The sequence below is a fragment of the Passer domesticus genome, chromosome Z (assembly GCF_036417665.1).
Source record: "Passer domesticus isolate bPasDom1 chromosome Z, bPasDom1.hap1, whole genome shotgun sequence".
Taxonomy (NCBI): domain Eukaryota; kingdom Metazoa; phylum Chordata; class Aves; order Passeriformes; family Passeridae; genus Passer; species Passer domesticus.
Genome location: NC_087512.1, coordinates 10974316 through 11258707, shown reverse-complemented (window position 1 = coordinate 11258707; position 284392 = coordinate 10974316). Strand labels below are relative to the sequence as shown.

General features: G+C 41.5%; 5 protein-coding genes and 2 long non-coding RNA genes across 15 annotated transcripts; 5 read left to right on the top strand and 2 right to left on the bottom strand.

Moving 5' to 3' along the window:
* Positions 1-41180: 41180 nt before the first annotated feature.
* C1QTNF3 (C1q and TNF related 3) lies at positions 41181-55747 on the top strand. Of its 3 annotated transcripts, none has more exons than XM_064403249.1 (6): positions 41181-41902; positions 46931-47042; positions 49221-49375; positions 51956-52085; positions 52784-52883; positions 53972-55747. In XM_064403249.1, exons 1-6 carry the CDS (start codon positions 41615-41617, stop codon positions 54129-54131), a joined length of 945 nt encoding a protein of 314 aa, XP_064259319.1. In that variant the 5' UTR covers positions 41181-41614; the 3' UTR covers positions 54132-55747. The 3 variants fall into 3 exon arrangements, with proteins under 3 accessions (XP_064259319.1, XP_064259321.1, XP_064259320.1); XM_064403251.1 differs by having other exon boundaries at positions 41250-41698; XM_064403250.1 differs by lacking the exon at positions 41181-41902 and adding an exon at positions 46075-46335.
* Positions 55748-62566: 6819 nt separating this feature from the next.
* On the top strand, positions 62567-81556 carry AMACR (alpha-methylacyl-CoA racemase). The gene is made up of 5 exons (XM_064403248.1): positions 62567-63075; positions 65745-65888; positions 68364-68524; positions 73100-73286; positions 80755-81556. Exons 1-5 carry the CDS (start codon positions 62778-62780, stop codon positions 81162-81164), a joined length of 1200 nt encoding a protein of 399 aa, XP_064259318.1. The 5' UTR covers positions 62567-62777; the 3' UTR covers positions 81165-81556.
* Positions 81557-83239: 1683 nt separating this feature from the next.
* On the top strand, positions 83240-101953 carry SLC45A2 (solute carrier family 45 member 2). Its single transcript, XM_064403610.1, has 7 exons — positions 83240-83678; positions 84760-84936; positions 88234-88559; positions 92413-92556; positions 93777-93900; positions 94730-94935; positions 98672-101953. The coding sequence occupies exons 1-7, from the start codon at positions 83240-83242 to the stop codon at positions 98894-98896; spliced, it is 1641 nt and encodes a 546-aa protein (XP_064259680.1). The 3' UTR covers positions 98897-101953.
* LOC135289773 (uncharacterized) lies at positions 88529-104289 on the bottom strand. 4 transcript variants are annotated; one of them, XR_010352501.1, is made up of 5 exons: positions 104068-104289; positions 96018-96058; positions 95433-95617; positions 91048-95283; positions 88529-90004 (listed from the first exon to the last, which is right to left on the bottom strand). It is a non-coding gene; the product is annotated as an uncharacterized LOC135289773 (long non-coding RNA). The 4 variants fall into 4 exon arrangements; XR_010352498.1 differs by lacking the exon at positions 88529-90004 and having other exon boundaries at positions 90011-95283; XR_010352499.1 differs by lacking the exons at positions 88529-90004; positions 104068-104289 and adding an exon at positions 96686-97513 and having other exon boundaries at positions 90011-95283.
* Positions 102787-109735, top strand: LOC135289774 (uncharacterized). Its single transcript, XR_010352503.1, has 3 exons — positions 102787-104131; positions 108130-108268; positions 109598-109735. It is a non-coding gene; the product is annotated as an uncharacterized LOC135289774 (long non-coding RNA).
* RXFP3 (relaxin family peptide receptor 3) lies at positions 108152-113694 on the bottom strand. Of its 2 annotated transcripts, none has more exons than XM_064403611.1 (2): positions 111845-113694; positions 108152-110362 (listed from the first exon to the last, which is right to left on the bottom strand). In XM_064403611.1, exon 1 carries the CDS (start codon positions 113513-113515, stop codon positions 112178-112180), a length of 1338 nt encoding a protein of 445 aa, XP_064259681.1. In that variant the 5' UTR covers positions 113516-113694; the 3' UTR covers positions 108152-110362; positions 111845-112177. The 2 variants fall into 2 exon arrangements, with proteins under 2 accessions (XP_064259681.1, XP_064259682.1); XM_064403612.1 differs by having other exon boundaries at positions 111970-113694.
* Positions 113695-122157: 8463 nt separating this feature from the next.
* ADAMTS12 (ADAM metallopeptidase with thrombospondin type 1 motif 12) lies at positions 122158-268328 on the top strand. Of its 3 annotated transcripts, XR_010352737.1 has the most exons (25): positions 122158-122386; positions 126946-127307; positions 174684-174858; positions 196681-196877; positions 198579-198662; positions 200343-200467; positions 201654-201803; positions 204341-204484; positions 205152-205296; positions 210081-210173; positions 210418-210563; positions 211406-211575; positions 221128-221261; positions 228165-228285; positions 230897-231141; positions 232486-232627; positions 240386-240512; positions 247460-247670; positions 249794-250942; positions 255488-255640; positions 258135-258308; positions 259880-260026; positions 261758-261911; positions 263489-263602; positions 264570-264697. XR_010352737.1 is itself a non-coding variant. In XM_064403882.1 (24 exons), exons 1-24 carry the CDS (start codon positions 122257-122259, stop codon positions 264773-264775), a joined length of 4884 nt encoding a protein of 1627 aa, XP_064259952.1. In that variant the 5' UTR covers positions 122160-122256; the 3' UTR covers positions 264776-268328. The 3 variants fall into 3 exon arrangements, 2 of the variants coding, with proteins under 2 accessions (XP_064259952.1, XP_064259953.1); XM_064403882.1 differs by lacking the exon at positions 263489-263602 and having other exon boundaries at positions 122160-122386; positions 264570-268328; XM_064403883.1 differs by lacking the exons at positions 122158-122386; positions 126946-127307; positions 263489-263602 and adding an exon at positions 166946-167140 and having other exon boundaries at positions 264570-268328.
* Positions 268329-284392: the final 16064 nt, after the last annotated feature.

The window sequence follows — 284392 nt, the reverse complement described above, 5'->3', positions numbered from 1 at the left end:
TAATGCCATCCATTACATTTCAAGTTAACATCTTGTCCTTACAAGTCTGCTAAAGTGTCTCAGCACAGCAGTCTATACTTGCATCCAGCTGTCCTTAAAATAGCACTACACAAAGGCTTTTGCTGAAACACACTTGCTGTTTACTGGCCTCTCTCTGCTAATGGCTGTGCTTTTTATATGAACCCAAAACACACGTTTTTCATTTCCTTAGAATAGTAAGAAATCTTTTTACAGAAACTGCTGCCTAAGCAAATTACAACTCTATAATATTTCCATTAAGAGATCTTATTTTCCCAATGTTGAGTGCTTTTGGTGGTGTGTTACGAAGTCCAGAAACATGGAGTGAAAATTGTTCTTGCAACCACAGAACCATTTTAGATTTTCCTGGTGAGGCCCATGTCCAGGTCATTTAAACTTAGGTTTGATTTATGCTTCCTTTTTCCTTTTGTAAATTATAGGGATTTAGAAGAGAGACAGATTTCTTTATGAAGACTGCTGTCTAAATGAGAACAGAGTAACTTTCACAGGACTTATATTACACTTTGCCTTACTGGGGAGAAATGTGCATATCTGTATGGTAGCTGCATCAGCAGGACACAAATATCTCAGCCTAGGGATCCTTGGTGGCCAGTATGGGTTAAAACCATCCTGAGGACCCGGCGGGGTAGGAGACAGGGTAAGCAGAGAGAGACACAAACCCTTACTTGCTGAAGTGATTAATCTCCCTTTTGCTCCACACAAAGCTGCTTCTCTTGGGAACAAAATAACTCTGTCAGGTCCAACCTATTGGAGCAGAGTGTCCAAAGCTGAAAGCCATCTACAGTAAAACCTGTATTACAGACTCAAATACATGGCCTGAGAGCCTGATTTACACATGTGTGTGGGAGGTTGTTGGCTTTTTTACACAGGCATTGTAGATCTAGGCCAAACTGAACCTCACATTTACTAGCCAGGTTTTCAGCCACTTCAGGTGTAGTTTCACATTACATCACGTTGCATTACGTAATCCTGTAATCACAAAACAGCTTTTGCAGGTGTTGCAGTTGTCTGCCTGTGTCCTAGCAACTTTGCAGACTGCCTGGTCGTGTGCCCACAGGCTGATAAGAAGCAGCTCCCAATGTATACGGCCTCTGACAGAGTATGTCTGTGTATACAATGTCTTGCTTTTCTTTAACTTCTTTTCCATGTTGTCTGCTTCCTATTTCATTCAGCTTGAAGGAGGCAAGGGTGGGTCCTCGTATTTTATGAAGCTAAACAGATGTCACAGTGCAAACACACAAGATGGGGAGGGTACACAGCACTTTATTTACATTAGTTATCGGAAACAAAAACAACAAAAAAAAGAAAAGCCACCAAGTCCCACTTGGACAGCTTCCAGCTGCAGAGGAATGTAAGGATAAAGACAGAAGAAGAGTTTACTCAGGAAGAAACAGGATCTGGCTTTGCATTACAAGGCTGCAAACAAGGTTACAATAAGTAAACAAAATAGAAAATCTCCTTTATTTCTTCACTGGCCAGTCCCTTACCTGTAACTCCTCTGGCCTGCTCTGTACTGCAGATGCTGGGACACATTTGCCTGGCATCCCCTCCCTCAGCAACCAGGTGACCCAGACTCCTTCTGTCCCCTCAGTTACAGCCCTCTAGCTACACTGGCACTTTCATACCCATGAAAAAACAGCACAATTTAATCGGACTGTGATAAGTCCTGTAATGGTCCTGATTGCCATCTTGCCTGTCCCTACATTAGAAAGGCCACAGTCTTAAATTTTTCTCAAACTCTTCCTTCTTCGGGCAGCGTAACACACATGGGAAAATCCTTCTCAGCTCCGCTGCGTTCATACCATGCTCTGTATTTTCTGCAAAATGCTTGTATTTTGTTTAGTGGTTTTGGTTTGCTGCTGGAAATCTCACACCCATAAGGCAGGTCAGGCCACTGGACACCTCTGCCCCAGCTTGCTGTGAGCTGCAGGACCTTCCTACGTCACAGGTGAAGAGGTCACTGCTAAGAACTTGGGTTCAAGCTGGTTGACTTCATAACCCAGTTAGCACTGGGTCTGGAAGGAAAAACAGGAAAAGACTACGTCAGAAGATGTGTGAATAAGCTGAGGGGGAAGGCATCCAGACTAAGGTCTGAATGGGATAATAAATAAAGGTGTAATGACAGACTGGGAAATTCAGGTTCTCAGACCTTGATTCAATTTGAGACTAGCTGTGACAGGAAAGGGGAGGTCTGATTGAGCTGATTAGACTGGGATGGGACAATTCCAAAGGACTGCAAAGGCTTAGGGCTGATGCTACTGGGGACTGGCTAGGTGGCTCTGTGCTAACACTGCAGCAAGGCAGGGATTCATCTCAGGGGCATTCAGAGACAGTGTTTCGGTTGTCGAGAGCTGATGAACTGGGATGTGGTTCAGAGGTGGTGCTGAGCCAGAGGAAGCAAGTAATTCAGCTGTTTCTGTCTGACTCTGCACGCACGGTCTGTGAATCCATTCCTGTAACCTTCTCGCTTGCCAGGAGTCAGAAGACAGCTGGTCAGGCAGGCTTCCTGTATCACTTGGTCTCCTGACTGGCTGTGATTGCCTCTCTATTCTCCACCACCTCTCGCAAGTCAGAGGAAAAGATTGCATTTGGAGGAGAAAGGGGAAAGTGAAAATGCTGTGTGTGCAGGGAGGAGGAACTTTAACTTGAGCATCTGTAAAGATTTTAAAACAGTGTCTTCCTTACCAGTGCATTCACTCCAGTGAGCTAGACACAACTGCTTGATGTATTCATCTGTGTCCTCTAGCAATGGTTCTTGAAAATGCCTGAATCATGCTGTGACAGCAAACAACCTTTTATTTGGTAGGCTGTAACAGTGATACACAAATCAATCACTTCTGCCTCAGAAACAACAGAAACTTCTGCCTCATTTTAGATTTGCCTCTTCCAGAACTGTCTGATACGTCATCTATCCTTTCCTCCACTCTACTCAGTAGCCTAACTCTCTCCTCAAAATGCTGTTCTCTCTCAGTTTCACTGCTCCATCCTCTTCTGGTGCTTCTCAGATCACCCTGATTTTCCACTCCTGATTCTGTCTTTGAACACCACCATGTTCAGCTGATCTTCACGTTATTACACTTTCCCCCAGCTTACTCACAGAAGAACCCCTCCATTTCAGAGCCAGACTCTGTAGATGTTTCACCCGACAGCCACACCTGCCTAACCAGTTTGTACCCACGCTCCTGGCTACGTCACCCTCACGCCTCCCTGTTACTCATGTTTATGGTGCCACATCTGATATTACGTGTTGGAGCGGGTCACTTCGCTAACAGTCTGAGGAAAAGGCAGTGCCCATTTGCAATTCTCTTCAGAGCTCCCATGGCTGCTCCATGGGAATAACATGGGGGTGGCAGTGGGAGAGGAGCGAGTGCTGGGAACACTTCAAAACCACAGGCTTAACTTGGCTTCCTTCAGACAAGCCTGTTCCTCCAGGCATCTGCCTGTGTGGTGCAGGGTGAGCAGGGCAGCCTCGCCCTGCCTGTGCCTGAGGCTGCCTGGGAGCCCTGTGACCGGGTTTGTGTGGCCCAGAGTCCAAATGAAGGAGCTCCATTAAAGACAGGTTATACTGAACCAGCCTCAAACCACCCTCCCCTGTGCTTCATCTGTTCTCACCACTGACAGACAGAACCAAATTCCTCTCTCTCTGGCTTTCTTCCTTGCACAGCACACAGCACCACAGGGGCTCCAAATCAACTGTGTCCAGCACATTTTTTCCTTGATTTTGTGCACATTCCTCAGATGTCAGCCTCATGGTCTTAATGCAGTTTGTGCATGCTGATGCCCACACTGGTACTACCTAGCAGATCCTGTCAGCTGCATCGCTTCTTGTTCTATGGAAAATCTTTAGCATGTCATAAGGATGAAAATAATGCTATTATATAGGAATGGAGTTGGAAATGTCTGAGATGTACCCAACAAATGAAAATTCAGTACTGAAGGAGATCCTTCCAGGTGAACTTTTAGCCTTACTTAAGGAATTTTATAGAAAATTCTATCCATATTATAAAATGTTATAGACTGGTTTAAATATTTTGTCTGAAGGCATTAACCTTCTGTGAAATTGAAATTTCTTTGTCCCTTTCCATAATATTTTTCAGCTGCATACATTTAATATTCTCATTCTAATGGACATCATTCTCTAGACTACACTTTTTGTCCAATGGTCTAATGGCAAAATTAAATAGAAGTCTTAAAAATATCAACTGATTTGCATATTGGTGAGAAAAGATTTAGAGCTGAAGACTAAAAGGTTGCTGTGCTCCAAGGTCTGAAATTATTTGGCATGCCAACAAAGTTGCCAGCTGGCTGTAAAAGAACAAAAATGAGCAGAGCATCTGCAAGATATTTACAGTAAGGGTACAGGGAGGAGGGGGGCAGCCCTCAGAGTTTATCAGTGGTATGCAGAGGTCAAAACGTTTATCAAACCAATTTGATGTGAAAAACTCTGATGAGAAAGGGGTTTCGAATGCTCTGAGCAAGTCCCAGGATGATGAGTTGCATCTTCCTAAGCACACTTTAGTTCCCTCGGGAACCGGATGGAGGGGAAGAGAAGGGATCAGGGGGAGGAAGGGGGAGCAGGCTGCAGGAAGCTGAGTGCTGTGTGTGATGGTGTATGGCGGTGATGTGGAACTGCTGGGCTGCTGCCCGTGCACAGCCCAGGCCTTGACTTGGGCTGTCTGGGACGCCTAACCCGTCACCCCCATTCTGCCTGCCCTGAATGGATTTCATTATCCCTGTCTGGAATGCAGAGGACATTTCTTCCAGACAGTAATACACATATATAAACAAAATAAAAATGCAGAGGAAGCAGATGCTGGTCCCACTCAGTCTCAGATGGCCTCCGGTAACTTCTGTCCCACAGAGGAGGCTGGGGGAGGATAGGAAAATCGCCTCAGCCATCTTCATTCTCCTGTATATTTCCTGATGGAAAAGCCCAGGCTCCTTTCCTCCACTCTGTCCCACTGTCCTTCACCACCCTGCAGCTACCAGTGCTGCTGTTTTGCAGGATGCCCCTGTGACTGTGGTGCTCTGTGCAGTCCCTATCCAGCCCTCCAGACTGGTTGGGCTTTCCTGGGGTGCAACACTGACCATTTCTAGCTTCTCTCCTCAGCCTGGAGCTGCTGGAGTTGCAGGGGATTTCCAGGAATGGGTTGGTTTCCCAGATTTTGGTGTCACTGCTGGAGAACAAGGGGCTTTCCGACACAGAGACTCTTATTTCTGACACTGACTCAGAAGGAGGGCCAAAGGGAGTGGATGTTTTAGTCTGGCTCTACCCCAAGAGGTGAAATGTGAGCTTTAAATCCCCTGGTTTAGATTAATTCAGGTCTTAAGATTTTAAGGGTATGAAAGTAAGTATGAAGTAAGTTTTGTCTTCCCATTTTTCTCTTTCTCTCTCCATCAGTGAAAGCTCTCAGGCTCTCCCCATCAGTGCAAGTGTGCAGCTCCTGATGGCCAGTTCTTCCCCAGCACAGGGATAGCTAGGGTTCTCCTGGAGAAGAAACTTTGAATTTCATCACCAGGAGAATTCAGTGCACCCCTTTCCTTGTTGCCTGTCTGATCACTCTTCGTCCAGCCTCTCTGTGATAACTAGTTCACCAGAGGATCAGCGCTTGGGCTGCAGGGTGGGTGAGAAGGATCAGCGTGAGGAACAGCGATGATGTTTCCGCAGTTACTGGGCAACACGAGGAAGTGTGCTCACTGTGGAGCTCCTCGGAGCCGTGTTCAGCCCACCATCGGGGGCGAGCTGAGCTGTGCATTGTGCAGCAGCCATCTCCCACCCGCAGCCATTCCTCGGGGATTAGTCACTGCCTTCCCAGAAAACGTCCTGGGGGTCTAAAACTTTGTTCTCTGGTTTGTGCGCCGTGGTTGGGGTGACTGCTCTGAAGGAAACGCAAGCACGGGGCTGGTTTAAGCAAGAGCCTTTGGCTTTTTTCCTCCACACCCGCCTGAGGACATTTCTTAGCTGCTGGTGGGGGTTGTTCAGAGGGAGATGAGTGAAAGCACAGTTTAGACATTAGCCGTGAGCAATGGCAACTGGCTTCAGACATGTGACTACCTGGGCGTAGTGGCACCGCCTTGCTCCACAGGCTGTGCCTAGGCTGTTGCAGCTGCAGTGTACATTTGGAGCTGTTTTCTTTCAGCTCTCAGTGAAGTTTTTTAATCCTAAGAGACTAAAACCACAGCAGTGCTAGAGTGTATACAATCTGTTTTTCTCCTCACCCTGGCCCTCTTTTCCCTGACAAGCTGCCCTACTCTGAGCTCTGACCTGGTCCCCTGCCTTCAGCTGTTGGAAAATATCTATATAAAAACCTGTAGTAAAAATTACTTGAGCTTATTTACAGCATTCTGGTGGTAGTTTCAGTGTGGTAAAACTGGAACCAAATAGAAGTTGTGAGATGGATGTTTTAATTAAAAACCTACCAGCTGCTCTCTGAGTGGCAAACCTGATTAAGTGATGGGTAGAACAAGATCCTTTGCTGCTCCTCAAATACCCCACTAAGCTTTCTTGGCATGTACAGCTCACTCTACTGCCCACCTCATGCCCCGAGATAATCTGTTTTGAGACACAAGTGACTATGGAAAGTTTTGGAGAAGACAACACGGCTTGTCTGTGCGAGGCATTCTGAAGCCTTGAGGACTGGTGTGCAGGATGTTTGCACCCCCTTTGCTCCACCTCTGGTGGAGAGCTTGATGGGGAGTTTAGTCTGAGAAGACAGTGACAAATGACCACTCTGCGGAGAAGGGATTAGGAAGAAGGGGAAAGGAGAGAAAAGAGAAGATAATACCAAAGGAATGTTGTTTTTGGAAGCACATTGCAAAGAGGAAGCAGATCATGTAACAGCCAGGGGCAGTACCACTTGCATCTTTCATAAAAACAGGGGAAACCAGCACTATGATTCACCTCATAGCATGATACCATCAGTCTTTGGACAAAGAGGCAGTGAGGGTCAGGGCTGGCTGTGCATCTGTGTCTCTTGGACAGTCACAAGCCTTCTGCTCCCCCCGTCATATGATTTACCTAGGAAATTATGAAATATCCCTGTGATTATCACTCCAAAGCACAGCTCACCACATAAGATGGCTTTTTTCCTATATCTGTCTTGAAAACAGGGCACAAACCCACTGTGAGGCTCCGTGACACGCAGGCAGCCCTGCTCTGCTCCAGCCCTTCTTGGGGAAGAGGAGCGAGTGCTGCCAGCCCGTGGAGCAGAGGCCAGGCGTGACTCCAGCTCTGAGGGAGCGGCCGCGCAATGAGGCGACGCAGAAAACAGCTGTGTCAGGCCATAATGCCACAGCAGGGTGCATAAAGCTGGTATCAGCACCACTCTGATATTACTGGATTTCATTGCATTTGGAGTCACAATTACTGCCCCATTATGTGTTCTTCCTGCAGCTGAGACTCCTTCCCGTGCCCATAACCTATTTAAGTGCCCCTGTTTCAATTTGAGAGAAACCAAACCACCCCCAAAAGCACTGAGCCCTTCAGCGCCTTCATTCCATGTCTATTTTCAAACCTATCATTGTATTGCCTTGAACTTTGCATGCTCATTAAAAGGAGTGTCAGTTCTGGTCTGCAGCAGGCACAGAGGAGTCATGCAAACCTTTCCGCTTCCTCCAAGGTCAGTGCCTCCTGCTCTATAACATGGTTCCTTGGGGCACAAAGTGTTGATTCAAAACACAAATTCCATCTGGAAGGGATCTGATAGCTCATTGTCTGGCAGAAGTAATTTCCTTTAGGTAAAATGCCTTTTTTTTTTTTTTTTAAACTTGGCATGTTTGACTGTTTCCAAAACAACTCTGCATGGAAGTGTTAGCCCAGAGTGTTTTTCTGCTGCTGTGCCTCTGGACTCTCAGTAGGAAACATTCAAGGAGACTGCTCAGATGGGAACACCTCAGCAGAAAGCACAGTCTTCTCTGAGCAGCTCAATGGGGCCTGAATCTGCCAGGCCCCTCTTTGCCTTCATGCAGAAATGCAAAGTCTGTGCCACTTGTCCTCACGGTGTGAGAAAAACACTGTCAAAGGTAAATAGGAAGGCACACCCAGCACTGCTGGAAAGGGAGTTCCAAGAGCTATTTACTCACTCATTTCATAATTCTGCTGTTCTCTGATGGGTCCTGTATTCCTGTTCTGTGAGGTTTTTCAGGGAGTTATTTACTTGGCAAGCCACCTACTCCAGGGACAGGAAGGTACATACAGAACAACCTGGTGGACAAGCCCATCTCCTCCAGATGTGGGCTGCTGGGGGACATTGCAGCTGCAAGAGAAGCAGGAGCTGAGAGGCCATTGCCAAACCATCAAGAAGCCTGGGGCAGGAGGTGGCTCACAGCAGCCTCACCACACTGGTCTCCCCCCACACCACAAAGGGTGGCCTGAATCTCTCCCAGATGTCCACATACCACAGCCTGCTTTTCCTTCCAGGCAACCACAGAAAGATTTATTTGTCTAAAGAAAGGAGAAGCAAGGATTTTAACTCCTCACTACTGCAAGTGGCCAGTGGATTGCTCCCTTATGTAGCTATCTACCAGGTGGTCTGAGTCCACAAGTCAGGTAGCCTTGGGATCCTGGGATGCTGTTATTTAATTCTTTATCTTGGGAATGATGCAGACCACCCTCACCACAATAGGTAACACTGTAAATTGCTTCAAGCATTCAGGAAGTGGTTGGTCCCAAGTAACTATTAGAGATTTCAGCTGAACTGTCTCCCCAGTTTCAATACAGCTGTGCTGAAATATATTTGCTTTGGTTTGTGTTCCAGACACTCCCAAGCAGCAGCTCACCCTTGTTTCTTGAAGTCTTAGTCTATACCCACACAGTGTCCCTTGCAGCATTAGTCACAGGCCTTTTGTTTATGCTGGGGTGTTTCAATCTCCATCACAAGTTCCAAAGAAACTGCCACCATCCATTGGCTTTATTCTTCTGCAGCTCTGCCACCTTGGCAGATGTCATGTGGAAAATGCAATCAAAGCAAATACTGACACTGCAGGAAATGTTCTCGGCAGTGCAAGGGCATTGCTCTGCTCTCTGCCAGAAGCTCTGCTCTCCATCTCCATCTCCATCCCACTGCCCCAATCTTTTCTGGGCTCAGATATTTCATGCTCATAATCATCCTGCTCAACACATTATCCAGCAAAACTGACTTTGCTCGTTTTTAGCAGCTTTTCCCTAAGCTATGCCACAGGCCATTATTTATTATTCTGTAAAACATGCTGAAACTTTGAGAAGCTACATGGCTATATTTCTAGTCTGTTGTGGCAGATCTTGCACCTCCTCTCTGTCAGAAGAAAAGCGATTTCTTAGCAAGTACACACAGAAGTAGAAACTGCAGATTTTACACAAAATGCCTGCAGTAAAAGGCTAGGGTTTAGGCATCTTGTAATTTTCTAGCAACACTTAGCTGGTTCCTTGTTCAGTGTCTGTAGAAAGTGTCCCATGGTGTGTTTGTTTAACTGCAAGAGCAAATGGTGCTGTGGGACCACAAATGCATTTTACTAATAACACACACTTCCCATTCTGTTAAGTCACTATGGAGCACACAAAACTTAGACTGGATTTTCTTCGTGTCCCGCTGCCTGGAGCCCTATTTATCCTCTTCTGGAATTTGTGCTATTGTGCTGAGCTCTGAGACCTCTCTTTGGGCTACATTTCTCTAAATTCACAAGAACACTCGATATCATTTTATCAGCAGTGAAAGATGGAAAATCTTCTCTCTCAAAAAATTCATTGGGCCAGGAAACCTACAGACCTCTGTGATTACAGAGTGGGATACCACACATTTAATTTTAGCCATCTAAAAGTCATGGCATCTCACCTAAGCTATTTGGCTGGTCTCTCTCTATAATCAGTGAAAGGAGATAAGCCTGTCTGGTCATGACTCATTCCATCTATTTTAGGGTGGGGTGAATCACCCCTTTGCAGCTGCCTTGCTCTATGTGTTGACTACAGAAGGAATAAAAACAAATCCCTTAGACCAGAGATACTTAATCTGAAGTAGCCAGTTGCAGCTGAAATCACCCACTCTTGGTCATACTGAAAAGCACAGTCAAGGAACCCTTTCTGCTGCCTAGATGTTCTCCTGTGTGGGGAAAGGATTGAATGATGCCAAAAATAAAATTGTGCATCTTCATCCCATGTTGCTGTGAAGGACTCCACTGTTCCTTTTAGCCTGTTACATTTTCACCTCTGTACCTTCCTTGGATGCTGGGGAAGTTTTTCAACAGTTAAATAATTTGTTTGAATGCAGCAGTGCCAGCTGTCCCAGCCTGCGTCCTGTGTTTTTCCAGAGCAATGGAGAAGTCTCCACAAGCCACACCGGGGACAGGTGGAAGAGTTAAAGGCCATTTCCTCAGGAACTTCCAGTTCTGGATCGCTGGCTGACTGCAGAGGCAGGAAGAACACAATGTATGATACAATACATAGAGTAACTATAAATGCAGCTTAGCATCACAGCGCCTTTCCTATGACTTTGACCTAGAGCTGCCTCTGCTCTGAATTCCCTTTTGAGCATGACAGCTCACTTTGATCTCTCTCTCCACAGCTGCACAACAATATAATCACACGGTGAGTACCAGCCCAAGTGAGATGTGAGTCTGGCCCAGCTCCTCACTGTGTTTCTGCTGGCATCTTGCTCAGTAAGAACAGCCTCAGGGTGAGACACTTTCCCTAGCCCAGGTGGCCCAGACTTGGCTCTGGCTGCCTGGCTGCAGCTCCAGACAAGAAGGCCTGTAAAGGGGCATTGGATGTATGTTGGGGCATCAGCAGATCCCCCATGGGCATGTGGCTTGGACTGGCCCTGTGGGAATGTTATATGAAGCTGGAGCGGGGTGCGACAAAGGGAAAAAAAATTCAAGAAAAACAGTTTGGAGGTAGGGAAAGGCAAGTGGTTGTTTTTTTAACACCATGTCACATCAGTTCATAATTGCTGTCTTTATGTCTTGGTAGGTGTTTGGGTGGTCTTATTACTCTTGTGCTTCTGTCACTGTCTAAAATTGTTCAAGCAGTGTGTAAATTACAATTAAAAAGTATCCATGCTAACTTGTCCCAGGGGTTGATTTTGTTACTCAGAAAGCCCTGGTTCCAGGCCAAGGTCTTTCCTCAGGATGCCAATGTGCTACGTGGCAAGAGCTTCTGTTTCAGAATTTTCCATCCGGGCTTTTGAATCCTAGGCAATTGCCAAGCCGCCTGCCAAGCTGGTTAAGAGGTTGCTCAGGGTAGCAGACCAGAGACTGTTTAGCTAACATTTTCCTACAGTTACATAAGGAGGGTGTAGAATACCACTTAGGGAGGAAAATTTAAGCTTGTCTCTAAATGGCAAAGTGAGTTTTCCCTGTCTCACCTGTTGTATCTGAACAGCTCACCATCACTCGATAGCTGTTTCCATCTTCTGTCCTAGGGCTGTTGCAGAAACCTCTGCAACACAAAAAAGCACATTCCCTGGCCAAGAATATTTGCTTATTGAGTATTTCTTTATTGGTCCTGGCTGATTTGTGGTCTCTTGGTTTTCAGCTTCTTTGGCTTCCTTTTCAGTATGTCCAAACTGGCAGCATCTTCTGCCCTGGTTGTGCAGTGTGCTCAGCTCCGCCTCAGAGCCTTTCCCAGGCTGCAGCTGTCCAGTCCCATCTTGGCAAGACATTGCAAATCCAGATTTTCACCAGCCACTTGTTCTAACATTGCTTTTTAAAGAGCAATGATGTGAACTCTGGGATACCTGGGCAAATTCCAATTGGATAATCTTATTTAGAAGAACTTCCTTTAGTAGTGACTGCAGGAAATGTTGTTCTTCCCTCTCCATCCTACCAAAACTGGGTGCAATCTCTCTGTTGTCATTCCATCCTTGGCTGAATTTCAGTAGGAGGGTGTGAATAGTATAAAAGTGGCATGGCAACAGATTTATTTTAAAAAGTCTCCCTGAATAATTAATACAAGGATTAGTCTAGGGGAAAATTGTTGATAGCAATTCACATGTAGGTGTTAAGTGTCAGCTCCCAAAATCCGCTTTCATGAGTCACCTTAGAGTATCCCAGTCCCTTGATACAAAGAAAAATCTATCTGCAAAAGAGTTGTCATGGAAACATAAAAATAGCTCTGGAAGCGATGTTGAAGGCCCAGCTAGTCTCTTCCCCTCCTACAAGATAAGATCAAATATAATTTAACCATTTCCGACAGATGTTCTCTAACCTATTCTTAGAAACTCCCTCAGCTTCCCAAGGCAACCTGCTCCATTAGTTCAATTTTTCTGAAAAGGTTTCTAGACAACTAATCATTCTTCTTGGCACCCTTATCCATCTTGGATTTACATTTCCAAAGAACATTTGCCCCAGACAGACTCAGGTTCTGCAGGTGAAGCTCCAGTAGTGGCAATTTGAGGTGAATTATTACTTTCTGCATCTTATTTATTACACATCAATGTAATTTACATGTACAATGTAATAAATACATTTTTGCATCAGTATGACACTGTTGGCACATGGCAGGACTGTGACTGCCAGAGCTCCCAGAGCACATGTTCCTTCTTCAAAAGAGAGTGAATGGAGTGTGAATACATTGCTCAGTTCCAATAGCATATTACCAAGAGGGCCTTCCCTTCCCACAGCTCTGGAAACCTTTCACAGCAGACTAATTTGGACAGCAAGAATGATGGTGAAATCTAGGTTTGGACTGCAATGTTTGCAGCCAGGACAAACACCACATCTCTGTGTGTGGGTTCAGAGTTCACTGCCTGAAGCCCCAGATGTGTGTGGGGCAACGGTGTTCCCATGCACTCAGAGGTGACACCTTCCCTCTGGGAAATCAGTGTTTGTGTCCCGTGTTTGCCTGTCAGCAGGGCTATTGGCAAGGTTTGCATGTGAGATTATTGATTAGGTTGTGCTGGGAAAGTGGAACCACCCAGAGCCCACAGGCTGTTTTGTTTCCTGCTGGAATGTACCTGCTGGGGGTGGCGCGTCTTCTCACATTGTCCTGTTTTTTTCCTTTTGGTATTATTTGAAACAAAATTATTTTATAAAATTGGTTGGATTGGTTTATTTAAACTGTCTTACCACTGAAAAATGTGTGCTTTCACTTCATGTGCTTTGTGGGGGGAAAAAAAAAGGTGTTTCTTAAAACTTTTCTTTAATTCATACACCGAAATAATCTAGTTTGGACATTGCATTTGACCTTTCAGGATCAAATGGTGCAATCTCGTTTCTTTATACCTCTGAACTTTTCTCCAGGCTTCTCAGCTGATCTACATCTCCTGTGATATGATTCCTGCAGTATAACTGTCTCTCTTTATCATGATGGATGATGGTAATAACTAGAGTTTGATAAGCTTCTATTTAGGACATAACTGAATTCAAACTTCTGCCTTTCAAGGAAGGTATTTCAAGGTTCAGCCTCTGTGACAGTGAAAAGCTATCTTTTTTCTCCAGAGAAAATGAAATTATAATATTCTGATGAAAATGAAGTTTGTGCCCTGAGCAACTCTGGGTCTGATTGTGAACTCGAGAAGGATCCATTTGCAGCAGGGCTGGTGGGGTGCCCTGCTCTGATGATACCTGTCCTTTACCAAGGAAACCTTCTTAAAAGTGTTGCTTGAAGATATCTCCTGGCACCCTCATCTCCTCACCCAGGAGGTACAGCCCCTTTACAGCAGCACCACCATGCTCCCCTTCCCCTCTGCAGCTGCATTCTCCCTGCAGGTGCCTGCTGGGCTCACAGTTGGGCTGTGATTAATTGGCAGTACTGCCCATCAGGTTCAAAGGGCTGCAGCAGTTTCAAGTGGCAGAGGGGCAGGAGGCAAGCTTGCTGCCAGCTTTTGTTAGCCACAAATGAAATAAAGCTCCTTGGCCATTGCATAGCAGTGCTGGCTGTGTAACCTGTAATTTCAACCTGCTTGCTAACAGGTAAATGAAACTCTGCAAGGTCATGTTGTTTTAGTGCTTGGACAGGCTTTTGATGTCTGGTGAGGTGTGGATGAGTGCTGATTAGGTGGAAACCTTGATAGTGTTTGTGCCTTGCCAGGAAGAGGAAACCTACAGCAAGGGCAGCTTGCAGTGACCCCAGAGCACTCATTCTCACCACGCCAAAGGGTACAACAAGTCCACCCAAGCAGTCCCCAGGGAATTTGTTACTCACCTTAAGGCAGGAGAGGACTTCATGCAGGAGAGACTGTGCATCCAGGACACATCTGCCTGTGCCAGCTGCAAGGGCCAGAGCAGAGGCTCACCTCCCCCTGCTGTTGGATCATGAGTGTGTCTCACACTCTCATGGACACCAGCAAGGCCAGCGGGTAACGTGAACTGGGGACAGGTTTTGCTAGGCCAAGAACATGGGCGGTAACTGAACACAAGCTTTTCTGTGCGTTTTGCTCCCAGGACACCAACATTCCCTCCCTGAAGGAAATGAGGATCAATTGGGACTCAAAAGAGGCAGCAGCCAGCATCTGAGCTACAATGGGCCATACAGCCACTTCAGGTGTCTGAAGGATACGTGCCATGTCCTCTCCTGCAGCAGCTCACCAGATGTGCTCCGGAAAAGAACTGGCTCAGCTATGACCAGAGACTGTGGTGTGTCCCCTTGGACAGATGGATGTGTGTCCATCATACCCAGGCTGAGCCACAGGGCTGAATGTCAAGTCAGCAACATGACAGGCAATCATGGGAAAAGGGGCTTGTGTCTGTGACCACAGGGTTGCACATCTAAGAGACTGAGGTGTACAGCTCAAATGAATCCTGTGGAAAGATGGTGAAAGACCTGGAAAGGTGATCTCTGAGTGGCCAGAGTTTACTCTTGCTGCTTTTGTCAGCATCTGCTTCCCTGTGTCTGCCCTGAAGCTGCTGGGTCCTGGCCTGCCTTAGCACCAGTTCTCCATGCAGGCACTTTTCCATTAGTTTCTGCTGTAGAAAAATACAGCAGCAGAACGGTTCCCCATTTCAAAACAGATAACAATAATGAGGATAAATGTGATTTTTCCTCCATTCATAGTAAATACTAACTTTTGCATAATTAAGCTGTGCATGCCCAGAGAAAGAGGGACAGTATAGTGTGCTCTAGATTAGAGGCAAGATTTCTTAACTAAGCAATATGACTCAATTCCTTGAATACCTACATTTCTACACAGTATAAAAGAAAAATGGCATATCACCTTCCTTCCTACAGCTGGTACAGCCAAGACTTTTGAGACTGTCTGCCTGAAGTTGTGTCCCCAAGCACGCTGTTCAGCCATCTGGATAAGCTGTCTGATTTTCAGACATTCTGAGCCTTTTACAATTCCCATGTGATTCTGCAAACAGAAAATCTTGGCCTCTGAGCTATGCTGTTAAATTAAGCAGCACCAGGTCTGGCTGTGATTACTAGAGCTAGAAAAACCTCCATTTGTGTTCCACTGCATGCCAGGCAGAGCTGGCTGGTGTCCCGAGCAGACCTGTGCTAGGTTGCCTTTTCAAGCAAATTTGCACAGCTGTACTCAAAACAACCCCCAAAAATGTGGCCCCACATGTAAAAATACTGTGATAGGACTCTTGCAACTCCAGTATCAATGCAAAGAAGCTCTGAAACTGGTGTAGGTACAAACATTGGAAGTGGCGAAAAAAACAGTGGTGGAAAATTTTGCTAGGATATGGAAATCTCAGGAATTTGACATGCTCTGAGAATAGGAATTGAATTTGCTGATGTTTCAGCTCATCAGATGGAAGAAAAAGTCCTGCTTCAACACATGTTTCTAGTTTGTATACTAAACTGCTTTCACTTTGATGTTCTTTAGTATTCAAACATTTTTCAATTCTGCATTACAACCCAAAATACAAACACTCCCATTTTGTCAAAATGAAATCACAGGCTTGAGACAAGGTTTCTCTTCATAAAATAAATTCAGAAGGTTTGTTCCAGCTTCAAATGAATCAACGAGGAAAATCTTTAAGTTTTTAATGGAACAGAACTTTCTTCCTCCAGACATATGTCAGCAGCTGCTGCAGCTGGTGTGTCTGCCTGGATCAAAGGGATCAGGAAGGGGTGGTGAGACAGCATAGCATTCATCCAGCATGTGATAGTGAGAGCAAGGGTTAGTGCCTGGAATCATGATGTCATCATATAAATTATAGAAAATCATCAGAGTCAAGGGAGACCTTTGTGTCTGTTTCCTAATTTGGAGAATATTTATTTTGCAAACTGGTTATGGAACTATTTAAGCACAGGTTACAGATAATAAAACCTTTGCATTTCAATGGTTGCTTTGAATTAATCAGGAATAAAGAGTTTAAAAGTTAGACTGATATTTCTGAAGGTCTGCTCTACTTGCATATAGAGATTTGAATATTTGAATCACTGAATGGGATATTTGGCACGATGGCTTTTAGAATGATACTGTTCCTCTTGTTCTCTATTTTTTTCAAGGAACATTATGCTGCCGAGGTTAATTCAAAGTCGTGAAGAATTTGCCACCTCCCAGGTTGCTTAGCTCAGACATGGCCATGAGTTCATGTGACTTTGAACTCATGCTGCTCTCCTCCCTCAGCTTTAGCTCTTTAATGGTGTCTTTTTGTTGATTCATTGCCTGTGAGTGCAGAGATAAGCTATCCTTTTCCTTGTGGCTCAAATGTTTGGTGAGCACAATATAGCCTGTAGGATTCAGCTGTCGAATACCAGAGCTCCCTGAATTTGGAGATTAGGCATCCCGTGCCCATCAAGTTCCAGATAACCAATGGGAGAAGCAGCTAAGAAATAAAAAGTTGCAGTCCTGTGGCTTGAAAGAGAACCGAGATGTGTGCTGGTTTACCTTCGCATGCCAGGTTACAGTTTAGGGCACCGCGGGAGTGTTTGAGACACTTCGCCCTGCCTGCAGCTTGAAAGGGAACCTCCAAAAGGAGGGTGGGATAGAGACAAGGGAAGGCGGTCAGGTCGGCTCTCCCACACTTAAGTAAGCCCATTATTGAGTCACAGTCCTCACCCCCGAGGTCATTAAAGCCTGGTGTGTCTCTGCTGCTCCGACTGTCGCTGCCAGTGCGGGTGTCAGCCGCCAGCCCCGCAACCTGGATGGGCTGTGCTCAGCCCCGGGGGAGCCACGGGCACTGGCCTTCGGGAAGCAAGAGAAAAAGCTTTGCTTCCGGACACTCCTCTCGGCTGGGTTTGTGTATGTACCTGCCCAGTGCTTTGCAAAATGTCTTTCCTTAGAAAAATGCCATTTTGAAACAAAATGCAGTGATTTTTGGTAGCAAAACTCTAGGTGTAATACCGGGAGTGGGTTCTTTGCAAAGTGAAGGGTATGTTATCACTGTCTAGAATTATTTCAAGGGAGGGTGGGGCTGATCAGACAACTGCAAGTCACCTGAAGTGGTATGATCATAGAACAAAAAGTACATACACAACCTGGAGCATTAGAATGAGCCAAAAACTTTTTCATCATGTGGGTAAACAAATCTTGAAGAAGCCCTCAGAGATGCAGGGAATCTCTGCACTCTGAGATTTTCAATACTCATCCAGGAAAGTGCCTGAGCAACCTGGTCTCACCTACTTGGAACAGGGTGTTGGACTGCACAAACTCCACTTCAGTGTCCATCCCAAAATTATTATTTTTAATCACAGTACAAATGCGACTAGATGAAGGCCACATGTTCCTCAAAAACAAACAAAACAAAATCCCTAACAAGAAAAGTAGCAGCAGTCCTGCCCTCCTTGCTTGCCTGTCTGCCCCTGGACGTGCGTTGCCTTCTCCACCGTGTTTATTGAGCCTTCCATGGGGCTGCCCTGGCCCCCAGCCCCAGGCTGCTCTCAGGAGGTGGTGCAGGCTCCGTCAGACTGAGGAAGGTGACGGTGTTTGGAGTGGCCGGGATGTGGCAGAGAAGGACTCTTCTTCCTTTCAGCGATGATGACCTGTTCGATTTTTGCTCGGGACAACGCATCCCACCCGGTGCGGGCCATTCACACACCAAAAAGCACAGCGCTTGCAGGCACGGCAGCATCCGTCACGCAGTGGTGCAGCTCCCAGTCTGCGGGGCGATTACGCCTGAGGAGCTCACAGCAGACATCAGGAGCGCTACAAAACTGTGCGCCCACGGCACAGGCACCGGAAGAGGTTTCACTCTTTTCCAAGGAGCCAGTCCAGGGTAGCTGTGCAGGGACCTGCTCCATCCCAGACCTGTCGCTGCCATCCAGCGGGCTCTGCTGGAAGTGCCGTGTCCTGTGTCCTTCCCTGCCTTTGGCGGGGGGCAGGTAGGTCCTGTCCTGCCTGTGTGTGTCCCACCGTGCCCTGTGCCGCCGGCCTTTGCAGGCGTCCAGCGCTGCCCAGCAGAGCCCAGGGGCCTGGGGGCCGATGTGTCTTTTCATCGCCAGTGAACAAAGACACTGCGCTTATCCCTGTTACATGAGGCTGCTAAGAGAAAGCAGATTTAGGGCGTTTTTTCCTCCTCAAACAGAGTAATCCAGGGCATTTTCTGAGCAGGATGTGTCATTTAACCCCAGCCATAACTTGGCCACCCAGCCTCGCCCCCACCCCCACCAGTGGGATGGGGGAGAGAGTTGTAAAAGTGAGAAAGCTCTTGCAAGAGCAATTCAACAGGCAAAGCAAAAGCTGTGCACAGAAGCAAAGCAAACACGGAATTCTTCCACCAGTCCCCATAGGCAGGCAGGTGTTTGGCCATCCCATTTGGACAGGCGGGTCCAAGCACACCCAGCGGTGACTTGGGAAGACAAACACAGCCACTCTCAGTGTCCCCTCTGCTTCCTTCTTCTCCCTCTGCTTTATATATTGAGCATGGTGCCATATGGGATGGAGTGTCCCTTTAATCATCTGGGGTCAGCTCTCCTACCTGTGTCCCTTCCCAGCTCCCTGGTACCCACAGCCCCCTTGCTGGTGGGTTGGGACGAGGAGCAGAAAAAACCTTGGCTCTGTGCAAGTGCTGCTTAGCAAACACAAAGTCATCCCTGTGTTATCAGCACTGCTTCCAGCACGAGTCCAACCCATAACCCATACTCACTGCTCTGAAGGAAATTAACTCTTCCCCAGCCTGTAGCACACAGGATGGCTACATCGAAGAGACTGAATACACCGCCATAGGGCAAAAGGCCACCTTGTGAGCTCCTGCTTTCCCAGTTTGCAAGCTGCTGGTGTGGCTGGTTTTCTCCAGACACAGAGGACCATGTGGCAGCAGCAGGCTGGTGTGAGCTCTAAGGCGGCTTCTGCTAGACTGGGTTGCCGCAGACAGCAGCTTTTCAAAGCAGTGAGTAATTCAGACTCAGAGCTCTGTCCTACAGGCAGGGATGGGACCACCGGTCAGGCTTTGGGCTTCCCGTGCGCTGGAGGGGCGAGCGCGGAGTGGGATTGCCTCCCTGCTCCCAGGCATCACTAGAGGGAGACGGAGCGCCGTCTCTTGGCACTGCCCGGAGGAAGCTCCTCCAGCACCATTTTCCCTACCTTGTCTTTCTGTTTGCGGCGATTAGTGGGAAATGCGACATGGCGGAGGGCTCTGGAGCGCCCCGGGCTGTGCCCGCCGGGCTGGGCCGGGCCTGGCTCCCGGGCCCCGAGCCCGCCCCGCCGAGCACAGCCCGCCGTGAGGGAGCGGCCCCGCCCGGTCTGAGGAGGAAGAGGAGTCGGCTGTGAAGGGCTCGGGAGGCTGAAGGGGGAAGCGGAAAGAGGTGCCACCAAGCAGGAGTGACAGCGAAGAACGGGCATGGCTGAATTGCAGGAAGAAAGCAGCCTGTGAAGACAAAAATCTGTTCTTGCTGAACAGTGCTCATGTAGGTGCAGCCAGGAGCGACCACCTTTCCCATACACAAGAGATATCCTGGTTAAAGCGGTGGGTGGGAGCTGGGGGAGCCAGAGGGAGGACAGCAGGAGGTGGCAGCCACTCCTGCCTGGTCACATCAGACCAGAAGGGACCATCAGCCAGAACCGGGGCTCACCTCACAGAACTTCGTCTGAAGGTGAAGTTGCAAGAAGCTGTCTCCTCTCCCAGTCCAAACAGCAGAGAAAGACACCCACAAAAGGCATCTGACACAGATGGTGTGATTCATTCTCTCAGTTTACTGTCTGTATTGGCTGCAGAAGGAGCCTGCACACCCCAATGAGAAGAGTGAGCAGAGCTTCTAATTGTACCTGCTGTGTATCTTTGCCCACTCCACATCAACCTCCATCAAGCGTAAACAAACACATTTTCCAGCAGGCACACCAAAGACTGGGCAATGCACTATTTGCACAGATTTTTTAGTTTCTGATTTCAGTTCACCTGGGTGTAGGTTCTGGTAAGAAGTACTCACAAGCATGTTTCTCTGTTGGCGTTTCCTCCACATGAGTTTGTTTAATCACTGTATTCAAACGTACTCTCAATTTACATTTTGAAAGCATTGTGAATATTTTCAGCCCTCTTACAATGCCCAAGTATTTTGAAATCTTTGAAGACAACATTGCCAGTGGAACAGTCTGCCTGGTTCCAGAGCTGGACTCATCAGCTCTACTCCCAGATTACCTCGCTGATCACACGTGTTTTTCCCTTGGGTGCAGATTCAGTTTTACCACATCACGCTGGGAGCTTTTGCTGACCCATTGAACAACTGTGACTGTTGTGTTGTTTCACTGCTGTGGTTCCCCGCATATGAAACTTTACAGCATGTGTCTCATATTTTTGTTTACAGCTTTGTAAGTTTACTTTGGTTATGTTAGAAATACATTTTTATGTGACACTCCGAAGAGAAATACTGTAGTATTGGAAGTTTTGCCTCAGATTTTTTTCTATTTCATGAAGTAATGACTTTTGAGAAAGTTTAATTTTGTATCTTATTTAACTTCCTGTGTCTCCTTTATTTCTGCATTTTATTTTCTTCTCTTCTGCATTTTATTTGCCTCTCCTTTTGCTTTTTTTAGGACAGATGTGCAGATACAATTGAATCTGCATATCTCAACCATTTGTTTCCTAGTCATGCGGATTCTATTCCCAATTCAAAACTTAAGCAAGTTGGAGTGCCTGCATTTTGAAGTGTGTAAGGCACATTATACAAGAAGATTATTAGCAAACAGCATGTGATCCAGCTAGCATGCTGTTCTCAGCAGTTATTTTTCTCTGGCATATTTTTAAATTTATGCAGCTGCTGGTGTAATTCTATCATGTATAAAAATTGCTACAAATTCTATTTGAGATATTCTGGTGTTTGCTTCAAACACTGTACTGGAGATAGTAAGAACATGTCAGTCCCAGGACTGGAAGTAGGAAATGCCTGGGAACTGGGGGAATTTATGTGTCTGTATTTTAGCAGTGAGCAAATCAATTTTCCTGCTTCTATTTGTTTTATCCACTTGTCAAATACTGGCAACTGCAGTGCCATACTGCCTTAACTTGTAAAATTATTTGAGATCTGCGGACAGGATGTGCATTTATCAGCAGGGACTTATGATTAAATTGCAGTGTATCAGCTGTGAATGTGCATAAAAAGGCAAGGCAATGTTCTCATGATGCCATCACAGTGCTGGGCAAAAATAAAAACAAACAAACCCTGCAAAAAGTAACTTTCTGCAAAGAAGCAGCAGTGGATGAAGAGGAGAAGGAGGAAGTGCTAGTGCCTGGCAAACAGCTGCCTCTGCTCCAGGGGCACCAGCTCAGGATGCTCCAGCCTGGCTGGCAGTGTAATGGAGTGACCTCCCTTTAGCTGCAAGGATGTCTGGCCTGCCCAGAGAAGCCCCTGTGCTCTCCTGCAAGTCTGTCACTTCTGCCCCTGTGGGCCCACCCAGTTTCTCACAACCTGCCCCTTCAGCGTGGCTTGTCTGTCTGTCCTGCCTGTCCTGCCAGCTCTCAGTGCGACCGGTGTTCCTTTCTGCTCTCAAACCAAACTTCTCATCGCTGGAAATCATTGCTCAGGGACCTGGGAAACCACTCTGCAGCTTTCTCACAGCCCATCCAAAAGGCTGATGTACTACAGGTCTCTCTTATTCCAGCTCCTGGCTTTATCTTTATCTTTATTCCAGATAAACCTGGCTAAACCTGTCCTTCCCTGCTGAGTGAGAGTGCTGCCTCAGTGCCACAGCTCCCAGAGCTCTCTCTCAAGCAGCTGGTGCTAATTTGTGTGCTGTCTCCAGCCTCCAGCAAATGATCAGCTGTGGAATTGACAGCATGGGTCACTAGGCAGTGACGGGAAGGGAAAGGATAAAGGAAGACAAGAAAAGGGAAATGAAAAATAAAGGAATAAGAGAAAAAAATAATAATAAGAAAAAGAAAATAAAAATAGAAAAAAAAAGCACAGAAAAAAAAAAGGGAAATGTCCCAATCCTCATGATCAATACCTTACAGACCTTACAGATAGCAGCAACCAGTTTATGTCTGTCACAGTGTCTGGAGATGTTTGCAGTGCTTGGAGGTGACCTCTGCTCAGCCTGAAAATGAAAATGGAGGGACCTTGACTGCAGGTCGTTGCACTTCTTTCCAAACCTCTTTGGCAATATCTGGCTGAGCAAATTCCAGTACTTGCCAGAGGATGTGGAGCATTGGTGGATATGTTGCCATTACATGAGAGAGCTGCAGCTGGTTTTCCTGAGGCCATCCCAAGCCTCAGCTGAGGCTCCTCTCCAGAAGTCTCTGAAGCAGGACCCATCTCTCTCTGGGCAATGTCCAGGCTCCTTAGCTGAGCTCCATGAGCTTCCCTGCACCCATTGCACCTTGAGCAATGGGTCATCCATGTGGCTCCTTCTGATTCCCAGTGCTCTCCAAAAGCCCTGGGATGACTCTTCCACCCCTGCTGACACCCACAGTTCTCCCAGCCAGGAGGAACACCAGCCCTGTGGTCTGCTTGACCCTTTTTCTGCTGTGTGGTGTTTCCTTCAGTCCTTTGCCCCACCATACAGTGCTTCAGATGCTTTCATGGACCACAGCAGCTTCTGCTCATTTTTCCCAGAAGAAATCCAAGCCATGCCCCAGTGTAGCAGCCCTCATGGCCTGCCCACCCAGATTAACCCATGGGTTAGCAATGAACAAAACAAGATACTGCCATGCACTGAGAATAAATTGTGCCTATGAAAGTGAAATCTGGTGGCAGTTAACTTACATGGAGCACACCACGTGTCCCATATGTGGATTTGCTTTGTTATTTCCAATACACATGCAAATGTCCACTCTCGTCTCCACATCTTCTAATTAGGGGGGCTTTAGGATTCACAGTCATTACATTTCGTAATGACTGTGACTAAAGTTTTAAAATATCAAGATTCCAGGGCACAAAAGCTCTTTCATGACCTTAATTCAGAATTGGGCATCTGCTGCATTCTTGCCATTTTAAAAAGAACCTGATCTTGAGTACTGCATCTTGTGATGCACAAATTTGCTACAGGAAAAGGTTTCTAAACCAACATAACTCATTATTGATAATACAATAGTTGTATTTTATCTGCAGATCTCTGATCTAGGAAGTCATTATTTTTCAGAGCCTTTGCCATAGCAAGGGAGAAACACTGCACAGCATTGTTCAACATTATTGTGTAAGAACAGCATATTATTTTACATAACCTAGTTCTGTTCCAAGTACCAACTGGAACATGCAGGAGTGCTTTTAAACACTAGCTACAAATTCCTTATTGGTACCCGCTTCAAAGTAGTGAAACCTCCCCATTCCTCACATGCAATTCTCATCTCATCTGAAATGCACATATTTATACAGAGCCTCCCAAGATTACAAGGAATCTGTTGAGATTTATCAAGTGTGTGTCCCAAATTCATAATTTATCTGTGTAGTCATCTAGACTATGGACTCCTCTGCTACATGAACCCTTTTGACACAGTTCCTTCCCCACTCCTCCTCTCCAACCTCACCTCCTGTTTCCCTGTTTATTCTCCTGCACATTGGCATTTCTGGCTGTGTGTCTCCATATTCCCACATGACCTTTTGGGAACGGGAGGTCACAATGTCTGCTGAGCCATTCACCCCTTGTTGTGTGAGCGTGTGGTGCTGGAGGAGCAAGTCTTCAATTCACTAAGAAAAGCCTGTTTATTTTTCTAGGTCTTTATGGCACAGGGTCAGTGATGCTGACAGTTAAATTCCTGATGTATTTGCAAAGCAGCTCCTTGAATTTAAGCAAAGAAAAAACATGTCTTACATCACAGTTGTTTTCATAACAGATCTAGAATCCTTGTATAAATTATACTTAATTTTATACTACACTAGTTACTTAACTAACACAGCACCATGTACTTAGTTGATACAGTACAGTTTACATACCCATGTAAAGTGCTGACTAAACTAGTCCCATAACTTATTCCCCTGAAGTTAATTCTTCACATGCAAACCTACTCCCAGCATTTATCTCCTTCCCCAGAAACCTTTCAAAGCACACAGGTGAGCCACATGAAGTAGTTTTTCTGGTTTTATTTATGCTGCAGAAGTGAATCCCAATGTGGCAGACTGAAGGTGAGCGCTGGTGTCACTTTTAGCCAAAGTCGTAGCATTAGCAATGGAGCATCCCTGTGGTTTTCCCAGACTGGGAGCTGAGGGAAGTGAGAAAGATCCCTCTTCTTCAACACAATCAGATACAGCAGCCGGGCCCCCTCCACGCATTGCAGAGATGAAAATGCATACAGGAGAAACACTTAAAATTAGTAATGATAAATTACAGTGCTCACAGTTGTGCAAGATCACTGCCCCACTGTGCTCTTGCCTCCAGGTGGGTGCACCTCTGACAATGTCAGTCTGTGTCAGATGTACCCCAGAGCAACCAGGGCAGCCCTATAAAAAAGGCACATCTATTCTTGCTTACATTGGAGTCCTGTTTTCCAGCTTCTCTTCACAGCTGTGAGGGGCTATTTTCTCAAAACAGAAGGTCAGAGATGAGCCTGGAAGTAATAACTTCATCCAAAGTGTTTGTCCATACAGACATGTAGAGAAGAGACATGCATGCTGTTCTCAGCCAGCTTAATTAACAGGAATCCCACTCCCTGTCTGTATTTTCGATACAGATAGGATAGCACTGAAGTCTTCTGTGCAGTACTTTGACTTTTGACTCTTCTCTGACTGAGAAGTTTAACACTCTCACATGGCTGTCCCATGGGCTTGTAGCTCCTCCCAAGCTTGTCTCTGCTGTGGAGAGAGCTCTGAATTCAGAGCTGCTGTTTGCCAGGGGGTGGAAGTGGGTGTTTCAGGGTTCTGAAGGTCAGCTTGAACTAGCAGGAGAGGTGCAACCACAGTGGTTCCTGGCAGTACCCAGACTGCTGCAGGGAGAGAGATGTATTTTCCACCAGTCAGTCTCCAGACTAATCAAACCTCTCAAGCCTATTTCATAAAATCCCTTTGACACTGATTTTCTGCTGTGATTGCACCTGAAAGCTGCAGGAGAGTGCCTGTGTATCATCATAGGCACACACAAGAGGAAGGACAGTTCTAAGAACTAACCTTCCCTTCAGGAGTGTGGGTGAAAGACTGTTGTAGCCTAAAATGGATGCAAACCCAAAGCACCAAAAATACTGCTGATATGAACTTACTGTCAGCTCCTCTCTCAGACACATTTTGTTCTCAGTTCCTTCCTACACTGCTTCAGGCATGGCAATTCCATCAGGTTGAGTATTATTCCTTCCTGTTTGTTTGAATGAAGGCCTTAGACTTTGGTATCAGACTGTGGGTCTCATCACACCAGGATATTGAACACACATGCAAGAAACCAATATCAGTGTCTGGACAATACAAAAAAATCACTTGGGCATGAAAGTAAAGATTTTTTTTCCTTTTTTTCTTTTTTTTTTCTCCTAAGTATGTGTTTTTGTGGCTTTGTGGAATCGTTTCATTTTCAGGACACAGAGAATATGTTTGCTCTGGGCAAAGTGCGTGCATCCAAATTTAAAGGAAAAGGACTTGGATGCACACGGACTGGCATGACAGGCGTCTCTCCAACAGCAGCCATCCTAGCTATTTTCAGAGGTAGAGGTGCTCCAGAGAATGTGCTGGAGCTTGAGATTTCGGTGTCTGGGCAGGACAGTTGAAGCTGTTCCTCTAGCTGGCCGGAGGAACAATGCTGGCTCAGGATAACCTGCAGCTGTGGTTGGTCTCTGTGGACTCCTTGAGGCTGGATTATGGTTTTCCATGCTGGCAATTCTACTGGTGTAGAGGTGAATAGCATGAGGTGACTGGAGAGTAAGGGGTGTTGGCTCATATGACAGAGAATAAGACTTGGAAACATGCAGACAGTGCTGGTAAGTGTCCTGGCAGCTACAAGCAATCAACTCTCTCAGTACCTTTCTTTGCCCCGAGGGTTATTTTGAGGGACAGATTTCTTCTGTGGGATCTAACCAACATTTTCCACAGGGCTGGGGAAAGTGGAAGGTAAATGGTGGAGTGAGGCTGGCATGAGCACCACCATCCCAGCTGCAAAGAGTGCCCAAGAAAGAAACCAAAGAGGCCAGATTGGAAACCTCTCTTGGACTACTCTTCCTCTCACTCCTCCCCTTGGGCCCAGAAGATCATGAGTGCCTGGGGGCTGGTCCCTGAGGTGTGCTGTGCTTGCCAGAAAACCCTGGCTGTGTTGAAGCAGAGTGGAGTTCCTGAAGCCAACATTCAGGTTTCTGTGTTAAGACTGAAACAAGGACAAGTCCACACTTAATTAAAATAATATGTTTATTTGAGTTTGTGCAAGTGTTATGTGGTGTTCAAGGCCCAAAGCTGAAGGATGCCTGGTTGACAGGGGTGTTGCACTCAGATTTTAGTGAACTTCTACCTCCTCTGCACACAATACTCCCTGGGCATCTTCACCAGTGTCTGCTCTCAGAATTGCTCTCCCCAACAGTGATGTGCTCTCTGATTTATTCTGTGGGTAAAATCCAAACTTGCTGAGCTTTCTGGTGAGAAATTTTTCTGGTTTTAACACTACTTAAACACACTGTCTTGTGTCCAGGACTCCAACACGAAGCTTCCTGCACTCTTTCCCTGCCTGGTGCCTTTTTCTGTGGGTCAGTCTCCCTTGAATTTGCTCTCTGGGAAATGTTTCCTGCCATGACAGAACATTTTCAGCTGTAGCCTGCCATGCTGTGGAGCTGAGACCCTACCACTGGAGGTGGGAATATTTGTTTTAAACTTCTTTTGTCTTCCACTGAGACATTCCATTTATTTTCTCATACCATAAAAACCAGAGCAGACAAAAGTCAAGCACTGATGTATGCATTTACTTTCTGCAGTTTCCCAGATCTCACAGAAGACACACCAGTGCTCCCACATAAAGCACTTTTGACTGGAGGGCAGTGATATCTTAACTTTGCATTTACTATTTCTTTCTCCAGCAGCAATTGCTGCCCTGATCTAGATGGGGGTGCATAAGGAGAGTGTTAATCAGCTGTGGCAGTGCCCCGTGTGGCTACGAAACGTACCCACCTCCAACTTCTTGTGCTAGTCTGTGCTCGTCAAGTGGCAAGGATATCTTGAATGGGTATTGCCAGTTCCAGGCAGCCCTCACATGTTCAGTCTGCCCAGAAAGGAATCATCAAACAATTTTGATGACTATTTTTCCATCAAACTCTGTAATGTTATTGAAGTTGAGAACTTCTGTGAAACAGCCTTGATTTTGGACCAAAATTTCAACATGAAAAGTGCAAATAAGTAACCTAAAGTAGTTCTGAAAAGCAGATAACAAAGAAAGAATGTTTAATTTGTGCACTTTAGTTTACTCTGTATCTGCCTTTTTAAATCTTCACTTATCCCCTTTTTTTAATATTGTCACACTTTTACAGTGGGATGACAAAAGGAAAGAAACGTTCAAAAAAAGTTGGAAGGAAGCCACCTTTTTTTTTTTTATTATTTCTCTTCACATTTTAAAACTTCAGGTGAAAACTGAGACTTGATGTGAAACAAATGTCAGTTTTATTCTGATATTTTATGTAAGGAAACCAAACACTTGAGTGTGGGGAATGAGGAGGGAATTGGAGGAAGTCACATTTTCCATCAGGCACCCTTAAGGTATCTTGACCATAACATTGATATCCAATTTTCCAAACACAACTTTGAAGTAAAGGAGAACGCAGCTGCCAGTCTCCTCTGACTCTTTCAGCACCCTTCTTCAATTGCTCAGAACAGTGTAATTTGTTTTCCTCACCTCATATTCAAAATTCAGACAAAGGAAACATTTGGCCCTCGTCCTGGACAAAACAATAGTCAAGGACTGCAGTGGGGTGGAGGTGTGCACCTCCTGGTACCTCTGCACTGCTCTGGGATGGATGCTGGAGGTCCTGTGGCCACACATGCCCTGAAGAACACAGCACTGATGAAAGACTTCTGCCCTGAGTGCTACTGCTGCAGACATGTGTACTGCAATAACTTAGGTTACTCCAGCGCCGGCAAAAAGCACATTCCGTGCTGTGCAAGAACAATCAGCCCTGAAGATCATAACTGCCAAGTGTTTTTTGTAATAACTTAGACTGTAAGACACTCTTTACAGCAGACTTGCTGAAATAAAACATCCCCTCTCCCGTGTCTGGGTCTGTGAGCACACGGAGTTTGCCCAGCTTGCCCTGGCTCCAGCCACCTGCACTGTCTGGGCTCCCCAGAGGAAGCTCTCACTAAGGGAGCAGCAAAACCTCGATAAACAGCAGCATTCCTCTGCTCAGCCGTGGACAAGGATCTCCGCCTATAAGAGTGAGCTGCAGGGTGATGAACAGCACAAGCCCAATAGCCCAGGAGATCCCTGTTCACATTCCATGGTTTGCCCACGTCTGCTCCATAGCCCAGACACTCTTTCATTTATTGGCTCACGCTGCTCTGAGGAAAACAGAGAGGAATTTTCCACCATTGCTATCAGGGGTTAGCCACAGCAATGCAAGAGCCTGGCTGCCAGACAGCTTCCAGCTGGAAGCAGGGCTTTCAGCACAGTGTCCTCTAACCCTTCTGGGAGCAAGTGACAGGAAAGCAGTCCAGAGAAATGCAGCTCCTCAACCAACCAGACAATGATGGGTGGTGCTGCTTGGATAAGGGGCATCCTGAGGAATATACTCAACCTGATGTTTAGGGATCAGAATAAGCCTTGAATGTATTTTCCATTCTCAGTGGTTATAACTTCTTGAGGGTTATTCCTACATTGTAAGACTTCTGGAGAAATGTGAAATCAGCACTGCTTTTACCAGGTTTTAAAAAAGTCTCATAGATAGAGCATTGTTCCTGTAAAATGAAAAAGCAGTTGTGATTCAGCCCTGTGTGTTCAATGGATCAGGTTAAATTATTCCAGTCTAAGCCCACCTTGAAAGTAAACATTTTCCTCCTCATTTAATTTCTCTGGCATATAATTCATTTCTCCTAAATTGTCTTCTGGGCAGGAAAAAAGCTCCTGTGACTGACAGCACAGACAGCAACAGATGGTGCTGCCTTTGTTCAAGCACGACCGAGAGAAATAACCCTATTCAATAGCATTGCTTTATCTCCTCAGTCACTTTTTTTTTTTGTGATGAGTTTTGTCATTACCTTTTAAGTCAACTCTTTAGATACACACCAACTTTAGATGAAAAAAAAAACCAAAAACCAAATCAGAATAACCCATACTTCTAGTTTTGTAATCTTTTCCAACACCTCTCACAAGTTTAAAAGCAGATGGTTTCTCACACAAACATCTGTAAGTGTGGTGTAGTACCCAGCAAGATGGTGCAAAATTCCCTAGTGATTGCTCAAGGATGATGGCACTACTCATTATACTGTACCATGTAATTCATATGGGAGGTAAAAAAAACCCTCAAGTTTCACAAGTGCAAAAGTCAGTTGTGTAAGTATGCATCCAGAGTAATTATAGACACTGCTTTGAAATGTATTGGTTTAAGAGGATAATTTAGATTAAAAGTGTTCAGCAAGTTTCTGCCTTGATTTCTCGAAGAATGGATTTTCTACACACAATTTTTTCTGTGCAGTCAAAATATAGCAGGCCTGGCAAGCGAAGCCCCAGTAATCCTGATGCACAGGAAATATCCTTTGTAAAGGAGAATTTCATGTTCTTAATCTATGTTTTTGGTCATCTAAACTAGTGATCTCTCTGTATTTTCTGATCTTGCTCTTTCAGAAGCTTATCAAACCCACAGGGCTGATGAGACACATCCTCCTCTTGTGGGCCAGAGGAGGTTTCTGAATGACCTTCAAAAGCCTCCACAAGCAGCTCTGAGATACAACCTAGTATTGAATTCCCAAATTCTCTCTGGTCCTTGGGGCCAGCACCAGCTGCTTGAGCCCCTCCAGCATCCTAGCTGCTGAGCACAGAGTGCAGCTTCTGCAGTAGCCCCAGACCAGAAAACAAACAAACTCTAGGCTGAGCAAAGGAAGATGAAAACACAGGTTTAAGGACTTTCCTCAAGTAGAACTGGAACTGGAAGTTTGGTGCTGTGCTGGAGAAAACAGGGTATAGAACTCACCCATGTCACAGGGAGAGCAGCTGCTGGCAGTTCTTGCCAGCAGCAGCTCCAGCTGGCCCAGGCTCCCTGGCAACATCCTCCCACAGACCTCACTGCCGTGTCTCACACCAGGTTCAGCTCCAGCTTTTCCGCAATTAAAAGGGATGTGTGGCACCGGGCAGGATCTGTCTCCTTCATCACCAAGCTGCAGGCACGCAATGCGCTCCGGGCACGGAGACAAATGGGGCTGCCTCCTCCCCCTGCTGATGAAGCTCGTATCAAATAATCATATTTCAGATAGCTGGGCCTGGCTCAGCTGAAATGTTCCTCTCGCCTTTTTCACCCTCTTTGCCTTGCCTCTGCTCCAGTGTCTCAGTCCAGTGCAGGGATCCATGCTGGGCAGTGCTGGGAGCTCCTGTGGCAGCTCCTGCTCCTCTGCTCACTGCACACTTGCTTTAACAGTAATGTCAAACCATTAGAAATTCTGGCCATTTTGGGGTTTCCCCTCCCCAGAAGCAAATATTTCCTCTCTGCAGTGCCCATCATAGACAGATCCCATGTCACATAGCAAATTCCTTCAAGGCATGAACCTGTTTGGATGCAGAAATTAATTTACAGCAGAACCTGCAATTAAGCCAAGCAGAAGAGTGTATTTTAAAAGAAATTTGCATATGTGGTGGGCAGTCTCTGGTCCATACTGCCTTCACTGAGGACTCTGTTCAGGCTTGCTGCTAGGGAGGAGGCAGATGAGGTCCCTCTCCCCTATGGCTGCTGTGCAGAAGCAGGCTGGCACAGATGTGTTTGACAGAAGCTGTGAGCCTACCAAAGTGTTTGTGGCCAGATATAATTTCAACTTTAGCAGATCACTTCAGGTTTTCCCAGGTCCAGTTACATTCACTGCTGTGGGATGGTAAATCTGTGTTTCTGACTTGCACAGGCAGTTCTCTCCTGCTAGGCTGGGTTTAGCCTCAGTCTTACATGCTCCTCTTTGCTCTGCCTGTGCAACCTCCTGGCTTCCTTCTGCTGATGGGAATTGATTTTTCCTAGTTTTCAGGGAAATGTATGCTTTCCGCTTTCCTAGGACACAGGTAATCTGTGCCACGTTGTATGTTTCAGGAGGCAGGGGGAAATGGGAATGAGAATCCCATCAGCTGCAGCACATGGTAACGATATCACTTCTAGGAATTACTTGAAAGGATTGAGTTTCATCTTTCAGAGGCACCCTGAGAGGTGCAGATTTTCTCTGAAAAAAAAAATTACTTAAAGGGGGGATCTGTGGCTGGTCTCCTGTATGAATTTTGACAGTAGACAAGTGACACTGAGTCTTCAGAGGAGCTAAAAACTGCTGCCCTGGACAGAGAGGGTTTTGCCCCAGCCGCAGTTTGCCCAGCGCCATCTCAGCTGGTGGGGACGATCTTGGTCAATGCCATCCAAGTTCCCTAGTGGGGTTGTGGTCCACCAGCTTCCAGCAGGCAGGCAGGCAGGCTCTGCTGCCTTTGCTGCTGCAACAGCAGATTTATGTCCAAAGGCTGCTGTGGGGTGCAGAGTTTGTCTCCCTTGCTCACCCTCGAGGTGCTGCTGCTCTGGCAGCTGCCTGCTTCACCCATGCCTACAGCTGGCCACAGGGAGCAGAAGAACAGATGAGCTGATGGCAATTGCTTTTCCTGCCCCCCACCCTCCTAACCCAGCCTGAGGTGGAGGTGGAGGTGGAGGCAGAGGCTGGGCTTGCTGCCTCGTGCTTTGGGAGTATCTCTTCTCAGAGATTTGCTAACAATCCTGTGGCTGAGCCTTTCATAAAAGTACTCAGGTTTCTTTCCCACCAGAAACTAAATCTGACATTACTGAAGAAGTTAATAGAAATTACTGATGTGGAGTGATACTTGCTGAGCCAAAAGTGTCCCATTGCAGATGAACTCTTGGCCATAATTCAATGTCCCATCTGTTTTTCTTACGGACTAATGAGCTACATTAAAATCAGATCATTCATTTAATGTCTGCTTTAGCAGCTTCTGTGTCCTGAGGTTTCTGAGGCTTTTCTAGAAATGTCCTGCGGAAATCAGCTCTCTTTATTTCTCTCCAAAGCCTGAATGAATCTGAAAAAATGATACCTCCTATGAACACATCCAGACTTCCACTCTTAGAATCATAGAATAGATGGGACTGGCAGTGACCCTTAAGGGTGACCTACTCCAATCCCCTACAATTCAACCTTGAATGTTTCCAGGGATGGAGTATCTACCACCCCTCTGGGCAACCTGTCCTAGTGTTTCACCATCCTCACTGTAAAAAATATGTCTTTATATCTAATTTAAATAAAACCTTCTTTATTTTAAGGACCCTTGTCCTGTCACAGCAGACCCTGCTAAAAAGTGTGCCTCCATCATTTTTATAAGCCTCCTTTATGTATTGAAAGGCCACAGGAAGGTTTCAGCAGCTTTCTCTTCTCTAGACTGAACAATCTCATCTCTCAGCCTGTCTTTACAAGAGAAGTGCTCCAACCCTCTGACCATTTTCAGCCTCACCAGACAAGAGACTCCACCTTTTTATCTTTAAATTGCCAAATATGCCAAGATGATTTTGACCTTTAAAAAAAATCAACAAAAAAAACCCCAAACAAACAAAAAAACCCATTTTTTCCCCTAAATAGAAACTGTAATAAGTTAACAAAAAATTAAAATAATTAATACACTTTAACAGCAATTGATTTGGAACAAAAGCCCTGCAAGCTTTTACCTGGTAAGGCTTGTAGAAAGAAATGTTTTATTTCCATAAAGTGTTATTAAAAATTAAAAGCAACATTTCTTTCCATAGCATGTTCCTAACAAAGTAAAGTGACAGTCGTGCTGTGGGTGGCCATAACATGGCCATTACATTGCATTGCATTATACTGGGGAGGTGATTTTGAAACTGAACTTTCTGGCAGGGGATGACAGCAAAAGCACCAGCTCAGAGTCCACCTATTTCTTAAATGAATTTAATACTTTTTAGTTATTATTTGGAATAAAACCTCAGGATGTGTGCTCAAACCTGCACCTTTTCAGGGATCATTTTCACCTGGAACTGGTGATGAGGTAGCTGTGACAGCACCTCACTGTCCAGTCTCTCTGTTTGGGGGTGTGTGTCTTACACTGTACTGGAGAGGATTAATTGCTTATACAAGGTCTTCAGCTTCCCACATGACTTTTTATGTCACCAAAAGGGAAGCCTTTTGGCTGTCCTGTTGGTTGACAAAACCACAGCATGGGCAGAGCAAAGCAGAGGCTCCTGCTGACCTCAGCAAGAGCGTGCAGAGCAATCGTGCCAGGTGGGGTGGCATGATCCACCACATGGATCATGGCACTACAAGCTTGGGAAGCATCTAACCCTTCATAAAAGCATGAGACAGGTAAAGAGGAATGGAAGCAAAGCATAAGAAATCACTCAATTCAAGAAAGTTCACAGCTTTCCCCGCCTATGGAAACGAAGGGACAGCAAGAACCAGAACTGCTCTGTAAAGGATTTATCCACAATCCTACAACCCCTTGGCTATCTCTGATGAAAACACCACTGTTTAAGGCTGGGCCACCACCAAAAAGGCTATTCTAACCCACTTTGGATTATCCAGTGCATTTGTCTTACCATGCAAGTGAAAAGACATGACTCCCAGTGTTGCTAGCAGAAAGAATTTGGGAAAATCCTTCAGCATTTGAAGGCCTAAAGGGCAAATACCTTAGGCAGCGTTGTTTTCACCATTAATTTTTGCACTGTCTGCTGTACTGTAGTCTTTTTTATTTACGCCCTGACAGAACATTTTATTCATCTTCTGAGGTTGTGCTCACGGAAATCAATTCACATGATGCATCTTCCCCAAGGGCAGTGCACCATGGGCTGGAGACACTGCCTCACTGTGATGCCTTAGGATTGTAGCTTTCATATCTTTCAAATCCTGTACTGCTTTAGGGTATAGCTCTAAAGGTTCATAACCTGTCAGCTACTGTTCTGCTCTTTTACTCAGGAAAAACATTTCCTCTCTAGGCCTGTAGCTCAAGGACACCCTACTGCCCCAGGCCCCAAAAAGTATAAACAAAAGTGATTTGCGGGGAGAGGAAAACTGAGGGTATATGACTTCATTACCTGATGCTGTAATTGGAGGATTAACCCCTAATATGCAAATAGACCAAACTTATAATTGTCTGAAAAACTCTTGACCCTCTTGGGTGTAGCCCCTCTTGGAGGCTTTTGACTGCCCAAGGTGTATCCATTGCAGGCCTTTAATAAACATCTGCTTTTGTTCTCTTAATCATCTTAATCATCTTGTCTATCCTCTGTTCTAGGTAGCCACTCCAAGGCATCAGCTGTGCCTGTGAGCAGGAGAAGGATCTTCTCCAGGAGTGAAGGGCACTCTCCTCATCACCTGAGCAGTGCTGAGGTGGTATCACTGCTCTCAGAGACCCCCTTGGCTCTGTGCAGCACCTCTTCCTGCCACCTCGCTTCCTGAAGAGGCCGTCCTGATGGATCTGGCGGGTTAAAACATCACTCCCTTGATACACACCCATAAACTGGTTGCTCAGGTCCTTAACTGGCAGCAAGGATGTGGCAGACTGCTCTTGTGTCATCGATAAAGGGAAAACTCCAGATAACACAGACACCTGAAGCAGCTGCAGAAGTAGCTGTGACTATGGCACTGCTAGAGAACAGTCCAGCCAAACCATTTAGGTCTAGCTTGCTTTTATTTCCGCTTCACTTTCTCCAAATCAGCCCAGGGGTTGTCAGAAGGGCATGAACACTTGGTAACAAATTTGGCAGAAAAAAATCTGGAAAGTCTTGCAAGAGCTGTCCGCTCAACCAGAGTCACTGCTGAGAGTCTCAAGACCAAAGGCTGGAAGTGGTTGGTAACTGGTCTGGAAATGGTCTGTAAGTGTCTGGACCATTGCATCTATCCTTTCCTATGGATGAATAAGGAATTCCTCAAGTGTGTAAAGCCATTGTATAAAAGTGCAATATAAACCCCCCACCATGGTCATATAATATCCTTTTCAAAATACCTTTTTTTCTTCACCATATGAATATTTAGAACCCAAATTAGGGAGACAAGCTTAGCTTTTTCTTGTAGGAAACTCATTCTTGTCTGTTATAAATGGTGCTAGTTGGCTGGGCTTTAACCCAGCGAGGGCTGCCAGCCCTCTAAGACAGTTTTACTTGTCTTCAGTCCATGTGGCTCTTTCCCAGTTCTTATTACAGCATAAATTTTAAAAAATACTTTTAGTTCAAACAGGCAAGCAATGAATGAAAGTGAATGTGCCAGATGTCCTCTCAATTCTGTCCAGTCTACCCATTTTCTCCTTCTTCTAGGGTAAACAGATGGTTGTGGACGAGGTATTTATCACAAACTTTTACAAGAAGAATAAACAAAAAGTTAGGCCTTAGCAGCACATTGCAGCTGCTGGCTTTATACACCAGGTTTCCCAAACTTTTTTCCAATCTTTGCCAAGCTGGCCCATTTGGGGCAGGTATTATTAGTGGGTGGTGATGGACATGCCTCCTTCTACCACAGTCTGATTTATTTTATCCCTTTCATGACCCAGGCATGGTGACACAGGTTTTTATTATTTTGACTGCAGCCTGGACATAGTGTGTTCAAAAGCAAGGGCTTGGACCTTTTGCCTAATGATCTCAGCAGAGCTCACCAGAAAGCTGAAATCCAAACCCAGAGTGCTGCCACTTTCCTGACAGTTCCACCCTTGAATGATGGTGTCCCACATCCCAATATATTAATAAAACAAAGACGTGAATAATTAGATATATAATCACAACAGTCAAGAACTATCCCAGTAACAAGATCTTACCATGTTAATGGATTATGGATCTGCCATAGTTAATTTTCATCTTGGACCCAAGCAGGGGAAGGAAAGCTGGGAGAGTTTGACCATTAATAAAACTCTGTTTTTCACTTGATAGTCTGCTTTCTTGAAGACATATTATCTTTTCTAGATCTTTGGAATCTGAGAAACTCTCTTAGAAATTATTTGTGTGACACTGGGTCATGCAAACTCTGGAATTCTGCTTACAGTCCCCAGACAAATATTTTACAGTTTATTCTGACTATGACAGCACACTGAGAACCTTTTGTCTTTGTGCCTTTCATTGTGCAGGGCAGAAGAAATCTGCAGGCCTGAAACTGCTTCTCAGCTTCCCACCCAAAACCAGCTCACCACCACTGCTGCATGTGCAGAGTTTGAGCTGAGGGTGCAGTCAGAACAGGGGCTCTCACAAGACGTTCATTACTGCTTGTTGGATGGTTAAAACAATGAGTAATTGTTTCTGTGGTATTTTAGCTGTGCACAGTTTTGGTCCTGGCCAGGGCAAAGGAATTGCAAAGAGTATATTTCAAGTAATAAATTTAAACATTTCGAAACTTGAGGGGAAAAAAAGGTGAATTAAGAGGAAGCCAAAGATTAGGGTTAGATCTTGTTTAATCCAAACTAGGATATCTATCCCTGACAAAAATGTTGACCATGGCTATTCTCTTGGCACCGTGTCTGTTCTCTCCCCACCCTGCTTTCTTGGAAGTCACTGTGCTCTGGCTCTTCAATTAGAGACGGATAACTGATGCATTGCACACTGGAAAAAGCTTATCACGCTGCATTATTTGTTCCATCACTGGAGCCCCACCACCCCTGTGAAATCTATTTCTTCAAGTTTGAAAGGGACTTGGATAAACCACCTGGCCATCCCATCTGGGGCCGTCAACTGTCTGATCCAGGCAGTTTGTCACAGACCAGTGAAAATGGCATTGATGGAGTGAATGTGTCTCCGGTACATATTTTGGAGCAAAAATGGTTTGTGCAGATGAGCTGGCAGAGGAGCAGATGAGCTGTGTTTTGGAGGACCAACCAGACTGCAGCTCTCCTGTAGCTGGGAGCTCAGGCCTGAGTTTCTGCCCTTTTAGAGGGCAGTTTAGGTGTATGGATGGGGTAAGAAAAATGTTTTCAGGCTGTAAAAATGGAGGGATGGGGTAGCAGAGGTAATCCCAGGCTGCTGGAGCACATCACCTCAGGGTACTACCCTGGGGAATATCCAAGAGGTGGTGGACAGTGGGTGGAGAGGCAGGACCTCAGCCCCAGCTCTCACATCATATTGGAAAGAAAATTCCAATGTCAAGCAAGGCAAGAGGACTTCCTGACTGATGGAAAAGTCAGAGTTAGGAAGAATCCTTCCTGAAAAGTCATCTTAACTGGGTGAGGGCAGAAGCCATGTAATGGAGCTGGATCTACCCTCATTTTTCATGGCTGGAGGGATAGCTTCCTATAGCCTAAGTTTGGGAAACACCTATAAAACACACTTCTCTGCTGTGTAGCTCGGGGAGCTGGTGTGACTGCAAACCCCACACAGCTTGAGCACCACAAGCCAAACTGCACAAAGCACTCACTGCACCACCACTGCCTGCAGAGCTCAGTGGCTGTGGGCTACAGGAGAACAAAATGTTTAACCGTGGAGAAGGTGATGTATGGGTGGTGGCTGTGAGCGCTTTTTGGGTGACAAACACCTGGAAAGCCCCATGGATCTGTCTTCCCCTTGGTGCCACTCTGGAGGCTCTCCTGGGGAGGAGGGTGGTGGGTTTTGCCTGAATCCCTGTTACTGACCAAAACTGCCACAGAAAAAGGAGCAGATCACAGAAGCTTTCAGTGAAAACACTTCATTGGATCCTGTGGGCTTGGAGTGGCCAGCAGAGTCATGGGAAAAGATTTCAAAGGTGCCGGGTTGAGGTCTGAGGGCTCTGCTGAGGCTGCTATAGCACTGAGCCCAAGGGCAGTGCAGTGCTGGGTGTCCTTGCTTGGCACCAGAGAGAGGAGACTTCATCCCTGTGCTGCTGCAGGAGTGGTGGAAGTTCCAGCCAGACCAAGGGGGTGGGCAGCCCTACAAGGGCAGGACGAGGAATGTCCCCAGGGAGCAATGAGCCCAGAGAGCTCTTGTGGCCTGGGAGTTTGGAGCTGGTCAGTGTGTTGTGGGGCACAGGACAGGCTGACCAGCATTCCTTCTCATCCCTTCAGCTGTCGCCTGTCTCTTTTACTGTCTCTGTATAGACTTGCTTGTGAAACTGCAGGTGTGGATTATCTCTGAGTCTGGTATGGAGGAATTATCTCTGCAAACAGGATTAGCTGCAAGTGAAAGAGGCACTAATGTTTAATTACAGATACAACCCTCTCTGGGCCACAGAATACTTCAAAATATATTTTTTTTTTGTAGTAATACTTCTGTTTTGTTGCCTCTTGAAACAGTAGCCTTCAGTTTTACATATTAACCTCACCAATAACCCATTTACCCATTATGAATAACATGGTTATAAGCGTCACTCCCCTTTCTCATGGAGCAGTTTTTGTCTGCAGACAAGGCGGGAAGCAGCTTTCCCTCAACAGTTTTTGCATTTTAGGTGATACTACCCACCACTAAGAGACCCAAGTGCTTCACTTCATCTTGGGCTGCTGATTAGCAGAGAGAGGCACATCCTGCTGCCAGAGACCAACAGGACAAACGTAGTGGCAGCTGTGTGTGAGTTCAGCTGGCAAAGGCTGGAGGGGTGATGCTAGGTGTGCCAATGCATAGCAAAGAGGTAGGGAAGGGGTCAGGCTTTGTTTTCTTAGTCAGTACACCTGCAACACACATTAGCCTAAAAGCAGAACCAAACCTTTTAGGTCAGTCCTTTTCATGAAGGCTCCACAGAGAATGATAATCAATTCCTCCATTGTTATTTTTACTTCTAGGTCCAGAATTTCTGCCTTTTGACAATGATTTTCAGCTGTTTCTAGCTGAAGGCACAGAGCAGAATGATGGGCAGCAAATATTTCTGCAGATGGAATTATTTCAAAAAGATTGGAAATAAAAGAGCAAAGTCTAAACTCTGCTATTAATTGGGGCTGAAAAATGTATGTAGCATCAAACCACAAGAGCAGTGATGGGCAGGGACCAGGTGGAGTCTATTAGTGAGCAAGGAAGAGAAGGAATCTTTCTTCTTCCTAATAGCTGCCAAGAAACATGCTTGTTTCAGCTTTTGCATGAAATGACAGATGGTGGCTTTGAAGCCCAAATCTCTTTGGTTTTATTCCTTCTCCTTTTGGGACATGGGTGCTGTGGATGTTCATTACTCATATTGGAAACATTTGCCACAGGAAGCTCCTGGAACAGACTTTGGAAAGCTATGAAAGCCCTAATGTCAGCCCAAAACATCAGGGCTGTCCCAGCACTTGCTGAATCAAATTATCAAGTGCCAATATAAATTAATGTTTGTCATCCCAAATTTTACAAAATCCAGGGTTTTCAAACCCCCTTCCTACCAAGAATGTCTTATCTATTGAAAAGTGAACCCCATTTTGGTGGCAGCAGCTTCTGCAGGATCTGCAACTGTGTTTTCTGAAGTCTTGCTTGACTCTTCTGTAAATTCTCTTCCACCTCTGTTTCCCTGGTGAAATAACCAGAATATTTGCATTTTTTAAAAAATCAGGGTTTTTCAGTAATCATAAAGCATAGGCTAATCAGCTTCTTCTGCAAGACAATTTAGTTAATTAATATTTATATACTGCAGCAAGGCTCAAGAGCTAATCTATGAAGTGTTATTTAATAATTCTGAATATCTGCCTTGGGAATCCGAGATTGAAATTCACTGCAATTGAATTAAGTTTCAATTAAAGGTTCCTGCCATTAAATCTTTAACATAGGAGCAATAAACACAACAAAAGCATGAAGCAAGAAGATGCAATTCTGCCTGGCAGGCCTGTGGGCCGAGATAATCAGGATAACCACCTCTGTTCCTGGCAGTGAGTGTCACTGAGACAACTCAGTCATGTTTATCCTTGGGGGCAAGCACAGGAGCTGAGGTTTCTGCTCCTATGCCATACTTGGCTGGTGCAGAATGAGAAGGGAAGACCAGCCCTTGGCTGCCTCCAGTTGGCTGGAGCTCTGTCCCAGACCCCTGGTGTCTCTGGGAGGAGTGCTGCAGGCCCATATGCCTCTCTGTCTGCTGTTGAGTAGAAAATTACCATGGCAAGTGTCAGGGTACCAGCCAACACTGACACTCTTTGTGCTTGTGGCACCAGCAAACAGCCCCCAGCTGCAAAGGGCTCACCCCTCTCACTCCTCTCCAGCCAGGGTCTCTCCTGTGGCATGCCCTGTCCTGCTGTCTCCCAGAGAAGGAAGCAGAATGTGGAACAGAGGATCCTTTCTCGCCATCATTCAAGCGCTTTCATCACTCAGCAGCCATCACATTGCAGGACTGGGGATCTGCTTGGATCTACAAGGAGCTACTTGCTTTTGGGGAGGTTGGGTGTGCTTGTGGATGTGTGTACAGAACTGCATCCTGCAGTTATGGCTTTCCAGAGAATACTAGTGGGTGGTTCAAAAAGTAAAATAAGGATATTATTATTATACACATATAATTTGATTCTTTTAGTCTGAAATAAGGCCCCGGTAAATTTATATTTACTTGGCAGTGAAAACATAAAACTTGGTTTGGCAATTACATTTAGGAAAACATGAGGAACTCAAGGGAGAAAATATTACTTGGCCAAGCATGTTGAACTAATGCTGAGAAATGGGGCTCTGTGAATCTGAATTCAGCCCAGTTTTTTAAAGCTACTTACCCGGTCTCCTTCCACTGTTGGCCAACTGACAGAAATTCAATATTTTTCTTCTAGTGAATGAAAAGCATAGTCAGAAACAGCCATTGGGTCAGGTTCATATGCAAAAGCTCCTCTTGTGCTTTTGTTTCCTAATTGCTTTTGGAAGGGTTTTTCGGACTGGGCTGACGCAGTTTTGTGTGTGAATTTCCTGGCAAATAAGAAAGGTGACTGTGTCCAAAAGACATTTAAGAGTGTGAATTCACAGCCTTTCCATGTCTAATCAAGGAGCGTAAACCATTAGCCACATGTTCCCCATTTCCATCACATTTTTTCACACTTAAACAAAAACATGCCAAAGGAAAGGTGCTACATTTTTTAATGCCCCCAAATAGGAACCACAGGAGTCCATTAAATGCTGTGGTCATTTCCAGCATACAAATCAATTTTCCTTGTGGTGGTGAAGTGGTGAATAATGCCTGGTTTGTTTAAAGGAGCATGACTGATTTTGGATGAAGGATCCTGTCACTTTGGCATTTTTAGTTTTATTTATTGCATGCAAGCGTATAAAACCTGGTACTGGTCTCAGTGCCAGGCTTACTAGTGGAAAAGCTGAAAGGACCACATAACGTCTGGTGCAGCAAAGAAGTTCTCCTTCTGCAAGGCATTTGCTGGACTCCTGAAAAATTGTTTTGATTAACATGGCAGAGAAGGATTTCATCAGTTGGCATCTACTGGCTTTATTTTTTCTTCCATTTTGCCTGTGTCAAGATGAATACATGGAGGTGAGCAGAAGATCTTATAAACCAGTGGCCAAAATATTGCAGAGTCACCACCAGACTGGCCACAAAGGTTCCAGAAGCAGGGAAATATTGAAACAGCGGAATCAACTTATAGAATGGACTGTTGATAATAGCACATCTACAGACCATAATGTCCTGAGACCAGAGGTAGATGATGTAGAACTGACTACCTCAGATAGAGTCCAGGTACTCTGAATTAATCTTCTAAAGATATCTTTAAAGCTAATGAGATTTTTTTTTTTTTGCTAACATTACTAGTGATATATTTATGAAATAATTTTTATTAAGCTGTGTGTTGGTCTGTATCCTGCTGGGCTGCTTTATAGGATCTTTTAATGAGCTGGTAGAACCAGCAGTGGTTGGGGACACTGGTTTCAACACAGGCAGCAGCACTTTGTTCTATTGAAACTGTGAACTTGTGAAATCATATATGCTGAAATACAGTCTCTTAATTATCCCAAGGTATGAATTATTTAATATATCAAAGTTTTTAGATATTTATAACTCATTTAGATGTGAAGGAAAATGCAGCATTTCTAGAGGTATTTGCAGAGATTCAATTAGCAGAGAATAATTTTACTTTAAAATTATGTATATAAAGTATATTTCTTGAGCTTGAAACAAAAATAATGAAATTCTCAATGTTCAAAAATTTTATTCTAAGGAGTAGCTTGAAAAAAAACAGATACTATTGTAATAAGTAGATTTAATAATATAAATCAACTGACAGTTTAAGAAGAAAAAAGGCTTGCAATGAAATTCTAATTTGTCTGCAGCATCTGCATTTTAAACTGAGAATATTTTTCTGCCTTTCATGGCACTTTACATACCACAGTCATTAGTTTATAACACAGGGAAAATAGCATAACTTGATAATACACAAAATATTGCAGTCCAAATTTGAAAGAAAAAAATCTGAAGGGCAGAAGATGAAGCTTTTTCTAGCACTAGGCAAAACAAAATTCCACTCAAATGAAGGGCTTTTTTGATCAATGTGTTTTATTAACAGCAAGAACATGAGTGGTTTTTCCTATAGCTGATACAAATATTTGAGTCCTGTATAGTTCATCTTTTACCCTCTGAGGTTTTAAAACTTCTTCTGATCAAAATATGATATTTTGAATTGCCAAAATCAAGAACATGCAGATAAGTGTTGAATAATAATATATATTATGATAATAATATTATAAGCAGAGAAGAGGTCTGATTTTAATCCTGTCCTGGGCTTGAAGAACTGAAACACATCCAAGTATGGGAATAGGTTTAATACACCACTGTATTCCCTGTATTAAAACTTCACAGAGCTTTGCATTTTGTATTTCTTGGGCAGCAGTGAAATGTTTCTCCAGTGCACTCCGCAGAACAGATATTTAAATGTAGGCATGTTAAACTGTGCTTGCAGAATATAGGCAGTTGTAAAACATAATGTGTACAGTCCAAAGAGCCAAGACAGCATCTGCAGACCTCTCTACTGCAGGGAGAATTCTGGAATTCTGCAGCTGTGTGCTGCAGACCGTGTACACAAGATTCCCCTTTAACACTACACAGTTTCAGATAATGCAGGATTTCATGCAAAACCACAGCTTTTTAGGGCACAAACTCTCCCCCACAGAAAGTGTGTTCAGGCTGCATGTGTCTCTTGTCAGAGCATTTAAGGCAACTTGTCTGGAGCTGCCTGCTGGGGAACTGGTTGTGACAATAAAAACAAGCCCGGTGATCTGAGTACAGCTGATGGCAGTCATTTACCTGCCAGCCCATCTCCAAGAAGCAATCTTTTCTGGGGAAATGATGCAATTTTTGGCTTACTGAAATGAAATGGAGCACTAGCAGATGCACGACAGGGATAATCAGTCACACAGTGGCTTACGCAATATGTGTTTTCCCCTTCCAGACTCCAGGAATTTCTAGGCAGAGGAAGAACAAAGGTGGCACTGACATGTTTTAATTCATGTCAAATCTCTCTCTTTCCCTTGAGTTGTATGGAAACTATTAAACTCCTGCTTTCCTGATTGTTTTAGCTGGAATAGCTCTACCCAGCTAAAGAAAATTTAGGCTGGGGAATTTCCCCCTCTTGCTGAAGTGTTTCGAAGGCCTCATTCCCTGCTATGGAAAAGAGATGACAGTATTTGTTGTTACTATTGTCCTTGCTGCACTGGGTGCAAGGCCAGCTTCCACACTACTGTTAACTCATGTAAAATATAACACGCATTTCTCAAGAGCAAGAACTCTTAGTGACTAAGAGTCATGACAGACCATTTTTCCATTTCAGGTTGCTCTTTGAACATCTTTAATGTCACCAGCCAAGCAGTGTTTTACCCTGAATTTTGGCAACTTTTGTTTGTTTCTTTGCTTGGAGAAGGGGCATGGAGGGCCTAAGTGCCCACAGAGACAGATATTTTGCACGCAGAACAGAAGCCAAGAATGTTGGAGGCACTTCACTTGTCTTCTGCATTGTCTTAGACAATAAAACAGAAATTCATAAAATTAATCAGGAAGTCAAAAAGGGTCAAAGGCTGGGTCTCCAATTATAACTTGTTCACAGCTTTAAGTTAAGGGAATTTCATAGACCATCTGTTGCCTAGATCATTCTCCTATATACTAAATCATGGGAAATTCAGTAGATAGCCTCAGAAATAGTTCCAGTTTTCTATCAGTGTTAGGATATCAATGTGGCAGATGCATTTCACAAGCTCCTAAATCATATTCATGTTCTGGCAGAAAAGCCAAAGATTCACTGACAAAATTTATGCACAAATGGCTGCAAAGGATGCCTTTGGCAAGTAGATTGCAACTAATCTCTATGTCACATTTGAGTGTAATTTTACTTTAGGAACATGTTTTTTCCTTTAAATGTACTCTTCATGAAGTTCTCTTCTTTTAAAGATTAGAAGAAAATCCTAAATATTCCTCATCCTTGGCAAATGAATATGAATAATTTTTTTCTCCTAGTGAAAGAGTAAAGGTAATAAATTGTTTACTTTATGACCTGCATAAACAGCTATTTTTAAATCAATGGAACTGTTGCATACAACCAGACTGGCAGGACTTGCCTTATTTCACACCTAACAACCTGATGAGATTTTTTTTTGAGGTAATGCCTACTAGCACTTGGTCATCACCATCACTTGTATCTATTTTATTTTAAAATAGCCATTTCTCTAACACAATTGTTCAAGATTTCAGTACATTTTCTGAAAAAGACAAATTGCATCTGCACAGAGAGAGTCTCACATGCAGTCCACTTTGCTGGATTAATGTCTTCCCTCAATTACAATCTGTTCTAAGTATTTGGATTTTTTTAGGTTGATATGACTTATTTGCTCTTGGCAGGTATGTATTTAGTTCACCTTCCCATTTAACATGAATATGAAGCACTATCTAAACAAAAAACCTGAAGATTTTAATCTCAATGCTAAAATCAATGTTATTCTTTTAGGGGGCAAAACATGCTCACACAATTCCAGTCCTCTTGTACTTGGCCCCCTTTCAAGGACTGAAAATGGGCTGGAAGCAGAGCTACTTCTTCTCTCATACCAGGAATGTTATAAAAAGTGCATTTGGTGATTGTCAGTTATGTCCTGCCTAACAACTGGAAGAGACAAAACAGCCAGAAAAATACAAACAGGTTCTCCAGGAAGAGAGAGGTCAAGAGGCAGAACCTATTTTTCTCATTAAGTATAGGCCTTGTCCAAAATTAATCTAAAAAAGCATAGCCTTGACCAAACCCCATAAATATGAAGCCCTTCTGCCCATTGGCAAGTCTTGACTTTTCCACAACTCTTTGAATATGAAGGGTATTTGTTTAGCTGTCAAGTTGGCCTTTATTCCCATGGTAACTCCACCATCACTGGTTCCAGCTGGACAGGACATTTGTCTGTCTCATTGGAGGAGCTGCAGTATTTTTGTGGTGTCATGAGATGAATTTTCTATATCCCTAAGTTCCTAAGCCTCCTGAAATCAATGAATTCCAGGGATGTGCTTGGTATTGTACAAAAAACAGGCAGAATATTTCAGATGACATCAATGACGACACTGAGGGCAGGAATACAGCACATCTGTGTGTTCAGTTGACAGCTCCCATCCTGACAGAGGCTCATTTTCTGCCACACTAAACCAATAAGTCTGCATTGGGAAAGTAATTTGACGACGATAAAGATTAGGGAAAAGAAAGGGAAGGAAGGCAAATAATAGAATGATTAAAGAAAAGTAGTAGTTGGATTGGTGTAACTATCCATCTCAATTTTACAAACTGCAGGTTTGCATCTCAGAATATTAGGAAAGAATTGTAGGGACAAGAAACAAATAGGGAACAAATGAGGAGCTAGAGAAATAAAATCAAACATTGAACCTTGGCCTTATCTGACATACTGGAAGATCTGTGATAACTAAGTTATATAATTCAGTCAGAATTGAATGAGTCTCCATTAGTATAAACACAATAATATGGAAAAGAAAACCACTTATACAAAACCATTATTAAACTGATTACTATAGTAACTGAGCTGTACATAATGAACTCATTACTTTATTTATGTTGCTGTATTAGTCAGCATACAGGTTTTCATAGTTACACATTCACCACTACTAATGATCAAAAGCCCCTAACATCTTGTGTTGTGGTAAGTTCAAATTTTTGTCTTGTGTCTCGGCACTTTTTTAGGGTCTCCCTACTTTAGTAGCCTGTAAATACACAGGTCTGGGATCATGAAGAGGAATATGCTACACAGATATTTTTTTAGTATCTTCTTTGGGTGGTCCAATACAGTTTTATTTATGTTTAATGGAGATTAGTTCACTGCTGAAGGTCAAATCAAGTCCCTTGTGTCCTACCACTCGTTGTACATAGGCATGTTTGTCATCAAAGGTCAGTTGAAATGTGGGATCAGGATGTGAATCTAACTGAAATATTCATCTAAATTTTATTAGTTGGTGTTAATTTATTTTAAAAACCTTCATTATTCAGCAGGACAAGTTGGTTTTTAAAATATTTGTTATAGATTTTTGAATGCTTCAAGAGCTATTCCTTTAAATCTTCCAAAAATAATATCTTCAGGGATAACCTAACTGTGTGAGAATTTCATGCCAGATAAGAACTGTTTTGAAAACTTACCAAGTATATAAACAGAAATATATAATGAAGACCCTGTAACCAACATGCATAAGATTGATGTCCTCCATGAATGAGCTACTTACAGCTTATTTTTGTGCACTTAGCCCCCCCAGCCTGGACCGCAGAATCCAGACTGCAGCTCCTGCTGCCGAGGTGACTTTGGAGTTCGACTCTACCAAGGGCCCCCAGGACCTCCTGGGCCCCCTGGGATGCCAGGTAAAGATGAAGTTTAATTCACTTTTTTTATCAGTCTAATTGCAGGCCATAAATTACAGGTTATTCTATGAAATATCAGAGCGTGGTCCAAACGTCAGTATTTGGGGACAGATTCAGGAACAAGTTTTTCTATAATTTCAGAGGAGACAGATATTTTCAGTTATATTCTAAGGTATTTTCCATTGAAAACCTACTTGTTATTAAAATTCAGCTTTCACAAATTCATACTGAAAGTAATCTTATTACATATCAAGGGAAAATTGGTCTCTCTTAAAACAGCATGAAGTTCCCAATAAACTTGGAAGAATTTGTTCCCTGGAGCTGATTATTGTGATCACCTTTGTATATCCAGCTGTGTTACTGTGTACTGTATTCAAGGGCTATTCTTCATCTAGCATACTGCTAGCCCATATTTTACAGAAACACAATGCTTCTGTTCTCTCACAGAAATTTCTTCACTTTCTTCTTTCATCTTGTCTTTCACAACAAAAAAATCCCCTTTTTTTACATAAAAAATTTCCACAGAAGAACAGCATACACAAGAAAAGTATATACTTTGATCAGATAATTGATATGGAAATAGAAGAGCCTAGAGAAGGGAAAATGTTGGTTGCATGCTGGTGTGAGTTTTTTATATCATCTACCTTCAGGGATTTGGAAATCACCATTCCTAAAGCAAAAGTACAACAAAAACGAACAGGTCACTGAAAGACAGACTTCTGTCTTCTTGAAAAACTTACATCTTCTGTTCACACAATAAAAATGCAATTCAGTAATCCATTATTTATCAATAAATTGTTGGATTCTTAGAAGCAGAATACGATTTTTTACTAGAGCCACATTTTCGAGGCTGCAGTGGACACACTGGGGCATGGCCCAGTCCCAGCATTGCCCTTCCCTCCTGTCTCAGTCCCACTGTCTGTCACTGCAGGATACCACAAACCTGCATCCTGGGATTTCTGTCTCCTTCATTTTCTGAATTTCATGTTGTTGTGCCTGTAAGGGGAACAGCAGCAGTTGCTTTTCCCCTTGATTGAATCAAATGTTGCTTGCAGACTTCTGTTATGAACTGGTTGAGCAGTTCTGGCTTCACATAAAGGGTCATTCTTGTTATTTTTAAGAGCTGCAGATTCCTCTATCCAAACAAAAATGTGCATAATTTCGTTCAGCACTTGGCTTCCTTGTTTGAAGGTTTTGGGTTTTTTCTTAATAGGAAAACTCTGAAGGATTACTTCATCATCAGATTTGATCTCAAACAACACTATTCTTCTTGTAATTTTGTAACCAGAGAGAATAATCAAAGAACAAGCAGAGTGGCAAGGAGCCTAATTTCAATTCAGGTTGAATTAGAACAATGATGACATTAATTAATCCCCTGAGCTGAAATATCAGGCTTTTGCTGCAGAATAATAATTGCTTGGTGATTCTAGCCAACTTTAAAATCCTGTCAGCTGCATAGACATTTGCTTAGTAATTTAGTCAGTCAACACCAGGAAGTAAGTAATACTGCAGATGCATGAGTATGTTTTGCACTTAGTCTTTTTACTCATTTACTCATAGGAAGCCATCTCAAAAAAGCTTAATTATAAAAATTTTGTCTCTCTTTAAATCTAGGGCTATGCAATCACATGACCCCTAGCCAGGACCCTGCAAATACACATTGTTCTGTTTTTAGCACAGATTTTAACAACTTCAATGCTACAGCCATTTATCATTTATGTGTATGTGTTTTAAAGACAGCAAAATCTTATTCAAAATTATCTTATCCTATCATGATTGACTTAATTTACCAGGAAATCGGTGTTTATACTAAAGCAAAAGCAAAACTACTTCTGCAGGCTACCTAGTATGCATCAATAGAAAGTGGCTTTTGCTTTCCTTGAGCCTTCTGTCTGCTGAGGTCTTCCTGCACATCTCCCCAACAAAGCAATGACTTGAGACACCACCAGCAACATGAGGGTTAACTCCCAAAATCTATGTCCTTCTGGAAATCTGCTCACCAAAACTTTTACCATCAACCTGACCACAGAGCAGTTTCTTATCTCTTTCCTCTCAGCCTGGATTTATGGCACTGAAGAGTACCTGCGTTGCAAGCTGATAGAAGAGGACCCTGTCACACCTATTTGTTAAAATATGATAAATTATTTAAATAAAACAGAAAGCTTTGTTTCCCTTCAGGAAATCATGGAAACAATGGAAATAATGGAGCAACTGGCCAGGAAGGAGCCAAAGGTGAGAAAGGAGACAAGGGAGATATTGGACCAAGAGGAGAGCGTGGCCATCATGGACCCAAAGGCGAGAAGGGCTATCCTGGCATTCCCCCAGAGCTACAGGTACAACACCTCTGGCTTGTATTGGCTGCAGGAAACCTCAGATTATGGTTTTCTTGAAAAAACAGCACCTTATTACTGTAAGATACTTAAGAAGCAAATCCCCTTGTAAATTAATACTCTAACAGGCATATACAGCCCTTGCCCTTACTGAAAAAAGTGCTCTGCCAGGTCTTTCTGGAAAAGAAAAGCTTTAGTCAGAATCCAGCTGAGAAATAGGCAGGAAGAAACATATATGCTTCCCCTTGAAGGCAAAAAGCCAGGATCTGGGTTATTAAAAGAGAATAGCAGGGACTATCATTTTCCTACCAAGCTGTATCACATAAATAATTGTACTTCCCACAGCATATGGAAAGAGTAAAGGAGTCATGTTTCTCAGTGCAGCCAGGCTTTATGAGATTCTCAGAAGCACATGTATCCAGCTCCTCAAAGTACAGGCTCAAAATTTTTGAGTGCAGTAAGAGTCCTCTAGTTTGAAAAGATACCCCTCAGTAGTTATCTGTACATTTATACGTCTAGATATTTTAAATATGTTTGGGGCGATGTAGGTTCTGCCTATGAATGAATAACTCGAAAGCCAGATAAGCATTTAAATATGGGTTCAAGCCTGAGCTGTTGAGCGCAACTCTTATATTGGCACAATCTCACAGCTTTTTGTTTAAAGCTTCTTCAAATCCCAGGAATCTGGCAGATGGCAGAGAGTTTGCGTATGGATATATAAATATATATGTGTGTGTGTGTGTATATATATATAATATATATATAATATATATATATACACAGAATCATATATACATATTCATATGTGTGCATGTACACATGACATATGCATGCATAAATATATATAATATATGCTCACAGTATAGCTGAATATCTTATAAACATGCCTTTAATTACATTCAACATATGTCCTCCTACAATTTTAAAATGAACTACCACAGGTTTTTATCTTACATAAAGACAATGGTAGTATTGTGATTAAAACTGAGTGATGAAAGAGGATGAACAAGGAAAGCTCATATTGCAATACTTATTTCAAATACTTAAAATTCCTTCTTTTATCAGATATGTTTTAAAATGTTTACAGTATTTCCTACCACCACACTTAAGAATTTTAAAGTCACTGGTGGTATAGGAGAAAACACTTTTGAATACAATACTGTTTTAAGTACAGGATTATTTTGAAAAACTTTGTGTATCCATGTTGACCTGCTACTTCATAATGTGACCTAGGGAGAAAAGATATATTTTTCTGCTGTTCTGTTCAGGCCACAAAAAGTAGCTCAGGGTCAAAGAGACTGTGAAATGGAATCTAGACAAAAAGCAATAAATTCCATCAATCTGCCACTGCAGCTGCTTTCCTTTAACACACGATGAACTTTGATGTGATCCTGGCTGAGAAGCAAGATATTAACAATTTGCCGTAATAGAAAATGCATCCATGCAGGGGTAAGGAAAATCAGCCCAAGCTTTCAGCTCACATCTGGAGCTCCTTAAATTTCTGAACAGATGGCTAACGATTTCCGTTGTTGGATCCAGACTTGCATTTGATTGTCTGTTTTAGTTTTTTTCTGGTTTGGATCTGAAATCAAAAGGAGTTTGGGCTGGGGTTTTTTATTTTTTAAATACCAGCATAACTGGAATCTCACAAAAAATGCCATTTTTATGATGGGCAGTAACAGATGCAATTGAATACTTGTCATTTAAGAAGTTGAGAGATAAATAAAAAGCCAAGCCTGTATGTAACCTTTTGGCAACAAAGTGCAGCAATTTTGATTCTACCCCATTTACTCACATAATGGTGGGGGGATGACAGACTTACAGAAAAGGTCACTCCCTTCCCTAACCAGGCCAGCTGGCAGGGTCATTCCCTGGTATCTTGCTGAGGGTAATTTAAATTGTCGGGTGTGGGATGTTTTGCACTGCTTCCTATGAAACATTTCTATGGCAAGAAGTGAAACATAAAGTTGAAGCATAGTTTTAATTTTCTTATTTTCCCCTCCTGGTCTCCACCACCCTCTGTTTTCAAAACTGAGGGCAAAGACAGAAAAAGCATTGAATATTGAGTGCCAGCTGCTGTAGTTCTAGAAGACCTCTAGTAAAAGTGCTTCATGTATCTCTAAGCAAGAAACACTAATCTGCATGAATTTTACTGAGCATTGTTTGTTTTCACACATGCAGTTAAAAGCAATATCCAGTTTAAATGCATTGGGGAATACATAAAACTATATAAAACTTTTTTGTCAGAAACACCATCCATTTCAATATTATATTGCTGTTGCATCATTCTAGTGAGACTTAAAAGTAAATAAAATCTGAAATTAAGGTTCTGCACACACTTGACCATACACTTACTTTACAGTCATGAATAGTCCAATTGAATATGAGAACCCTAGTCTTCTTCCAGTTTCATTCAATGGGAGTTTTGTTAACTGGAGTTTATTGGCCTTGGAGCAAGCCCTAGAAGAACATCTCTGTCAGGAAAATAAACAGACTGCAAATACAGGAAAAAATCTGTACCTGGTTGCCCTACACATGTGTTGTTCGTGAACAACTGCCTCAATAAGAACTGGATTTTTGCAGGTCGCGTTTATGGCTTCGATGGCTACTCACTTCAGCAACCAGAACAGTGGGATCATCTTCAGTAGCGTTGAAACCAATGTTGGGAATTTTTTTGATGTCATGACTGGGAGATTTGGTGCTCCAGTGAATGGTGAGCATTTGCAAAACAAAATAATGTAATTGTTGGAGCTGTAGGGAAACGTGGTCAAAAAGGATGAGGCACTATTTAACTACCTTTGCACTCAGTCTGCATAGCTCCTGCTACCTACTTTCCAGAAAAATGAATTGAAAACTGAGCAAGCCAAAAGAGGACTTGCCTGCCAGTGAGACCAGTGCTGACACAAAGGCAGGAGGAAGAGGCATGGCCAGGGCTGGGCAGGGAGCAGGACTGTCTGCTTTGCTGTGGCTCTTTAGCCCTTCAGCTACTGTGATGACAGAACCACAGTCTTAATGTTGTAGCAAGCAGCAGCAGCTTCACAGTTGCCTCTTCCACCTCCTGCCTCCTGTCAGTCTCCTCATCCTCATCCTCCCCCATGCCAATTCAGCTGCGAGCTGACCTGCAACAGATGTGTGACTGGAAATGAGGCATTACAGTTCTTCATGGGTTATTTCTCAGCTGCATCAATCCCCCCTCTTACGCAGCTGTGATGGAGGAAGAACAACACCTGCCATATGCAGAATTAAAATTAATCAGATTTTGGAATGCTATAAGCAGAAACAAAATATCTGCTGACAACTGGAAGGCAGTTTTGTCCACAGCTGTTACGATTTCTAAGCAAGAAGCACAAATGTGCAGCATGATTACTTCTTTCTATGAAGAAAACAAGTTGTTTTTTATAATCTTTTCAGGGGTATATTTCTTTACTTTCAATATGATGAAACATGAAGATGTGGAGGAAGTGTACGTGTACTTGATGCATAATGGTAATACAGTGTTCAGCTTATATAGGTAAGTAAAGGGCCAGGCCATCTCAATGCAAAAAACATTTGTATGGTTGTGATAGCTTGCTCACCTTTCAAGAAATGTAAAATTGTTAATTTTTTGGAAAAAATTCTCTACGGTAAAATAACTAACAAGAAAACCTATTTTATTTTGCCATTCTCAGCTTGCATATTTGGAGCATACACACCAAAGATGCTGGACCTAAAATTCAGCTTTGATCACCATTTCCTCAAAGTCAGGAGAAAAGAGTTAGCAGTGCAAGTCAGGGCTGGAGTTCAGCGGTATCATGCTGTCATTCTGCTAAAATGTATCTTTATCCTCATTTTGCTTGTCAGAGAAAAGAAATAATGAAGTGTTCAGTGACCAGTTACAGTCTTGTTAACATGAGGGCAGAAAAAATTATTTTAAGTTGGAAAGTGTTTAAGCTGCAGTAGTAAGGATGAGTAAGAAGCAAAGGACTTCCATTTACTATCCTTTTTATCATTAGCACACCATCACAGGCTGCTTCATCCCCAATAGATCTTCTCTGCAAAAGAAAAAGTGCTTCATTTCTATTCCCCCTGAAGCACTGATGTCAGAAAAGGCAAGAGGTAGAAGAAAGGGGACCAACACTCAGGCAAAGCCAGGAGGTTAGCCCACATCAATGTTCCAATGAAAGGCTCAATATGGAGCAAGATGCCTGTGTCTGCTCACTGCCTGTGCTGGGAGCACAGGGACTCAGCTCTTAAAATTAGTTGGAATGAATTCAAGGGGAAAAAAACATCACAGGAAATCTGTAGTGTTGTGATCAATGAGCAGCATTTCATTTTAAACAAAAAAAAAATCGTTCTGTGTCCTGGAAAAAAAATAAGTTACAATTCCAGAACTTCAGAAAGGAATGAAATAATGCATTTAGGTAAGTGCAAAATTTGACTAGGAGATCAAATGCAGAAAGTTGCCAAAATTTTCTTATAAAGCTGAAAAAATGTTGGCAAGCCTTTCAAGAAATTTTTGCTCAGGATAGCAACATACTTCTTGGATTTTTTTGGTAAAATTGTTTGTTTGGTCATGGTTGAGAAACAAAAAAACTGACTTGTTAAAATATTCATCCTTAGCTATGAATCCAAAGGGAAAGCAGATACTTCAGGAAACAGTGCAGTCCTAAAACTCGCCAAAGGAGATGAAGTTTGGCTGCGAATGGGAAATGGAGCCCTCCATGGGGACCATCAACGCTTCTCCACCTTTGCTGGGTTTCTCCTTTTTGAAACCAAGTAAAAAAAGGAAACAACCCAACAGATGTTTATGTGAAAAAACATATTTTTTGGAACTTGTATATTTCACTGGACTGTGAAATAACTTTACAACATTGGAGGATCAAGAAGCCTTGTTTTGATGCAATGTGTTGCTACCTGTGTATCAGAGATGAGCTGAATACATTGGACAGCTGACACAGATTCACAGAGTATCTATTGTCATCTGGGTTGCACCTATTTAATCATTAAATGTTGCTATTGCTCTTGCCCCCAAAAGTGAATGAAAAACAAAGGAAAATGAGTCCAAAGAATTTAAAGAGCAGTTTACATAAAGTCAATCTCTTCTCTAAATATAGTTTAGTTAAATATATGTCAAGAATTGAATAACTGATTTAAAATTTTTGGATCATTTATTCAGTTCTTCTTACATGTTCATTTAAATTTGCATCATGGAAACAGGCCTGAATGTATTATAAGCAGGCTCAGGTGAGACCAGATCTAAAGGGAGAAGTTTGTACTGGATTGGAATGAGCTCAAATCAAAGAAAATAATGTGAAAATATAGATGTCAAGGATTCAGGTTTATTGCATTCCCATCTCAAACTTCTGAACATGTATCTGGTGTCATTTTTCACAGATTTTTAGCACATATTTATGCTTAGTCTCTCTCTCTTAGAAGAAGAATGTCAGTAGTTCTTGCCTTAGTAGCAGCTTGAAGCTAAGGTAATTTAGTTTGCAGTGTGAAGGGGATCAGGCAGGGGAACTGTAATATTTCTCCTAGCCTTAGAATTTTTAAAACCTGATGTACGCCAATACAGGGTGTCAAAGAAAAGGCATATACGCTAGAGAAATCAGGATGGGCCAACAGCACAGAGACAAACAAACATTGTGGTGTTTCGAGCTCCTCCTGAAGGATGTACCTTAAAATATTGCATATTTACTTAACAGTGAAGTTGTTGGAACAGTTTTCCTAGCAGCCTTCCAAGAATCAGTATTTCAGGAAAAGCCATTGCAAAGCAGCAGCTAAGCCAGTTCAGTATTTAAACTGGTGAAAGCAAATGTTAACTGGCTTAGTAGTTCTGGTCCCAATACACTGGCCACTCTTCAGCATTCTTGTCACTGGCTTTTCAAAATTTGGGTACCTGAAATTCTGTCTTGCTATTTTCATTTCAGTAAGCACCAAAATCAATACTGAAGTTTGAATGTATCTTGTTCTGGCTCTCCACACAAAAGTTAATGAAATATAAACTCCTTTTTATAGACATTACATTTTAATCAGGTATGATCTGCCATTGATGTATAACAAGAAGGTGGGGTTAGGAAAATATTTATTTGAAATTCTTTTATACTGGATACAGGAATCAGTAGCACAACAATAGAGCAAATGAATTGAAATCTGCCCCATGAATTTGTACACATTCCTAGCGTGTGTAACCACATCTTATGAAGAAAAATGCATGTTGATACTTGATTATTATAACATGTGATTTTTTAGTTTAATGCATCAACCACTGAAAATATTAGCTTTAATGAACTGTTGTCTGATGTGTTTTAATCACTTCTTTAGCATCTTGGGTCAGGTCTGTGCCACATAGGTTTTCAAAATCTGAGACCATGTTCTTTTATTAAGCTTACTTTGTAAAACATACATTTATCCAATAAAGATTAATGGTTACAAAGCTGTACTAGTTTGCTGATAAAATCTGTATTTACCAAGGACATTACCATTTGTAGACAACGGCAAGATGTTCTTTTAAATATGTTTTTCCTAAGCATTTATTTTGCTACTGAATGGGAGAAAGCCACCATTAAGGATTAAAATATATTTACTTTACACATGTGTATATACACACACATATATGTATATATAATTTAAATCTGTATGGTTTCCTTTGGAGACTTACTCTTCCTTTGTGACATGGTCATTTTAAGCCATTTTGGTCAGAAGGAAGCACTTAGAAACTGTATGACATACACTCATTTTAAACTCCTTTTTATCTTATTATCTACTCTAATGGCCATAATATAAAAGAAAGTAATGTTTTGCCTTACCATTTTCTATTTTCATGAGTTTTGTGCAACTTGGCCTGCTAAGAGGGCAAGGTGACTAAGGATTACCACAAAAGCTTCTCTGACAAAGAGCAGTTCCAATGTTACAGCTCAACAGTTTTTTACATCAAGGTTAAAATTCCTAGGTTGTGACTGAAATCCCAGCAGTCTTTTCTCTGCAATTTACTGCATGCAATCTCTGCTGATTAAGTGTCATAATAATTTACAAATAGTTAACTTATTAATTTCCTTCAAATGAAGAAGATCCTTAAAAATACAGCAACTGATGTGAATATGAGTGTGTGTGCGTGTGTGTGTGTCTCTCTGTGCATGTGTTCTTCTTCTTCTTCTTTAAAATTAACACACTTTATATTCAGTAAGTCATATGGAATATATGATCTTTTTTCTCAGAAATGTTAATGCAGATTAGTCATCTTTCCATTCCTGCTGATAATCGAAAGATTCTTGCTTAGCAGATGCTCAAGGCAAAATGCCTTCTACCAGAGACTTTTATCCCCTGTTATAAAATACATGATGTCTTGTAATTTGTGTTACAACTTAAAAACCTTCTGGAAACTGCAAAGCTGTAATTTGGAGTATACTTAATGGCTTCATGTCTTTGCTAAAATGAATTTGTATCTCTCCCCTGCCCTTGAGCTCCTAGATTTAACCAAAACTTGGCAAGACCCACAAGTCCCTGTCTGCCATGAGAGCTGTGGTTTGGTAGGTGATATTTGACCTCTGTGGTAGGTGCTGGCATCCTGGCAGCAGAAAATGCTTCTCAACACAGAGCCAAGTGGAGTTCTGCTCTGTGTGAAACACCACCCCAAATCCTTCTCCTCTCTTCCCCCAGACTTCCAGGGACTGGAACAAGGATGTCACAGGCTGTCCTTGCCTGTGAATCCTTGCAAGCCAGCAACTCTCATCTCCAGTTCAGTCATGAGCATTAATTGCTGCACTTTGCAAAACAGGGCTGTGTTCAACTCAAGAGGTGCTGGGTGAAACCCCCTGGCAGGGGTAAAACAACTTCTGCAAGACGAACATGAACTAGAACGAAACCAAACAGGAGAAAAATGTTACAGGTCTGAGTCCAAGTTTCACTAATGGTGTTTAAAAAAGAAGTTTAATTGGAACTCTGTGACAAAAGAAAGTATGGTTTTTACTTTCAGAAGTTAGTCTGTGGACTGATTGACTGAAAAAGCACTTTAGACTGACAATAGTTTGCAGTCTCAGCCTCACTGAGAAGCCTGTAAGCCGAAGGGAAATCTTTAAATAAAGTAGTATTTTTCTAAAGAGAGAATAAGGAACAAACTTTACACTCAGGTCTTTCATCTTCTCCACTCTTTCACTGAGCTTGTTATGTTACAACCTGCTGTTTTCGGAAGCAGCTTTTAATAAAAGTAGCTTTGAATTGAAACTTTTTTACCTCCTTCTTAGTTCAGATTATTAAAATGATTCTTTTGTGCTCAGAACAAAAAAAAAAACCACATAAGGACAAAACATGCAGGGAGTCGTTGAGTGGTGTATGAAAAGACCTACAGTTCTTAATTTTGGTGAATGAGTAGCAAAGTTCCTCTATTTTGCAGTTCTGCTTCAACAACCAAAGACAATACAGCCTTGGTGATCAATGCAGATTTGAAAATCTGAGGCAACAAAAGGCTGTCATGCTCAGATACCCATGAAGAAAACTCTAGAAACTATCCTCATAAACTAGAAGAACTTGATAGAAGGTGCACTTCCTAGTATGACCAGCTTCACTCTTACACCAAAGGGCGAGCGCTCCTTTAGCTCTTTGGCCAAACCACACAGCTTTAGAAGGAATTAGAGCATCTGCTGCCCCCCAGTAATTTCCAGTCTTCTGCCACTGGACTGATAAACTCAGGGCACAGATGTTGACATGAAGACTTAAGGATGAGAGAGGGAGAGGCTTAATTTTGTGCATCTGCATTTGGAATGGAGCAAGCTATCCTCCATGAACACATTCACAGAATAATAAAACTCACGTGGGGAAAGGTTTTATTAAACAAAGAGACTCCTTGTATCAACTGGTGAAAAATTGCACAAATGGAGGGCTATTTTCCTGCTTTTCTGGAAACAGTCCATCAGCCATTAAAAAAAAATCCACAAAAATAATTTTTTTAAAAGAATCACACTGCTATAACACCAAGAGTGAAAATACCCATGTTCAAATTATCTTTGACATCTTAGCTTCTGTTTCCTGTGAATGTGTCTCATGGTGTGAACCTCCCATCATCTAGTCACATGCTATTTTGAGCTTGTCCAGCAGCAAGTACAAGATGCTTGCTGAATAAGGACTAGCCCATGTACTGGAACGTGATAGGAAAAAACTAATATACAGAACATCTTCATTCAGTAACTCCATTCAAATGTCCAGTTAACAAAGTGACTTTACTGTAGAAAATAGTGCACACTAATATGTAAGAAGGATTGGCAAAATTAAATTAACTGCAGATACCTTCATTTTAGAATATGTTCTAAGAGTTTGGTGGGTGTTTTCTTTTTTTTTTTTTTTTTGTTTTGTTTTGTTTTGTTTTGTTTTGTTTTGTTTTGTTTTGTTTTTTCTCAATCCAGGAAGGTTTTTTGAAAAACACTCCAGGCTCTTACAGCATAGTAAAGATTATGAAAGTCAAGGAAGTCTGCAAAGATTAGAATTTCAGGCCAGGAAATCAGAATTCATAGATTGTGCCATTGTGTCATGTGCAAGTCCTGGTCTGCAGCTGGAAGTGATGGATGGAATTTGTCTCATGTCCATTTTTTAAACTAGAAAATAGTAGGAGCATCGTTGTTTTAAGGAAAAATTTTCAAATACTGCATCACTTCAGATCAACATTTTCTCTCCTCCAAGACTACCTGTTCCTCAGAATGCTTGTTCTATCAAATCATTAAAGACTCACAAAAAAATAACATGTATAAGGTATGCCGTAAGACACACAGTAAATGGCTCATGGGTGAGATGACGGAAACAGTTAAAGAACATACAGGTTTCTCAATCCACCACCCTAGCAATGCAGGAAAAAATGTCTCTGGTGAATGTGGCAGACAGCATTATCTGGCAGGAATGCCTCACTAGAGCTAAGTTTCGGGCAGAGTCGCTAAACAGTAGTTCATGTGACATCCAGCATAGACCTGAAGCTCAGTATTCAGGCAAATAAAATGCAGAAATAATTCCAGTTTAGAGCTTCCAGCCTCTACAATACTGGTTAATAATATACTCACAGGAAAGTATTTATTTCCTCCTGATTATCAAAAATAAGGATTAGCTATATAAAGTTTCATGCCATTCCCTTCATCTAAATCATGAAAGCACAGTAATACCATATGCTGTGTCTCAAAGGAAAGAAAAATATTTTGCTTCAGGTACAGGGGTTGAGGTCCAAAGTACAGAAACCACCGTCACAGGCATCAGTAATTTGTAATCCCGGTAACCTGAAATTCCTACTTGCCAGAGTATCAGGGGCCAAATTTCTGACAATGTGAAAGTTAAAGGCAATGCCTGCTCAGTACAGCTGGGACAGATCACCACCTCCATGACTGACTGGACTAAAAAAACTTGCAAACTGTAGTTTTTCAAGAATATGTCTATTTTAGTGAACAGTGCAGTTTATACAATTACCTTCTGTGAGTGAGACAGAGCTTTTATTTCTAAATCTATAATTCATGATCTCAGACAGACAGCCAGATTTCCAAGTAGCATGAATTCACAGCTGCTTTAGAAGGATATAGTGATCTCAGGATAGATTTTTTTTGCTGCTGAGTGGTGGATGTACACTTGGGAGAGCATCAGTGCACAAATCCACACTCACACAGAAGCACGGAAACACAGAAAAGCAAAGTCATGCTCCAAACTGATGAATCTATTGAAACGGCAGAGATTAAGGTGCTGCATTTGGCAAGAACATTGTACAAGGGACAGTGTGTCTGTCACAACAGCATAAGATACAAGGTTAGAAATGCAGAGTATCACCCACACTATCTCTGTGGATATCAAGAAGTGTTATGAATGGAGCACAGCTTCTGTTCAGGCAAGGCATGAATGCAAGCTCTGGGATAAAGCAAGAAAGCTTTGACAAGCTTGGGACACAGAACTACCATCAAATTCCATGAGAACCTTTAAAGTTCTCAATTTCATTTTAATGCAGGTATCTTTGAAATTACTAGAGAAATTTCACCTGCTACTTATATTTTCAGGAAATTGTAGTTACCAAGTTTTGAAATATTATAACAAATGTAATTTTTGCTTTTTCCTTTAACAAAATCAATACAAACTGTACAGATATCAGTATCTCTTTTGCCCTGCATTAAGATGGACTAAATTGTAAACAATATACATGTGAAAGAGGAGAATCCAGACTTTGAGTACTGCTGTAATTTCACATTGTTGCCTTAGTACTTTCCTAAGGACTGAAATGTACGGGTAATTGTAACCAACAAATCTGAGACCAAATGTAAAAGTCTGGCATGCAGTGTGTATTACAAAAGTGCCTACACCTCTGCAAGACATACTGATATAACTCACAATAAAAATAATTTCAGTCTTTTAACACTGACTGTGACAAAAGATGAATTTCACAGGATGACAGATATAGCAACTCACTGATGTAATACAATAAAGCACACACAAGCACTATGACACAGTGTGGATTCAATCCCAAAACAACTCCTTTCCTATCCCCATTACCTCTGCAATGACAAAGTCATAGGCCCTTCTGTTTGCTGCTGCTTATTAATGAGAAATATTCAGTGGCGTCACATAGATGAACATCACACTGTTTTTTGCACACTGCAAGCCCATGGTAGAGAAGGTCTCCTTGTTTAAAACACATATTTTCTGCTGGCCAACTTGCTGCTTCAGGAGAGTTTGCTGGACTCAAATCATTAGCCTTTATTTCATGGTTAATTAGAACATCTGTTTCTTTGTCATGCCTGTTTTGGTTTTTTTTGGGGTTTTTGGGGCTTTTTTTTGGTGGGTTTTTTTTTTTTGGTTTGGTAAAATCCAATTTTTCAAATTGGAGTTAATGCTCATAAAATGCCGCCCTCACCTCCCTGAAACTGAAATAACTTAATAGGGTTCTGACTTAAATGTTTCTGCCACAGATTACTCACTGTAATTCTGGATGTCAACTAAACAGCAGGTGCAAAGGACTGCTCAGTTAAACCATAGCAAAATCCAGACATTATCCAGTGTGTGATTATGGTGTTATTTAGATGGGGTAAGCTAAAGAGCATCAGGTGAAATCAAAGGTGACACAACAGAAATTGCCTGTTTGTATTCAACACAAACTCCAAGACCTGAAGGTGTGAGGGGACAAATGAAACTGAAAATTAGTCAGAGAAACACAGTGTCACAGTAACATCATAATGTCTGTGAAAACAAACCCTTACATGGAATAGTGTCTTTAACCACTAGATGGATAACAAAAAAAACGACCCAGCTTCATTTGAATGAAAATGTGAGTACTTTTCTCCTGGCCATTTCTTGTGGGTGGTACCCTAGTAGTGGACATAATCAGTGCCTGCATTACAGGACCTGGTGTCTGCACAGAAAATGAAGGGTATTCTGGCAACAGACCTGTTATTGTAGAATGAGAAAAATTTCTGCATTCAAATAAGCAGCCTTTACAGATTTTTGTAGTCTAACCAATGTAAAGAAATGTATAATGTCAGCATGGGTTGCTCTGTTTGCTTTCTGGTAACCTGAAATACTGCGAGCAGCGGCTAAGCTTGAAAAGCTGTGTCAATACAATGCCAAAGATTTCATTACCCTTTCTGGATTTATGTCTGTTCCTGTAAGCAGCTGATGCCGCAAGAACAACATGGCCAGGCAGCCCTCTTATAAAGAAACATCTGGTGAGAAGAAACCCTGAGTTTTAATCACGTGTCCCGCAATATCCCGTCGTGTGATCGGGGGTCTAGGGTGGGTCTAGGGTTTTGGCCCATGCAGGTGCCCCGGGCACGGCTGGAGCCCCAGGCCAAGAACTGCTGACCCTTTTCCTAACAAGGGGCACAGGGCCCTGTGGCGGGGCCAGGAGACCGGCTGGACTCGATGACACACAGCCTCAGACTTCAAAGGCTGGACTTGCCGATGTTGCAGGTCTCTTCCAACCTGAATGGTTCTGTGATTCCGTGACTTTCCTGCCCTCAGGCTGTAGGGGTGTAAAAGCCCATGGTTTCCTTCGTTCGGGGTCCCTACACGGAGGCAGCAGATCACTCTTTGTTGGTTATTGCATCACGATTAAATTATTTTAAGGATTTGGTCCTCTGAGCCTCTGCTATTGGACAGCTAGCAGTGTGAGTCTGGGGGCTGCGGAGCTGCCAGGGAGCCCCGGTCCCAGCTCAGGCGGTGCGGGTGTGACGGCCGGGGTGCCTGGCTCCTTGCATGGCTGCGTGCCGATCCCGGCCGCAAGAGAACGCCCACTCCTCCTCACCGGGGGCCGGCGCGGAGGGTAGTGCAGCCGCCCGCGGGCGATGAGGGCTCGGGGTGAAGAAATCCCCGCACCAGCAGGGCCGGTGCCCCCGGGCGAGGGGCGGCAGGAGCCCGCCCCGGCCCCCGGGCCCGCGCGAGAGCGGGCGGGGCAGCCCCCGGGCCGCCTCCGCGATCGATGTATGGGCGCTCGACAGCGGCGGAGCAGGCCGTGGCGATGGCGCTGAGCGGCGTGCGGGTGCTGGAGCTCGCCGGGCTGGCGCCCGCGCCGCTCTGCGGGATGATCCTCGCCGACTTCGGGGCGCAGGTGGTGCGAGTCGACCGCCTGTCCCAGTCCGCCGCGGCCTTAGCGCACGGAGACGTGCAGGCCCGCGGGAAGCGCTCCTTGGCGCTAGACCTGAAGCAGCCGCAGGGCGCCGCGGTGCTGAGGCGGCTGTGCGGCGGGGCGGACGTGCTCATCGAGCCCTTCCGGCACGGTGAGGGGCCGCGGCAGCCCGGGCCGGGCCGGGGGGGCGAGGGCGGGGTTGGAGCTGCAGGGCCGCGGGGTGCCGCGCTGAGGGGCTCCCGTCTGTCTGTGGCCTCTGCGGTGCTGAGTGGGAAGCGGGCAGGGAACAGCCCTGGGGGCGCACGCTGTGTGCAGGATTTCTGCAGTGCAGCCGCAGGGAAGGACCGCCGAGAGCGCTCAGACACGGCCGTGACCCCGACCGGGCTCCGGAGGAGCAGGAGGGTGTCCGAGCCGAGGGGTCACCCCGAGCGTGGAGCCCTGGGCAAACAGGAGGGTGTCCGAGTCCAGGGGTCACCCCGAGCGTGGAGCCCTGGACAAACAGGAGGTGTCCGAGCCGAGGGGTCACCCCGAGCGTGGAGCCCTGGACAAACAGGAGGTGTCAGAGTCCAGGGGTCACCCCGAGCTGGGGGCACCATCCTGTGTGATGTCCAGGCCTGTTGCTAAAGTCCAGCTCACTTCACGGTTGCTGTGCCGGTGAGAGTTTGAGCTTACAACGCCTCTGAAAGACAGGAGGTCTGACATTGTGGTTACACAGTTACAAAGCATGTATCCCAGGGAGAGGAATATCAGAGTTATGTGTGTTAAATAGAGTAGTATGATTCTGTTATACAGGGTTACTCTGATTCAGATAAAATCCAAGTTATGAACTACAGGCTTCATCTTCAAACATCATGTTTAATTTTAGGAAGTTGCATTCTACAATCTGATCACTTCCTGCCAGTCTTAAATCTACTTTATGAAAAGCTTCCTTGGGGTTTGCAGGTACTTTCCAATTTTAACATTAGGTTAAAAGTAAGACAAATTCTTCAAATACTCAATTACAGAATTTTTTCAATTTTTCAAAACTGTCTTTTAAAGAGAACTTTCAGTTCATTTTTTAATTACAGTATGCATATTTACTAATTTCCGACAAATAGGGATGCTTAACATCTGATTTTCGGTAGCAAAATTGGTGCTGTTTTAAGACCAATAGACATTTCAGGTTTAGCATGTTCCCTCCATTTATAAGCCGTACACAGGGTACACAGGGGCTGATGGTTATGTCAGTATCCCTGGGTGCTGTCAGTATCCTTGAGGATGCTGTTGTGTTAGAAAAAATGCAGTTAAGGTCAGGTTGGACAGGGCTCTGTGCATGCAAATCTAGTTGAAGATGTCTCTGCTCTGGAATAAGTGACCTTTACAGGTTCCTTCCAACCCAAGCCGTTCTGTAATCAAGCTTCATTGAGGGGCTGGCTGAAATGCTTTGGCAATTTTACAGACAGTTTAGAAATAGGAGACTTCATCAGTTAAACATCGTACATCATGGACAGATTGTGTGTCACAAGTAAGTATTTTCCTTTGAAAAATTGTTTGTTTTACTCCCCAGAAGCTGAGCAAAAAAGAAATGAAGATGTAAATCCCACTTTTTCCTAGTAGCTGATCTCCTGGTTTTTCCTCATTTTGTTTTCTTTGGTTTTATGGGCACTTGCTGGGTTTTTTTCACAGTTGGAAGTACAGACGATTTTGTAACTAGATACCAGGTTGTAAGGGCCTGTAAATGAACTAGGCAAATCTGTGACCCATCATGAGACTGCTGGAAAACAGTGAGCAGGTGAGGGTCCAAGCTGCAGAAGTTTCTTGCAAGGCATGTCTGACCTTACAACAATGACTTGGTACCACCAGAGGGGTTATTTGTCAGCCTGTTTCCACTTGTGCATTTGAAAATCATGTATTTTGCCAAATTTAACTGCTTTCTTCTTGGGAGTAATCACTTGCTGCTGCCCAGTAATTAGTACAATAGAAATGGATCTGAATGAAATTGGTGATGTAGTAAAAGTATGGATTACTTTTGTGAAACAAGCTGGAATAGATTCTGGGGTGGAACAGGTGTTGAAATTATGTTATCCCTTCAATTCCACATTATGTGGTCCTGCAGTGCCATTATAGATCATTGGTAAAAGTCTGACCAAACTGCACCGAACCAGTAAGAAAGTACAATTTATTTGCAACTCAAATTTCTTCTCTTACAACCACTGTTTTAAGACTGTGAGATTAAAATTTTAGCCTTGATTTTTGTAAATCCATGCTGATTCAACTTATATACCACTGATTCTAAAAGTTCCTTATTCCCTTATTCCTTATTATTAAAAAAGAACACATTTACTTGTGTGTGGTTCCAACAGATCATCTGTGGAATAGTGGCATGGTCCAGTCACATCAGTGAGTTAAAACACACAGGAACATGAGGTACTGAGAAACTGTGAGGAGGGTATATTGCATTAAAATATTATGACATTTCAAGTGATTTTAATACAGAAAATGTAAGAGTTTTCTCTTTCTCTTTTTTCCTTGTTTTACAAACCTTTGGTAGCTTTCTCTCTCTCGAGTCCAGTGGTACGTGATTTTCTGTCAGACTTTTGGAGGAGTAAAACAGGAATAAAAGCTGAAAAAAAGATCCCTAAAGCCTAATTTCCACTTGGTTTGTATTAAAAATTTATGCAGTATGTTGATAATGTTCATGTTGTAATATGGACACTGAAGTAGAATGTACTACTTCATAAAGTGCAGTTGAGTTCTGCTGTTGTATAATCTAACTTTGAGCCATTATTTTTTGAGTATTATTAAATGTGAATTTGAATTCCTTGCTTATGTCTTTTCAAGGTGTCATGGAAAGACTTGGGCTTGGCCCAGAGGTGCTTCTGCAGGAGAATCCCAGACTCATCTATGCTAGACTTACTGGTTTTGGCCAGACAGGAAAATATGCCAAGTCTGCGGGTCATGACATCAATTACTTGGCTTTATCAGGTAGGCTGTAAAATTTCCTGTTAAATAAAGTGTCTTTCCTCCCTTTGATCAGAACTTGTTGAAAGCAGATAGCTCAAAATTTGTATGAGGTGCTGTCTGATAAAACAGCTGATCTGAAGTGTCGCTGTCAGGGAAATGGAGCTTTCCTTTCACTGTGCTTTTTCCTGATGTTTCAGTCAGCTGTAGCACTTGCTTAGCTCCTCTGTAAACTTCCTCACAAGTCAAAAACTGGTCAGAAAAAATGAGGATGTTTTCTCCCAGGTTATTAAGGTGAAGCAGTTCTGTTGAATGAGGGATCCAACCAGCAGTCAGCACATGAAGGGAGGAAACATGTACAGGCTGTTTGTTTTTCCAGCAGCAGCGAGCTGTTGCAGGCTGGATCAGCATGTCTTCCCAGGCTGTACATGGTTTTCCTTCCTTTGTGCTATTCTATCTTAATAAAATATTCAAATGTTTATCTGAAGAGAGGACTGAATATTTTCTTCATCGGACCTCTCCTATAAACTCTGTATACTTATAATTCTGAAAGGGCTGCAGATTATTTTATGTGCTTGTGAGCAGGTGTTTTTTTGAGCAAAGAAAAACTAGGCAACCCAAGACAATTGAGATCTTGTGCTTTTTTGCTTGTAACTATGTCTCCACTGATACCAACTGAAAGGAAGTAGGCTTCAAATAAAGTGGAAATGCTACGTTTCATTAAGGTGTTGTGGATATGATTTTCCAAATATGCAGTAGCAAACAGGAACAAAATATGTACCTCAGGTGCTGCCCATCCATGCATGGCCCTATCTCCTGCTTTTCACACTGCTTCTGTCACTGATGCATCTCTGAGCCTGTAGAAGGAGGAGGGAAAGTGGCCCAAAAGTTCTTGGCTTCCCACTGGATAAAGTAGTTACTGTAGCTCCAAGAAAGGGTCGGAGCAGAGGCAGTGCAAACCTGGTGATCTGGTATCTGCTACTATGAGGGGTCATAATGTTGTGGAATTAAATTTCTTTGGAGATGGATTCAGTCTTCCCTCATGGAAAATTGTTAGAGAGTAGAAATGGTTAAGGAAAAGATGTCTCATTTGAAGCACTTTGACTTTGTGTTAAGATGATTTCAAAGTATTAGGGTATTTTTATCTATTATTGGAGGGAAAAAAACAGCATGGTCCATCCCTGCCTTAGTTTGTAACTTTCTGGTTTACAAATAGAGTAATTTTTATCTCTGGAGCTGATTTAATTACTAGTGTGTTGGTTAGTGATAACTTTCTAAAATAATTTGCTTGAAATTTCACAGATCAAGTTTTTCTGCCTATTAAAAGGAAATAGAGCAAGGTGTTTGACAGGTGTCAATCCTCAAAAATGAGATCTCATATTCTGAGTATTTTCCTAGTGATCTTTGGATTCCTTTAAGTAAAAAAATAGTTTGTATTAGGAACTCTAAAGAAGTTGGTATATTAATTTTCTGGTGCCTGTGATAACTTTTCAGACTACTAAAAGGAAGGTTTTAGGCAGCAGCAGGGATTTTATTCCTGCACTACAGGATTTGGAAACCTTTTATACTGTGCACTCTGTTGCTTACCCATAGGAAATGCATTATACTATTAGTTAATTAAAGAGTGCATCAGAACCATGCAATTCTCAGGAAATTCTGACCATGCATTCTGCAAGCCTCAGGCCACAGACACAGGAGAGGGATGGTCACACTGCAGTTTCTTGCTTGCTTGCCCAAAGGGAATCGTTATGAGGCAACTATAAAGAGTAAGGTCACAGTAAAGAGATTGTTCAGGATGGCACAGAAATGCTAACAAATTCAAAGGTCTGACTGAAATAAAGCCTTTGCTCCAAATCCTTCTGTTTCTGCATAATTGCTGGCATAAACACAGGTTCCCTGTGTTTACATTGCATGGAGTCAGAGATAACCTTCCAGTGTCAGTCACCTGTTCTTATATGCGATCTTTTTTTTTTTCCCAAAGGTAGTTGATGAGGGAGGATAGGATTGAAGCACAGTTGTCAGTGTGACATCCTTTGTTATGATTATTAGTTCATTTTTTATGAGCACATAAGACTATACATCTGCATTTTTACTTTAAAATATTCAAAGAAGAACACTTTATCAAAGTGGCTTTCAGAAATATTCATAGTTCCTCTTCATGGGCAAGATTCAGTGCATGTACAAAGTACTAATACAGAATTACTGCACACAGGGGGATTTTTTAAAATAAAATTTTGTCCCTCTGTAGTCAAAATTTCAATGTTTATCTGTGAAAGTTTTGTTAATCTCTTTAATTAATTACATCTTCACTAATGTGATTTCATATATTTTTGGTCTTTTGTGAATTAAAGAGTCAGCGAAGCAGAAATAGAAAACATTAGAAGATTGCTTTATGCCTTATTTATTTGCATGGTTTGAAAATAATGGAACTTTCAATTGTAGAAATGAATGTTTATAATAATTTTATGCTTATCCTTGCTTTGTTTTTTCTTTTGTCAGGTGTGCTGTCAAAGCTGGGTAGAAAGAATGAAAATCCTTATGCACCTGTAAACCTTCTGGCTGATTTTGCTGGTGGAGGTGTCATGTGTGCGCTGGGCATTGTTGTAGCCCTCTTTGAACGTGCCACATCTGGCAGAGGGCAGGTCATTGATGCAAGTATGGTAAGCTTGTTTTCAAGGAACTTGGGGTTTCTTAGGCTTGTTTGGGTGTTCTCCTACTCTAAATCTGGGAAAGGGAGGAGATTGTAAGGTTTAAAACTGAGAAGTTGGGAAAGGAAAAGTGAGTGATCTCATAAAATGGCTATTCCTTCACACGCAAGCAATTTTCATTAATCACTGCTGCCACAGCATCCTTATGCCATGAAACACATACTGCAGCCTCTCCCCCCTGCCTGCTTTTGCCTGTCTGCCTTCTTCACAAAGTATTAGGTCTATATATTTGAAGAATAATTGTGGTGTATGGAGATAGGGTGTATAATAAACAATTGGCTTGCTGCATAACAGCAAAAATGACAATACTGTTGGAGTAAAAATTGCATTAGCTTTATTCAAGATACATCTTCTTATGAATTTGTGACAGGTCATATCTTATTTAGAAACACTGTTTCATAGGATAGTTACACTGACTATGGATCATTGCCAAGAAGCCAACTTCAAACACTTTGTGAATGTGCTGTAAAATAAACGGAAGGCTAAATTAGCTTAATGATGAATATTTTTCCAGTGGAAGGCCACCCACTTATACATAGAGGGAAAATAGCTATTTACATGGATCTTTGAAACTTATGTTATCTGCAGGTGTTCCTCTTTTATTCTTGTGTTTTTCTTTTTAAAGAAGCATGCGCTTAAAATTTGACCTCCCTATGAGGCATTGTACAGTGAAGACTATGGTTTGGCCTTAAATATAAATTGGAAAAGAATTACATTAGTTAAAAAAATTTAATTTAAATTAATTAAAATCCTTTTGTTGAAGGGGTCTTGAAGAGCATAGAGCAGCAAGAGATGTTGGATTTCTTGACTTCAGTAAGTTTTTGACAAATTCACATGATGGTCTCAGAAGCAGTCCGTGGCATTATGGTCTAGATGAAAATTTTATGGGAACAGTGCAAAACGTGACTGATGTTTTTACTTCAACAAAAGTTTTTAGTAGTTGATTGTCAAAATTAAAAACTTAACAAGTGGAGTTCTATAGATGTTTGTTGGGGTTTTTTTCTTCGTTTTCTCAAATAAGCTGAATGATGGATGAGAGATTGTGTTTAGTAAATTTACAGATGATACACATATGTGAAGGACTACAAGTATGCTGGACCTGGAATTGCAAATGACCTTTTCAGATTGGAGCAATGACCTGAAAGAACTAGCTGCCATTCATGGACATTGCTGCTCTATAGTTCTTTGTAGGCAGAAACAATTTGCTGCACAAATGCAGTAAAGTAAGAGAACAATTGGCTAAAGTACAATCCTGGGGGTTTGTAGTAGTCACAAGCTGAACATGAGTCAACAATATCATGCTGTTACAAAACACATACATACTGTGTTAGGATGTATAAACAGGAAATAGAGCCAGCAAAGTTTCTGAAGCAATTATTCTAACCTATTCAATGTTTATGAAGTCTCAGGAAAATAATATTTCAGATGCTGACCATCGTCTTTAAAAGTTGCTAATTTGGGGAAGTCCAAGTAGCACAACAAAAATCATTCCTCTAAAAACATGACCTAAAAGAAGAATTGAAGGAGATTGTGTATTTGTGAAAGAAAAACTGTGGGGAATTGTGACAAGTCTTAAAATACTGAAAAAGATACTTGTATGTTTTAATATTATAAAATTTTCTTTACCATAGTTCAGAGAATTAAAGGAATTTGTTAGAAGAGGAATCAGTTAAGTCTGCTAATGTTCTAATGAAATTTGTAGCTCATTTGGAGTGGAATGTGTTGTGGGGCTTTTTGAAGCTCTTAAAATTGTCTCTTCCAATTTTTTCTTGTCTCATCAGAATTGTGGAATTTACAGTTCCCTGCTGATGTGCGTGGTGACCTATGAAATGGAAGGAATATTGTCCAGTATCACAGGATGTACTTTACCTGGCCTTTGGTCATATTCCTTATTTCTTGAATAGACTTTCAGTGACACAGCTGATGAAAATCATCCGTGCATCATCAGCAGTAAAGACTGCAGTAAATTGACTGGTGGATGAGCCTGTTTTCACACCTAAGGGTTTTTTTTGTGGAAGAAATTGTTTTAAAAATCACAACACTGCAGCATTTCAGCTGTTTTGCTTTAAGACTGTTTTTTGTTTAAGAGACTGTTTATTTAAGCTGTTGTACAATTTAGGTGGTGTGAATATGTTAAAGACTCAGACACATGGTGGAATTTTCTACAGCAGAAACTGCACTGTGCAAAAGGCAGACACTGGGTCCTGCATTTCATCTGTCTGTTTCAGAAGAATTAAGGGCCTGGCCTGAATTGATTCCTGCTGGTTGGTGTCCCTTCTCATTGCCCCTGTAGGGATCATGTCTGTCTTACAGGAAGCCAGATAGCTGCCACGTGGAGAGACACTGCGATGTGACACAGTAGGCAGGATTGTACCTCTGCATTCTTGCACCACACTGGAGCATGTGAGTCAGGGCCACAGCTGGGGTTCACTAGAGTTTCAGCCACAGAGTTTCTGCTGATGGTGGGCATCTGACTGAGCATAACTCACTCTTTGTGAAAAGACAGCCTCAGGAAGGCAAGCTGGTAGTGATAGCTTGCATAATAGTCTCATGGCAGGAGCATTTAGCAATGCAACAGAAGACTGAGGTTCCAGGTTTTTCTCAGCCTGGAGGTACTCAAAACCAAAACTCCCACATCCTAGAAGCCTTCATCAGTCACAAGGATAGTTTAGGTTGGTGTGGATTGATTCCCACTTTTGTTTGAGCTGTTTTCAGTCTGTGGAAAGAACAGAAGGCTTGCGGAGCAGACAGGTCACCCATTAGGGTGATGCCTCTGGATTCTTGTGCCTGCTTCAGAGACTGCAGATGTTCTTAACATGAGAGAGACACGAAACATGTAATTCTTACTATAATCATTCTACAATTACACTTAAGTGGAGTCTCTCCATGTTATCCTTTTCATGTTGTAAAAGAAGGTGACCACATTAGTGAGTGTGTGGTGTTATTTTTACATGCCTTTGGAAGTCTGGTGCAGATGTTAAGACACTTTCTTTACTTGTCTCTGAATTGTGGTGGGCCTCAGGCAGAACCTAGCTGTCCAGTTGCCCAGACAGGGATATTTCTGAAGTCCCTATACCAGTCAAAAACATATGGGCTGTTTTATTTTAAGTGTTTCCTGGGTAAGTAGCACATAGGTATTGTACAGCTGCTGACTAAGCACCAAAATCTAATTTTCAGTTAGGGCTTTTTCTGATATTTTCCCTGTCTTTTATTATCCTTACTTTCAGTGCTTTTTGTGTAGTATTACTTTTTGTTAATACAAGCAGTGCAAGATCAGTTCATTAGTAAAACAAACTTTATTTTAACATCCTTGCAATAATTTTTCAGATATGTAAATGAAGGTATGCAGTATTTTCTCATATAAAAGTACTTTAATTGACTTTAACATGTGACAGTGAGGATAGAAGTATTCCATTCCTTGAAGCAATACTAGAGCAGAGCCCAAGTAACACACATTAAATGAAGAAGCTCTCTTAACTGCATGCTTCAGCAATTTGCATGTTTTAAATTTTTGCATAGAAATGTATAAACTAATAGATCTTTCTACATGAAAATTTACTAGCCTTTTTTTTGATACAGTATCTATGCTTTTCTCTATAGACAGTATTAGGTTAGTTTCATGCAGCTGAAAATGCATGAATCAAGTGATACTCAGAATAATACAGCTAGGATTTAATTTGTTCTACTGGTATGTTTCTGGCCATACACTCTTAACTGGCTTATCTTTGCTTACAGTACTTTCAATACAGTTGAAAGAAAATTAATTGATGAGCAAAACTGTAGGATGTGATTTTTCTTGAAAGACTGGCACAACCTTGTTAATTACTGGAAAGCTGAACAAACTGAATTTTCATCTCGGTGTACTGCACAAAGACAAAATTTTGAGGAGCAGTTTAGAATGGGATTCATCATGGTTTCTAGCACTGTATCCATCAAACTCTTGTCTATGCAGAGATTCTTTTGCTATGTGTGTGTAGCTGCCAGTGATGACAGTGGGAGAATAGTTTTTATTTTAACTTAAGTGTTGGAGATCTTATTTCCTTAAAAATTTCTGCTAAAAATAGCAGTCTTCCTATAATCAGTATATTTAAAGGGGATAAACATTAGGTATTTATGGGGCTGGTGCAGATACCTTGTTTCAAGAGGTTTAGAAGGTGTTGATAGTTGTCTGATGCCTGATTTGTATAGAGCCAAGAAGCTTGTACCATCACTTGAAATTACTCACTCATTCTCTAAACTGCTTAACGAGGAAGCTTTGTGCATTGAAGGTGTGTTGTCCATCTGAAGCTGCCTGACTAACTATGTTCTTTCTTATTCTCTAGTTCTAGATGATTTCACATATGCAGTGTAAACAGTAATTGGAAATTTTAAGAAATGGAACTGCTTACCAGAGATTCTGTCATAAAAAATCTTAGCAAAGGGCAGAACTGCTAATAGCTTTTTTTTGCTTTGTTTTATACAGAATTTAGGTAACATGCCAACTAATTTACTGAAGCTTTTATTTTTTTTCCTCTCTAAATCTTCAAGGTAGAAGGAGTAGCATACCTAAGTTCTTTCCTGTGGAAGTCAGAAAATTTGGGACTTTGGAGCCAACCTCGAGGTGAAAACTTGCTAGATGGTGGTGCACCTTTTTATGAAATCTACAAGACCTCTGATGGAAAATTCATGGCTGTTGGTGCCATTGAACCTAAATTTTATGAGCAGTTAATAAAAGGTGAGTAGGTTGGAGCATTTGTTTTATAACAGCAAAGCATGATTGAGTGAATTCTTTCACAGTTGGTTTTGATTCATGATGCATGGCTCACAGAATCACTAGATTGGAAGAGACCTTCAAGAGCATCGAGTCCAACCTGTGCCCTAACACCTCAACTAAACCATGGCACCAAGTGCCACATCCAGTCTTTTTTTAAAGATATCCAGGGATGGTGACTCCACCACCTCCCCAGGCAGACCATTCCAGAACTTTATCACTCTTTCAGTAAAAAACTTCCTCCTGAGTAATGGGAAATGTGATTTCTTTGTAAAAGCCAAACACTTCCTGAAGCTAGTTGGGTAGTTGTGTAACAGTTTAATTGACTTTCTTGTTCTAGCCATTAATTTATTTCCTTTTCACCCCCAGCAACTACACTTAAATTGCAAGTTTTCTTTTGGAGTTGTTGTAAGGATAGTTCATGATATCACTGAAGCACTAAAAAACTTTTTCTGCAAATCACTTTCTTAAAATTATTATTATACTTTAAAAAGACCTAATTCTTCGAATTGCAAATAGAATTTCAAGCAATTTCTATTATTTGTACTATAATTAAAAATAAAACCTATTTAAATTGTTTCAGAAAGGAATATTCACTGGAAGTAGTTCATTGTATTTCTTGATATAAAAAATTATTGTGAAAACAAATTCTGCTGAAATAATTAATTTCCACCACACAATTTCAGACTGCTTTTAGTGTCTAGCTGTGGATATAATATTTATATAAGGCTCTTTAAATATAACCATAAATAATGATTTATCTTTTCAAGAAATTAAAATGGGTTATGCAAAATATTTAACTGTATGAAATTAAAACAAATGTTCAGGTGGATCTTTACTTCTGAACTTGTTGTGTGCTGAACCCTTTTATCACATGAACTATTAACTTCTTATTGGTTATTTAATTATTTTTTTTTCCGTTGTGCTTCTCTGATAGATTGCCATGCTTTCAATACAGAATTTATGAAAATAGAAACAATTCATGAAAGAATTTAGTATTGTATTAAGTACAATGCAAATGAGAAGAAAATAAGGCTGCACACTCAAATACCCAAACTCAAATGTTTGGCTTAAGTGATCAAACATTGGCCTGCAGTATTTGTGGTCTGGAGTATTTTGGTCTTTGGAGACTAAGTTGAATCACTCTTAAGCTACAGGACTGGGATAGAATCTATACTTGTTCAAAAACCACCAAAATTCTGTGGTGGGATGTGGTTCTGCTTGTGACTCTTTCTCTGTGGACTTATTCTGGACAGTCCTGCCTTCTTTTATTGATCATTGTTACAGGGCAAGAGTTGGGCTTTTCTCTTTCAGCCAGGTTATATAGAGATAAGCCTGTGATGGATGAAACCAGTGGCCAGGTGATATAACATAGTCACTGATGGTCTCTGTCTTCTTTAAATGACTCTTTACTGAGGAAAATGCTAAAATTCTGCTTTTTTTTTTTTTTTACTTGTTTCTCAGAAATTTAGAGCTTAAAATTAGAGCAACTGTGAATTCTTCTGCTCATGGTGGGCGCCCACAGTGGACGACTTTATTTTCATGTTTGAAAGTACTCCTTATGTTTACAGTGCAGAGAAATTGCTTGATTTTAACAGCTGAGGTTTCAAAAATAGTTATTCCAGCAATAAAGAACTAATGAGTATCCACTTCTAAGTAGACAAGAACTGAAATCATTGTTTCACATGTTTCAGTCTGTTTCTGCCATGTTTAAAAAATCCAACATATATGCTGCAGTATTTGAGGAATTTTTTTTGCCATTAATTGTATCACTATCTTCACTTGAATACACTCGGTGAGTTTCCTTTGTTTGTTTTGTAAAAGTGTGTTGTTTAAACTAAATGACCAAACTCAAGACTTTCTCACAATATTGAATTTAAAGTAACTGCTCTTTTGTTATTTTGCTTGAGGTGCATATCGTGATCTCTTGGGATTTTCACGTAGGAAATATTTATTCCTTCCAGTACTTAGGATTTAAATCTTCCTGAAGTAATAGTGCACTAAATTAGGAGAGCAGAACCTTCTTGTGACTTAGGGATTATTTTCTTTCTGGGATTCCTATTGCAGAAATTAAATTCAGAATTTAAACCTTTGAATATTATTGGGAAGAGAAAAGTGCCTGTGAGAATTGTGTCACTCTTTCACAAATCTGAGGATCTTTGACTTAGACTGAGTCGTCTATTCCAGGTATTAACTCCAGCTTTGAAGTGGATTTAAAATGTTATGGTTCAGTTACAATTTCCATGATTTCATTTCATAGCTTTTCTCCATATTTCTGGTCACTTCTGCTGGTGAGCAATTTGGTGCTGTTCCAGATAAAATATATTCAAAAACCACTTGATGTCTCTCTGTCCATATTCAGAGGGTAGATTAGTTTTGCCACTCCCATAGAATGAGAATACAAGGATATGGGTGTTGCAGATGTCATTTGGAGATTTGAAGACTGCAGAATTGAGAAAGGAGTGTTCTGTCTGAATGATTTGTCTCTGCTCACAGAATTCTGCCTAGCCAAAGCAGAACTGATTTCCTTTTGGTTTTGGTTCAGTTCAGTGTTTCTCTGCAGAGTTCCAGTAGGAACCCAGTGCTGGACTCAAGTGCAGCTAATGATGTGGTGAGGAAAGTTTTAAAGGAGGTTGCAGGGGGAAACTAAATTTAAGAAAACAGAGCACATTAGTTTGAGAATATTGTTGGCTTTGTAGATTGTGCTCAGCAGGGACAATTGCCAGAAATTGCCAGAAATTTATTAATTAAACACATTTCAAAAAGGCTTAATGAGAAACTGAAGCTATGTAAAATAGATGGAATAGAAAAGTATTTTGGGCTCACTATTGACTATTTGCTATTAACAGACAAGCTGTAGTCCTTTTGCCAGTATTAATTTTGTTACTACAAAAAATCAGACAATAAATAGCTAAAAATGCCTTGGCATCTTATGAAAAATCTGATGGAAGAAACATTTGCTACTAATGTTAAACCTTAGTCTTTCAACAGAAAGAGACAGAATTTTCAACTGACCTGTGAATTGCTTCTGCACGTTTCTTCTGTTTTTAGCAATAGGTGCTTAGTCTTGCTTCAGCCAGGCTACAAGGGGTGTGAAGAACACAGTAAATGCTGTGGAGCAGGTGAGAGTAAAGGTTTGATTCTGAGTTACATGGTGTAAAGTCGGTTACACAAGGTGAACTTAGTGTCCACTTACATTGATGTGGAAAGCACTGACAGTCACTGAAGTGTTGGACTTTAGTTCCTACTCTATGGTACCCCTTTCATACTACTTCAGTACTCCTATTTGTATTACTTCTGTTTAAAAAAAGAAGGAAAAAATTAAGAAGCCATTAAAAAACATAGTTTACATCATTATGAAGGATTTCCACAGGACTCTCCATTTTGTAATTGTTAAGTACTGTGTACTGTATTAAAAACCTGCTGATATACTGAATGCAATACTGCATTGTTATATTGACACATGCAACATGGGCAAACAGTTTCCTCATTATGTTTTAGACTCAGTTATGCATAATGTTATGTTTTATTTTAATTTATTTATTATGATAAGCCTTAAACATTGTACAAATACTATAGAGGGCCAGGCTCCTGCTGCTTCACAACATTTGCAGTTGTGGTAATTGAGTATGTCAGCTTGGAGTACAGCTGTGGATGCATTTGCAGTGAGGCCTGGTAGTACTGGGGGCCTAATCAACTTCCTAAAATATTCTTAAATTTCAGAAACTTTGATCAGAGAAAAAATTTTACATAGTAAGTTTAATGAAAATTCACTATTCTCTTCTGAAATATGGGATATTCTGAAATTCAGTTCCCTCTCACAGTGAGAACAAATTTTATTTGGTCAGAAAAAGAACAATGACCTTCACCTTGCAGCTGTTATTTTGGACAAAATTAAGATTTCCCATGCTAGATGATTTTATTCAGTCATGTTATGGCAACATAATTTCAAAATGACTCTGCTATGACCATAAATTTTTGAAAAGAAAATTAGCAAGTTAAACCAATAAAATCCTGAACAAAACTCTGCTTTTAAAATGGTATGACTGAAAAAATATTAAAAACTCTTTCAATTTCTGACATACCAAAGCAGCTTCACTGATTTATCTAATGAATTTTGATGGTTTCTTTCTCTTTAAATCAGTGCCTGGTTTTAGTAGAGTTTGTCTAAGAAGTTCTGTAGAAGTAGAGATTTCAGTTTGCTCCATCAATAAACGATGTGGGGATATTTGTCAGTAAAGCTATAGCATTTGGAGGAGATTTAAAGCTACATCATTATAGGAAGACAATTTTTCATTTTTCAAAAATAATTTCAAAGGTGTACTGAAGTAGGTTGACTGGGCTTTTCCTTACAAAAACTCCTAGATGAAAATTTAAACAAAAAGACTTGGAACTAAGTTGTGATTGCTATATACGATATTCTGTGTAAATGATACTTTGCTTTTGATTACACTGAGTGAAGTCTCTGCTCCTGTGGTATCCCAGACAATTATATGCCATTTAATAGTTTCCTTGTTCAGTCAGTCACTCCTGCTCTGTTACTGCTCATCTGCACCACAAATGGTGAGCATAGGCTGGAAAATAAGAAGCTATAGTGCTTAAATGCTCTCAGTTCATCCTGTTTAAAGCTGAAGTCTTCAGTGGTAAGCAGAAAATGAGCATGTAATATTAAATTCCAGGTTCTGCATATTGTTCCAGTTTGCCAGAGAATGTGCAGTGAGGCTCAGCCAACTTCCCATCTGCCACAATCATCAAAAATAATTGTGTAATGGGATAATGGTAGAGCTCTGCTCATGTTGGACTGGCTGCTAGAAAGCAAGCCTTGCTTAATAAGAAAATGAGTACTGTGAAACAAAGTTTCCACTTGACAAGACTTCGTGCTTGGAGACAAAAGCTCAGGTAGTGAGTATTTACTTTCCTTTTGTGGAAGGTAAATTTGCCTTACCTCATAGTTCATAAATAAACTATACTGCACTGTAAGTCTCTAGTGGAACACTTTGAAAATCAATAATAAAATTAATTTTAAAAATACTGCTAGCTTTTATTTAATCATGATATTCAACCAGTTTGTTACTCTCAGCTGATCTCATTTTTAGGATTACATGAATGGTTATGGACACAAGAGAGGAAGGTCAGTGATTTAAGGTGCACATGGCTTGATAAAACCATAAAGACTGATCATTTGTAGTGTCATTTATCCTGGTATCCACAGGCATTTCTAATAAGATGTGAAAGTGCTTATTTTGTCTTTGACTGTGATGCATTTCTTCTGGGAGTGAACAACTGCAAGGCTGTGCTTCTGAGGCTGGAGACTGGCAATTTCTGTGTGTTTTCCTTTGAAGTACCAAAATGCAATTTCAAAGCATGTATTCATTTTCAAAACTATGTTTAATAATCTTGTGATCAACAGTGAAATTCTTAAATACTGTATTAAACTTGGGGAGGGGGGGGGCACTGTGAGCCCCAAGAAGTGCATGTTGTACAGATTATGAATGGAGAGAAAGAACTTAAGGAGCAGAAGAAAAGGAATTATCTCCATTTCTTCTCCCCTGTATGTTTAAGCAGTAGTATATCTACCTTACTCAGTGGTAAGGAAGCCATAGAAAGACAAGATATTTTTCTGCCTATCTACAGCTAAAGACAAGAGGAGGTCTGTGTAAATTCTGCCTGCAAACAGCTCTCTATTACCCAAGCCTGTAACAGTTGTTAGTCTAATTATCAATCTGATACCAGGTAACCAAAGATATAAAAAAGAGTGCTCAAAAATCAGTTTTGTGGAACTCTACATTTCCTTTGCCTTTTACAGGGAACTGCTGTATTTTAAGAAGTTCATTCTTTTTTGTTACTTGTGAAGCATTATGGTGATAGTAGTCTTCTGATTTCTCAAATTAGCTTCTTTTGCATCCCTGTTTTTTCTGAATTTTTCATGCTGTGTTCATGCTCCTGAATTTCAAAGTGTGACTGTTAGAACAGTCTTCAGTATATTACTTCTGATTTCTTTCTATATTCTGCTTATATTTCTGTACTATCTCCATTTTGAAACTGTAGTTCAATTGCCTTTTCTCCTTCTTGTTTTCTACCTCCTTTTTGAGATAATCTCTATAATAAGTGATAAAAATTCTTGCATCTCCTTGAAGTAGCAGAATGAAAGAGCAGACTGCAGAGAGCAGAATCCATGAGAATAGAAACAGATACTGGAAGCTGGCAGCACAGAAGAAATGTAAGCTCCCCAGTGAGAAGGGATGTGATGCTTAGTTCAGGGATAGGCCTAGGACTTGCCTGGTTCAGGAAATTGTCATTACAAGGCCTGTGTGCCCATGGTTTGCTCTGGTGTCTCATAAGGAATGTGCTTAGTGCATGCCTGGGTGGTCCTTGCAACTGAGATGGAAAGCAGGGTTATTGAGCAGATAGTGAGTGAAAAGGCTGGGGGAAGTGGAACCTGGGAAGTGAGCTGGAGCAGAGGGAGCAGGAGATACTGCTGGAGCCCCTGGACAGTGGAGTGAAGAAGCAGGTCACTCAGCCTGCAGGCACCTGCAGCTGAGCTGCCACATGTGGATTGAGCTGGGCACATCCATCACACCATCTTCTCATCTGTGGCCTAGAAATGGCCCCATCATGTTGAACTTCAGACACTGTAGCCTGCTGAATGTGCAGCTCTGGCAGATGTGCTGGCCCCTGAGAAATAAGTGTATTGCTGTAGTGCAGTATCAGCAATGATGAGAGACATGGGGAGACTCTGAGAGATGGTCAGAAGAATCCAAATTTATTGTGGACAACATATGCTTATGTACTATTCTAGGAGGGCTAGTAGTGTTTTGCTACAGTGATTGGGTTAATCATCACATAAACAAACTTGCACATTTTAGAACATCTCTTGCTTGCTGAACTTGATGTAATTTTCTTTTCTGGTGAGTCAGTCTGATTTAATCTTCAGCTAGTCTTGATTTAATCCTCAGAGTTCTCTTTGCCAAAGTTTGCTCTTGCCAAGGCATCCTGATTATCAAGTCTCTTATGCTAACCAGGTCCAAAGTCTATCATCTGTCTTGTGTGTCCCAATAGTCCAGGATCCATTCAGCAGATTTCTGTGTTGCTAGTGCCAGGTAGGGAATATGATACCTGTTATGCAAGCTTTTCTCAGAATATTATTACCTCGAGACAGCTGCTACTTCTGTGTAGTGTTCATACAAATGAGTGCTAATTACAGGTATGTACTTAAAAGGTTGTAGCTGATGTAGTTTAGTTTTAATTGCAAGTATCATAGAACATTTTATTCCTCTGCTCCTTGCCATGCACAGATACCCAAATAAAGTTCAAAGTGACTTTAGTATTGCCTGCAAAATATTATCTTCTTGAGGAATATACTTAGTTGTGGGAAGCACTTAGTAAATTATCTAAGCTGTACTATAGTTAAACTTTGCTTTTCTCCTTTCAGGTCTTGGGCTAAATTTAGATGAACTCCCTGCTCAGATGAGTTTCTCCAGCTGGCCTGAAATGAAGAAGAAATTTGCCTCCATATTTGCACAGAAGACACAGGCTGAGTGGTGCAGCATATTTGATAGCACTGATGCCTGTGTGACCCCTGTTCTATCCTTTGAGGATGCTGCCTCACATCAGCATAACAAAGAAAGAAGTTCTTTTATCAAAAGTGTTGAGGGAGAGATAAGTCCTAGACCTGCTCCTGTTCTATCAAGGACTCCTGCTGTTCCATCATGTAAAAGAGATCCTTTTATAGGAGAGCACACAGAAGAGATACTTCTAGAGTATGGGTTTACTAAGCAAGAGATTGCTAAACTTCATTCTGATAAAACAATAGAAATAAAGGACCTAAAAGCTAGTTTATAACCTCTGACTATGCATATCAGATAAATTTCAGGCTGATACTGTAGCTTTTATGCTTTAAAATTGAACTATATGACAAGTAAAGATTGGCATAATATTAATTTTAAATAATTTGTATTTTTTAAATTATTGACATTTTAAATTTAATTTGAAAACAGTGAGACTTGTGTACTTGTGTACCTGGATGATCTGTTGTCTAGAATGATACTGTAGCTGTGTCCTGAAGATCTACACAGTTTACTTGGTGAGCACCTGTAAACTCTCAGAATGTTGTTTAAACGTTGTATCCTTTGGTTTGATTTTTTTAATTCTTGGTTACACCATTGATTTGTAATACATGTTAAAATTACTTGAAAGCAATTATTTTAATAAAATATAATTATATTCTTCTTAAATGAATGATTGTGTTGTTTATTCATGAATTAGAAAGGATTTTTTAATCTGTTTTTCATATTGATTAATTTGCTTTATCATGCTGAAACTATGGTCTAACTAATGCTATTCTTTTATGTGCTGCTGCAGAGCTGTTACCTCAAAGCTGATCTGTTTAACAGCCTGACTATATTTTCTCAATGCAGTCTCCCTATTATATATTACATTGGGAATATCACCTTGCCTAGAAACTAAATTCTGAATCAAATTTTTTCATTTTAAAAATATTTGCCAACTAATAATCCTTTCCTCTCCTTATGGAAAAATGGAAGGCAACTTTGCTGTGCAGGTTTTAAACAATGGTTATTCCATGTTGGTTTCAATTTCCTTCAAACTTAAACTTTCATTTGAAACCATCTCTTTCAAGACAGAAGAAAATATGCTTTCAAAAATAATTAGTTATATGGCATTAATACAGTATTATCCAATGTTTGAGGAGTTATGACATGAAGGGTTGGGTGTTTTGATAATTTTGTCTGTCTTTTGCTGAAGATTGGTTTGTTGGTTACAAAGGCTTCCAAAGCTGAGCTATACTTTAGCTCATTTTAATGTGTTGTGGCAAAAATGTCAACATTATTACCATAAAAAAACCTTTTACATTCTACTACAGAAACCACAGCCTGGAAGCAAGAATTATCTAGTAGGTCCTGGCAAGTTGTCTAAATCATCAGCAAAACCACCTGGGGCTTCCAGCTGCTAATCAGCCTAGTGTAAGCTACTGAACATTATACACGGTTGGGCTTGACAAGTTTCTTAGTCCCAGATATATCTGATCGTGTTGGAAAAAGATCAGCATTGTCAAATGTGATGTCCATCATGGATAAGTTTGAAACCAAAAGTATTGATGTCAATTTAAAACCTTGTGTTTCTTCAAGATGGGTTGGATCGGCTGCCTCTCTCAGGTGGCCAACCTGAAAGGTACAGTTTGAGTAAGGTTTCTCTTAAGACCTTCTTAAGACCTTCTCCTGGCAAGTAAGACTGTTTGAAAAACCCACCTCTAAGTAATTCTGATACTCTTGTTTTCAGAAACCAAGAAATAATCAGTCCTTTTGAGGGCAGTACACAGCACATGCAAAAAAGTACTCATCAGTTGCTGCTTGACAGATTCCTGCCAAGCATTATATCTGCCTCTAAGGCTCTAGGGCAATGGATAGGTTCACTTACTCATGCTTACGAAGTGCGTTGAAATCCTTTTCCAGATAGATTCAGTTTTTTTTCCCCCAGGTTAGTCAGCAGGGAATGGTCTGATGCTCATGTTTGCTGAATGGAAAGATGAGGACTGGGTTCCTGGTGTCACTGCCGTCTTACAGCAAGATCTTACAGCAAGAGGAACAGCTTTGTGTCAGGCTAATCCTGCGCCTGGACCATGTGATGTATGTTCCCGTTGTATGTGTGCTTCATGCGTAAACAGTAATTCCTTAGTTGTGGATAGTCGGGAGCAGTGCAGACGCCCAAAAGCTCAGATCAGCTAATGTGAACACACGCTGCCCCGCCCCCTTCCTGGCATAACTTGTGATCACAGAGCCATGAAAGTATGTGAGTCCCTCCCCCAGCACAGACCGATCCCACCCGGCATATGATCTGGGCCCCATGTCAGCCGGAGCAGGCAGCACCAGCCTGCCACGGCACCGCTCGCAGCCGGAGCTATGACCTTAACCAAAGAGAGCTTCCACGGGGCTCTCCTGCCCACCTCTGGAGTGGCCAAGGCCGACATGGATGGCTCCACAGAGAAGGAGGAAGCTCCGAGGCAGTCCGTGATGAGGACTGGAGCAGCGGTGCCAAGGAGGCGGGCGGTGGGAAGGCTGGTCATGCACAGCATGGCCATGTTCGGCCGGGAGTTCTGCTATGCCGTGGAGGCCGCCTTTGTCACGCCGGTGCTGCTCAGTGTAGGGCTGCCCAAGAACCTCTACAGCCTCGTGTGGCTCATCAGCCCTATCCTGGGCTTCGTGCTGCAGCCCGTGGTAGGTTCAGCCAGTGATCACTGCACCTGTAGCTGGGGCAGGAGGCGACCTTACATTCTGGGTCTGGGCATCATAATGCTGTTAGGCATGGCTTTGTACCTCAATGGGGACGTGATGATCTCAGGTGAGTGAGGGGCATGCGCTGTGCTGACAGACAAAACTCGTCCTAGCCTTTCGAATCAGAAAAAGGAGAGGGATTCCCCTTTTGCTTCTTAAAATGCTCTGTTAAAATTTGGTATCATGTGACTGGGGTGCGCTGAAGGAGCTGGGGAGCACTGTAATCTTTGTGTACATTCAATCCTAACACTGCATGTTATGTACCCTCTGCATAGTGTTCTGTAGTCTGTGCATGTGATTGCAGTCTGTTTTATGTTGTTTTGGCTCCCTGATTAGCTCTCTGATAAGGTATAGATTTGCTTAGGCCATAGAAGTTTTTGTGAGCTAAAATCCACCTTATTAGCTTAAATGATAGTATTGTTTTTGTGATGTAATACATGTCCAAACCGAATCCCAGCTCATCCCTATTTTAGATGGATTACTATTCAAAATACTCACCTTCTATTATTGCAGCACTGTCTTCACTCTTGTGTTGTGCTGGTTGAAAAACAAAAATCCTCAACTGCTTTGAAATCCTGTTGCCTCTGAAACATGCAAAATCAAATAGGAGTGACATCCATATTGTTACATTTTAGTTTGGGATGTAGTTTCTTAAAGTCTTGATACAGAGTTGTTGCTGACTAGGCAGATGGGGGAGGGGTGTGTTTTATGGATTGATTTATTCTCTCTTCCTCTATATTATTGATGTTGAATGTACTTGATTTTACTGACCCAGAGACGGATATTGCAGTCAACTCTTGAATATCTAAAACAATATAAGGGTTGGACAAAGAGAAAAAATGAAAGTATTACAAAATGCTTGTGTTATGCTACCAGGGCATGCCTTGAAGGTGTAAAGGGATAGATTAAGGATAGTGATGCTCTCGCTTGTGGAGCTTGAAGCATTCTGAGCATGTGCTGACTCAAGGCAGTAAATCAGCCTAGCCCAGCTCAGCACAGAATCAGCTCTCCTGCTTCTCTGATGAGATTCTGGTGCCACTGGCCTCTCTTGTGCAACCTTAGATTTTGAGGTATCAGGAAAGACTAAATGTGGTTTTGCAGAACATGGCACTGTTGCTGTCAGAATGAGGGTGTTTTTCTTTTTTTAGCTTTCATCGATGAGAGAGACAAGCAGCGGACGTGGGCAATAGTCATTACCATGCTGGGAGTAGTACTTTTTGATTTTGCAGCTGATTTTATCGATGGTCCCATCAAAGCATATTTATTTGATGTCTGCTCTCATCAGGATAAAGAGAAGGGTCTGCATTACCACGCCCTCTTTACAGGTACACTGATCCCTTCTTTTCCTCCCTCCCTCTCAAAGGAGGGGAGGGTAATTGCATGGGTTTTATCCTCACTGTGTTTCTAATCTTGAATGAACTGATCATCTGATCCTGCACTTCAGTCACGAGACTTTTGTTGTTGGGTTTTCACTACTCCAGAGAACAGCAACTTGTGATTGCTGCTACCAGAATTCTGAAGAAGGCTGCAGGCACAAATCATGACAGCAGCACAGGCATGATTTAAGAGCAGTCAGTTTTTTTAAAATGTGAAGTAGGGTTTGTTTAGTTTGTTTTGGGTTTTTTTCAAGTTTTTGCTGAGGCAAAAATTAATGGATGTAGCTTGTTTCATTGCAATTGTACATAAAAATAACATTTTTGACTTGTTGTGTGACATACAACAAGAGCTGCACAAACCAATTGATTTCCATTCTTCAGCAGTGCTCCAGTATGTGCTGTATAGAAACAAGAGTTCTGTGTAAAATTCAGAAATTCACAACTCCACAAAATAAGTCCAAGTAGTTCCATTCAAGTTCCTGCAAATGAGGTTAACAGCTTTATTTGCCTTTGTACATTTTTGGAATGTTGCCAAGTTACAGAAGGACCCAAAACTGTTGGAACAAGTTCAAAAGAGGGCCCCAGAATTGATAAGGGGACTGGAGCACCTCTCCTTTGAAGATGGGCTGAGAAAGTTGGGGCTGTTCAGCCTGGTGAAGAGAAGGTTGTGTGGAGACCTCATAGGAACCTTCCAGTATCTGAAGGGAGGACACAGGGAAGCTGGAGAGGGACTCTTCTTTAGGAAGATGAGGGGAAATTTAGGCTGGATGTTAGGAAGGAATTACTCCCTGTGAGGGTGGTGAGACACTGGAATAAGTTGTCCAGGGAGATTTTGAATGACCAACCCTGTCAATGTTCCAGGCCAGGTTGGATAAGGCCTTGAGCAGCCTGGTCTAGTTGGAGGTGTCTTTGCCAGTGGCAGGGTGGGTGGGTCTGGATCATCTCTAAGGTCCATCCCAACCCCTGAACATTGATTCCACGGAATCATGTGTACAATGGGAGACCTGTGTTGAGGAAATGCACAGGGAAGACACGTAAGGCTGCGTACCTGTGAAGTGACCTGGGAGGAACCTCCTGCCATGCCTGAGAGTAATCCCTGTAAAATAAAGCCCTAGACAAAATGAGAAGTCATGCAACCTTTGTTACAGCAGATTTTTGTGGCCACTGAGCCCCCAGCAGGAGCAGAGACATGTAAACTCAGTAGCAATTACTCTATTCAAGGAGGGAGGTGTAGTAGCTACTGACAAAGGCTGATTTTGGGCACATGAAATACCTATGTCCAGGAACACAGTTTACAAGGGAAGCTTAAAGCCACATGTGAATGAAATCTGTATTATCCATTAGAAACAGATAAAATGTTAAGAAATCACTTATTTGGAAAGAGAGAAGAGTGAGTCTCTGTGTATATTCAGCACAACTTGGTTTGCAAATTTTTTTGGGTGACACTTAAAAGTCTCTGAATTTGAAGCTACGCATTTAGCTGATTCAGTGTACTGATCTGTGAAAAGGGATGTGGAACAAATAACATGAAATATGACGGGGGCAGAGTGCATGACTTGGTCCAGCATCCTGTGCTCTCCACAGCCAGTTCATCTTAACCCTTCCTAACTGAAAGTTCCCTGGTCTGGTGTTGAAATTCTCCCTTGATTGGAGTTCTACAGCCTCCCAAGGCATTCTCCAGCAATTCCCTGGCCTTGGTGTTTGTTTCCCTAAACTGTAGTATCAATATAAATTCCCTACAGTTTACATTTATCTTTCCCCTTTTTATCCCTATTAGACACAGAGAGCAATCTTTCCATTTCTTCTCCAGGTTCTGTTTTAGATATTGTTTCTTTTTTCCACTTTAGTTACTTCTTTCCTTTTATACTTAATACTTCTAAGATTTTACTCTCCAGTTTCCCTTCAGTTTAGGGCTTGAACATGAAACTTGATAGCTTTGCAATTATGAAACCCATGGCCACTTATTCAAGTGGAAGAAAGAGCGCACAGGTTCAACAATCAACATTCAGGCTGCATTCCAATATCATTATGCTTCTTTTTCAAAACAGCATGCAAAGACATCCTCTATTGTCAAACATTCTGTCTGCAAACATACATTGAAAATAACATTGTGTAGATTTTCTTTAAAAAGTTTTAATAGGGTAATTGTTTTTTATGAGAACAAGCAAGGATACAGTCCCCTGTGAAATGCCATAGTCCACAATGAAGGCCACAAACAGACCCAGGAGGGCAAAGAAGATACAGAAAGCCCAGAATGAAATCAAAATCCCATGTTTTTTGTGGAAGCAAGTGCAGCTGCTGTTAGTTTTTGTTAGATGCAGGGCTTTTCTGTGGACTGTTCTCCTATGCAAAAGGGTAGAAATGTTCCAAGTTCTTGGAAAGTGCCTATCCCATGGAACTCCCAACCATCCATCCCCAGAGCCAATGGATTAAGAAGGTGTCAGAACTCTACAAAGGCGCCACCCCCACCAGAGTTCTGTGCTGAATGTAAAACAGTTCCTGTGCATCTCTGTGTGCTTTTGTAACAAAGAGAAGAATTGTAAAAAACCAAATGGACTGAAAACTGGGTTTAGTAATGTCAAGGAACAAAGTAGCATTCTCATTTTACCCTTCAGTCTACCTCTTCTGAGAAAATTAGTAAATGGGATTACATGCTTATGCTTGTTCCTTTCTGTTTTCTTATCCAAGTGGTGTTGTATTTGTATATGTACAAAACAATGCCTTTGGGTTTATTTCCTTTTTAAAAAATTTCATATGGAGTCAGTATTTCTGTTTGGACTAAGCCAAATATATTTTACAAATTCTAAACTGTAGAAACTCTCAAAATAAATTTTAAAATGTTTGTTCTGTGAAAATTTAAAACAAACAAACAAACAACAGAAAAAAACCCCACCAAAAAAACCAAATTTTTATTTAATTTTACTTTTACTTTTATTTTTTACCATTTCAAAGAAAATAGAACTTGAAAGAGTAAAAAAAAGAGATGGACCCTATTTTGTTGTGTGTTCAGGAAATTTCTAGAGTGCTCTGCCTGACAGATCTGAGGAGACTTTTCAAGAGATGTTTTAGTAACTGCTCATGTATGTGGTTAACTCAGTATTCCTATTTCTTGTGATAAATATCTGAAGAGTGATTATTCCATCATTTCTAGAGGGCATCACCTATTGAGGGTATTATGTACTCTTTATTTATTTTGTCAATGCTAGTAGACATTTTCTTTTCCTTTTTTTCCCCCTGCCATTGTAGGTTTGGGAGGAGCCCTGGGCTACCTTACAGGTGCTATGGATTGGGGTCAAACTATACTAGGATATACCTTGGCATCAGAATTCCAAGTGATTTTCTTCTTCTCAGCCTTGGTTTTCATAATCTGCCTTACCATACATCTGTGCAGTATTCCTGAAGTCCCCCTCAGACATGAAAACGAAGAGGCAAAGTTCTTGTTGGAAGTGACTGAACCCCATAAATACAAATCCATAGAGGAGGAAATAAGGAATGGTCACTTAAAATCATCATGTACCGAAACAAAGGCTGCAGCCCAGCCAGGGAAATGCGCGGCTGCGTCACGCACAGAGGTGAGTGCAGAGGTGATTTTTTAGGTTGTATCTTTGCATCCTTGGGGACCCCTTAACTAGCCAATGATTGTTGTTTGTAATGGAGTCCTTTCACCGGCACAGAAGAGAACCCTCCACCTGGATACAGAGACAGGAAAAGTCTGCTTGCCTGTTTTTTCCTTTTTTTTCATTTACAAAATATTGCCAGCAAGAGGCATGAGACCAGCTAGTTCTGATGCTTTGATCCATTGGCAGGGATGAGGGGGAACCTGGCTTGGTTTTCTGCTCACTGTCAGTCTCTTGATGTCCTCCTCCTGTGAATTTTGTAAATGAGATCTACTTTGTCCTTTAGTCTTGATATAATTAGCATAAAATTGTGGACAAAGACTACAGACCATTAATCTTTGATGTAGGTCTCTAATTCTCACCAAAGTCCTCACAATTTTGTACATAATACATGTAAAATGTGTGACATTTGGGTTTTCTGCTGCTCAACATTTTATTGAACACTAATGTTGCTACTTCTACAGCAGTGCTACCAGAGTTTGAATTTTATTTTGAGTAATATTGTAGCTATGCCTTTGACAAAATTTGTGGTGAGAGAAAACAGTCAGTACTTTTAAATCCTCACTGTTGTTTTGTTTCTGATGGTTTTTTGTGAGAAATTTCTTCAAAATAAGGCACCTAGGAAGAGGTGAATCTACCAGAAAAATATCTGGAGACCACTTCTAGTATTGTGTTGAGAACAGATGGTTGTTTTTACAGTTGGTTGATGACTTTTAGTGCTAGAAATCCTCATGGTTATCTCATGGTACCCTAGGTAAGCATAGTGTAACACAATAGTGGTGACACAATTGTTCTCATTTTAATTCCATTTGTGATTTCTTGGCATTATGCATATCAATCCTTGATGCACTGATACAAATGTTTGATAAATCAGGTAAAATATACTAAGCATGTACAAACAGTTATAAGTAGGAAAGCAATACTCTTGTTTAATCTGTAAGTAAAAAGGATTTATAATCTCTTACTATTCATAATTTGTTTTATAATAGCACTTGGTATTTCTAACTGGAAGAAAAATATTATGAAATTATTAAAATATTATTAAATTATTTCAATATTATTAGATGCAAGACATATTAAATGAGTGCTGCCTGATGATAATGCCAGGCAAGAAAAATATTATGAAATTATTAAAATATTATTAAATTATTTTAATATTATTAGATGCAAGACACATGAAATGAGCACTCCCTGATGATAATGCCAGGCAAACGCGGAGTGGGGCAGACAGCAAGGCAACAGCTGTGTGGAGAATCTGACAAGAGCACTGTGATGCTGTGTGGGGTCCCCCACGTCAGGCCAGCCTGGGCAGCAGTGTCGTTCACCAGCGCTGCTCACTCTGAGCATCCTCCCAGGCGCTGGAGATGCTGAGCCTCATCCATTGCTTGGATCATGTACCTCTAAAACAGGAGGAGGCAAATGAAGTTGAGAGAGCGATGCAGTGGAAAGGGGGGGAGCAGATTGTGGTTTGGGGCAGCCTCTGCCTTGGGAAGAACTAATTCCATGGGGCCAGCAACATGAGGAGCGTGGAGTTTCATGTCTAACTCCGGAGGTGAAGCTGTGGTGGCGAGCCTGTGCCACTGCCCTCCTCTCTGCCTGGGCTGGGCAGCCTGTGAGAGTCCCCCAGTGCTTTGATCAGTCTCATGTTTCTTTGATGTGCATTTCTTTGTGTGCATGAATTCTAGACACTCACTGCTTTAATGATCTGTCTCCTGCGGCACATGTTTGCTGAGTTCATTCATTACCATAATCACTTCCTTGAAGAAATAGTTTGGCTTCCTGTTTTTCTGTCTCTTTTTTTTAAATTGCAGGCATCATGGCTATATTTCCTCTAAATTAAGGCCTCTGTTCTCACATGCTAATAGCTAACATGATTATTAATGAGATTTGGCCCATTACAGTATGAACAGACACCCAAAGCAATTAGCCTTGTATTCTTTTGAATGGTGCCAAATTATTCAGGGTCCACTGCCATAAAACCCGAGTCATATTGCTTTCTCTGTATTCTTATCATCTTATGCCCTGAGTAGTAGTGATTTTGTAGAGATTATTTGGTATTCTGAGCTTTTGAAGGATAAGGTACTTAAACAGAGCAAAACTTCAGCACATTATTTAAATTAGCATGTAGTTTGTGTGCTGGTATGCTTTGAATGTGTGCATGAAACATTTTTTGTTTCCTTTTCCACTTTCTGGAATATTTAAATAGAAAGAAAACATTTCCATCTAGCTGTCAAATTATTGTTTATTATCACTGCAGTGTTCTTTGTAATTCCATGATCTTACCTTAAAACTTTGATTGGAAAGGCTATTTTAAAAAGCAGTGTGGAAGAATTAAAAACTAAATAAAGCCAAGTCAAACAATAGTAATTATCCTTGAAATAACACTAATTAGTCAATCTGGAATTCTTTTGTTTTCTTTTTATAATAAGAATATAAAGCTTACCCTGTTTAAAAAAAGACAGTGATGCCAAGAGAAATTCCAAGGGATTTGGACAATATACAGTCCAAGATGGAAGTCAGCAACTTGAATTTTGGCATTCCTATGAGGATTAAAAACCTCACACTGAAGCAAAGTATTTTCCAACTTTATATGTGGTGATTATTCATAGAGTAGCCTGCAGCATAGCCTAGTTCAAAGGAAAGTAGATTAGTGAAAAGTATATACCAGACTGAAGAAAGAAAGGAAAAAATTACATCTTACAGCAAATTGAAGACAAGACCCAGTCCAGGAATTTTGAGTAATTAGCGTAACTTTTGCAGTTCTTCCACATTTCATAACATACATCTTCCCTTACCCTCTCTCCTGACACTGTTGTCTCCAAACATCATCAGAGAAAATTGGAAGTTTTCCATCATACACAGTTAAAATAGTATGGGTTTTTTTTTCTCTCTCTTTAAAAGCAATGAACCATGCAGGAGCTTTAATACAGGAAGAATTATGTGTCAAAATACCTGATATCAAGCACACCTACGGTAGTTTAAAAAAAAAAGTAATACAAATGATCTGATGAATGTGACTGGAGAAGAAACAGAGAGTTTTGGGGTACGGGGCTGAGACAAGAAGGGAGTTATCATGGGGCATTAAAGGCAGTGAGAAAATTTTATTTTCTTCATCAGTGAGATTTGTTAACCAGTACCAATTAAGTTTTGATTATGAAATTGGTTATTTTTCCCCTGGTATGAGGTGTTCAGATGCTGGGGCTCACATTCTCTGTGTGCTACCATGGGGAGCCTCAGCTTCCCTCTGCTTCAAGGACAGCACGTAGTGGAAAGCTCATTATCTGCTCAAAGAGGTAGAAGTTTCCTAGGGAATGTAGCTCATAAAATGGAAAGGAATAAGGTCTCAGAAATCCACAACTGACACATTTTAATTTTCAGGAAGTATTTTGAGCATAACTTTCTTCAGCAGCAGTTTTAAATTTTCAGTGAAAAGCTGATGGTCTCTATAAAGAAATAACTTTTGTTTCCTGTTGTTTCTGTTGTTGGTTCATTGGAGGATTTTTTAACTCTCTGAGTCTGCTTTGGCAGAAAATTTCCCTGTTATTCTACATGTAAATAATTGTTCTACTGATAATAGCAGCAAAATATGTTACATTCCTGCTGGTATACTCTGTCTCTTCAATAGTTCCTGTGAATTTCAGAAATTGAAGAAAATTCAGTATCCAAGCAAACCTTCCTAGCAAAAAATAAAAGACTTTGGAAGTTTAGCAATGAAAAGATACTACTAAGGCCTTCTTCATTTGCTGTCAGCTATTTCATTAGCCTTCATGAAAATAATACTGTATTATTCTTGAATATTTGCTTTTAGGAAAAGAGGCAGATGACCCTTAAATCCCTCTTGAAGACACTTTTAAGCATGCCATCCCACTATCGCTGTCTGTGTGTGAGCCACCTCTTTGGATGGATGGCTTTCCTGTCCAACATGCTTTTCTTCACGGATTTCATGGGACAGGTAAAGCATAAAATACTCTCACTACTCCTTCCTTGTAGCATCTCCTCCTCCATCAGAAAGAAATGAAGTGGTGTTACTATCCTGAGCAAACGACACTGGTGTCAGAGCCATTTGTACGTGGATGTCTCAACAACAGTTTTGTAAACCAGCTAATTAAGGTCAGGCCCTTGTTCCAAGCCTGTCTGGGGAAGTCATTGGGGAAAACCTTTAGCATTTGTAAGGCTATCTGTGTCTAAATGTTCCAAGTGAAGCTCTCAGAGCTGGTCCAAACATATCCATTTTCTGCTTTGGCTTCGGAGCTGCTCCCAGATGGGCAGGTTTTCTAGCTGGGGCAGTGCTTGGATGCAGCTGGTGTGTGTGCAGCATCCCCACAAAGACCTTCCCCATGCTCTGCAGCCTCCCTGGCCTCAGGCCATGCAGCTCTTCGCACACAGGGAGCTACTTGGTAGCAGAAAGTTTTATCTTCCTGCATTTGTCTGTCCTGAGTCCCTTTTCTCAGCAACTGTTTGCCTTCACAACACCCAGTGGTGCCTTTTCCGTGCCATTCCCAGGGACTGCATGTCCTTGACAGTGGTTCTTGCCTGTATGGATGTGTCTGCCTCCTTCCTTCCAGAGCACTAATATGGTCCTGGCACAAATCTCTCACTGCCTCTCCCTGCTCCTCTGTGGTTTCCATACAGTATTCCCATTTCCTCGTCTTTTTTGTCTTTTCAGGCAAGGCAGGAGGGAGAGTTTTTTCCCCTGCAGTGCAGATGAACAACTGAAAGAAAAAAGTTTTGCTTGTCTAGAAAAGTAACTGAGTAAGACAACAACTGTGTGGAAAAATGAATGTGGTGAGGAAAATCTGAAAGAGAAAAGAGAAAAAAAAGTTGTAGATAAATTAGGGAAAGAAAGGCTAAGGCAAGAAGACAGAGAGAAGAGAGACATTGGAAGTGAGACACCCAAAGGATAGAAGAGCAAATGAGTCAACGTAAAATAGACAGTCCAGGAAAAGGGTAAGGGTAAGAAATGAGTCTGGGATGTGATAGCCCAGGAGATGTGAGTGTGAAATCTTGAGAATTACAAATGGGTGGTTAGGACACTGCTCAGCAGATTTTTTGGGTGCTGCCTACCAGGGATGGAGCCCTGTGCCCATGAGAAGGAGGCATTCCCTACATGGTGCTATTCCTGCCTTCTGTGATGCTATTCCTGCCTTCTGTGACTTTTGTGGTCTCTTTCAGGTTGTGTACCATGGAAATCCCTATGCACCTCACAACTCCACACTTTACCTTACCTACAAAGCAGGGGTAGAGATGGGATGCTGGGGACTGTGCATCAATGCAATTTCTTCATCAGTCTATTCTTGTAAGTACCCAGTAATAAACTCCAACACTGTTTGCTGTTTGCCATTGTTCAAAAACCACAAAGGGATGCCAAATTACCTGGAACTTTTTTTTTACATTAAAACTTTAAGGAATGTTACATTCTCAGCATTTTTAGAAACTCACATCTTAGCACAAACAGTTCCTGACCACATGATGAGGGGTGACTTTGGAAGTAGGAAGTTGTTCTGCACATGAACTGACCCTGAACACTGAAAATCATTCTGAAATTAAATGCCACACCAAATTCTTAGGTGTTCTTTCACCTAGCAATGCTATAGTTGTAGGCTCTCTAAGGTGACCTCTCCCGCATTCCCCATGCAGCAGGTCTTGCCAGAAGCTTGAATCTTGCTCTCCAAAATTATGTGTAAACATGTTAGCACAGCTCCCCAGGTAGATTTCACCATAACTCTTCCCTAGGATTAAAAAACTCATGATCTGAAAACTCAAATAAGTAGCATTTTGGGGGTTGATTTAAGCATCTAAAAGAGGCTTGAGGGAAATGTTTTCACCTTTGGAGCTTAACTGCAGGCATTTCTGTGTGGCCTTTCTGTGGATGAACTTCTATTCAGCACAAGTATCTCTGGCTGCAGCTGCAGTGCAAACTGCAGGTTGAGCTCTGGGTGTTGTCAGCAAGTATTCCTTGTCAAGTTTATACCCACAATAATTTGATGTAATTTCCAAAATCATTAAGATTATCTTCTTCATTGCATTTTACAAAATACAAGGGTTTTTTTTTTCTTTAAAAGGAACTCCCTGATAAAATGAGACCTATTTCTTTTAATCTTAGCATTTCCACTTTCTTTTCACAGACTTGCAGAAAGTCCTTCTGCCATACATAGGATTAAAGGGACTTTACTTCATTGGATACCTACTTTTTGGACTGGGTACTGGATTAATTGGCTTGTTTCCCAATGTCTATTCCACTCTGGCTCTTTGCTCACTCTTTGGAGTCATGTCCAGCACACTGTACACGGTGCCATTCCACCTCATTGCAGAGTACCACAGGGAAGAAGAGGTGAGTGCAATGTCTCAAGAAACATTAAGTTCATATCTGTCTGTGACTATTCAACCTGTTTTGGGGATAAACTGGATAGAAATGAGCAGCTATTAATTTCAATTTTGAACTATTAATAATGACACATATGAATGGGAAGTTTCTGACAGAGGGAGTTAACATCCCAGCTTCAAACTCTCCAAACAGACCTTCAGTGAAACAAATAATTATTTATCATAATATCTGAAACAAAGCCAATCACAGCACATGTTCAGGCAGTAAGCAGGTAACAAGGCTCCATTTGTGTTGTCTTCAAGTCCTTCTTTATATCCTTTCTTCCAGCCATGTTAGCAGAGGACTCCTGAGGGCCTGAGGTAAATAACAAGCCTGTAAAGGCTGTCAGAATTTTTTTGTAATTGCAAAGTGTTACAAAAGCTCTTAGCTAATAAACAAATGACATTCAAGTACAAACAGCATTATATAGTTCAGTATTAAATCATATACCACATTCTCATTACCTTTCTAAATGTCTGTGGTTGGGTTTTTTGTGCTTCATGGCCTTAAATCCTGTTTCCAAGGAAAATCTGGAAAAACTTGCAAACCTTGTATCATGTTACTGGGCACAGCAGGATCTTCATGTATTGTAAAGTGTTGAGTTCTTTAATGGAAAAATCCCCTGAAGTCTCTTAAGTTAGTCAAACAGCTGGAAACAAGAAAGATTAAGGAGAGATGGAAGAAATTAGGAAAAGTTCTCAGTACATCTTGGGACATCTGAAAAAATTAATAAAGGCAATGCTGAACCATTGGAAAACCACATAAAACATAGTTGAAAGCAGCAGAGGGCTAGATCAAGTGCTACACAACATTTCCTGCTGTTTTGTACCACTTTCACCAGCTCTTTCTGAATGATGATCACAAAAGAACTCTCTAATTACTCTACTGAATGCCAGGAGGATGTCTCAAAGTGATTAAATATTTCATATATATGATTCAAAATTTTTTGGTTCTTTGCTCCTTCCAACAGAGAACAATCATGATGTGTTATAAACACAAAACAAAAGACTGGGAATGAGCCCAGGTTAGGGTGAAATCTCAATTCTTACCTCAGGTCAGCCAACTCAGAGAGGAGGAGTAAATGCAAAATCTGTTTCAAGACAGAAGTGAAGTAAAATAAGCTAAAGTGTGCATGAACTTTACACTTAATAGGCTGTTATATTCATGTGTTACTTAAAAGACAACCAGTTGTTTCTTGTTCGGTGTATGGTATTTGCTATGACAGATGTTATATGATATATAATTCTATGTTAGATTTTATATTAATGGGTTGAGGTTTAGATCAGATCTTCTATAATGTACAAGACAGGAAAAAAAAAAAAGATTAGACATCAAGCAAAAGAGTGCATTCATTTACAGATTCATGTATTTGTGGTAGAACTACTGCCACATAGGAACACTGGGAACAGCCCAGCAAAAGAAATACTATTTATTTTTTGAAGTGTCTAAAATTGGGGCTTTATAATTTCAAAACAAGGAGCAGATATCTTCCCCCACTATGCACTCTACCAAAATCATGTGCTATGTTTTATAATGCTGCCATTTCAGCTACTGCTCTGTGCTGCTGTTCCCTAGGATCCAAATTCAATTTTTTTTCTACTGGATTAGGAACAGACTCTTTGTCTCCAGTACTTGTGAGCTTTGTGTAGCTCAAAGGCAAGGTAATAGGGTTTGCAAAAAGCAAAAAGCATCTTAATGGCTAAGAGAATTTGGATACCAGAACACCGCGGAGCCACTGGCCTGCAGTGTGGGAACTTGTCATTGGAACAAAACCTCCTCCATTTAACAGCCTATGCAGGAAGAAAATAAACATGTCAATTATCAAATAATTTCCCAATAAAACAGAGTAATTTCTTTCTGGAGGAAGGGACCCCCAGAGATCATGTAGATCTTTCTCAAGGAGGGCAACCTGGAGCAGGCTGCCCCAGGTCTGGTTTGAATGATTCCAAGAAAGGAGACTCCACATCCCCTCTAGTTAACCTGTTCCAGTGACCCACCAGCTCACAGGGTGCTGATACGCAAGACACTTGTACATAATAAATGAAGGCTTTTGCTCTGCTATGCATATCATAGCAGATGCACAGATTAGTAATTAAAAGTGGTCCTCAGCAGTGTAGAAGAATCCTAGTCTGGATGTTTGTTTTTGGGTTGCTTTCATCCTCAGCAATAAAAGTATTACATTTGTATTTTAATACAGATTTCCTTTATGTGCTTTGAGCCATAAGTTCAGGTTCCTGCCTTCATGCGTGTGGGGCACATCAGTACTGCTGTAAAGCCTTTGTATTTGGTTCCTCACAACATCCTTCCCTGTAAAGTGAAAAGATGGATTTGATGAGTGGACTGTTAGATGGATAAGAAAGTGGTCACATCCAGAGGGTCGTGGTCAATGACAGAATCCAAATGGACATAAGTGACAAGTGGTGCCCTCAAGGGTTTGCACTGGGACCAGTGTGATTCTTCTTTAATGACACAGACGAAAGGATTGCACACCTGAAGGACAGGATGCCATCCAGAGGGACCCAGACAAGCTCGAGGAGTGGCCCAGGGGAACATCATGAGGTTTAACAAGGCCAAGTGCTGCTGCTGCACGTGGGCTGGGACAAGCCCTGGTGCCAGCCCAGGCTGGGCATGAACAGCCCCAGAGCAGCCCTGCCCAGAAGGGCTTGGGGGTGCTGTGGCTGAGAGGCTGCACATGCCCCGGCCATGGCACTGCCAGCCCAGAGAGCCAAACGTGTCCTGGGCTGCATCCAGAGCCCCGTGGGCAGCAGGGCAGGGAGGGGATTCTGCCCCTCTGCTCTGCTCTGCTGAGACCCACCTGGAGCACTGCACCCAGAGCTGGGCTCCAGCACAGCAGGGACAGGGACCTGCTGCAGTGAGCCCAGAGAGGAGACACAAAAATGGTCACAGGGCTGGAGAACCCCTCCTGTGAGGAACAGCTGAGAGAATTGAGATTGTTCAGCCTGGAGAAGAGAAGGCTTGAGACTGACATAGTTGTGGCTTTCCAGTATTTGAAGGGAGCTTGCAAGAAAGATGGAGAGGGGCTTTTCACAAGGGCACATAGTGACAGGACAAGCAGGAATGGCTTCAAACTTAGAGAGAGTAAATATGTTAGATATCAGGAAAAAATTCTTTACTGTGCGGGTGGTAAGGCATGGGATCAGGTTGTCCAGAGAAGTTTTGGATGCCCCATCCCTGGAGGTGTTTAAGGCCAGGTTGGATGTACCTTCGAGCACCCTGGAAAGTGTCCCTGCTCACAACAAGAGCATTTGAACAAGATTATTTTTAAAGCTCCTTCCAACACAAACCATTCTGTGATTCTATGATGATTCTTTGATAATATGATAGTATGACCCCTTCAGCCATGAGTCAGAGCCAAATTATTCATGACAGGATGACCTGTACTGTTTAATGTCAGTTTGACAGAGCTCAAGTTGACCTGAACTTGAAAATCATGTCTAATTTTTCCGGTCCATTTTCAATTACTTCCTTAAGAGAAGGGATAGAGGGAAAAACTGCAGATGAGAAAAAATTTGGTGGAAGCTTGCAAAGCTCACTGTTACTTAAAATCCCTGTGGTACAAGAAGGGGAGCAGTGACCTATTAACCTGCCCCACTGCCCCTGGGGATGTAACAACGTCTCAGCCAAGAGCTGTGCATTGCTGACACTGTCCCGTTTCTGGGGCTTGTTCTGTGCTTCTTTGCAGAGCCTGAAGCTGCAGGAAGGGGAACAAGCAGGGGAGCACGGGCGAGGGAAGGGCATCGACTGTGCTGCCCTGACCTGCATGGTGCAGCTGGCCCAGATCATTCTCGGCGTGGGCCTGGGGCTCCTGGTGAGCGTGGCCGGCAGCGCCGTCACCGTGATTTCGGCATCCACAGTGGCGCTGATCGGCTGCTGCTTCGTGGCTTTCTGCATTCGGTACGTGGACTAGGACTGCAAGAAGCAGTTGGAAGGGATCTCCCCAGGGGAGCATTTTCTTTCTGGGTCAGTAGCACCGGTGCTGTTGCTGTGCTGATGCTGCTGACACGTCATCCTCTCTTACCTCCTTGGATCGGTTGCAATTCCAGAGCTTTATGAAATGGAGGCTTGATAAAACTGGTTGTCTTATGCCTCAGACACACACACACACACACACATACACACACACATACACACACACAGAGTGTGTTCACATGCTGTGACATGTGATGGTGTGTGTGGCCATGGTATTTTGATACCCTACACCAGGAGTCATTATGAAACTCCTCATTACCAATTTGTGAAAGTTAGCGGATGAAGAATGTGATAAACTGATGTAATATAAAAGGACAGAGTTAGGACGAAAGTTCTTATTTATCTTGTTCTTCAAGTGTCCTAAGCTGGGGGCTGTTCCCTCCAGTAGTCAAAAGCTGCAGGAGATTCAAACAGATGTCAGAGGTCATGCAGGGTGCAGTTCTGTTATGATTAGTGGTACTGCTAAATGGGATAAGCTCATTACCAGCTACTGTATAGAGCAGATTTGAGTGTGAAAAATGACTGGAATATATAAAAGATTGAAGCCTGTTACTTAAAAGCATTACTGTAAAGCAATTATTTTGTACTGGATCCTGCTGCTTCTGCATGAATGAAGTGAAAGTACTGGCTGAGCTTGTCAGGAAAGTCTACCCAAAGGTGCTTTGCAAATCTATGTGTAGGTACCTAAAAATCTGTCTATGGGAAACAGCTGCCATTTCTTCCTTCATTAAAAAGTGGCCTCTCAGTTCTGATGCTGTAATTGAAAAAATAAACTTGGCCAATGTAAGAACTTGACAGCTGGTTCACCACATAAATCTTGACATTGGATATGACAGCGTTTATTTTAAAGTAGCATTTATCTTTTCTCTGTTTTCCTTCATGCTTTGCTTGAAATGGCATTTGCTCTCTACAGAATATTGTAGATAAATTCAGTTCTGCAAAGCACTATCAGGAATTATTGTACAGTAAATACATAAGCCCAGTTATTTGTATTTAATTGCATATGAAGCTTCTTTCTTATTTTTATAATACTGTCACAGTTTTGAAAACCTGTTTGTAAAAGCAATATGTTGTATTTATGCTGTGCTTCCTCTGTCCTGAAAACTGTCATATCTATCCACTATGTTATAAGTTAAGCCACCTGAAGCCATCTGTTAATGCAATATTGTTAATGAACATTGAGAGACTATGGGCAAGTATGGTGTTTATGGTTGGTTTTGTTCTTAATGCTGCACATGTATCATCAACACTGTTCAGAGAAATGCAGTGTTGAGCTTATCAGCTCTTAGAAGCTCTGCAAGACACGAACTGACAACACCAACAATAAAAGGTTACATTTGAGCATCGAGTGTCCCTGCAGAGATGCATCAGCTTCATCCTTTTTCTATGTTTTCAAGAGTAGAGTGAGTCACATATTCTCAGGAAAACCAATTTTCCCTTAGGTAAATTCTTATTAATTTCAACAAGCCCGTGGGAGCCTCAGATACCTTTTCTTGATGATGACTGTCTCCACTGCAGGCTCCAAAAGGGGCTCAGTGCCTGGCAAACCTCATCCCAGCATCTGCATCCTGCCATTTGAATAAGCCACGTTTCATGGGTTTTTTTGCTTTGTGGCTCTTCATTTCACACCCATGAAAGTGAAAGCCTGGGAAGACAGCCCCTGGACTGTGTTTGAAACAGTTTACAGGTGCAGAGACAGCTGGAGCACAAGGGCCTTAACAGGCACAAACAGGAGGAAGACAGAAAATGAAGGATTGTTGTCTTCCCAATTAGCTTTATGCCATCATTAACTCACTAACTTCCATTAACTCCATATCTCCTGGGAGGACAAATTTTCAAGGGAAGGGCAAGGCGTCTATGGAGCCATAAAAATAGATAAAGGAGGAAGTGATCTGGTTTCATAGGACTGCACCACATAAACTTGTGCACCAGGAGCTGAGGCCATAAGGCTCTGATTCCACTGTGAGGCTGCAAAATGTTTACCTATGTCTTTGTCAATATATTCTTTGAGGTTTAACACCATTAGAACATTAATATTTAAATGGTCAATGTTATGCCTGCTATCTTACACAAAGAGGATGCTGGCATTGATTCAGGCCCACAAAGGGACCACAGATCTGGGGCAATGCAAGAAAGGTTCTGAACCTGTAGAGAGAAGTGAGAAGAGCCCATCATGTATATCAGTGCTTCTATTTACAGATTGATTCAGAGAAAATTGTTTCAGGAACTCATAATTTCTCACAACCTCATGATCTTTCCCTTAAAAACCCACTGTTGGCTACAGATGACAGAAACATTAAAGTCATCTTTTCTCTGGAAATCTCCATAAAAACATCCTGTATTGCTCCCAGAACTTCAAAAAGTATCTTTATGAGTCTTTGTTAGAAATGAGAAACTGACAAAAAAGTATAAACAATTTGGAAAACATTTTTTTGTTTATAAAACAAAAAAATGATGGTGCTCATTCTGAAGTTGAAAATTTATCTCAAGTGTTACTGAAAGCAATATAAAATGTTACTAACTCATAAAAGGGGATAAAACACATATTTCTTTTAGCAATAGAAATGTTACTAATGTATGTTACTAATATAATATATTACTAATACATGAAAGGGGATAAAATATTTATTTCAGCAAAAGAAATGCTAAAATGTTAAAAGTGTTGGAGGTTTTGAAGGATTGTACTGTAATGCTATTCATTTAAGAAGTTCCACCTCTTCTCTGCTTTTACATTAGTTCTGGACTTGAGCCATCAATATGATTATTTACTGTACTTAACATCAACTTTATAGCAGTGATGTGAGTATAACGTTACAAGTACCTTGTGCCTGATCTTTCTCATCTGGTTTTTTATTTCCATATACATAAAATCAAATAAATAAAGATCCTCTCTATATTATGTTTATGTAAATGATACACTGAGACAAACCACGCAGAATCACCGGGTGGGTCAAGGCAGGAAGGGCACACAGTGGGTCCAGCCTCCCTGCTCCAGCAGGGCCATCCCAGAGCACTTGGCACAGGATTGTGTCCAGAGGGGTCTCGAATGCCTCCAGTGAAGGAGGCTCTACACCCCCTCAGTCACCTCTTCTTGGGGCTGAACAAGCCCAGCTCCCTCACCTTTCCTCGTGAAAGGGATGCTGCAGGCCCTTAATCATCCTTGTATCCCTCCTCTGAACCCTCTCAAAGATGAGATGTCCTGTGATAACCAACCCTCCTCCCTCTCACAGAAACAGTCATGGATGCACAAAGCAAGGCAGGAGATAAGTCTGTCACCTTATCTTCGTGGCACTTCCCTTTTCCTTTCTCTTACAAACATCTGCCACTTACTCCCCTTTAACAAGCAGGCGTGTGACGCAAGCAAATCCATAAAGGAACTTCTGGACCCTTCTTTAGAGGACTTGAAGTCTTAGTAATGTTACAAGTATTCTGATTTTTTTTTTCTCACCGTTCATTCTGCGTTTCATAGCATTCTCATTAAGTTTCTTTGGCTTGCTTGAAAACAAGCAACTCAGGTGGCTTGTTGCAGATAAACCTTTTTTTCCAGAAAGGCTACACAAGTCAGGATGAATCATAAATGTCTTTGCCTTGGGAGAACTCACAGCTTTCACACTGGTGCCTATGAATCACTACCAGTCCCTGCAGCATGTCAAAAGACGGTGCAAGTGAATGTGGCAATGGTGACATTTGATATTTTTGAACTGCAGGAGGACTGGGTGGAATTATCTGCTGTAAAATGTCTGTAAATGTTTTTGGCATGACAGAGCTATAAAAAATGAGCTATAAAACTTTCCCCTCTAAGTTTCCAACATTCATTTCCATTCTCTAGCCGCTCCATCTTGTTTATTTAAGAGGTAAACGTTCAGGGTCACTTGTTCAAGACTGAACTGTGAAAAGTGATTTGTGATTTTTATGGACCCTGATGTGACGCATCCACAAATGCTGAGGGAACAGGCAGACATCATGGCCAGGGGGCTCATGATCTTCTTTGAAAGGTCATGGAGATCAGGAGAGGTGCCTGAGGGCTGGAAGAAAGCAAATGTCACCCAGTTCTCAAAACAGGCAAGAAGGAGGACACAGGGAACTGGAACCAGTCAGTCTCACCTCAATCCTTGGAAGGGGCAGAGGCCTGCTCAGGGTGTTCACTGATGACACAAAGCTGAGGAGGGGTCTGCAGCCCTTCAGAGGGACCTGGAGAGATGGGCAGACAAGAACTGTCTGAAGTTCAACAAAGGCAGGTGCAGCATCCTGCACCTGGGGAGGAACAGCCCCTGGCACAGGCTGGGCCCAACCTGCTGGAAAGCAGGACAAGGACTGGGGGTCACGGTGGACAACAAGCTGTCCGTGAGCCAGCAGTGCCCTTGAGGCCAGGAGGGCCAGTGGTGTCCTGGGATGCATTGGGAAGAGCTTTGGCAGCAGGTCAAGGGAGGAGATCCTGCCCTTCTGCTCAGGCCAGGTGAGGCCTTGTCTGGAATGCTGTGCCCAGTTCTGGGCTCCTCAGTAAAAACAACCATGGAACTCCTGGAGTGGGTCCAGCAGAGAGATACAAGGGTGGTCAAGGGGATGGAACATCTCTCTTATGAGGAAAGGCTGAGTGAGATGGGCATGCTGAGCCTCTAAAAGAGATGACTGAGGGGAGACCTCATTAATGTCTGCCAGTGTCTGCAGGGAGGGGTCAGAGCATGGACTGGGCTCTGCTCGGTGCTGCTGAGCAATAGGACAAGAGAAAATGGACAGGAACTGAGGTATGGAAAGTTCCACCTGGACATGAAAAATTTCTTTACTTTGAGAGCAATGGAGCACTGGAACAGATTTCCCAGAGAGCCTGTGGCATCTCCCTCACTAGAGTTATTTAGGAACTTTGTGGATAAAATCCTGTGCCTTGTGTTCTAAGATAACCTGCTTGAGCAGGAAGGCTGGAACAGATGAACACTATCGTCCCTTCTGACCTGATCCATTCCGTGATTCCTTCTATGGAATTCCTTCTATTTCCTTCTGTGATGTTCAGTTGCATGCATTGCTTCTACAGATACACAAGATGTGTTAAGCAGCTGCGTTTCCTAATTTTTTTTAATTGGAAATAAACACTTTACCTCCCAGGTATTTTACCTGTGTGTTAAGGACAGTGACTTCACATCACACAGAGCCATCAAACCGGAGGCTGCTCCCGTGGGTAAGCACTCGCAGCAGCAGGAGAACAAAAGTCAGTTTGGATCGCGCAGGAAAACAAAAGTCAGAAAACCGGGATTGCGCAGCAGACGGAGAGGAGCAAGGCCTCCGTTTCCCGCGGTGCGAGGCTCCCGGAGCAGGGGGAGCTTTTGTCCCGGGCCATTCCCGAGGCTCCCGGGGGAGCCGGGCGCTCGGCTGCCGCCTGCTGCCCGCCCGGCCCTGCCCTCCGCCGCGGCTGCGTCCCGCCCTCCCTGCCTTTTTGTGCTCGGGCGACCCAGGGAAGCTGCTCGTTGCCAGCCGTAGCCCGGTTGCCTATTGTGGGAATCCATAAAATCGGAGGGTTTTGGGAAAGCTGCAAAAGGCAGGCCTCAGAGACAGCAGAACTGCGATTAGAGCTAAGCAGTAGCGATAAATAAGTCGGCAGAAAAGTTATGTAAAAAGTAGAATGGTAAGGACAAATGGCCAACAGTCTGTGTATTAATGCTTGGCTAGAATAACTCCCTAAGCTGCAGAAAAGTATATCCAGCGAGATATTAGGAAGTTCCAAGCTTGATAATGGAGCTCTGTGCATTGTGTTTTAAGGCTTACAAGCGGGCATTGTATTCTAAATAAGCAAGCATTGTTTTAACCAAAGGCACCTGTGCTTATAGTGGTTGGACAGAACTACTGTCAATATGCTTTTGCTTTGTGTGATTGGTCAAAAAACTTATAAAGTAAGTTGTAACATTAAGTTCTTGGTCTGCTGCCTGGGATGTGAGCTGATGGCATCTTCCCATTGCCATAACCATGTAATGATGCTGGAAAATAAAACAGCTCAATGCACATTCACGGCAGTCCCGTCCCGTTTGTGATTTGTACACAGCCCCTGGCCAGTGACAGCCTAATGTATTGCAGACACTGGTCTAGGGACATGCGGTGGTGGGAGCCCCCCATGGACATGTTTAGCATCAAACTCATGGCAGAATCTGGCCGTGGAAACCTTCAGTGCTGAAGCCAAGAGGCAATCCTGCAGTGCAGCCGTTCCCCGCTTGTTTGGCAGGCGAGTTTTTGTTGCATTGGCTCACAGCAGCTAATGTGCATCAGGAGATGGGGGGACATTGGGGGCAACACAGAGGGAGGCAGCATCAGTCTTGGACACCTCTGTTTTCAAGGGCCCTCTGCTTGTTAGATGGTGAGAAGGAAATGTGACAAACGGCAGATTTGTGGAGGCTGAGGAGTGACAAGAGGGAAGGGAAATGTCTCTGACAGAGATGCATTTCACTGAAGTCTGGGAGCTTTACACTGGGGCCGCACGGCTGGCAGATCACTATAAAAGTGCAAATGTATCTCAGATTATTTGGGGTTTTTCCCAAATCGGGAAAATCGCATTAAAAAAAATTATGTTAGCTTGCAATGCAACTTGCAAGTTATTAATTTTCCACAGATTTTGAGGGCTGAGGCACTTCTTTCTTTAATAACTGCTGCAGTTCCAACAAAACACCCAATCCCAGCAAGCAGAAATATTCCCAAATATTGTTAGATTGTTAGACTACCATAATATTGCAAAACGTGGCAATAAAACAGCTTTTGGAACTATGATTCTGTCTGTGAAAAAGATGGCACCTTATCAAAGGGTGGTGTTCTTTTCTGGACAGGGATTTTGCATTTTGGAATATTTTCCTTGGAATTACTTTATATCAAGTGTGCTCAAAATTCAAGATATCAGTTTACCTCTCTGAAAATGTAATCCTAGATCTGAAATTTAAACCAGATTCTTCTTTTCCCTATTTATGATCCACTGTACAAACTGAGCAGTTACTTGCTACTGCTGTAGGATCTCTTATCTTCAGTTCAGAACCTCGTGGTTTGCTCTCTATACCTCTATATCTATCACTGGATTGGCCTATGAACAAGGGGCTGGATTTCAGCAGGAAGTGACTTTTGATGGGCAGGGGAAGACTATTTCCTCTGAGCCCTCTCCACAGTTTCAGCAGAAATTAAAAGCAATTAAAACATTTAAAAAATAATTTAATAGGTGATTTGAAATTCATAGTAGTAGATGATTTGAGGGCATAAAATTTGTAGAAGTTTTTCAGAATAAACATCAAGCAAGACAGACACTAATGCTAATTCCACTGTATTTGAACAAAGACATATGCAGAGCAATCTATTTGCTATCAGAAAGTCACACAAAAGCACAGAATAGTTGGGTTTGCCTGTGGAGATGATCCAATCCAAGCCCCCTGCTCAGCACAGGGTTGCTAAAGAAGTACAATCAGTGTTAAGTCAGATTCTGAGCATCTCCAAAGCTGGTAACTGTTCAGTCTCTCCAGGCAACCTGTTCCAGTGCTTGACCACACCATTTGAAATGGGTTTTTTTCCTTCTTACATTTCAATGATGGAATTTCAATTTCTGCCTATTGCCTCTCATCCATTCTCTGGACAACACTGAGAAGAGGCTGATTTCATCTTCTTTAATTCCCACCCACATCAGATATTTACACACACTATTAAAGCTTTCTGAGGTCCAGGCTGAACACCTACAGCTCTGTCAGCCTCCCCTCACATGGGAGATGCTCCAAGCCCTCCACCATACTGCAGCCTCCCTGGTAAATAATCCAGAACTGGGTAACCTGCCCAGGGTGGGACACAGCATCCCAGATGTTGAGGGAAGAGCAGAGGGAAGGAGACCCTCCCCTGACCTGCTGGCAGTGTCCTGCCCAGTGGAGCCCAGGATGCTGCTGGGCTGTGCTGCACAGGCCCACTGCTGGCTCACGTTCACCTTGTCCCAGCTCCTTCTCTGCTCTCCAGGTAACTGGGCTCCAGCCTGTGCTGGCGCAGAGAATGCAGGACTCTGTTATCCCCTTGGTCCAGATGCCTGAGCTTCCTGTCACACCATTTTTTCAGCCCCTTAAACACCCTTTGAATGCTGGCACAACCCCCTGGTGTGGGAGTCACCCACCTGATGTCAATGTGCTGACATAGATCAGAATTCTTCACAAATACAGACAGAAATCATTGTCCACAAACGCCAGTTTTATCCAGTGAGGTTCAGCTGAGCGAAAGTGGAAGGGTTCATTGAACAATGATTTTTAGAAGTCAGTGTTCAACAGTTAGTTTGGCATTGTACAACTGACCATACTCATTCAGCTGATCTGAAGGAAAACCACAAGTCCTTGGAGAAACAGTATCTCATTGTCCCAAGAAATGGATGAGTAAGGGAGAGAGCTGGTATCTGAGTAAGAAAACTTATTTTATTATTTCCCACACTGAATAATAATCAGTCCTTTCCAACCAGGAAGTCAATGTTTCCAAAAAATTAACTAAAGAAATTGCTTCTGTCTGCAGCTGATCTTTTGGCCCAGTTTTCCCAGCCATCCTGTGAGTCTCTATTTTACAGTTAGGATTTTGAAAAGGACTCTGAGTCTATGCACAGACATAGGCAGAGAAATCTGCTGATGAATATTATCAGCTACACTTTAGCACAGGAATGAGTTAACTGGCTACTCATAGCACTGACTGCTTCTGAGATTGTACCTAGAAGAGATTCTTTTAACTGCTCTCATAATTATAAAAATATATTTCCAGTAACCCCCTTTAAATGGAAAAATAGGAATTCTCTTTTGAGAAAAAAACCTTACTAAAAAAAAGAAGTTCCAAGCTCTCAATCTAATGTCCTTAAGCTGAACTGCACCCATATCTACTCCTGCTCCAGCTCAGGGATAAAATTAAATCAGAGTTTCTGTGCACACACTCAATTGAATAATCAATTTTAGAGCAGACAGTCGTGAATGGGAATGAAGGGGACTGGACTTTTTTTACTGCTAGAGTGAGTGTCAGAATAACTCACTGGGAAAGTGAAACAGCATTTCCACCGAAGAGGCATTTCAAAGGGAAACCTGGAAATGCAATTGGAGGTTGTTATTACATTAAGACCTTGGTTAGTTATTTAAGGGGCTGAGATACTTAAGTGTCCCTAAAGAATTAAAGTCTTTGCCTAATGAGAATATCCGGTCCTTAAAGGTTCCCTCAGTTTGTCACTAGATGTCAGCCTGCACCTTCAGGTCCCTACCCTTCTATAACCAAGTGCACCTCTCCACCAGCACCCCACCAGGAATCTGTAACAAAGGAGACCAAGCATGAAAATCTTGTCAAGAATTCAGTAAGTACTGTTTTGTATCCTTCAGCAATGTTTATTTTAGTACACGAAAAGATGATTGTTACAAACAAAGACATGAACATTTGTAGGAAACAGAGTTTCTGAAGGGTGTTGTAGTCATTACTTATGAAACCCCGGGATACTCGGTAGGATTTGTTGTTGTTGTGCTGGAATGATCCTCTGCTGAGGCCACACACCCTGTGCAAACAGAGCAACTGCACCTTCTGCCAAGGCCCAGGCTGGTGCCCCTGCCCATGGAACACACAGCACAGATTTCATGCTGTTAGCTGGGACTCACGGCTGAGGTGAAGCAGAATTTCTCCCAGCTCATGCACTGCTAGAGCAGTGCTCTTTGGCTGTGCTGGACATGCACTGACCTGCACAGCCTGGGCTGCTGGTCTGGCCTAAATCAGCGTTTGGCCAAGTGTGAATGCGTTGTGCCTCTTTGAAACAGCAGATCTGTGACTTACACTGCGTGGATCAGTGGCTTGTGAGAGAGCTGCCCACTAATTTCATTGTCTAGTCCTACATACTCTCATGGTATTTTCATGTTTGGGTGATTTGCCAGATGGGAGGTTTTATATCTCTACTGATCAGACACCTGGGGTTTCCTCTGACAATGGCACATTGGCACTCTGAGCTAACTATGTGTTTGTTCTGAACACCACCTGTTTTATTTAATGTATTGTTTTCCTGGCACAGAATTATGTCTACATGGACATCCACAAAAGCACATGGGTTTTGCCATGCTGAGCACCACAGAGGCTGTCTTTCAGGCAGCTTGCTATCTACTGAAATTCATAGTTACACTTCAGACACTTGGAAAGCTGTTTATTTAATGCACAAAAACAGTTAAACATCAGATAGGGAAAAAATTTCCAGCAAGTTAAGCAAGAAATTATGCTGTTCAAAAGCAAACAGTAAGAAGAGCGTCTGGCTGTGAGATTCCTCCCATGTCCTTAATTTAGATACTTTCTCCTGGTCTACAGAAACATGATTATCTCTCTGAACTCTGGACTTAAGAGTTCATTATATCCTTTTCTCATACAACTGTGCAACTTTCTTCACCTGCAACACAGACATTACGGGTTTTCTCCCAGATCAGAAATGCAGATTTTGCAAATCCTTTAGCACATTAAGGTGCTTTATCAGCAGGTCTAGAAAGACCTCAGGTTTCTGGATAGCATACTGGAACTTTAATTGAAACAGGACCTGGGAGGAAGTTGACCACTGTCCTTGGGAAGGGGAGACCTAGAACCCAGATCTGGATCCAATTTCTGTATTTGCTGAAAAAAAAAAATAAAAAAATCTCTCCACAATTCCTCTTTGCAGATTACACCCTAACCACTGTGCTGCCAAGCAGAGTTCGAGGCCTTTCGTTGCCATTAGGATCCAGCAACAGTGAGCAACTCAGGCAACAGGGAACTGTTTCAAGCCAGAGAATACGAGCACACTCACAAAGTGGCCCAGAGATTCAGCCATTCCCCTGGGATGTGGAAAAGGGGAACTGAATCTCTGAGGCTGTGGGGGACAGCTGTGACCACCTATTTAGCATTTCACAAGGGAGGGGAAAGGAGCATATCTGCACATACATTGAAGCTGGAACAGGAGCAACACATCCAGGCACAGATTCAAAGGGATGGGGGGAACGAGTTGAGTTCACAGCCACTTCTGACTTAGCGTGGCCTGGCACAGGGCCTTCTGTGCTGGGTTGCAGAATTGCCACCCTCACAGCATACACTGTGGCCAGTCCCGACAGAGATATCCCCATTAAGCACAGAAATAAGTGCTACAGAATTAAGCAGATTTAGGCATGCTCAGGAACAGGTTTCTAGGCACAAAAATTTTACTAGAAAAAACTTAAATACCTACAGACTTCACCAGTCAACCAAGTCAGGATTTAGGAGGTTAGAGAGGCAGATGTACAGTACTTAGATGCTCAAGTTCTTCTGTGGATATGTCTGATTTCTTCGGAGTCTTTGCATCTGTGTAAGTATGCCCATCAGCTGTCAGCTCACTTCTGCTGCTCTTCAGACAACTTGCAAACCAGTATCTTCCCCATTAGCAAATGCCCAAGGCTGGAGAAGTCTTTCCTGCCTTGAAAAATAAGATAACGTTTTCCTTGCAAGTAGCAGAACCAGCTGCTTTCAGACCAAACATAAATTTTACAACAGGAGTTACCAACACATACAGTACACATAACCGAGTCTGAAAAGTGTAATTGCCACTATGGTCTAGCAGTTTTCTCGGACAGAAACAGCAAGTTTTCTCCATGTCAGTACTTAGAGGTAACAAACAACCCTCTGCCTTTTTAGAATCAGGCAGATGTTGAACTTAGACTGCAAGGAAAGGGGTTGGAAATAGAAAACAGTTTCAAAAATTGTATTTAAATAATCATCTTATATGCAGTATTAGGGATTAATGAACTTGTTCTCTGAAACTAAAACCAGAAATGTTGCACTTTTCCATAATTTAAAACAAATACTTTGATATTTTGATTTAAATTTTTTCCCCTCATAATTAAAAAAAAATATCTTAAGAAGTAGATATATAGCCTCATCATAAAAACTTTCACAGCTTAAAAATACACTTTTTTCATCCCCCTAAAAAGTTCGACTCAGATAAGCCTCAAATTATTTCCCAGGCATTTCCATGGAACAGAGGCTGGTAAAAGCCAAACCCTGACATTCTCTAGGCTACAAAAGCACTGCAGGCCCTAGGGCTGCTCAGACTAGAGGAACTGAATTGAACTTCTCTGAAACACTGGCAAGAGTCAGTGCAAACCCTCAGCAGAACTAAAGCCTTTGTGCTTAGTTTTGAGTGAACCCAGAAGTATCCCAGAGCAAGTGATTTGAAGTGGCTAGGAGTGTTTCTTTTTCCCCCTTTTTAAAAATTTTATTTACATTTGTGCTGATTTCCTGAAGTGGAATATGAACAGTCTGAAGTGCAGTAAAACTTAAGCCTGCAACCTCAGTGCCCTGGGAGAGATGCTGTCTTGCTACACATGGTCTGGGGCTGTGAGGTTTCCTTTCCCCTCAGTGGCCTGGAGAGAGGCTGGGGAACAGTATTAGGGGGCTCACACCCTCCCTCCAAACCCAGGCAAAGGAACACCTCATGAAGCTGCAAATTCCATCCTTGGGTTTCTCCTTAGCTGTCTGGGTTGCTTTATACCCTGGCAGCAGCTGGGGGGATGGGGGGTAGCTAGAAAAGCAGATCCTGCACTGATCTGGAGGGGAGCACAGTGTTCCTTGTCCCTGCTCCTTCCCAAGTCCCTGGAAGAGGGGAAAGGCGCCAAGCCTGAACAAGCAGGAGCTTTGTACCCACTTGTCCCGGCTGTTCGCCTCAGGGCAGGCTTGTGATAGAAGAGAGGCTGTCTGATCCCTGAGCCCTCAGTGGAGCCCAGGAAGCAGTGACCAGCCAGGCCCGCACCGATTACAGGGTCCTGCAGCAGGGAAAGCAGCTCAGCTCCCTCTCCCTGCCACAGACAAATACATAGGGTGGGAGGGCTGCCTGCAACTCCAGCTTGAGGGGATGTGGCCAAGGCCTTCCAGCCTCAGTCCCCCCAGCCCAGCCCCTCACCTCCCTGTGCTGCTTTGCACATCCTGCATCCTTGCTGGATGGAGTCCCATCACCCTCACTAGTCCTTGTTTCCCAGCACAGGTAGAAGCACTAAAAGACATGTCATAGAGACACCCCACCACTACCTCCTCCTAGTCCTGTTCTCCAGCTCAGGGTGCATCTTCCAGACAACAACGTCCATCAAGTGTCTCCGAGGGCAGACAAAGCCGCAAAAGAGCATCTCTCACACAGAAGTCCTCCTTTACTCATCCCTCCTCCCCTTTTCCTGACCAGGCGTTCAATATCCCCAGGCCACATCTGGCACCGTGCCACGCCCCAGAGCCCGCTGCCATCTCAGCAGTGCTGCTCCATGGAGCTGGCAGGCAGCAGGTCGTAGCGGCTGCTGTACATCACCACCCCGGGCGGGTAATAGGCCACCTCTGCCTGGACGGCTGCAGCACGGGGAGCAGCAGGGACAGGGTGGACAGGCATCATGGCATGCAGAGCCTGCTCCTCCTTCTCAGGCTTGGTGGTGTCAGTGAAAGGGCGCATGGTGGTGAGGGAAGGTGAGGTGATCCTCCAGAGGAGGCTCTTCAGTGCCTTGCGGAACTCCCTGCGCATGAGGCAGTAGAGGATGGGATTGAGGCAGCTGTTGGAGTGTGCCAGGCACACGCTGATGGGGAAGAGGTACACTTGGGAGAGAAAGTACTCATTACTGAAGTGCACCACGTTGAGTTTGATGAGTATCCCCCAGGTTGTAAGTGCTTGGTTAGGCAGCCAGCACAAGAAGAAAGACAGCACCACGATGGACACTGACCTAGTCACTTTGGAGCGGCGCTTGATGCTGGGGCCGCTGCAGGTGCTGCCCACGTGCTTGTCACTGATGAAGCGCACCAGGAGCAAGTAGCAGAGACTAATGACAACCAGCGGCACCAGGAAGCCCAGCAGCACTTTCTGGATGTGGTACAGACCCAGCCAGAATTGGGCATTGTTGCCTCGGCCCTCTGGGAACTTGACAAGACAGAGAACATCATCAAAGACAGTGGCAGTGGTGGAAAAAATGGCATGGGGCAGGGAAGCCAGGACAGCTGACAGCCAGATGAATGCACAAAGCCACTTGGCAGAGCAGCAGCCAACCAGCGGGTCTCCTCGACGCTGATTCTTCAAGGCTGAAGCCACAGAGCGGTATCGAGCCACACTCATGGCAGTGAGAAAGAACACACTGGCATACATGTTCATTGCTGTCACATAGGAGACGATCTTACACATTGCCTTGCCAAAGAGCCAGTTGAAGTCCAGCGCGTTCTCCACTGCCCAGAATGGCAAGGTCAGCACAAACTGGAAGTCAGTCACTGCCAGGCTGGTGACAAAGAGATTGATGGAGGATTTCCTCCAGCCTTGCTTGCTTTTCATCAGGTAGAGCACCAGCAGGTTGCCCACCAGTCCCAGGGCACACACCACGGAGTACACCAGGGAGATGACAATCCGCACCACGTCAGAACTGTCCCCCTGCATGCCGTCAGCTCGCTCCAGGTTGATGGTCTTCAAGAACTGCAGGAAGGACACGTTGCTCCCGTTGTCCATTTGAACGCTCTCCAGGAAACCCAGCGGCGTGTCCCAGGACTCCCTGTCCGCTCCTTCCTTTATGCCAGGGGCTGGCGAGCAGGCACCGCTCTGGCAGGGCTCGCCCATCCCATGCTAGGGTGGGAGACGGGTCCGCGGGAGCTTTTTCCTCAGAGGCTGACCAGCGGAGGCGGCGGCGGGCGGGCTGCTGGGGCAGCGGCAGGGTGCGGGCACGGCCGTGCGGTGCCGGGGCCGTGCGGTGCCGGGGCTGTGCGGTGCCGGGGCCGTGCGGTGGCACAGCTGTGCGGTGCCGGGGCCGTGCGGTGCCGGGGCCGTGCGGTGCCGGGGCTGGCGCCGCTCGGCTCCGCGCCCGCTTTTATCCGCGCCGGCGGGGCGGGGCATGCGCGGTGGGCGCGGAGCTCTCCCCGGTGCTGAGCGCTGCCCCCACGGCTGCTCCCGATGATCGCCCCCGTCCCGTCCCGAACTGTCCCGTCCCACCCCGTCCCGTCCCGTCCTATCCCGTCCCGTCCCATCCCGTCCCGTCCCATCCCGTCCCGTCCCGTCCCGTCCCGTCCCGTCCCGTCCCGTCCCGCACACCTGCCCGGGAACCGCTCGTGTGAATCAACCGGGTGTTCCCTCGGGCTCAGTGCGGCAATTGCCCGGCCAGAGGCGATGCCCTCTCCCCCTCGCCGCTGTCAGGCTCCCTTCCCCTATATGATCGCCCATCTCCTGATGTGATCCCCGCTGCCCCGATGTGATCGCCTCTCCCCGATGTGATGCACACAGTCCCGCTACGATTCCCCTCCCCGATGAGGTCCCCGCCGACCAGCTCTCACAGAACCTTTCCCATCCTGCGTGGGGACAACTTTTGGGGATGCCGCACCTTCGCCGAGCCGCAGGGTGACCCGGAAACCACCCGCGCTTTCTCTCTTGAGAAACCTCGGCACCGGGCCGGACCGCGCCTACTCTGAATGACCGCAGTCCGGACAGGGACCCACGAACGCCCCTCCTGCTTTTGGGACTCCGGGAGACGGTGTCTCTGGCTCATTTTAAAGCGAAGCTGTCAGTGCTCGGGCGAAGGCGGCCGCCGCTCCCCCGAGGCAGAGGGATCCCGCCCGCAGGGGGCCCCCCTGCCTTGCGCCGGACCCGAAAATCGCTTCCCCACCAAGCCTGCCGCAGAAACAGACAGCAACCGACGGGAATAGCAACTCAGGCTTCCCTTCTTCTGTTCCGCTTCTAAATAAATCAAGATAACTGCGCATTTTTAAAACCAAATAGATTCTGGATATACCTAAGTAAAGCAGCACTGTGAATCGGCCATCTCGGGGAGATTTACGGAACATTTAACAAGTATGTTTTTTTTCCCATTGATTTATCTCGCTGAACTTCCTGCAAAGACATAGTCCTGTGTGCTATTTGTTATCAGCAGTCCACGCATCACTTTGATTTGTATTTGCAGGGACCCTGTAAAAATATGAGCCAGATGATGGTATGGCAGGGGAACAAGAGTAATTAGAAGTTTTTTACATCATTCATATTGCTTATAGTGAGGGTGCAATTTACTGGAATTAACAATGCAAGGCTCTGGGAAGGTTTTGTCTGCAGATTACTTGGTATAATAAATAGCTTGGTGAAAAAGAGAAAATTTGGATCTTCAGAACATTGATCACATCAGGCCTCAAAAAATGGGTCCCTGACATTTTTTCCTGTCGTGGTTTAACCCCAGCCAGCAGTCAAACCCTTGCAGCCACTCATTTACTCCCCCACCAGCAGAATTGGGCAGAGAATTGGAAGGGCAAAAGCTAGAAAACTCGAGGGTTGAGATGAAGACAGTTTAATAGGGAAAGCAGCGGCCACACATGCAAGCAAAACAAAACAAGGAGTTAATTCATCGTTTCCCATGGGCAGGCAGGAGTTCAGCCATCTCCAGGAGAGCAGTGCCCAGCACATCTAAGTGTCACTTGGGAAGACAAATGTCATCATGCCCAACATGCCCCTTCCCTCTTCCTCCCTCCCCTTTATGTCCTGAAGGTGGTGTCGCACGGTCTGGAATATGCCTCTGGTCAGTTGGGGTCACCTTTCCTGGCTGTGTCTCCTCCCACTCTGCCAAGCCCCCCCAGCTTCCCTGCCAGCGTGGCAGTCTGAGAAGCAGAAAAGGCTTTGGCTGTGTGTAAGCTCTGCTCAGCAGTAACTAAAACATCTCTGTGTTATCATCACTGTGTTCAGCACAAAGCCAAAACATAGCCAAATACCAGCCCCTTTGAGGAAAATTAACTTCATCCCAACCAAATCCAGCACATCTTCACAATTTTTCCAAATAATGGATTTTTTCCCCTAGGTGTTCATACCTCTTAATCACTGACTAGAGTTGCATCTGGGTGGTATTTTCAATACACAGCATTAAGATGCATCTCTCAGCCTGCTGAATGGCAGCAGTTTTCCAAATTCTTTCAACCAGAGGAAATCATCCTTGCAGTGAAATTCAACGACCCCATTAGTCCCATCAGTGTTGCACAGTCGACTGTAAAACAGCACATGCAGAAGAGAAAGCCACTGATCCCTTAAAACCATCAGAAGAACCAACATATAAACAAGCAACGTGAAAATGCTGAGTTTCAGCCAGACCTGCAGATGTTATGTAAACAGTGCAGAGGGTGAGGTGCCTCCCAGCCCACAGCATCAATAACTGCCTTAGCACTAGGGTCAGCACTTACCCAAAACCAAGATTAATAAAACATTTGAAATAAGCAAGTTCTTATTCAATTTTCCTTCTCCACTTATCCCTGCTACTATTATAGCCCCCAAAGAAAAAAACATCTGTAATCGAGACAGAGACTTGACAAATTATTAGTGAGGTTGATAGTACAGAAGTAGACTTTTTCTAGATTGAATTCTAACCTATTCTCATCCTATTGCTATCTTCACACCCAATTTTAAATGTGTCACTGGAAAAATTGCAGCAAACACACCCAATTTTAAATATGTCACTGGAAAAATTGCAGCAAACATGTCTCGCATAGAATAATTTCTTCTACCATTTCTTCTGTTTGGCACATCTTGCTGATTATATTGCTGAGACTGAACAGTCATAATTCAGAAAGGGGAAGAGGAGGAAAATAATGTCCAACCTTACATTGCTTTTTCTGTTAGTCACCCAGAGAAACCAAAGTAGTGTGAAGTTTGGTACCTCCTGGGAACACTGGTAGTGGATTTTGAACTCAGGTCTGCAAGTGTCAAATGATTGTCCAAGGTTTTTACTCATGTTTACACCCACAGAAAAATTCCTTTTTAGTCCTGGGTGGTTTTTCTTTTGTCATTCTTCATTTCAGAGACATTTTAGAGGCAGGTAAGGGAACTTCCAACACCTTGATTAATAATAAAAGAAATATTTGCTGAATAATTTATTTAGCACACTGCCAGAACATTGCCATAGCTGAAAAAAATGTTGAAAAAAAAGCCATCAGCTACTTTCAAAAAGTATTGGAAAACTCATCAGATACAATCACAAGGACTATTGTTCTGGAAGACACTGTTTTCTGCTTGTTCCCTAGTCCTTCCACCCATGCTGCCAAAGCTGTGTTGCTAACATGTAACTTTCCAGAGCCTTCTTTTTATCCAAGTGTCAGGGTCATTTGTACTTCTTACTCAAAATTTCTGAAAATTCTAATAAACTTGACAGGCAGAGGCTTCCATGATGCTCTCTGGCAATAACGGTGAAAAAACGGCTGATCTGTGCATTTTGTTAATCTCAAACAAATCAGGCAGAGGCTTTTTTTGCATATATGTAGTACTATGCTAAAATAATCCGCAGGGCTGAGATTGCTAGTTTGCCTGCAGGCAGCATCAATCAGTACACTAGACTTAAAAAAGCTTTCACTTGTTCAGACCACCAACAGAAACTGCCCACTGGTTTTGACTATGTTGTGTCAGTGTCCTGCAGGTGTTTCTCAAATAGCATTAAAATATGTTTTATTTTAATATGCCAAATAAACATTTGCTGAAATGGTAATTTTCCTACAATTTACCCCAAAGAATTCCTATAATTTTTCACTCCCTTTACAGACCTCATACATAAACAAAAGATTTATTATAATTACAACAGTGACTGAAACAGCTGTATGCTCCTCTGAAATATTTTGGCAAGAGAGATGGTGTTCTGTTTTCAATATGAAAGGCATTTTTGTAGCTTAAAGCAGACTTTTAAAATATTGAATGTATCACTAAATACAGAGAAATGAGACTATTTCTCAGGATATTTTCCAACAGTAAGAGATTTTAAATTTTTCATATTTGACACACAAAAAGAAAAAATTAGTAATAATAAAGCTCTAGAACAGATTTTATTAAGAAGATTTACATGTGTGTGTGTGGCTTAAATGGGCTTTATATTATATAAATGTTGCATTCTTGCAACTGAATTCTGTTTTGTGAATAACTCTTTTTATGGCATCCTCTCTCAAAATTCTGGAGCATGAGAAGGAAACTAGAAAACAGGAAAGGGATATTTCATGTTTGCTTAGTTTTTCAGCTCTAATTTCTGGAACTGATATGGTCTCTTCTTTTTATGAGCTCAGGGCTACAATCTCATCTTTCTGACCAATTTCAGACAGTAACTGTTACCAGTTTCAGTTCCAGTTTCAACTGGGTTTTACAACTTTACCTTTTCCACCCTGAGAGTGAATGTGTTGTGACTTGATATGTGTCCACCATGGGAAGATTTTCATGGCAATTCTTCTCTTAAAGTATAGTAGGAAATGGATAAAGGCTTTCATTACAAAATCTCAGATAACACAATGATCATGCCACAATTCATGTACCACAGACATATCCTCCAGAAAGTATTATTTGGACACAGAAATAGGTTTTAATAAAAACAGAACAGACCAAAACAAAACCTCTAAAAATACCCCAAAACCAAACAAATTACCTCCCAAAAACTTTGATTATGGTCATCATCCTCTCATAATTTACTTTCTAGGCAGACTACTGAGAATATATTTTCTGGGCACTTTCTTAAAGAGATAATTCAAACTGACCTGTTGCTCCAGAAACATGCTTTTATTTGGTTAATATGGACAGCATGACCAATTAGTTTATAAACTCTAACTTCATGCAAGCATGAAATTATAATTTTGTGAATTAGCTCAGTAGTCTTAGAAAACAATCCATATTTGAAGACTGACTAGAAATCTGAGTGTGAGCATACAAAAAAATTTCATGTTAAAGAATCAGTGACTACTTAGAGTTTGCTTCATTCTCTTGCTTAAATCTGCCCACAGACATACCAGAAGTGGAATGTCAGCAAATACTATTTTTTTTTTGCAAGAGTAACTTATGAAGTTCCAAAAATCTGTAATGATTATAATGAAATGGGAGTTGAGAGATTCAACAGCGTCTCTGGCTCAATTACCAATAGTTAGGTATTTTAAGAGGTTGCATCTCTAATGAGAAACAGGGAATAAGACTAAAGATTAAAAAAAAATGTACCCACAAACTTCTTTATAAATCTGGCAGAGAAATAATACATCAACAGTGGCATTTACCCAGGAAACTCCACAGCGTCCTTGGTATTCAGAGTCATTCCCTTTTAGTTCATCTCCCTGCCAACAGCCACAGTATCAGAGAGTCACAGAATAGTCTAAGCCCACCACATCATGTGTGATCCATGTTCTTGACATTTCTAGTCCAAGCAAACTGTTAAGCTGCCAGGATAGTTAGAAGTCAGGTCTGGACAGTGTTTCACCTTGGATGTGACAGACAAGGATGTGTTATACTCCAGAGGTATCTCCTCTCCCTGTCAACTGCAGAAGCAGAGCAAGTGTGTATTATATAATTTTGTATCTTTAAATTTTGAGCAGGAGACTCCCACTCCTACTAAAGCAAAATTGCCTTCCATGCCTGTCTTTGCATGGACTTCATTTTGTAGCAATTCTTCTATGCCAAACAAAATAATTTGTGTTTCAGTTCCTCGCTGCTCAGAACTTCTGCTTTTCTGGCTCTGTAAACATTTCTACATACATATAAATTGCAATGCATAAATTTATTTTATGTCTGTCCTGGAAGTCTACTTAAATTTAGAAGAGTTCAGTATTATTTCTGGTTTGTCAGTCCAGGATTGATTGTGTCTCATTGTGACCTTTCAATAAATGTACAGGCTTTTCTGAGTGGAGCTGCACCTACTGAACTGCAACAACTTTGTTGCCACAAGAACACAGCTGATGTGGAGATATATTCTTTTTCTTTTCATAACTGAGGTTGAGTTAGCAAAAACAACTCAATTTCTTTCAAAAGAAACCTCCAAAATCTCAGGTTATACTTCTTTGGAACATGAAACCACTGGGAAGACACAGTGCCATAAATTCTGTTCACTTAAAATGTCCTTAGTATGTACTCACACGAGGAGAGTGCTTTCTACTTGTGTCACTGCTTCACATCTTGACTGTTTTTAGCTGGGATAGATGTAGTTTTCTCCTTAGCAGCTGGTACAGTGCTGTGTTTTGGACACTGTGTCAGCTACAGCTACAGCATCCCTGAAGCAGGAACCCTACCGTCCCCCAGGGTATTTTCTGACACTACACCCAGTGAATCATTTTTTCTGTGTATGTGCATGCTGGCATAAAGCCCAGGGAGTTATGGATGTCTCAGACCAGATTCCCACAGCTCTTTCTCCACTCTGTACGACTTTTTGATTACAAATTTTTGCCACTAAAAAAATATAAAAAATCAAATAAAAACAAAACCCATTCCCACAAACTCTCTTGAGCTTTTAGTTCTGCACCACTTCCAGGGTTGGGGAGAATTAGAGGCAACAGGAATTAAGTTTTCCTTGTGAGGAAGAAACCAAGATGGAATCCCACAGGAAATACTAGTTGCTTCCCATCTGATTCACCTACTAGTGAACACCTAGCTAAAGAGATGACTGAAAATGGAAGCAAACAGTTAAATGTCTCTCACAGAAGGGTTATTGTTCTGATGGTTATTTTAACTGATGTTAAACCAGTACTTTATAAACATATGGCCATCCCTTGAACTGTCATATCTTCTTTCCACTGCTCTTAGCCTGCTGTCCTCATTTTACAGTATTTTTCCTTTTTATTTCATTTGGCGGAGATACTTCCTTATTCCCCAACTGAATTATTTTAAAATATAAATGTCAAATTGTGTGGCTTTTTCTATTCAACACATGTCAAGTGTTTTTAGATATTAAATTGTAATATCAATTTCAGGTCACACTTAGCTTTAAATTAATTTCAGGCAAGTACTGATAAAGAGCTAAGCAGGCTATAATACCCAGTCTCACAAAATAGCCTCATGCCCATTGTGTGACTAGACTAAGAATCATAATGGCACGAAAACTTGTCACTGTTACAGGTGAGATAGTATTATTTGTGTGCAGAATATATGGACAGACATATTGAAATAAAAATTTGCAATTAACAAATCTTCTCTTAGCAAGTACTGTTTGGTATTAAATAAACCATGTCAGATATCAAATATTCCTTTTGCATGCTCTGTGCCCTTCCACTAACTAGAAGAGAGCACATGATGATTCCTAAATCAATTATCACTCATATAAATACGTCCATTTCCAGAGTTCTGGGGGTAGTCACATTTTTCACTGATTTAGAAAAACTTGGAGTTTTAACTCTTTTTTTTGCATTATTTCGTGCTCTGGAGTTCACAGTTCTTACAGCTAAGGCAGTTGAACTGTGGCAGCCATTCAACTTGGGAAAACTGAGCAGAGAAACAAGCATAATTAAGCACAGATTGCTATGAAAGTACACAATAAATCCGTGGTGGAGTCAGCTTTAAGCAGGAGGCTATCAAAGCAGATGAGGAACCCAGCCCAGGTCAAAAGCGTGGGACAGCACCGAAGTGTGCACCCACCCATTGATCCTTGGGCCGGCAGTAACCATAGCAGATGCTAGATGAGACTTGGAGAGAGCACATGGCATGCACTTAAAAATGTAGATGGCAAGGCTATTTAGGAACTTTTTGTTCATAGGGACGACATTCAGAAATAACCCCAATGTGCCAGCACACTGCTAAACACCGAACAGTCTCAGCGCCCTGATGAGTCTTAACCTGCATCAGGGGAGGTTTAAGCTAGACATTAGGAAGAATTTTTCCACAAGGAAGGATGACTCTGGCATGAACTGCCCAGGGAAGTGGTCAAGTCGGCATCCCTGGAGGTGTTTAAGAAAGCACTGGATGTGGTCTAGTTGACATTTTGATATTCAGACCACAGGCTGGACTCAATGATCACAGGTCTTTTCCAACCTGACTGACTCCGTGATTCTCTCAGGCAGCCTGGAAACTGGGCTCCTCTGGCTGCTGGGCCCCGGGGGGCCACGGGCTACGGGATGCTTCAGCCGGGGAAGCCCCCGCATCCCCTCCCGCCGCATCAGAAAGTGCTGCACAACGGGTCAGACTCCCGCACTTTCTCCCGCGGCGGGGAACCTCTGCCAGGGCCTGTGCGGGGCTGCCCCGGCCCCTCGGCGGAGACCACCGAGGGACAGGGCTGCCCTGCGCTCGGCCCTCCCCGAGGGCTGCCGGGGCGAACGCCCCACTTGGGCCGCGGTGGAGGGCGGAGAGGGGCGGCAGTCCCCGCCGGCGGCCTCGCCTCTCCTCCCTCCCCGCCGGCCCGGCCCGGTTCGTCCCGCCGCGTTAACCCCGCCGGCTCCGAGGCGGGGGCTCCCGGGAGCTGCTCCCTCCCCACAGCCCTCCTTCCCCCGCCGGCAGAAACCAGACACCGGGACGGCCCCGCGCAGCCCTTGCGCGGAGCGGCGCCTGTGTCCGGCGGCGCCGGGAGCGGCCCGGCCATGCCGCGGCCCCGCTAGGCGCCCCGCTCGCAGCTCCCCGCCCGCACCATGCCATGTGTCCCGCGGAGCCGGGCGGCACGCGTGCTCTCCCTCTGGCTCCTCGTCCTCCACGCCCAAGCGCCCTGCCTGGGCAGGGCCCCGCCGGCCGGCAGCTCCCCGTTCCCCGACGGCGGGCAAGGTCAGTGGTGGCGGGCGGGACGGGGCGCGGCGGGGAGCGGGTCCCGCCGAGGGTGCGCTGCCAGCCGGAGCAGCGCGGCTCCGGGGCGCTGCTCGCGGGGCAGGGGCGGCCAGCCGGGCCGTGCCGGGCCCCGGAGCTGCCCTCAGCGGGGCACAGCGCTCTGGCCGCGCCTTCCTGCGGCAGGCATCGAGTTCGGCTGTGTGGCGGTGGAGGTGTTGCTAAACCCTGCCTGTTGCAGGTTTTCCCCGTCTAGAGGCAGCTCTCTAAATGCCGGGGTCGTTGTTGTGCTGCTGCACCGACGAAGTTTACTGTCCTGATTGTTTATTTATTTTTAAGCAAACGATCGCTTCTGTACCAAAGCAGCAGGCGCTGCAGAAGGATTGGGTTTATCAGGGTTCAACACCCGCTGTGAGTTTCTCACATTTAGTGGGGATGGTAAATTACAAGTCAGACTTCATCCGCGGGAGGGGTGAATTTGAGGCTGGCCTCACAGTTGGGTTATTTTCTCCCACTTTTGGAGTGAGGACTGCAACTCCGGAATTTGATTTTTTATTTTAGTTTTTGCCTGTTTAAGAAAAATCATGGCTCCCAAGGGAGAAAAATTATGAGTAGTTGGAAGACTCTGCCTGGTGCTAGAAGACCCAAAAGTATATGAGGAAATTTTGCTTCCTGATGCAATCAACAGCTGTGGTGCTTTCAGGAGAGCTTGAACACAAAAGAGAAAGTCTTCTGTACCCATCAGAGAGTGTGAAAAGGAGAGGTGTTTAAATAAGGTGCCTGAAAAGTGTTTTGTTAAGGTGCCTGAAAAAGCTGATTCCTGTTGGATTCATTGAAAGTGGATACTAGTTATAATTACATCCCCATGATTCTGCATGGGACAGAACAGGGATGGTTGTGTTAGCGTGTAGGGGCTGTTTAATTGCTGGGTATGTGGAAATGAATGTGGAAGTAATTTAACTTTCTAGGCATGGAAAACAGCCTTTTCCAAGAATTTGAAAATAGCATTGAGTAAAGGGGCAGTTAGAAATGTGGCTAATTCTTTACAGGAAGGTTTCTTGCAGTGTGAGGTGTGGACTGAAATTTGTATGTGGTAGAGCTGAAATGTTCTGATGGGACAGTTGGGGATGCCCTTGCTGAGTGCTGAAGGCCTGCTCTCTGCCATGGGGCTTTGGAGCTTGCTGTGTTTCCTGGGTATGATGCTTCCTCACAAGATGAGCCACACTATTTCCTATCCCAGGAATGGTTTGAAAAGAAGCCAGAGGGTCTGAGGGGCACATGTACACAAACTAAAGAGATGGAGATGAAACAATGGCAAATGATGATGTGTCACATTTTAAAGGAATTTTGTCAGGGAACATGTTATTTATTTAAAGTGAATTGTGGTTTTCCTGTCATGTGTGGCAGATCATGTACATTTTTCTCTTTATCCTAGTTTATTCACTTTGTGTGCAGCTATTCTTAATAAGGCAGTTTTCTCTGCCATGTGTGGCAAATTTGAATCCACAGAGGAGCAGAACACACAGGAGTGGTTTTGAATATTATCAGATGTTTTTAATGATGTGGAATTAGAAAGGTCTGTAGGGAAGATTTCTCTGACAGCTCTGAGAATACTTGGGCTCCTCGAAATGTCGTGACTTGAATGTGTGGTGCTCATTGCCGTGTTTCAAACTCATTCACAGCACCAACGCAAGTCAGCATGCCCAGGCTGTAGTTCTGGAAAGACCATTCTCTGGAGCTACACAGCCACCTTTCCCGGTCTGTAAATCCTGAGCAGTGTCCACACAATAGGCGGGACTCCCCTGGAGTGGAGAGTATGCTGGGTGTCCAAGGGGGATGCTGTGACATGCCAGTGCCTTGGCTTGTCAGTGGCATTTGTTCTCTCCATTTATGTTCGCTGCTGCAAAGTTTTATGGAAACCTGTGGTGTTTTAACAAGAATTCATGTTACTATGTGAAATTAGAGGCGTTCGGTATTGAAGGATGCAGCCCTTAATTTTGAGCAGTCTGGGTTGCGTGAATTTTGTTCTTCTTTCCTAGAAGGGCAGAAAGGGATCACCAAAATTGTACCTCCTGTCTGTTTTACACTTGTCCTGGGTTGACTATATGATGCTGTTATCCCCAGTCGTCTGTTCTGTTTCTTCTCCAGGCAGAAAATATGCTATCTTAGGCTTAGTGTGGAGCTCAGTACATTTTTCTGTTATTGTTAGGACTGCCTTTTACCCAGCAGTCTAGGCAAAACTGTACTGATAGTAATTACTTGCAGAAATATTGTTACTCTCATCCTGTTAGACTTTTGTGTTGTAATCTTATTCCCTCTGGTCTTTTGAAGGCTTTTTAATAATTCATTTATGCACTTCTATTACAGTACATTATGATTGCAGCATAATTCCCCTCTCAGTGATTAAACAAGTATTTAATGTGCGGATGGAAAAAGTTCAGTTTCTCTGCTTTGATAATCTAGTGCTTCCACATTATTTTGCATCTTACTGATGCTGATAGCTTACTTTTCTTTAACCTCTTTACTTTTCTTTAACCTCTATACTGTAAGTGATGCTATAGTGATGAAGTAAAAAACTTTCTTGCATAGTTTTAAATCCAAACCACAAGTCTTTGGTCTTCATGGAGTTCAGCAGTTAAGCCACAATAAATTAGGTTTAAGACATCAGGCGGAGGCAAATTGAACAGTGACAGCAAATGAGTAAGTTTTCCTCCAGGCATTTAATTTGATTATTTAATGGGTTGTGCTGATAACCATAGAAATGGGGGCCTGGTCTTCTAGCATTCTGTGTTAGTCTGACTTTGCTAGCCCTGTGGAAGTCTCATATCTGGGAAGTCCCATATCCCAGTATGGGACGTGGGACTTCTGAGAAGTCTCACAGTTTAACATCTGCAGCTAAGCTGTATTTTTAGGTATTTCTTGTCTCTTCTACCTGCCTTTTTTTTTTTTCTGCTTCACTGTAGAGTGTGAGGAGGCTTGGGTTAACTTCATCTCTGAATTATCAGGCATCCAGCAGCTTTTGTGTTGTCCACAGGCTGTGCAAACTGCAGGCCTGAAGATGTGCACTGAGTTTCCAGTGTCTCAGTCCCCTTATGTGGACTAGGGCAGATGTTTCTCAGAACCTGTGGTAAGCATTATTGTCCACGTTGTCAGGACCTGGCTCTGTGAAGGTCCAAAATCCCACTGCTGTGGCTTGTCCTGCGGAAGCTCTAAGTCCACTGCAGGCTTGTGTACAAAGAAATCCGTTGTGTAAGAGAATAAACTTGCTTCTGAAGTAAAGGTGGTGCTGAAACTAGGCCAGATTTCTGGTGTAGTTCTATATGTGCTGGGAGGCCAGGGGTTTTGTGTGTTTTGTTTTGCTTTCCTTTCAATTGGAAGTGTTTCAGTGCATGTGTCTCAGGGGTCCACGGCCTGAGGAAACTCAAGCAGCCACGTCTTAAACTGCAGCTAATGAGGACAGCTGAGATGTGCTCCTTCCAGAAGGGGATGAATCCAGACAGCTGCCTGCTTAGGCAGGATTTTTCCTCTGTGACTTTGAAGGTATAGGCAATGGAGGGAGAAGTGCTTCTAAAAGGGTTGTCTAACTAGACCTAGCCTGGAAGCAGCTGGAACAGGCTAATTGCTTTGTTAAGCAGCTTAGTTAATGAATGGGATGTAGTCACTTCATGTGTGAGTGGCTGGGACTTTGGGAATAAAGAGCAAGTCTGGGTAAAGAGGAACTGGATTAATGCATGTCATCATAACTTCTTTTTAATTAAATGTATTCAGACTGTCATTTCTTGGGTAGAATTCAAGTATCCCAGCAGATCTGACCCTTAGGGTATGAGTTATTATGGATTGTGTTTTACATGGATTTGTGTTATTTGCATGGGGCTTCTGTGTTTCACAGTAATTTAAAAAAATAAAATTGGGTATAGTTGGTGTTTCTTCTATGTATGCTTCCTCTGTTGTAGCAGGGGACAACAATGTCAATGATGCTCTCTTCCCTTGCTAGATTCTGACAAGTGATAAGATTTCCAGTCTTACCCTGCTTGGAATGCCTTACACAACAGAGCACTTCATTCTCTTCAAACCCTTCTTTGAAATTCTGAAGCTGCAGCTGCAGCAGCTGCTAAGGCTGGTGCTACTGAGATAATCAATTTGTGCTCTCTTCACCTTTGTGTGTTTGCAAGGCTCTGTGTCCAATTTCAGGTGGTCAGTTTTTTGAATGTGTGAAGATCACGCCTAGATCACACAGTATCACGTGCTGGAGACCTAGGTCATGGAGGGTTCCCAACCCTTGTGGGATTGGGAAACGGACGGTCTGTGTGACAGTCAGTCTTTTATATGAATAGTGACAAAATGTTTGAAAATAAGAATGTTTAGCTTCTAAACTGAGTGTTACAATGGGAGAATAGAAAGCCCAGATTAGGAATGTACTCCATGGTAGTCTGTGCACCCTGTCAGTAGGATGTTGTGGTGAATTGCTCTCACTTCTGATTTTTTCCTTTAAATTATGTGAGATCTGAACAGGCTAGCACTCACTCTAGTTTTGTTTCTTTTTTTTTTCCCCTTTCTCTCAGAGCAATTTGTGAACACAGTGCCAGAATACCATGTGGTTCATCCAGCAAGAGTAGATGCAAGTGGGCATTTTCTTTCTTTTAATCTACACCATCACATCTCAAGTCTGAGGAAGAAGAGACATCTCGGAAAAAGTGAAAATGTGGTATATTACAAAATTAATCACAAGGATAAAGATGTGTTTTTTAACTTGACTATGCACATGGGATTGCTTTCCCATAACTACGTAGTAGAAAGGAGACGTGGTAACCACACCAGAGCAAAGATTTCAACTCACTCAGGAGTGCCTTGCCACTTCCTTGGCACAGCGTGGCAGCCCGGCTCCGGCAGTGGGACAGCAGCGATCAGCACTTGCAGTGGCCTGGTAAGTGGTCTCATCTTTACTGGGGTTCTGGGCTATTTCTGGTGTCATTAGAGCTGAGCTGGTACAAATATGTCTGCTAAGAAACTGGATGAGCCAGTCTGATGCCTTACTAACTCGGAAGGAATTTTTAATTCTATGGATGGTGTTTGGGTTTTTTGAAGAATCAGAAAGTCAAAAGATGATGCTGAGGCCCCTTGGCATTTACTTTTAGCTGGATGATTTTCTTTTTTTTGGTGATCTGGACTGAAGGTTTCTGTCAGTCATACAGCTTGAAGCCATCCAAATATCGAGTCATTGCTTTGATTCCTTTAGTAGTTGGATTGCCTTACCAATGCATCTGGATATGAGATTCTGTTCTGTTTTCCTCTACAAGGAATGTAGCTCAAGTATGCTGAATTTCCTCTGTGAATCACACCCATGGATGATAGGCTGGGAAAATGCAATTGTTCCCTTATGAACTGCACTGCAGCTTCAGATATAAATGATAGGTTAGATGGAACCTTAGCAAAGCTCTGAATTCAAGTGTTAACCACTGCTAGACATCTCATGTCAAAGAGAACTTCTAAGGTTGGAGCTTGAAGTCAAATATTTCTCAGTATCCTGTGGTTCACACTGAGATAAGGAGAGGGAAACCTTTTCTTTTCCATACTTTGTTTTTTTTTAATCACAGCCACAGGTTCAGTTTCTCTTTGTGCTAGAGCATGAGGCTGAGTATGCCTTCCTGGAGGGGAAGAAGGAGCAAGCTGCCTGAGTGTGAAGGGGACGTAGCGAGGTGTGTAAAGTGGCACGTGTGGTGTGTGAGAGGCAGAACCCAAAGGGTTTGTGGAATGTGCAGGCAGAGGTGATGGTGAAAGGCATGCAGCATGCATGTGCTCTCCTGCCTTGACTCTCCATGCCTGGAGTGCCAAATGACAATGTTTGAGAGCCCCTGAAGCAGGGGACTGATGCCTTGTGTCCTGCACATCTCAAATCTGCAGCAGGCTGGGGACTGACGCTCAATTTCTGAGCCTGAACAGCAGGGCAAATGAAGTGTGGAGTGCAGCCTTTCCCTGCTAGCCTGTCAGTATCAAAGTGTGTTCCTTGCTGTTGAGGTGTGTGAAGCTTTCAGAAACTATGGAAAGTCTTCTGGCAGTGTGTGAGAAGCAACATGAAGACGGTGCTGGTATATATGAAATAGGAAACTCTGCAGTTTTCAGAAGTGCTGATAACACATTTGGCATGCTTCCTGGAGAAACAAACCATTGCTTGAAGCCAGAAATTTCAGTCCCACAGGTATGAAGATTCAGGGATTTTATTTTCTAAGTTACATTTCCAGTGGGGACTAACTTATCAAAATTTCTCCAAAACATGTTTTGGTCATACAGGGTCAGTAAATAGAAGGAGATATGATGATACAAGTAGTTCCTTTTGTTGTTTTGTGCTTTACCAGAATATCTTTGTTATTTTTCAGTAGGATGAGAGGTTGAAAATGAGGTGCTAGATCTTCATTATATCTTTGGAAGTGTTTAGTCTGCAACAAGAGCTAAAAAAAATGCAAATGACATTTTAAATTCAGCTTAGTAATATCCTTTAAAGTTATCCTTTCATTTGTGTTACAAACTTTTACTTTTATTTTCACTTGAAGGTTTTGAAAAAACACTTGTATCAGAAAAATCACTGTTGAGGTTTTGTGTTCCCATCCTGCCCCAAAATGAAACTTCGTAAATATATAATCACAAATTAATGCAGGTTGAATTAATGAATTGTGCCTCTGAATAAAAACATGATAGTTTTAATCTGATGATTTTTGAAGTGCAGAAGTTGCTGCTCTGAAGAGGTTGCAGTAAGAATTGGGTCTGTATCTTGATTCCTCTGTGTGCCACAAGCTGGAGAAAGGTGGTTTAGCTTGCTTTTCCCTGAAAGTTTTCCAAAAGATCTAGTGTCATATGAAAGCATCTATTGATGAATAATTTTACTAGCAATGAGAAATAAAATCTGATTTTCATAATAAAAATGTAACATTTCTGAAACTTTTTTTTTGTTTGTGTTGTCTCCACATTTCTGAACTCTAGTGTTGATTTATTTTCATCCTGATGATCCTCAATTTTTTGCTCTTCAGCATCGGGTCTATTTCTGTCTTTTTTTTTCTTTCTGGGATGAGTTGTGCTTTTCTGTTGAAAATATTTTTTTCCATTTACTCTTGTTAAGGAGGGGAGGAGAAGGAAGGAAAACTGAGAATAACTAAACACCATGAAATTAGAGAAACTTGCTTCAAATACTAAAGTAACCTATGATATGAGGAGAAATGAATAGCTTGTTTGCTGTTGTAAAACTGTGCTGATATGCTCAAGCCTTATCACCCAAGAGCTGGTGAAAACCAGTATCTTAGCTTTCAAATACTGGGAGCAGGAATGTTAGTGATGCTCCTTTCCTGATACTGTTTGGTCTTGACACTTCAGGTTCATCATCAAATTAAAACCTACTGTGCTTTTGTTGCTGAGGCATTTTTTAATAAGCTCAGTGAAGCGCCAATTTTCCCTAGTAATGAATGACAGGAAACTCTGTGATCCCTAAACTTCAAATTTTTGGCTTTCTTAGTCACTGGAGCTGGTAAAAAAAAAAAAAAGAAAAATACTAATTTGATTAAATAAATATGTTTTTTTGTTTTTTTTTATTTTGCCCAAGTGAATTGCTTAACAATGTGTCCACCCCCATTTTGCAAATGGTGGCCTGAATTGGAGCAAAATAAAATCCTAAAGATGCCTGTGGGAGGGTAGTTCTAGTCCTCTCTGTGGAAAAACTTCTTATTTTGAGTCTGTTTGGTTTGTATTTGAGAGCTTGTTAATATCCAGAACAGTAGTGGTGTATAAGAACCAAAAAGAGATGTGTGCTGTAGATTTGTGTTTGTCATAAAAATCACTCACATAGTGCACTGAAAACAGAAAATCTAGAAATGTATTTTCATCTCCCTTTCATTTTCACTTTGAAATATATTCCTGCTTCCCTTGGCATTACACAGGCATTGCTGATGTATTTTTTTTATGTTCACAAAATGGCCTGCAAGAGAAATAACAGAATGATAGATGTGAGAGTTAAGGATGGGTGGCACAGTCATTGTGTTACATTATTATTTTTTAAAAAACAGTAACTGTGTCTTTGTTTTCAGAAGTATATATTCAGAAAAAACAAAAGATTTATAAAGGAATTTGGTCAGATTCGGGCAAGGGGATACAGAGGATAATTATCAGGGGTCTGGAGGAAATACGATGTAATTTCCAAATCTATTTTTTTCTTACTCCTTGTGAAATCTTAGTTTCCCTTTCATGCTAAATAGGTCATGACCTTCTTGGCAGGTTGAAGAACATGATGCTGTAATCTCCGCGTCTTCCTCGATGGGTCAGTTGCTTAGTAGAGTCTTTTGCACTTCTGAGCCTTTCTGAATAATGCGTGTGTTAACATGGGCAGAGTGGGACAGACCTTGCTGTTTATTTTGGGTCACGCATGGATGAGGGAATCCCGGAGGGGAAGTCACTACTAGAGCACAAGAAACATCAAACTCTGGCACTTGGCAGGGGAGCAGACATGAAATCACTTAGATACAGGAAGAATTCCAAGATGAAGTAAAGAGAGAAATTTATTTATTTTTGTATATTTGAGTGAGAATGATGTTTGGATTGGCTGTCATGGCAGACTATTTAGGGCACTCTTCTAATAATGCTTTGAGTTTTCCCAGTGCCTTTCCACAGAAGGCTGCAATGAACTTTCCCAATCCTAATTTCTTAATTGTCAGTTGTGTGCTAGTCCTGAGAATCCCTTGTGTTGGAGCAGTGGTGTCAGCTTGTCCTCTCAGTAGGGCTGGGAGCCCCAGTGAAGTTGAATGAATAGGTTTATATGCACGAGTCCTACAGAGCTGGGAAGTGAGTTTTCCTCTGATAGTCTATCCTCTTCATTAGGAACAAGGCCCTCTTTTATCCCTCAGTAACACAGACATTGTTTATAGTGTTTTTAGATGACAGAGCATCATTAAGGCTTTGTTTCCTTGACACTTGTTTACAGAGCAGAGCTGTCAATCAACAGTTGCTTCGGGGGATGCATTTATCTTCAAAGGCAGTGCAAGCATTAGCATGGAAAAGGGAGGAGAGTGGAAGGACATTAGTATGGAAATCTGTGCACGTGTATCTGGCAAGGTCCTGGCCATACAGGGTCTGTGGGCAGATCCTGCTTTAGCTGTCTCCAGCTAGTCGGAGGGTTGCCTCTGTCCTGGTGGACATCACTGTTTTTAAGAAGTGCTGGGTGCCTTTGAAAAGATTTTTGAAAAGTTTCCCCCACCTCCGTTCTTCCCTCTGTGCTGAGCCACAGTCAGGGCAGACCTTTGTGGACCTTTAATTGGTGGCTGTATGACTGTTCATGTAGCAGATGGCAGGAGATGCTCCAAGTGGGACCTCTCTGGACACATCTTTGTCCTGACACCTGTGACAAGCTTGTCACTGAAGTGGAATGGTGACCGAATTCTGCTTGAATGTAACAGTTCTCTGTTGCAGGATATCGCCTTTGCATGAAGCCCAGAATGAGCTCTGGTACTCATCCAGTTCCACCTGTCTTCTCAGTGCAGCTTTTATCTTTTGCAGACTTGCATCAGTTTGGGGGAATTCAGCATGATCTCTGTTCTCCTGCTACATGCCAATAAGCTTTTCCAGTTAATGTGAGATGATTTTTTTTTATGTTGACCCTTATGATCTGTCCCAAGTTGAACAGGTCTGTGCAGGTGTCATAAAAGTATTTTAGTGACAGTGGGCTCTGATAGTGGATCTAATACTTCTGTTTAGACTTTCCTCTCCTATAGATACAGAAAACTTCCTTCAACATGTTTGAATTGGTATTTTCCCTAGATGAGGATTGAGAATAAAATAATCTTTAAAACAGTTTTATAATGTTTGTTCTAAAGTAATGGAAGAATAAAATGTCTTGCTAAGCTTATAATACATATTTTTATCTGCTTCTGTACCTCCCAGCATTTGAGCTTGTTTGATTACTGACCATGTGTTTGTTAATCTGTTGTTAAAGGTAGTTGCCAGGGTTTAGCAAAGCTGAAGTACTACACAATTCACTCCTGTAGCCCAGAAAGATACCTGTGTCTTTTTTATTCACTTGTAGTGAATAAATTCATATGCAGAATTGTTCTTCTTCAAATGGAAGTGTCTTTTGATTATTATTTATATTTTGATTATAAAAAAAATATGTGGCAGGAGAAGACAGTTAAGGAAAGGGGGCATGTAATGTTTTGTCACTTGAACTTTTGACCACCTAAAACTGGATTCAGTGCTGATCCCTGACCTGTGGCTGGACACCTCCAGAACACATTTGGGCATGTGTGCTGTTTAGGTGGCTGTTTTAATTTTAAGATTTGAATTGGAATGTATTCCTGTAATGCTTCCTGAGATACATGAATTCCATTCTGTGAACGAGGCTTCTAGGAGACAAAACCAGAAGTTCTTCGGGGCTCTCCTGCTCTTCTCTCATCTCTCCTTTCTTCCTCTGAGACAGTCTCTTGCTTCCTTGTCTTTCTCCTGAGGGATGGTACTGGGTGGTCTTGCTTGTGTTTGGAAGTATGTCCATATTTGCCTCTCTCCAGTCATGTCTCCTTACTTCGGTGTCAGTGACATTCCACCTCAGCCTCTTCTGGTTTGTCTGGCAAGGGATAATCTGGTGGAACCAAAATGCAGAAATATGGTGTTTGGAGAGAGGCAGGAATGAAGTCAAGCTGCCAGCGTTTTCCTCGGGGATGGGAATTGCTCCATGGCTAGATACCATGGAGCTTCCACTATCTGATTATTGCAATTTGGCTTGTTCTGGCAATCCTAAAGAAGGAAAGAGCTGCCAGCTAGCCTGGTTGTATAGCTGCTGTACATCTCTTCTCACATGCAGCAGTATGGAAAATACTGCAAGTAGAAAAATATATACTGAAAGTAAATGCAGTTTTTGCTGTGCATCTGTTCTTTGTTGTGCTTGGTTTGCCTTTTTTCTCCATTATAGTAATAAATATCTGGGTATTCTCATTGACTGACTAGTGTTATGGTTGTGTTGCATTGTTCTGTTTTTCTTTTTGAAGATGATCCAAAGGCAGGCTGTGTGGTGGTCTGTGGTGGTCTACCCCTGTTCCCTAATAGATTCATCATTCAAACTTTCATTAGTATTTGCTGCAGTACTTTAACATCCATCCCTTTCTTTGTGTTTAAACTTCAACTATCCATCTGCCAGCTCCCTTCCCCCAGTCTTTTGTCTGCAAAAATACTCTTAATTGACAGGTCAAATGAATCTCATCAGTGATCTCAATATATGAGAATCTGGCTGTGTCTGTGGCTCCTGCTTTTGGCCTTGTCACCTTTAACCAATATGAAGTTGTTAGACCAGAAGCTGGATCTGACTGGAGCTTTTGTAACACTGTGCCACATTTCAGTGTAAGAGTCATTGATGGGGTAGGTTAAAAAAAGGATTAGTCTTTGTGAGCTGGTTTGGATGGAGTACTCAGATTTAGAATGCTCCTTTAAGATAATGATTTTTGAGAATATGAAAGAATGACTCTTATAAGGTAGTCTTAAGGAATCTTAAATCTTTTATTTAAATATATATCTATATATTTCCTAATTATTTAGGAATAATGTTCATGTGCAGAGTTGTCAATCATCTTTCCAGTTTCCTTGAGTCTTTTTAACCAATCTACCATGTCATGATTTCCTTACTTTAGTGTCTTTTTATAAAACTTTTGTGTTTACTGATGGAGACCTGTGAGAGTCTGATTTCAGGTTCAGGATGCAGAAGTAAAAAATACACATAACATCTATTTTGCTTTGATTCTTAATAATGTAAGGTTTGTAAAATGGTCTGTTCTTTATTTCTTTTAGTATCTTCTATTATCTTTGGAAGTTTTTGGCTCATTCTGTGCAAGAGAAGTAGAGGCATCAAAGCCATTAAGTTCTTAAGAATTTTGCAGGTAAAGGTGGGAACTTTTGATCAGTGAAATGATGGATGTGCACACTCAGCTTGGCCAGTGGCTCAGCACGGCTCTAGGTTGCTACTGAGTGAGGTGCAGTGCTGCCCATGTCCCTGCTGATGGTGAGGAGCACTGAGAGTTCAGGAGAGATTGGAGGAAATTGCTTTGACTGGGAAGGTGGAGCGCATGTGTGAAGCAAACCTGTGGGAGACAAAGGCTTTGATAGTTCTGCTGTTCCTAGAACTTTTTTTTCTTTACTCCATTTTCACAATAGCCTCTTCAATTCTCTTTGTCAGAGAGGAACAGCTGCAGTCTGCACAGTGTGAGCATCAAAACTTGTTTTTATTTGCACAAATATCACAAACATCACACACACACATGCAAATCTGTATTGATACATGTAGCTCTGTCACTGCAGAACAGCTGCACTGCAGATAAAGCTCTAGGTTTCAGATCTGTTTGGTGTGCTGGGAAGGCTTCTGTACTGTGGTATGTATTGCTTGTTACCAACCTGTAGCCAAAAAATTTGTTGTGTTCAGTTTTTTTTCCTCAAGAATCTGGTGCTTAATAATGTACTTGCCCAACTAATTTGTCAACTGCAACAGAATTTAAGTATTTAGTGATTTAGTCTGGGATGTTTCATTGCTTTATATACACACTGGCTCCACGTGTGCTCTGGAGAAGGACAAGCATTAAAAATGAGTAAGTAGTCATGAAAAAGCTTGTGGTCTTGGTTAAACAGTGGCTGTGTTTATACTCATTCATGGTGTGGTCCAGTTCTCACACAAAACAGCAGAACCCTAATAAACTTTTTGATGCATGGAAAGCCCAAGAGTAGATCTAAATTAATTCTGGTTAGAACTCACAGTAAAGCCTAATGCAGACTCAGCTTTGGAAAAAAAGGAAAAAAAGATTCCTTTTTTCGAATTTCACTCCACCCTCTCACCCCCTCTTGAAATGTATATATTAGAAACAAAGTTTTAAATGAACAGTCCAAATGTGAATATCTGCTAATTTTTATGCAGTGTTAATTCTGTTTCCTTATCTAGAACAGTCATTGACCAAATCTGGTCAAAACCATAAAAATGGAGACACTGGATAGAGTGAGTGTCTGTTTTATCCAGCATCCTCTGTCCAGCAATGACTAAGTAAAGCATCCTCTGTCCAGCAATGACTAAGTAAATATCCGGATATGAGTAAGAACATGGCAGTTGGCCATCTCCCTTTTGGTCATCCATGCTTCTGTTTTCAACTCAGATCAAATTTTTGGAGGAAAACTTATTGATATGTTAATATTTCACATCTTATCTGGATACCCCTTTACTCAGTGTTAGAAATATGAATCTTTACATATGAATTATAACACTTAAAATTATTTAGATGTATCTTCATTTGTTTTTCACTAGCTTTTTGTATCAGTTTCATTTGATGCTTCCTGGAGTTGTTTTCATGGAGGACACAGTCAAACACTGAGCTTAGTGTTTGAGATTATTTACTCAGTGACATAGTGTATTCCTAATTATTTTTTTGTTTCTTGGTAATTCCAGACACTTGACAGGTTTGTTGGACAGCTGTTAAGATTAGTTTATTATATAGCTCTAGTTTTTTTCATCATGAAGACAGCAGCTCAGGTTCTTTCTGCACAGTAGTAGGTAGATCAGAGTCCATATGCTGCATTTCCCCCTTCACTGTTACAGTGCTGTATCAGTTTTCATTCATCTATTAATTACATTTTCTTTTCTTTCTTGTCCAGCTGCTCATTCTCAGGAGTTTTCTGACATTCATTGGTGTCCTTTGTCCTTACTTTAATAGCTTCTTAGAGTTTTCTAATATCCTGTATAACAGATTGTAAACTAATTTTTAATCCAGATGTTAAGACAAGGAAATTGGTTGAAGGAGGAAAGCCATAGCCAAGAAGTTTCATTATTAAAAAAAAAAACCCACAGAAACCATAAAGTTGCTTTTCCAAATGAATTAATATAAAATGGCTGAATTGCTAACTGTGAGATCTAATCTATCATTTCAATTGACTGTGTAGAAGATGGGTAAATTTGTAGACAATGGGATATCTTGAATGCCAGGGGAGTAAATGGGTAAAATGAGCAAGTGGTGGAGAAGAACTCCAGCAAAGTGATGAGAAAGTAGCCTTTAACCCAAGACATCCCAAACTGGAGGGTTTCCAGAACATCTGGAGGTCAGTGTTTGTGTCCTTTTATCTTTGCTCTGTTCTTGCAGCCTTACCATAAAAATCTGCTCATGTCTGCTGATGAAGGCTCCTGAGTTGGAAGGATCTTTGTTTTAATCCTGTCTGGCCATTGCTGTGTTCTTATGGCACAGGGTTTACAGCAGGTGTTCACCAACCCAGAGTATTTTTGCCATATCTGTATTTTAATACAGGTGCCTTCTCTTGAAAGTTGTGTGTGAAGTGGAAAGCAAGAATTGGTTGTTGTTGCTGCCATGAGGCATAAGAAATTCTTTTAAATACAGGTTCTTTCTGGCTTTATTTTCTATATGGAGTCTGGATGTCCTTTTTTTGGATCCTCCTCAGTAGATCTTAATGTTTGTTAAATTGTTTTTGCCATGTCTGTAGACAACACCAATGTTTGAACTGCATTGCCTGCATATTTTACAACAGCTGATGTCTTTTTCTAAATAACTTATAATCAAAAAGGGAAACTGTATTTCTTGTTACATCATATCAGTTTAGAGTGGCTGAGTACTTGCTGAGATTTTTTTATGTATCTTTATATAATGTTGTTAAGTCACAGCTGGTGGCAGATGCTTATCAAAAAACAACAGGTGTGTTTTAATCCTTTTTTCATCAAAATGCACAGCACAAGCTACTGCTGCTTCTTGGAAGCAGGACCACAGTCCCAGCTGTCAGAAAAAAAGGGATAAATTAGAAAAGTACAGGTTTTCTCCTTAGAGAACTGCATGTTTCTTATTTTATTGCTAGCTAAGCTACAGAGACAGCATGCCACTTGTTTATTGAATTAAGTGTTCTCTTTCAAATCAGGAAATGGATTTCACTTGGCTTTGGAAAAGAGATCAAAAGTCTGAGAGTAGTAGCAGTTCAGGAGAGAATTGCCATGGAGTTTTATGAAGCTAAATGACCATTACTGCACCTGTGAAAGCAATCCGGCTCTAAGGAGGGAATGAAACAGGAGAGTGTGAATTAGCTATGACTAACCACAAAGCCCCTGCCTGCAGCAGCAATCACTGCCTTCCAGGAAATTGATAGCTGTCTATTCAAAGAATATAGAATTTAATGTTAATATTTTTAAGATAAAATAGAAATACCATTAAATTCATTAAATGGCATGCCAGATCATCAGCTACAGTTATTTACCCAGGTGAGGTTTTAGGCTATTAAATTTATTTTGCACCAGTATTCTGAATTACTTTAGAAAGGAGTATTATTCTCCAGCGCAGTTGTGTTATCTTTTTGGCCATTTTCTCATAATTAGGACACGTCATCTTCTGGCAAGGCTGCAGAGCAGTTTTTGGCATAGTCTCTTCATGTTATGGCTGTGAATGTTGCTTTATATGGTAGTATCTCTAGTTAAGTTGATTATCATAACACTTCTCAAGAAATGTGTTCTGTAAAGGACTGAATGGCAGTTAGATATTTTAAAATATAAACAAGCCGAGTTTGTTTATGTCAAGCTTCTTTATGGAGACTGGAGCTATCTGAACTGAGTTGCATTTTTTCATCTTTTACAAATGTTCTGTGTTTCCCCATTACTAAGAACTTCTGTTCTTTGAACTATAAAGTCCTAAGTTAAAAATGAATTGAAAGCCATTATTCATCCAGACAGTCCAGTGTGAAGACTCAAGATGCAGAGCATAGAAGTGAAGTGATGTACAAAGTCTGTAAATGGTGTGCTAATTAGAAGCTCAAATAAGAAGAGCACATTAGTCATAATAGCTCAAATTCTCACAGTGGATAGATTTCTGTGAAGTATAAGAATTTGTGAATTGTCCATCTGCCACTGGCATTCTTAGCCCTCACACAGGCTATTTTTGTCTACAAGTCTGGAGATCAGAGTTATCTAAATTAAAAATAAAACCTAAAATTGAAAGCAGAAAACCTCCACTAACTCAACCCCTCACCTCAAACCCTTAAGCTTTGACCAGGTTTCTTAGGACCCTTGTTTTTAATTTTTTAACCTGATTACAAGACAAGATCTCTTCAGGAGTTTAACCTGAACATGGCAGTAGATTCACCTGTTTATATGTATAGGATTTGCAGCAATGCCACAGAGAATGGAGCAGTATTATTCACTGTCATTTGTCAATCCACTGTAGAATTAAATCAGGTCACTAATTTATACTTGCATGGTACATCTACCATTGGCAAAGTGCCACTGTGTCATTGCTAACTGGAGTCCTGTGAGGCATTTGGGAACTGCCCATCATCCTCTCCACGTACCTGGCTGCATCCCAGTAACTGGGCTAATGACATTTGGCAAGGTGGGTATGTGTTTATTTGTGTGTAGCATTTATTGTTGTGTATTTGGGACGAGTCAAGGGTGCTGATAGCTCTGTGTTTTGGAGCACTGCATCACTTGGGGTGACACATTGCAGTTTTGTGGTATTATTGGGAGAAAAAGACTGTTCATATGGTCCCTTAAGTCTCTGTTCTAGGGCTGCTTTTATTTTAAATTTTTGATACTCATGGGGCAAGAATCAATAATGTGTGATGAACTTTGCTTAGGATGCAGATCTAGAAGGTATCATCAGTATGGAGAAGGAGCAGGATATTGTGAAATTAAACCAGGAAATAGTAGACATGAAGTTGAAGAAGGGAAAATTCACGTGTCATAGTGTGGAGTCTAGAGTCATAGACTTAGCAAATAATAGACATTTCTACCTTAAAAACTTATCTGTTATAAGTGTGAAGCTAAGACTTGAATATACTTGCTTTATACTTTGTGGATTTTTTTGGGGGCAATTTGTTAGTAGAAGGATGTTACCTTGGGAAAAAAAAGGAAAAAAGATCCTAGGATTTGAGCATAGATTAGAAAAATATGGGAAAATGTGACTAAAGGTTCACTTGGGATACTCCAGGCATTTCTCATCACTCTGTTTGAAAAAGGATAAGAACCTGTGGGAAGTACCACATCTTATTTTACTATTCCCCAGGTGTTTGATTTCAACAGTTTTGAGAAATAGGATGGGAGTAAGAGATGTTGGTCTGAGACCATCCTTTTCCTCTTATGCGAGATTTAGTTTTTGTAAGGTAGAACTGACAACTGAATTTGTAGATTTAGGGTTTCCCTTCTTGCCTTGTTTCTAGCTGTCCGAGTTCTGTTTTGAACACTGGGATCACAGTGATTTGTGAGGGTTCACAGTCTCTCCTTGAAACAAGCAGGTGATGTCCATGGGAAGACCTGGAAAACTAAGAAAATACAAAGTTCTAAATTGTAGCATAAGAGATAAAGTAACAGTGGGAGATGATTTAGGCATACCTGGCAGTATATGAAGGTGAGATTTCAGGAAGTCAAGACATCCTTGTTCAGCTGTTTGTTCACTTAAACTTTATCTTTCTTTTAAAGATATAAAGACTAAAATGAAGATAATATTCCAGGGTACAATGTATCTGTATTTGTATAGGTCTACATAATGTGATTGATGTAAATAATAAAACCAACACCTTTCCCAAATATAGCTCTCTGATTACCCAAAGATTTCTGAACCAAGTAAGATGCCTAATATGAGCTAAATTAACACACTTGTGGGTAATACAGGAAGGCAGGGGAGACAAGAAGTAAAGGAGAGATAGAACTTTAAGACAATGTTAAAAAAGAAAATGGGTGTTGTTCATGCACTTGATTGCAGAGTAAAGATCTTGGCAGCCATAAAGTTCTGTTGTCTGGGAACTGTTATGCACGGAAGCTGAGGCAGCGTAAAGTGAGTACATCCAGAGGAGAGTGAACATGGCAATATTCCTTCAGGGCTTGCTTTAAGGAGTGTTTTGCTGTGGTGTAACAGCTTTGCAGCCAGGGAATCTGGCATATGCTGTGGCAGAAAAAGTTGTTCTGGGCAAAAAGCATGTTTATAACAGGTTTTTTTCAGGATGTCCCATCTGCTTTCCTATCTGGAGTATTTCTGTTCCTTAGCATTTCCTAGGTATTTCTGTTTCTCTACTGATCACCACAGGTATACAGCAAGTGAAGTGGATCCTGAAAACAGGGTTTGCATGAGGACTGTACTCTTTACTCCATCCAATATCATCCTTTCATCCTCAGACTTTTGCCCAACCTCTTTCCTTTGGGGCAGCCAAGGAAAGGTTACTGGGTCGTTTATCTCAGAAGAGCAGAGGAGTGCATCTCCGTGCATTGATATGAGAAATGGTGGTTCCCACAACAGCAAGTGCTTTGGCATTTGATCCAGCGAAAGGAAAGAGACAAGTACAAGGTGCAAGCAGAGCTTAGGATGTTTTTTGTAACATCCTTCTTCATCCCATTCTGAGATCAACCTACAGATACAAATACATTTCATACCTGTCCACTGGAAAGAGTGAAACTTGGGGAGCCAAGGTTGTCCCACATCTTCTTGTTCAGTCTTCATTTAGTGGTCTGTAAGCAGACCAGTGAGGATTGCTGCATCATTCAGGTAGGATGCCCTAAAGAACATGAGTCCATCGTAATTTATTTTATCAATATGTAACAGGGAAAGAATATCTCTTAAATTTTTTCTTTTGCTTTGGTCTTACTGTAGTTACTGTGGTATTTTGTATGCATTAGAGTGCTTGCTTCTGAAGCAAGTTAACATTTCTGTCTTCACATAACTTTGTCTTAAGACCCCTTTTGTCCCTTCATGGCTGACACACTGATGCTGTGTTGCTTTGTCATTGTCTTTAGTGTAATGGCAGCTTCCAGGTGTCACTTCTCACTCTGCCCTGTGTGGTGTGGCTCAGTCTTCTTCTGTTTTTCCCCTGCTCTGGCTTTTGTTGCTCCCTCTGACCACTGCTTGCAGGTGTGGCCACTACTTGCATGACCTCTCTAGTCCAAAAACAAGGGTGGCATTGGATTTGGAGGTAGTCTGGGCACCCCTTTCCCCCTTCAGTGGCATCCTTTTATTCTCTTCAGCAAAGTGCTGTGGCACCTTTGGGCAGTACCAGAAATATTTGATTGCAGGAGAAGGCTGTGAGAGAGCAGTCCCATACACTGAGGGAGTGTGGGATGATGTGGTATAAGTCACTTTAAATACAGCCTCTGACTCTTGTGGTTAGATAGGCTCCAATTACTGCTTTCTGTCTTTTGTTGGTGTCTCCTGGGGTCGGATCCTTGCTTGTCAGCAGGGGTGGGGAAACCTGGGAGTGACTGGAGGTGCTGCCCAGAGCGCCCTGGAGCTGACTAACTCTTTGTCCAAAAGGCTTAATAGTACTACAGTTTCTAAGACGATCATGTATCTTTTTGGTGTTGGTTTCATTAAGGCTTCAGATTTATTGCTTTCTGTTGCTGAAGTGAGATAATGTATCTTACACTGGTTTGTTATATGATCGCAGTGCGCTGGAGTTGCAGAGGGAAGCCTGGGCATTCTGTACTTGCGTGCTGAATTCTGCAATCTAGAGCGAGATTAACTCTTTAGAGAATTATTTTCTGAGCAGTTTGCCAGGGCTGGAAAGGCTTTTGGGGGTCATCTTTCACTTTAAGAAGTTGGTGAGCAAGTATGTGAGGCAGCAGTCTATTTACTTTCTGGCTTGGATTCTTTTCGGTGTAGACTTGCACTGGTTTTAGTCAGACAGCAGACATGGTGCTTACTCTGTAGTCTCTGCTTTTTTTTAAATCTCAAAGGTTAATTTGTGCTCCAGCAACTGTATTAAAAACAGAGAGGTGAACTTGATGTGAACAACAAGAAATTCTAATCATTTGAAGTCCTGTTGTCTGTATAGGTGTTGGATGACATCACAGAAAATACACCCTAGTCTTCCAAATCTGTCTAGTGTGGAGGCTGAGGCAGGGACCAGCTCTTCTGTTTTACCCTAATGCTGAAGAATGAAATGTGCTGCCTGTCTTCTGCAGCAGTGTAAACTGAATGGCTGACTTGTGACACAGTTCTGTGTGTTGTGTTATATATTACACAGCAAAGGTTACACAGAGGGGCATTTTCATTCTGTGCGGTTGGAAAAATGAAAGTAGTTCCAGGTTATAAAATGTGTTGGTTTTTACTCAACAGTTGTGCCAGATTTTTTTTTATCTGGGAAATGGCTAGAACTGCTCCCACTAGAGATGAGGTGTGAGGACAGGGCTGGGGTGGGAGGAGTGATAGTTAGAGGTGGGCAGCAGGGTGAGTTGGTGTGGTGGGTGCCCACGAGGGACCCATGGGTGCTGCTGGAGACTCTGCTGTTATTTTCTTGGCTGCCTCTGTGGGCAATCTCTGACAGGTTCCTTCCACGAACTGGCTAGCTGGCTCTTCTGTCCAGCCAACTGAGTGGCTGCTTGCCCAACCCAGTTGTGAAATACTAATTAAAGGCAGTATTGAAATGCAGAGGATTTGGTTTTGAACATGAATTTACTGTAAGAGGTCTAATAGTATGGCAGCAGCTTGGCAGTGTATCTCGTGGGTTTTTGTGCTATGAGAAGAGAGAGGATTTTTGTTATAAGCAAAACATTTTTTGAGCCTTAAAAATGATAAAATGATTTGCAAAAGTCGGTCACAACTAAGGGCCAAGTTCTGCTCTTGTTGCATAGCCAAGAAAAGGGTAAACACCAGTGTGATGTTGAATGTTTTTGTATACTCTGAGACTTTTAGATCTTTGAGTATGTTAATGCAGATTTCCTTGCATATAATGAAGCAAGAATGTAGTGCTTTTAAATAATGTTGCCATTTTTGTAGATTATTAGGCAACATGATGGTAACACAAGAGTGGGATGTATAATCTGTTTTACTGGAGAGTATAATGTCAGCACCTTCATTGCAGCTCAAGTTACTTGTGTGGTTTTGTCAAGAACTGTGTGTAGAAGTACTGTTGGTATCTAGAGGGCTTTATTAAATATAGTTCAATACCATTTGAAAGTGGAGGTGTTGCTTAGTAGATTTGAAGTGAACTACTTGTCTCTGTAGCTACTAATGGTAGAAGTAAGGGTACAGAAAAGTTTTCACATCTATGACAAAAATTCTGGAATCATGTCTGATAAACTTGGTAAGGAACTGGAAGAGACAGGCGTTCAAGTGAGAGGCAAAGAATGGAAAGGAGCAGACAGTTTGGGAATAGCATCTTAGTCTGTGGGCAGTAGTGAGGCGTGAAAGTATTGAAATATTGAAGGGGATTGAAGTATTGAAGGGGATGCCTGTGAGAGCTGGAAGTCTGCTTGTTGCAGTTCAGACTGTTTTGTATTGCTGTGTGTCATGAGGTGTAAACAGCTGTGGAAATTGGAAGTCTGACATGAGAATGCAAGACCAGCACAGTCCCTGTTTCTGTACTTCTGTTATCAGAACAGCTTGCCCACATCCACACTGGTTGGGGTTGTTTTTATTGTTTGTTTGTTTGCTTGGGGGTTTTGTGGGTTTTGGTGGGTTTTTTGTTTGTGTTTTCCTTGGTTTTTGTTTGTTTGTTTGGTTTGTTTTTTCCTTTTTTTTAATTAATCTGATATATTTAATTTTAAAGTAGAAAACAATCTCATTGCATACAGAAAACTACAGCAGGCTGCAGATAATACTTATTGAAATAACAAGTTCATAAGAAAGAGCGGAGGCAGTTGGGAAGAGTCCCTTGGGAATATAATCAAAGTTGGTTTTCAAGCAGTTGTAATTTTTTGTGCTGTTACTGCTCACATGGTAATGCTTTCATGCTCATTGGGAAAAATAGAAAGTTCATGTCCTTAGGACAAGACAGACTTGAGCCTGGTTTAAAACTCATAGGGTATTTTGCTGCCACACGTCTTCCTTCTTCTTTGTACTCTGTCCTAAAAACACCTTGTGTGTGTCACTGTGGTAACACACATCAGAGAGTCGTAATTGAAGGGCTGATAATGGGGACAGGTTTAGATAGTTCAGTCATTGATTTTCAGGAGCTGTGCGTGCCTTTCAAAGAAAGTTAAGTGCTGCATTGGATTTGCCAAAATAGAAAGATTGGAGAAAAGCAAAGCAGTGGCAGCAACTGTGCCACAGGGGAAAGTGTGTTTCTGAGAAAACGTGAGTCTGCTCCTGTGAGCAAATCAACACTGACAGATTAAAGAATAACAGGGTATTCTGTTATTCTATATATTCTGTTATTATACTTATAACAATAAGTATATTTTGAGTAAATTAAGCTCTAACTGTACAGACAAGAAGACCATGGTGAAAAATACAAAATACTGTTTGGTAGGTAGATAAAAATGTGCAGTTTTGAAGTGAACACCTCTTCTTGTAATTTGGTGTGGCATCTCTGAAGAAAGAAAGCAATTCTTGTGTGGTAGCTGCTTTCTAGCAAAGCTTTTATGTGCTGGGAAAAACCTGAATGTTGGTGAAAATAGAGTAAATGTATTGCTTAGGCAAAGCAGAGGTGGCTTTGCCATCAGAAGAGATGTAAAGCAGCACTTGCTACAGGAGACGGAAGTGCCAGGAGAGATTCCCAGATCCGTTGTGCATCTCCCAGGGTTCTGTTAACCCTTTTGGCTACAGGTGTACATTAAGGACAGTTTTCAGCCTTCCTAAGATGAAACCAAGACTCTCGGAGTTTCTGCTTTGCAGACAAGAGCTTTGTTTCCAGAAGCACAATTTCTCTTTTGTGTGAATTTTTGTAGAAATTGGACTGTTTCCTGGAGCTCAGATTACAAATGGCAGTGGTGGTTGTGTGTCTTATCACCTGTCTTCCTGAGAAAGATGTGCTTCCTGCAGTGTTTGCACTGTCTACAGATGGGACCAGGAACATTTTCATGTTGTCTTTTAGACCTTTGTACAAATGTGCAGTGCCAGAAGGGACAAAATTGATAGCCCCAGAGAGCTTTGGTGGAAACGTATCTGCTTGGCAATGGCTCCTCATTTACAATTGTAACTTCAGCTCTCTCAGTTATCAGGTTTTGAGTCAGAGGAATGAGCATAGCATAGATTTTTTTAAAAAAAACCAACAACATTCTTCATAAAAATGTGCCAAGACAAATGCCCTAGAAAGCCTAAATGTGTCATAAACATATGTTTTCTGGTCAAACTTGCAATCTAATTAGGAAATGTGATTAGAAAATGTAAAAAATGTAATCTCATTAGATAGAATCTGTTGGCTTTGGCATACTTCCTGCTGTTAATTCTTTACCAGTCTGGTTAGTATCAGCTGTCCTTCCTTCTTTCCCTTCCTGCCCACCCTGAATCATGTCAAGCTGACATGACTGTGATGTTCTGTGATGTTCTGTGTGCCTCCAGTACACACTCTACAAGCACTGACTCTACTGAGTGCTTGGAAAATTTTCTCTTGTGCCAGAATTAGTTGAACACCTTAAGTTCCCAGGTGTTCCTTTTACAGCTCTTGGATACAAGTTATCAAAGTTTTCTGGCCCTAGAAATGTGAAGATTTAGGGACCAAGCTTTGTTCTTTAACACTTTCTGCAGTTATTTTTAAAGTAGGAAGTGTGCCTACATTGCAGGACTATCTTCCCATCTATAAAACAAGAACACTTGGGTTAACAATTCTGGTTTGTTTTGTTTTGTTTTCTTCTGTGTGTCAACAGTTCAGTAATTTCAGTTTAAAAACAGAGGTTTATTTGTCATTTGTTATTCCCAACAGGTGTTTTATATTTGTGTTTCACTTCCTGTGTAATCAGTGTCTGAGGGGTAGAAAGGGTGTAGACGAGGTAGACGCCTACAACAGTTGAGCTTTTTTAATTCTTCCTCTCTGCTGACTTAGGCATCTGTTCATTTTACCTGGGGACAGACACTTCTGGGAAAATTTGTAAATACCAGTCCTTTGTTTCTGAGCCAGGTAGCATAGCTTGTTCATGATGTCAGTGGATGTAGGTAGGTTCTGTCTATTAAGGTGAGATTGCAAGGACTGTATCTGTTAAAATAACAGAGCAGCATATGAGCAGCTTTTCAGGCAGATAACGAATTTTGTTTAAACTCAGTTTGGACTTGAAAACAGCTTTAGTGGACAAATGCAGAACTATAGCTTAGCTTTACCAGGTTTTGACTGCAATTTGAGCAGCACTGAAAGAATTGGACTAATTTTAAAATAGTGCTTTCACAAGTGTAGTTCAGAGCAAATGAAGTTATTCAAATTGTGTCATTTGCATAAGGTTGATCCTTTAGAATACCTAATAAAAAAGCTGAAGAAATGAAGACCTGCGCATCTGTCTCCCTGAAGGTTTTATTACATCAATTTCTTCTTTCCAAAGATTTTTTAGTTTTGTTGCTGTGTGACTGTATCATGTTTTAGGATGACTTTGTTTTTGGCTTTTCAATTTAGTTTCAAAAACCAGTGTGAGATAAAAGTACAAAATAGATAAACCATATGAATACCAAACATTACCAAAAATTTTGTTTTTCAAGAAAGACAGAAGTGCTCTAGTAATGGCATTATGGCTTATGCGTCAAATTCTCCCCTGTTGATGATAGCTTATGTTCACTCTCTTGGGTCTTTTATAAGTTTTGCTTCATTGTGCAGGCTTGTAAATCTCAATTATACTAATGGGTGTCATGCTTTCACATTATAGGAAAGAAGTGCCAAATACAGCCCCCAGTGGGATGCCCTCATCCAGCAGCTAACTCTTACACTATGGAGCCTTTCTCTTAGCTATCAAAAATATTTAACACTGGGGAAAAGAACATTAATACAGCTTGTATTTGAGTCCAGGGACAATGATCCGGAAAGTTGTTTGCCGTTGTGTCTGTCAGGCTTTTGCGTATTGAAACGAGAGGTAAAACAGTTGTCATAGGAAAGGAAGTAAGTGGCATTTGCAGGGTTGATGGTCGGTTAATTATTGCTGAAAAATACATAGCAACTTGCTCTTGCTCTTTTTAGAGATGGTATTTGATATGCTACCCTCATTTACTGAAATGTCCTGTAAAATGATTCTTTGCTGTGAATTAGAAGGCCAAACATTTGTGTTCCTCTGTTTCTGAGAAACCGGTTCTCAGAAGGGCATGAAACATAGGTTGACACCATGATAGGCATTTTAATGAGGCCTGATGTCCTGTCTCTGTTTTGAAAGAAATCGAGTGAGAGATGTTAACTGTGCTTTCCTGAGTAGGACGGGTAGCTCTGATTGTTACTGTACTGCTGGTTTGGTTGCAGCATCTGGAAGAGAGGCTGAACAAAACCATATACATTCAGAGAGATGCATGGACAAGTTTTAGGGGGTTTTGATGCTTTAAACCAGTGCTCTTAGAATAGAATTCATAAGGGTTTTTTTCAGACACTTTAATGGGTTTATTTTAGGTGCTTTGCCCAGAGGATGGTGAGGTGGGAGCATGTTTGCATGGGATGGGAGTCCAGCCTGCTAAGGGCCAGATTGATCCTTATGAAGGCCTCTAAAAGTGTCCTTCAGCAGCTGAGCTCTGAAATGAGCTAACTGGTGCTTCACAGCTTTTCTGGCACAGGCAATGTTTCTTTTTCATTAATAATTTCCATAGGTATTTCAAGCACATAAAATTATATGGAGGGAATCTATGATGTTATCTCTGACTTAAGCAGGGGTTAAGTCTGCACATTCAGAAAGGAATGAAGTTAGTACAGACAGGATTTTTGCATTGGCTAATCTGGTCCCGGTTTATGTCACATCTAGAATCTCCTATTAATGAGATATTTTGTCTAGTCAAGGCTCCATAATTTAACATAATTGTGTCTTGAAAAAATGGTGTATTTTTGCCTTTTTCTGTCTGTTTCCCTTTACTTTCTCCATTCCAGCCAAAACAAATTATCTTGACAAATATTTGACCTCACTGAGTATGCTTGAGACCATAGCGGAGTTGATGGAGTTTTTGACTCTGGGGTGCAATAAACAGATTGACACCGGAGAGATTAATGTTTTGGCTCTTAACATTCCCTGAAAGTCTCTGCTGCAGGTGATGCAGTAGTTAGGATTTCTTAGAATTTAAAAACATGTGCAAGCAAGACAGTAGAATATTTAATATGGTGGAGTAAGGTTTTCATATTATAAACTTGTAACCCAGAGGGAGAACCATCTGGTTAAAAATATGTGCATTTTTCTCATTTCAAGTGTAGCCCCAGGCTTGTTTTTTTCTCATTTTATTTCTTTCAGCTTTTGATTTGGCTGAGAAACTAGTTAATGATGTGTGGCAATCGAAGTCATCAATAGCTAACAATGAAAATGAGAGTTAATTTTGAAATGCTTTTTTTTCTCACTCCTCTCTGTTATCCAGTAAAATGCAAAATGAACCTATTACTCCTTATCTTAAGTTAAATTATTAGAAACAGACACTGTAGTTTTTCCTTGGATTTTTTATTTGGGGGGGTTGATTTTTCCATGAATGTCTTCTGCAGGTGTTTAATATGTATGGTATGGAGATATCCACAGATGCAAGAATAGAAAGATGTCAAATAAATAGAAGTGTGACTTCCTGCTCTGTTTATAAGTGCTTTTATATTTTAGAAACTGCTTTTATGGTGTGATTTTTTAAAATAGAAGGTGAACTGTCTCTGAATGTGTAGTAGAAAACACTGGGGGGCCAGTTGTTGCCCTTGATATGACAGATGTAAGTCTGGTGTGTTTAAGAATTGTTTCTTCTCAGGTAGCTGTAATGAAGGGTGCAGACTCTGTAATGATATTCCAAGAGGGAAGAGCTGGACAGAGGTGAGAGGCAGTAGGGCTGTTTAGCTGCTACTCAGATGGACAAGAGGGCTCAGTGGCCTTCTGTGAAGTGTGGGGTAATTGAAGGAGGATATCACAGAGATTGTGTAGCAGCTCACCTCATCTGCACTTTGTAATGAGAATGTCAAGGTGCGTGAGCAAGGGCTGGATGTCCTCAGGTACCAGGAGGGCCCAGCTCCAGCAAACTCCACCTCCTGACAGCAGCTAGACACAACTCTCCTGTCCTGGACAAGGTGAATTCAACACCAGCTGTTGTGTTTTACCCCACAGCTGCCTTGTTTGAGTCTTGACAGTCCTTACTGTGAGTCTTAAATGAGAGGCAGTTAATTGAAATCTAAAAATATTTTAAATAGCCAGGTATCCAGGTTTATTCTTACCATCAGCTGCTAAGTTACCATCTGGTGACACTGGTAGCTTGAATCCTATTGCTTAGCTGAACTTTAAAGATGGCGTGGAACTTTAGTTCTGACTTGAATAAACATTTCTGTTCAAAAACTTAATAAAGTCCAGAGTTTTCTCTCTGTGTTTTTGCTATCTTTGCAGCACTGGTGTGTGAAACTAATAAATGAAATTGCAATGGCTTTTTCCATGTGGCTCTAGGCTATAAGACTTTTCAGACCTGGTGGTATATAGCATTGTCTTTGAAATAATAACTCATATTTTTAGAGAAAGTGGGGGGATGTGTATGACTGACACAGATGGCCTTCCTTTGCATCATCTTCAAAGAGGCTCTTCTTTATTATTTTTCTTGTGGACAAATAAGAGGTAAAACTTAATCTAGAGAAATCCTAGTCTCCCAAGCATTTTTATAGACCCCTAGTTGTTGGTTTGGGGTTTTTCCCCTGGTCACCGTCCCCTTAATGTATGTGCTGAACTTAGGAAAACTGGTGAAGGCTCTTTAGGTTGCATGGAGAGGGTATGTATGAGAAAAGTGGATTTTCCAGCTGATGCATGCTTGAAATTCATTGCATCCTTCTTTTTTTTCCTTTTTTTTTAAAGCCTATCAGATCTAAGTTTCCAGATATATTCTCCTTGCAGAGTTGCCGGAGCATGGACTGTCCCTGGAGTTGTCAGTGATTGCATTTCCCTTCCTTTGGTGTGGCAGCTCCAATCTCAGTCGCTCCTTGTTTCTCCTGTGAAAGCAGTATGTGAAAAATATATATGTTTGGTGGTACATGATCACCACTCTTATTCTGTGTAATACCTGTATAATTCTGTTGTATGATGAACTTGTGACAAGTGACTAATAAAGAATTTTGGACAGCAGTCACTTCTGTGCATTGATAGTGCCACATTAGTGAAAGACAGAGGTAAGGAATTTTATTTCAAAGGTGTCTGTAATGCTCAGTGAAATAGATATTAGTAGTTTGGTAGGTTCAAGACATTACCTACTTTTTCAAAGTGGTTTTTGCTTAAAGACCTGTTGCATTCTGGAAGAAGTTACTACAATATGTATTTTCATTCAGTCCTGCTTAAGGGAAAAGAGGGAGATCAGATGATGAAGATAAGATCCTGAATCCTATTCAGTTATTAAGGCAGCTATGTAAAATCCTGCCACAGTCCCACAAAAGGATTCGGGTTTTATGGATTTGTCTTACCCTGACAGCTCCCACATACCAACATCTCACCTGCAGCTTGGTTGCAGACATAGATTCTGGTGAAGGCAAGGCAAGGTTAATTGTAGTCATGCAATGGTTTTGGGAAATAACATTTATCCTTTATGTTACAACCTACTTGGGAGAATACTGTGTTCAGTAAATAGGTGAGCCACATTAAGGCTCTACTCAGGAGGTTTTCATTTTTCCCTGGCACATTCAGAAAATGAAGACTTATTTAGCCTTGGCTCTCTACTCTCTGTAATGAAATGCTTAAATCTGTGGTGTATCTGCCTAAACAGGTGACTATATTGATTGCATCTGAAGTATTCAAAACCACTGAGCTGAGAGGAGGACTTCATTGTATAGCTCTTCCCTGACATAGACCACATGAGTCTTAATGTCTTCTTTTTCATTTGCTTTTCAAAGGAGGATGTCCAAGCTTTCAGAATGTAAACATCCCAGAGATAGAGAACTGAGCCTTTGCCTCCAGCTTTTATCTGAATGTCCAACATCAGCAGCTGTACAGATGTAATCAGATTGGGGAGAGACTGTTTTTCTGGTTTTGACTGTAGATTTCTTTAGACTGTGTAGTGCCCAACCCTTAAATATGCCATTTTTGGGGAACCAGAGCACAGGAATGATCAGGAAAGTTTTTGCTCTTTTATCTGCATATACGTGGCTCAGTTCCTCCTCTTTTTAGGGAAAGATACCCATTCTCTCTATGGAAATGAAGAGGGATGCATAGCCATTAAAAAAACCCAGCCCCAACCCCTACAAAGAAACTCAAACCAAAACCCATGATAAAAAATCCCTGACTAAAAGTAGCTGGGCTGTGCATGCTGAGGAGAAGCAGTGTGAGACAGTGCAGTTATAAAACCAAAATGGATTATGTGCAGCCTCCTGTGTTTTGTCTCAATGCTTTAGTTACCCAGTCTGCTAGACCTGAGAAAGATTTGTGGTGTTCATAAATGGCAGAGATGGCTCAAAATGCCCTTTGAAAACAAGTACCTTACAATCCTAGCTGGTGTGGCTTTTACTGAAAATCTATCCAGACTGTACTGGAGATTAATGTCATTTAATGCCATACTGGTGAATTTGGTATGTAATAGATTTACATATTTGCCATTTCTGGTACAGACAAGAGTGCTTTTGTACTACCCAGTTGTGGGTCACTGGATCAGTGGAGACTTTAATTTAAAGAATTATTTTTCTATCATTTGATAAGCATGTTGGTGTTGTACACAGTGATTTATGTGTGTTATTGAAAAAAGCTTTATTTGTGTTTTTCTCTCCTATCTGAAGCTTTAAAGCAAACTAGCATAGATATGAGCTTCATGTTTTGTTTAAATTTCAAACATGCTATGTTTGAATTGTGAATTGTATTGTTAACCAAATCACATCTGAGCACTACTTCTAAAAAAACCCTAAAGTACAAGCGTGGTAAGTAGATGGACTTAACTTTTTTTCTGAGTTCTTTTGTTAACTTGAGTAAATTCTGTTTTTACAGGAGCCAGTCATTATACCTTGGCTGTATTTTTTGAATTTGGAAGCATGCATTGTAAAATCATGAAAACTGGGTAGTCCCTGGTGTTCCTCTAGTAAGCTGCCTTCTTGAGCAGGAAAAATTAAATGGAAGAGTTGAAACTGAGATTAGGTCCTAAATGGATGAATTCGACCTACTGCTTCAGGTTGAGCAATTTCAGAATTACTTTAGTTTTCAAACACCTTCATTAGTTTTCAAACTCATTCATTCAACATGCTGTGAAATTACTTACTGAAATGCTAATGAAAAATTGTGTGAGGGAGTTTTGTTTGTTTGTGTGTTTGGTTTTTTTTTGGCTTAAAGTGATACCAATTGATTCATGTGGCCTACAGAGACAATATAATATCTACTTGAATTATGATACCAGACTCTTACCCATTTAGACATGTTTTGGTGGTGTTTAACATGAGGAAATATAAACGTCCATGTGCTGCTGATGTAGAAGGGAAACCAAGGGCACCTTAAGTACCTGAACTCCTGCAAGTTCAGGAAATTGTTTGGTATATCTGGATGATTCTTGTAAGTTTGCTGTGTTGAAGAAAGTGGTGTTGGCTCCTTTCAGATATTCCTCAACAGTTTGATATGAGGAAGATCCATCCTAATCCCACAGATGGGGGTGAGTTTTATCTCCACTGCTTCAGTTGGACATCTAAAGATAACATTTACTGGCACAGATTGTATTCAAGTTCTTTCCATCTTTCTTCAGAGTTTTGTTATTTCTATGTGGATATTCAGGTTACAATCCCAAATATGTTGGCCATGCAACAGGAGAGACCAAAGGTGTGTAATTTCCCTGGCAAATGTGGGGTTTGTGGGTGTGTACTAGCTGGTTATAGTGATCTGTTGGATGATTATGCTACTTACTGAAACTTACCTTTTCCTTTCCTCTGGTTAGGATTGTCAAGAAATCTCCACTGATGCAAAATGTAACCATTTCTTCTTTAGAAGCACCATTAGAAATTAGTAATGTCTCTTGTTTTCAGTGGCCTTTGCAATTTCATTGTTGCTGTAGGTGCAGGGTGGCAGTTCTGTGTAGACCTGTATTCCTGCTGCTTCCACAGTATTTAAATGAGTGAACCAGATGTGTTTTATCCTTCTGAGCTTGTGTGTTTCTTGGCCAAGGGCAAATTTTCATCGAAGGCAGTTTCTCTAGGTTTTTTCCACAACCATGTGCAGCTAAAAATATGATTAGGTTGTTTCTAAAGGATGTTACCACAAGTGTTTTTTCCAATCTTTTAGCTGGAATGCATTTGCATCTGACTCATCCCAAATGTCCGCAGCTAGAGAGAACTGGTTTGAGTTTAGAATTGCATCTGAGGCCTGAAGATATTTGGATATTTTCTTTCTATCACTAAGGACACCTTATCCATCATTGCTGTTTGTTCTTTAAAAATCTTCTTTGGTGAGGTTGAGAAGTGCTGTCCTTCTCACAGGTGGCAGATTTTTACAGAAAACTTTACAGGCTGTTATTTGAGTTCCTGAGAGAGAAGTTTCCTGGGAGAAAGATTTCTAGGACTAAGGTGTAGATGGGTGGTTGGGTGGTATAGTCTGAGCGCTGAAAAAGTGTGCACAAAGAAAAAATATGGGATATGATGTGAGCAATACAACAGTGGGTGAATCTGTTTATTTTTGATCAGCTTTCGCTTGCTGGAAATTCTTGCTGGTCTCCCCTGGTTCTGATTGTGTCAAAGTAAATTGAGTTAAATAACTTCAGGTGAACCTGGTGAGAAGAACTGCTTCATTTTCTTCTTTAGGAGAAATTTTATTGAAAGCTTGAAAAAGTCTCCTCAGGTTGCAGGAATAGGATGCTATTTGCATGCAAAATAAATTAAGAGAAACACAAATCCAAAATAGCAAAAACAAGGATTACTGTATCCAGAAGTTTGTTTGAGATGTTGAATGCCTGGTTATGTCTGGATATTCATTCAAAGTAACAAGCTCAGTCTCTAGGAAGCAGACTCAGTGTCCTTCATCCTTTTGAGCTTTCAGAAATAGGATTTTGCTGATTACATGTGTTTGTGAGTAGCAGGTCCTGGAGAGCCATATGTGTGGGTTTTTTTACAATCCTGTAATTCTATTACTGAGAATTACAACAGTTGTGCTAAAGCTCTGTTCTTGTGGGTTGTGTGCGCTTTGTTTTCTTTCTGGTTTTGGTTCTATTTTTTTTTAATAGTTTCCACTCCATGCCACGTGGTAATTTCCATTCTGCTGTATGCCCTTTAGTATTGATGGAAGATGCTTTGGAGCAGTAAGCATAGTGTACTTCTCAAATATATCACTGCTACAAAAGATAGCAGTGTGTGGGAAGGATGCACAGCAAATTAAAAAAAAAAGGGTTTTATTGAAGAAATCCACCTTAACAACTTTAAGTTTGAGAAATGCCTGCTGCAGTGTTTCTGTTACAAGTCGTATTGAATCAAGGGTGCATGTGGTATGAGATCTTTCAAACACTTGTTCATAAATGCTTTCTGTATTGATTTCTTTCAAGTGTTCATAATGACACTCAATTGTTGCTAATTCAACGGTTTCTCATTGCTTACTGTGTTGTTTGATGAGAACATGTTTGGTTTTTTAGCTTTTTTTTTCTTTTTTTGTGAACAGACTTAGGTAGTTTTTTCGAGTTTTTCTGTATTCATCAGTGTGACACAAAAATTCATTAATTTTTCACAAAGCAAAATTGGCTAACATTGGGTAACACGGGTACTATCCCGTTTTATACACTAACTGAATGCAGAGAGATGAAAATCAGATGTGGTCGCTGCTTTAAAACATTTATTATGAAGTGTCAGAGAGTTCATTTATTCTTTGACAACATAAAATCACAAGTTTTTGGATGTTCAGTTCCTGTCAGCTTCCATTGCAGTTTTGATATAGAAACAAACAACCAAAAAACGGATATGTTATCAGGCCTTACTTATGAGGTTTTATGTTAGTGATGTGCCCATGAATTGTATGTTGATGTTTAAAGAAATGTTAGTTAAATACTTGCACAGGACTTGAGAAACTGTTGATTGTATTGGGAAAAATGGAGTTACTGCAAAGAACTGAAGTGGAATGTGCCCCTGCTTTTTTCTGTTCATTTTAGAATTTGGCTGATGAGGAGGATTTTATTCAGAAATAGTCTATAAGCACAGTGCAGTGGTCCAAAATCTGAAACTCAATGCCATATTAGGTATAGCTGCAATAAGCTGCAACTTTTTTGGAATGATTACACAGGAGGACTGGAATTTGGAACATGGACAGGGTTATTAGCACAAAAATGCCATTCTGGTGTTATTTAGTGCTTGATTGTTTGGACAAACTACGCTTCATATTAATGGAGTTTCTAACACTCTCGTAGTATCTTTCATCACCAGCCTGTGAAGTTGTTGCACTGGGGAAGCAGAACTGGCATAATCTGAACTAAAAAATAATGCTGTTCTCAGCTGAAAACTCATAATTTTGATTAATGGAATCAGTGGAATTAAAGAGAAGAATTTAAGAAGTACCCTGAAAGCTGGTGCATGCAGCTGGCAGTGAAGACCTTGTCACTAAGCCTGTGTACAGTTTTACCCATACTGCTGTTTTAAAACCAGTTAGAATTCCTAAATAGCCAGGAAAGGTCCCATTTGTCTAATCAGCGCTTCTGCTCTGGGAGCAGACAGAAATTCAAGGCAAACATGGGCTGTGTGGGACACTGCATTAATTCCAGTTTAGCTGCTCTTTGCTGACTTCCAGTTTGCAATTAATGGAAGGCTGGTAGGGAGCCTTAGCAAGGAGAGAGGGAAGAAGGTTTGAAAGGGATAATAAACATTAGGTTCTGCCTGCTGTTGCAGCTGTCTAGGAAAGGATTCTGCAGGACAATAAGGACCTGCAAGGAAGGCTTTGAGGAAATGGTGTTTAGCTCAGAAGTATTTTTGTGTCACTGCAGAAGCCAGTACATAAGAGAGGAATGATTTTTATCTGTCACACCACATAGTACATAACAGCTTTATTGGCATTATACTTTGGAGGAAGAATGGGTTTGTGTTTTCCACTCACAAGAAACTAAGGATTGCCTTCCCTTTTTAATGCAATTGTCCTCCACCCAGTTGAAAAGACCTCTTTAAACCTTGCTCCAAGCACAGTCTAACCTTGCACTGGAAAGCACTGGCAGAGTTCTCTGTGACTGAATTCCCCTTCATCCATGCACGCTTTGAAGAAGGTCAGTTTTCATAAAGGTATCTTTCATAAACATATTCTTCTTGGTATCCATGTTGGAAAACCAAAGCAGACAAATCTCAGATTTCATGTTTCAGTCTTCCAGCAATCTCAGGCAAATGAAAGATTTGTACAGAGTGACTGTGCTTTCACAGATTTGCACACCTCTTCTGTTAAGAATCTAGCTTTAAGAAGCTGAATGGTCTGAGGGGGTAGTGTTTCCTGACCTTATCTGTTTTATGGGGTCCCAAACTTTATGCTTTGAGAATTGACGCAGTATATGTAGCATTATGTGTTCTAAACTGTACCAAGAGGACACATAGAAGAAGCATAATCTATATGAATTAGTAAAAATAATACAGATTAAATGACATCTTTTCAGGGTTAAGATCTTTTAGTGTATATGCAGTGTCATTTTTACAAACTGCTTTGTCATTTTTTTCTTTCACTATACCTACAACTTGCTGATGAAAATGAGCACTGTAATTTCAGCTGTATTGGAATGGGATGGAAGAATTAAATGTCTTACAGGACTGCTTTCTGAACTATAGAAATAAAGACAGTACAGGGAGGTAGTATTCTTTGAATAGTGTTATTCACAGTAAAACCTCACAAATACTGTCTGATCCAGTATTTTATTCACTGGTATTGCCACTATTACTTCAATATAATGAAATGGTCATCAAAAGGAAAGAAATGAAAATAGTGAATTCATAAAACCTACATTAAAAGCAGAGAAGATCAGAAAGCTGTGTGGAAAAAATTCCACAAAGATTTTCAGTTTCATAAATTAATGAGACTATTTAGATATGTGTTTCTCAATTAAATACTTATATTTTGCTTCCGGTGCCTAATGGTTTTAAATGTTTCATTAGTTTGATGAATGAAGAGTTACTGCAAATGATCATAATTTAGAAATTAAACATATTCCAGAATCTTCATCTGTTCCTCATATGATGATTAGAATATCTCTACACAGTAGAGAATATTCTCAGTACTGCTTGTAGGGCTGCAGTGGCTACACGTGCCAAATTTTACATAAGTTAAATGAAGACGTTGTGCCCCAGGTGTCTGAATTTCACACAGCAATACAGACTTGGCAGCACTCAGGTTTTACAGCTGAGTAGAGGTGGTGTTCACCACTGTGGCAGAAAGAAGGCTGCAGTGGAGCACAAATTACTGGAGTGGTATCCCAGGTCACTCTAAATGAGATGTATTGATTGGAATATGACTCTGTCCCCTTCTCAGCTTGTGCAGACCTACAGGATCAGTGAAGAGGACACTTGCCAGGGCACTTTGTGTGAAGTTCAACTCATCCCAAGACTGATGGTTCAGACCAGATGAACTTGCCTGTTCTTCAGTGATGGGGAAAGAGATTCTGAGAGCACAAGCTTAAGGGTATATATTTACATCTGGTCTGATGAGTGCCATGTCTGGAGTTTAATATTGACTTTGAAAAATACTAAATTATGTGTGGAGCTGAATGGCCCCAATCAGCCCAGTGCTAGTAGGGTAATTATTTTTTGTGTGTTTCAACTTGTAAGAATAAATGTAACATCTGGGATTCATTTTTACCAGCTTTGCCAGAGACAAGGCACTGCAGGGACAGGGAGGGAACCCAAAGGGATAAGATTGACAATGAAAAGGCTCCCTAAAAGTAGTCAATATGTGGTCTCTTTTCTAATGCAGGACATTGGTTTACATGATTAAATTAATAGTTTCCTTGATAGTTGTTCTGTAATCATCTGGCAGCCACAAAATTGGTAGATGCTCCTTGGTTCTGCTGTAGAGTATCTTCTGAGTTACTTAAGAACTGCTGCTGAAGACTCTGCATTCACCTTGCTGCATAATGTGGCTGTGATGGTGGCATGAGTTCCTTTCATTTCACAACTAGTAATCTCTCTTTTCCATTTCAAACTTACACTTCTGACTTGTGTCTCAGCTTGGGTTCACTGAGCCTCAGAGTGTAGCCTTGAGTCCATTCTCCAGAGTCCAGTTCCCACTGATGGGAATTTACTCAACAAGATTTACAGTGAACTCCCTCAATTTACTGTATAGCATAGCTTAGAGAAAAATCAGAGCATAAACAGGGTCATTACTGCACAATGACTTCTTAAGTGTGTTTGGTCAGCATTTGAACTGGTGGCCAGCTGTAGTCAGGGAATATATATTTCCTTCTCCTGTTGTAGTGCTACACATAGTGACTCTTCCTGATGTTCTTTTTGTTTTATCTCACTGCTGGAAGCTTGGTAATATGGCATAAGAGCAATTTATGTATTTTAACTCTATCTGTTACTCATTATCACATGTATTGCATCAGAATACAAGTCAAACCTGCATAAGTCAGAATAAAAAGGCACTTCCAGTATTGCATTCTGTGTGTTGCAGGTTAAAAGAAATTAGTGTCTTTACCGCAGACAGAGAGCAGGTGCTTCTGATCATGATGGTAACAAAGGTTCTGTCAGTGAAGAATAGGGATGGGCAAATATGAGTAGTCAATGCCAGGAGATTAGAGATCTTTAACTGAACTGCCCACAGGCAGTCATTGTCTGGGGAGGAAGGCTGTTTCTTTCTAGTTCAAGAGGAAAAAGGCAGTCCATTTCTTGAACCTTTGTGACTTAGTACTGCCCATAGTTACCAGCAAGTGGGTTTTGGTGCATTGAACTGTCAGGAAAGGTTTTGAAACTATTTATCCTCCTGGCTATTCACCGAATCCATTATTAAAAGAAACAACAAAAAGATTCGTCTTGAGGGAACTTTCTCTATCAAGTTAAATTCTGTCTGGAGTCATCACTGGGTCTTAGTCTGTCTCTTAAATCACGCTCTCAAACTTTGAAAGTTTGAGGACATTCCACTTGTGAGGCTCAGTAGTTTCTCAAAAGATCAGAAAAAGACCTTTTTTCAAAAGACCTTCCTGACAAAACATTCTGCTGTCGTCTAGTGCCACGCAATTACATGGACTTGTCTGTTCCAAGGGCTTGTCTGTTCACTGCAGGTTGCAGCTCCCTCACTGGGCTTTCTTCTGGGAACCAGCAGCAGACCTTCACAAGAGCTCAAGGGCTTTGTGTAGTAGCTCTTGCTGCTCCCCCAGCCTCTCTGTGGGCTTGACCATTCACATCCCTCCCAGTCTCTGAATTTTCAAAGATGCTTTGGTGTCTCAGTGAGGAAAGGTGTCTGAGTTCTGCTAAGCCTGCCATATCATTCAGCAACATTCAGTCTTAAAAGGAGCAAAGTAAGAGTGAATGAAGGAAGGAAGGAAGACTTTAAGGTTATTTCTTGCACCAGCATGTCTTAAACATTGCCTTTTCAGAAAGTTAGGACATCTCTGGCTTATCTCCAGCTTGACTCAACATTTACCACCCCACAGCAATTCAGTCTGGAATCCTGCATAGTCCCTCAATTCAGTCCCGCAGTTCAGTCTGGAGTCCCGCACTGACCCCACAAGCATTTGGGAAATACACCAGAGATATAAGGATGCCTGGAATACCTGCTTGAACTGAAAAACAGAGCCTCTGTCACGAAGTCCCTCCCACCAGAGTCCAGATCTCTACCATTAGACACTTGTCATGAGGAGACCTGCCTGAGCAGTACCTTCAATCACCCTGGTGCCTGCAACTCTTCTTCTGTGAAGGCTTTCACAACTTCATCACATCAGGCTATGAGCCCTCAGAATCAGTCCTTGTCCTTCAGTCAGTGATCCTAAAATATGTTATTGAGGTTTAGCTCAGCGGGTGGTTTTAGGTAGTTCTTGGATGGCAGACTCACAGAGGTAGAATTCTGCTGCAGCAATCTCCTGAGTGAGTTGAGCAGAAGCACAAACTTTGTTACTTGATTCCTTGATAGCCCATGAAAACAAAACATGATGGCAATACCACCGACTTCTCCAACCTTTTAACTTGGTTAATTGTGTCCAAATGGACAACTGAGACATCCAGTGCAGGTGAAAGGGCTGTCAGAAGAATAACTACACCATGAGGCAGTCACAAGAGTACTCACCTGAACACGGAATGAAAATACTGTGGGGTCTTTTTCAACAGAATCTCTGAACATAATAAAGTTTTCTAAAGTGCTCCTCCAAATATGGTAAAACGATGTTTTTCTTTGATGGTGAATTACAAAATGTGCTGTTTATTAAATGGATCTATTTTCAAAATCCTAGATGTTGGTAGAAGGATGCTGTGGTCTACGTGGGTAGGTCAGAACTTGGATAGACATCTATTAGGAATTAATCCAAAAGTTCTTCTCATGTGCATTTCACTATTCTGCTTGCAGATTATTTTTCTGTCTGGGCTTTTCTACTAGAAATCAGGCCACAGGCTTTCCTATTAGAAGTCCCCTTGGAAGCCCTTTTGGAAGAGGGGACTGTGATGAAACCCTTATTCTTTTGCTCATTGCAGAGATGTCTTCTGTTAATTATCCAAGAAAAGACTGTGTTTCATTTGCAGCATAGGAATTGTGAAACATTTCTGGGAATATTATACTGTGTATGGAAAGTAATAAATGTTGCAAAATAATGAAAAGGTTTAGCCCAGATTTTGTTACAGTTTGGGAGGAAATGAATAGATTGCGGTTCTGGAGGGCTAGAAGTGCATCTGTGGAAGTACAGGCAGACAAACTTTTAATACACAGGCAATTGTCTCATTTACAGACAGACTTCCTGATGTGCTTCTGATTCCTCTGTATATTGTATATCTGTATATGTTTAACACATACTGGACTCTGGCAAGCATTAAAAAAAAAAAAAAAAAAAAAAAGGCTTAATTGGTGGCCAGTCTTAGAGATCCATAGGATGCATGTTTTTATAATGAACTGTGCCTTGGCTACCACACAGAGGGTTTGATGGGTTCCTCAAGAGGTAAAACGTGGCCCATAACATCTTGTAGCTTTGGCTGTAACATGGATTTTTTTGTTTCTGAGACTCACAGGGAGGTCTGTAAACCTGCCTATGCATCTCATTGTGGCAAAAGAGTGTACATGGTGTTGTTTATTGCATTGTTTTTCAAGCCATATCTCTATAGGGAGCCTGAATGATAAAATAAACCTTTCTCATGTGGGGTATTACTCATTTTTACTGTTATTGTTATAAAGAGTAATAATTCGCATGGCAGTAGTGCTGTGAATTATTATTAGTGCTGTGTGTCTGAGTCACAGGCCTTGTGGTAGGTTCTGCATAAATATCACCAAAAACTGCTGTGGGACTGTGAGTGTAGAATAAAAGGCAGCAGGATGAATGCAGACTGGAAAGCGATGTTTTTCTTTGGAAGATGTTAAGACATACATTTTGCTGTTCAAACTTTTCCTCTCACGAAAAGGAATGAAGTTTTCTGTTTGATCCTGAGTTTGTTGGGCCTTTCAGTTCAGAAACCCAGCTTCAAATGCTGGCAATTCTGTGAATGGCCCTAATATGTGTAGATGGTGTGTGTCACCTAGGAAGCAGTGTTTGCTACGGGGTATTAATGTCACTAATAGTAGTGTTAGAATCTTTTGTTTCTCAGCTGGTAGTCCTCCAGGTAATTTGGAATTGTGGGTTTCACTGTATTGTCCAAAAATCCACATGGGTTCCTTATGCAGAAGAATCTGTATTAGTGGATCAGTAATACTGGCTGATAGTCTCTTTTGTCTCAGTCTCTTTTTCATTTACAGGCACATGTGCAAGCATGATATTTCTAAAAGATCTATGGCAATAACGGAAAATAATTTCTCTACAGTTTGAAAAGGGCTAGTATATATTTTTTCGACAAATGTTCCATCTGAAGGACTGCAGATTCAGTTCAACTGACTTATTTGTGTTTATGCATTACTAGCAGAATGAGACAAAGGTCACAAAGTTTGTTGCAAGTTGAGGATTGATTGTGCCAGTTCTAGTGTAGCTGTAGAGCACAGTTTCTCAAATCTTCTGTGATTGTAGGGATCCTGCTGAGATGCCTGTTGTACTCCTTGTGTTTTGTGTGTTCTTGATTTTAATCTCTGCGTATATGTGTAACCGTATCTTTTGCTTATCCCTCATTTGGTTGCTTTCTCTGCTACACGGTTTCAAATGCTGGAGCTGGAGCTAATCTTTCACTTCTGCAGCTGTGCTACAGTCTTCCTGAATTAGCAGGATTATTGTTTAAGGACGTCAGACAATCAAATCCCAACAGCTTCCCTGGAGCCACAGAAGACAAAGGCTGAGACTTGAACTATGGAAAAAACCATGAGAAAAGACTGAAAACTAAGGAGACTGAAAATAAAAACATCTTATCTTTATATGTAATTTTGCTAATGGTCCTCAGTGAAAGGTAATCTAAGACTGTGCTAAATTAATGGGATCACATTATGTGAGGAAGCCAAACATGGGGTTTTAGACAGTTTGGGCAGTAAGTGCACAGGGAAATACAGAGCCAAAGGAGGAGGGATCTGAGCAGTGTCTGAGCAGGCATAGCAGGAGAGTGGCTGTTCTCTCAGCAGCACTGGGCAGACTGTTGAAACTGTAAAAACATTTGTGTGAATCTTGATGTTTTGAAGAAAATTTGGCAGAATTCAGAGATCTCTGGCCCAACAATAACTGGTTTTGGCTGTGGAAGGACAAAAGAAAGTGTGTCCTCGTCTAGGATTAGGTGATGTAGCTACTGGAAAACAGCCAGCAGCACTGGGGAAAGAAGCCTCCCAAAAGGGATTTTTAACTACCAGTTGCACTAAACCAGCCCTGTGATTCTGGTTTGCTCTGACAGAATCTGTCTTGAAAGTCTTCTCATACCAAATTTGAGTTTGGGACCTCTAAGTGCCTCTCTGTTTTGAGTACTGAGCACAGAGTGTGGTCAAGCATGTTTTAAAGTGACAGTAGAAGGGATGGGAACAATGCTTGTGTTTTCATCTGAGCCATCAGGGGATTATTCATTGCCTTTGGAATCCACATGTAGTTTGTTGTGTGGTGTAGGCTGTCAGGTCCATTCCTGCTGCAAATAAATCTATGAGGTGGAGAGCCAGAGATGTATTTGTTTATTTTCTCATTTTCATTGTCATAGAGGAAAAATATAAAAGGCTGACAAAGAAACACAGCAACATGAGAAAATCTTACCTGAATTGTTTTGGAGAGGAACACACACACGCACACACACACAATCCCAAAAACAAACAAACAAAGAAACAGAAAAAAACCCCCTCCCTTTCCCTTCCCTTGTGCAAAACCATTGTTTTTCAATGGTAGCACTTCCATTACTGATGCTTCAGTGGAATTGTCAGGATCTGTCACCATGCTGTAGAAAAAAACTCATTTGAGAATGTGTCTTTCATAAGGTCACAGTCTCATGTCTCAGTGAAAAGATTTCTGCAGTAAAATTCTGGTACTTACCTGTGCAACTCCAGCCAATAGTGAGAGCAGAATGAATTGCTTATTGTATGTACTGTTTGTCTAAGTTCAAGTTTGAGAGAGGAATATTGTGAAATATTGATGATTCAGTCCAGAATTCCTTCATAAATTTGTTTGTAGTTCTCTGGCTACACAAAAGCCTGTTAGAGGTTTGTGAATCAAATACATCTCTCTTTTAAAGAACTCTTAAGTCCATTGGAATTCTGTCAGAACTGCTTATGTATTAATATTTAGTCTCTTCTATTTCTTCCCATTGTTACCAAGTTTTTTAATTTTTAGTATTCCTAGAATAGTAACTCATGCTGAGTAGTAGCTGAAGATTTTGTGTTCATGTAAACTTCTTTAGTAAAACATTATATTGTGGAGAACCAAGAGCATATCTTGAGGAATGTATGTTATTTGCAGACAACATCTCTCTTATCTGTACAAAAAGTACTTATTCTTTTGCATCTTTCTCTACGTATCACTGTATCAGTGTCATACAAAAAGTATCGAAAGTCCTAAGGGAACAAACAGCTGAATTCTTAGAAAAGCTGAACATCTGTGCCCTTTTTTTGAGTTTAAAGGGATGTTCATAGTTTCTGAATTCCTGGGAGGTACATTATGAGGATTTCAAAATATGCCAGTTTTAGAGAGAAAACTTTAACACTCTGTGAGCAAAAGAAGACAGCAGAACTCTAACAGAAAGAAAATTAGTCTTTTTATTATTATAGCAAAGTACTTTTCCTCACCTGCTTGGTTCCAAAGAAGGTTTTACTGCATTTTTTTCTCCAGATAAATAGCTCAATTCTTTTCTATTTTGGCCTTTTTTTAGTGCTACGGCATACTGCATTCAACCCTAAAAGGCTGACTGCTGCTTTTAAGACAAAATTAAATGCTATGCTTTTATTGCAAAAAGTGTTGTATTTCCAAAACAGTGAAACCAGTCTCTTTGCAGATAAAGAATGATTTTGATGGAAGGTCTAATTCTTGTCAGTTTGAAATAGAACTAGTAATTTTTTCTACTTTCAAAACCTGGTTTTTTACAGGAATAGTTTACAAAGAAAAAAACCCACACATATCCACATATCAAAACAGTGTGAAATGAAAATCTTAAATGAATCATTTTTAGACTGAAGCCATATCCTTTGAACTCATGGGTGAGTTGTACAACTAAGACATTTTCTTTTTGCAGGCAGACAAAAGTGTATTTCCCAAGAATGGTTTGTACAATGGACACTTCTAAAAGAAGTGGTCGCTGCTTGCATGAGGATTTGAGACCTATGGCAGTATAAGGTCAGCCTGCCCCAAAGTTAGTCTGGGACAAGAAGGATTAGTCTGACGTGAGAGGTATGCACATGTTCTGCACAGACAGAGGGGTATCCCTGAGGGTGTCTGAGGCTGATGTTACAGCTTCAAGGAAATAGAAACCTGGAGCATGAAAGGTACAATAGGGACAAGCCCTTTGGACTGCAAAAAGAATGAAGAAGCACTCAACCAAGAAAGCCTCTTTTTCTATTGAAAAAGCTCCGGCAAAGACAGCATCTGAGCAGCAGATGGATATTTCTTTCTTGGTGGAGAGTTTTAATTTTCCAGACCTTTGGCTTTGTTGAGTATGTGACTGACATTCAGAAGGAAATCATGATCAATAGCAGATTCCTGGCAAGACGAGTACAAAAAGGCTGCAAATTAGGAATATCTCCTTGACATACAGTCTGTTTCTGTGCTGCAGGTGGTATTTTTCTGTTCAAAAATGAGGGACTAATCTTCCTTAGATAAATTTATTCAGCCATTTCTTCTGGTACCTCTCTAAAACATTTCTGATTTCCAGTTTTTTGTGGCATCTAGGAGGACTTGGGCAAAGCATTTGGCACTGTGCCACATGACATCCTTGTTTCTAAACTGGAGAGACATGTTTGGCCCAGAACCCAACTGTTTCCAGGGCTGCATCCAGAGCCCCGTGGGCAGCAGGACAGGGAGGGGATTCTGCCCCTCTGCTCTGCTCTGCTGAGACCCACCTGGAGCACTGCATCCAGAGCTGGGCTCCAGCACAGGAGGGATGTGAACCTTCTGACTTGGGTGAAAAAATGTTTCATTTCCTTCCAGCTTGTTTTGAAGCTCCCCCCTACTTTTTTTGCTAGGGCAAAGAGGCAGGAACTCTCCAGAGTGTCTGTGCCACTTGCTGCTTCCCCTTGTTGTCTGTTTTCCCTGTTAAGCCTTTTTAGGTGTTTATTACACACAGCCTTTCTCTGGAAAGTGTTGAACTTGTTGATTTGCCACCAGCTTCAGAAGCACTTTAAAGTATCCATCACCTCAGACACCTTTGACATTTCATCAGATCCCTCTCCCAGCAGAAGAGTCCTGGGAATTACCTGAGTTTTTATGCTAGTCTTTGTCTAAGTAGTTTACTGAGTTACTGGTTTTGTATCAAATTTGATTTGGTTTTTACTGAGTACATCCTGCCAAGGAGTATTTGTTTGTCTTGCAGGCTTTTGGTTTTACTGGAGTGGGCTTTTTGCACAACTTGTATTTCACAGTATAAGTCATCTCTCTGCAGCTGTGAGAGGGAAGTTAATTTCCTGCCTGTGAGCTTTAGTGTTAGGTCTGCACAGGTAAATTTGATGATATATCAATGTGTGCACTGTACCTCTCATATTAGTGAGAATGGATTTCAATCAGAATTCAGACTTCAAGGAGGGGTTTACATCACATTCAGAGCTAAATCTTTTAAAAGCTTTGTGCTTTTAAATGGACCTGAATCCACTGCTGAATCAGATAAGCCTCCACCTTTGTTGTGTATGAGAGAGAACGGGGATTCATAGTAGATTTGTAAAAACATTTGTGGTGGTGTGCCAGATGCAGTCATGAAAGCACATCATTCTCCAGGCCAGAAGGAGTTCAGCACATCTGTGGTGATTGCCAGTTTCCATCATGCCGGTTCAAGTGCTGAGCATGAGCTGTGTACTAGAGACTTCACTTTGTCCTGCAAGTACTGGATCTCAGTTTGAATCTTACTTTTATAGTTTCATTTAATTTCTTCTCCCCTCTCCTTCCACATCCCAGTTCCTACTTTCAGTCCATTTCTAAACAGAGACTAGTTTAGAGTGGTGCAGAGTAACCTTTTTGGTGTAATGTGTTACTCACTCACCACAGCTGCCCTCAGCTGGGACTGAACTTTCCTGTTTTGTAAGGTATTTGGTTTTGATAAGCTCCCTCCCCCTTCACTCCTCCCAGGGACAGCATAACAAGCTGCAGCTTGAGCATGGCTTGCAGGCTGTCACAAGGCTGTGCAAAGAAAATGGAGCAGCTGCTTGCACACACCACCCTGGGTACAAGGGCAGTGTGCTTCAAGCTGCAGAATCCATGACTCCTCATGGGTTCATTGGAAGATGCTTCCATGTTACTGTGCTTGTCCTTTGGTAATGGGAAGTCACCTTCTGGAAAGGCACTAGAGACGTGGTTGGTAAGTAAAGAAGAGGCTGAGGGCATCAGTATGGGCTGCCTTTAAGGTCACCTTGAAATGACACTGATGTTAAGTGATGGAATGACCCTTCCGTGGCATGGTGAAATTCATTCTTAAGTCCTGTCTGTGCTGTGAAGCTTCATGGGTTTGGAAAAAAAAGAGGCAGAATCCTCCTCTCACAACACACCTATGATGACAAATGCAGACTTAAAATATCCTGTTTGCTTCTGACATCACTGCTTGGTTTTGGGCTGAGCAGAGTGAAGAGAGGAGAAGAGCATCATCGCATAGGTCAGTCTGATGTTGCCTCACAGCCTTATTTTTCATCAAGCAAAATAATTTCTATTGAGATGAAGAAGTTTGGCTGTGACCTTCCCTTGCTTTGCTGTTGAGAGGAGTAAGATTCCTGACAGATTTTCATCCACTGGAAAAAGGGATAATTGTGCTTTCTTCCATCCATCTGCACATGTTGTGGCAGCTGTCATCATTTGTATCTCTGCTTTCTGGCTGTTGACTGGGGGTCTTGTAGGTCACAGTAATACAAACAATACTTGTCAATAGAAACAAAGCCACTTGTCATTTGATCAAATGTTTGCATTTAGTTATTCTCTAATAAAGTTTGAACTCTGCAGTATTAACATTGTCATGCTCACGGGCTTGAAGTTAGTTTTAGAATATAAGTGAGCAGGAAGCCAGAACAACTGTGGTGCTTTCTGTCTGTGATTAGAGATCATGTCTGCTTTGTGAATCCTCTTGCCTGTCTTTTCATTCTTAATAGAAACCACTGTTTAAGCACAGAACCTCTTAACAATCTGGTGTTAAATCTTTACTCTTCAACATTAGATAGGCTTTAAATCATCAAACGTAACCTGTTTTGTAAACTGTGAAAATGTACTGGCTTCCAAATCAAAGCTTCAGCGCTTCTCATTCAGAGTGTCAGAGGGGATTTCAAATGCTGAGAAGTACAAACTATTTTTACATAGTTAATTTGCGTTTTCATGAAAGGCAGTTTTAATATTAACGAGGTAAAAATCCCCAGTTAGTACCATGTGAGCCCCCTGGATACAATGCTTTCTGAAAAAATTTGATTAGAAAAATCAGAGTGAGATATTTCAAGAGTATTTTCCATGAAGAAAACAGCTGTTGCTCTTTCTTACTCTCCCAAATTGTCTGTGAAGGAATTGGGAAAACTCTTTGTTTTGTCTCAGAACAGTAACATTTGCCTGAGTCGTTTTTTGATCCCGAATGAAGTAAAAACTTGATAATCTCACCCTCTTGGGACTAAAGTCAAAGTAAGTTTCTTGGTCTTGAAAAAGCAGCGGGGTTTTTATTACTTTTTTCCCCACTAGTTACCATTAAAGCTTCAAATATAAAAACAGGGGAGGAGGGTAAAGGGCAAAGCATAAATATGGGAATAATAAAAAACTCATAAAAGGTATGTTACTGTTCACCAAAGAGTGTCCTTCAAGCTGGATAGCAAAGCTGATTGATTTTCAAACTTATATTTAGCTTGCTATTTTATTCACCCTGACATACAGCTTGAGACCTTATTACTTTTTCATAGTCCTTGCTTGATGCAGTGCAAGTGTGGCATGGCTGACTTTTGCAGGAGGAAACTCATCTGGGCATATGTAATTCTGAAGGTAACATCTTCAGCTGATGTAGCTCTGTGTGGCTCAGAGCGCTGGCGAGGCACCATGCGCCCAGGCTGTGCTGGTGGGGTGTCACCTCAGTGCCTTTGGGCAGACCAGGCAGCCCAAAGAACTGTGATCTTGTCTTCCTCCGAGACCCAGGGGACTCAGCAGCAGTTGAGCAACAAGGAAATACTGACAGAAGGAGCCTCAGATCTTCAGAGTGCTCTGGACTTGAGGCAGTCCTTGGTGGTCTGTCTCAGCTGCAGTGTGAAAATCACACTGGTAAATGGAAGAAGAGTTGAAACTGTGATTGAGTTAATGAATTTTTCATCAACTGTGCCATGCCATCTATCTGCTGCATGCTCAGTGTGTGGCAAACACACCTTATTTCAGCACTGAGGGCTGTGTAAAATTTATTAAATACTATCTTTATTTCAAGACCATAAAAATGTCCAGTTGCTAGCACTCTAGTGGGCAAAAAAGTTTTACTCTGTTGGAATTTAATGGTGTGTCTGAGCTTTAAGTGCAGCAAAGAAGGACAGTTTTGGCTTGTGTGGATCCAATGGGACGTATTTCAAAAAGTATAAAGTGAGAATGTGGAAAGGAGACAGACAACATGAAGTGACTGCTGCTGGACACAGAGTTGTAGGAGCTTCATGTTCTTCATGAACTGCTGGATTTCAAAGCTGCAGAGATGCTACCTAACGAAGCTCAAAGAAACTTAATGGCCAGGAAATTACCATCATTTGTGGACTTCTGTAATGAGAAAAGAAGATGGGATATTTCTACTGTGCAAATACAGCTGCAGCAGCAGGGTAAATGTAGGAATAAGATACCTGGACTGTTTACTTTTAAGGAAAATCACAAAATAGAAGAAATAATAAATGTTTTTAGGATGGACAATAAAGATGGCAGTGAAGGATGCCATGACCTGAAAGAAGCATGAACAAAGATGTCTTTTAAAATTATGTGCTCCAAGTCGTATATTTTCAAGTGAGCATGCTGCAGTCTCTACAGAAGATTAATTTCACAGAGAATTTCCTTCAGTAGAAATGAATGTACCTGGGCTGCTTCAGATTCTGTGCAAAGCTTAGAGTGAGTTCAAGGTCCATAGAAGTGACACCTGACTCGGAATTATTGAATGAACTGTATCTGTGTCACAGCAGAGGGGCAAATGGATGCATATTTTGGATTGTTTGCTTCTCTTACATGTTTTATAACAGGTGGGGTGTTTTAATGCCTTAGCTTCTTAAGACTTATCCTAAATAACCTTATCCAGAAAGAGTGAAGAGAAAAAAATGAAGTTGAGTGTGGTCAACATCAAGCTGGTGCTATAACCTGGAGGACTGATCTCTGCCAAGTCTCTCTGAGTGATTGTGTATCTTAAGTAGTTGTATGGTAGCTGATAGACATGGCCCTAGAGACTTGACTTCTCTCCTTGGCAGAGGATTTGCTCCCAGCCAGAAAGACCCCTCTCTCTGAAGTATCCAGAACTCATAGGTCCCATGGGAACTGGGGGATGTCAGACAGTCCTTCCTCTCCAGATACCTTATTTTCTTCCACAAAAGTCCATCTTGCTGTAAATTTGGCTATTTTCCCCCCCTATCCTCTGTGTCTGAACTTTCTGAGCTCACATTGTTCAGGGCATAACTTTGCACCTCTGGCCATTTTTCTGTCAGTTCCTAAAATATTATGGCAAGTGTGACAAAAGTATGTAAAATCTAATGGAATTACAGTATTCTGTTCTTTCACTTACTTTGTCATAAAAATAAGCTATTTTTATTTCAAACCAAAGCTGTGTTAAACCACAAGGCTGTGTTTCAGTATCACAACACTTTCTTCACTAAGTTGTGCTAAAAGCATAGGTTTTTTTTCTGTAAAAATGTGTAAGAGTTATAGTGGGTGGTGTTAATGAAAGTTTTTCATCAAATTACTCAGTACCTAAATAGCCCAAGCTCTTTCTGTTCTCAGCAACATCATGGCTGGTGTATTTTTTTTCTAGTTTGGTATGAGGATGTAGTGAAAAATCTCATCTGGGTGCTAGGTTTTTCTTCTAGCTGAAATGGAATAGATGAGAAATTCAAAAAGAAAGATTCCGGGGGAAAAAGGGACATACAGAAAGGAACTAAGTGATTAGCTAAAATAAATTTAGCATGTAATGTTAACAGATAGTTTACTTCATCAGCTCAGTTTAGATTATTTGCAGCTGCAGTTCTCTGGTAATCCATGTTTCATATGTCACAATTTTTTCTTTAATTCTTTTATTCAAACATAGTTTCTCTTACCATGTATTACAATTATAATAAGCACCTGGAGCAACGTACCTAAAGGTAAAACTCAGATCTTGTAATCTTCTTCCATGTTGCTTCTAAAAGTTGCAGTATTTTCAGATTCTGTCACTGTCCTGTTGTCAAAATTATTGTTTGAAACTTGTCAGAAATATTGTTTAGTTTTCATGGAGTTACTCACTGTTCTCACTACAGATGTGATTTTTTTTGGCATTATTGTCAATGTAGTGTTATTGTAACTTTGGACTACACACTGTTGTTTTTTCCCTCCGTTTTTCTCCCAACAAACACCCACTAATTCTAGGCCCTCCTGTCTGGTGTAGTATTGCAATTTCAAAACCATAGCCAAGAGTAAAGCTGCTCTTTCCCTTCCCACAGGACTCAGCTTCAGCTTCCCACGTACAACTGATTGAAAAAAATATGCCAGAAAATATATTTTGACAAACTCCTGAGTTTTTGACCAAAAGAAATATGTGAAAACTATGTGCTTTCCACAGGAAAATGCAGATTCTACTGAAAATCAAAACAATTGGCTGAAAACTTTTAAGTAAGAGGTGTTCCAGGATCATCAGTGTCCTTTTGGCAAGTGACGTGCAATGTAGGAGATGTGATATGTTCAAGGAGCTGTTTGTGTCAAAATAATGAGGCACATGAATTAAAAATCCCATGAAATGATGTAGCAGCACTCCCAAAAACAGTATGGGAAACATTTGCAGCCACAGCATGTCAGAATCTGAGGGCAAAGAGTGAGATTTGAAAGAGGGGAGAACAACAGTTCATAAAAAATACTGTGGTAGATTTGTAAATTTTTCACCTGTTGGCTTTGAGGGAAACACATACCCCCAAACAAACAAACACACACACCCACACCCCCACACCCACCCACACACACACACACTCTCCACCCCTATTTTCTGACCCTGTCTGTTGCTGTATTACATGGTAGCTTTTCATGAGGAAGTTCAAATGAGGAAAGCTTCTCTGCAGTCCTTTTCTTCTGTGGTGATAACCCTTTCATTAATGTAAATATGAATGGCTTTTTTCTGATGAGGCTTTCATAACTTCCCTCCTTTGTGTATTCTGGGGCTGTGTGAATGCACTCAAAATCAGGTGAAGCTCAGAAAAAGCTTATATTGTATTTACATAGCTTGAAATCTGATGGATGTTAAATGAAAATTCCTTGCTGTTATATTTGTGAGTCAGAAAAGAACAGCTATGAAGAGTAAAACTAAAGATGTATTTAATCAGCAAAGGGAAATTTGCCAGTCCTCAGTGCTTTGAAGTAAGTTTAATGTGAAGATTGGTCTTTTTATGCTTTGGTCTCAGTTAGCGTCATCATTTAATTTGTTGGTGGATAGCCTGTGCTGGGTGAAAGTGCAAATGAAGAGCAAGAGTTCAGTAAGTCTGTGGAAGTCTGTGGAAGCTTTTGGAATGCCTCAATGTGCTGGAAATAGGCTTTACAATCACATTCATATAATGAAGTTTTGCTTTTTCCCCCTACTCCATACAGCTCGAATAGACAGCTGAATTTTAACATGCAGGCAATGATGAGGGAGCTTGAGGTTACCACTGATAGGCTTGCTTCACCTTCTATAGAATTGTCTGGCCTTTCTTGTTGAAGATAGACATTGACACAATAATCTGGCAACTATTGCCATTTGCTTTCAAAAATCAAGGTCTGCACATGAAGCTGGCTAGTTCTTCCTGGTCCCAACTGTCTTAAAACCCCATAAAATAATCAAATAATCCCATCACAAATTACAAATATCCAGGCAAGATTGAACCCTGTGGAATGAGAAGGAATGGGCAAGGATTTGTGAAGGTGTATTGATTCCCTGAGGAGCATGAGGAAAGCCACATCACAGATTTCCTGTTATGACCACTGTAGATGCATTCTTTCTGTATGGATTCACTCTTCCCTGAAAGTTTTATCCAACGTAAACATGGATAAAACGTGTCTGCTTCTGTGTGTGGCTCTGATCCTGTGCCTTGATTTATGATTTAAAAAGAAACATAAGCATTTAATAAGAAACATAAGCACTTTTTTGTGTGTTGTTTAATAATCAGAAGTCTCAATCTATTTTTTCTTAAAAATGAAACAAAACCCATACAGGCAGTAGCTCTAATCCCAGATGAGCAAACACATATGACTGTGAGTCCTGAACCTTTGGTGCATTAGGAGTATAAACACAGCTTCAAACCAACACCAATCTCTGGCTTTAAAACTTTGACTTCAATTGGAAAGAAAGAGTTTCTGAGCTTCAGAACTGTTGGGTAAACTGTAAAATGACAGTCACAGTTATTTGTTTGCACAAGTTTGCTGTGGGATGTATTGGCCCTGTGGCAATATGTGTGGAGGCAGAAGGTATCTCACTGAGCTGCCCCTTGTCTCCTATGAGAGACACTTATTTTATAATGATTATAAAATAATTATTATTTTGATTATAATGATTATAAAATATTATTATTTTATAGTTTTATAAAAGTGCTTTTCTTCCATTCATACGATTTCTTTCATATCCTTAACCTCATGCTGGCTTTCCCAACTATTCAGAGAAACTCTAAGGCTTTGGAATATTTAAAAAGATTTGAAAATTTGTCTGCCATTCTGTTTGAATACATCAGCTGCAGGAACAGACTGTTAGTGCATTGTTTTTCCCTCTTCCAGAATAGGCTAAGAAGGGTGCACTGACCACAGCAAGAAAGAAGAGCTGATTCCATAAGACTGGAATACCCCAGCCTCCTGTCCCATATCCAGTGTGGTCTGGGTTGTCAGTAGATCCACTGCTTTTAGATTTAATACTGCTCCATATATCTTGATGTGGAAGGACAGTACAGTGGTTTTGCAATGTTTGCAGTCCCTGCCAGAGTGCTGAGGCACCATGGACCGAGGCCATGCCTGGTTGGAGTTGAGTCCTGGATCATGGCAGAGTGAAGAGTACAAGGATCCTGTGCATTCCCAATGGGTATCAAGGGCCCTGTAGCTTAGGCAAAGCAGGAAGGCTGATACTGAAGTTTCAACATGTTGCAGCCTTTTTCTCTGATGTACTGGATGTTCTTAATGGCTTGCTAATTCATGAAAAACTTATTGCTTCCATTGTAGTGTTGGCCTGGGGGCCATTGAGGTTTTATGGTCTGAGACAAACTTGGACCACACAGTCCAGCCCGTCTGATGGATTGGGTAATTGATTTTGGGACTGCAGCTGGGAACAGAATTTCGATTTGCACTTATGAAACAGCTTCTATTCCAGTCTTGATCTCTGGGGAATGGATGCAAAACACCAGAAGAACAAGATGCAGCTCTTCCTTGTGCATCATGTTCGGCAAATCAGCTTTTGACCTTTTACTGGCTTTGCAAAAATATGAGAGTCTTTGACTCAGTTTCAGGTTATTAGGAAGGAGATATTTTTTCTGTTTGACTTTGGACTGTAATGAATGTGAGGTGTGAAACAGCCTAGATGTATGCAGCAGAATAAATACTGAAAACCTGTTGTGTTTCTATTTCTCCAGAGTAATGAATGGCTTGTGAGGAAAGCTTGGGGTTGGTGGTATGAAGAGTATATTTGTTTTTGTCTTCTAGTACTGAGCAGAAGAGATTAACTCTTTTGTGCTTATTTTCAGACTGGATATTTCCATCTGCCCCATGGGGATTACTTCATTGAGCCCATTAAAAAGCATCCACAGAAGGAGGGAACACCCCATCCCCATATTATCTATGGTGCAAATAACCTTCAAAGTCCTTTAAGGAGAAGACGGGCCATCCTGATGGAAAAGGAGCGAGCATGTGGACTGAATGGTACTAATTTTGCTGGATTTCAGCCTATTTGCTTTCTGAATCTTTTTAAGCAACTATTTTCCAGTGATGTGTGCCTTTCCTTCTGCCAGGCTTTTTTAAATTCTGTAAGAAAAGATTATGCAAAATGAGAGCATCTCAATCAAAACACCACAGGAGCCACCCATCTGTGTTCCTTTCTGAACAGTTAAATATTCCTTATGACTACTGGGATATGTTTTTCATGCCATTGATCCTTTCTGCCCCTCAATTTTTCTCCAACCAGAACTATTCAGTGAGTTTGAAACTTGAATTCTTGAGGAGTTCTGGGATAAAAAGATTTGCAGTCAGCATTATTTTTAATAAAATGTTCTCACTCCATGCAAGTTCTGTCTTCAACATAAAATAACTCCTATCTAGTCCATGGTTTAAATTTAGGGTTTCTAGATTTTCTGTGATTGTTAGCAGATTATTGAAAGAGTTTTATTTAGTTATTCTGAAAGTGAAGTACAGGGCATCAAGAGCAAGATTTTTTTTAGTGGAAGTAAAAATAGCTTGAATATTTGTGCAGTGATACTCAGGATCATGTCTTTTTTGAAAACAAACTAGTACACTATGATGGAAGTGAAGACTATATGTAGAGGGTAGTTGGAATCTCATAATTACATAATTAGTTCCTTTATTTAGTTAAAGAATTTAATTGATTAATTTCACATGAAGAATGCACAGATTTTGTTTTAGTTTTCTGATGTTTGAGGCCATAAACCTGAGTCTGCACCAAACTTTAGAAAGGCAAGGTAGGGATGAATCCGTAATTACTTACGTGACCTAAGGCCCGAGTTATGTACAAATAGAGCTGCAGAATACACAGGAATGTGTTTCTGTCTTTCACAGGTCAGGGGTTTAAGAGAAGTTGGTTCCTTTCCAGGAATCGAAAATTAAAGGAGGAATGTAGAAATTATTAATCTCTAATCATGACTGCTGTGTGATATGGATTGGTAAATTAAAGAAGTAAAGAACAACTTGACCCCCCTATATTTCTGGTTATAGACCTGAAGTGCACTTCTTGCTTGCTGTCCCAAGGTAGTGCAAAATGATATCAGGGGAAAAACATGAGAAAGTTGATGGGGAAGTTACTCAGTCTTCTGTGATACTGAGAAGGTAAAGTGGAAGCCATAAGAATTAATATGAATGCTGCTCCATTTTATTATTCATCAAGTAAAAATATATATCTACTTAATAGAAAATAATGCTGGATTTGACAAAAACTGGAGTGTCTAAAGGTGATGTTTATACTGGTGTTAATTTCAAATAGCTCCTTGAATTTTCGTTCCTTCTGATGTCTACTGGGCTAGACAAGAGAAAATAGTTTAGATTTGACTATGAAGAATGAGGAAGTTGTTCTTGCCTACTCTCTTCCATGTTTCTTTTATGGATGAAGTGAAATATGGATGAAATAACATCTGGATGCAGTAATTTTAAGTGTGGAGAGAAGATAGAAGATCCTTGGGAACATGTTGTGTGCTTGCTTTGTGTGGTCTGCTTATTTTCTTTCTACCTCTCACTTTTTGCCTCTTGTATCTTTCTTCAAAGTCATGCAGAATGAAACAGAAAAAGACTGGCTGTACCTGGACACTGTAAAAAAGAGCATAACTTCCTTGCATCTCTTAGATTAGCTAAGTCTGCTGTAATAGACTTGTCAATTTAAACTCTCTGTCTGATGTTACTCATTCCAAAGTGATAGAATTATTTCTGGTGATATTATGTTAATTGTATTGCAGGCAAACAAAGATAGTGCCTTATGAACTAACAAAGTAGGCAGCTATAATTTATGTTTCTTTTTTAACAGTCAGCTTTTAGAGGTAATATCTGCTTTTAACCAAACCATAATCTTGGCTGTCATACAAGTTAAAGAATCAGTGTGAAGAAACATAATGGGGTAAAATAATTTCCATCATTATATTTTTTCCCTTTGTGTGACAGCACATGACAATACTAGAATCCTCAAAAGGCCTTAATGTTTAAGTTGTGTGTTATGTCCTGGGCTGCATCCAGAGCCCCGTGGGCAGCAGGGCAGGGAGGGGATTCTGCCCCTCTGCTCTGCTCTGCTGAGACCCACCTGGAGCACTGCATCCAGAGCTGGGCTCCAGCACAGGAGGGACAGGGACCTGCTGCAGTGAGCCCAGAGGAGGGACAGCAAGATGGTCAGAGGACTGGAGAATTTTTCACCCTGGAGAAAAAAAGGCTTTGGAGTGAACTAATTGTGGCCTTCCAGTACCAGAAGTGAATCTGCAAGAAAAATGGAGAGAGACTTTTTACAAGGACTTGGAGTGAAAGGAAAAGGAGAAATGGCTTTACAATGAAAGAGAGTAGATTTAGATAAGATATTAGCCAAAAATTCTCTGTCTTGAGGGTGGTGGAGCTCTGGAACAAGTTGCTCAGAGAAGCTGTGAATGCACTATCCCTGGAAGCGTTGAAGGTCAGGCTGGATGAAGCTCTGAGCAGCCTTGTCTACTGGAAGATGTCCCTGCCCATGGCAGGGAGTTGACACTAGATGTTCTTTCAGGTCCCTTCCAAACCAACCCATTCTGTGTTTTGTTATCTCATTTCTGAGTAACCAGCTTTCCAACGGGGATAGAAGAAAGAAAGAATTCAGTGTCATCTTCTATTGATACTGCACATTGTCAGACCAGTTGGCGTTGTTAGAAGTGAAGTACACAAGAAAAAGGGAAAGTGATACAATTCTTACTTTCTGTGCCAAATGTATTCGCTACTTAGGCTTTAGTGAATACCTTGTGCACAAACAACTTTTAAAGTTAGTAAGTTCACTCTGCCACCTTTTCAGGATTTCATGCACTTCATGCTTTTGAGGTTGGTGCCAGAAATTGTGTACACCCATAGGACATCACAGGTAGCTTAGAATAATGCTTTTTGGGATCACTTCAAGACAAAGCATTTTCAGTTTGCAGTTCACAGTTAATTGTAAAAATTAATTATATTTTATAGGTTAAACTCAATTTTGTGTTTTCAGCCCTCAGCAACTGCTGAGCTGGGCCTTAGCTATTAAAGAGTTGCCTGTTGTTGTCTTATAGAGATGTTGTCTTAGAATTGCCTAAGTATGTCTTATAGGAGCTGGTGTTCAGCTGTTTTAACCTTGTGGGCTGAGATTCATTATGCAAAGTGTCTGCATTTGTTTATTTGAGCTCTGCGTTTGTTAGACTTTTTAAAATTAAACTGAGATGCTTGTGTTATTTCTGTGACTTATGCTTGGTGCGTGTTCAGGTTAAAGTTTAGTGGTGATTTTTGCTTGAAGAAATTGAATCACCTCTATGCTTATGAGTCAGTGCACAGAGTTGAGTGGTGATATTAGAAATCTTTTAGTCAGAAACTAATCTGCCTGTCAGGCAAGGAATATAAAGACTAGTTGTACAGACAAAATCAAAGTAAAGTAATTACTACAGGAGGAAATAGGTAGAGGCTGCTAATCTCCTGTGCAGTCTTTTTCTAGGTGTAGGGTTTTTTTTTCTATTAATGCAAGATCTGTGTCTCTTGCAAGAAGCCTTGTGCAACAACAACTTAAGTTTTACTGTGGTAACAACTGCATGAATATCCAGGGTACAACCTGCCTATTACTTGTCTTGCCTACATGCAATAATGCTTTAGAATCAGTGACTTTCCTGTAGTCTTGCAATAATTACATTAATTACTTTATAATTGGTATTATCTTTAAACTGTTTCAGATACTTGGAGAAAAATCATTGCAGTAAATTACGTAAATTAAAACTTATGTTTGTGCTGCACACTTCCGTTGCTGCTCAGGCAAATGCCAGCTGACTCAGTCATTAGCTGCATGCAGAACTGATTTACTAATCTTGAAAGTAGCATAACAATACTGGATTCTGATAGCACCTGTCTCACTGTACCATTTGAAATATGTGTGAGAAGTAGCAGCAAAGATAAATGAAAAGTGTCCCTGTGCCTTATAAAAAAACCTCTGTAATCCTTTGTGCCCACAGGATAGGAAAGTGAGGATCTGGGAATTTGTTTTATTCTTCTCAACTGGTGATTTTAAAAACTTGACAGTGGTCTAAGATACAATGTAAGGAAAGAGAAATTATCCTACCTTCTACTGTAAAAGAAGTGATCTCTTATGTTGGTTTTTGTTTTTTTTTTCTTTGTGAGCTTCAAAATAAGATATTGTGAGTGAAAATGCTGTATTGTAGTGAAGCTCTTCGTAAGTGCTACTTGGAGGGGACTGGAGCAAACAGATGGACTTCTTCTTTTTCTTGGGCTGGAGAGAAGGACAGATTGCTGTTGTTCAGAGGGTGAGGCAGTTAAGTTTATTCAGATTGCAACCCAGTGATTCCTGCAGAAGGCTGTGAAATGTAACTGAGGTGTGAAAGGTTTGGGGTATTAAAGTAGATCTCTGAGAATGTTTAATTGGAGGTTTAGGTGTACAAAAAATTGTTATATATTTTATCCTCATTTTGCCATTGAAGTATTTGATAGATCTGAAGTTAGGATTAGTTTGGGTTTGACATGGGCCTCCAGCTCCTTGTCTGCAGAGAAGTTACAAATCTTGAAACTTAATTTTTTTCATTTGGAGCAATTTTACCCCAAAATTGTAACTGTGATGGAATGAAGCTGGAGTGAAAGAAAGGAGAGAAGAGTCTGGCTGTTGTGTGAAATGAGGAGGAGGAGAGGGGGAGTTAAAGGAGCAGACCAACATTGTCTGTGCAAAACTGTTTCTTAACAGTTTTTCCATCATCATTCAAAATTTAAGTATCCTCTGTCTGACTACAGGACTTTATTCAATCATGGTCTTGCTTTTTGATGATTAACTTGATACTGTCAAAGGCTTCTTTTCAGTTTTTATGCTTGCAAGGTGTACAGGATGAACTAGTAATACTGACTTTTAACACTGAAATATTTTGTTCAATCACTTGAAATAAGGAAGGGGAGAAACCCCAGGACAATGTTTTATTCTCAAGCAATAACATATCTTTTGTTTTAGAAGGATATTGTGGCCAATGTAAGCAGCTTTGCTTGAACTCTTGGTTGTAAGTTTAGAACACCTGGTAGAGGCTCTGTGGCTTCTGTCACTTTTTAAAAAAGTTGCTGATATTTTCCCAGTATTTGTTTATCCTGTATTTAATCACATCAGTTATAATTCAACTTAATTAGCTTGGTTTCTCCAGGACATGGAGACAATTATTTATGGGATGGTAAGTTGGGCATTGAAATTTAGTAACTGAGGTTAATTCAGCCTCAATTTAAGGAAGAGCATCTTTCTCCCTGCATGGCTCTTCTTCCTACAACTGGCTCTTCTAACCTGTTTTTGAGATGCTTATCATGAAAAAAAGAGCAAATAGGGACATTCAGTCACAATGACCTCTATTTTAAAGTGGGAGCAATGAAGCAAGCAGCTTGCAAAAGAACACAGAGTATCATCTCTGAAACGGTTTGCTCTGAAATGAAAAAAGTGAGTGCCTCCTTGTGTGGACAGCAATGTTTAGCATTTCAGAGGTGGGGAACCTGGGAAATAAAGACATGAGAATTGGTTTACCACAGCAGATAATGTGACAGTTGCTGCTAACTGGTATCAAAACACTTCCCCACTCCCCAGACAACCTCATGGAATGAAACCAAAAGATTCTAACTTTCTTTTGGTTTTCAGGAATACATGGGAGGTTTTTTTAGTTCCTCTCAGTACAGGTAGAGGAGAAAGGAATAAAATACTGTATTTTCTGCCATTCTTCCTCTTCAGTTAAATGAGTGAGGAGTCAAAGCTAGAGGTTTACCCAAGTGGATTGAAGTTTGTGCTGAGCAAGGGCCTGAGATGGTTTAATGCTGGCAGAGTGCTGGCACCTCCTTTCCCTATCCCTGATTGTTTTCTCATTTTCTTCTCTTTTCTGATGGAATTTTACTTTTGGTATTTCACTTGCTTCTATTAACTGAAGCACAGTGAATTTCCTAAATGCTTGTGTTATGCAGGAGGTGGGGAACAAAAGTCTGGCAACACAGAATTGTTGTTCTAAGGTCATAATTGTTACTTGTCTCCACCATATACACTACCTCATTCAAAGACTGAATAAATGTTTAAGTTCTGTGACGAGTCATTTTCCAAATAATATGAATCAAACCTGTAAGTAGGGAGAAGTTTTTTTTAATTGTGATTCACTAGTCTTTCTGTTCAATCACTGTGCCACTGGAAAGAAATAGTGTTTGCTACACCATGCTTGCTTATTGCATTCACTTTCCTCTGTGATCTCTTCCATGTCTTCGTTGAAAATTTGTTTAACTGCTCATCAGATTGAGGAGTCTCAGTCTGCATCCAAGCTAACTTAATTCAGCATGTCTAACTGAGTACTGTATTAGAGGAATATATTGTGCTCTTGTTCTATACCTGGTGCTTTCCTTATCAAACTGTGTGTGATGCTATTGCACTTTTTGAGTTTAGCAATTGATTTGGTAAACAAATGCCTTGGGAATATAAATATTGAGTTGCTGCAGTATTGATTTAGAGAGAAATAGTACACTTTAAACTATTACATATCACATCCATCCCTTTCTCTTTCGTAGAACAACAATAGCCTTGACTAATTGTAAACCACATTTTCAGAGGTGAAATAGAAAACTCAGAAAGCTAAGCTGCATTTGGTTAAATGTTTCTGATGCAGGAGTTTGAAAATTTGGTCAGAACACTTGATCCATTAACAAAGTAGTATTGGAAAATATGTTCAGCCTTCAGTCTGGTTAGGACAAGATTTCTCAGTCATACTAAGCTCCCTGTGAACCTTCCAATAAGAAACTACAATTACCTTATTATTTCTGGGCAGATCACAGATTTACAGTTCTTCTCAAAAGTGCTGGACTTCTTCTGTGGGGCTGATGAACTGATACGGGCTCAGTGTCTAAAATTAATTTCTCTGGAGTTGCATATCCTGGATGAGCCTCGTGTTGTAGATGACCCACTTTAAACAGGTGTCTGAGTTCAGTTTTTCTGCATGAAACACTATGTCCTTGATGCTTGCTCACTCCTTGCTTGTGGCTGTGTTCTCTACTGTTTGTGTCCCTGAACTTGGATCCATTTTGTGTGTTTGAGGAGACAATTTGGAGCAATTGTACCTCAAAGGCATTCATAATATTCCTCTAAGCATAGGTTTTAGCTTTATAGTTAGTTGGGAATGAGAGGAACTGCATAAGTTGGGAGGTTATTTTTTCTATCCACTACTACTTCAGTTAACTCGTAAGCTCCGTACTTTTTAGGGATAAGTGAGGCCCCATTTGCATTTATCCCACACCACGCACAATTGCTTGGGCTGCACAGATACCCTGCACCCCTGTGCTATTTAGGTACTGTCCTGAAATAAACTGTATGTAAATAACAGGTTGGAGAAATGCTGTTCACTGAAAGGTCATATAGATTACACACTTTTTTTTCTAATAAATGGAATTATCCCAAAGATTCCATCTTTATGCAGAAAAAAGGTGGACAGAAGATTGCTGTGCTGAAAGGTATAGAAAATGTTTTTAGTTTCTGCCCTTAAATACTGCATTTGTTTGAAGATTTTGTGGAACTGTTTTCTTGCATGTCCAGGTTTCTCTATGAAAGACCACAGAAGAGAATATTGATGTGTTTCCCCCCACGATCTCATTTGGACTTAACAAGTTTTCTTCTCTTGCAAATACTCAACCTAAACTTATCTCAACAAACAGCATGTAATAAGGTGTCTTAGCTGAATAAAAATAGGTATTCCTGTGCTCTTTAAACGGCAGTGATGAGTTCTTTGTACACATAAATTAGACTCCTGCAGAAAGTCTCTTCTAAACTGTTCTAATCAATGTGAAGAAACACTGTCCCAAAAATAATGTTTGTGCGAAATAAAGAGTCCGAAGCTTTTATGTCCTTTATTAGTCTTCCTTGTAAAAATGTCTTGGTCTAATATTTTGCTCTTCTGTAGAACAGCTTTTGAGTTGAAGCTACAGAGAGAGATATTTTTATATTTTAATTACTTTTAAAACACAGTGAAAAAACAATGTCAGCCTGTCTCGCATTCTGCCAAAGTTGAAATTAGCAGCAAGTTTCTTGCCCGCCCAAACTTTCAAACAAGCTGAATCGAGGTCCTTCCTCTGTGATCTGCACTGTTGTTGGTTGAGCCCCCTGTCTGGGTTCCCTTCAGCTCTGTGGAGGTTTTGGATTTGAATCAAACTCTTCCTTCAAATACTATGGTTTTAACAAGGGGTCATTTTCTGTGTGTTTTGCATGACATTATTTGCCTGACGTTCTCCAGCTAGAAGCACTCTCTGCTTTATGGCATTTTCTTTTCAACTTCCCAGCTGCGTCCATTGCCCATGGTGAGGTGCTTCTGTCAGTCAGGTCTTGCTCAGAATAACTGGAAGATGATGAGAGAGTTGAAATTTCATCTGTCAGGGAGGTCACAGGAAAGAAGGGCAGTAAAAGAAGGGAGTTTCCTGCAAAGTCGGGTAGCATTGACTGGCAGCTGAAAGTTGTCCAAGCAGAGATAACCTTTATATTGGGGAGTTAATTACTAAACAACCTCTTCCTCAGCTTAGGGTTGGAACTTGTTTTTTTTAATCATTATCTATTTTTTGGATATTTTTCTCTCTTTAAGCTATAATTAATAATACTGTTTTGTGATGAATGCAATGTTTCTTTCTCTGGATGTTTCTTTCAGGCAATTCTGCATCTTTCCCTCTTTCTGGTCCAATGCATTTACATATCTTTATCATCTGTAAGGCTTCCTGGTGAGAATAGGAGACAGAGAATTTTTGCAAATAAAAAATGAAATTGTCATTTAAAAAAAAAACCCCAAAAATCAGGGGCTCAATTTGTTGGCAGAACTTTGTTTAATTCTCTTCCCACAGGAGTAAAAATTTCAAAGTTCATACCCAGTTCTCAGCAAGTGCTTTCAAACTGCTTGGCATTTGAGTATGGAAGCCCCAATTGCTCCTGTCTGTGAAGGATTTTGGCATAATTTTCTGTAGGTAGTGAACACAGGGAGTTCAGTTAATTAAAGCTGGTGTTACTGGTGAACCTCCAGTCCATGCATGACAGAAATGCAAACAAATTAATGGTCTGATGACATCCAGCAGGTTATAGTGCCTCTGACAGTCAGTCTCTAAATAGGAAACTGGAATCAAAAGAAAAAGTCACCCTCAAAACTCTGGCTGAAACTGGAAACATCCGTTAGCCCAGCAGTGGTGTTCACTTCAGCTCACCTGAAGCTGGTGTTACCCCAGCAGGGTAGCTCATGCAAGCTGGGGGCAGGAGTTATTAACCTCTCACCTCAGAGATGCTGTTGGCTGCCTCCCCTGAGGTGATGTGATTTATGCTGTTCCTCCCCTTGCTCCTTCTAGGAGTCCACAGATGCCTCTGTCAGCTCTCCCCAGCTGCAGGACCGAGTCTGCTCTGCTGCTTCAGTGTCTGTTGTCTGTGTACAGGTGCCTCTTCAGTGGCTCAGAGGTCAGACAAATGAAATCTTGTGTGCCAGCTTGGAACTGGAGAACCTCAACAGTCATCTCTCAAAATGTTGTGAAGCTGGAAAATGTTGTTATCAGGACTTGCTTCTAAGGATAGAAAATGTTAACAGCAGGGTGTGTCTAACATTTTCAAGACATCATATTTGCACAATTCACTTTGGTGACTGATCAACCCCTTCCTTTCTTCAGGGGAGAAGTTCTCATCTGCCGAGCTGTGCTCTAAGTGCTGATGTTTGTGGCAGAGGCACCGCAGGGTTGGGGCTGAGCCTGAGCCTTTGAAGGCTGTATTGCTTAGTAACATCATCTGATATACAAGACATTTGGCCTCAGCCAGGGACAAGGAGGCCCCTCAAAATGCTAACATGTGCTTTTTTCTTTGAGCACACTGGTGTGATTTGGTATTTTAAATGCAGTGGAGAAATGGAATGGAAAAAAACAACAGCTGTTCCAGAGAAAGGCCAAATGAACTCTGTTGTGTAAGCCCAGGGATAAGAAGGTTATGGCATAAGCAGTGTTAATGATATCATATCAAACCTTGAAAGAATATAATTTGCTTTTGAGATTAATTCCAGACTGCCTTTCTCTTATTTTTATTAGTAATCTAAACCGAAACCAAACTAATTAAAAGTCATTGTTTAACTACCACTTCAAAGACTATTCTGTTCATCTTTCTATAACTGTTTCTCTCTCACATCACAGACATTATGCATTAGTTTAGTTGGGGTACTTTACACTTCTTGAACTGTGGTTTGAACATTTAAAACTGAGGTGTCAAATTTCAAGAGTTATGGGTGAACTATAGTAGCTCTTGTTCATGAATAATGAACTTTGGTGCAGAGAATGTTTGTTTGATGAGGTGCTTTCTTGAGAGCGTGGTCTCTGTGTCTGCAGCATACCTTCAAGCATGAAGGTCTTCAGATAAGTGCAAGAGGACTGAGAGATGGAGAAAATGGAGCACAGAATTTCTCTAAGCTGATACCTGTCTGTCAATGCTATCCCCTTCCCCATCTTCCTTTCAAATTTCATCTCATGTGAAGGTGACAAGAGGACTGAATGGCCTACAGCATTTTATGGAAATGTGTATTTATTTTGCATGTTTCTAAGGATGCCTGATGTGGCAAGGAATAGGATCCAGGCATTCTCTCCAGCCTTCACCCTTATTCACACAAAATGGCTCATTGCTCCTCACAGTCCTCTCATAATGAAAATAAGTCATGATAGCTTTGAGTGATGTCTGGAAAAAGTGCTGTTTTCTTCATAATTTCAGAAAAAGGAAGGGGGGAAAAAACAGTTGAAATTTAAGTCCTGTAAATGTAACATTACGAGTCAAACCTAAGGGCTTGTGCAGTCCATTAGAACAGCTAATTAGTTCTCTTATAAAACAAGTGGCATTACCTCTTTGTTTGCTCTGTTAGTTCAGGTAAATGATTTCTGAATATTACTATCAATTGGCATCTTTAGACTGATTTGTAATTTTTAAGGTTTTTACACAGTAAAACTCAGTGGTAGCAGGTGAAGTGGTTAGAGATGCTTCTCCTTTAGGCTTGGGTCTTGCTACAGAAATTGCTTTGGCACTGCCCTATTTCTAAGATCCTGAGGTGAGAGCAGGACAGTGGAGCAGACGTAGCTGTCAGATGAAATGTGTTTGTCAGACAGTGTTGGAGTGCCCTTTGCATTGGAAGCACAGGTCTGCTTTATTTGCTCTCTAATCACCCTTTGTGGTCCAGTATGTGGTTTACACACCCTCCTCAGCATGGAGGTTTCTGTTTCTTCTGGGTCTGCAGAACTTTCTGAGCTTGCAGTTGGCTACCAGCTTGCTGCTTTGCACAAAGAAAACAGAGGGGAGAGCTGAGCATCCTGTGTGTTGAGAGGGTTACACTGGGGGTGAAAAAGCTGCAGGGGTGAAGGCTGCAGCTGAGATGGCTCTGGCAATATGGGGGTCTCAGAAAAGGCTATTTTTTCTTGAGTCTCCCATGGAGCTGGCACCATGACCTGAGTTCTGTTGTGTTTCCATCTGTCTGCTGGGCCATGTGCAGTGTGCTGCAAAGGGTTCTTGTTTGTCCCCTATAAACCTAGCCTTAGTGAATTAATGAGCAGGTACAGTTTGTAGAATGGGATCATTGGAGAAATCCTGAGAATGTCAGTAACACATAAAATAGCTAATATAAGTACCAAATCTCACCCTTGCTTCACTGAAAGCCAAGGACACCTGTTTACCCCATGAGTTTCAGAGAATTTGTAAAACACTGATTACTGTCTTGCTTTCTAGCTTTTAGAACCACTCTCAAGTCCTTTTAGTGCACACTACCTATTAGCTGTGAAAAAATATTTTTGAGAAAACAAATGTGAAAAGGAATGTGTTTATACCAATGAGCTAAACAAAATGTTGAAATGCAGCACTAAAATAAAATCTGGCAATTTGTGAAGGGACCCTAATGGACCTTCTGTTCAGCTACTTGGATGATTGAAATAGTTTTGTTTTAAAGTTATGGGGAGTACTGCAAATGCTTTATATTTAGAGTACACTTCTTCCACCTCCTTATCTCTCTGTGTGTTTTGCTAAGAAATTGTATGATATATTTTCTTTGATGTACCATAGGTGCTTCTACAGCTGACACAGAGAATACTTGCTGGTTAGTTCTGAAAAAAATCAGGGATCTGTCTTCCTACTTAATAAACTTTAGATAAGATGATGGAAAAAGGGGGAAGCTTAATCTAGATTATTTTTTAACATTCTCCTGCCTTTTTGTGTTTTAAGTCAGAATTTCAAGGCAGCTAACTGACAATTTTTAACCTATTGATTGTAAGCTCAGGAAATTCTCGTTGCCAGTGCTCAGTGAAATAACCACATGTATATTTTACTGGATACTGTTTTAATTTATGTAAGAAAATGATCCTCATACATACACAAATATTGAGCAACTGAGGTCAGATTATTTCTTAATCAGTCAAATCTGCAAGTACAAAGACAAACTCCTATCTGGAACCATTTTTTAAAGAAAAAATTAATTTTATCTGCTTTATGCTTAGACTTAAGTCGTATACTTCTGTCTAGGGCTTCATAACTAGACTACCATGTTACAGCTGGAGAACTCTCTCAAATCCATGTGTTTTAATCTGAATTCTTGACTTATTTTTACATCTGAGGGAGTTACAGTAGGTAAATGTGTCTTGTTGAAATCTGCCCAATGTTTTTGTGGTGGCAGTTACAAAAAGCAGTGGGGTAATAGTGGGGATAGACACCCCAATTCCTTTGGTTGTGTGTGTTCAGTAACCTCTCTGTTAACACCTGTAAAGAGATTGTTTGAAATATGTCACAGTCAAAGCAGTACTTTTTGAAGGCTAAACTAGAAACTTTTATTTCATATAAATATGAGTGTATTTGCATAACTGAATGATAAAATACCCAGAAAATACTAAACCAATGTCAGAATGTGTAGCAGAAACCTCATATGGTAAACATATAAAATAGCTGCAAAATCAGTCAGTCTATATGGTGAAAATAAAGAGATCATCTTTAATAACTTTGCCTGAGGAATTTTATTTAAAAGATGCCTGTGGTATTCTCCACAATATGTATTTTGGTTCGCCATGTAACTTTTTATATGTAAGGTAAGTGCTGAGCTGGTATTTGTTCTCATTGTGGAACGCTGTGGATATTCATGTTCACCACTGTTCCCACACAATGAGATCATGTTTGTGCTAATCACTGAAGTACTCCAGTGTTCTTTGCCATGGCAGCCAAGTAGCATACAGGACTCTTTGTGCGTACATTAAATTTTCTCAGTCTCTTGCTCAGGGTGGCTGGATCCTGACTGCTGAGAGGAATGGCTGGGCTGTGCCTCTGCCATGAACATTCACACTGTCATAGCAGGTCTGACAGGCACAACGATCTGCTCGCTGGTTTTGACTCTTGGAGCTGTTTGGGGATTCCTGGGGGATGAGCTGAACAGCACTTTCCAAGCTGTCTTTGGCCCAGAATGAGTCTGAGCACAGTGGAGGCATCAGGGCTGAGAGTGCTGACATCTGAAAGAGAGTTGGCCTGAAAATGGTGTGAGGGGTTCAGATGCCTGGACTCGTGGGGGTCACAGCTGAGCTGAAACTTTGCCGAATACTCAATGAGGGGAGTTGTTTGGTGTTTTGGGAAAGGAAGAGGTGCAGTTAGAGAAGGAGGTGCCAAAGAATGGTGTAAGATCAGGACAATGAGCAGTTTACTAGTGGGATGATGTAAAATAGCTTTAGTTCATCAGCCTTGCCTTTCACACATAGTTTCTAACCAAAGTGCTGAGATTCAGCTTTTGTGAGGGTGAAGCTATGAGCTGGAGCAGTGTCTCAGAGTGCAGAGAGGCTGCATCCTCTTCTGGGACCACTCAGCAGCCTGGGTAATCACAGGAGTGGTAGCATCTCCCAGCTGTGCTGTGCTGCCTGTGTGTGTTTGCCTCTGACTTCCTTCCTATCCCTCCTGAAGAGGAGGCAGGAGCGGCTGGTCCCAGCTGGCTCTGTACTCATCATTTGCAAGCACAGAGAGATGCAAGTGGCTGATTCTGCTTTATTAACTTGAAGGGAATTGATGAGCCAGTGAGGAGTTCCTGTGGTGCACAGGTTGGGTCTTGGGGACCTAGAGGAGGCCCTTAAACCCACTTAAATTTGGGATTCTGCATGGGGTAGCGTAAGTAGGCAAAACAGTGCTGGGCATATGTCAAGATCTGCTTTGTGAGAGATGCTTCTGTCTGAGTAAAAGTGCAAACAAGACTATGTGCTGAAGTTGACAATATGGATCTTATTTAACAATGAATATGAGGTAGAGAAATAGAGAGAAGTGGAATGGGGAGGACAAAGGAGGGTGAGATCAAGCAGAAGATAGTCACCACCTATGGATCAAGCACCATCCTGTTGGCCCTTCTTCACTTGGCGTCCTGGAATACCACTTTCATAGAGCCCAAGTTCCAGGGAGCCACGGGATGGTCACAGATGGTGTTCTCACAACTTGGGGTGATACATGGATGAGCAGGTGTTTCCTTCTCCACTGTTTGCCACAGGAGGAATTTTTTGTCTGGATGTGTCAACCACAATGTGCTAGCCAGATCCTGCCGCCAGGCCTGGAATAGCACCTTCCTGTTGCAAATTCCTCCCTTCTGCGCTTAGCTGAAGTTCTCACTGTGGTGATTTATCTTATGGCAAGTTCCATCTGTGGCCTTGACAGTGTTTGAAACAGGCACCTGTACTCCTTAAGCCCTTTAAACATACTGGTTTTGGCACGATGAGGATATTACAGGGAGCATTTTGCGAAGGGTGTCTGTGTGGAGGAAGACCTTCCTCAGTTGTTGCAAGGCTGAAAAAGCCAATATGGGCCCCTTGGGAGTATGGACCAGAAGTCTGTCCTCTCCAAGAAGGGGCAGTGACATACTGAGGTCTTTGCAGAGGGCTGTTATTAGATTCTGTGAGCTAAACAAAAAAGCACGTGTGAGCAGAAGCCTCTTGTTTTTCTGCATGGGGAAGCCCAAGTGCTCCCCTTCAGTTCCACACCAGTTTATCCCTGCTAAAATCTCAGGAAACCCTGGCTGAGGATGGACCAATGTGGAAGAAAGCACATTACAGTCCAGAGCAGAGAATTATGCTGTCACACGAGTCCTTGCTACTTTTCAGCTTCTAGTTCTGTAGGGAACAGAACAAAATACCTCTTCATATTAGGATTTGATAGGTATCAGTACTGTAGGGACTTTGGTATTTGATAAAAGCAGAGCTGCCAGTTTCTGAAGTAAAAGGAAATGAATGAGGTTACTTAGAATCCATGAATCAAATGTGATTATTCTCAGTTACTCCTTCATGAGGAGATGACTGCTAATATTTATTTGGCTTAGATTCAGTTGGTCTTGTGAACTTCCCTATGTGGGCATGAATTCTATAAGAGGCTGAAGTTGCTTCTGTGCAAGAGGAATGACTCTCCCCAGTCCCTGTGGCACAGCACCCAGCCTGCAGCTGCACTCACAGACTTACAAGCCAGTAGGTGGAGGCCCCTTTGAGCTGCCTGTGGTCCCTTTAGAGGCCAGTTGCAATCTTCACAGCTTGCAAATCACATTCTCTGTTGTCTGACCCACTTGTAAAGAGCAAACCTTCCATGTAAAGCATTCACGGTGCTCAAATCCTTGGAATTACAATCTTTAGTAGTCCTTTCTTGTCCTTTGCTTCTTCCAGCATAATTGTTGGAGTTTTTTTCTGCCACCTTTCCTTACCTTGGTCCTCTGTCCACCATTCCTATGGTCTTGCCAGCTCTTGGAGCTTGGTGTTAGGGCAGCCTGCAATGAGTGCCTTTGTGAAAATTGCTTAAGTGACTTTAAAGCACTAATGGGCACTCCGGAGACCTGTGCTGGCAATTTCTGAATCCTGCTGGTTCATAATTCTCTTCCTGTCCACAAAGCCCCATAAAACATGTCCCCTTTGAATGTTTCAGCACTTTCTTTCACCGTTCCGTAGTGCCAGCACAAACTTCATGCAGCACACAAACTAAGGGAATAGAGTCATAGAATCATTTAGGTTGGAGGAGACCTCTAAGATCATTGAGTCCAGCTGTTTTCCCAACACTGCCAAGTCCACCAGTAAACCATGTCCCTAAGTGCCATATCTACATGTTTTTAAATACCTCTGGGAATTCTGACTCCACCGCTGCCCTGGGCATCTTCCAGTGCTTGGCATGCCTTTTGGAGAACTTCTCCCTAGTACACAACCTGAACTTCTGCTGGCTCAACTTGAGGCCCTTTCCTCTCCTTCTGTCCCTAGTTACCTGGGAGAAGAAACCACCTCCCAGCTGGCTACATATTCCTGTCAGGGAGCTGTAAAGAGTGATGAGGTCTCCCCTGAACTTTCTTTTCTCCAGGATAAGCACCCTCAGCTCCCTCAGCTTCTCCTTATCAGATTTGTGCTCCAGACCCTTCCCCAGCCCCATTGCCCTTCTCTGGACACTCTCCAGCATGTCCATGTCTTTGTTGTAATGAATAAGACATTGTAGCCTTTTACCTTTGTTCTTGGTCCTGGCTGCAGCTGGTTGGTGACCTCTGATTGCCAGCATGTAACCAGTTTGGGTTTCTTTCATTATCATGTGAATGAAATTTATGGAACATAAATTTTTGGAACAAAAGTATGGAACAGAAATTCTTGGAGTCTGATTCAAGAGCTTCTGGATACTATTTGGAAAACCAAACTGAAAATCAGATCGACACTGACAATGCAGACAACTACTTTAAGATGTCAGTCTAAAGTTTTTTTAATAATTTTGTGTGAATGAATTTTTAGAGAGACATAAAAAGAGAAAGCCCATATGTTTTAATTCTTATTTCCATCATAGTGATACCCCAGAACTGCATTTCTCTATTATTTTTAGGTAAGCAGTTCTTAAGTGATTTGGTAAGATACATTATTACATAAACATAATTCACTGGCAATTTGTAGTCTGCAAATTTGTTTCACAGTGAGTGTATTCTGTTTTAGATTATACTTCTTTTTCTTTAAATTTTAATAGAGTTGTGCTTCAAGTTAAATTGTATTCAGATGCCATTTTATCAAGAGCTAGATTAACTCATAGAAATGTCACCTTATTCTTCTAATCCATTTCATTAATGTTTTCACCAAAATAAGAGGCACCAGACACTAAAGTTGCCAAATGAATGAACACTGAAAGTTCAAATTACATGTGTAATGTACTCCTAGGAAAACATCTGACACAGCTATAAATTTTTATTGTCCCTTATTGTCTTGGGTTTAATTCCTGGGTAAAAAAATAAGAACATTCAGGCAGAAGGACAGTCATTGAGACAAAACATTGGCAACTTCAGGCATATGTCTCCCACGACATTGTTCTCTGTGTACCTCCTGATGCCCAGTGCATCTATCATTCCATCTTTACAGCCTGGATGGTAATGAGCAGCAGACACTCAGCTGCAGTATCTGACTAAGTGCATCAGTCAAGACAGGTCCAATTTTAGCTTCATTCTACTTCAGAGTGGTGTGACTGCACTGTTTGATATGCCATGTTTTTGACAGCAGGAATGTCAAAGTTAAACAAACCTTGCTGAGTTGTAAACTTTCTTTCTCTGTGCTTGTTTTTGCTGGGACTTGGGGTTTGTCAGCATGGGCTTGTGCGTGATTAAGTAGTTGTAATAGTTTCCTGTGTGAACACTTCTTCAGATTCAGAAAGCATTTGTGTGACTTAGCTTGTCCTGTTTTAGAAATGCTTATGAAAACACCTGGTTTGATTATCTGTTCAGTTTTAAATTCACACGCTCGCTTTCTTTTTTACAACAGTTTTCCCATTATAGCATGTAACTCCTTACTCTCACATTGTCATCTAGAATTAGTTTTGTCTCTTTATAAGCAGATCCTGTGTGTAGAAAACTACCTTGTTTATTTCAGGAGGGGAACAGGGGAAGAGGATTGCTTGCTGCATTTGATTTGTAAGCAGTTAGTAAGTTCTTGCAGTAGATCAGCTATGAAAGTTGCTCACTTTCTTATGAGTGAGAGAGTATCGCTTGTACAGTGACTGTGTTTCAAAACAGTTTATTGACCTCTTGAAAAAACCACCCCTAAACAGTATAATTTTGTTAAAACTTAAACTAAAGGCATGTCTTAGAAGAAAGTGAAGGGTTTTGGAGGAGTCATAATGTAGCAAGTTATGAACAGTGTGGAATTTATTCATCTAGCATCATTCACACCTCCTGGTGTTGTAGTATTTTGACTGTGAGCAGTATGGAGTGGCAAAAATGACAGAGCTCTTGCGCAAAGAGAAGGGAGCTGAGAGCAGAAAGTGAAGACACAAATCAATGCTACTATATTTTGTGTGACAGTCTTCCGTTGTTCTCCTCTACAACTCAGTCATTCTCTTCTGGGAACTTCCAGACATTTTGACCTTGCCTTTGCAAAACCCTGTGTACCTCCAAAGAGTTGAAGGCTGGCTCTGTGTAGTAAGCACCTGGAGGTCCCCTTGTGTTGCACTGTGTGTTGCACTCTTCCTTGAGCAACCAGAAGGAAACAAAAGTGGGAAAAAGCCTGTTTTGTGGAAATCTCAGATAATGCCTTTAAGTGAGGTGAGTCATGTTTGCTCTTTTAGGGGGTTTGGAGGGTGGAAGGCAAGCAGAAATTAACTGCTTAACAATCAAGCTCATTTTGAATAGTGTTCTAAGTGAAGAAGAACTCATGTGGGGTTTTTTAAGTGAGGTCATCTATAGTTAAAGATTAGAAAGCTCTTTCTTACAAAGGACTGGCAAAGAATGTTGTCACCTGATGAAAAATTAAATTGATTTGTTAGAGGGTAGAGCTTTTTTTCATATACACAAACCATGTAGCTTTAAACTGTCCTGAAGAAGTTTGTGCAATACTGATTTTTTTTCCTTATATGCTTCAATTTTACAGATAACTTAAAATTTTTCCTAGTAGCTGAAAGTTAAGGGCCTTTTATGTTGTTGTTAGTCAAGTAGGATTTGTAGGACAGTTTCAAGGGACGTTTTTATTTTCACTAAAAACAATTTGGAATTTGATGTTAAAACCCAACCATTTTGCTGAAGTTTATCAGCCATTTCTATCTAGAAGCTGATGAAAAGTTGTCATCTACACCATTTCTTCTGATTATGCAGTCAAATGTCTGGATATCACATACCCATGTTGGGATGTGGTATGTTACTTGTTGGGCTGAATCAGTTTTTCTAATGAAAGTTTCACATCTACAAAATTATCTCCCACAATAGCTAGAAACTTCAGAGTGTTGCTGCTTGAATTTAATTCAGTTTGTTATCAGAGTCTCTTACCAGCCTTGTTTTTGTTTAGTCTTAGACTGTCCTGGCTACTCTCTCAGCACTACATTCCTTTTCTATTCCTAAGGACTCCAGCACTATTCCTATCTGTGTTATACCCCTTCTTCAGAAATCCAGGGAAGCCCTCAGGGTAGGAGTACCCCCTTTCTCTCTTCTGTTTTGTAGTCTCAGGCCATTCCTCACTTCTTGGATAGTCCTGAACTGCTGGGCTTCCAGTCAAGACTTCCATATCTGGACAACAGGGTGCCTGTGATTTCTCAGTAAATCTAAAAATACTTATAACACTTTACTCATTGAAGGTAAAAGTAAGGAAAGGTTATTTAACTTCACAGTTGGATGGTTAAAAGAGACAGTCAAAATTTGGAGAGACATAAAGGCAGAAGTAGAACTGTACTTTGTAGCTGCCTGTATTTTGGTGTGGCTCCAAGAGATTATCCTCTGTGCCTTGTCTAACAAAAAAAGCTGTCAGGAGACTTCACACTGTGGGGATCCAGTCCTTAGATGTCACCTACCCAAGTGGCGTACCCTGCACAGGAGGTTATCCATCACTGAGGTGAATTCTTTCTTCAGAATCCTCTGGCTATCTGGCATTTATTTTCACCTCTTCTCAGATTTTCATACAATACAAAGCCTCATACTTAACCAGGACTCCAAACTTTTCTCTGAGGGTTCACCACTGCAGTCTCTATGACTTTATACATTTCTACCCCCATTCAGCTATCAGCTGCCCAGACAATTAGCCATACTTTTGGCTAGCTGTAAACAGAAAAACTGACAGCTGGCCTGAGGTTTTATTTGATCATAAACAAAGCACTTAACCAGCAGTCTGAACAGAGTATTTTGTTCGGATAGCTGTGGGGAAGGTTTTTCTCAGCACAAAACCCTTAAAAATGTAGATAATGAGAACTGTGCTTCATAGAAATAAGAATGCTGAAAACTGTGCAAATGTGCAAGGGAGGTTAATGAATACCAGCTCATAAATAGCCTCTCATTGAGGCCTCATACGATTGCTGTAACTGAACAAAGATTGAGGCAGACAAAGATTGGAGTGATGCTGCAGTGTGGGTTAGTGGGGTTAGGGTGCAGATTATAGCAGTGATAGTTCATTGCTGTGGTGTACAGGACACTTGTGCACGGTGGCTCAGTTCTAAATGTGGTCAGTGTTATTTTGTTTATTAATGTGGCATACTTCAATTGCACACATTATGTGTTACCAGGATTGATGCATCTTTCAGCCTTACGTCAGAGATTTCTGAAAACGTGAATATATAAACCAAGGTACTTACCATCTTTTACACCAAGAGGTACACACATCCGGTGGTGCCTCATTTTGTTAGCTACATGAGATGCCATGATTGTTCTGTCTGTGCTTGGGTTTAAAGGGCAAACAGCTCATTCATGACAAAGGTGTAGCTGGTGTGAAGCTGCCAGGTCATCCATTCTTCAAGGGCAGAGTGTCTGGGTAACTGCTCCTCAGCACTGGGAGCTGGACATGGAGGTGATGTTGGACAACTCTCTCCTGCCCCACAGTCATGGAGGTGATTCTGGAAAGGCTGGAAGCACTTGGAGCTGCCTTTCTGGCCTGTGGATGTGCCCTATCTGGAATGAGGACTTCTTTTATGAGTGAGATGACAAGGGACTGCTGCAATACATGTAACAAGTGCTCTTGATCCTTTGTAGGATTCGGGAAATCACACCACTGTAGAAACATTTCTCAGGGTCGTGGGTTGGAAAAAATGCCAGCAGTTGCTGTAAAACGGGTATTTCATTTGCTTTTTAGCCCCTGCATTATTTAAGTTGCTGGGATGTCCCTGGTAACATGGACAGCTGGCATTCAAAGTTAGAGTGAGTGGAGAGGCATTAGCTCCCCTGAACACAGTGCAAGGTTGCTAGCCACCCTACAGAGCAAAGACTTCTTTGTGAAAAGCATTAGATGCACAAATCCCAAAATTACAGTGGAAGCAGTAAGTGTCTGTGCTGTCATCAGGCAGGATGGCAGTAGATGAGGATCCCATGGTTGCCCTGCTGGTATTTAGCTGACACCTGCTGGTCAAGAGTCCCCACTTCTCAAGGACATTCTCCATGCACAGAACAAGGCATTCTTGGATGTGCCAAGAATGTATTGGACTTAATGTGCCATCCTGATGGGAAAATGAGCTGCCTGTGAAGAAACCATATGCCTTATCTTAAACTATCAACTTGCCGTTGGAGAGGTTAGAGCCAAGCAACAGGAGAGGAACTCCTTGAAAAGGGCATCCCCAATTCAATTTTTTTTTAACTTGGCTCTGTCTCACAATGCTAATCTCTTGTGTTTTGAGTGGAGTGACTTTGTGGTGTGTGTTTAATCCATCTCAGAAAATTCAGAACTTCACTGGACAGCACCCTTAGCAGTCTGGTGTCACTTTGGAGTTGCGTCTGCAGTGGGTCAGGAGGGTGGCAGCCAGAAGAGTCACTTCCAGCTAATATCATCCTGTAAGTGTTACAGCCATACAGTTCAAGCTTGAAAATATTTTCAAGTCAGCATTGCTTTTTACTCTTCCAGATACCCACAGCTTTTTCAAGCAGCAGCAGCATCGGAGGGAGAGATGGGAACAAAACCACGCAGCTGCCAGGAGGGTTTCCCGGCGCTCTGTCAGCAAGGAGCGATGGGTGGAGACACTTGTGGTGGCAGACAGTAAAATGGTTGAATACCATGGAAGTGACCATGTGGAGTCATACATCCTCACTATAATGAATATGGTATGTACAATGTCTCTATCTCTAAAGGCTAGCACTAGCTTTCTATCCACTGAAATGATCTGTCTGCCTTAGAACCTGTTGCTCAGTGGTGATTCCAGATTTTTGGCTATGGCAGAGAGAAATTCTACAGGTTTTAAGTATGTAAATTCTTTCACATATTTGTGGATGAGAAACGAGACAGGATGACAGGAGCCTGCTGGAAATTGTAGTAACTTTGCAAACCATTTTAGCTTTTTTTTAATAAGCTTGTTAGTGTTTTGGTCACAAATCCAAACAGCAATATGTGAACTTCTGTGTGGCAAGTTAACTGTCCCAGCTGATGCCAATAAAACTGTTTTTCCAGATAAGTATTCTTCTCGGAGTACAAAGTTTGCATTGGAATAAGGAAAAGTTAAACTTCAAATGCTTTCCTATGTGGCAAGTTTCAAAACAGAAGTTGTTCTGGGAAAAGTCATAGCATCTGCCTTCTGTTATTAATACCTGTTATCAATATTATGTGTACCATAGTAGATATTGACCTTGAGAGTATGTTGAGGACATGTTCTGTCTGGTTATCATGGAAATGTGCAATATATGTGGAGGCAATCAGAGTGTAATTCTAGCCATCGTGACTGATCTGTCCTGTGAGTTTATACAGTATGTTCCCAGCTGTGCCCCAGGCAGTGCCCTAACTTGCTGCTAAGGCAATGAGTGTGAATAAACAGGTACAAAGGTTGTTTCAGCATGTGAGGTTTTGTCCACACAGGGAAAAATGCTTGGAATAAAACCCAGTCATTATCAGGTTCAGGAACAAACAAGACTCGACATTTTCTCTGCAGTCTGACCTTAGATATTAGGGTTATTTAAAGTGTTTCAATTTTCAGTAGAGTACCTTGAAAAAAATCCATACCCAAATCAGACCTCTGTAAACACAATTTCTACTTCATTTTGGTATTTCTCCTTTAGTGGTCTTCTCCATAACAGTTTTGACCCAAAGGCAATCCATTTTGTTCATTCGTATTTCCTATGATAGGTGGCATAGGTCACACATATAGATATGTATAGATAGGTCGTGATTATCTTCTGTTCTGATTCCTTTTCCTCCTGCATAATTCAACATTGTGATGATGTTTATAGCAATTTGGGTCACATTTTTCCAGAGTTCAGTACTTATTCTTTTTTATGTGTCTTTTTTGAATGGAGTTGTTGTCTTTATTTTCGTACTTATCATTCTCTCCTGTACACCGAAAACACAAGAGTAGCTATTATTCAACTAATTTCTCTTTGCCTAGTACTGACTAAATTTGCTTTTTTTGTGACAGAATCTTGTTTGTTTAAAACAGGACAATATGATATGCTGGTTTATTTGCACCCTGAGTGGACCTTTCCATCAGTGTTGTATGACTGTAGATGTTGTGTTCTTTTCTGCTAGTATTTTTTATGAACTCAGAAATTTTTGAATAATTTCATTCTTGTTTGGGCTTTTGCTCTCTAGCTTAGTAACTTTTGCCAAAGGCTGTATCATCATTCATTAGGCATAATTAGCCTTTGCAGTAGGTATAATATTTATTTAATTTCAGTAAACTTTCAATGATTTGAGAATTTAAAAAGCAAAACAATCCCCAGATCAACAGTATGCTAGAAGTAAACATATTTTCTCTCTGAAATTGTGTTCTGCTGTAGAGGAATTAGTTAATCTCATATCTCCTGGCTCTGGCACAGGTCACAGGGCTGTTCCACGATCCAAGCATTGGCAATGCAATTCACATTGTGCTGGTCCGGCTCATCCTCTTTGAGGAGGTGGAGGTAAGGTTTTTATTTACCTCAAAATATCACTTACAAAACATCTGGGTTCAATGCATTGAGCTGTAATTATATTTGCTTAAAAGAATGTTTTAAATTTACTCTGTTACAACCTACAACATTTTAGGAGAAATGCTGCCCTGGATAGCAAAGTATTTTAGCTGATGACTTCAGGTATTTCTGCATAAAATTGCCTAGGAAAATGTAATTTAAACAGGCAGATTAAGAATGAGGAAATGGAATATCCCCAGTGTAAGAAGAACATGGGATGCTAAAGAAGACTAGATAAGAAACAGAAACAACACATCAACATTCAGGAACTAATTACCTGGCATTGCCTGAAATGTATTATGAAGTGTAGTGCTATGGTATTTGCAGATCTCTGAAGAGGTAAGTCTCATATTGTGCAGTTCAAATACATTTTTTTCTTTTAAAATCTCTTTTGAAACAAAGTAAAATGAGGACAAAGTAGATGTTAATTGCTTTAACTAGCTCCATATTGATAGTTTCCAATGTCTCTGTCTCGCAAATATGTTACTATGTGCTTAAATTCATGCTGATTTCCATGATTTTATGGTTATTTTTAAGTCATGTGCACTATATAGCTAGCTCTGACCATAGGTACACCTTAAAGGGATTTTTCTCAGTGGCTTAGAATTTATAACCACAATCCAGATGGTCCCAGTGTTATTGAAGGCAGTAAACCAAACCTCATGGCTATGTCTTTAGAAATATTTATTGAGATAGAGTCTTTTCTTATAGCTCTCAGCATAAATGGGACAAAAACTTGAGGTTGCACCTAAGCAGGACATTCAGGACCTGAGATCCATGATGACCTCCAATTAACTATATTTGCTGAACTTCTGTTGCTCTTTGGATGAAAAATTTGGATTCCTGTTGAGTAATGGCAATGTTGGAAGTAGCAGTGTTAAATACCTTCCAAAATTTGTTTTTAGGTTCCTCAGAAATTACTGTCTGGTAACAGTTGATCCCATACTTTGATGCTTGTTAAAGCAAACTGAAGCAAGATAAAGTGAAATGTTCTAGACCAGAAATTAGAAAATTTTTGGATGAATTCATTTTGCATACATTTTATTTAAGGTTATCAGTAATTTTCAGTAATATGTAAAATGTATAATAATAAGTTGAGGAAGAAACATTTATGAATGCATTGTTTCTCTTTGGAATTGAAAAATATTGTGAAATGAATACTCTGTTAGAAGCATAATTGTTGTCTGAATATGACAGTGTTCACATAACATTAAGTGACAAATTTGATCACAAAGTTTCACAATAAATAATCTTCACCTTCTCTTCAGAGGAAAATTTGATTTCAAGAGAATATAAAATGTTTGAAAGTTTCAGTTCAGTGTTGGATCTTACAAAGCTCATTTATCAAAATGTATGTAGAGTTTTGCCTTCTGTAATTTTTCCTTTAGCTGCACCAATTACAGAAATATCAGCATTTTAACTTAATATTCAATGTTAGATAAATAGGTGTCATTGCTCCTAATGATGGCTCTAACTTTAGACAAAAGCATAATCGATTACATTTGGATTACCCATCTTCACAGCTGACTTCATTGAAGTGTTACTGCAATGCAATGTGGTCTTCGCAGTAATATATTCCTTCTTTACAGTAATATATTCCTTCTTTACAGTAATATATTCCTTTCCCATTAGCAAGGTTTGAAGATAGTGCACCATGCTGATAAGACATTAGCCAGCTTCTGCAAGTGGCAGAAGAGTGTCAATCCCAAGAGTGATGTCAATCCCACACACCATGATGTGGCTGTCCTTCTCACCAGGTATGACAGCAGTGACTGACTGGTCTTCAGTTGCATTTCTTTGGTGATGATATTTCCTTTATAGGCTCAGGCCATCACTTAGTTCATCCTGCACAGAGCTCAGAAATGTGGTCCAAATATTGATGGTGCTACATATGCATATGGGTTAGAGATGCATCTTAGTCACAAAATAGAGATGCGTGGGTCCCTAGAGGTGAGCAATTTCCTCAGCTCAGGTGATTTTCCCCACTTGATCCTATCTCATTTTGTGCTCAGTGAATGCTCTATTCTCCTTTGAGACAATATACCAAAACAAGGTAGCATGTAGATGAGCAATTCCTGAATAAATGTGCAGGTGCAGCTCAGAAGGGACAAGTATTATGCAAACAGGATGCCATTCATTTTTAAAAAGCAAGCATATGGTTTTTAAATATCTCTATATTTAAGGAGACACAAAACAATTTTTAATGTCCGAGCAAGGGAGTAATAGAAAACTTGAAAGTGAGGTTGTCTGAGGTTATGCAGGGAGTTTATGTCATAGCATGAAACGGGACTTCTGCAGGTCTGTAAAAATTGGTTTAGTCTGTACACAGGTGGCAGAAAAGATTGAGTCTGTGGTCTAAAAAAAACCAACCCTTGGCTAAAGTCTGTCAGGCAAAAAACCCAACCTAAAACACCCCTCAAGTGGCTCAGTAAAAAATAGTCATAGAATCGTTAGGTTGGAAGAGACCTCCAAGATCATCAAGTGTGCCCTCTGACCATTCCCCACCTTCTCAACCCCATTCTCAGTCAAAAATCTTAAAATAAGTATGTGAGATAAAGTCTCACAATGATGTGAGATTTCACTGTCAAACACAAAGTACTCAGACAGTTCACTTGAATGAAGCTGAGCTATGGTGACTTTAATAAACTGTGCTTTAAAATGCTGCCAGGCGTGGAGGTTCTAAAACTTTGATTTTGGGAGTTGACAGTAAGTGTATGTATCTAGGCACGACAGCCACATAATACTGGCTACAAATTATAGCAGTATAATATTGTAGTAGAACAAGTGCATGCTGTTCCATACATATTTGTAAAAGACTTACCACTATGAGTTACTCGAAATGAAAATTAGCACATTATAAGATGGAAGCTTGCCACCCATGTTAGTGACACTCCACAGCTGGTTTTAAGCTCTTTAAATGGCACATCTCTTTTGTGATTCTAGAAAGGACATTTGTGCTGGCATGAACCGTCCCTGTGAAACCTTAGGCTTGTCTCACCTCTCAGGCATGTGTCAGCCTCACAGGAGCTGCAACATCAACGAGGATTCTGGCCTCCCCTTGGCTTTCACTATTGCTCATGAGCTTGGACACAGGTACAGTTGACAGCGAAGGGGGAACGTGCCTGAGTCAAATTTGTTATTTGCATGTTAATACTCAAATTGTGAGACAGAAACAAAACACAAAGTGAGTTAATGTCTCTATTATTAAAATCAGAACTTATTTCAAAGCAAAAAAAAAAATAAAAATTAAGCCTTTGAGTAGTGTTTCACATATACAACTATTCGGTACATCAAAATGAAAGAATTAAGCTACAAAGAAGCATCACTCAATTATGCTAATTTTTCCAAACGTGTGCTAGATGTCTGTGCAATTACTTAGATAATCTCCAGGCTGATGCACAACATTTACAGAAAACAAACCTGTCTCACTATGTCAAGGTTTTCAGTAGTGCAGCTTAGCTAGACAACATTTTTAACTCATATAGTGAAACTCATATAGAAAAATATATATTAATCTTATAATATATTTAATAGTAATCCTTTTATTTTTATTAACTAGCAAAGCCTTTTTAGGGCATTTCTTAGTAACTGTTTTTTTTTGTATAATAATACTATTGTGTGTACACTTAGACCAAGTTAAATAAAGTTCCTGGATATTTTGTTTTAGATATGGTTAATTTTTTTTTTAATGATTGGGTATTTTTGTTTGAATTAAATTTCTCAGAATTTTAGATTTTTGGAGGTGTTTTGGTTGATTAGGTGGTTTATTAACTCATTTAGAAAAAAAATTGATTTTTGAAACTGTTTTGACACAGCTGTTTTCCTCAGGGCAGAGCATTATCTCATGGATGCTCTGGTTTGACTGTAATGTCTGCACTTTTCAGCTGGACTCTGTTGCTTGGCTAAGTCACATGTTCATTGCTTTATCTACAATCATACTAATTTCACTGTGCACGCAGCCACAGGGTGGATGGAGGATCAGGATGGAGTCTCTGTTTCCTCATAGGATGTAATGATAATGATGGTGATGATGATGGTAATGACCCTGTCGACCATTAATTGGCCACTATTTATTCAACCTCTCCACTGCCAGAAAGGAAACTGCATGAATAAATAACGCTGAAATCACTCCAGTGGGATCTGGGTGTTGCGGGTTTAAGTCACTTGGTCCCCATAGCCTGTTGCTGGCAGGGAGCTGTTTTCATTCACATTAATGATCTGAGGAGACTCCTTCCCCACATACTGATCCATCTGTGACCTTCTCCTTGTCTAGCCTGGCTGGCTGGTGACTGTGTCCTTTGGAGGCTGTGAGGCTCAGTACTGCTGTGCTTGCCCTTGCAGGAGTGGTGCAGAGCCTCTCCTTAAGGACTGTCTCCATAACAAATATCAAATAGTGTAGGTTTTATTGTCAGCCTGTTAACCTCAAGCCAGGCTCACATTGAGAAGTTCAGGTATAGGCAAGTTTGTAAGAACAGATGAACAAAAGAGGACAGACATGCTCCCAGAATACCTTAGATGAATGCCAATAGTCAGCTCTTCCCCACACTGTCTTTCTAGATGTTTGCAGCCTGAGGTTTCAACAGACCCTGTTTTGTGGAAAAGAGCCTGTCAGAAAGGGGAGATTCTTGCATTTGTGCTTCTGACTCATTACTGAAATTGGTTCTAACTGAAATTACCTCCACTTCCAGAACTTTTGAGTCATGATATGATTACATTTTTGAGAAATGTAGTCTTAAGTATTTTGAATGCACTTTCTCTGATTCGTGACTGAATCATTACTTGACCTGAGTAAGCTCTCACTGCTTTCAGGACTTACACACCTCCAGATGTTAACAATGTAGGTGTCAACATCTTCATATATCAATATTTGTATATGCCATTATTTATATTACGAGATAATCCTCATTCTGAGGTGATGAAGAGGCATGTGTGTTTACTCAGTTGAATACCATCCAAACTTTTGAGTTTATGACTTCTGCAAGCTATTGAATAAAAAAATTTCTCAGCAAGTCAGAGATGCTGGAGAGAACCTGCTGTAGAGATCTGTTTGCATAGATTGAGAAAATTAAATGGAATGAAGGAATAGAGGTTGGAGGAAAATTCAATGAATATTCAATAATTTTGTAAACTATCTCTGGTGCAGTCTAGCAAAAGTTTTAAAAATTAAAAAAGCAGTAGAGACATAATTATGAGAGAGTCTAAGACTGAATGTAACAAAGCCTCATCTTAGTTAAAGTGGTGCAAGTTTGGGTTCAAGAGTTAGGGAGCAGTCTTGGCTGTAACAGCTGTAACCTAACTTTTGGGTTTAAACTTTGACTTCTGCCCCAACTGTGCACCAGTGTTTGGACTCCCTTAAAAGTACAGAAGTATAGTCTGTGACAGTGTGTTCTTTATTTTGTGCAGGCCAATATTGTTGTGCATAACAGACATGTTTGAAAGCCTGTGGGGGTGTAGATTTTTCATAGATTTTGAGTCATATGTTCTGTGTGTACATTTTCTGTTAGCAAACAGATAACTCCAGCTCTGCAGGAGAGGAAGCAACATAAGTGTCTTTTCTAAGCATGGAGAGGAACCTGTAGGTAGGTGTTTTTGTACAGCTGGAATTATTAGATGTTGTTTTTTATCTCCAGTTTTGGAATCCAGCACGATGGAAAGGAGAATGACTGTGAGCCTGCTGGAAAGCGTCCGTATATCATGTCCCGACAGTTGCAGTATGATCCTACTCCCCTCACCTGGTCCCAGTGCAGCAAGGAGTACATCACACGGTTCCTAGAGTGAGTGGTCAGGTTGTGGCAGTTGCCTAAATTGAGCACAACTGTGCTGGAGTTCAAAATATATCTTGTATTATTGCACTGATTATTGTAGGAGGTCTTGGTATGCTTGAGTTAATTTCCATGGGCGACATATCACTGTCCTGTTGCTTGCTTATTTGGGAAAAGCTCTCTGAAGACTTGCAGTCTGGAAGTGAACTCAGGTCTTGTCATATTGGCTCGGGTTTGGTGCAACCTGCAGCTTTTTGCAGTTACCAGGAAGAAAGAAGCCTTTCCATCAAGGGCACTGACGGAATTTCACTTTGGCCACAGTACTATGTGTTTGGCTTCAGTGACTTGTTCAAATCTTTTCCATTTGTTTTAAGACCAGCAGTGTGGTATAACTTCAGCCAGAGACTATGGGGTTCCCTGAAGACACTGTGTAAATCATACTGAGCTCATGGTATTTCCTCTTTGACAAGTATTTTGCCATTTTAAAACCATCTCTTGCTAGACAGAGTAACTACTTTGTTTGCAGCACTTCAGCCTAACTTGGCTGGAATCTGGAAGTATTATTTACATGGGACATAATCAAAATTACTCCTAAGAAGTAGATACTAAAAGTCTGTATAGAAACATCAAAAAACTGTGGTGGTAGAGAGTTTTTTAATATGGAATTTCTGTCTTTTAGTCGTGGGTGGGGATTCTGCCTGGATGACATCCCCCAAAAAGAAGTTCTGAAGTCCCCAATCATTGCTCCTGGAGTGATTTATGATGTGCACCACCAATGCCAGCTTCAATATGGTTCCAATGCTACATTTTGTGAAGATGTGGATGTAAGTGCTGAATGTTTTTCTTCATTCTCTTAGTAAGAATTCGAAATTCTTGAGCAGCATGGAAGTGTATTCAGTGCATGTCATTTACAAATGCAGTGGGTTTTGAGTCTCATAGACTAGATGTGCAGTGCAGGCACTGCCTAACACATTTACTTCTGCATATTCTGGAAGCAAGTTATTATGCTGTTTGCCTTGTATTTCACAAAATCTTTGCTGGATCTCAGCCATATCTATGGTTAAGGGTCTGTTCTTCTGCAGTGGAGTCCTTTTGGTTTTAAACTTGTAATATTAATTCTTGGGTAAATTATGAATGCAATTTAAGTCAAATTTTAAAGTATTCTTCAGCCTTGTGGCTTTCAATTGATCACATCATTCTGGGAACAAATCTTCCAGTTCCAGGAAGAGTTTTCTGTAGAAATTAGGGTTGTGTTCTCTTCCCATACATCGTGATTTTTCATACTCTTTATGATGTAACAAACAAAAGAATATTTCAGTCCCTGTGGAAAATATTTATTGTGAAAAACCAATATTTTTGCATGGAATATTAGATATTTATGCAGAAGTGTATAATTCATAGAGTACCCTGAGGTCTGTCTCACAGCATAGCAAAACAGTGTTGTGAGGAGATGCAAGGGAGCAGTGTAGTCACAGCAACCCTCACAAGATTGTGGAGCCCTGAAGAGTAACAGGTTGAATTAGCTAAAGTACAGTGGTATGGGGTTTTACTAGAATAATGGTACCTGGAATGTTTGGAGGTCTTTGGGTCTGTACAGCATTGTCAAGGTATCACCATCGTGGGTGCTGGGTCTTCAAAGACACAAGAGCAGTTGTTGGTTGTAGTGAAGTTGTTTTTTGCATGAGTACATCAGTCTTGAAGGCAAGGAGTTCAGAGTATTAAAGTCTGTGCTAAAAGCTTTCTGGCACAAAGTCCCGAAGTTTTGAGCAAGAACAGCAGCAATAGCAGCAGCTCCCACACCTTTTTTCTTCTTCCTCACCCCAATACAAGGGATTTTATTCCTAAATCATCCAATCAGCTAAAAAGCATGATTCTATAACATTTTTCTTACACCAATCTGAGCTTAATTCTAATGTGTGAAAGTGGTGTCAGTTCTTACCCAAAATCAACATACATAAATTTATCTATTTACATAAATGGTGCTATGTGTTTTCTTACCCAAAATCAACATATATAATTTTATTGATGTATGTGAGTAGTTCTATCTATTCTATCTAGAAAGGCAAGCAATGTTCTGCTATGTCTTTGTTATGCCTGGACCAAAGTTAAACTAGGCTTTAGGGCCTTTTACTATCTAATACAGTCTCTTAAGGCACTTGAAATATATTTCTACTTTCTTAAAATTAAAACTTACACTTCTGGTTCATGTCTGTGTGGCTTAATATATTTCAGCTTCTCTAGAGGTTCTAATTCAAACCCTGCATTTCTTTTTCTCTCTGAGGGACTCAGAGAGACTTCTGTTTCATGCACTCCAACACAGCATATTTATACATAGAGCAGCTCAGCAACCATGTTGTCAAGTGCTAGCCCAGCTAGGTGATCACTAATTTTCCTGTGTTTTGAGCAGCAGTGTTCAGTAAATGCTGGAGACAGCACCCAGTCTACTGGTCCTGTCAAATACAATAATTTGGCTGTTGGCAGTGCTGGTATGAACACAGCTGTGGACTGGGCACTGCTGGTGTTGACTGTTTGTTGCATTCAGATAATTGTGTGTATCTATATCTACCCTTCTCTTAGAGAAATTATTTCTGATTAATCTTTTCAACCTTAATAGATAACATGATTACCAGTGTTGAACTACAACTGCTGAATCTGAAGAAGGTATTGAAAGATTGCTTTCATTACCTGCTGTTACAGTTTCCTTAGTTACTGTAATTTGTCTGTTGGTACAGATAGAAAATTAGGATGTAATTTTGCAGTATTGGCTCAGTCTGTCTCTCCTTGAATTTGAACCTAATAGGCCTTTACATTCGCATCTCCTGATAAACCAATTTTACAGCTAGATCTATGTCATAAAATTAATTGGTATCGTCTCATTTTACTGAAAGGCCTGTATTTTGCTAGTAGTTGCACTGGCAGGAGATGGAACTGGGAACAGTAGGGTCAACCTGGAATGTTGAATCATCAGTCTTTTTGTCATTTTGTCTAAGAGGTCTGACTCTTTTTTGCCTTTCCTCTATTTACTTAGCCTTGCTCACTGACAAGCTGCTTTTGTTTTGTACATTTTAATGTCTGACTGAATCTGATCCACAGATCCTTTTTGAGAGAACAATCTGCATTTAGCTGAAGATGCCCTGGGGTTCAGTGATTATACTTAGCAAAAACTAATATTTATAATTCAGATAGTGGTATTCATTAAGCACTTAGACAGCAAAGTGTCCTGTGTAGTATATAAATATTGTCCCTCTAATAAGGCAAAGAAAAGTAAAATATGTATTAGATGGAGGAATTTTCCAAGTAATAGCTAGACCCATAGCTTCCTATAGAACAGCCTGTAGGATATCAGAATGCTAATCTTACTGCCTTTTTATCCAAAACTTCCATTGGCTTCCATAAAACTGAGTATTTTTTGGATTCAACTTTCTTCAAGGCACAGATCCTATTCTCATAAATTGGGTGGAAAGTATATATCATACTGCTGATGAAAAGACAGTTGCTTTGCAGTGAGTCCATAGCACAGTCATGGGTTTCTGCATGTTACCTCCAAAGGCATGCAGTACATAGTGCATCCTCTCATATTGTTGTTTTTCATATTGTAGTGCATCCCCTCTGCTGTTGTTTCAGTATTCTTAGAGATAAAAAACAGTTCTGGGACATGGAGATAAATATGGAAAAATCCTTGCAAAGCTATAGAATTCCCTTGGTGAATTCTTGACTTTGAAATCTATGGGTCCACCTAATAATAAAAGTAACTGCCAATGAAAAGCTGTGTTCATTTTCTGTGCCAGTTTCTCTGATGTTGTCTGAGGCATGGTGCAAGAGTACACTTCATAAACTGAAACCACAAAATATATTCTGTGTACAAGAGTTAAAATAAAGGATGACTTTGATAATGAGAGAAAATTCATCAGCCAGAGCACTTGGGTAGCTCTGTCTTAAGAACCTGGTAATGATGGCTTTACAAGGCCCTTATAAGGAATGCTACCCTTGAACTATAAACAGAGAACTGCAAAACAAAGTTTGTCTTGTGTACATTGCCCAAAAACAGTGAACCAAGATGCAGTGGCCCAGACATTGTATTCCAGATGGAGGGCTGGAGTGCTTTGAGATGTTCCATGCCATCCGCTTTTTTCTGATGTTCTAGTTGACAAGCCAAGGTAAACACACAATAAGAAAGTAAATGAAAATGAACTGTCTTAAAGCCCAAGCTTGGCTGTTTTAAACAGAAGCAGCTCAGAAATGGGCAGCCAAACTCTGCATTTCCCACTTGGATGAACATTGCTGCTAGCTCGTTGGGGCTGCATTTTTGGAAGTGTGCAGTTTATATGTTAACTTCCAAATCTGGTATGTGGCTTGCTCTCAGAGTCCCAGTGGGAGTTGGTAGTGGTGTCCTTCTTATCAGCTCTTTTCTCTGATGGCACTTGGAGCTGTCCCTTCTTCACAGGTTGATGCTGCCAGCTCTGTTCCTTTTCCACAGCTGGACTATGGCATCCAAACAGCCTGAGTCAAGACCTGGCCTTTTGCTTCTGCTGTTCCTGTTGGCAGTGTGCAGCCCCTCTGAGACTCCTGCCTTCTTTGCTTTGGAAGTGGTGTTTCATGCAAAGCCCTGATCAGTCAGGAGTTCCAAGCATGCAGGGCTCCTGCATGCCAAACAAAGAAAAGCTGGTGTGCATGTGAACTGAAGAGGGAGAAAGGGCCCTCCAACTCTGTCCTCCCTTTCTAGAGAATAGTTCTGGCTGAGTGAAGTGGGTTTGGTAAAAGGTAGCTGGAGTGTTTCTTGCCCTGCTTTCTTTGTTGCCTCTCAGGAGTTTCTGTCTGTTCTGTGGAGCTGAGCCACTGCACATGGAGCAGCATCTGGAATGCTGTGTTTTATTGGCAACCTACTGCATTAAACTGTCACCAGTTTGTGAGTTACTTAAAATACAAACATTCACTAACCAGATCCTTTACTCTTCCCAGCCCACTATGCTTTTTTCTCTGCCAACTAGCTGACTGCTTTTTTTTTTTCCAGATCATTTCCTTGTCATCTGCCAAGCTGATGTTTTAAGAAGCCTGATCACTTTTTCCTCATCTAGTTTTGGGACCTCCATTAATTTTGTTGGAGACATGATGCTGTTTGTATTTGCCTGCCTGGCTTCTGTAACCTTCTTTGATTTCACTGTATGTTTTCAGGCAGACAGCAATGCAGAATTGAAGATTGGTTAGTACTGGTATGGGTTAGTACTCGTCAAATGAAAATTGTTCAATTTTCGGTCACCTTATCTGCAAACAGCTGTGACCAAAGTTTGTTAAGCCATTTTGCTTGTGTCTATCTAGGAGCTCAGCAGCCAATTAGGAGAATATTTGAAGTCACATAATGCAGGGAATTCACTTGATAGTATTTACCATTTCTCTATTTTTCAAATAGTTCCTTTTTGCACAGTAATGGCTAGTACCTAAATTTGGACCCTTGTTAGTTCCTATCTTGTGAACAACCCTGATCCCTCTGGAAATACAACCCTTACAAGGCTTTTTAAGTGGCTGTACAAAACTTTGGGAAGCTTTTGAAAATCTTGACCACAGGAGTTCTGCCCTGCCTCAGACTGCTTGAGTTTTCTTTCTTTTTCAGAACCTTTGCCAGACCCTCTGGTGCTCAGTGAAAGGCTCCTGCCGCTCCAAACTGGATGCAGCTGCAGACGGCACTCGGTGTGGAGAAAACAAGGTGACTGTGAGCCACGCTGTTTGCAAGCTGTGCTGCCTGCCAAAGCACAGAAAGGAGCCATGAGTAGCTCTGCTGTTGTTGAGTGGGAAGGAGGGTCATCCTGTGACATCTCCATTTACAATTTCCGCTAAAGTGTTCAACTCTCATGAGCTGAAATAACAAATAATTCACAGGAACTCAAAAGTTTCATAATTTCCCTGTGATAATGATCTGAAGCTCTTTGTGCTTTCTGTTCTCTTCTCAGTGGTGCTTCTCTGGTGAGTGCATTACAGTGGGGAAGACTCCTGAAGCAATCCATGGCCAGTGGGGCGTTTGGTCATCGTGGTCCCATTGCACAAGGACATGTGGGGCAGGAGTTCAAAGTGCAGAGAGGCTGTGTGATAGTCCAGAGTAAGCTGAGTGCACTATCTTTCCCTTTTCCCTACTTTTTGTTTAAGATTTTTGAGGTTCTTATGACACTGGAGACTCTCTTGTATGAGACTGTTATCAGCAGGTGCCATATCAAGACGTCACAGATACTGACACCTCTCTTCCCAGTTAGGCATACCTGTGTGAAATTCAGCTGGCTCATCTTTTACAGTCATCTTGTTCTTTATTTCTTACCCTCCATGGAGCTTATTTCAGTGCAAAAGGAGTAAAAAACTATATTTAACATTTAGGCTTTGCAGAAATAGTGTAAATATTGCTTTATTAATACTGCAATGAGTAAATAAATGTCCTCAAACACCAGGTGAGAACAGTTTCTAGCAATCTGATCCTGAGGACTCACCTTTTATGTTTTGTTCTAGTCATCAGCCTCGTTTGAGCTTCAGACACATGAGTTGTCAGGTACAGAACATGAAATGTAGAATTCCCCACTACATATCTTAAGTTCATGAAGAATCCTCGTCTCATTTTCACAAATCACTAATGGCAGGAATAATTTGTCTTTTCAGAGAGAACTGTCAAACACACTGCAAAGCATGGGATTTAAAGTCCGTTTGATAGGTTAATTTGTTGTGAGCTCAGCCAGGTAGTGCCAAGCACTTTTTTGAGATACAGGAGTTGTCTAGATCTCTGTGCTTCGTACTGACATATTTGAGTAATCAAACGTGATGTGAAGAGTATCTCTACCCTGTCAAGGATTCCGAGTCACCTTGTTGTGCTACTGGGGCCTGAAATACATTGTTGGGTTTAAAACTTCTTTTTTTTACCCATGGTCTCATGTCCCAGTCCCAATGTTCCTTTTCTAGACCCCAGTTTGGAGGAGACTACTGCACCGGAGAGAGGAAACGCTATCGCATGTGTAACATCAGCCCCTGCCACAAAGACTTGCCAACCTTCCGTCAGATGCAGTGCAGTGAATTTGATACAGTTCCCTACCAGAACGAATTCTACCACTGGGTTCCTGTTTATAACACAGGTATGAAGCTACACAATTTTTTAATGTCTTGTATAAAAAGTCAAAGTTACATGCCTATGAGAAACGTCTATGAGAGCAAGAGGTCACTGAATTATAAGTTTTCTAATGAATTAGAGAGAGAAATCTGGTATGCTCCCATATGCTGGTGTGCCAAAAAGGCAGTGTCTCTTCTCTACACTTGGGTGTTTTTTCAGAGCTCTGGTGATAATGGCTGTGATTGTAACTAGTTCAGTTCCTGAAAAGATATTGCACTAAGAAAAGCTGTTGAAGTCATGTCTGTACTATTTGTTTTGAATAGATCTAAACCATCTTTTCCAGTGTCAACCACAAAACAAGAAGCAGAGTAGTGTGGCGTAGAGCTGCATCATTGGGCCTGCAGGCATCACTGCACCCAGTAACTAGAGCTCTTCCACTGCAAAAATGTGATTTTACTACTTCCAAACTCAGATTTGTATGGTAGGTGTACTTGATGTTAGCTGTACTAATATCTGAACTGGTTCAGTATCATGCTGCCCTGTATTGTAGAGGCAGAGTCAATGATTCTGCTTTATAACTTGCTTTGGCACAGCTAGTTACTAAATAAAAGAGCGATCGTTGTCAGTCTGCAGTTTGATTCTTGGGTTGTGCATAGCTGTAAGGTGTAGATTATCCAATAGAATCACAAAATTGTTGGGGTTGAAAGTAATCTCTAGAGACCATCTAGTACAACCCCCCCAGCCAAGGCAGGGTCACCCGGAGCAGGTGTCATGGGAACACATCCAGGTGGGTTTGAATGTCTCCAGAGAGGAAAACTCCACGAACTCCTTGGGCAGCTGTTCCAGTGCTCTCCCATCCTCTGTGTAAAAAAGTTCTTCCATGTGTTGAGGTAGCATTTCCTGTTTTAGTTTATGGCCATTGCTCTTTGTCCTGTCCCTGGGCACCAATGAAAGGAGTCTGGCACCATCCTCTTGGCACTGACTTTGAGACATTTATATGCACTGGTGAGACCCAACCCCCACAGTCTGTCGTCACAGCACCTCACAGAGGTTCTCCAGTCCTTTAATCATCTTTGTGCCTCTGCTGGACCCTCTCCAGTAGCTCCTTACTTTCTTGTACTGAGGAACCCAGAACTACCAGACTCTTCCCAATGGACCCCAAGAGCCCATTGGCCTTCCTGGCTGCCAGGGAACATTGCTGGGTCATGGGCAACCTGCCACTCACCAAAACTCCCAGGTCCTTCTCAGCAGAGCTGCTCTCCAGCAGGTCAGACCCCAAACTGAGCTTGGGGTTATTCCTCCCCAGCAGGACCTACACTTGCCCTTTGTGAACCCCATTAAGTTTCTCCCTGCCCAACTCCCCCCCAGTCAAGGTCCCATTGCATGGCAACAAAGCCTTCAGGTGGATCAGCCACTTCCCACAGCAGCAGCAAACTTGGTAGCAATGTGTTTTTTAATGAAAAAATAAGACAGACGGGATAGGGAAGATCAGGATTAAACTTCCAGTTTCGTTTGCCAGTAGTATTTTTCAGTTAATTGTTTTGTCAGTGATTGCTGGTTCTGAATTGGTTTCCTAAATTTCAGCTACTGTTTCCATGCAACAAATAACACCATTGAAGATTAACCTAGAGCAGGCAGACTTCTAGTAAAATTTCTGATGAAAGAAATTGTGGTTGATAGAGGTTTTTTTAGAAGAAATCTCAGTAAAGCCTGACAAGTGATAACAGCGTAACATTTAGGCCAAAACCAACCTCAAAAAACATCTGCAGTTACCTGTCATTAAGATTTCAGACCTCTGTTACTCAGGGTGTGCTACTGCAGGGTACAGCATTCATTCAGTTCATGTCCTGTCTGTGACACTGCAACAGAACAGGTGGTTCTGCATGTGCATGTCTTACAGAAGGTCTGTTTCTAAAGGACATTGAGAATCATGAGTCAAATGCTTGCTGCACACTGGAAGGCAGGGCTGTGCTCTGTCCATGCTGTATTTCAAATGGAACTGTTCAGAACTGTACAGACAAACCAGCTCTATTTAACAGGCTGTGCTGCTGAGCCTGGTATGTTTCATCTGGAAAATCAATTGCAAAATCCTTCAAATATCAAGGATTTTTTTCCCTGTGGCTTGAAAACTTCTTGACTGCTTTAATCCATTTTCTCAGCAGCCAGAATTTCAGCATATATTTCCATGTCTTTCCCATTACCTTGGAGGCCCTTAACGTTTTTACATTCCACTAGCAACATTTAAAGTGTTTTGCTGCTAAACTCTTAAAGTAAAACTGGTTTCCCCAGGTAGACAGGCTCTCCTGGTAACACTCAAATAAGCAGAAAGCTGCCCAAATCCTGTACTGATTCTTCACCTGACATCATTGTATGACTGAGGGTGGGTGGCTCTTGTGGGCACCTTGCTTCCAGTTTTGTCCAGCCAGAATTACCTGAAATACATCTGAGAGTTTTCCTCCCATCTCAGTTTCAAATATGCTTTCACCTTCTATCAGTGGCTAAAGATGTCCTGGCTAAAATACCTGCAGATAAGGTCATGAAACAGTGCTGTATCTGAGAGACACAGGACTTAGAGCCTTTTTTGCATGTGTGTGTCCAGACAAAGCAAGACTTTAAACAAAAGCAAACCAACAGCCTTTTTAAACCCACCCACAAAAATGAGCTGATGTTTCAGGTCTCTGGAGACTTTACTCACAATGTCTTCCATATGTAAACCAACGTTTGCCAGTTCCCTTAGTTACTCTCTTAACTTGTGCAATTCAATTTCAGGGTTTTTTCACACCATTCTGTTACTATGTTGTCTTGCTGTCAAGAAAGCTTTGGCTTTTGTAGGGGGTTAATCCTGCCTGGACACCAGGTGTCCACCAAAGCCACCATATTGCTCCCTTCTTCAGCTGGATAGGGACAAGAGAATGTAACAAAAGGCTTGTGAGTCGAGATAAGGGCAGGGAGAGATCACTCGCTGATTACCATTGTGGGCAGACTGGACTTGGGGAAATGCGTTTAATTTATTAGAAACTAAACCAGAGTATAATAGTCATGCAAGAGAGACAGTATTCCTTGAACTTCTTCAACTAAGTCCTTCCCTGCAGTTCTTCCTGAACTGCTTCAGTATGGATTCTTTCCACAGGCTGCAGTCCTTCAGGAACGGGCTGCTCCAGCATGGATCCCTAGTCTACAGGTCCTGCCAGGGAACCTGCTCCAGTGTGGGCTGCTCTGCTCTCTCCACAGGCCGCAGCTCCTGGCAGGGCCTGCTCCAGCACAGGTTTCCATGGGCTCACAGCCTCCTTCAGGCACATCCACCTGCTCTGGTGTGGGCTCCTCCAGGGCTGCAGGTGGATCTCTGCTCCCCCTGGGCCTCCAGGGGCTGCAGGGGCACAGCTACCTCCCCAAGGGCTGCAGCCCAGGCTGCCGGGGAATCTCTGCTCTGGCTCCTGGAGCAGCTCCTGCCCCTCCTCCTTCACTGACCCCATGTCTGCAGAGCTGTTCCTCTGACATATTTGTACTCCTCTCTTCCAGCTGCAGTTGTGCAGGTTTTTTTCCTCCTTCTCAAATACATTATCCCAGAGGTGCTGCCACTGTCACTGGTGGTTTGGTCTTTACTGGCAGCAGGTCCTTCTTGGATCTGTCTGATGTGGGCTCTGTCAGTCATGCGGGAAGCTTCTAGCAGCTTCTTACAGAGCTACTGTGACAGCTACAGCTGATTTGAAGCTGCCCAGATAAAATTTGCCATAACAGAAGCTAGTTTGGCTAGTTTAGTTGATTAAAGAGTAGAAGTGTGGGACATGGATTTGTCCGTTACCGAGTCCCTAGGTAAGAAAATGATAAGTAGGAGTCGAACTCAAAACAGGGGACTCCTGCCAGTCCCATTCAATCTTGAATGCAGACACATCCTTGGCCAGTGGGCTGGGCAGCCTTCAACCTCAACCAGTTGGTTGTTCAAGCACAGGAATTTTGAACCCCTTATAAAAGGGCGCGTCCATCAGTAAACTTCATCTGTTGTCACATGACCTTCAGTGTGTTCAGCTGTGTGCCTGTCTTCAAAAATGAGACCAAAGGTGGTGACCTCTGCTGTGACACCACAGCTTCTGCTACCCCTGTAGCCCCCCGCTACCAAAGCCCGGCCATGCAAACCCAGTACAGCTCTTTGTTTTAGTATCAGGCATTTTGGACCCTCTTATGCTGCACTTGGGATATAAAGGGGAAAGAAAGCATAATTAAGCTTTCGCAAGCCATGAGTGCATGTACAGTTTTTATGTGGAAGTGTCTAGCTGAGGAAATAGATTCCTGAGCCAGATATTCTGTGACATTTTAGACATTCCCTGTTCTTTCATTCCACTGGAAAAAAACAGTAGATTTTCTGGATGGTCTCTCTCCTGGCTTTAATTTCATAGCTTGTGTAAGGCAGTTATAGCAAATGTCACATACCTAAAGAGTCTTTTCTCTTGTGTAAATTGTAACTTCACAACATAACAAAGACATTTTTGAATAGTTATGATTTAATAAAACAGCCACTTTTAACAAGCAGTCTCACAGAAAAGCAGTAAGTCACATCTTGCTGTTTCCTAGCCTGTTGTTTGAGGTTTCACTTGAGAATTTTCTGGTTCAAATGACTTTATGCCTGTTGGGGAACTTGCCTAGTGGTGTTATGGAATTGCTCTGGGCCTCAGAAATCCATGTGCTCAAGCTGGAGCATCAGAGTCCCCCTGGGAATCTTAAAATGACAGAGACCTCCAAGTTCAAGGGTGATAAACTATCCAGCAGCCTGAGCAGGATATTTTCTGAATTTTTCTCATGACCCAGGCCCCTATTTTGACACTTTGGGCAGACTTCAGTATGTATCCACTTCTCTTTCCATCAGACTGACCCCATGTTTATTTATTTCATACATTTGACAAATTCCATTTATATGAGTCTGATAGCTTCTCAGGGCTTAGCTTCCATCTATAAGTCCTACATTAAATCATATCATTACCTTTATTTTCTGTATCAGTGCCAGGATCATTTAGTTGGTCATTATGTCAGATAGGGGTTGTGTTCTAAATGTTTTAAATTTCATATTTCTTCCAAAATATTTCTGTGTGTCAAATAAGATATGTTCTGATACAGTCACAAGGGCTGAGCTAACAGGATGAAATGTCCCTGTTTCAAAATTAAACTTAGTTTTGGAGTTCCAGGCTTGGTTAAAGTGATAAGTAGCTTCACTTCAGCTTTTTTTCCCGTTTTATCTGTTTGTAATTGTCTTTTCTAATTTTCTTTTGGGATTTCCTCAGTCAATTCTGAGTTCTCACAGAGATGAGGGGTTGAAGAGTAGAGGCTCACCTCTTTTCTTCCTTGTGAAGTTGGGAAAGATACTGAAGCCTTATCTTCTTTTGACAGACACATTAATCACATCCTTCTTAGTCAGGTTAAGCTGGATCCCTCCTGCATGTGAACTCATGGGAATCAGCTGTAAGGTAAACAAATTTAAATTGGGAAGGAAATATGTTCCTTTCTACTTATCTTCATGTTGTTCTGTTTACACTTGGTGAATCTGAACTTTTTAACAATATACAGAGGGGAAAAATATCAAATGCCCAGATTTCAGAACTTTTACTCAGCTTTTCTGATTTGCTTCTTCAGTCTCATTCTGATTACAGATAAGTCACTGGGCCCTTAAGGGAGCTCTGTGGTTTGGGATTCCATTTAATCTTTCATATATTAGGGAATTGATCATGTCTCTGGTCAAATCAGCAGCAAGTGTAAGATGTGGACACCATGTAAAAAAACAGGTTGTAATTTTTCTGGGCTGCTGAGTGTTGGGTGGCACTTGTGCTAAAATCTTATGTCCTGGTAGGAGTAAGGAATTGGCAGAGGGATGCAGCCAGACTGAAGAAGGTTGACAGGAGAGCATCATGGAAGTCAGAAAGTCACTGAGAGGGACTTTTTACAAGGGTTAGTAGAATAGAACATAGGGAATGGCTTTAAACTGACAGAGGCCAGGTTTAGATTAGCTATAAGGAAGAAAAATCTTTACAGTGAGGTGGTGAGGCAGTGGCACAAGTTGCCCAGAGAAGCTGTGGATGCCCCATCCCTGGAAGTTTTCAACACCAGATTGGACAGGGCTTTGGGCACTGTGGTCTCATGGAAGATGTCACTGCCTGTGGCAGGGGGGTAGGATGAGCCTTAAGATTTCTTCCAGTCCAAAACATTCTGTGATTCTATGATTTGAAGAACACAGATTGAACAAAGCAAGTTTTGCTCTAGAAAGGAAAACAAGGAGTGAGTTAAATGCCAGCTACTCACTGGAACATTTAAGGAGTGTTTAGCATGTGTACCCCTGAGCTGGTAGAGATACGTGGTCATTACTGAGTGCTCACAGATTGGATCTAGTATTTCATGCATATGCTGGGTTTCAGGAATTTATGTATATTTTGGCCTAAAAGTTACAAGGATTACAGTCTTTTTGCTAAAATCTCATCATGATTTAATCAAATTTGCTGAAGTAACTGAAACTGAACCAGCTGCTTTAATGAGCTCCTTCTGAACAACTCAAGTGCTCCTGTTCACCTGAGTTAACTCTTTTTAGATTTTTGGGTCTGAAGTAAGAGAAAAGACTGAACTCAATGCAAGTCTTCCACCATTTCAGGAAACATATATTTTTTTTTCCTTGTGTGTGAGTTTGTTATCTGTTCTGTGTTTAAAATGTTAGGTATCTGTTCTGTGTAAAAAATATTAAGATACTGTTTTGGAGGTCATTGGCTGATTCTAATGCAGTTTATTTATAACCCTAGAAAAACAGAGCCAAGGTCCCTGAGCTCAACCATAATAAAAAATAATGATAGGTAGATAAACAAATAATTTTAGATAGTGAGTGCGAAATACACTGCTAGTATAATTTCCTCAGTGGTGGCCTAACCAGCCTTTCTTTCTGGAGATGAAAATGAAATAAATATCAGATATAATTGAGTTTTGGGTGGAGAAGTAAATATCCTATAATTTCCAGAGGAGCTTCATAAAATACATATAGAATGAAAAACAGTAAAGTTTGTGTGTTGAGACTAATTTTAGATCAGTTAACACAATCAGGAAAAACAGGAAAGCTTTCATACATAGAAAGCATTTGCAAGTATGAAAGTTTGTGTGGGTTTTTTTTACATTTTAGTTTGACTTATTAAGGGAGTTATTTTTCCTTAAAAACTGAATCTGAATTAAAGATTTACAGCATCATATTTATGGCAGGAGTTCGTCAGCACTGTCTTTTTCTTCTTGTCGGTGATTTCTGAAATGAAATTGCTTGTTTTGTCAAAACACAGCTATGAAGAGGTACAGATATTCTGTTTCACATATTTCATTAGAAACATTGCAAAAGCTGAAATGTCTTTCTGTAAAATCTGTCTGTCTGAGCAGGTTACAGAGTGTCTGGAATTGTTGGATTCTCCTTGTCATAAACATATTGTGCTTTGTATAGAAAAGTGCTACACTGAGAATGTAGGCAAGGTGAAGCAAAATTGAGAGCACTAAAGTAATCACTTTAATCACACTGCCATAAAAAGAATTCTACAGACAGAATTAAAATCACTTGTATCACTTACCATGACAGCTCTTATCAAAGCAAGTGGTGGGTGTTATGGCTGGCAGCTTTCACGGAGGGGCTGAGGGTTGGTGAGGATTACAAACTTTATGTTCTTGCCTGAAAAACTTTTTAGCTCCACCTCCACTGATGTTCTTGAACACAATTCACATCAGCTGGAATTCCACCAGTTGTATAACCATGGTCCATGCATGTGCTCTGGGTCTCATCACTTGCACTTTGTGAAGGTATTTGTGTTTGAGGAGCCAGAAGCTCACACTGGGTGACAGACCTAAGGTGTCATTTTAGCTCTACTGACAAGAGGGGGGGAAAAAGCCTTCATTAAGGATGTTTTGGATTTCCTTTACTGTTCTTGGTTTTTTATTTTTAATTTGTTTTTGTTTCCAGTTGTGCAGTGTTTCTGCATGTTTACACAAATGAGATTCACAGTACCAAAACTCGGGCTTTGCAGGATTCAGTTCTTAATCTGCAAGAGCTTTGACGGGAGGAATTGCAGTCACCTTTATGCACTGTGTGGTGTTGTGTGTATGTTGGTGCTGTACAAACCAGGGTAATGAGAGCAAATTTTCCTCCTTCAAAAGGATAAATCCTTTTGTTGGAAATTAATTAGTTTATTTGCATTATCAGAGATTTGCATTTCTCTTGTTACCAAAAATTTCTTTAAAAACAGTCCTTCCTATGACACAAACAAAGCCAACAAATGAGGAAAAGATAAAAGTAAATTCATCAACCAGGATGTGGAAGGCTTAGAGTTACCCTGCATCCCTCTGAGATCAAGGGAGCAGCTTCTGTCAGCTCTGTCAGGCACAGGATAAAACTCACTCAGCTTTAGCACCTCTGCAGCACAAAGGGAGGTAGTTTTAAACTTATTAAATAATGGTGCCTTGAAGTCACTACTGACTGGTGGGTTTAAGGCCCACTGCTTTTCTCAGCAAAGCATTTCAGATTGCTGAGCATGAACAAATTGCTTTAGTGCTGGGCGAGACTGGGGTCTTCAAATAGACCAAAACCTGAAGACAAGTCTTGTGTTGGTGTCCTTCATTAATATGATAGTGGATGATTTTTAATTCAGGCAGATAGTTCTGGTTCTGCTGCAGAGTTTTCAGAGAGTGTTACAAAGCCAGGGATTATGTCAGTCCTTGCTTTGACCTTAATTTCAGTTCTAACTCATCTTCCTTGCACACAATTTATTTATCAGACTTGTGTTCTTTGTGTCTCTGATGTCTCAGTTTCAAGATTTCCCATTCACAAAGGCCAGTGTCTGTGAGACAGGGAGGCTGGTGTTTGGCTCTTCTTACTCTGTAGATGGAATGGATTAAGGCCCTGTTCCATCACAGAAAATCTTCTTTCAGAGGCCCCTTGTTGCTCTTGCTACAGCTTTTCTCTTCCCTGTTGCTTCTGTGGGACATCTATCTGAAAACAGCCTGAGGCTGTCAGACTTGCAATATTATCCCTATTTCATAAGTTGTCAAGCAGGGAAAAAAAAAGTTTGAAATTATTTATTAAGTACGAACAGGTAGAGGAAAATGATAAACCACAAGATCAGAAGCAGGCAGCTGACTGCTCTCTTAGAGAGGCTGACAGCAGTGATGGAAAGTTTAAATTACCTCTGAAATTATTCAGTAACCAGCTGATGGAAAACTTTCTTGTCAGTGTCCTTGGTAATCCCACCCCTGCTCTAGTGACAGCTGGATTTGCTGGTTTCCCATCCCTTTCTCCATCACAGCTGATGGCCTCATTGCAGCCTCACTCAGCAGTGGCTGCAGATGTGCCAGCAACAGAGAGCACGCAGATGTGAGGGGACCAGCTTCCAGCTGCTTCCCACAAATCCACAAGTGCTGTTTAACAGGCCTGTGTCACCCTGGCTCTGCTCAATTCTTCTCATTCTGCCAGTTCGGGCAAGCAACAGGGAAAGTGAGCAAATGGCTCAGCAAAGACCCTGTGCACTGCACTTCAGTGTCCTGCTGGTGTATTGTCTGAGTGAGTGTTCCTGTTTCCTTTCAGCAAACCCCTGTGAGCTCCACTGCCGCCCAGTAGATGGCCATTTTTCAGAGAAGATGCTTGATGCAGTCACTGATGGCACTCCTTGCTTTGAAGGAAGGCACAGCCGAGATATCTGTATTAATGGCATGTGTAAGGTATTGGGTATGTTTGCATGTTTCTTTCTCTACAATTTAATTTTAAAAAGTTATGGGAAGATGCTTAACTATTTTTTTTGGTAGGACCAAGGCCAAGTACTCAATATTATCACATTTTTATAGCAAGTTTATAGCACAAGCTTTCCAGATAAACATAAGAGAATTTCTACCCTTTTTAATGACTCTATTTGACTGACTGCTGATTACTTTTGGTGGCTTTTAAATCCTCTGTTTTTTTCCCAGTATTTTAAAACATCAGTTCAAGAAAAGCTGTTTCTGATTAGAAGTTTTCACAAAATATTGTAGCTTTAGGGTTGTAATTGGTGTCACTGCTGTCCGTCGGGTTTTTTATGAAAATGTGATTTAACCATACACATGTAGCTGTTCTGAGCTGTCTTTTAATAGGATCAGACTTTGCAGTTGAGGGCAGTAAAAATAGTTTACAATATTGAACTGAATAATGTTATACAATGAGATAATGGGCAAACACAGTGTATATGGCTCAATAATATTGTGCATTGAAGAATAAGTATAATGGTCTCTGCATATTCTGTGTGTTGGTAGCAGATTTCCAGGATGATGTGTGTATCTGTATGATATTTGAAGGAGTGTTCTGTAAATTCTGTAACCTCCACAATCTCAGCATTGCTTTTAGTCACTTTCTTATAAATAAAATGAGAATTTTTCTTGTAGAGGATATATTTACATCTGTGGTTCATTTCTTCAGATGGAGGGTTTGTCCTGTGCCTCCTTGAAGCCTAATACCTTTTTTGCTTTTAGCAGTTTTGGAAACAAGAGCAGGACTTGGTGGCTTGTGGAAACTACATTAGCTTACCCAGTACGGGAGTTGTGTGCCCCAAGCCACTTAATTGTATAAAAATGCAACTGGAAGGGACTTCAAGAAGTTGTTTATTTCATCTCTGTACAAATTATATTCCTTTTTGGACATTTTTTACATTCTTTTCTTAAACACTTCCAGTGATGGAAAATTCACATTTTTAATACGTGATTGGTAAATCAATCTCTTTTTAAACTTCTTATTTTATTAGAATGACAGTGCCTCAGAGACCAGTAATAAAAGTTGTGTTTTAAGCTTTCCTTGCATTATTTGCATTTATGAAAGGGAGTTACCAAGATCTTGCTCAAGTTCACAGTGAAGAGATCCTGCTTCACTTTGCTGAGGGGCAGGATGGGCCTGTGAACTATGATGGCTTTGAACGGTTCAAGCTAGAATGAATCATATCTTTAGCATATTGAAACATATAGTAGATGTTCCATACCCTAGCAATGCTTTTGACCTTGGGAGAGGCCAATTACCAAATTCAGAAAGGCTGTCCTTGTGAAACATTCATTTTCTGATTTCCAGCCCAGCTGGACGGAGATGGTTATGATTAATTTTAGTTTCCATATGCTTTCTGTATGGAAACCTTGCCTGTGGCCGTTCAGATTTATACCTGTTTTAGAGATAGCAAGACTGAATTAATCCAAACTGGGATATCAGAGGTGAAAGAGAAGCTAATCTAACTGCAGTTTGTAGAGTCCAGGTACATTTCAGCATTAACAGTTCTGTGGACCCAAAGAGAAATTCCCTCCAGGGTGCTGTAGGTGTTGCTCATGGCGACTGCTGCTTCACATCTCATGGCAAACAGATTCATTTGGAGTCAGGATCACAGAATGAACAATATAGCCATGCAAAATGAGACCAAATGATGAATAGGTAACCCAAATAGCTCACAGTATTGAAAGATAGCATGCTTTCATCTGAAATAGGTACCCAGCACAGCACCTGAGGAGAAGCTTTTTCATATGTCTTAATCTAATTTACTAGTATTTGAGTCCAGCTAGCTGAACACAATAGATACATTAAAGGTCCTGGAGAATAAATCTGGAAATGCATTTAGTATAATTAGTCTGGCACATCATTGTTGTAGTTTGATTGCAGCATGTTGCTAATGATATGGAAAAGACATTCACAAGTGTTAAAGTGCTGTTCTGGTTTTCAGAACTGTATCTCACAAGAGTACTTCACATTTGTCCTGAGTACTAAAATAACACTTCACTTTGGTCTGAAATTGAGAAAAAATTATATTAATATGGTATTAGATCCACTGTCTAAATTGCTCACATGTGATTGGCGTGTAGAGTAGCTATTTTTTTATCAAGTAAGTTCAGAGTTTTCCTACCGGGTATGTCATAACAAGATAGATAGATCCAGTAAAGAATTTCATCTTCTAAATTAATCTGATTTTAGTCTAATTTTGCAGTTTGTCATGAATTTATTCAGAGCAATCAGAGAAACTGGTCTTTCTTTGATGGCTAAATGTGGATTGAGATGCTTCATTTTAGCTACCTGAGGTATACCAGATGCTTTCCTAGCTGGCCTGACAAAGCCACAATATGCATCTTCAAGGGAGAAGTGAGTGCAGACAGACACTGATCACTTGGTCCATTTAATTTATCTCCCAATTTTTTGGAAGTGCTGCCTGTGCATCAGTGCTGAAGGAAGGTGTTGTGAGTGCTGAAGTGAGGTGTTGTTTGCATGGTATTCCTTTAGAACTTGTCAATTCAAAGACAGGCTAAAATTGTTAACTCATTTAAGGCCTGGCCTATAAAATAGCTGGGTTTTCTCTCAACACTGACCTAATACAGCAGAAAAGTTCTGTCAGGAGATCTGATAAGATCTGTCAATAACTTAATCTCAAATCATCAAGCTGTATTATGACTAGGGTTTTTTTTACTGTATGTCTTAGCCCTCATTTTTCAATTGTTGTTTTCTCCCTTTTATTTGGGAGAACTTTAAAGCACATAGCCTATACTCCTGTGCTTAAATTATGCATCACAACTGCACTCTTAATTCTTACGAGGTGAGTCCAGTAAGAACAACCTTACTAGGTTGTTCCCCCACTGTTAATGAGTGAAGATACTGCGATCAGAGTATGGTTGTTTAGCCCTAATAATGGAGATTTTTGATTAGGTACAAGCCATCACATCATCTAAAAGTGGAGGCTTACATATTCTTTTCACTGGAGTGTGCAGATGGTGAAGGTGGAGGATCTGGCATCTCTGATGTTTCTTGCAGCCATTCATCTCCTGCACAGAATTTTGATAGGCCTAAGTGACCTTCAGTCATGCAAATCTGTGGTAATTCACAGCTGTGACTGTGAGAGACTGACATTGTACTGGAGAATTACACAGCTGTGTAGTAGGGAAGGAACCAATTTTTTTCTCTTACTGAAAAGCAGATTACACAGCTTGGATTTTTATGCAGTAACTTCACTGCTTCACACTTCAGCTTTCTCCTCCCACTGCTAGTCCAACAGGACATTTGAATCAGACCCATACAGACAAATTACAAGATAAATTGATGACATCAGGACGCATTTATCTCCATTCAAGGAAATGTCATGGCCAGCATGAAGTAAACATCATTGCTTTATTTGAAGACTTACTGGGGGGGACAAAAGAAGGGAAGACCTTAAAGTTCAATATAGCATTCACATAATGAATATTCAAGCAGTACCCTTCAAGGCCATACCCTTGAATGACAGCAAGGACTTTTTATATTTGTCCCCCACTGCCAATCTGACACAAAAGCCTCTCCCTCTGGAAATGGAAAAATGCCAATATCTCTGGCTGTTTTCCCTTTAGTCACTGAGCAGCAGGAAATAAATTGTTTCTCCTTCCTGTAATTCAGCCGGGCAGTTCAGGTCATTACATCTGCCTCTGCACTGTGTGCTGTGACCAGAAACAAAGCTGATCTCAGATGCATTAAAAAAAGCTCTTGGTGAGTGGGACAATGGCAAAGTTGTGTTGCCCATGCCATGGTACACAGTGGTTCCTGTAACACAGCAGGGTTGACAAGGAAAGGGTGCACAAGGACATATGTGTATTAAAAAAATCAGAGCCTAATTGTTGCTGATATTCTTTCCTACTTTGTAACCCATATTAGTCTCCAGAACCCCTTTAGCAAGTGCTAATTCAGAAATTCATGATAGAGTCGTATCGTGGTTCACATTGGAATGGACCTTAAATATCATCTATTTCTGGACTGCAAGTGCACATTAATGGGTCGTATTGACCTTCTGGAAGGTTTGAGGCATGTTGAGAAAATGCATCCACAAGAATAATGAGGAAAGCAAGTGGAAAGAAGAACGAAGCATCTTGAAATTATTATAATAGATGACGAAAATAATGTGGTATTCACTGGAGTGATAAAGGAAAACATGGTCTGGAAATTAAAGTTCATGGAAATGTATCTGGAGTAAATGATTGCTGTTTATTCTGAGACATGAGAATATTGCTTCGTGATGGTTTTTAATGGATTTGTAAGATGAGACCCTGCTGTTAGATGTGAAGGTCATGGCAGCACCAGCAGCACCCCAGCGCTGGGGAATTAAGCAAAGACTTTATTTACTGTAGCAGAGTAAATTGTCTGCCCTACCTCATTCTTGGGTATTCCAAAACCCCAGGAATGTGTAGGTTGCATGTATAGGTCAGGCTCATATCTGATCAGATACAAACTGTTTCATATATCAGAAGAACACTGAAATACAAACTTCTCTTCTGTTATTGGAAGGGACAAAGGGATTCTCTTCACATCACAGTGATGCCATAGTTTGATTCCACAGACCTGTTGCTAAAGGAAATGGTCAAGTGGGAAAGATCTGAGCTCGTTGAGTACAGCCCATGCAGAAGCACTGATTGCTAATCCCAAAGGCAGGGAAGGGATGATACTGTGTTGCTGCCATTTCAGTTAGAGCCAGGGCTGCAGCTGTTCTAATCAGAAGTAATTAGTTAAACCTCTGGGGGGTTTTTACACCCCACAGTACTTGGTAGGGAAATATGCTCAGCGATGTTCATTTCAAAGTATCTGATTGACAGTGTGAAATAGATAAATTAATTCTGTGTGCAGCCTCTCAAACAAGAATGCACAGTAAATAAAAGACAGAAACCTCTCCCGAACCATGAATTTTCTACCAGAAAATGATAATTTGGCAAAAAAATATACAATTTGAAGACAAGTAATTTTTAGAGATGTTCAAAATACAAGCTCCCAGCAGTCATTAATTATGTTTTCTAATAGCAAAGCACAAAGCACAAGAGTTCCATCTTCAGACTTTGCCCATCTTTTTGTTCAAGTGTATATGTACATAGTATAGAAAATAAACCTCAAATTCTATGACTCTCCAGAGTGTCTTACTATTTCTCTGGTCTAATTATTAGCCAGATAACTATGACTTCACTGTTTGGAGATGATTAACAGATGTACGAATAGTACAGTAGGTGTACTGTGGAATGCATCACTGAGAAAACAGCAACAGTTCAGCCTCTCTAAATTATTAGGAAGTGTTAAAGATAAACTGGTGAAGAGACAGATCTGAACTCCTGGAAAGATAAAGAAACATCCTGTTCATGTAGCTGTGGTGTCTCTGCATTCCAAATAGTTGATTAAATCCATCCCTGGTCAAATAGCTGCATACTTGGAGGCAAAAAGTTAGTCACCTTGCCAACATATCGTTATCTCTGTAGCCTTCTGTGCTGCTCATAAGTGTGGTCCTTGGTGCCAGGATCTGTCTGTGTGCAAGACATTACAAAACCTTCCATTTTTTGAAAGTGGCCTTCACAGAAAGGAGGGAGAAGCTGAGGCTGCTGCAGAACTTTTTGACATGGCTGTGACTTTTCAGAGCTGGTGTGAAAGGTTCTGGATATGAATTGGCAGTAGGTGATAGATGCATCTCTTTTTTGGAATCTTCTTTTAAGTGTTGCAGTTTGGCACCATCTGTAGCTTGAGGACTTTCCTTGTTTATGTTTCTCACTGTTTCTGTAATTGTTCATTAAATCATTGGCACTTAGACAAATGTTCAGGTATTTCTTAAGCTGAAAATGATAGAAAAATACTAAAAAATGCAGGAGCCTGTATACCTAGGTTAGTCTAATAGATGGATTTTCCTGTCAGAATCTTGCAGAAATATACAGTAGCTGATGTACTGAAGGTAAAATAAGATGAACATCAAAAGAGGTTCCTATACCAGATTTTCATACATCAGGAGGGCTAGACGGGTTGGCAGATAAAGCACCTAAAAGCTTGAGAAAAATCAGCTGAGAAAACCTGTTGGGGGTGACTTTATGATGCTGTATACCATATCTCAAACCAAGACAAAACCTTGACATACTACCAGACTTCTGGCTATTCATCTGTATCACAGGCCTCCAGGTATCTTAGATGTTGTTAACAACCACCAAGTGTTGGACTTTATACTGTGTTCTGCAATCTTGCCTGTTTTTGAAGAGAGACAGAAAAAAATCCCAAAACCAAATGCAAATTCTGTTGAAATTTAAAGATGTAAGAGCACAGAATTTTTGGGTTGGGCAAGGAAGTTTTTCCTGACTCAGGATGAATACATTTTTCTCTGACTTTCTTCCTGTAGCAAGCATAAACTGGAAAAATATTTTTAGTAGAACTTGATTCACTTGACCCAGTGTATCTGGACCCATGCCTCTATGCTGGCAAGCTAGAGAGTCATTGATGTAAAATTTCATGCCTACTGAAGAGTTTCTCTTTGCCAGGGGGATTGGCAGAGATTTCAGTTCTGTTACTGCATTGCATTCCCAGGAACCTGTGGATGGCTCTGTGACATAAGAAAGCAGACACAAATCCTGGATATAGTGGCCAGTCCCAGATAAAATGAGGCCATTTGGATGGTACATTTCTGTCTCAAGTGACTGGTCACTACTGTATGTTTTGTGACATGATGATGGTTGTTGTTTGTTGGTTTGTTTTTCACTTGGTGTAATACACTATACAGGATATATACTACTCCCCCGCTCAGAAGTGAAGTGATAGATGAGCTCTGAGTAATTCATTGTGGAGGCTGTGTATTCTGACACTCTTTTTCCTTCTAGGCTGTTGGCTGTGATTATGAGATCAATTCCAACGCAACAGAAGACCAGTGTGGAGTTTGCCTGGGAGATGGCTCTGCTTGTCGTACCGTGAAGATGACGTTTAATCAAAGTGAAGGATTTGGTAATAGGGATCCTTCCTTTAAGTTCTTCCATTGGTGAAGTAATTTCTCATGTAAAAATTACTAAAGCGCTTCTCATTGAGAACTGAGTGATTATCTGTGTGGGAAATTGTAAATGGGTGTTTCAGTGAATCATGCTTCTGCCAGAAAAGAATGCATGCTCTGTGCATAGTCAGATCTGGTCATCATTTGATCTGCAATGCTGTGCTAATGACCTGAGTAAAACTACTCTTTTCTCCTTGAAGTTGGAAAGGAGAAACAAGTTCTTCAGTCCTTGTAGAGCTGTGCATACAGCAAGGGTTTCATTAATTTGTTCATGTCTGTTTTGGGAGCACATAGATTTAATTTTAATTAAAAAGGGAAGGATTAATAGCATCTGAGGGTTGCCAATTCACAGGTGTGCAGAAGCACCCACAATAAGGTTGCTCCAGGATTTAATGAGCCCAGTGTGTAGGTAAGACAGCTGACAATTTGACTGTTATTGAATCTTGGATCTCTAGATCCTTATCAAACGAAACCTCATAACCAAGAACAATTACATAAACACCATCCACAGAATTTTAAACCAAAAATTTATTATGTTGAGTGACAAGCTCAAAAACTTGCTGCTGATTAGCTTTCCTTTCAAAATCAGATAATGTTTATTGGGAATCAGTGAGAGGCTCTGGGAAATCAGGAAGTAATTTAGCTGGTGGGGAGGGCCAGGGAGAGGCAGAAGATGATATACTGAACAAATGATAACTTCTCTTTCCAGACAGTTGCAATACACTTAAAATAAGGTTTATGAGCAGCAGCAGGTGATTCAGGCAAAAATAACTATGCAAAATCTTGAAAGGATATACATGCTTTTGTGTTGCAATAGAGTACAAATTGTCTTATAGTTTTTATGCTTTGTGTTTTAAACAAATTATATTCTAATTAAATAGAAAAAAACCCAACCAACCCAACCGTACTGTAAAAGAACATCAACATTGCAAAGCCAAGCTGCCAGGATGTGACATAATTAAGATTTTTCATGTTCCTGGTTGTAAGTATGCCTTCTAATCAAGCCTTTAGTTACATAATCACACACTGTGTTTGCAACGTGTCTTCTCTTCACGGAATGAATAGAACATTTGGGAGAATCATTAGACTTGGTTACTTACAATAGACCTAGACCACTGATTTCCTGAATAATATAAGTCATTCAGTGAGCTTCCAGATTTTCTAACTTCATTCACTTAGAAAAAACTGATTCACTTAGAAAAAAGTGTTTGGATTTCCAGTCAGTCAAGGAGACTTGCAAAAGATAGCATTCAGAAAATGCTCCTTCTTAAACATCAGTCACTGGAAATCCATATATATAATTATATATTATCAATCTAATTAGGAAAGACTTGAAGTAGACAGATTCTGTTTTGTACCATAAGCAGCATAAGACATTTTAATCAATATTTATTACACTGCAAAACAGCTGCAAGGAAAATCAGATGTTAAAGACTCTCATTTACAGCAGCAGGTTGTTGTACAGCACATAAATAGCTCTGGTGGGAGAAGAACATTGATACTGCAGATTGCTTAGCATGCCCAGCATGGTTTACCTCACTCGTGTGAGTGAGTAATCAAAGGTGATAAGCTCATTTCACAAGAAAGGTGAACAGGATGTGATTCTCAGAATTTAATTCATGACCTCAGAAAGGTGTGATGAGAACTGGGGAACTCATGTTTCAGTGCTGAAGTAAACCAGCACAAAGTGCAGCTCACACTCCCAGTGCACCAGCTTGTAACAATGTCATTCATCTAATTTCTAAAGCTCAGCTAGGGGGAATAACAAGACAGCTACCTGTGTTTGTGTTCAAGTATCTGTGTGAACTTCTTATTTTGATAATTTTGTAGCAACAACAATAGCAGCTTCCTGTAAGGTGAGAAGCACAGAGTCTGATGTCACATATTGCCTGTGATGTGAACAAAATTCTGTAATAGATGCTTTGGGTCATTCTTAACATACAGACCAAAACTCTCTAGATACGTATGCATGAAGAGCCCTTGAACTTTGGTATGAAGATCAGTAGTTTGAAAAAAAGTGGTGAATTTATAGTAGTAATTTGAGGCATTTGAAAAACAGTCTTTTGTTATTGTTGTTGTTGTTGTCACAGAGAAGTTAAATGCCTTAAGAGAAGGTACATGGAATTCTGTGCATTCCTGTACATTGGGTAAATGAACATAACATAAATGAAAATGTTTTTTTGCAAATTGAAAAAAACCCTTTCCCACAACAGGCTGTTAACTTGCCAGAACTCCCTGGCATTTCTCCAGTATGCCAGAGCCCCTCAGGCACGAATTTGGAAATGTTGATGCTCATGTGTGGAGTAGATTTCCCCTGGCACAGCTCTGAAAGTCACTCACCTCTGCATTCCTTTTAAATGTCACTGGCATTGCCTAAACACTATTCCCCAGCTGACACTAGAAACCCTGACTTGGAAAGTCACACTATTAACAAGCTGAAATACAAGCTCTGTGACAGCACATTTGTGTATTTTTTCAAGCAAAGCTGTTGTTTTAATAATCTTACAAATAAGTAAAATGCAGTGACATTTCTATTGTTCACCTCCATAAATTTTTCTTGTCTCTTAGGATATGTTGATATTGGGCTCATTCCAAAAGGTGCAAGAGGAATCAAAGTCATGGAAGTTACAGAATCAGGAAATTTCCTTGCTATGCGAAGCAAAGACCCAGAAAAATACTACCTGAATGGAGGCTTTATCATCCAGTGGAATGGTGAATACAAAGTGGCAGGCACAATATTTCAATATGACAGAACAGGGGATCTAGAAAATCTGACTGCTCCAGGACCCACCAATGAATCAATATGGATTCAGGTAAACAGGACATCAGGAGCAGAACCTGCTAATTTGCATGGCAGCAGAATGTGCTGGGGCCCTGGAAGTGGGGCTGGGAAAATATGTATCTTGGTATATAAGCCACTGTAAATGTGATGTCTTGAGAAAAAAAAAAATGAAAACAGTTGAGCTGTTTTGGAGAGAAATAAGCACCTTTCTTTGAGGGTCGTTCATCCTGCCTAGGGACACGTCCTGTATTGCACTCCAATATTTGTTAAAGGCTGGTATAATCCTGTGCTGCCACTAGAACAGGGGTCCTGCCGCCTGTAGTTGGTCAGTCCTTTGCCCAAACTTTCTTGTCTCTTTTACCAAATTTAACCAACACATGGCTATGATGTGAACCAGATCCAGATGAAAATTAAATTGTCACAAACGGGAGCTGATGTCAGGCTGTGAACAGTGAGTGCTAGGGACAGCTGACAGCAGTGGCAGCTTACAGAGAGCAAGGAGAGCATGCAGCATAACAGATGAGTTAATAGCTTATGGTAAGTGAAACTGACCCACTTAACATCCACAGAAGCTGATTTCTTTTGTTGCTTTCATGTTGCTTTATGGATTCTGACTTATATATAACCACTTTCTGTCAGTTCTGAAAAAATAATTTGGAACTGGCCTTTTGATCTTTGGAAGTATCTCTCACATGCTTGTTTGCATGTGTATCCACCATGCAATCAAAAGAAGTATTAGGGGTGTGATAGGAAACCACTTTCACACTTTGAATTTCTGGTGAGAAGACTAGTGAGTGCTCAGACTTCACTTTTAGTACAATTGGGAGGAAGAGTAAAAGTTCATGGCTGAACTATTTTTTTCCCTTGATGATGTTTACTTTCTCTCTCTCACGTAAATTTCTTGAGTACCCCTTCTCAGTTGGAATTTTTCTTCTTTATTCAGAAACACTGAAAAATAATATTAAAGCAGTGTCTGAATAGCATCTGTAATTTTCTGACTTAATGGTTGTTTTGTAACAGCTGCTTCAGCAGGTAGTAAAATTAGAATTAATAACAGGGATAGGCAATGGCTCTTAATCAGCAGCATAGGGGTGTTCTGGATGGACTTTGCATTATCTTTTTTTATAGTTAGTAGAATACCAATTATGGTGACCCATTTATTTCCACCTGTGATTGCAGAAATGCATGGTAAACAACTGTGTCTTTGAAAGATTAATGTATGCCACTGGCGAAAAAGAAGTAGAAATTTTACAAGTCTGCTCTCTGAATTGGTATCAGACTTTATGGGCAGCTTTAATTATTCCAGTTTCACACTTTGAAAGCTTTTGACCACTAGATTATTAATTAAACAATTAATAAACCCCACTCTCTCCAGCTGCTTTTTCAAGAAACTAACCCTGGAATCGAGTATGAATACACTGTACGTAAAGAAGAAAGTAATGAGAATGAGATTGGAGAGCCAGAGTATTTTTGGCAATATGGAGCGTGGACAGCCTGCAGTGTTACCTGTGGAAGAGGTAATTCCTCATTTCCTTTTTTTTACTGTTTTCCTTCATTACAGATGTAGTCCTCAAAGAGGACTGTTCTTTAATCTGCCTTGGGTGGGAAATCAGATCACAGGGTTTCAGAAATAATGTGAGCAATAATTTGTTTATGTTAAGTGGGGCAGAGCACTGGAACAGGCTGCCCAGAGAGCCTGTGGAGTCGCCTTCTCCGGAGCTATTAAAAATCTGCCTGGTTGTGATCCTGTGCAGCTTGCTCCAGGAGACCCTGCTTTAGGAGCGGGGTGAGACTACATAATCTCCAGAGGCCCTTTCCAATCCCAGCCATTCTGTGATCTGTGAATAATGTATTTTGACTCCTAAATAAAAATGTTTAAAATTATATAAGTCAAATAGGTTTCTAAAACACCTGCCCTGAAATTCTCAGCTTCTGTGAACCAAAATAAGAAGGTGCAGTTTTCTTTTCCTCATATGTTTTTATCAATACTGTTCACCATAGCCCTTCTTTCCAGCAATACAAATTTATAACCTACTATTGTTTTCCTATTAAGTCTTTTCTATATAATAACTACAAAAAATATTCTTCATTTCTGTCCTGCCTTGACAAGTAACAACTCTTTTTTGTACATTGCTCAATAGTTACTTAATTGCTATTAGTTTTGAGAACTTCCATGTCTTTGCCAGTTTGGCAATAGCTTGGGTACCACTGCAGTTATACTGTAGTTCTGTGCAGCACGTTAAGCCAGACAAGCAGAATGATGACTGTGAAGTAGAATTTAACAACAGGTCTGGAAGCTGTGGCTTTTTTGTAACTCACAAAAATGCTACCAGAACTTCCTCTAAAGTAGTAACATCCATGAGATCAAGCTAATATTTGTAGTAAGCCAACAATAAGGATAAAAAGACCAGACATTTCCATTAGTATTTTTTTTATCCATCTATTGTGGGAATTATTTTGAAAATGTGACAAAAAGCTTGTATGTGAAGGGAAGTCTGAAGTTGGGGGAAAGGAATTGTAGCCTTCTGTCTGAAATAGCTCTTGATTTTCACAGCATTCTGGAGATACAACCATTAGCTTGTTTTTTGACCATTCTGTACAGTGTGAAAACTGTACAGAAGAGTAGAAGATCAGTGTTACAACGAGACCAATAATATGAGAAAGACCTTTTCTAATGCTAGAGTTTTGTTAGTGGTTTTTGCTAATTACTTGGTAAAAGCAGTAATTACTGCTTTTTTAACTGCTCTGTGGAAGAAAAGAAAAGGACAAATAAGTGTTGTAACAAACTCAGATTCTAAAAGTATTAATCATTGCAGGAATGACATTTTTAAATCTCTTCTGCCAGGGAAGACTCTAAAATAATGCATTTTCAGTGGTTCAGATAAAAAGCATTTTATTACTTAATTTTATAAGATTAAAAGAAGAACTTTTAGAAGCCTACTATAAACTATCCCATCCCAATTACATACACATATTTTTAAAATATATATATATCTATATATATATATATATAATCAACATATTACAGAGATGTGTGTTCATTCATATATATGTATGCTTGATTAGATAGATGTTGTGACATTTTCCTGGATTTTTTTGAGAAGAGTCTCTCAGCACAAAACTTTATATGCTTTCTGGGGGAGACACCCACCATTTTCTTTAAATAGGTGCACAGAACAAGTGGTTTTGCTTAACTGTATTCTGTAAGTTTATTTCTGATACCTGCCTAGTTCTGAGTCATGTTTAATGTAAAAATTGCTGTGATAAAAAGGGAATGATTTAGTAGACTGTTTGTTATGCTGTTTTGAGGTTCTTTTTACATTAGCTGCAGTTTTTCCAGAGCTGTTTCTTACTAGGTAAATTGTAGCCCTGTGTACTCTCTTCTGGCTAACAAACTGTGTGATGTGGCTTTGATTTCTGCCCCATGGGTTATTTAGATAGGTAACTGTGGTATGTGAGGTTTTTTGTTCTTATCTACTAATTGGCTTCCTCTGTTAGCTGCATTTTTGCTGTTAATAAATATTTTTTAAGCTTACTGCCTTTGTGTAAGTAGAAATCATATGTTTCAGACAAGATTATGGACTTGGTGACATCAGTTGGAAGGGGAACCAAGAGGTGCATCCCATTTTATGAAGGGCACTGACACCTCACCAGTTCTCTGCATTCCTTCATGGACAGAAGAAAATAAATTAATAAACCTGTAGCCCTCTCTCCCCTGAGATATGGGTGTTTAGAGAAGTAACTGGACAGGTCTAAAGAAGGATGTAGTTTGCTGATGCAGTGATGCATTTACGGTATTGTCTCTCACTCCCTGCTCATTAAAACAGAGAAATCCTGGCTCCAGTGTATCACTTGGAGTGGGGAAATCTGATGAGCCAATCTGCCTGCAGCTCTCTGCAGGTTCACATTGTATTTGGTTGTGTTCTGGGCCAAAGGGATGTGGACCAGCATCACTGCTTGTAGCACCACTAAGGTTGGAAAACACCTGCAGGATCAGGGAGTCCCAAGCCTTGGCCAAACACGACCTCATTAACTAAACCATGGCCCCAAGTGCCATATCTGGTTGTTTCTGGAACACTCCCAGGGATGGTGACTCCACCACTTCCCTGGACACCCTGTTCCAATGCTTGACTACCCTTTCAGTGAAGAAATTCTCTCTGATGTCCAAATGACTTTCACAAAACTTCCTTCTGACTTCCACAAAACTTCCTCCAGGCTGTGAACAGTGTGATCGATTTTATGTGTATGTTCACTCTGTTTAGATTCAGAACTTATTGCTGTTGGCAGTAACACACTTGTTGTACCAAATCACTGGCATTTGAAGTGTTTTGAGAAGTTTATAAGATAAAAGTGCACTGAAGTAGACAAGATCATCTTCTGCTATGGGTGTGCTGCAGGACAAGTCTTATTGAAGATAAGTCTACAGAGAGATAAATAAGAAAAGCTGTATTTATTTAGCCTAATGTTAGTAGTAAATAGCTTTTAAGGATTATTGCTGTTACCATTTGGTAAACAACAAATCAATATTTTTAGGATAAAAAGAAAGATGAACTGCTGAACTAACTTTGACAGCCACAGCTAGTGGAGAAATTGATCCTTACCTAGACTTCTGTTCTCTTGGCAAACCTGGACCTGCCAAAGATCCAGCACAGGTCCTTTCATCACCACTGGCCAAATACACAACAATAAATCCAAGGGTACTTCAGCCTTTGGTAGCCACAGAAATCAGAACAATACAAACAAATGCTTTCTGGAGCCAAGAAAGAACATTTGCATTGGGGAATAAGAAATTCCCTAGGCAGGGCAATGAACTGATGCAGGAAATCTTCATCAGTCCTAAGACAGAAAAAAGTGACTTTAGCCCTATGGTGCGGCTCCTTATCCATGGGAAATGTACCTGGAAAAGTCCCAGTGATGGATAAGAACTTTGTAGAGTGAAGCTGTCTCTTTCCAGAATGAACTCAGGGCAGCTCCCTGGACATATTTTCCCCCATATTCTTCACCTCAAGGTTGCACCATGCCACGCCCTGATGCATATCCTTCTCCAGCTCCACAGTGGAGAAACAGATTATGCAATGTATAAAATATATAAGCAGTTACATTGCAATCCAGTTCATGGCAAACAAGCACCAAAGGGGATAAAAGTCATAACCCTTTCTCTGTGCTGAGTGCAGGACAGGTTGAATCTCTTCCTGCCATTTGCTTTGTGCTGAAAGGAATTGCTTTGCAGTCAGAATGTTTGCACACTGGTGTCCTGCAAACTGCTGCACCCTCTGGACAAGAGCTGTCCCACCAGAGCCTGCTCTTAAGACAGCTGGTAGAGCCTGTAAGCTTTTCTACATGCAGATTAATTTAAATCTGTCATTGAGGTTCTTTTCTAGACCAACTACCTATTATTCATTCTTTAAATAATCATGAAATGGGTTATATTGGAATTACAAGTACAAATACTTCCTCCTTGTCTAAAGGCTTTGGTCTTGTTTCTTAGAACCAGCTTTGAGTGGCATCAAATGTAACAAAAAGCATATCACAGCACAGCTGCAGCTAAGGGAGAATATTAGCTAACATCAAAACTTTGTTTCTCCACAGATAGTATCGGTAATTGGCAGATTTTCAAAGCTCTGCTAAAGGACTTAACTCTTAAGATTCTTTTTAGGGTTAACTGTTGTGTGCCCTCTAAATCCTTCACAACTTTTATAAAGGCCACTCTGCAAAATTATCTCCAAGTGTTCCTACACTTGCAGTGTTGGTTTTAGAATACAAAGGTCACTGTTTCCGTTCACTGTTGTGTGTCTGAGTTTTATAGCACTGCAAGTGTAAAGATTGGCACTTGTATTCTGTGCATAACTTGTGCAGGCACAGAACATAATTTGCTCATTCAAATATAAAGTGGACTCCTTGCAGACTATCTAAGTGCACAGCTCAGACAATTACATGTTCAAATGAGCTCTGAAGTCAGATATGCGTGTTTCTCATACACCTTTTATACACTTGCTTATGATGCTTAATTTCTGTTGTTTATAGCCCAAACCGAGGGCTCTGCAGCAAAAAGATTTCTAATCTCTCTTTCAAAAGCCTTTCACACCCAGATGACTTTGAACTGGTACCTTTCTTTGCAAACCAAGTGAGAAATCAAAGTATGTGTGGGTCAGCCTCACATCTATAGAGTCTTGCATTAGGGAGGAAGTGTCACAGAGAATTAGAAGGAATTTCTGAGCACATTTAGTGAAATGAACATTATTCTCTGATCTGATGATTATCTTTGTTTCTCCTATCTTTCCCAGAAATACCTGTAAGGTTTTTTTCACAGAACTGAGATAGTACACATCAGGTGAACTAATCAGCATTGAGTTCAGAAAGAAGTAAAAGTGGTGAGTGGAGGAAAACAGCTACCTCTCAAAGCCGTTCAGAAAAAAAAAAAAGTTTACATATCAAATTTTACTGAGGTTTCAGTATATTTAGAATTTTTAGTCTGTGGCTTAAATAGGATATTACCCTCTTAACTTGTATAACTGTAAATACTTGCTGGGGCAGGGTCAGTAGTGAGTAGTTGTCTTCTTCTGCAGTGTTTTCTAGTTCAACTTGCTCAAACTGATAAAACTATTTCATTATGTCATAGCATGTAAACCTACAGCCATATGTGTGTGTTTCTATGTGCATATAGGATTCCTTCCAGCTTTGGAGCTGAGCTGCCAGAGATTTTGAAACTACAGTGGGAATTCACATAACTTTCATAAAGAGGTTGTTTATTAGAATAAACTAGTTCATTGATGTCAGCTGGTCATTTTATGAGGATGTCCAGCTTCAAAGCAAAACCTTTTGCAAAGGTTTAAAGGGGCTTTAAAATGAATTGCAGCAGCTGAAATGACACTAAAAATGTATCAAAGCAAAGATTCCCTGTTGTTTGTATTTGGAACAACAACATATGATTTTGAAAGTAACAGAAACATTTCCGCCAGCTGATTTGTTTTCAGCTAGCAGAAAGTTGGCTGAATTTTCTAGTCACATTTATACCAGGTCATGCAAGGGAGCACTGCTCCCTGGCAGTTCTGCACTGAGACAAAAAGCTTTCTCCTGTTTGAAGTCACCTATGAATGTGAGATCACCATGTCCAGTCTTGCTTCAGTCTTGTAGCTGCACCATGGACCATGGACCCTTGAGTGCCTCAGTCCCTGAATCTTCCCTTACAGGTGACACTAATCACCGCTCTAGAAGATCAGCCTTCATATCTGACTGGAGCAGAGTCAGTCATCAAATCTTGTGCTGTAGTCAGTAATTGTTTTATATGTCTCAGAAGTCTGAAAGTAATCAAAAAGTGAAAGCATTTCCTCAAATACCTGATGTTCTCAGGTGGTAAAAAAAAAGGGATGTAGGTTTGCATTGGTTTCTATGAAATGACCCAAACACATATGCAAAACTCTCTTCTGTGTTCTTGAGCCAGTGCAGGATTAATGATTGGATTTGTTGATCCTACAGGGCTTTTCCAACCATAACATTTTTTATGATCCTATGAGTATATAGAGGAATATATTATTATTTCCCAATTATTTTCTATGGATTGCTGTTCTTATCTTCCATGTCATTTCCCACACTAGCTATTAGAAGGTCTGAGGAAAGAAAAAGCTTGTTTCTTAAACATACTGCTAAATAGCCTAACACTTACCCTTTATGCCATGATAACAGTGCTGTTAGGCCCTGTGCATCCCAGGAGGAAGATAAAAGTTATAGAGATGCAGTGATCTACCAGTGTGTATTAATTGTTGTGAATAAATAGAACAGTTAATTAGAGTTAATAAATGATTTTTCAGTCTTTTTAGTCCTTAAGATTTGTTTGGGCTATCTTAATGCCTCTGTATCAGTCTCAATGCAATCTTTCAAACTGTAATATTGCAATACTTTTGTTTACATTGGGTTGTAGCAAGAGATCTGCCTCAGATTATTGCAGAACTATGTGGGAGGCAGGCTCCTGGAAACTGGCTTTCTTTAGATTCACACTAGGTTAATGTAGTATTTTGGTTCATGTTTCCTTCTGTGAAATGAGTGGGGTTTTGTATAAATGGAAATGATAGGAAATAACCCAAATGGTTTGTGTGAATTGTTTCTGTGTGTCTCTTCACCACTGTGCTTTGCCTCTTGTGCTGAATGTTGTGTATTATTTACTTAGAAAATAGAAGACATTTTTCATCACCATTTTCATATTTCAGTCAAAATGTGCATCAAAACTTCTTAAAAGTTGAATTCACATTAAGAGTCACAGGATTATTCTGTGTCTCTGGCTTGTGTTCTGCTTAAACAGCCTTCCCAATGAACAGAGAAAAGGTCAGCAAAGCCAGGCTTGCTGTGAATAGCCTGATGCTGCTGCTGTGTTTCCTCTTGTCTGTGGGTAACTCGAGAACCCTTCATAGCCATTTAAACCCTCTTGAGGGCCTGCAGGAGCCCTTTCTGAGGCTAACAAATACATTAAGGAAAGTGCTTTCTAATCTGTCATTTGAGCTCTGATCTGATCCAAAAGAGCTCCGCTTAACCTTTTCAGCTTGACTGAAGGATGCGCATACCCGGGGGCTTCTGCAGTTCATCCCATCCCGCGGGAATTACTGCTCCTTTCCCTGTGTGTGTCTCTGCAGTTCATCCCATCCCGCGGGAATTACTGCTCCTTTCCCTGTGTGTTTCTCTGCAGTTCATGCCATCCCGCGGGAATTACTGCTCCTTTCCCTGTGTGTTTCTCTGCAGTTCATCCCATCCCGCGGGAATTACTGCTCCTTTCCCTGTGTGTCTCTCTCTCTCTGCAGTTCATCCCATCCCGCGGGAATTACTGCTCCTTTCCCTGTGTGTGTCTCTGCAGTTCATGCCATCCCGCGGGAATTACTGCTCCTTTCCCTGTGTGTTTCTCTGCAGTTCATCCCATCCCGCGGGAATTACTGCTCCTTTCCCTGTGTGTGTCTCTCTCTGCAGTTCATCCCATCCCGCGGGAATTACTGCTCCTTTCCCTGTGTGTCTCTCTCTGCAGTTCATCCCATCCCGCGGGAATTACTGCTCCTTTCCCTGTGTGTGTCTCTGCAGTTCATCCCATCCCGCGGGAATTACTGCTCCTTTCCCTGTGTGTGTTTCTCTGCAGTTCATCCCATCCCGCGGGAATTACTGCTCCTTTCCCTGTGTGTGTTTCTCTGCAGTTCATCCCATCCCGCGGGAATTACTGCTCCTTTCCCTGTGTGTGTTTCTCTGCAGTTCATCCCATCCCGCGGGAATTACTGCTCCTTTCCCTGTGTCTCTGGCAGGGCTGCGGCGGCAGATCGCCCATTGCGTGCGGAGGGGAAGCGGAGCCGTCAAGAATTCCTTCTGTGACCCAGCAACGCAGCCGAACGGGCGGCAGAAGAAGTGCCACGAGCAGGACTGCCCGCCCAGGTATCGGGTTCTGGGAGGCTCTGGGGGTGGGAAACAGCATCCTTGCTCACGGGAAGCTGTTCCTGATGCCAGGCTGGCATGGCACCCGCAGCCTTCCATGGTGCCTTGGTGAGGGCTGCCACGTGTTGCAGAGCAAGGTGACAGAATCCCTACAATAAACAAATCAGAAGTGAGCCACCCTGAGAGGTTTCTAAGTCAAGTTACAGAGCACTCTGTGCTGGAAATGGCAGAGATTGTTCTCTCAAGTGTTTAGATACTATTTTTGTTCAGTTTGGGTACAGATGTGACTGAAGACCACATAGGTTCTTATTTAAAAACTGTATTCTTGCCTTAGCTCAGGTGAGCTAAGAAGAATTACTGTGTGTTCCAAAAACAACTAGCAGAGCCTTTAGATGTTGTTTCTCAGTATTTTTTAGTACACTTTTGTCCTTTTTACAGAGGTGATGAGTTGAAATGCCTCCTTCTAAAACTAATTTTTGTACTTTCTTTGTAGCACAATACTTGGCATTTTTTGTTATGTTCCTTCTTATTTATAACTTTGAGTTAAGTGCAGTTAGCTTAATTCCGTGATTGCATGGGAATAATTCCTTCCTTTCTCATAACATTGTCTTAATTTATATTAATCTCTGGTTCTTCTGTGCTGCCATTTTTTTTTGCTACCATTCTGTGCTACCATTTTAGCATTTAGTGAGGTAAGAAAGACTAAACATTCCTGGTGCCTGCAGAACTGTGGGCTTGTACAACAGGCACAGATTTGCTGAAAGAGATCAGTATTGGTTTTTGTTTCATGCTTTAGGTACTTTGGTTTTGTCTTCTCTTGTCTGTGAAAGTTGTTTATCATGCTGTTCACAAAGGTTCACCAGTCTTTCCCTAGTAATTCTAGTTCAGTCAGAGTCAAATCGAAGCAATGAGTCCTTGGGGTTCATTGCATTGCATTTGCCAGCAGTGAATTTCATGAGACTTTGATGTTAAAAGATCTGTGTGGTTGTTGGTTTTATTAGTTGTTTCCAAGTATCTTCATAACAGTATATGATGTGGGATTTACATCTTTGTGCTTGCAGTATGGACTACCAGCATTTCATAATTCTTTGTAGATTGCCAGGAAATCAATTGAAAGTAGACCAAACCTTTTATTACTTGACTAGTTAAGAGCTGGGACTACCCATACGTATTGAGGTGTTTTTTTCATGGCATATATAAACTGTACTATCAATTTAAAAATTCCCAGTTAACTGGGAATTTATGAACAATTTATGCCATTTGTTGTGACAACATTATTCAGCTCTTGAATGTGAGAGAGGAGCATTTGTCCCTTGTTGCACAATGTCATACATAAACCAAACTCTTCTGCAGACAGGCAGAAAAGCTTTTGTGTGCTGACAGCCTGTGATGCTTTTTGAGCTCATTCTGTGCTGCAGGGAAAACCACAAGTCATCCTTCTGAGGACAGCAAAATCACAACAAAGTGTAGTGCAGGAAAACCATATGTATTTAATTCTAGAGTCATGTTGCATATTTATTTTTCTCTTAGTAACACAAAAGTGACTGCAGAAACTTGACCAAGGGACTGAGTCCCTGTTCTGGCTCTCAGCAGGGCCTACATGCCTAAGGAGGAATAAGTCAAACATAAATCAGATTTCTTCGTAGTGCTCTTCCAGCTTCCAACTGGTTTTAATTCAAGGCATTTCAACGTTTTTATGGCTTGTCTAATCAGTAACCTCCAATGAACCTCACTCATCCAGCCTCCCCCTGCAGCCTTGAAAAACTTCTATTATATACAAGTTCCTCTGCAAGAAGCACCACAGCTCTAGTGCCTGTGTGAAGCACCACCACATTTTAACTGTTTTGAACCTGCCTCTCACTATCTTCTGTTGGTGGCCCTGAGTTCTTTTGTCACAAGAGATGTCAACAAAGAACAAATTATTGCTCACTCTTCCCAAGCCCTTCCTCTTGTAAATCTGCTCTCTGTTCCAGGCTGTAGTCCCAGCATGGGGTCAGTTGGTGTTCACTTTTCCCTGGCCTATGTGTCACCTCTAATGCAGACAGAGGGACTAATCTTCCTTTGAAACCCAAGACAACTTAGTGCAGTTTGTTGCTTCTAAAGGAAGTCTTAATGCTGGAGGCAGGCGTGACTGTCCCACGTGGCATTATGTGGGATAACTGAGTCCACGTCGAGCTGCTGAGAACAAAGTGTTCTGTAGAGAGGTGGCTAAATTCTGTGCCAGAGGAGTGAGGACAGTGCTATTAAACACAACCCTGCAGAAGACCTTTGTTTAGTGCTGCAGCCACAGAACTGAAATCGTTGGATGACGTTGCACTTCTCAACAGTGAACCACTTCTCAAAAGTGAACCAGGTGCTTTATAGTAGATTGTATCCAAAAAGTTATGACTGTTCTTTACTAAATCACGCTGGTGAAAAACATGCTATTAGACCGCTAAATAAGAAATAGATAATTTATCAAAAAGAAGCTATAGACAAAGAATAAAATGGTTATGGCTCTCACAAACCAGATCATATCTTAATCCATTTGAGGAAGTCAGTTGTAAACTGTTTAAATTACAGATTTAAAATTACAAATTTAAATTACTTCTGAGAAATCTGAGCCTTAACATTCTTATCAGCTGAATTGCTCTGTATTTATTTTATGCTTACCATTACACTTATTGTTATACTTTCTCCTAAAATAATTCAGAGGAAAATGGAAAAAAAAATCACAATACATGTATGCCATGTTTTGATTCAGAACAAAATAAAGTTGGCTGGACAGCTGAGAGTTAAAATGTTATACATCCCTCATGTACTCCTTCAGTGATACTGGTTAGATGCAGTGCATCAAGACTGTAGCACAAATGCTTGCTTTTTTCCACATCATGCTATGGAGTATGATTTCCAGTTGAATGTTTCTTTGGTAGGCAGGTATTTAGTCCCATAGGTGTTAATGTTAAAATCAATGGATACTACTTGAAAAAGAGTGAGATTTTAACTACTTACAGCATTGTGAATAAAGTTTTGCTTTCCCCTGTAAAGAAAATTGTCTGGAGCCTTTTTAACTCGACTACCCACTTGAACAGAGTAGCCATAAATAGATTATTTTAAAAATACTTGGAATCTGCTACTTTTTATCTGTTGTTATTGCATTGTCCTGCTTCCAGACTGCTTAGTACACTTCCAACAGCATAATAAGAATTGGAAATCTTGGTTTCTATTCCAATGCAGAGAGTGAGAATCAGTGAACCATTGGTATTTGCTGTGCCTGATGCTGGACAAATACATCATGAAAGCCAACAGTCTCTCTTTAGGTGTGACATGCCATGATGGGAAGGAGGGAACTTTTGTTCCCATAGCCCCAGAATTCCATGCTATTGCTTTTTCAACAAGATTCACACATCATTCACCACACATCTTCTGTGTATAGCTGAGGACTATGTCACAGGCTTTGGGGCTCTGCCTAATTTGTAATAAGCCTTAGAAACCCAGTTTGTGAGGAAAAGATAAGTCTCATTTAAGGCAGCTGAAAGCCACCTGAAAGAATGAGATTTTCTTCCTATCTCTGTCCCAGGCTTGATTGCAGAAGAGCTGAACACTCACACCTGCAGCTCAAAACGACCTGAAGTTATGTTTTCACCATAGAGCAGCCAGACAGGCTGATCTCTCTTCTGACAGTCTGAGGAAAAGCAGTGCTCATGCAAATTAATTATCTAAATTGTGCATTTTGCTTGTTTGTTTGCTACCACAATCTTTCTGTGCCATGCCTGTCTATGGAGATAAGGCAGTCATTTCACTTTGCAGGGATCTGTTGATGCATTAATACTTAAGAACCATTCAGTTGCTGTAGCAGTAAATGCCAGAGCTAGAATCAGAAACCAGAATTGGGTGCTGACTCCTGTAAGGCTTTAGTGCCCACCAGCTTGTCCCAGTCTCTCACCACAGTCTTTAGCTTGGCTGGGAGATCCAACATCTTGGCCATTTCCTCTCAGAAGCTGCATATTTAGAGCTCAGATTGCTGTGTTAATTCTGGGTGTGTGTTTGGCAGTCACGTCCAGTTTTGGTTATGCCTCTGTGCTGTGAGGAGAGAGCAAAAGCTCCAAGATAAGCACAGCTTGGCAAAGCAGTCACTCAGGTGCCACTCTCTTCTTTGTGGTCCAGAGCCTGCTCCAGGGCATCCTGTACCAGAACAGACAAATGGATGTTGGCTGTTTTTCCATCCTTGATTTGCCTTTGTTCCCCTTTGGCTGAGATGCCGCAGTTCAGGTCCTCAAGCAGAAACCATGAAGAGACAGCAGCACAAGTGATTCCATGTCAGGTTTCTGGCTCTTGGATTATTAGGCATATGCATGTGCTCTAGGATGAAAATAGGAAGACACAACATCAAAAATTCCACTTACTGTTTAGAGTAAACTTCCAGTTAGAGCAAATTTTTTTGAAGTTACCTGCACTGAGTGAGGAAGAAGTCTACAGAAAAAATTACCTGGCTGACTAGTTTTATTTTGATCATGAAGGTGGAGTAGAATAATATCTTAATTCTGGGATTTTCTAACTGTGGAGCACCTGACTTTCCTGACTACTTCCACAGCTTTTAAAAAGTGTTTTGTGTACGACAGGTAATCACACACCATTGCTGCTGCTCAAGGTAGGTTCTGTGGTAAGCTCTGATAATTTATTGCTTGGAGATTGGTATTTCAATGTACCAGTTGTTAAACCCTCAGTCAGAGGCATTTGAAAATGCTGAGGGGGAAGAGGTGTCGGTTTAGCATATCTGTACCTGGAAATATGTAATCTGGTCCCATTAAAATTAATAGAGCAGTTCACATATTTGTGTTCCATTTGTGCGGAAATGTCAGCAATTTACAAGATTATAGAAGAGATAAAATTGTAAAGAAGATGCAAGAGATGATAACAACCCTGAAATGGCTTGATTCAGGTGGTGATAATTTACTCATTTTTTTTATTGCTGTGTTCAGCTGAGGTGTACTTACTTTTTATTTACTTGTTAGAGTTCCTTTGTTGTTTGCAGACCTGGAAGAACAAGAAGCAATCTGAAGGAAGGCAAGAGGAGGAGAAAGATATTTAGGGTAGATATTTTATTAGGGTAGATATTAGGGGATATTTTTAGTTTAATTTGGAAAGATTAGTTTATTTAGAAATATATTTTGGGATATTTTTTAGTTTAATCTGGTCCAGAGACCTTACCACTGGGTTGTGGTGCCATGGACTGCATTCTGGAGCAAAGCAGTCAGTGGCATGAGGGGCTTTGGGGTAACTTAAAAGGAAATGCTGTATGTATAGATTACTAAACAGGAAGAAGATAGGTGTAGGTACCACAGAGAAGACCATATGGCTGCACAAATAAGCTGTATCGTAGCTTGATGGCTCTGAGTCTTGGTTGTTTGGGTTGTTTTTTCTTTAATTATTAGGAATAGATACCAGTGCCTTCGACATCAGTGGCAGCTCATTCGCAATGGAAATAAAAATTAATTAAGGAACATGGAAACTACAGTAGGAAAGGGGGGAGGGATTATCAACAGCGACTAAGCATAAAAACTGTTATAAATCTGGATACTGAACTTTGATATATTTATCAGAGTAGGATTATTTTGTCTCTAACTTCATGGACCTTAAAAGAAAAAAAGCAAAAAAAACCCCAACAAAACAAGCCAAAACCAATAGAATACTGTTGGTTGTAAGCCAAAAGCATTTTTTTCTGCCTTTTTAGTAGAAAGGTGTTTTTGAAATATATTCCTGCTTTGTTTTCACTCTAAGGCTTTGTTGTGACCTCCTTGAAAACTCTGGAATAAGCAATATTGTTTAGGAGCTTTTGTGCCTTAGAGTTTAGAGCTCAGCCAGATTTTTTATGCAGTAGCTTGAAGTTGTATTCTTGCTTAGGGCATGCTTAACTGAAGGAAAAAAGCTTTTCTTGGTTTGATGTTTTTTCCTTTTTTTTTCAACTATAAAGATAAATCTTCAGATAAATGTCACGGTTGATGCCAGTGCTTCTCAAACTATAGAAACCTGGAAATTTTTGCTTCTCTTTCTTGCCACAGAAGGGAGATATGCAGGTGCACAATCTGCTCTAGGTCAGCATGAGAAAAAATAGTTGGATGGTGCTGGAGAAATGCTAAGGTAAACCAAATGTAAAGGGAAGAGCTCTTGTTGGTAAGGTGTTTTGCACTGGAAAATACTGTTATAGAGGAAAGTTACCCTCAGTTTGGTAGAAAATTGCATACCACAGTATAGAATACTGACTTTAATCACAACAGAGACACATAATTGGCTTGTTTCTGCTTTGTTAAGGAATGAAGTACAGGAAAGTCCATCCTAATGCAGGCCTGGACACTATGCCCAGAGGGACAGTGCTGCAGGGCTCTGATCCCATGCAGCATAGCTCTGACTAACCTGGTTTTGGGGCTGTGTCAGTGCCTCACTGCTTCCCTTGTGGAGGGAAGTAACCCTTGTGGAGAGCCAGTTTGAGTATTTGTGCAGTACTGGCTGCTTAGATGTGGGTGAAGGGACCTTTTCCCCCTCTGTGCTGTCATTACAGACTCTCCAGTGATTCTCATTTGTTAACTCTTCTGTACTGAGGCATCAATAAACAAACAATGGGATAGAGTAAATTGAGTACTTGCTTAAGTAGATTTGTTAGCAGATCTTCAGATTTGGATTTGAAGGACTCCCTACTCAGTAGATTTTACACTTTATTGAAGCATAATGCCTTATTGTCTGCTTTTGTCTGGAAATCCTGCCTACTTCTGTCTTCTGTCTTTCACTGTCTGGCTGGTACTAGAGCACAGGGTGGATGGGAGAGTTTGAGTGATCTGAACTTAATGTGAAGAGCTTAGATCTGAGCCCAGATTTTAAATTACTGGCTCTTTTTATTGCAGCCTCTAACCTTTCCTTGACATGCTTGTGGTGGGTTGTTTTCTGATGTTTCTCACCCTGCTGGTTTTCAGGTGGTGGGCAGGGGAGTGGCAGAAATGTTCGACCACATGTGGCCCAACAGGGCTGAAGAAGAGAACTGTACTTTGCATCCAGACAGTGGGATCTGATGAGCAAGCACTGGATGTCACGGAGTGCCAGCACCTGCTTAAACCAAAGACCTATCTGTCATGCAACAGAGATATCTTGTGCCCATCTGACTGGACAGTGAGCAACTGGACTGAGGTAAATTCATGTTAGCTGAAACATTGAACTTTTTCTCAAAATGACCTATTATAGTCAGCAAAAAGGATGAATGATCTGCTCTTTTGCCTTTTTAATTTTTTTGTAAAATACTTTTCTATACTTTAATGTGATCATAAATCCTTTGTGCAGGAAAAAAATCCAAACCCTGCTTCCTAAAGACTTCAGAAAGTGTTGCGTGTTAATTTGCTGAGCTTTGGGACTGTAGAACATGGTGTGCTTAGTGCTAGACTCTGTGTGAGAGCAGTGGCTGCTGTGGGCCAGACTAGGGGGATGACTACTGTCGTCTCTGTAGGTCAGAAAAGCTTTTTAAAATTCTTTACATTCATATCTCTTGCATCCAAGGCTCTGCCTTTTTTCCTATAGCTTTGGGAATATATGGGAATTGTTCAGAGCTGCACCAGGAGATGTTCAGGTTAGACATTGGGAAGCATTTCTCTTCTGGGAGGGTGGTCAAACCCTAGAACAGGCTGCCTAGAGAGGTGTTCAATGTCCCCAGCCTGTCAGTGCTTAAGAGAGCATTTGTACAGTGCCCTTAGCAGCATGCTTTGGCTTTTGGTCAGTCATGAAGTGCTCCAGCAGTTGGAGTGGATGACTGTTGAGGGTCCCTCCCTGCTGTAAATACTATCTTCCCTTTTCCCTTCTTTTTTGAAGGGAAGATAGTATTTGCAAGGAAGATCTTTCTCCTCAGTCTTTTTTTTTTTTTCATTAGACTCACTGCTATGAGAACAGAGTCACGTACTGAACTAAAACTTGTGGCTGTATTGGATTGGTTTATGCTGCTCACAAACCATCATCACAGAATATTGATTTTTTGTTAATTGAGTAAACCCCATGTTTTAAATACTTGTGTAAAAATAGATTGAGTTTACATGACTAGCAGTACAATTATATAAGAATGGCACAGTGCTTGTGCTCATGTGCTGTTTGATTATATTTACAATTTACTGATAAAAATGCATTTTTACCACTGCAGAAACTGGAGAGAGAGTGTAGGACAGGTATTTCACCTGCACAAATGACAGAAGCTGATGAAGCTGTCTGCCGTGAGGCTACACTGGTTGCTTTCCTGCTCCTGTTGCTGCAGAGCTGATATTATTTTACAGCTGTGAACAACAGAGTGCTCCAGCAACATCCAGCAACACGAAGTCACTGGTGTTTCTAATGCCCTGTTACCCAGACTAGCTCGAAAATGAGTTAAATGTGCCAGGGGCAATGAAGTGTTGGCAAAAGGAGAGTTCATCATTCATGTTGAGCAGCTGGTTAGGCATCCTAGGAAGAATTCTTCCAGTAGGTTTTTTTTGTAATATCTCCACTCCTACTCAACCACTCATCCAGCCTTAGCATCTCCAACCAGAGAAGTGTGATTTTACAAAATCCTTAGATGAGAGACAGCTGTTGAAGGCATGGCTGTACCTGTGGGGCCGAGGATGAAAAATGTCACAGAAAAACTGTCTCCTTAGCTGGGGTCTCCTTAGCTCCCAGCACTCTTTTATACACAGCAGCTCTCATTTAAATAGAAACCAGGTTGGCTAATTACTTTGGTAGTCTCTAATTGAGAGCAGACATGCAAGTAGCTCTGGCAGCAGTTCATGGTTGTACTAAGACTGAATGAAAAATCCATTTCATAAAGTGAACGAGGGTCTGTGAGTTGCATGGATGACCACAGCAGGTTTGTGGCACTGTGAGCAGCACTGAGCCAGTCAGGTGTGGGTTCAATACCAGGTTTTTAGTCTGCTTTTTTATAAATCTGATGGAAAAGGTATTGGCTAAATGACTTTGTGAGTCAATGAAGAAATTTAATTCTATCATACTAATTTAATATTTTGTCTCTATCATGTAGTCTTTTTTCACTGCTATTTCTCCAAGGTGATATTTACTGTCAAAAAATTTGGAAAGAACTCCATGGTAGCAGAACATCACTAGAGTGAATTGTTCTTCAGCAAAAGATTTATAATATATTATTTGTCATTATGCTTCTTTATTATAAACAAATACCATCTGATACTTCTGTGCAGGGGAGATACATTAATTCTATTTCATTTGCAGTGCACAGTCACTTGTGGTGGAATAAGGACTCATAATTAATTCTGTTTCATTTGCAGTGCACAGTTACTTGTGGTGGTGGAATAAGGACTCGTAATGTCACCTGTGCCAAAAATAATCATGAGCCATGCGATAGTTCCAAGAGACCAAACTCTAAGGCCCTGTGTGGTCTTCAGCAATGCCCTTCTGCTGGAAGATTTCTGGTTCTCCCACAGGCACCCAGAAGAGGCAAGATCATAATCAGAAAAACAAATGCCAATCCTGAACGGAATCTTCCTCGCAGAATACCCAGACCAAGCCCCAGGTTCCATACAACAACAAAAACACCCAAGCATGAAAGTATAACTCCCAGTTTGCCTACGTCCTCTGGTTTGGTCAATGTCTCAGGAAAAGAGGGAGCAGCCAACAGGACATTACAAAGTAATTTCGCTGAATCCAGTGATGTTTACAATTACCCAGGTGTTTCTACTGAAAATAGCTCATATCAAAATAGTACTTCATGGCCTTTTCATAACAGCTCAAGTACTGAAATGATAAGACATGCTGAAAACACTTCTAAAAGTGAGCCAGTTTCTACTGCAGAGAGTGAGATGCAAAGAAGTGAGGACACTCCTGTTTCCTCTTCTACCAGTAACCCAGAAATAACTTCCAGCTATGATTACTTAACTGAGGAATCTGACAACACTGATGGGCCACTTGGAGTCAGCAAGAAAGCAGGTGATCACTTTTACAGCACAGAACTCAATCCTGAAATCAGGACCAGAAGCACAACCTTGGACACTGCCTCTCCTGTCACTCAGAATGAGAGTGTGACTTCTCAGACCCCACCAGCATCTCATCACCGAGACCTTTCTGGGCTCAGTCCTGTTAGCAGAGCAGCACAAGGGCTGGCATTTCCAACAGCAGCAAACTATGTCAGTCTGCAAGTTGACATGCCTTTTGTAGAGGTAACAACCCCACAGGCACTGGTTACAGAAATGCCCACAGAGCTTGGTAGTGTCCCAAGGGACCAGACTGACAGCAGAGAAGAAATAAAGCTGCTTGAGACCGTAACCACTGGCACACAATCCTCAGCTCCCAAGCATGCTCTGAACAGCCAAAGTGCAGCATCTGAAGGTGTTTTAATGAATGTCACAGACAACAGCCACGTAATAACATCCAACAGTTTGCCCAGTGATGCCTACTGGATAGTAGGCAACTGGAGTGAGGTGAGTTATTTTTTGCTCATAAGAAGTGGAGAGTGTGAACAGCTGTCTGAAACGCTGCTGAAGAAATGGAGTTTCTTAGTTTATCACAATTTTCTGAAATCAGTATCGTACACATGAAATGTTTATCACGGAAAAAAAGTGGTAATTTGGGATATCTAACATTAGGTTGCTTACAGAGAATGAATATAGTCATCATGGGGCCTGGCCATAATTTACCAACTTTTATTTAATACTCTTCCCACTGTAAAGTTTTATTTTTATTGTAAATAGAGGGTTTTTTGTGCTAAAGAATTTTATATTCTTGAACTCATGATACCTAAAGTGAGAGATGTTGGTCTCTGAACTAATTATCTCACTTTTTGGTGGCCTTTTTTACCAAGCTAAAGAAGAGTCCCCTACTGTTGATCTGCCTCTTTGCCCAGCACTGATGGGGGATGCTATCCAAGGTCTGTTTCTCTGTGCCTGTTTGCTCTTGCATCTGCTGGGATTGATTCACAATCATACACATGCAGAAATTCAGGGCCAAAAAGCACAGGATGAGATGACTGAGTGTATCTCATGTCACTGGAGGCATACCTAGACCCCTGAGATGGTGTTGGATGCAGACAGTGGGTAAGGCCCCTGCTCTGTCCTCAGTGCATCAGCACTTGTTCAGGACATGTACTCCTGCTGGCAATTTGAGCTTTCATCTTGTGCCTTCCTGTGGCCAGGTGAGAATGGCCTTAGCTTCCCATGTTCTAGTGGGACAGGTGAGCATTCCCTCCTGCGCATATCCCTGTAAGAGAAGGCCTGCTTTTAGATCTGCTTGAGTGCAAGACCCTACAAGACCATACAAGGGAATGGTTGTGGTCCCAAGCCCCCACAGTCTGAGCAAAGGCCTGTCCATGCAGAGATGCTGCTGTCCTACTCATTCATTATCCACCTTGAAATATTTTCCTTATAGATAGCAAACATCAAACCCTCGTACTGAAAATGAGGGTTCTCCTTTTTTGTATGCAGACTGTGGAAGAAAATTATCTTCTTAACTCTTTTGGGGTCTGACATCTAAATTCTTGTGAGATTTTCCTTGTGTTCTCTAAATTTCTGGGGACTTAGTTTTTGTTGTCTGATCTTGCTTCAGTTTCATCACATATTTTTTATCAGTGATGTTCATTGTGGTCCCAGTGGACACATGACATGTAAAATCAACTAATCATTATCATTTTATATATTGCCCTCGTTGTGAACGCAGAAATGAGATTTGTCTTGTTTTGTAACCATCTTGCTTTGATGTATTCAATTTGTGGTCCATTGTAAGTGCTGGATCCCTACTACAGTATTTCTAGATTAGCAGAAGTTCTCAATTACATTTGGGAGCTGTGTGTATGTGAATATATATATATGTGTGTATATGTGCATGCATAAAAAGTTTTTCCTAAATGTAGTCTTTTGTATCTATTCTTTTATTTCAGGCTACTGTTTTCTTACAGCTTTTATTGTGGTGAGGTGTCATTGAATTCAGATTTCAACATTCCTCCCTACTCTCCCAGTTTGTCATCATCTTCAAATGCCTTAAATGCATGTTGTCTTTCCTCATACAGTCAATTAATGAAAATGCTGAAGAGAGCCTGGCTTTGGAGCCCTGTAGAACTATATTCAAAAAGTCTGTTCATTTTGACATTGAACCACTGAGAGCCACTTTGTTACAGTTTTTCAGTTAGTTGAACACCAACCTTGTGATTATTTCACCTAAACTGTATTTATATTTGATAAAAGAACGCTTTGCAGGATCATATAAAAGTGCATCACAGCAGCCAGCTCCTTATTTTCATTAAGCCCTGTTCCCCTGTCAGAAAAGGATATTAGACTCAATTGAATTATTTCTTCTAGATGGGTCCATGTGGGCTTTTCTATTTCTTTATCATCTTTGTTAGTATTTGCCACTTTGATCTTGATTGTTTAATAATTTGGTTTTTATCTTCTTATGAAGTGTGCTTGGGTGAAGCATTCCATTAGACCACAGATAGGACTTTTTCTTTTCCTAGAGATTAATTGGAAGATATTCTTATCTAATCCTCTGGGACTTTTCTAATCTATTATAAAAATTGATTCTCAACAGTTCAAAGATTATTGAGTAAACACTTGAATGAATGTAGAGATGAGGTGAATAGATTTGGTTTCACAGAACTGATGAAGTCAATTTTAAGATACTTAATGCATCTAACTTTGTTATTCTTTAATAATTTAGTAGTCTCTTGCTACTCTCATTCAAGCTGTTGTTTCTTGTTAAAATAAATTTTATGGGAAGTGTGACACATTGAACTTTATTTTCAAATTTGAAGAAGTGATGAAAAAGAAAATTTATGGATTCTCCATCTTTGGAGATATTCTGAAGCCATCTGGACGTGGTTCTGGGAAACTGCCTCTAGGTGGCCCTACCTGAGCAAAGGTCCTTTCCAATTTCAACCATTCCATGGTTCTATTAATAAACTTAGCTATTCTCTTTCACATGAAATAAAAGTTATCTATTTCACATACACACCTTGAGTCTGACATTTACAGAACCTTTTCTTTTTGTTCATTACTTTTAATTAATTTTCAATCTACAGTTTTCTGGCTTTATTTTTGGTCTTTTTAGTAAAACTTTGAATCTGTTCTAGATGACATCTCTCCAAGACATTGGTATTTCAAGACCACTGCACCTACTCTGATGAATATCTTGCTGTGCTCTTTCTCTTTTAGTAGCTGTCAATATTTTGACATTGCTTTGCTCTGTAGGAAATGTCCATACTAATAAATAAATACTGCCGAGAGCAGTGATAGTCACTGAGCTGGAAAGGTGTGACATGTCCCATAAGAAGGCTGGCACTTGTCCCCTCAAGGGAGAGCACTGATTTGAGGAGGGCAGAACAATGCCCATTTCCACCTGTGTTTGTCTGTAAATTTTACTTCTTTCCTGGGCCATTCTGCACTGTCACATTTCCCTTCCTAAGAGCTTTTGGGGTAGCAAAGATACTCCATTACCAGCAGATCCTTTCATTCTAATACTGGTCATCCCATTCTTCTGTTGGTTATGTACAGTCACCTGCACTTTCTCCCTCTGTGACCAACATCTGCTGTGCCAAGAGGAAACTTTGGGTCCCAAATAACAAAGGGAAAAGCAGTATCTCTTCAGAAGCTTACTTAGCATCAAACAACAGTCAGAAAAGCTCAGGATTTATTCTGAAACCATTTGAAGTATCATGCCTTTCTCTCTTGACCCTGTGTCTGCACACAACAGGGTTTGAAAGAATCCTGCAGTTTCACCTTCCCCAGACAAGAGCATAAATCTTTCTCAGTGTGATCTGCCCAGCATCATCCGTGGAGCTATCTTTGCTCTTCTCACTGTGCTCAGAGAGGGGCTTTAGTCAAAGACTAATCATCCCTTCAGTGAAGTCTTGGTGGTGTCAGGCTGGTGTAGCAAAGCTGGGGAAGGCATCAAGCCATCAGAAAGCAAGACAAGGGCAGTCTGTCCTCTCAGTCAGAAGAATTGCCTTGGATAGGTGTGTCACTAGGCAGAACAGAACAGTGGTGTGCAGTTCCCTTTAACAGGACCTCTGTGGCCACTTGGACATGTATCCCAGGAACTGCCATGAAATCAAACATCTCCAGTGTTGATTTTTTTTCCTGCCTTAGCTTCACCTTAAGTTTTCTTATTTTTCCAAAGGAAACTTACTCAGCGTTCCATATTTAACTTTCCCACTGCCACGCAGGGAGTTCAAACCACACAATAGCATTTGCTCTCTTCATTGCTTTGCTGACTTAATCCAAGATTATTTGTGCTGTTTCTCATGCCAGCTACAGGCTGCTTAGTGCGTGTTGAATTTGGCTCTACATGTGTAGCTCACTGACCCACCCTTTCTAAGGCAGAAAAAGGTAAATAGGTGTCTCCAAGCATTTTTCAACCCCTCCTGCTTCAGTATATGATGATAGTGTTTGGAGTTTTTTGTGAGGAGTGTGCACTCTTGGGATATGGACTGGAATAATCAATATTCTCTTTCCTCAGACACAAAAATCCTCCCAGATGTTGAAAACACTCAGCCACTTTCTGAAATAATGATTTAGAGAAACAATTTCCTGCACAGTTTTCCTAAGATTCTCACATATTTATTTAAGATTTTCAGCATCATGCACTCAATTACCTGACTTTCTCATCAGCAGTATTAGGGGTAGAGAGGGAACATGCTGAAGATTGGATGCAATTACATGTTACTTTAGATCCCCAAAGATAACAGAAGAAAACAGTGGAACAGCTGGTACAGATTTAGAATGTCTTGGTAAGCAGAAGTTTGCCAAAGAAAAGAAGTGCATAGTATAAATCAGGATTGGTATTGTCCTAAAAAACCATGAAAAGCCCTCCTTCAGAATATTAAGTAAAATTTAGGTGAATATCAAATCTTCTTTTGTTTATCTCTGATAACATATCTAAAATTGCTCTAGATATTTATATTTAGGTTCCAGGATTATTTCCAGAATGATGTACTAATGTTGAATTTGCTCCTGGGCTTTCCTCTTGTCCTTGTGCAGTGCTCTACAACCTGTGGAATGGGGGCTTTCTGGAGACATGTGGAGTGCAGCAGCAGGAACACATCTCGCTGTCAGGGCATGAAAAAGCCTGATCCTGCAAGGAGGTGTTATCTCCGCCCATGTGCTAGCTGGAAAACAGGAAATTGGAGCAAGGTAACTTCATTCAGGACTGTGTATGAACAGTAAGCTTGCAAATTTCAGTGGGTATGAAACTCTAGATATTTCATTTTTAAAACAATTATTTACTCAGTGAATGCATACATGATTCCCAGTTGACCATTCAGCACTAATTTACTAATTTCCTGACCAAGTTATATCTGGAAACACATCTGCTGTGAATTTTGTTCTTCCTGTGGTGGGTTGTGCTCATTAACTCTTGCATCTAGAGCCAAAGCAGGACTTTCTGCTCATGTTCTGTGGAGCTGACAGGACAAAGCTGTACATAGTTGCTTGTGGCATCTTTTAAATCTCCACCTTCGGGGACATATCCTAATTTTAAGAAGCAATGGGAATTTAGGAAAGGGAGTTGTCATGTTCCTACTCACCCTTGTCACTGTGTACTGTCTCTTGACAAGGTCTGTTCCCCATGCACATTACCTCTAAGTCTGCTCTGTGTAGGATTCTGTTTGATCCTAGTTTTTTACCCACGGCCTGTTCAAGGGACAGAAGAGTGTCCAGGGTGCTAAGTGGAACCCAAAGAATTGTGCTTGAGTCCCGTTTTGATATTTTAAGCTGTGTGAAGAGCACCTGGAAGGACTTAGGTGACTTCTTGAAGCTTATTACATTTTGTCTTCATGCAGTCTGAAAATTGAGTTTCAAACCACGGGTTATTTTTCAAGACTAAAAAGAGATAAACTACAAAATTCTGTTTTAAATATTGTTGATTTAATAAGGAAAAAGGTGTCTCAAACTTTTCCAGTATAGATCGCTTCTGTGGACAATGTTGTTGCCATTGGGCTAGAGGGCAGATTGATACAAATAAAAAGTTATAGGTACAAAACCTGTGTTATTATTGAGCTCTTAGACATAAAATTGATTTGTACAGGAATTACATGCCTCTTTAGAAAGTTCAGGAAAGGCCAAGGCTTTACATAACTACATTTAAGCCTTTGAAATTAATTTTAAGAGATACATAGACATCCTGCCCTCCCAGCTGCAGTAGGGCAATTTCACCTTCACATTTTCTTCGTAAATGTCATTGCTGTTGCAACTAGTGAATGATGGTCAGCACAAAAAATAGCTAGCAATCAGGTTTAATGATAAAATATAACAGGAAGAAAATTTTTAAAATGTTAGACCAGTTATGAAACAAATTTGAGGCAAGAGGCTTCTCCTATCAGATTTGTGTTACCCTCCGTTTTTTCCATCAAGCGAACTATACAAACCTAATTAAAGTTTAATATATAAAAAAAAGTTAAATTTTGCTTGCTTTACAAGTGGCAATTGTTTTTTGTTACTCATTTCAAATATTTTGAAGATATATTGTCGCAGCAAGATGTCTGGGTTCCCTGCTACTGCAGTAGAGCTTTTTCTGTTTTCTACTCTCATTTAATTTTTCCCCCTCCCCTAAAAGAAAGGTGCTTCAGACTAAATCTTAGAGTCTGTGTTTAATGCCAGATATAATTTGCATATATCTTGAGACTGTTGTACTCAGTTTCTTACAGAAGCACTTCTGTCCACTGTTTCTACCGTGAGAGACAGAAACCTGTCCTGTGGACAAGAGTAAGGATTCCCTTTCCATCCATTCTTCATGTCCTAGTGGAAGTATTACATTCAGGTTCCTTGCTTAACTAAAGGATGCTTATTTATGCAAAGGAAAACATTATGAGTTGCTGTTGTATCATAGTGGTAAGGGTGAAAGGTGATCTGAGAAGCTTTCAGTGGTGCAGTTGGAAATGGCTTTAATTCTGCTTGAAGACAAAATGTGTATTTTTCCTTATCCCTGGTGTAGCAAATTCAATTCTTCATCCAGAGCAGGGAAGATCCTGAATTTTGGTGCCTGGAGACAGGACCTGATGATGCTGCATGAGGGTTGGAAGAAGCTCTGGCTAGAAAAAGGAGACTGGAAGGGTTCACTTAGTTGCTCAGCAGAGCTCTAAGCTGGGCAGTGATTTCACAGACTGTGAGTGAGGGTCAGGGTGCCTTTCTCTTCCCTCCCACCTTCTCAAACTGAGCCTGCTCTTGGGTTCCCACCCTCATCTTCCTTGCACCTCCATGGCACTGTCCTGGTGCCATGGAGGTGGCAAGGAAGATGAGGGTGGGAACTGCTACTCACTCCCTTCCTCTCTCTGAAGCAGCTGAGGAACTGACAATATCCCTACCAACAGAATCCATTTTTTGTATTTATTGCATTACAACTCTTTCACTATGACATTTTTGGAAATAGCTGGCAAGATTTCCCAAGTAAATATGTATCCATATTATTAATGGCCATAGCAGTGTAGCAGGGTGAGTACTTACATGGTGTATTCTGGACTGCTCTGAGGAAAGCCACATGTTTAAGCCTCATGACAGGTTGGTGTTACAGTAACCTGTAAATTCCCTCTGTTCAGGATGCTCAAAGCTCAGGCTGTCCTCGTGCTCTGTGGCTGGGGAAGGTGTAGCCCCTCATCACGTGGAGATGTGCCCCTCTCTGTTTTGTGTACAGTGCTCTGTGAACTGCAGCGGAGGCTTCAAGACCCGAGACGTTCACTGCATCGATGTTGGGGAAAAGCGGCTGCTCAGGCCTTTCCATTGCCAGTTACTCGGCTATAAACCACAGCTCAACACTAGCTGTAACACAGAACCTTGCTTGCAATGGCATGTGGAGCCCTGGAGTGAGGTACTGTTCCTTAAAAGAAGCTTTGTGAGTCAGCAGTCTCCTTTCAGGTAGCAGCGGCTGTTGGGTCACGTGCTGTCAGGTAAAACTGTGCTCCAAGGAAGACACGCAGCTGGTGAGTTCTTGTGCATGGCTGCTGCAAAAATTAGCACCGGTGTTCATAAGGCTTCACAAAACCATTCTTATATTCTTAATTCTTCAAATTACCATGTCCTGTAGGGGAGAAGCAGATGGCCTGGAAGAAAATTTGTTGCAGCTACCATATTGGATCAGTAAATGTGGTTCATTTAGATGAATCCTTTTTGCTGTGGTTTTAATGTTGCAGTTCATTATGGAAAATATAGAATGTTTTTTTACACTTTTGGACTGAAATTTTATGGAGCAAAGGCTTAGACCAGACATAAGACAAGTCTGACTTTTGGGTACCTTTGTAACTCAAATCTGCGCCAACCAACTCAGGCAGTCAGACACATATTTATATCAGCTAAAGCATGTAGCCTGCTTTTATTTTAGAATTTAACCCCACTGAAAGCAGCTCTGGAGAACGTGTCACGATGTTTGCAACCCTGTGGACCTAATGCTTCGGGATTTTAAGGGAGCTGATCACATTGTCTTCACAGGGCACTGACAAATCCCACCTGGAGGAGATCAGGGTGGGCTGTCAGAGCAATCAGCAGGGGGAGGAAAGATAAAAATAATGAAATTATTGCATTTGTTTGCCGCTTAAAATACTTCATAAAAACACTAGTCCAACCCTAGAAGTTGTCCTCATGCTAAGGATAGTGGGTAGAAATAGATTGAAAGGGTTCATTTATCAGATGTCAGATGTATTGTTCTGTCCATAGGAGTGCAATTCCTTGTAGGACAGTAACAATGCATTATTCAAACTATATTTGATACCTTATTTCATATCAGAGTATAAAATACTTTGTGTATTTCAAGCAGACTCTACTACAGACTGAGTGAGAAAATAGTAAAAAAATTGGTGAATAAATAGTTCTAGAATGTGGAAAGAAGAATGTTTAAAAAATAACCTGGGTCTCTATTTTTGTATGACACTTTCACTGCCAAAGATTTCAATTGTTGTATGGATTGAATTTTAATGTCTCATAAAAAATGAGATGCTGCATCTTATGAACGTGTTGTGTCTTCATCAGTTACAGATTAATCCTGCTGACATATGACTTCTACTCTAATTCTTGTTAGAGATGCTGCTGGTGGTGATGTTGATGAGCAATTCTGTGTTGCCTGGTCTGTGTAGCCACTTCTGCTCTGCCCTTTAGTCCTTCCAGTAGTATGTGCCAGGAGCAGCTTTTCTCCATGTGGCAGCTTCTTCTCATTCTCCTTCCAAGCACATGGAATAAGTGTCTCAGTGCAGAGCTTTTCTTCATGTCTGGACTTGAGGACTTGATGTCCAGGCAAGCCTGTACATCTTTGTAAACCCATGGGCCTGTGACCCTGAGTCCTTGTTATCTGTGGCCCCACATTTCTAAATGAACATGTCCAACCACCTTTGTGATCTGTTTCTGGTTTCTCATCCTTCCCCAGCTCTGACTGTGCCCCTCTCTTGGCAGTGTTCGAGGACGTGTGGCGGTGGCCAGCGGAAGCGGCGCGTCTCCTGCCCACGGGAAGGGCACTGTGACTGGACCAAGAGACCTGATGCCATTGCATCGTGTAGCAGGCAGCCTTGCACACAGTGGATTCACCAGCCCTGGAGCCCTGTAGGATTCACTTTATTTCTGTTTTATTTCTTGTCACGAGTTGGCCATATTTGGTCATGTTATCCACTTGTCTCTGAACATCAGCACCTGTGGCAAGTACAGTTCCTTATGCACAGCTGAAGATGCAAGAGAGGAACTTCTGAAAACATTACTGAACATTTCATAGCCAGCTCTGTCTGTTCCTTCAGGTGACAGATAATGCAGCTTCTATTTTTTGCTGCTGTATTAGATGTCATTGGAAGTCTGGAATCTTTTGTCTAAGAGCAAAGAACATTACCATTAACATTCTTCCACTCCATGTTTGAAATTTTCCACTGTTTGAGGCTATTGGAAGGGATCAGGTGATCCTCAAAACAAATTTGGGGAATATTGTACTTGCCCATACAAAGAGAAATTCTGAATTTTGATCAATAACCTCCTACTTAGTACCTGGAAATCTTATTGACAAATATGAGGTGTATCTTTGGGGAACCTTCTATTATCTGCTGTACCTATTTATCTATAAAGAAACTAGTATATCTAATAAACCTTTCACTCCAGTTTCCTTAATAAACATTGCATACATTACAAGTACTCCTCACAGCATAGTGGAATATTGAAGTAATGCTAAAAGCAGGAGCCACAAATCAGGAAACATTGGAGTCTCATTTAACACAGAAAATTCAATGAGTTTGTTTTGACACAAAGCCATTAGATGGGCATGTCTATAAGGTAATGTAGTGTAACACTTAAATACAGAAGTGAAGCACATAAAATAAGTAACAGAATACCAAAAGTTATAGCAACTATTTCAACTTACAGCAACTTATTTATTAATCCCATATTGTTGTATTCATTAATAATATTACTTTATAAAAGTATTTTAAATGTCAATATAAAGTTATTGCAAGAATACCTAAGATCTTTCAGTTTACGCCAGTACTATTGTGCTTCATGTACAGAGTTACACATTAGAGAGGGGATAATTTACAGAAAATTACAGAGGTTGCACTCCTGTCTTCGTCACTTGTGCTTCATTAGCTGACATTCTCTATCTGCTGAATTCTTTATCTCATTTATCTGCTGGCACTATTTATCTGTAGAGAGAAAAAAATTTAAAACTAATTGGGATTCTCAGACGCTCTGGGAAATCACAAGAATTGAGTACATTTACAGAATGGTACAGGAAGATATTTTAAAAGTGTTTGGGATTTATGGCCTTCTGTGTGCAGTCAGAACAAGCAGCTGGCAGTTCTTTTGTGGTCATAAAGAAAGGGTAACCACCTGTTTAAACTCCAGGAAAGAAACAAAACCTTATTGGGCTTTTTAAAAAAATATTGACTTGGTCATTTATAGATCTAACATTGAAGTTGGTTATTCATGTTTAACTTAGATAGTCAGAAAACACAGGAAGCAAAAACCGTCCTAATTTGTACAAATTTGGTTTATGAGTCTCTTCTGTTGTAGGACTGGCTTTCCAAATCATACTTTTCCTCTGTGGAAAACAGTCCTCTCCCCGTTTACACATTCCAAGATGCTGTATTTGTACCATTTGCCCTCGGCTGTTTCCTGCCAAATCTGGCCACAGTGCACCATGGAGGTGTCTGGATGTACAGTACACAGAGTACTGTAATGGTATTGCTTCTGGATCACATGGGCAGTTTTAGCTTCCTGTCACATCACAGCTCAAATATTGCCATATTGCAAAATGTCCATGGAAAAAAAATTTATGTGTTAAAATTACTCTTTCAGTGTGCTGTTTCCTGTGGAGGGGGCATTCAGCAAAGAACTGTGAAATGCATGAATACAGAAACTAATGAAACTGAAGATGACAGTATGTGTGTGGATAAATCCAAGCCCACAGAATATCAGAAATGCCACCTGCAAGAGTGCAGGAAAAATACAGGTAGAGTAATACACGTGCATGAAATGTTTTTTTCCATTTCTGCTGAGATTCTGCAAAAACTGGGAGCTGACTGAATCTATCAAGAACTTTTGAGCAGTGTGGGCTCAGTAATTACAGGTCACCGTGGCCTGCTACTGCTCAGCTCTCTGTTGGCAGAACCACACTGTTGTCTCTTCCAGCACTCCTGGCCTTGTGTTGCCATGATGGGGAGTGCAGTCATTGAGCATGCATCCCTAATTTAAGATGACACAACTAAATAAGTAGGTCTCCTTCTATTGGTCTGTTTTAGGTAACTCAGGGTGCAGTGAGGACTGTGGAAGGACACACAGTAAGTCCAAACAGATGCCATTTCTTAAGATAGATCCTTCTATGGAAGCTGTAAATTCTGGACTGGGAGTGCAAGCAAGGAAATTCTTACAGACACTATAAAAAAAACACCAGTGTCCCACAGGGTGAGACTGTCCAAAATCAAGAGGTGAAGAGAAGTGCTCTTGTGAGTCAGGGTGTTCTGTACATCTGTCCTTCAAAGGCCTAGGACCCCAGCTGTGTACATGGTTAGTAGCCCAAAAAAGAGGCATCAGGGGAAAGGGGAAGCCTATAGAACGAATAACATCTTTATGAGCAGTCTATGTACTGCTGCATCCAGAAGGTGCCCTCAGATAAGAACAGCAACATCTCACAGAAGATCTCACAACCCTTCTAGAAAAACTTTCAAAAGCCTTTTGGAAGATGATCTTCCCTATTAGTCAGTGCTAAGGGTCTAATTTGACAGTGAGACAACGGTTTGAATCTGGAGGGCAGTGTGGATCTGACGTGCTCTTGAGAGTGATGCCTCACTCCTGCTGCTGTTCACAGAATTTTAGCACATGTTTTGCCCTGGGGTGGATTGGTCTGCTTATTTCCTGTCCCTCTCATGTTCAGAAAGACAAACTCTGATAAATACTGCCTACACATATTAGTAATAGTTACTTCTGTGAATAAAAGTTCAAATGGCCCATAAAACATAATAAATGCCCTACTGGGTAAGCACTGGTCCGTGCGGCCCACCCTTATGTCTCCAACAAAGGCATTGGAAAATGCTGCTTAGCAGGAATGCAGGAGGTTGCTGCTTTCCTGAGATTCATATCCGTGACAGTCCTCCTGCATTTCCAACTGACATATATTAGGACTATTAAAAGTTCTCCATGTAGTGCCTTTTTATTTAAACTTCCATTAATATGTTGCACCTCTTTTTGATGTTGTGGTGCTGTCTGCTTCCACGCTCTCCTGTGGCAGCAAGTTCACAGAATCATGGAATTGTCAAGGCTGGAAGGGACCCTCTAGACTATCCAGTCCAACCATTCAGCCAGCAGTGCCACTGCCACCCAGTGTCAGATCCAGATGCCTCTTGAACACCTCCAGGAATGGTGACTCCACCACCTCCTTGAGCAGCCTGTTTTTCACCCTAACAGTGAAAAAATGTTTTTTAAAGCTAATCTGAACCTCCCCAGTCTCAGCTTGAGGCCATTTCTTCTTGTCCTCTCACTGTCAGTGTGGCAAGATAGGCTGACCCCCACCTCACTGCAGCCTCCTTTCAGGTAGCTGTACAGGCCTGCAGTCCCCTGGATCATCCTTCTGACCCTCCTGTAGATGGGCATTGCATTTGCTGACTTCCAGTCAGGTGGAACTTCTCCAGTTAGCCAGGACTGCTGGTAGGTGATTGAGAGTGTTTTGGCAAGTTCTCTCACCAGTATCCTCATTACTCTGGGTAGGTCCCATCTGGGCCCATAGACTTGTGAGTCTCTTAATTGGCAAAGCATGTCCCTAACCATCTCCTCCTGGATTATGGAAGCTCTGTTCTGCTTCCCATCCTTAAATTCCAGCTGTGGGGGCTAGATATCCTGAGTGCAGCCATTCTGTCATAGCCTGGTGTGAAAAAAAACCCTGATTTCTTCTGTTTTAAACTACCTTTATGCAAGTTCTCCTTGAGTTTCACCCCTTGCAGTGTTGAGGGATTTGCTGGAGAACAGCCTTGTTAATGTACCATCTTCCTTCTTTTGCACACCTTGTCTTCTCTCAGCTGAGGACCTCCAGTTTCTAATATCTGGATTAATCTGGCCGTCTCAGTCCATTAGAGCTACCACAGACCTACCAGCACGGTGGTGCAGACAGCAGCAGTCCCTGCCATATTCTGATGCTGCAGGGATCAAAGCATAGCCAAGCTGAACATACAGTTGGATGTGCATTGTCTGCACTCTCCTGCCTGCCCCGGCTGGCTGTGCAGTGCTCTGCCAGCCTTGCTTGTCTTAGGGGCAGTTACAAGAATGCAAAAGTACCAAATTCAAATCGTTGTTGCCAGGCTTTCTCTGGCAGTCCTTATCAGGAGAAAAGTTGAAGGGGAAAACATGGATCAGCTATGTCTGCCACAAAAGTGAAGTCTCACTGAACAGTCGTGAGTGCTGTGTTTTCCAAAACAGAAGGTCATGTGTTCACTAAAAGATCCAGCACTAGAATTTCAGTGGCAGGTCAAGCTGACCCATAATACAAGGGAAGAGAAAGCCACCATAAATAAGACCTTTAACAGCCATGACCATCTGACATAAAGCAGTTCAAAATTTTAGAAATACAGGGAGCGTGTAAGCAAAATACAGCTAATTCTTGTAATCTTCTTCACTACAGGGCTGCCCTGCAGCAGAGACCAGCTGTCAGTTCACTTCTGCCAGAGGCTGAAAGGCATTGGCAAGTGCTTGCTGCCCTCAATACAGACTCAGTGCTGCTTCACATGCAGTCAGCCCCGAAATCGGAACAAAGCAAGACATGGGGATCAGCGAGGCTTCAAACAACAAAATTACACTAAATCTAGAAGAAAACCACCTCAAAACTAAGAAAACAGCAATCAAGGAGCTTGGCACTAGCTGTTTCTTTTTCTTGTTTCCTTGAATAGAGCTTCTGTTTACAGGATTTACGTTCCTTACTTTTTTCTGAACCATCCAGCATAAATGGAAATCTGTGATCAAAACTGGGAAAGCACATCACCTAGGGTTATCAGTCATAATTTACTGCTTCCGTTTTTTTCTCTGTAATAGTCCAAAATTTGTAATGTAATTTTCAATGTACCAGCAGCTAGTACTACTTAGGCATGTGTAGACACTAGAAACAGGCTTGCAAGATTTTTCTGATTTTTTTGTAATGAATGTTTAACTTGTTTTTCCATCTCTTTTCCAAAATCCACTTGAAACACCAGCACTGCTTACTCAAGAGTGCCTAGTGAAGGTGGCTCTCGGGACAACAGACACATACCTGTGCCATGGGTCAGTTCTCTTTATGCTCCCTTGCCTTTCTTTTTTAGGAATCAAGGTGAAGTGGCAGTGTTTCTCTAAATTCACTGCTCACTTAATAAATTTAAAAGTAGAGTTTTGTAATTTCTGATTATGATAGGCATGATGAATTGAAACTTGTTTTTTTCAGGAGAAAAGAAATCTTTGCTTAGTACTTGACAGAACCTCTAAAGGATACCTCAGCCATAACCTGTTCTTGACAGTTTTCTTTGCCACAAATGTCTTGCTGTAACCTGAAAAGCCCATAATATGTGGGATTATAAGTTCCCAAGTATGTTTTAAGCAGCATTTCTTGGTACCGCAGAAGCCAAGATGTTTGCATCTACCACCTTAACAGTCATATAATCATTTAGGCTGGAAAAGAGTTTTAAGGTCAACAATTCCAACTTCTAACCCAGTGCTGCCAAGTCCACCACTGAACCACGGCCCTAAGTGCCATATCTCCGTGTCTGTTTTACACATTTAGGGGAGAACCAGCAATATCTTTCAGCCAGTTTTATACATTCCATCTGATAGAAGAGATGAACAATTTCAGTATAAAGAAAAATCTGGTTTTGCAGATCTTTTGCTAGACAGGCAATAACACTTTCATGTATCATCTGTAGTTCCTCTCCATTTAAAATTAACTGTCCAAGGCTATTTGAAATTAGATAAGGCAACCAGCTCAAGACCATGGCCAGTCTCTATAGCTGCAGATATTCAGACACAAATGATACATGTCAGCAGGACATAAAAAGCTATCAGGAAGTTGATGGAGCATAAAGGTTGTACCAGCTTGTTCTGCAGCAAAAATTTCACCTCAGAACTTACCCTTTGGAAAGGGTGGTGTTCTCTCTCTCCTGACTTCTCACTTCCCCCCGTTTTATGTTAGTGGTGAGCTCCGTTTAGTTCAACAGTGTTCCAGCTGCTGAACAGAGGAGCCAGGAACCTTCACTGTAATGGTTTCCACTCTTCCACAGCACAAAGAGTAAAGGAGTCACATAGTGAGAAAGCAAAACACTTCTAAGCTGATGTAGGTAAGGACAATTGGAAGTTGAGTCTTTTGCATTTAAAAGCTGAAATCTTTCTGTTCTTTGATAAATGAAAAAGAAAGGAAAGAGCAATGAGCTGGCCCAGCTAAACAGTTTTGCTAATTTCATGTTAACTCTTGTGATGGAATTCAGCTTTACAGACTTAAATCTTTCCTGCAGCTTCAAATGTGGTGTGCAGGAATTTCAGCTGGAAATTACTCATACTATGCTTAGAAATCAATTTTACACCATCAGCATAAAGGCCAACTAGCAACTGGAAACTCTGTCATTCACACAGATGTTCAGTGGTAGAGCTATCATGCCATCCAGTATCTCCTGGTAAAGCACAAGAGCACTCTACCACCTCACTCTCAGCAGACTTTTCCCTCAGTGTAAATCCATAATCATAGTGGAACTGAGGGCTCCTGGGACAGGAATCTGAGGCCCAGAGTAGTATCTGCATACCTTGGGCCCCAGGCATGAGGGCACTTCCAGTCATATCTGTTTTGCTAGTGAAGAAAATGCCAAAACAAACTGCAGGGAACCAAGACCAGACCTTTTGAAAAAAGCTGGGCATTTTGAAAAGAGCTGGACAAGAGCAGACATTTAGATTCCTCTGGAATTCAGTAGGATTTGGACACCTTGGCTCTTCTGGCTTTTTCAAAATCCCACATTTTCACCCTGCTTACCTTAAAAATTCAGACTGTAATACAGGGAAATGCACATTTTATGCAATACATGGTGGGACACATAGTCATGAATCCAAGTGTCACAGTGGTTACAGAACTATGACTAACAGTAGCTTTTTTTCTAGGCAGACCTTTACATGAAAGTTAATAGAAGTATTTCAGCCTGGCTATAATATATTAACCTAATGATGGCCACAAGTCAAATTGTCAATTTTCAAAGATTTGTGTCCTTTGGCTAAGGACTTACTTCTTCACTTGAAGTCTCTGGGAGTTCAAAATATGCAGCATGGTAAGGTTAGATTTATTAACCTCTGTGGTGGCAATATAACCCCAGATTTAGGTGCTGATAAAACAAAATCCACTGTTAAAAGTGTGGTGCTAGGGTAAGAGACATGGGGATGACTTGCAATGGTGCATGTGTGTGCATGCACACACTCTTACAATAATAATGTCTGTGGTGTTGCTGGCCAATGCCAGACATGATGCTTTTTAAGTTTCACAGTTTGCTTCTCTCCTTCTGGGGACCCTTTGAGCAATGGAAATCTGGGCAGTTTTTAATCCTCTGGACACAGAAGCATTGAATCATGTGCAGGAGCAGAGGTGTCATGCCTGATTCAGGAAGGATTTGGGCAGGGCTTGGGCTCGGGCTGCCTGGTGTAGAGCAGTTCCCTGACAGCCAAACAGCTTGGACTGGTGGGCAGTGCAGGTGCTCCTCACATTCCCGAAAGCATGCTATAGGATTTGGGCAGTTCCGGGTCAGATTACTTTGTGCATAGAGGTACCTGCATAACATGTAGTTTTTTACCTACAGAGGTCAGCAGAAGGAGGCCACCAGGTATTTGGGCTAATGAGAAAGGAGCTGACTGAGTGGATGTGGTGCAGGTTGGAGGAAAATGCCTGCAGGAATTGTCCTTTCCAGTGCTCCTTAAGTATGCAGTTAAATAATTTCTGCCTTCATTGTTTTCTTCAGGGAGCTGTTATTTCATTTGAAATGAATAAAAAGTGAATAAATTATATTATGGATATTATTCAGAATAATCGTTCTACCCAGGGAAACACAGTCATTACTGTTTCTCAGCTTAAAACTTTAGGAAAAATACTGTGACAACATGAGCTGCTTTAACAGAGCAGTGCCACTGCTGTTATGACACAACTGTTCTTAAGGTGGATTTATGATCTGAATGCAGATGGTCATTAGTCTCAAAACTGAATTGAATACTAACTGCAGAGGTGTATTATCATTATATTATTGTATTAGCCCAAGACACATCAGCTTCAACAGATTGCTCAGGAAAAAATGTGTATTTGTCACATTCACAGCTTGTTCTAACATTTCAAGGTTTAAAAAGCAAACTATGATGACATATTTGTTTCGAGCTTCAATAAATGGCATTGCATATGTTTGATGTCTCTGGTATTTTGTGTTTCCAGTGCAATACTTGTACAATGTTATTTCCAGGACAAAAAAAAAAGGCATTAAAATATATTTTATATGTCAGGGGTCCCCATCACTGCGTTGTTTTGGTGCTTGATACTCCAGCATAAAAAGATCATTAAAATGGGTGAGGGGAAAAAGTAGAAGAATATGGTGCTAAGAAAAAATATACACTAAAAGGATTCATTACTTCCCATGAAATAGAGAAAATCTTACCACTTCTAGTGGTTAAGCAGATATGTCTTAATTTGTTGGCAGCAAGTGAGGGTGTGTGTTGTGTCTCTTGAAGAGTTGTGTTTAATATTACCATGCCCCCTTCTCCACACCCCGAATCTCCTCCACACTCAAGTTTTGCCAGTCTTGCTGGTGCTTATGCCCAGAAACCTAGTCAGACCAGCCCTGATCCTTGACATGCTGCCAAGGAGCACAGTTAGGCTTGGGCAGAGAGCACCATCAGTTCCCACTCTGTCCCCAAACTCCACTCCAAGCATCCATGCAGGGCTCAGCCTCACAGCACCCTGTGGAACTCACAGGAAATTGCTCCTCCCTTTGGAAAGTCCAGCCCACAGGGGCAGCGCCCTGCAGAGGTGCTCTGAGGAAGAGGGCTGAACTGGTCTGAGGAGTGAGGGGAAGCTCCCTGTGCTTTGCCAAGTCCCATTAGGCGTTCCTGGATGAGCCAGTGCTCGGCACAGCCGGGTGAGCAGACCCTGTGGTGGCTGTGCTGCGTGGCACAGCTTGCAGCCCACCCTTGGCTCGGCCAAGCAGCCCTGCTGCAAATGGATGTGGGGGTTTAAATAAGTCCTTGCCTTTTGCCCAGGCCTCTGGCAGCAGGCAGTGACTTTATTTAGATGTGGCCAACACCCCAAACCCCACTCTCATTTGCCAGTTCTTCAAAAATGGTTCATTTGGTCTATTATGGAATTGATTCTTTAATAAACGTAAAACTAACAGATGAAAGACTTAAACCAAACTAATACTACACAGGAATAAGGACAAAAAGAGACTAGTAGGTAAATACAGCATGAGGTTAAAGGTACCTATTAATGTTACAGCTAGCAAAGAAATAATATAACTTAGGACTCAATGTGTCTTACCATCCCATTGTTGGTGGGGCACACATCTTGATCCTTTCCTTCAATCCCCAGGGAAGTAACCATGGAACTTGTGTCCAGACTCCAGGTCTCCTATAATTTCTGTGTGTGTGTGTGTGTAGAAGGCTTCTGCCTCTGTGCTAACTTGTGTGTCTTCCGTAGGTTGTAAAGCAGGGCCTCTTAGTCAATAATATTTCTTTTATCTCGTCCCACGTCAGCTCTCCAGATGAAGACGTTGATTCTTAGCTGAGGCCTGAGCCCTTTTGGTGCCAGATGCCCCCTTGCTGAGCCTTTCAGGCCAGGTTATCTCTTTGTGCACCAGCTCTGTGGTGAGGGGGCAGGGGTGTAGGTGTCCTGGCACAAGCACCCACCACAGGAACTGCCTGCTGGCTGCCAACATCAGCTCAAAATTAAACCAGCATGGTCACAGGGTGAGGTAAAAGAAAGGCATTTCATGTGGGGTGTTCCAAACAGAGGTATTTGATGCAGCAGAACTGATAGTTTAATTTTGTGGATATATAAATACAATATGTTGCAGACGTAAGAAGGAGAAATTTCAGCCCTGCTGAATGTCCTGTCATGTATTCAGAGGGTTCTCATGTTCCCTGGAGAAGAGGAGTTGGTGCCAGACACCTCTGTCTTCCTTGCATTGGCTGATCTGACTGTTTCAGAATGGTGATTAATAAGAAACATGGTTTAGTGCTGCTGCCCAGCACTGCAGCCTCCCTAGCTCTTATTCCATTGGTAGAATATGGGGAGCTTATGTGAGAATACTAATTATTTCTGTCACTGGTTGATCCCAACCTCCTCTTTTCTCTTAGTGAACAAATGCAGATACTTCCAGCACACTCACAGGAACAAAACCTGGGATGTGTCAACCAAGGAGTACAAGTGTCTCCTACAAATGCAGTGGTCACAGCTGAAAGACCCAGGGAATGAAAAATAACCACAGGCTGTAAGCTCTGTCAGGGTCTTTAAAGGAGTCTCTGGAAACCAAGGAACTGCTCAATAACCTGGGCATCACTCGATGCCAACTTGGTATCACAAGCTAACAAAAAAGAAAATATCAAGATTCTTGAAGGCTTCTCTTAATTCACTGTTACCATTATGAGTCGTCAAGTAATCATTTGCTAGATAAAAGTAAAATATTTGGGACAGAAGAAAATACTTTCCTGGTGGGATTGGATATTTTGGAAAGCAGTCTTTTGCCAGATCTCTGGAGTTATCTCTATCTCTCTGTCATGTTAAAAACAGGTGAGATGGTCTGGATTCACGGATTCAGTGGCTTTGATTGGGACCTGAGACAACAGAGGATGAATTGTAGAATCACAGGATGGTTCAGGTTGGAAGAAACCTTAAAGATGATCTAGTTTCAACACCCTGCTATGGTCAGGGACACCTTCCAGTAGACCAGGTTGCTCAAAGCTCCATGCAGCCTGGCCTTGGACACTTCCAGGGAAGGGGCACCCACAGCTTCTCTGGGCAGCCTGTGCCAGGGTCTCACCACCCTCACAGGCAAGAATTTTTCTCCTAATATCTAATCTAAACCTACTTTTTATCAGTTTGAAGCCATTCCCCCTTGTCCTGTCACTAGATGATTTTACAAATTATCTCTCTCCATTGTTTTTGTCAGCTCCCTTCAGGTACTTTAAGGCCATAATTAGGTCACCCCAAATATTTTTCCAGCCTGAACAATCCCAGCTTTCTCAGCCTTTCCTCACAGCCAAGGTGCTCCATCCCTCTGATCATTCTCAGTGCCCTCCTCTGGGCTCACTGCAGCAGGTCCCTGTCCCTCCTGTGCTGGAGCCCAGCTCTGGATGCAGTGCTCCAGGTGGGTCTGAGCAGAGCAGAGCAGAGGGGCAGAATCCCCTCCCTGCCCTGCTGCCCACGGGGCTCTGGATGCAGCCCAGGACACGTTTGGCTCTCTGGGCTGGCAGTGCCATGGCTGGGGCATGTGCAGCCTCACCCAGCAGTCTGGGCAAAGGGCACTGCTGTTTGCTCTGGTGCTGGAGAAAAGGAAAGCTCTACTTGCAACACTGCCGTGCTTGAGTGATGGCAAATGTGGCATTAATGGGAAACTGCCATAAGGAAAACTCCAGGGTGAGGGAAGCTGATCAATGAATCATCAGAGAGGGAATGTTTTATTGCAACCCCATCAGGACTGACTGTGAACAGAAATGCAGTGAACCTTCCAGCTCCCCACACGCTTGTTTATACAGATGGCAGTCATGGAGATACTATGTTTCCTGTTTATTCTCCTATATCTGTTATCTGTTTCATACAACAGCTGAACTAAAGAAGCTTGACATTTAATTACCACTGTGTTCACTTGGAAGTATATTTCCTTGGCTCTGGAGGTAAAAACATTGTCAGGTTATAACAAATGGGAGCATGAATCAGACTCATAACAAACACTGCTGGCTGATAAAATTACTGTCCTGTGCTGCAACGCCTATCTGAAAGCTAATGAGTGGTGGTCTTTTGCAAGTTCCTTTCTATGTGACTCTGTTGCTAGTCCCAGCCTTCATGGGACACACCCTGGCCCTGGCAGTCATTGCGAGTCACTGGAGTGCCACACGCATTGGAAGACAAGAGAGATTTTTTGTCTCCTAGCAGCTGTGGATGCAGAAGTGACTGATCTCACCCTCCTGCCCACCTGATGAGATGTTGAGCCCAGCTGGTCTCAGCTTCACAGCCCTGTAAAGCTGAAGTTTTGCTTTACATCTAAACTGGGGGGTGGGCATGAGCACCCACAGGCTCCAGCCTGAGGCAGGAGTTTGCTTTCAGCAGACTTCTTTCCCTCTTGTCAGCAAGTGCTCCCTGTGTGTCACCTGGAAGCTGACAGCTCCCTGTTGCTCCCAGGTTGCTGCTTCTCTTTCCCCGGCTAGCTGATGACAAGAGAGGGGGGGATGGCAAATTCCCCCTGGAGCTCCATTGAATCCCAGCTGTCAGTTGTTTCGGCACATTATAAAACACAGGGAAGCACACGGGTCCCAGGGAAACTTTATTTGATGGTAAACTTCCCCTTTTCCTCTCCTGGGACCCCGATCAAGGGGCAAACAAAGACTTACATGTGGGGGCAGGTCTCAGGGGAGGGCAAAACTTTCAACAAATCAGGAGAATTGGGAGGAAAAACCCAGGCAGGAATCATAATGTGTGAACCAATAAAATTCCAAGGGAGGAAAAAAGTTTCAGTAAAGAGCTAAAGTTTGGAGAAATAGAAACTAGAAACTAGCTGACGAAATAACTGGAAAAAGGCGGAGACAAAAGGAAAATGGCAACAAGGAAAACCACCAAACCACAAATCAAACCATAAACCTACTAATAAAACAAAAATCACAATACAACACCAGGTCACTTCATTTCTGTTCATGCCTCTCTTCCAAGTTTGTGTTTAGGCAGGGAGGCAGAGGGGATGCTGCAGCTGCCAGATCCTGCTGTAGTTAATGGGAGCAAGAACGTGTCATGGTAATTACTGCTGTTTGATCAGCAAACTTCAGATTTTGGCTGAGGCTTCCTGCTGGCACCCTCTGCCCTCCCACAGGGGTGGTCTGACTGACCAGGGTACCCCTGTTTACGTGGGGGCCCTGCTGGGAGCAGGCAGCACTGCCTCGTGTGAGGGTGCTGGGGCTTTGGATCTGCTGCTCCTCTGCTTTTCCAACACCCACTCAGGGTCAGCATCAGTCTGCCTGACCTGCAGTCACCCCCCAAATGGGAAATGTGTGTTTCATGCCTTGTTGGACTCATGGTATCCTAAGGAGTACGGAGCTGGGGAACACAAAAACCAAGCTCAACAAATCATTTGAGCAACCCATATCTCAGGGTTCACTGACTGCTGTTGTAACAATCCTGTGAGGAGGTAAAAAGTGCCACTAATACATTGGAAATTTTGTTCAGGGAGCTTTTATTCTGGTGCTGTGATTGACATGGCCATGACCTTTATTGGGTCTGAAACTGTAGAAAGGTAGCAAAAACTGGAGTTGAAATTTTCCATCCAATACAGACAGTCCCCCTTACCCTTGGCAGAAAATGTGTCTGTGTAAATGGGAAGTAGCAGTGGGAACAAACTATACCAGAAAGTTTAGTTTCTGAAAAGTAGAGTATTGTAGTGTTTGAAACCTTTTTTGCATTAATTCAGGTTTTGTGAGTATCATGAACAATGTCAAAACTGACAGTTCTAATATTTCTGAAATTAAATGTTCCTTTTGAGGGGTGTTGGTCAGTGCTCTTCACAGGACAGAAACTCTATTGGGTTGTCTCTATTGTCTACCAGTTGCCACTTCTTGGAGTTCACATTTGGATGAGTGAGTGCCTTCATTACAGTTTTGTGCAGGATGCTGGAGGGGACCCTCTCCTGTTTTTCCTCTTGACAGAGTTTTCCAGCATATAGTGACAATTATGACAGCACAAACAGCATAATGTCTTGACCATAGATGATCTGTTTGGGATTTTTGTTTAAATATATAATCAATCCACTGAAGAAGAAACTGTTATCCAGAAAAGCTATTTATTTTCTGGTGGTCAGGTATGTTGTGCTGGTTTCATACAGGAAATCTGCTGAGCTCAGAGCTGGAAGCTGTTGGTTTCCCTGGATCTATCTTAGGGGCCAACATCTGTGAGAGGCTGGGCTGAATTGGCTTCGCAGTTACCAAGAGTCCCCAGACAGATTTAAAGAGTCTGACTGACTCCCACTGTTTGTGCACACACACGTGGGGCTTTTAGATGCTTGAGCCTGAAGATCATTGATAGCAAAAGTAATAAAATAAATCTCTGAAGGAAGAACACTGTGTGTCCTCTGTAACAGCCTGTGACATCTGTCCCTCTTGAATGAGAGCTGCCTGCTGATATGAAGATATGGAGAGCAAAACCCACTGTAAATTAGAGCTTCAAGGGCAACAGGTTTCTTCTCTTTCATTATCTTTATTTATTCAGAGAATGACTGTAAATATTTAGCCCTAGATTAGTGAATTAAGGTTGCTGGTAAGAGGACTGATGTGTCCTTAACAGTACTTGTTCTGATCAAAGGAAAACTATTCTTAGTTGGAACTGTGTGGAGGTTGTGTCCTGGTGAAAGCAGCACATTTTGCATGCTCGAGCTGGGCTGTTCAGTTGCCATGTTTCATTTAGTGAGAGAGATGGGTTTGACAAGTGGTCTGTTAGACGGATGTGAAAGTGGTTGGATAGTAACACAGAGGGCAGAGGTCAATGCCAATGAGCCCCAAAGGACATCAGTGACAAGTGGGACACCCAGAGGCCCTTAGTGGGACCAGTGTTATGTCTTCATTAATGACAGACAAAGGGATCAAGTGCACTTCAGCAAGTTTGCAGGTGACACCAAGCTGTGGTGGTTTGACACACCTGAAGGACAGGATGCCATCCAGAGGGACCCAGACAAGCTCAAGGAATGGACCCATGGGAAGGAACATCATGAGGTTTAACAAGGCCAAGTGCTGCTGCTGCACCTGGGCTGGGACAAGCCCTGGTGCCAGCCCAGGCTGGGCATGAACAGCCCCAGAGCAGCCCTGCCCAGAAGGGCTTGGGGGAGCTGTGGCTGAGAGGCTGCACATGCCCCGGCCATGGCACTGCCAGCCCAGAGAGCCAAACGTGTCCTGGGCTGCATCCAGAGCCCCGTGGGCAGCAGGGCAGGGAGGGGATTCTGCCCCTCTGCTCTGCTCTGCTGAGACCCACCTGGAGCACTGCACCCAGAGCTGGGCTCCAGCACAGGAGGGACAGGGACCTGCTGCAGTGAGCCCAGAGGAGGGACACAAAAATGGTCACAGGGCTGGAGAACCTGTCAAAGCCAGATTGGATGGGACTCTGAGTAACCTGGTCCAGTGGAAGGTGTCCCTGCCCATGGCAGGGAGTTGAAACAAGGTCATTAACTTTCTTCCAACCCAAACAATGCTGTTACTGACTCTGTCCCTTCCATGTCCCTTCCAAAAGCTTTCTGCTTTTTGCTCGCTGCTATTTTTGTACCTTCTTCTTCCAAACTTCCCTCTTCTCAGGCCAGGAATAGGTGCAGCTTCCATTAGAAATCTATTTCACAGAGGGGTGCTTGCAAACCGTGGTCAAGTCACCTCTCCTGTTAAATGTGATAAATACACTGAGTTTCTTTAGGCTTATTCCATGCACTTTAATTTTTTGTCTCTCATTAAATGCTTAAAAATGTAATTTCGAAGTGCAGATGCACAAACTTACAAATCTGAATTTGTCATTCCACACAACATTGGTATTCTGTTACTTTTTCAGCCTCAAATTTTAGTTATTGCACCTTTTCCATTACATTACAAACACAAACTCAGATGGTAGTTTGTGTTTACTATGATGCTATTTTGCAGTGTCAGGAACTTCAGCATACAGCCCCCCTCATATATGACCTCTCATCTTTCCTTTTCCTTTTCCTTTCTTTATAAAAGCAGATTTTTAAATTCTACTGACTTCAGCAAGCGACCCAGTTCACCCTATCTAACCAATCTTCCGCATTTACTGTCTTGCTAATTTTTGTCCCTTCTGAAAATATTCTCTGCATTGATTTCCTGTTTTCTTCCAGATCACCAATGAAGATATTTAATGGCAGAAATACCTTTCTACATTAGTAAAAGATTTTGGTTGACATTTCCCCTTATTTTTATGATGCATTCTGAATGTGTTTGTGTTTGACATAGTGGTAGTTTTTGCAATCAAAATATCTCACGGGACAAATCAAAATTTTTCACAGATGTCTTTTGCCTTGTCTAACCCTGTTTATCTGCTGGGGGGAAGCTATATGAAACTCTGATTTTACTAGGTTGGAGAATAAAGCTAGCATAGGCCACAGCCCTAATTTTTGTCTTACCAAAATTTCAGCCTCAAGGCACACTCAAAACATGCTCAGTAACAGCTTTGAAATGTCTTTGAAGTCAGATTTCTGTTAGCATAACCACTGAGACACCTTTGGGTCAGATGGATGGTTGCCATCTTAAATATCCAAAATGGGAAGGAAATAAAAGATTCCTAGAGATCTATTGCAGGACATCTTCTCTGTTGTCTTTTGACACCTCTAACCATGCATTTGAAATCATAGGGATTTTGAAAACTTAAGCAGCTGCTGTTCCATCCAGCTGCAGAGTGGATCAGAACAGCCAGACTCCTGGAATTTGCTACAGCAGTGAAAATATCTGGCTTCTCTTCACAGTAATGGCTGATATGCTGACTGTAAAGCTTCAGCCTATAAATGTTTTTAGGACATCTCCTAAGCTGTCTGCCAGGAACTTGCAGATCCAGTGTTTACAGCTGGATGAGGCCTGGTTATGAAAAAAGGGGCTTATGATGGGATGGATCCTGGGTTTGAAGTCTTCCTGAGCCAATGCTTCTGTGTGCCAGGAGATTTGACCAGCAAAGAAAACTGCAATAGAAGATGGGGTGCTCAAGTTGGAAATTATGCATCCTAACCCCACCGTGCTGCCTTGGTGCAGGTATTAATCCAGAGCTTTCCTGCTCTTCCCCAGTGACCATTAGATGGGCATGGCTCCTACAGAGTAAAACCAAATGGAGGAAGGAAGGGAAACTGTGAAGGGAGCTGGCTGTCCTTGTCACTGCAGTAATTGAGCAAATAATGCAAAATATCTGTGTAGCTGAAGCCAGGAACAGAGCTGCTTTTGATGTAGGGAAATGATTCTGTCTCAGAAACAGCTTAGAAGGGGAAGTATTTTGTTTTATTTGCAGCTAGTTTGGTGCAAAAAGAAAGCAGCTTGGAGCTCTGGAAAATAGTGAGAGGTTCCAGGTGATGAAGATCTTGTTTTGAATCCAGGTGCTCTTTGGATCTGCTTGCCTGTGTGGTGCTAGGCAGTGATCCCTCCAGGTGCATCCCAAAAGCTCAGCCACAGGCCTATGGTCAGGAAAAACGTCCATGGAAAGCTCCAAAGCAGTGGTTGTCAGTGGTGACTAATAAAATGAAGTCGAAACATGCAGAGTGTTTGTAAGAGAAGGAATTTCATTGTCTCAGTGAAGGACTTGCCACTTTCCCCTTGTGCCACCACTGTATGAGGTTGTGAATAAGGAGTAATTTGCCTCTGAATTGACTACTTTGAGAACATTTATCTTTGATGATCTAGGCTCTGAGCTATTTTATGGCCAAAAATGCCTCTTTCTATACAAAATAATATATTATTTCAAATGTCAATGGTACCTAGCTTGTAAAATAACAGCTGAACTCAGAATGTCTAGACAGTACAAAACTAGCTGTTCAGGAACTTTTTAATGAGTAAAAAGATACTTCACTGAAGATATTTTGTTCAACTATGAGATCATAATTCATTTTAAAAACATGTGCATTACAGAATGAGTGATATCTTATTAGATTAAAAAAATAGTATCATATTCTCATTTTCCTTTCATAGGAAAAAATGTGGCAAACTTGTAGTTCTTACTGAAATATTGATAAGCAATTAAAACCTTGACCTGTGTCTATTTGTTTGACCCTGTGTGCAGTCCTAGCAATATTAGTCCAGTTATTTCCTACTGAGAAAATGTTTCTGAAATTATGGTGTTAACTCCAATATCCTGTCTAATTTCCTTTCTGTGCCTACATTTCCCTGCCATAAATACTGGAGGGGTACTGCATGGTAACTGATGAGCTGTGATACCATTCACTATTCCTCTTTGCTGTTGAATAGTTTCTATATGCTATGTGTTGCATGGCACTGGATGTTATTTATTAACACATGCAATTCAAACCATGATTCATATGAAATTGCTATCTGTGGCATCTGAAAAGAGTCCTAAAATGATGTGCTGAACATGATTTCTACCTCAAGTACTAAGTCATGCTCCTTTGAAGAACAAGCTGAATAAAACTGTAGTTCATAAGATTTTCAGCCACAAGGTGCTTGCCCTTTCCCCATTTTTAAAATGAGAAATGAACTTAAAATTGCTTTACAACATTTTTTTCTTGAAATTCCATCTGTGTTCACACAAAAAACCAGCTTTGGATAGTTCTGAATGAAGTTTCAGGTGTTGAGCTGACTATACCTTGGATGAAATTTGCATGACTGTAAGTTCCCAAGATGAAAACTTCTGATAACAGTGCATGGGTTTTTTCTGAACAAGTGTCTGCATGTTTATCCTTTCCAGTCTCCAGCTCAGCTCCTCTAGCCACTTGCTGCTGATCCTATTTCCATCATATCTGAAAGAGCATGTGTGATTTCTTCCTCATTGACTTCCTTCATCATCTTTGTGGCCCTTGAAGTTCTCCCTTCAGTATGTCTGTGTTATTTCTGCTGGGGAGCCCACCAGGTTGTGCAGCATCCCAGATGTGTCTCACCAGGCTCAGCAGAGGGAAGGAGCCCCTCCCTTGACCTGCTGGCAGTGTCCTGCCCAGTGGAGCCCAGGATGCTGCTGGGCTGTGCTGCACGGGCCCACTGATGGCTCACGTTCACCTTGTCCCAGCTCCTGTTCCTCTGCTGGCTCACATTCACCTTGTCCCAGCTCCTGTTCCTCTGCTGGCTCACGTTCACCTTGTCCCAGCTCCCGTTCCTCTGCTGGCTCACGTTCACCTTGTCCCAGCTCCTGTTCCTCTGCTGGCTCACGTTCACCTTGTCCCAGCTCCTTCTCTGCTTTCCAGTTACTGGGCTCCAGCCTGTGCCATACAGGGAGTGCAGGAATTTGCATTTCCCTTTGCCCAGCTGCCTGGGATTCCTGTCAGCCCATTTCTGGAGCCCATTGAGGACCCTTTGAATGCTGGCACAACCCCCTGGTGTGGAGCCACTCCTCACAGTGTGACTGTGCTGTCCCATCATCCACATCTCTGATGAAGACACTGAACAGAACTGCTCCCAGGCACATCACCAGACACTGCCCTTTGCCCTTTTAGCCCTTTAGTTCAGACACCTCTCATACCCACTTACCTAGTGCATGCTTCACCATTTTGTCAGTAATGGTGTTACAGAAGACAGTAGCAAAAGCCCTGCTAAGGCTGAGACAGATAGCAGGTAAGTGTTCAGCTGGGTGAATTCAAAACATTGATTTGCTTAACTGATGGTAGCTCCTCAGACAGCCTAGAGTGGTTAAATATGCATCCACAAAAATCTCATTGCTGACAGCCCCCACAGCTGCAATTCAAAAGCAAAAGGTTGTCAAAAGCAAGAAGGGACTAGGAACATACCCAGCAAGTTCAGCCCTTTTCAGAGTGTGAAACAAGTAATGTCATGTCATAATTCAGTCCTCAGTCTTTTCATTCTGCATTTACTGAAGGGTAGCTGGGAGCCAAATGTTTTTTGCAACTGGGATGGGGAAAAGAAAACCAGCCTGTCTTGCACTGAGCCATGTCTGAGGATGAAAACTATTGGGCTGCAGTTCTTTAATGAGATTGATTTTTAATAAATTCCTGTGTGCAATTACACCCCATAATCTTTGCTGAGGGTGGTGATGCTGCCCTCCCTGCCCAGCACCTCCCATCCAGCAGCTCTTTCCTACTCTTGAGACGCAATGCTTCTTGTCAAGTATAAATACTTCTTTTTATTGTGCAGAAGTCCAACAACAATAAAGAGCTGTGGGGAGAAAAATATCTCCACCATGAAGACTGAAAACCATTTGAAGAAGGAAGAAAAAAAGTAAATTGCTTTATTTTTACTTTTCAAGTGGATTATTTGGATCTTTCTGCACACTCCAGAGCTGTGTAGAAACATCTTAACTGGTCACCTGATTTCTGAAGAAGACAGGAAAAGGGGAAAGGGAAAAAAAGAAGGGAAGGGAAGGGGGATGGGGGAAGGGAAGGGAAGGGAAGGGAAGGGAAGGGAAGGGAAGGGAAGGGAAGGGAAGGGAAGGGAAGGGAAGGGAAGGGAAGGGAAGGGAAGGGAAGGGAAGGGAAGGGAAGGGAAGGGAAGGGAAGGGAAGGGAAGGGAAGGGAAGGGAAGGGAAGGGAAGGGAAGGGAAGGGAAGGGAAGGGAAGGGAAGGGAAGGGAAGGGAAGGGAAGGGAAGGGAAGGGAAGGGAAGGGAAGGGAAGGGAAGGGAAGGGAAGGGAAGGGAAGGGAAGGGAAGGAAAGGAAAGGAAAGGAAAGGAAAGGAAAGGAAAGGAAAGGAAAGGAAAGGAAAGGAAAGGAAAGGAAAGGAAAGGAAAGGAAAGGAAAGGAAAGGAAAGGAAAGGAAAGGAAAGGAAAGGAATGCTGCATCCAAAGCACATTGCACGGCAGGCTGAGTGAATTGGGACTGGGAAAAAAAGGCTTTAAGGTGACCCAGTTGTGTCATTACAGTAGCTAAAGGAACCTACAAGATCAATGGAGAGAGACTTTTACAAGAGTCTGGAACAACAGGATAAAGAATGGCTTCAAATTGATGGAGGGTAGGTTTAGATTAGATATTAGGAAGAAAATCTTTGCTGGGAGGGTGGTAAGGCACTGGAACCGGTTGCTCAGAGAAACTGTGGATTCCTCAACCCTGGAGATGTTCAATGCCAGGTTGGATGTTGCTCTGAGCAATGTAGTCTGGTGAAAGGTGTCCTTGCCCATGGCAGAGTGACCTTTGAAGTCCCTTCCAGCCCAAGCCATTCTATAATTCTATGATAAATTACTGGGAGAGGGATTGAGCCCTTGTGAATGGCTCAGACAGATCTTCCAGCCAACAAAATTGGTGCCTAAGCAGTGCAGGAGGTTAGGTACAGTAATAATGCCAAAAAGGCTGCAAGCCCTCAGCACACCTCTGAGGTTCATCACACTTCATGACCAAGCACAATTCTCCTCTAGAATTGTGCTTGGTCATGAAATGTGATGAAAACTGACTGCTTGGCAGGTGTGCCAGGGCTGAAGATCCTGCTGATGAACAGTGGGGAAAAACTAATCAGCAAGTTAGATTTTGTTTTTCCCAGACTTTATTATCCATTACAGTTTCTGAAGATAGGTGTCTCCATTCATTGAAACAGTTTAAGTTATTTTGAGCACTAAATCAATAATGAGCCTGACATACTGTAAGTGAGAGTAGACCAGAGAAGGACAGACTGATTGACTCGTTTTTCCTTTTGCAACTTCTAAAGCAGCACCTCTCTGGGCTCCCAGGGCTTCTCTCTACAAATGGTGGGCAGCTATTGGGCCAAACCAGCACTTGAAATATGGGGGAAAAAAGGTGTCAAAAAGTTGAGGTGCTGGTGGTGCCATTGAAAAGAGGGAGTCAGTCTCTCGAGACAAAAATAAAACTGTGCAGTGACTTGGAGAAGGGCTGTTCATGACTGCAACTTAAACAGCAGAGAAGCTCCATCATTTTCAAAATGAAAAAAAAGTTTTAACCATGTCTCTCTTCTCTTTCTGTGGCTGAGAGTGGGGTCTACTGCAGTGCTACAGGCAGACTCTGCACCTCTGCATGCACACACAGGCATGGCTGCTCCTTCTTCTAACAAAAAGCATCTCACAAAAAATGCTGCTTGGCTTGGCAGAGCAGACAAAAGAGGGGGTGCAGTGTGGTGAGCAGAGCCCTGTTTGCCAAGCCTGAAGGTCCAGTTCTTCCAGGGCTGGGCAGGGTGACAGGGATTAAGTCAGTGCAGTGCTGTGCACTCCTGCTGCCCCCACATAATTAGATCACCATCACTTCAGAGCAGAGCCTGCTTCTGTACAGCTTTGAACAATGAGGTTTTGATCTTGTTGGGGTTCCTTGGCACCACATTAATACTATTTTATTAAACATATTATAAGATTTACTGCCACATCAGCAGGACAGTTCTTGAGAAAGCTGACCCTGTGATGAAGGGACAGAGCTGAGGATGGGAAATTTAAACTTTAACCTGGTTTTCTGTTATAATTATGAGTTGGACATTTATTCCTTCAGCTGGCATAAACCCCTGGCTTGCACAGGTCAGCTGTCAGTGAACAAAGATTTTCAGACATTCTCTTGAGATTGCTCTGGTACTATTGTGATATATTTTGTCTCTGTGATAGAGATAAATGAATTAAGTTCATATTATCATGTTCAAAAGGTGGCTACATAACAAAAGGAATATAAATAACAGCCCATAACCAAGTGGTATTTTCACAAGGGCTTGAAGCGAAGAATGAACTGTCTGTCCAGCTGTGCTGGGGAAGAGGAAGGAGTTGCAGAGAGGACCCATTTGGCAGCTCATGACACATATGAGAGCAGAGGTGTCACTGCCCCTGTTTTGGGGCTGACAGCTCCAAATGGAGCTCAGCTTTGTTCTGTCACCTCCTCTGTTACCTACAATGCCATCTGTGCTAGGAGAGTGGGGAGAGCAAACACCCACCCCCCTGTGGGCCCTGGCACAGGTGTCTGTGCTTTCCTAGAAGCCCCCAGTGGAGCAAGCCCACAAACACTAGTCTGAACAAGAGAGATGGGTTAACTGTGGGTGTGTGGTAACTGCAACAAGCTCAGCCTGCTGGCTGAGGCTCTGGCTCACAACTCCACAGTATCTGGAGGCCAGCATATTCCTCAGCACAGAGGAAGGGGAAAAGAGTTTTGGCCTTGGAGATACAACACCTGACATATCCTTTTTGGTAGCAGAGGTGATGCTGTTGTGGAGGAGGTTCTCCATTAGCCAGGCACTTTGGGTAAAAGCTGAAAAGGAAAGTTGATTTTCAGAAGTTTCTCCCTTGGATCTGAGTTGGGGTATTGGAAGAGCCTTCCTGGGCTCTCCTCACTTGCACTGTGGTTGTTTCAGGTATAATTCCTTCAGCAGCTTGACAAAGCTCTTTTGTGAAAGTGAAGAGGAAAGCAAACTGTGCAAACAGATGGCTTCTGAGAGCCTGGCTTTGCCTCTGCCTGGAGTCTTGCCTTGTGCTAACTGCAAAGTGGCACAGAAAAGTAAACAGGCAGGTAACAACTCTGGCACAGAAAAGTAAACAGGCAGGTAAAAACTCTGCTTCTCCATTCCAGGTCCAAGTTTAAAAGCACTCCCTTGTTTCCTGTACCCAGCTGTTTCCTCCTTTTCTTGTCCTTCTCTCCACAATTCCTGCATCCTTTTCCTTCTCTCACTTAGCTCAAGCCCAGTTGCTTCCTGTCTGCTGTTCAGGAAAGCTGAAATGTGCTTGTTGCAGTTTCCCAGTAGTGGCAGTGCATTATTCAGGTTACAGCAAAGCTGAGCAAGAATGCTGTCAGTGTTTGGACCTCCAGCAGGTTCTTCACTTACTGTGATGAGACATGCTGGAGATGAAATATGAAATATATACTGATACCTCTCTCCATTCAAAGTTTTATAGGTAGCACTATTTCTTAGCAAAACAATTCTTGCTTTTCTTCAATGACCAAGAAGCAAAATAGTATTATTTGGTGTATCTTAAGTCATGTGCAGACTGATGTCACAAACTAGAGCTGCTACTTTCTTCCCTTCCATTGGAAACACTGATAATCAGAGTGACAGCCTGCCATATAGTCCTCCTTATCTTCCATACATAAAGATGATTGAAATTATTTTATCAGTGATTTATGATACTGGTTCTGATGAGTTTGTTAATTACAGGATAAGAGACTATCCTGTAAACAGAGCACTGCTTTGCAAAGCATGTTCTTGGGAACAAAGAGCCATACACCAAAGTATTGCACTTTGCTTTGCCAGATCTTGAAAAGACAGGAATTAGCTGCTGAGAGTTCAAGATTCATTAAAACAGAAATAGAAAAATTCTAGCTTTATATGCTGGTGGTTAGAAGAGAGCACCTCCTTCCTAAAAAAAGTATAAATGTGTTTGAAATCCCCAGTAAGAGTCCCAGATCTGTTTGTCAGCACAGGCCCTGTTTTTGTCTGTTTCCTTACTGTCTTCACTTTTCTTGTGTCTTTTTCCCATACAGGAGATACCCTAAACTCTCAATATGCTCCACTTTGGATGTTGGGGATTCGGGTTTCAACTGCTTCAAGGCAGAGGAGGGAGCTGAATGAGGGAATGGCACATGTGGGACAGGGGCTCCGTGTGTGACAAGCAGCAAGCTTCAAGATGAGTAAGACAGTACCCCTACAATTTAGGTACTTCAG

What these genes read in the sequence shown, in the direction of transcription:
- C1QTNF3 (XM_064403249.1), top strand. Translation starts at nt 41,615, where the DNA reads ATGGCAGAGAAGGATTTCATCAGTTGGCATCTACTGGCTTTATTTTTT. An exon ending in CTACCTCAGATAGAGTCCAG is followed by an intron (nt 41,903 to 46,930) that starts GTACTCTGAATT and finishes TTGTGCACTTAG; the next exon opens with CCCCCCCAGCCTGGACCGCA. An exon ending in GCATTCCCCCAGAGCTACAG is followed by an intron (nt 49,376 to 51,955) that starts GTACAACACCTC and finishes GGATTTTTGCAG; the next exon opens with GTCGCGTTTATGGCTTCGAT.
- RXFP3 (XM_064403611.1), bottom strand. Translation starts at nt 113,515, where the DNA reads ATGGGCGAGCCCTGCCAGAGCGGTGCCTGCTCGCCAGCCCCTGGCATA.
- AMACR (XM_064403248.1), top strand. Translation starts at nt 62,778, where the DNA reads ATGTATGGGCGCTCGACAGCGGCGGAGCAGGCCGTGGCGATGGCGCTG. An exon ending in CATCGAGCCCTTCCGGCACG is followed by an intron (nt 63,076 to 65,744) that starts GTGAGGGGCCGC and finishes TGTCTTTTCAAG; the next exon opens with GTGTCATGGAAAGACTTGGG. An exon ending in AGGTCATTGATGCAAGTATG is followed by an intron (nt 68,525 to 73,099) that starts GTAAGCTTGTTT and finishes TAAATCTTCAAG; the next exon opens with GTAGAAGGAGTAGCATACCT.
- SLC45A2 (XM_064403610.1), top strand. Translation starts at nt 83,240, where the DNA reads ATGACCTTAACCAAAGAGAGCTTCCACGGGGCTCTCCTGCCCACCTCT. An exon ending in TGGGGACGTGATGATCTCAG is followed by an intron (nt 83,679 to 84,759) that starts GTGAGTGAGGGG and finishes TTCTTTTTTTAG; the next exon opens with CTTTCATCGATGAGAGAGAC. An exon ending in CGGCTGCGTCACGCACAGAG is followed by an intron (nt 88,560 to 92,412) that starts GTGAGTGCAGAG and finishes ATTTGCTTTTAG; the next exon opens with GAAAAGAGGCAGATGACCCT.
- ADAMTS12 (XM_064403882.1), top strand. Translation starts at nt 122,257, where the DNA reads ATGCCATGTGTCCCGCGGAGCCGGGCGGCACGCGTGCTCTCCCTCTGG. An exon ending in GTTCCCCGACGGCGGGCAAG is followed by an intron (nt 122,387 to 126,945) that starts GTCAGTGGTGGC and finishes CCTTTCTCTCAG; the next exon opens with AGCAATTTGTGAACACAGTG. An exon ending in AGAGTGCAGGAAAAATACAG is followed by an intron (nt 261,912 to 264,569) that starts GTAGAGTAATAC and finishes TCTTCACTACAG; the next exon opens with GGCTGCCCTGCAGCAGAGAC.